At 38.0% G+C, this 288,358-nt stretch overlaps 4 protein-coding genes across 7 annotated transcripts; 1 reads left to right on the plus strand and 3 right to left on the minus strand.

Annotated features, from left to right (window-relative positions):
• Positions 1–83,308: 83,308 nt before the first annotated feature.
• On the minus strand, positions 83,309–163,682 carry IPO11 (importin 11). Its single transcript, XM_066569509.1, has 32 exons — positions 163,638–163,682; positions 163,072–163,139; positions 156,983–157,067; positions 156,554–156,697; positions 153,116–153,216; positions 148,285–148,357; positions 144,717–144,920; positions 142,956–143,088; positions 141,948–142,006; positions 141,110–141,158; positions 139,840–139,910; positions 138,305–138,497; positions 137,375–137,527; positions 137,068–137,111; positions 136,082–136,172; positions 134,803–134,850; positions 134,064–134,169; positions 130,081–130,207; positions 128,028–128,061; positions 127,806–127,846; positions 126,624–126,740; positions 125,133–125,246; positions 123,779–123,894; positions 121,695–121,771; positions 116,680–116,759; positions 116,015–116,095; positions 113,561–113,656; positions 111,950–112,063; positions 110,936–111,057; positions 91,947–92,042; positions 88,499–88,583; positions 83,309–83,620 (listed from the first exon to the last, which is right to left on the minus strand). Exons 4-32 carry the CDS (start codon positions 156,689–156,691, stop codon positions 83,456–83,458), a joined length of 2,928 nt encoding a protein of 975 aa, XP_066425606.1. The 5' UTR covers positions 156,692–156,697; positions 156,983–157,067; positions 163,072–163,139; positions 163,638–163,682; the 3' UTR covers positions 83,309–83,455.
• Positions 98,827–100,725, minus strand: LRRC70 (leucine rich repeat containing 70). The gene has a single exon (XM_066569733.1). The coding sequence runs from the start codon at positions 100,723–100,725 to the stop codon at positions 98,827–98,829; it is 1,899 nt and encodes a 632-aa protein (XP_066425830.1).
• A 1,033-nt stretch (positions 163,683–164,715) lies between the features above and the next one.
• DIMT1 (DIM1 rRNA methyltransferase and ribosome maturation factor) lies at positions 164,716–171,760 on the plus strand. The gene is made up of 12 exons (XM_066569846.1): positions 164,716–164,842; positions 164,988–165,061; positions 165,409–165,495; positions 165,861–165,922; positions 166,034–166,127; positions 166,229–166,278; positions 167,078–167,201; positions 167,318–167,410; positions 168,114–168,178; positions 168,428–168,491; positions 168,975–169,081; positions 169,812–171,760. The coding sequence occupies exons 1-12, from the start codon at positions 164,788–164,790 to the stop codon at positions 169,852–169,854; spliced, it is 918 nt and encodes a 305-aa protein (XP_066425943.1). The 5' UTR covers positions 164,716–164,787; the 3' UTR covers positions 169,855–171,760.
• On the minus strand, positions 171,717–229,524 carry KIF2A (kinesin family member 2A). 4 transcript variants are annotated; one of them, XM_066569842.1, is made up of 21 exons: positions 229,325–229,524; positions 205,917–206,011; positions 204,548–204,667; positions 204,062–204,116; positions 201,949–202,071; positions 201,297–201,397; positions 198,819–198,914; positions 198,018–198,072; positions 194,861–195,023; positions 191,445–191,535; positions 191,236–191,299; positions 190,740–190,831; positions 190,358–190,500; positions 189,438–189,642; positions 186,358–186,468; positions 182,062–182,129; positions 180,287–180,370; positions 178,982–179,132; positions 177,365–177,466; positions 175,221–175,356; positions 171,717–173,440 (listed from the first exon to the last, which is right to left on the minus strand). In XM_066569842.1, the coding sequence occupies exons 1-21, from the start codon at positions 229,386–229,388 to the stop codon at positions 173,355–173,357; spliced, it is 2,205 nt and encodes a 734-aa protein (XP_066425939.1). In that variant the 5' UTR covers positions 229,389–229,524; the 3' UTR covers positions 171,717–173,354. The 4 variants fall into 4 exon arrangements, with proteins under 4 accessions (XP_066425939.1, XP_066425938.1, XP_066425940.1 ...); XM_066569841.1 differs by having other exon boundaries at positions 180,257–180,370; XM_066569843.1 differs by lacking the exon at positions 229,325–229,524 and adding an exon at positions 228,828–228,924 and having other exon boundaries at positions 180,257–180,370.
• Between the last annotated feature and the right edge of the window lie 58,834 nt (positions 229,525–288,358).

The following is a 288,358-nucleotide window of genomic DNA, read 5'->3' on the forward strand; positions in this document are numbered from 1 at the left end:
AAAATAAAAACAACCAACTGAAAAACAACAACAACAACAGCAAAAGGCTAGAAAGAAGTAATTTATTTTTCTAATGTTAAATGTTTGTGAGAGAGACACCAAGATTTGATGGCAGCTTGGAAATAGAGACAACGTGCCCTTCGGATCCTTCTGAGAAGTGGCTTCAGTCCTGGTGGCATTGAAGGGGAGGATTAAAATCATCATTTAGGCAATAGGTTATGGCACTATTTCTCTTTCATCTTCTCTCTCTCTGTTGCTCTTTTAGTCCTCCATGCTAAAATGATGTTGTGGCAGAGTTCACATTCATTTATGAAATCCTCTATTTCTTTACTTTATTAAAAATGATTTGCAATGTAAAGTAGAAATTTGTTCATCTGCCTTCTCAAATAGAGTTCATATGCAAATTTCCTATTCATCTCTTCTTTATTCTGTATTGAATCAGCAGTGTTTTTTCAGCATTAGAGGATTTTCTTTCTCTCTTGTTAAGGCAACTGGCTGTAATCCTTACTTCCTTTGAAATGTATATTATTTTTATAATTCATTCTTTCCTGCTATGGGAAAGAATAATACTGCATAATACTTTATAGACAAAAGACAAATGGCTAACTTCATCCACAGAAATAATAGGAAGTGCAAAACCATTCTGTCCTATCTTGCTAAAGAATTATATCCAGAGAAGACAGAGAAAGTGGATCTTGTTTTATCTCTATTTGCCCTCAAAAGTCCAATAAAAACAGCTTCTTTTTCCCAGAGGGTTATAGGAATTTATTTAGTTGATACTAGAGATACACAGAGACAAACATGTGCCTGTATATCCAGGGCACTTAAAAGGTTCTTACAAAACTTTTTCTAGGTTCTGTTAGAGTTAACAATTTTAAGTACAGGGAATTATCTCAAATCCCACAGAATGTATGTTAAGTGTTGGAACTGTAGTCTGGACTTGGAGTCGTTTAGTTTACATGGTCAAAAACAGGCAGAATACAAGGTGAAATGAAAATACACAAAAAACTGCTTGACTGATTTTGAGGGCAATAGGAGTGGCCAGTGATAGGTCATCTTAAGGGTTAAAATGAGAGCTTGGCCTCTCTACCATTTTGGTTCCTCTGGGTGCCTTCCCCTGCTCTGAGCTGCACAAAGCCTGTCAGCAGAGGCTACTGCAGCAGGGGGAAAGCATTACCTTTCTCTGGTGTCTCCTGGAGGAAATCTGGACATAAGAACCTTCCTAGCAGAAAGTTTGTGGGGCAGCAAGGAGGGACATAGTGCAGAGGAACTGCTCATTTCTAGAAAGGTTCTGGATGCATTTGACTTAGATTCTTGAACATACGTAGTGATTTACACTTACCTTTCTTCCCAGAATTTCTTGATTGTAGAGTCACTGGAAACATGACAGTCCTACCCTTTCTTTACAAGTTTTTGAAACAACAATGAGTGACTCACAAATAAAAGATAATCTACCTTTTATTTCTCTATAAAAACCATGTAGTATATGGCTTCAGGAACCTAGCCATCCTAATAAAACACTGGTGCATTTACAATCTGTGGGTTTTTTATGGTTTGGTTTTGATGTTTTTTTTAAGTTCAGTTGGGTTTTTAAAGTCATTATTATTAATAGATAAGCACCCAGCCTGTACAGAGACTTTTTATAATCAGAAGTTCAGGAATTTCAGAAGAACTTACAGCTCTTTGTATGGGTTAAACAAAGCCACAGCCTAAACAAATTTTGTCCTTTGGGGTTAGCACGGTCAGCAGTTACCCTAACAGTACAGAGGAGACATGCTGAACATTATTATAAATCTTCTTCATATCTTTTCAGTATCATCTACTGAGAAAGTACCCACTTAGTAGACAAAGTTGACATTTCCTATGGAAGAAACTGCAGGCAAGTAGGAGAAACATATTAATTATTTAGAGCAATGGCTCCTACAAGAGCTCTTCTTTCTCAAAAAAAAGCTTTTTCCCACTAACAATTTCTTTCTGGATTGTGGTATCCATTCAAGAGTGTAGAGATTTCTAATTAGACTTTTTATCTGACAATTTCTTTTTCATGTCAATAGGATTTGAATATTTAAATCCCCCAACTCTCTTTAAACAGACTGTCATGGATGTCAGAGTAATAGAAGTTCTGCAAAAATATTCCTTTTTTTTCTGCTACATAAATGACAGTAGCAGTTGCTTTAAATAAATTACCACCCACAAGCTTTTAATTATTTTGTTGTTGATATTTCTGTAATTCAGTGTTGTTCAAATATATCTGTCTACTACAGTGTTGCTTATCCAGGCCAGGCTAATGATTTCAGGCTCCAAGTACATAATTTGCATCAATTGTAGCACTCCTGTGTACCTTTTAGAAGATACAAACCCAGCTTCCTCACTATAATGAGAACAAATGGACAACTCAAGTTCAGAATTGCTTTGTTCTCCCTTTAACTTTTGAATCCCCCCAAAGTAGAAAATAGTCTTTTGTTTAAAAAACCCCAAAGTGGTTTGTCTTAAATAAATAGGAAAAAGCAATGAAAGAAAGAGCTACAGATGAAGTAAATTGCAATTTAGATGCAGGTCTTCCAAAAGGATTACTGATTTTTCACTGTAATAGATCAGACACCTATTTTAAGCTCTAGGTCATTTAAACTTCATTAAAAATACAATGGTCATCCATAATATAAACTGCAACCCAACCTATGCCTGCCTCACACACAAATTATGAAAACTTTTCTCTTTCTCTCATCTTTTCTGATTCTCAGATGCTTGTTAGTACCAGTAACATTTCAATGTGTCTTGAGGATCAAAAATAAATCTAGGAGGATAAATAAAAGCAAGGGTTAGAGCACATCCCAAAGGCACAGCTGCACTTCTGGATGAGAGACTTCCAACTTCTGACTATTTCCACCTTACACAGAAGAGACTTTATGAAACAATTCCTGATGAATTAATGCAAGTTCCTATTTGAAACAGTCCTGATGCTTCCTTCCAAAACATACAGAAACAGAGACCACCACACACAGCACTTACGATGGAAAGAAAAAAAATCAGTGAAATGATGACACTAAGCACTGACATAGAATTGCAAACTGAAGATTGAACTTCTAACCTAAATAATTTGGAGATAAACAGAAATTAATCTCTACTCCCTTTTCCTCTTTCCATTTTTGCAGCTAAGATGCACGTAACTATGTCTGCCCTTTCCTCAGATGGAGCACTTCACATCACTACTACATTATCAAAGGTTTTTTCCTATTCATAGCACTAAGATAAAAGAAATAATTATACTATGGTACTTCTGGCAGAAACAGTAGCTAAACCCTATGCTGCTGAATTTGTGATTCTCTCTCCAATGCTTCCCTAAGCAGTTATAGAAACTGAAGTGCACTGTAAGATCTCCGTGGATTTCTCTATTTGTGGCATTGCCCAAACATTTTGATTTTCTTCCATTAACAACTTATTCACTGAAATCCAGACTTCTGAGAACCACAAATGTTTTAAACTGTTAAACAGCTGAGACCTTTCTTTATTCAATATTTTTTTCATCATAAAATGGCATTTGTTTAGAAAATTGCCAACCTTTAGTTTTAACTAAATTCCAACTTTATTATTATACTTATTATTGGAGAATCATTGAGGTCTGATAGGAACCCAGAATCTTAACACCTCACTGACCAAAATGGGAAATCCTATAGCAGCCATTTGGGCAATTTTCAGTATAGTGTTTATTGCTGTTGTTCCATAAAATGAGTTCTTTTCTGCAGAACCCTGAATAGCCTAAAACCAAATCCCAGAGTTACTGTGCTGAAGCTGCAAGGCAGAGAATCTGTTTCATTGAAACAGAACAATGGAGACATCCAATGGACCCTCATGTTTATTACAGCTGATTATTTCTTCTTACTATTGCATATGCCAATTCCACATCATGTATCACTGCATCTCCTGCTCACAACCACATGCTATGTCTTCAGCCACCATGCACCCTACCTGAGCTGCTCTGCTCAAAAGAAAGGATTGGAGTTCCTGACACGCTGCTGTCACATTTTCTCTTAGTGCACTTTGGAGTTTTCACAATTCATTGTATACTGTAAGGTCCATCCATATAAGGAAAAAAATTAAAAAGTCTTTTTCCAATTTACAACCTAGTATTCCTTTGAATATGATTTAACATTAGGATTTGGTTACATCATGACTTGTTAATTTCTTTCCTCCTCTAAGTGCTATTCACTACTGTCTCTTTCCAAACTGCTACAATTTTGTTATAGACCAACCTTTTTCTTCTATTAATATGCTTTCTGCATAAATATACAGGTCAAAGGTTTTTCCTTGTATACTGTAATCTCACTTTTGATTGTGATTAGGGATTCTCTATGTGAATCCCTAATCGCAATCAAAAGTGAAGGAGAAAGTACAGGGTTGGGATGGCTGCAACCTCACCCTGCAAAAGAGGGCTCTCTGCGCCTTTTTCCATGCCAAACTGTTGTTAGCATCTGTTCCAACTCCAGAAAGGGTTGTGGACAAAGTGGAGTCACAAGATCAGCAATCTGATTATGTTAGGATTTTCTTTCCACCTTATAATTAGAGTTATTTCAGCAAATATTTCCCAGGCAAATAATGGTATTGCATAAATGCAGACCCATAGAGATAAGGAATATTGCTTTTTCATTTGTAAATTCCTTAAGAGAAGCAAAAAAGAGATTGTTGTATATAACTGTAACTAGATCATTTACTCTGAAGGGCTTCTCTAGCTGGTATGGGAACCTCCTTTGTTGAAGCACAGATAAAGATTGCAGAGCTTGATCTCTTGTAAAATCTGTGCTTTGTATTGGTTTTTTTTAAATAATTACCTTTGGATTAATGTACTGATGACTGGAAGTTGTGCAGACGCACTTTAAAGAGACTCAACCACAGAGGAAGGAAAACAGCTGCTATGCAGAGCAGAGGCAGAGCTACAGCCTTACTGCTCAAGGTACTCATGCATTTCAACACACAGGTGATCTCTGCCCTTGTCATGCTGCATTTTGACTTGTTAGGCTGCACTTATACTAATCTCAGAGAAAATATACACTGATTGCAATAAATAAAGACTTTTTTTGTGACCCCCCATTTTTTGTGAATGCAACCGCTCACTTTCTGTTCAATGTAAACTTGGGCAAAATTTCATAGCAACTAAAGGGAAAACATTCACCTTTGTGGACCTGAGTGGAGAACTGATGTCCAGAAGTGGCTTTTAAATCTTGTTTCTTCATCACTCTTTTACACTGAGTAGGTGTCAGAAGACAAATTTTTCTCATAATTTTTCAAAGATACATACACTCATTCAAAAAACTTCTAAATATATACATGCAGAGCATGCAAAAATCAAAAGGGCATAAATATATAAAAAATAGCATCCTACTCCTGATCAATGATTCTGTCAAAGATTGCACAGGCTGCTGGACTGGACTCACAACTAAAATTAAAAAAAATAAAGAAAAAAAAAGAGGAGCAACATCTAATATTCTTCTACAATAGGGTCAGCGGGATTGTTACGCATTATTAGACCTTTTTACAGTGTTGACATAATGACTGTGAAAAAGGAGGTCCATACTACCATATAAAACCCTCTGCCACTAGAATGAGGAAAGCACTATGGCTAAACTGGAGCATATTGCATATGTGTGATGATACAGAGGTGATGCCACTAAGATTGGCTCAGCTGATTAGAGGTGGTGCTAATAACTCCAGGGCTGTGCCTTTGATCCCTGTATGGGCCATTCACTGAAGAGATGGATCCAATGACCCTTACTGGTCCTTTCCAGCTCAGCAAATTCTGTGATTTCACCAAAGTGGTATGCTCAACTTGGAGTGAGAGGACAGCTATTTTCAGGACACGTTTCCCTGCTGAACAGAGAATACCATCCTCTTGCCACACACTCAGGAAGCTCTGCATAGCCAACAGCTTTCCAGTTCAGGAATTCTTCTATCTGGCCCAAAAAAATCTTTCTGAATGTTTCTCCCCTTGTGATACATGGCATGAAGCTGACAAAGAAAAGATTATAGTAACTATTACAGTAACTATATCACATGTCCAGTTGAGTGCATTCAGTAAATTGACATGGACCAACACATACCTGTGTTTTTCCTAGAATTCTATAAGCATTTTTATTATAAATTTTTTGAAATGGGAGCATAATTTCAACATTCCATACACTAAAATCTTTCTAAAAGACAAACAGCTTCCTCAAGCCAACACATTGCTGCTGCACACCACAGTTCTCCAGAAGTGTCTGCTCTTTTAGTGGCACTAACAGGCAAAAATAATGACAAGGGAAGGTTCTCAGTCATGAGCAGCAAAGCAGCTTTGTGGCAATGTACTCACATTTATTCATAAGAGAACTTATTAAAAAACAAAAATAAGCAGTTACATAGCTAGAGTAAGTAGTCTATATTTTAGTACAAAGTGAATTAAAACTAACTTGTGTTTCTCCTTTACAAAAATAGATGTAATGGAAAAGTTTCATCATTCTGGAGGCTGTATTACCACAACACAAGTATGTATTACTTTTGTCATAGTAAAATCACATAATAGCAAAAAATTAAAGTCGACTGGGCTTCATCAACATTTCTCAAAAGAAGAAGCTCATAAAAATGCAGACTTAACCAAATATTAATTTTAGGCCCATCATAAGTATGTGTATGAAAAGCAAAAATCACATAGGTAGCTTATTTGCACCAGTGTGCAAGTACCTTGGTCTCAAGAACACTATTTCTCCCTTATTTCCCCTCCCATTATCTTCTCTTCTTCCTCTTTCCTTGCAGACTTTGTCATTACTTCATCTATATGGTCACAAGATATTATGTAATTTTCACTGCTGCTGATCTTGAGTTAATATCTGCATCTTGAGTTAATATCTTGAGTTTAAAAGGAGGAACAGAGAAACAGCAACTAGAAAGGAAGTCATCTCTTTTATTTTTCTGAGTGTTTAAAACAGAGAATTCCCTTTTAGGTCCCATCCCCTCATTCAGGGTAGCACTCACTGGTGTGACATACCTAGAATTAACATAAGGAACAGTAATCTCCTCCCTCCAGATTGGTGAGGTGGGAGCAATCTGAAAATCCTTCTCTTGGTTACACCCCCACTCAATAAACACTCAACATGCTTATCCTTGCTCTTTGCCCTCTGCCTTGTTCTTTTACAGATATTTCATATTTTTAGCTCCGGCCAACTATTCTAGCTTGAATTTGTCCCTTTTTCTTTAACCCACAAGTGAGTTTTGAGTCAGCTTTATTCTTTATTCTTGTGCCTTCCTCCTGATCTCTGGAAATTATGGGAAGACAAGGCAAGACAGGGCAAGGCAAGGCAAGCAAGGTAAGGCAAGAAGACAGAAGAAAGAAGGGAGAAAAAAGAAAAAAGAAAAAGAAAGAAAAAAAATAGAAAAAGGAAAAAAGAAAAAAAATAACCTGACCATCCAGTAGAAATAAATACAGATTTCTTTAGAAGCCACAGGCACACACAGGTTACTCTAGAAACCAGAGGTATGAACTGAGGCAAAAATTAACATCAAGAGTAAAGGTGAGGGGAATTTGGCTGCAGCACACAATATTCCCCAAAATATGGGTTTTGGCACACATTTAATTTTGTTTGCTCTTTGCTTATTACTGTTTAACATAGTCATCCTTCTATAATCCTAGAACAAACATAAAATATTGTGGAAGGCCTTTTTTTTTTGCCTTAGAGTGGCTACAAAACAAAAAGGTCTTTTTGTATTAAAGATATTTATCACACATCACCAACAGTATTTGAAGTGCATTTGCATAAATATTAAGTCTATTTATCTTAAATGATCCTCTCTGTATGCAAATATTTTTAATTTTGAATAAAAATTGATTTTTTTCCTGTGACATAAACATATCCAGTGTGCAACTTCTGCATTTATTTATTCTAATAATAGGTGACCATTTACCATGCTCACCCTTGCAGCATGAATACTGATAAGAAAAAGTTACACTATTTCTGCCACTTGTTTCATTCCCAGGAAATCAGCCTGAACTCTGTCTTCTCTTAGATTTCTATTGTGTGTTTTAAATAAGCATGAATGAGGTACATGGCAGACAGATAAACTAGTTCTTCACTTCCAAGACTGTGTGCAAGCAGGTCTTGGAAAATGTGGTTTTTTTCTGTTGAAAAAGAACAGAGAGAATGAACCAGACTTATAAAGGTTATTTTTTCCCCTCATTTTAAATTATCTGCTTTTGCAAAATGGGGCATGAGAGGGAAAAGGTTTTTTTCCCCCACTGAAAGATTGTGGTTGTCCAACAGAGGCACAAACACCACCACTCTCAAGAGCTGAAGGAGAGAGGGACAGGGTGGGGTTCCAGGTACTAAAACTTATCCTATCTCCACTGGACTCAGAGGTCTGAACATCTAATTGTCAGTGTTAAACCCTCAAGAGCCTCCACAATGACCTCTCTGTTTGGATAAGTAAACCCTGGAATTAACAATGTATGATATTTAAAACAATGGGTGAACGACTTCATGAACAACAGCATCCATAAATTTATGTTTACATGGGAAGAGGATCTAGAAAATGTGGAACAATTTTAAAGACTATTCCTACCCAGGGAAATATCTTATTATGCAACAATATCATCAGAAGAGTCCTTTCAGATTCTGCTTTTGCAAAGATACACAGGGATGATGTTACACATGGAAACACAAAACTAGAATTCCTCACTTGCACTAGTGTGTTAGGGGTTCCAGGGGCTTTTTGTACATCCTTATTAAAGAATTAATGCTAGGATGCAATCTTCCAGATGAAAGTCATAACTGAGAAAGAAATGGGGGAGAAGAAAGAAAAATTATGTCTGCTGAACCATTGTCATCCAAAGGGAAAATCAACATTAAATTAACACCCTTTCAAAATGGTTAGACTACTTTCCTGTCTAGTTTGTCACACCAAGATAAACTTTCATCAAGTTGAACAGGGTCTTGATCATCCCATGGACTAGTTTATTGGTATATTGCTCCAGGAAATGTTTAGATAGAACAGATAGAAAACAACAGATAGAAAATAAATACAATTGTGAACCTTGATTAATGTGGAATACTTGCGCCGAACCAGTCCCAGTTCAGGATGCTGCTGAAAACGACGCCGAGCCCGTGGGACCCCCAGAGCTGCCCGCGGTCCCGCCGTCCCTGGCGGCAGCTGCCGCAGCGGCTCCTGCACCCAGTGTGACTTCCCCCCCGAGTTTTTCGGGCTGTCCCGGGGCTGCCCCTGCGGGGGGAGCTGGGACAGGGGAAGAGGGCGTCAGCCTGTCCTTCCGTGGAGGAGGCATGGCCCAACAGCTGAGTGCGAGTGCAGCCTGGCTGCCTGCTTGCAAGCTCAGCTTTCTTGGCAGGTTGGGGGTGTGTGGTGGGTTGTTCCTCCCTGGGGGTTCCAGAAATCCCTGCCGCCCCTCGCATGCCCCAGCAGCGAGGGGGAGGTGGGTCCCGAAAATTCTGCCTTTGGTCCCCAGCCCAGAGGGGGTGGGGGTGGTACCAGGAGGCAGATGGGAGGAACACTTTTTGCATTTGCATTGCAGAGGCAGAGGGAACAGCAGAAAACCATCATCGCTTGTTTGCTGTGGGGAACAAACATTCCCAGACCCAAGATGAAGATCCTCGGGGCAGTTTCAATTTCCCCCCCTACCAGCATGCCTCGGTGATTTTGGGGTGAGGAAGCGTTGGGTCACCCGTTCTGCCGTTGTACTGGCAGCAGGGTGCAGGTCTGTGACAATGCAGAGCCTGCCTCCTGGGCTGGGCCTGGGCTGTTGGGCTTGGGTCCCTGGACCACGGCCACCTCCTGGCCTCCTGCTGGGTTTGGGGGCTTTGCTTCCCCCTTCAGGTCCTGGGCCACCATTTTGTGGGCCAGGTCTGGGGTTCCTGATCCTTCCACAAGGGCCAGGGCCCCCCAGGGCCTCTCTCAGGCTCCTCTGCTGCTGCTCTTTCTGACAAAAAAAAAAAAAAGGAAAAAAAAATGTAAATTAAATAAAAAGAGTTGAAATAGCTGGCAGCAGCTCAGAAGAATCTGGCTCTCAGAAGGGCCAAAAATTAGCTTCAGCCCAAGTTGTTCAATAAAGGGCTGTGGCAAGACATTCCAGAAATCTTAAAATTGTTTGAAATTGTTTGATGACTGTCAATGGACTTTTGATAACTATTGATGGATTTTTCTGTAGCAAGCCAGTTTCAGGACCAAAAGGAACTTTCAGAGATGGCAAAGAGGAACATCTTCCGTCCATGAACTTTTCCTGAAACTCAGCTGCTTGGACTTGAACTTTCTTTGCATTGTTTTTGCATTTTCTTATATTGTAAGATTGTTTTGGTGATATGATAGAATTTTATGTTCTACAGGTGAAGGAATTCCCTGTTCATTCCACAGGAGCACTTGACCCAAGTTTTGATTGGCAACAGATAGCCTGTCAAGTGTTTGTTCTTTCCTCTGCATGTGCCCAGCAGATAAAATTACAAACACTTTTCTTTTTAATTTAACTAAATAAAAAAAGGTGACATGTCGCAGACATCTTTTCACTACAAATCCTTTCTTTAGGATTTTTCCTTCTGACAAGCTAAGAGGCCTCAGAGGCAGAATGTAAACAATGGTTATCTGCTGCTGTGGAATGCAACAGGTCCACCTGTGATTGGCGCATCTTGGATGTTTATAATTAATGGTCAATCAAGGACCAAGCTATCTCGGACAGAGTCCGAGAGAGCTGCCTTTGTTATCATTCTTTTCTATTCTTAGCTTAGCTAGCATCTGAGAAAACCTGTCCTTTTTCTTTTTAGTATAGTTATAATGTAATATATATATATATCATAAAATAATAAATCAAGCCTTCTGAACATGGAGTCAACATTCTCGTCTCTTCCCTCATCCAAGAACCCTTGTGAACACAGTCACATACTTACACTTCAATATCTTTTATATAAGCTCAAATATAAACATATGATACACAAAACAATTTAAAGGAAATTATTTACTGTTTGAAAGAAAAGCACTAATCTATAATTTTGTAAAGGTGTTACTCTCATGCTGCTCTCACTGAAGAAAAGCTTGTGTTTAGAATACAAGCTTCATAAAAGTCAACATGATCTCTCCACTGGAGGTCCCTTTTCTGCTGCCTGAAGTAGTAGCTTTTTGTTGGACCATATAGCTATACGTGGACGTTAAAAACCATGCTTAAACCAAACTGTCTTTGCAGCTTCATTACTCTACAGGAAACTAGAATTGAGCATCAGCATGAGCCAGAAGCAAGCTTTGTGACTTTATTCAGAATCTAAACAAATACTGACAAACAAACTGCTCCATAAACTATCCAGGCAATTTTAATCCCAAAAATTTAGAGTGCCCACAGCCTTGGAGTAGAAGAGGAACAATTTCAGAAAGACCCACAGTAATAGACTGTTCTATCTCACCACTGCAATTAAACCCCCTGAAAATTTTCATGTGAGAACAGAATTGGAATTATTGTCAAACACATTAACTGCTGTGACCAATGAGTGCTCATAAAAATTCCTTCTCTGTAATGAAATTGAATACTATTTTTATTCAAGAAGCTAGGAATATCTTGCACAGTTGAATTTTACTATCACAAGGTTGTATCAAGGGGACATGTTGTTTATTAGAAATGCATTTTATTTGCAGTGCATAATACTCTGCGTTCACCAAAAAAGATTGCACTCTAACAATGAAGCCTTGGAGTTCCATATAAAGTTTCCCTTTTCAATATAAAAAAATATCGATACATTATAACTGGAAAATTAAAGCTGTTTCACTACATCACTTATTTACGTAAAAAAAATTCACCTGGGCTTACCATTTGACCTAGAAGGACCTGTTCAGGTATTAAAAAAATGCAAAATGGGTTATTTGTGGTTGCTTTGCACAGGCAAATAAAAATTCAGAGTGAGAGTGTGATAATTCCGCATAATATCTGCATGCCTATGTGATTCACTGAAGAATCCTTCTCAATTCTATTAGCAATAGAACAGGTTTGCATTACCATAATTTTCTATTTATGTATCCAAGGACTCAACTATGGCAGTTTGCACAATGCAATAAAGAGAATTAATTCAACTGAGGGAAATTAGAAGTTTCAACAACTAGAATGTAGGAACTGTATAAATGTGAATGACTCTTACAGAAAAGGGAGCCTTGACCTTGACATGTCTCCTCTGGATTTCTTCAAAGACCATCCCTGGGAGAGATGCTCCTCCACAGGAACGTGCAAATGGTGTTCACTGAAAATGCACAACCAGAACTTGTTGAACTTGGTATGCAATGACATTTCACAGCATAAACTTCAAATGAAAGTCTCTCTGGCAGAGAGATTGTGAAAGGTTCAGAGCATCAGTTAGTACCCAAGTGGGAGTTTAACATTCAGTGTGCTGTCCTGAGACCGCCACACAGGCACACACAGAATTTTCTGTAACAAGAGGTATTTCTCTGGCAAAGCACAGCAGGCTCTAGTGTGACATCTTGGATGCTATATAGAGGAACACACGCAGCAGCAGTACCTCAGCAGAGAGATGGAGGCCTGCTTTGAGAACTTGGTCACTCACCAGCACTGCATACCAGAGGAACACAGCTATCAGATCAAGGAAATTTGAGAGTAACTCCTACACATTTTTTTTCATTTGTATTTCGATTTCCACTGGACTGTCCTGCATGCAAAGAGCTGCATGTCAGGGTCTCCCCTAGAGAGAGGATACCTCTCAGGGTTACTCCTTGAGGTCAAGTGATTCCTTGCAGCAGCACATTCTTAGTAAGTGATTATCTGCATGATAAACTTTGAAGTGTCAGGTAAGCAATGGCAAGGAATGATTGTGCACATACAATCCTTTAGAGGTGAACTGTTGACCAAGTCTAAGACTAAGTCTGGAGCCAGCCTCACCTAAACTCCTGTCTGAGAAGACATTTAAGACACAAGAGGGTCTTGTCTAAATGTCTTGACCCTATGGAAGAATATCCCTGTCCCCTTTGCAGTAAATAGTCAAGCATACCTAACCATCAAATCTTGTTAACCCACTGTCACATTTGCCATTGAACTTTGTAAATTCACTGTTTTATATCAATAAAGTATATTGTTGCTCCTCTGTTGTGAGAAAACTCCATCCATGACACATAGAGAATAACAGCTCAGTATGAGGCACCATCATTTCACACAGGTGGATAAAAGGTGTAAATCATATAGGCACCTCTAGTAATTTTTTGCATGGTTGAATCCTGAATACAGGAAAAAAGCACTTATTAAGGAAAAAGGATCTTATTCAGAGGTACTTATGCTTCCTCAGCAGGAATGTGGCACAAGTGGATATACAATAGATGCACAACATATTTATATTATTTGTAATACTAGTATAATGTGAAAACCAGAAAGCAGCAAACAGTTCAGGATTACAAACTGAGAAAGCAATGTTGAACTTGGTATGCAATGACATTTCACTCAAAGCAGACCAGTTCAGCAGCATTTCTAAGACATCTTTAGCCTCTCTGTTATCTGGCATATGGTCAGGTTTGCCCATCTCCTGAATTCTATACTGAAAATTGTTCCTGCTCCTACTTGTTAGGAAGGGTCCATTCTGGGGTTTTTTGTGCCAGATTATTTAGTCTGGTGCTTCCTCTGAAGGACACGGGGCAGATTATACAAAATACACAGGCAGTATTATGTTGCACATTCTGTGTTCAGCACAGCCAGTGGCAGTAGAAGCAGTAGATGGAGAATCTAAACCACTGTGTCCTCTCTTTCACCTTATCTTTGTGTTGGAGTCTCAAACTCATTCCCCATGAATTATCTTGGGATTGCAACTGCTGTGCAAAATGGGTCACAGCTGTAGGGGGACTTGAACAGGATACTGCTTCTTACACACTGTATTTAATTTCTTGTTCTTCAGATAAATGCACACTTTTAACTGTAAGTCTAAAGCAGTAATGTAGACCATGAGCAGAAATGAACCTTACTGAGTATTATAAAGGGATTATTAGGGAGAGAATGGGATGCAGTCATGCATGGCAATCTAAAGTCTTTCAAAATAAAGATCTTTAATTAGGCATAAAAGCCAGAGACTAAAGCCTATTTGATTTGCTCAAATCTCAGTAAAATAAAATACTAATCTTCAATTTAATAAAAGAATAATCATTACAAAACAAAATAATCACCAATAGGGAAAAAGGCAAGCCACACTACAAAAGGAAGACTGACTATAGGGCAGAGATAAGCTTAGGAAATTTTAAACTGGCAATAAAATTACTCATAAATCACGAGTATTGGCAGAGACATACACTAGAGAAGCACACCTGCTTATTAACCTACTGGTGAGAATATGTTCATTGCTAATATAAAAAAATAAATATTGTGCATTTTTAAGTTACAGCATAACATAACATGATAGGAACACTTCAAGCCTATAAACAGGGCAACAGCAGCTCTTTAGAGCAGGCAAGTGATGTCTGCAACAAATGCTGAAAAAACAGATATGGCTTTCTCTATCTTGCTTCACTTAAAGAAGGTAAAATACACATGTATATCATGTACATTAGATACATATATATAAAATAAATTTAGGTTAAAAATTGGAGAGGTAATACTCTCTTAAGGATTTTTTTCTTCTTCTGTCATTCAGTGAGCCTGGAATTAAGTCCTTTGCAAATGGTATCTAGCCTATAAGTAGCAGTGTTACTGATTCTCCAGTGCAACTGGTTCTCCCTATAGGAGAGGCCTCTGTACCTATAGTCTGCCTGTGGGTTCCCTGTGGGTTCTTGTGCTAGTTACAACCTAAATTACATGAGAAAACTGAAATGGTGAAACTATTTATATGTTACTCCTATAACAGAATAAAAGACAAATGAGTGTGTGAGTTAGAAGTACTCACACAGGTCAGGACCAGCATCTTCAGGCCACTCTTTTACAAAGAAAGGGGTTTAAATCAAACTTGAAATCTCATGTTTCTTTTTCTGCCTCTCACAAGTATTTATCTTATGGCAGCAAACCCCTGCCCTGCAGTCAGAATGGCATGTTGCCAGCACCATACAAACAGTGAATGAAATTACCTCAGTGAAACAGGGGTCAGGAAGCAAATGCAGGCTTCTGGAAGAGTACCAGAAAATTATACACATACCTATGTCCTATGGTGGAAAATCACAGGTTGGTCAGGAAGCAGGCAGCAACATGGTGAAACAGCAGTGCAGCAGCCTGGGCTGGTGTGTCTGAGTGCAGTGTGTCCTCAGGGGCTGGTGGTGCAGGGGCACTGCTACAGCTGCCACAGTAGGAACAGGGGGAGAGCAACCCACAGATGGGAACACCCCACAGTGCCAGCCAGCCCATGCAGAGCTTGGCAATGCTGCTGTGGAATACAGCTCACAGAGCTCAGAGAAACCTGCTCCTCAATAAAAAGAGGGAAACTAAACAAAACACACCACTTAAGGATATCAGATTTAAGTACCTTCTGCGTGAACAGAAATCTTTGAGTATAGGAGACCAGAGAAACTTTTATAATCTGTTTTAAAAAAAAAGACATGTTTCTGATAAGCATATCAGCCAGCTATTGTTCACAATTTTGGAGCCAGGGTTATTTTCCTCACTGTTAGTCTTGACTGCTCACTCCTTGTTTGAAGAAACTCTGGCAAGTTGTAAATGCTCTGCAGTGAATGAACAAGGTGACCATTTCTATTATTTTTTGCAACAGAGTTATGGGACATAAAAGGCAAAATTGGTAGCAAATATTTCTGAAATATTACATATACAGCTTGGGCATCCAACAGCACCCAAGTGATTGCAATCCATGAAAGTTTCTCAATAAGTAGAAAATGAAGATTCATCTCAACTCAGGAAAAGGAAACAAACAGCAGATTTTTACCGTTGGCTTTTCTTGCTTGTTAGCTATTTCAAGCAATTTGTCCTTGGCTGCATGACCTCAGAAGGTGTTCATGCTTCACAGTTTCCAGTTGCAGGAGCATATTTTTCTGTTCAGACTTTCAGATTTTTTATATAGCTTTCATTTTTTTTCATCTCACAGTGTCTTCCAGCCATGGAACATATATCTTTTAGAGTGAAGAACTATGTTTTTATTCTAGGTTGGAGTTCAAATCCTACAGCCACAGTATGATGTGCTGTGCTGACTCCCTGCTGTTTTCAGTGTGGGTCTATCGATGCAGGACAACCCCCAGCCAGGAAATAACATACTCTGATTCCATGATTCAGAAGGTTGAACAGTTGCTTTATTAAGCTATACTACATTATATTATACTACATACTATGCTATACTCTATTCTAAACTGTACTATACTAAAAGAAACCTGTGACCCTTACCAATCACAACACAGCATAGACCTAACTGGTCAATCACTCCAACCAACCATCACCAGAGTCCAATTAACAAATCCCTTTTTGTAAACAATCTCCATAACACATTCCACATGTGCCAAGCAACAGGTGCAGCAAATAGAGATAAGAATTGTTTTCTCTTCTTTCTCTGAGCTTTCTCACTGCCTTCCCCAGGAGAAATCCTGGGAAGGTTGTGCCTGCTGCTCTCTGTGAAGAGACCTGCGGCCACATGGAACTATTCCCATTTAATATGAAAATGAAAATAGTGGTGGGTCAGTGCAAATGGAGATATCATCCCATTCCTTTATATCAAAGTGAAAAAAAATAGCATTCAGATCACAGTGGAGGAAAAATACTTTTCTTAATGCTTTCGGTCTAAAGACTTACAGACCACACAAAAACAGCACAACTTCTTTAGGGATCTATCCATAATAATACTCTGCAGAAATATACACATACTCAGTTCATCATGACTTTGAAGTTACTTGAGAATCCTTCTATTGCCAGCTATGAAGATGGTTAAGAAACTGAAGAGTTTTTCAGCACTTCAGTGTAATACACAAAATAAATGCAGTGCATGGCAGTGACACAGACTCTCACTATCGTTACTCCATACAGCACTCCAACAAGTTGCAGGGCCTGCAGTAACTCTCCCATGCAGCAGGCAAAGGTATTTGTTTAATAAGATAAACCCTAGCAAAATAGCCCAGTAACATTCTTTATGCAAAACATGCAAGAAATGCTTTTATATGAGCACCTAATATATTTTTAATAGACTTGGAAATCACCTCTGCACAAAGAGTGAAGCATGTAAACAAGAACACAGAATGTTGGATTCATGTGGTATTCCCTTCAGCAGCTACCTACATGTTGGACAGTGTTTGCCCAAGCAACCCAATCAGTCTATAGTAAAAAGGGAAGTAAACTTTTTAACTTTTACTACACATTCTTTCCTGTAAATTAGATTTCCCCGTCAGTTACTTCAATACAAAAGACACGATAGGAGGTGCAGTCCCTTCTGTTCCATCAGAAGGTCTCTTTGGATAATGTGTTATTTCATTAATGAGACAAACAGCATAATATCTACAAGGAGCTCGACAGTCATAAGTTTTCAGATCAGAAATGCTGATAGGGAACCTTGTTTCTGACAAGGTATTAGTTGAAAAGTCATCTCTGCATACAAAAGAAAAATTTGTTTAAGGCTGAAAACATATATGCCTCAGGTTGGCAATTCATTACCCCCTCCATTTCGTAACGAGACAGAAAAACGAGAAGAGTACATAAAGGATGCCTTCCTAGAAATATTCTGACTTAGAAAAGTTAAGAGAGTGTTGGCAAATAATTGTTAAATAATCTCAACTCTGAAATGCAACTTAAATACACTAATTATTTTATAGACATTGGATTATTTAATCTTGTTATTTAATTATTTAATGTCTTGAAGTACAGACTTTGGCTTGTATTTGAAGAGCAAAAATACACAGCTAATAAGTCCTGTAATGGTCAGAGTAAAAGCAATAAAAATCTAGTTTTTCTATTAGAAACTAAATAAAATTTTATTCTCCTTGATGAAAACATAACAGAGCCTTTAATGTCCCATCAGGATTGATCTTCAGTGCTGTCGATAAAACTTCTTCTCTGAATATACTGTTGTAAAATTACAAGATTCTCCTCAAGAATGTCAAAGACTTATGCCTTAGAGATGAAATTACATTTTTGTCAATAGAAAATAATTTCTAAGCATTTCATATGACAGGCTTTCCTACATAAGAGGGCACCTAAGACTTCCAATCATACTTTTTTCTGCTGGAGTTACTCATGTCAGGTGCTTTAGTAGGAGGCAGGGCACTTCTACAACCATCTCTAGAGAAGGATGCTGTGTCATAAAAGAGAATAATATCTTGCAGACTCTGTCTGTTGATTAGCTTGGGTCATGAAGCTTTTTTCTCCTGTAGCACTAAAAAGATAGTTTTATCTTTAGGAAGAAAATTACCTTATTCCTAGGTTCTATATCTTCAGTTTCTTTATAGGAAATATTGAAGATTCATATTTCTATTGCAGTAGGGTACCAAGACAGAGAACTTCTCAGCAGCAGTAAAATTCAAACACGTCTTCTTTAGTGCACTGTTTCAACCCGTAAAAATACACACCTCAATATAGGAACAAAGGCAGTTTAGAGCACAGACCAGCATTCATTTTATGTGTTCTTTTCCCCAGCCTCTCCTTTTGCAGAAACACAATACTAATGCAATGTGGTTTTCAAATAATTTCTAACATATATAGCATGATATAATCTATAGAACTACTCATTGGATAACTTCATAGTTTTGACTCAGCACACACAATTAAATTCTAAGAAATAAAAATAAAAAGAATTAAGCAGTATATAAAAGTTCTTGAAATGACCAAAAACACCCTCTACTTAAAGTTGCATTTTCATGCTACTAAGCATCTCCATTTTTTACCAAAATTCCCTATTAGTTCACAATCAGAAGAAGAAATTCAGTTTCTAAGCCAGTAACACTCATTTATCCCTCAGCTTCTGGAGAATGACCATCCCTACTATGCAACCTCACTTGATGAGAGGTCTTTAAAACCATGTGGTGGTTTGACAGGAAATATGTTTTCTGGGATGCTGTGGTCAGGCCAATGGATGTTCAGATTTTAATATTGGCACCTAATGTGGCCATAGGGACATTGGACACGCCTCTGAGAACACGGGGTTAAAAGCAGAGCTCTCCCCTGGGCGGCTCTCTTGGGTTTCCAGCGGGAAAGAGTTCGGGTCTGTCCCCTGGCCCAGCTGTTGGCTGGGCAGGGGGAGGGGAAAAGCCATGAGGCCGGGAGAGGTAGGCCTGAGCCCGGGGGTGGAAGGGTGGAAGAGAGAAAGAGAGAGAGAGAGACCGGGAGCCATCGGGCAGCCCCCCCTGAGAGACACAGAGAGAGAGAGAGAGAGAGAGAGAGAGAGAGAGAGAGAGCCGCTGCCTGAGACTGTAACCTTGAGACTTGATAAACATGGGCCTGCGCCAGCACGGCTGGGATGGAGATGAAGGGGGGGGGGGGGGGGTGCAGCTGGCCGCTTGTAGGAGCTTTTAACCCCTTTTCGGACAATGAAAACTTTACAGAACATTGACCTTTCCCAGAAGAGAGATAGAGTGGAAGATGAAGAAGGAAATGGGCAAGTGTGAGAGAGGTCTGGGCAAGTGGGAGATGGTGGAAGAGTAGAGAAGAATCTTAGTGGGAAGAGATGATGGAGTGGCTTTTGCTGGACTCTTTTTGGTACAGCCATGGACAGAACCATGTTTCCTGTGACACAGAGACTGCATCCTAGGGGGAGGCAATGCCTCAGAACCAAGAGGGTTCAGTGTTGGTGCCCCTCGGCCCCAGGGGGTGAAAAATATGGGGGGGACAGGTGTCCCAAAGGAGAGACTGTGCCCTTTTTGGATCAGGACAGAGCATCCTTAAAAGACAACCCTAGAAGCGGCTCTGGTCCATGTTCAGTGGTGAGAGCACTGGACATGGAAGGAAGAGGTCACGACGGCAGATGTACTCTGGGCGGTGCCACGAGTGACACAGAAACACACGAGGCTTCAGTTGTGTTTCCAGGGGAAGCCCATGGCACAAGAAGGGCTCCTCTCCTCTTGATGAACTGAGGATTGATTGTCTGAAGGGGGTGCTGGACCAAGAGTTGGTGATTTGGGGAATAGATGTATTGTATTGGAAATTTGGTGGGGGGAGGAGGAAATGTATTTGTAAGGTTTTCATTCTTCCTGTGTTCCTTTTTATATATAGTTCTGGTGTAGTTAATAAAGTTTTGTTTTCTTTATTTCTAAGTGAGAGCCTGCTTTGCTTATTCCTGGTCACATCTCACAGCAGAAACCAGGGAGAGGGTATCCTCATGGGGGCACTGGCATTGTGCCAGTGTCAAACCATGACAAACCACTTGCACCCTACACTAATAAATAGCTCAGACTGGTCAGTGACATTGCCAGGAGCAGCATCCAAGTCAATGCCATTGCAAGGGACCAGATGGGTTGGTATGCCTGTGATGATTAATACAGGCAGGAATCCACAGCTTTTCCACCTCCTATTTTAAAAATCCTGGAGAAATCAGAAAAACAAAAGCTTCTCAAAACACTGATCTTCTTTCTGGTTCTCCATTAATGAACACAACCTGGAATATATTATCCACCCACAATTTCTGCTCCATACAGAGATCCATGGGGAGAGATCCATGGGATTGAGATAAATTGGCATATGGGTATTGAAAGAGACTTCTTTGTTTCTTGAGAGTTGCATGTGGCAAGTGACAGGATGTAAGTGTGGCTTACAAAGTGGCAGAAGCGTAAAATATGGCAATAACAGATTCCTCTCCTGCCTCAGCTCTTAAAACACTCAATGCTTGAGTATAAAAAATGTTAATTGCAAGGCAAGTGCCCTGTGCAATGTACAGAGAAAGCAGATGGTGGAGACACTTCAGCCAGAAGTGGACTGGTACTGGACACCACAGCAGCTGGGGTAAAAGGGTGGTTTCTTTAAGCTGATGCTAAAAACTACCACCATGGGCAGGGTCTGTTCACCAGCATCCCTGAAGAGGATTTGAATCCTGTTGTTTGAATAAGTAGCAGGGAGCTGTATCCTTCCCTGCTTTACTTGCTGTCTGACATAATCTATTTTGGGAACAATGCCAGCAGTACTGCTGTACTCAGTTGAGGTTGTTCTAAACCAACACCATCAGAATTCCACATCTCTACAGCTGACATAAAATACCCTAAAATGTTCTCTCAAAAAGTGCAGGGTATGTCTGATATTTATACTGTTCCTCTGGTGCTTGTACTAGAGAAATACCTGTGTGTATACAATGCTAGGGGAAGAAATGTTCTGCACACACTGCGCATTTTCACTTTTGCTCTTCTAAGTAATTCACTCTCATTGTATCTGAGCACTTCTGCAATGCAATACTTATTGTGAGTATTGCTCAACATTCTATTCTATGGCAAAATCATGCTAGTGCTTAATGCTATTGTGGTTTGAAAATAGTCAAACACCAGGCAACCACCAAAATCGCTCACTTACCCTCCTCTGCTACAGGTGGGCAGAGGAGGGGAAAAAAATTTAAAATTAAACTGGGAGAAAACACTCCAAGGGCAAAACAGGCTCAAGTTAGAGGTACAAAGTGAGTTTATTACTAACAAAATCAGAGGAGGATAATGAGAAGTAAAATAAGTTCTTAAAGCCACCTTTTTCCCCCAACCCCTCCTTCCTTCCCACTGACAGCACAGGGAGGCAGGGCATGGGAGTTTTGGTCAGCTCATCACCCAAGGTTTTCTTCCACTGCTCAGGGAGAGGAGTCCTTCTGCTGGTCTGCTGCACTGTGGGGTCCCTCCCATGGGAGACAGTTCTCTATGAACTTCTCCAGCGTGGTTCAAATTTCATGAGTAGCAAGTCCTCCCAAAACTGCTGTGGCAAGGGTCACTCTTCCACAGGGTGCAGTCCTCCAAGGACAGGCTGCTCCAGCCTGGGAGCAGGGCCCCCTCTCTCCATAGAGTCTCCCACTGGACCACAGCCTCCTCCAGGCATCCACCTGCTCTGGTGTGGGCACCTCCTCCATGGGCTGCAGGTGGATCTCTGCATCTCCCATGGATCTCCATCAGCTGCAGGGCCACAGCTGCTTCACCATGGTCTCACCACAGCCTGCAGGGGAATCTTGGCTCCAGCACCTGGAGCACCTCCTGCCCCTCCTTCTCCACTGGCCTTGGTGTCTTCAAGTTGTTTCCCTCAAATGTTCTCACCTCCTCCTCTTTTCTGGATAGAAAAAGCTGTGTCCCAACTTGGTTTTGATTTTCTTCTTAAATCTGTTATCACAGAGGCGTTACCATCATCTCTAATCAGCTCAGCCTCTAGCAGCATGTTCATCTTCAGAGCCACCAGGGACTGGCTCTGCCAGACGTGGTGGAAACTTCCAGCAGCTTCTCACAGAAGCCTCTGTGGCCTCACTGATACTAAAACCAGGCCATGCCAAACCAACACAAATGCCTGCTGAATTAAATATCCTATCCCAAAATTGGTATGATGCATACACAGGCATCCTCTCACTAGTAATTACAATGGATTTTATTCTTGTTTGGTTGATTTCTAAGTTGCTTCCCTTGGTTTTTAAACAAAGCCAAAGGGAACTAAAGGACTCTTGTATAATAAATTTCAAACCATGAGTATTCAGCAGAGGAATAAATACTTTAAAACATTTATATCCTGGATTAACCAGAAAAAATCTGGTTCCTTACTTCTTTAAAGAATAAGAATACTTCTCAAATATTTATCCACTGCTACTGCATAGCTGGTTAGCAGCAAACTTTTACAAAGCTTCTTAATTCCTTACTTTAAAAGATAATGCTACCATTTTTGAGCTTAAAAGAGAAATGTTAAATTATGTTGTTTTAATTACATTGCTTTTGTAACATTTTTATTCTTATTGCAATTTTAGGGAAAAGTGCATCTATGGCATATGCAAGATGAGGAGGTGATCTGAGACAGCCAGCATGGCCTTACTATGAGCAGATCATCCCTGACCAATCTACTGGCATTTTATGATGGAGAGACTGACAACAGTCTAAAAGGGAATACTGACCAATGCCATCTATCTAGATTTCTGTAAGGCCTTTGAGACAGTCTTACATGCCATGCCTATCTCCAAATTGGAGAGACATGGATTTGAAGGATGGACTGTTCGGTGGATAAGGAATTGTCTGGATGGATGCAGCCAGAGAGTTGCAGGCAATGGCTCTATGTCCAGATGGATCCAGTGATGACTGGTGTCCCTCAGGGCTGCCCTGAGACTTTGGCTCTTCAGTATCTTCATCAGTGACAGAGGCAGTGGGACTGAGTGCACCTTCAGTACATCTGCAGTGACAGGAAGCTGAGCAGTGCAGGTGGCACTGCAGAAAGATGGGATGCCATACAGGGGCACTGGCACAAACTTAGTAAGGGCCTGTGGAAATCTCATGAAGGCCAAGGGACTGCACCTGGATCAGGGCAATTCCAGCAGACATGAGTACAGGACTGGAGACAAATTCACTGAGAAGTTCATCTTTTCAGCCAAGTGGCTGAAAAGAAGAACTTGTACCAGCAATGTACCCTTGCAGCCCAGAGAGCCACACGTGTCCTGGGCTGCATCCAGAGCAGTGTGGGCAGCAGGGCCAGGGAGGGGATTCTGCCCCTCTGCTCTGCTCTGCTCTGCTCTGCTCTGCTCTGCTCTGCTGAGACCCCAGCTGCAGGGCTGCATCAGCTCTGGGCTCCCAGCACAGGAAGGACATGGAACTGCTGGAACACATCCAGAGAAGGCCACAAAAATTATCTAAGGACTGAAACACCTCTCCTGTGAGGACAGGCTGAAACAGCTAGGCTTGTTCAGCCTGGAGAAGAGAAGGCTTTGTAGAGAGATGATAGCACCTTTCCATGCCTAATGGGCACTTACAAGAAGGGCTCTCAAGAGCATAGGGGCAAGTGGTAAGACAAGGCAAAATGGCCTGAAGCAGAAGGAGGGTAACTTCAGATTAGCCATAGGGAAGAAACTTTTTCCTATGAGGATGGTGAGGCACTGGAACAGGTTTCCCAGAGAAGCTGTGGATGCTCCATTATTGGGGGTTTTCAAGACCAGTTGTACTGGGCTTTGAGCAACCTGGCCCAGTGGGAGGTGTTCCTGCCCATGGCAGGGGGGTTGGAACCACATGATTTTTGAAGTCTGTTAGTCCCTTCCAACACAAACCATTCTAAGATTCTATGGATTTGACAACCTTCATGTGAAAAAAAAAACCCCTCTATGATCCGGGAGCTTATGAATTCTCTTTCCTATCTGACTGTTTTTCATATCATAAATACAAGTTTTTGTATAAGCCAAACTAAAGATAATATTGAGCTCTTACTGGGCTTCTTAAATAAATATTCTGTACATGCCATCTGCCATAACATTATTATAGAAGGCTATTCGATAAACTTAGCCAATGAATTTACATTTCTTTTTCTCATGTTCCTCTTCCAGACTTTAAACCAAGTAATTCCCTGTTTTAGAAACCACACCTGCCATCTTCTATCCTCTCTTTTTTTAAAACCCTCTTCAAAATGCTCTTGCTTAATCAGACCTGAAAATGCCAGCCTGCCCTTTTAAGATACAGTATGGGAATTTATTTTTGTTAAACCCATAAATCACTCATCTATGCCACAATATGAAGTGGCTCATGGCCAGTTTCTCATGTTCTAGTAGACATCTAAATATTTTTTTAATTCTCTAATTTTTCAGCTGACTTTTATAATGGAATGCAGTTCTGTGAAGTTTAATTATCTGAAAGAGTGTTTGCTAGAACCAAACATAGGTATGCACAAGACCTGAATAAAATATTGCCTTTGTCAGAAAGAGCTAATAGAATAACTCGGATTTTCAAAGACAAATATTTGCAGTGTGATGATGTTTAGTCTTTAGAAAAGCCCAAACATTTTTGTACTTTCCCATCAGAGCCATTTGAAATTTGCTTGTTTCAGAACTGAAGGGGCCCTGCATGGAAAACAGTTAAGCCATTTTTTTCCAACACTATCATCAATCTCCAAAGGATACTCCCTCTCTGAACAGTCTTGCTTTTCTCATACTTTTATCACAACATTGCTGCAAGATTACTAGTTTAAGTACAAAAATGCAAAATTTTAAAAAGAAATTAGAAAGACATAAGTTTAAAATATTACTGCCATAGAAAGTTTAACCATACTGCAGACACATTTTCTGTTCCTTGGTCAAGCTGGCCATTGGATACATCTGCTGTCCACTGCACACTTTTTAACATGCCTATGCAAACACTGCTGCAGCTCATGACCCTTTCAGGACTTTGTGGCATTTTTATAGGTTTCTCTGCATTTACTAACCAAAATCCATGTCTAATTTACTCCTGTACAGGCATGCTGCATTTCTCCAGAAAGTGAAACTCTATAACAGCTATACCAAAGAACTGGGGAGAAGAAACATGCCTATAACCTACTCGTCTCTGAGCAACACCTGAGCAGAGCTACTGCATACCCTAGACCAGAATAAAACACTCACTCGACAACTTACAAATATAGCAGTAAATATGCCCATCTCACACAATCAAGGAGTCACTCCAATCCTGTATGGAGCCATGAGCCTTGTTTGGTGCGAAGACCCTGCAGGGGCATTCCCTGGTCTAGGGAGACACAGAACCTTCCATCAAAAAGCTGTTAGACCCCATTGGCTCCTTCCCCTGTTCGAATGTCTGTTCCTATGTTCCTGAGCCACTCCTTCCCTATCCCCTGATTGGCCCTCACATTTGTACTGCCCCAAGACCAGGGTCAGCACCCAGGCCCCTGTACAGGAAAAGCCAGACCTCCATGTCTGCGCACTAGGGTTTGATTGTCTCGCTGCATGGCTGAATAAAACATCTGTGGATATTATGCAAAGGTCCTTTTTGCTTCCTTATCCTGGACTATGCTAGCAGCAATTCAGACTGCTACAGTTTGGTCTTACCTAACACAGTGGAAATTATGCTTTAGTTGAAGACTGTTTTCTGGGAGACTAAACCAAGCAGGATCCAACATGAATGATATTGAGGTGACTCTGTGCCCAAAAACCAACATCTTTAACATAAACAGTTTTCATAATATTGCATGTATAATAAAACCCCAGACATGATTTCCTGCTTTCCTTGCTATAAAGGACACATTTAGGGAGGATTTACACACACATTCCTTCAGGACATTTTGAAGACATGTAGAGATGGTTTATAGTAGCAAAATAAGACAGAAGAGATGGTTGCAAAGATTTTACCCTTATCTACATTTAAAGATCAAAAGCATTTTCTCATTCATAAATTTTAACTGCCTTCCTTAAAAGTCAATGAAAATGCGAGGACTTAGCCCTTACTCAAGTTTCCATCTGATACCCAGAATTCATGGCTGCATATTGAACTACTGCTGGCTTTGCTTTCCCAAGGAAAATCCCAGGGTTTACTTTTTTTTTTTTGCTTGAAAGAAAGATCACAGAAAGGCAGAAAATCTGCACTATTATAGGGGTAAAAGCTGAAATGCACGCTAACTCTGTGCTTCATAGTATGGAAGTGATAATTATTTCTTATTTTACTGAGTTAGAATCCAGTACATGCCGTGTAACAGAGACAGTTACATCAAGATACAATACAATGTAAGGGAAACTTCGTGGCTCAGTAGCACTTTTCCATTGGCTATTTTTATATTGAGAATCACATGTATGCTGCAAAGTTATAAACTAAAATATACTAATGCATTGCAAAATTTTCTGTTCTAGGCTTGATGCAAAGGTAACACCACACATCTCTCTACCTCACACAACTGTTACTTTGACACAGATATACCAGACCACAAAGGAAATGCACAATTTCACCATCCAGTCCCCAGCATGAGGCCTGGCCACTTTGTTGACTTGTGCATTAGGTTAAGCATAGACGAAGTATTTGGCTTTTACCAAGAAACAGGACAAGTTTCCAGGGATGTTATCCCAAATAACTCCACCTGTTTATCACTGTGCTTGTACAAAACTAACTCCTCTTCAGGGGTCATTAATAAAAAAAGTAATGTATCAATCACCAGACAAAATGCAAAGTTTTTAAGGCGAGCAACTTTATGGTTTCCCTAGCTTTAATCACAAAATTCATACCGAGGCGTAATGAAAATTAATAATGAACTGCCACTAATTATCAGCGATCTTACGTGACTCTCTGTGTAAAAAAAATCTTGAAAGAGGAAGATTAAGAAAAATTATTTGTAAAACAGAGAAGAAACTGCAGGAGCAAAAGCATACATGCAAAACAGTTTAAAACTTCACAGAATTAGCAAAATTATAACATATAAAAAATCTGCAGGCCACAAGAAAGAAAGGATATAATAGTCTCTCCAAGGAACAGATAAAAAATGCAAGCTATACAAAATGAAGAGAAAACCATGCAAAGTAGCTGCATAAAGAAGGGGAGAAGTTTATTGGGAAAATTCACAACATTGACTAAAAGACATCCTAAGCCTTTTAAAAGATGAAAAGAAAATCCTGCCATCCTGAGCCAATACAGATGGAGAGAAAAAGGAGCAGATGTGCCTATTTTGTCTTTAGTACAAAGTTAAATTGTGCAAGATTCTGATGAGCATTTTACATTGCTGTTTCTGCTTCTGTAGTTTTACATGTTGAGCTTTTGAAACTGGACAGCAATTTTCTTCTTCCATTTTATAACAAAAAACGTGTTAACTGCAAAAATGTTTGTGAGCTGCAGTCTCACAAACTGCAGTACGGACTAAGAAAAAACTCCCTATTCCTTCTGTAGCACCAGTACTGCAGATATCTGAAGAACCTGGTTTTACCAAAAGTTGTTATTCTGCCTGAAGTTATACAGCAGTGTCAGGAGTGTGTATACATGAATGACCAGTAATGAGCTTTGCTGCCCTTTTCTTATAGGCAAGTAAGAAAACAGAAGAGATAGTATTGGTTCATGTGTATGCCTGATTTTGTGAAAGGCCAGTGCTGGTTCCTGCTACAGAACAGATTATTCTGCTGTTTTCACTGGACATAAAGAACAGCAGGTTCCATAAAGGGACTATTTGTAAATTAAAATATAATTTACACAGGGCTCAATATTTGTAGCACATATGTAGAAATGTGCTGCATTGCATAATTCCTTAATATAACTAACATTCCTTAATACTAAAATGCTCTTAAGATAGACCAATTGCCCTATTAAATAGCTGGATTTCTTAAATAGAATGTGGTATTAGTTGTTTGCTTGTATTAACCCAAACTAAAAACTTAGAAACACCCCCTGAAAGTGAAAATTCCATTCCCTATATTTCATTGGATGGACTCCTCAGACATCAAACAAATTTCCTACACTAACCCTTAGGCACTATGATCTGTGTTGTTTGACCTGTGACAGTGGCTTGCATCCTAATTTATTTTATTTTTTTATATCAAGCTGAAGTTTGACCCATTCATTTTGTCTGTGCCACCTGGCATATATTCTCCACTTCTGCAGTCAGCCTCAGGGCAAGTGAATCACAGCAATCTCCTCTGAGACCTTTTGTCCTTTTGGGAGAAAGGAAGACAACTTTTGTAGCAAGCTGCAGGCCAGATGTGACACTTCTGGAAACTGCATTTGCTTACCTCAAATTGTGCAAATGTGGCAAATGGGATTGTGTATTTTCTAAAGAGGCTTTTGACCTTGCCCAGACTGGCCTGACCCTCATTTTTAGTCCTTCTGGTACAGGTCACCAACAATTCTGATTACCCCTATGATATACACTAATGAAAGGTGAAACACAGTAAGACCCTGAGGAATCAGGTCATGAGGAGCACATTTCAAAGAATGAATGCATTTCCACAGTGCATGCTAGCCTCAAAGCTACAGTCATGTATGAGAGCTAAATACTTATGATTTATGCAGCAGATTTAAGACGTTTTACAACTGAAGTCTTTTTTAAACTTTATCCTTCCTTCATTAAAGGGATTTAAAATCTGAAATATAAAATTTAAAAGTTCAATATAGAAAGGATTCTGAAAGTTTTTGTACAGCTTTAGCTAAACAATGTTGTATTCCCTCCCATCAGAAGAGGCCTAAAGCAGCCCATAGCAACCAATCCCTCAATTACAAAGAGCTTTGTCAAAGCTGTGCATGTCACAAGGTACCCGTGTACTCAGAGATTATGGGGTAATAGCATCTCAGTCCCATGGTAATGAGAAAATGTGCCTGTTCAGAGGAGGAGGAGATGTTCAGGCATTGTGCCCTCTAGCAACAGCAGCTGAGCCATCCCATTCAAGACAAAGAAAAAGCAGTCCTGATCTTTCTCATCTCATTCCTGTACACTCAGCTCACAGCTCAGCTCCCTGCACACACCTGCTTTGGCAAACTCCCAGGCAGCCCATTTTAAACATCCACCCAACCTCCCTCCATGCTCAATGCAGTGCTTCTCCCAGAGATTAAAAACCTGTCCAAAAGTTCTGTTTTACATTTTTGAAAGCTCTCCTGGAGATGAGCAGCAAGCCCATTTTGAAGCTATGAGGAATGAGCAAAACTAGGGGGGACATCAGGAAGTGAGAACGAAACAGCCTGGAGACACACTGGATATGTACAAAGGTGCCAAGATGTGCCAGAGGGACATAAACTATTAACCAATGCATTAAGAGTAAGTCAAAGCTAGCAAATGTCATGTAGGACCAATAAAGATCCGACAGAAAAGTTGATCCACCCCTCAGCAGAGTTCTGGCACTATGTGCTTGTGTATTTGTCAGGTACTTTTCCAGAGAAAGCTGCTGTGACAAAGCATCATCCACAGTGTTATCTACAGCAGTCTCCTCCTGGTGTCTGCTGAACCCGCACTCTGTATAATGCAAAGAAGAGAAACAGCCCAAATTAAACAAGAAGGCAGTTCTCCCTTACCAGTTTGAATAAATGACAGCACTGCCTAGCAATATCAGAACCTAAATCTATATTAAATTTTTACCAATATCTTTTTGAGCAGCAGTTTCATTTACTGAAAAAGAGGGAGGAAATAAAATAAGAAAATTAATTATAAGGCTGTAAGGTTTGTGTTCACACTGCAAGGAGCAAAGTACCCCAGCCAAACAGCTATCAGGCGATGCAGAAGAAACATGGGATGTTGCAAGATAGCTTGCAGATGAAGAATATGGCAGAGCAGCTCAGAATACAGCAACAACCCAACTCCTGCATAAGAAGAGAGCAGTGCTAGCTGAACAGTATAAGCAATCTGAGGTCAAACGGAAAAGCTTCATCACTTTTTTTTCAGTGCTATCCATTGACTCAGAGACAAACCCAGTATTCCATGAGGACTTGTTTGGGGGATATGGAGGCCAAAAAAATGAAAATTCTTAGATAACCTGAAAAGTGTGTTCTTATTTTGCTCCTAGTACTGAAGGACAAGGCTCACAACTTGAAAAATTTTCATACTAGATGCAAAATGATGATCCCTGCTATTTCACCTGCTTCACCTCGAGCAGATCTACCAGAGCAGAACAGCCAGGCATCCCAGGGTAGGTTTCTACAAATCTTGTAAAATTAAATGTTAGGAAAGTCTAACCCTTTAAACTGTTCATATATCAGTTTTTCACTGACAGTGTTAGCAATTTAAATGTAAAACAACCTCTTTGAATGAAATGCAAAACAAATGTTCAATATCTCTGATGAAATAAAATTGTCTGTATTCATTTGAAAAATATTTTGTTTGAAACTTTTGACATGTTTTTTGAAATTATAGATCTATATTGCCCAGTTTGAATTAAAATTAAAACTAAATTAAAATTTAATTAAAAATTTAAAGAATTTTCATTTTTATCAGTCTTCATCATTTTTTTGCCTACCTTATGATGACATAATGGTTAGAAACTTTTTTTTTGTGAATGTTTGCTATCTTTTTTAATTTTAAGGTTAATTTCTATAAAATTTTGAGACACTACAGCAAAAAAAAGAGTAATGAAGATCCAAATGAAAAAAAGTATATAATTAACAGGTAGGAGCAGCTCTAGGTAACTTTTACAAGACTGACATAAGAGCACATGATGACTACATGTCAGCACAGTGATAGCATGAAAGAAGGCTTTTATAGGCTTAAGATCCTTACAATAATAAAAATTAGCACTTTGCACAAAATAGAAAATGGAGAAAACTTTGGAATTTCTTCTTATATTTCAAAATGTTTTTACTTGGAAGATCTTGTGAATTTCCCAGAAATTCACAAAGCACTATAGTTCAAGTGGTGGAGTTTAAACAAAATAACATACTTCCATGAAATCAACCACCCTGTTACTGCCTTTGCAGTTAACCTAAGATCATCAAAGAATATCCATATTTCTTCAGTTTTTTACTCTCTATTTGTAAAGCATGTAAAAGAAAGACATTAGAGAGAAAAGCTTACATTATCTCTTTCCATAAAATATTAATCCTGAGATGTCCAGGAGAAGGGAGAAGAGAAAAAGTTTGATTCATTGCAAAATTACCAATCAGAAGCATTTCTAGCTAAGAAAATGCATCTACAGTTTTAAACAACATCAGTCCTACCTGGCAAGAAAGGAAGCAGATACATGTGCAAGCAGTTCTCACCTTTAATGAGGTGGAATAGACAACATTGAAAGAGGTCCCATTCCAGATATACTGGCTTATCTATATCACTTAAAGGTATTACTTCATTCTACTTGAATCTATTTCTCTGACTTTAAAAGCTGAAAATAAGCTTTATATTTTCAACCCAATTTCAGCAGGGCTTAAGAGAGTGGAAATTACAGCTATGATCTGTATAAGTAACAGTAGGACTTGTCTTCAAGTGATAGAATGTACCAAAATGATTTATGAGAGGGCACAAGAAACCAGGTATCTTGTACTAATTGGAGCTATCTTTCCATTTCACTTCTTGACTAAGACTGCCAGACTCTGCTTCCTCTGCTATAGTTTCCTTCTATTCAGCCTGATATCACAAATCTACTTTTCCCCTTACTATTCTTTGTAAGGAAAAATAATGCTTAATTAGCAATATCACTTTTATATTAAGTTTAAAATTCTGCTTTTGTTAGTACATGTTGCAACCTCATTGGTGACAAGACTGGATTCTTGTATGTATTTTTTACCAGATTGCTATACTGATGACAGATCATCTAATATTCTCCCATATTTGTATTTTAATAAGATTATTATGGTAAGTGGACTGTTTTTTGTAGTTGGCATGAGAGAAGACATGACCTTCTGAGAAAAACCCTCAGAGAAACTCTATTTTTTCCTACATTTGTCTTTCTACATTAAGATTTAGGTAATAGTAAGATAGTTTTTAGACTGACAGTTCAGCTACACTTACCCATAAACTTCTATTTCAATTTTACACGTGAAAATTTATATTTCCTTATATCAGAAAAATTTTGCTTAAAATAGATGGTTAAACACCTGCCCAGTTCCAGCTTCTCACTTGTGTCTCTAATGACACCTTGACACTACATTTATTCAGTAAATGGATGTGTTTTATATGCAAAGCTGTAAAATAATCCTACCCATTCCAAATGAGGGATAAAAATAGATTTCCCAAAATGTTCTTTTCATAAATCAAACAGAGAAGTTTCCTGTTGATGATTTCATTCTGTTATTTTCATCCTCTAACAGAAGAAAAAAGTCTGAAAAGACTTTCAAATTAAAAAAAAATTATACTGGAATTAAATTGAAATATAGCACACTGCATAAAACCATGATAAGGGAAGGATCCTGTTAAAAAAGAAGCAATTCACTTGTCTGCAGTTTAGTCCCATCTTTCACAGAGGTTCAGGTGGGCCTTCACATTAGCAGCAAGAGAGGACAGCATTGCTAGTTGAAGGGGACCATTTCATCAAACAGAAGTGCAGGAAGGAGAAATGCCCTACCTCAGGACTCATGGGCACTGCACACCCTGCTGCCTTGCAGCACTGGCATTGCTGACTCTCACTGCCAGCCTGCTGTGAGTCTGAATTTGCCCTTCCCCAAATCCTCCCATCCACCACACATGGGCCTGCTTGCTTACATTCTTCTTCCCTCTACATATTTCAAAAGTCTTATCACAGAAACTGTGAGTGTAAGTTTTTGAGAAACACTGTATCTTGGACTCAGATCTTTTGGGGGAAGAAATTAAATGTTTATCCGAGTTTCTGACAGAAAAGCCAGCTAAGCAGGACCTCAGAGAGGTGGCAGCTGAGCTCTCCGAGGCAGGTGCCCAATGAGGCCAGTCTTGCCTGTCACTTGAGATGTCAGACCCCAGGGCTGAAGGAAGGTTCTCTTCCTTCTCCCTGAAAGTTGCAGCTGCTTCCCAGCGGCAACCTGCTGCATTGTGGGTCCTTGGCTCCACATCCTGCAGAGTTCCTTTGGAGAAACAAGGGTTTTGCAAAACAGACCTCTCACCTACAGAGCTCATCCCTCCTAGGCAGCCTTGCTGCAGTGCATGTGGATGGGTAGCTGAAAGGAGAGCTGGATTGCTCTCAGAGGCTCTATGCCCTAAACTTCAGATATGTTTCCTTGGTTACAACAGAAGGGGTTCTTCTGCATTTCCTTGAAATGGCCTAATAGTCACCAACACAGACAATCAGAATGCATATTAATAAACAGCAAGAAAATATTTTTGCCATTATTCTCTCCAAGTTGCTTGCCTGTTTTTCCCCTACTGCAAAAGCACACTGTATGGTTCCCTCCAGAGTGGGAGTTATCAGCCAGCCTTATCAACCACCTCCAAAGTCTTGCCATTTCAATTTCCTCTCCTGTTTCTTGATATACCCTGGCACAGCCACTCAGAGCAACTCTGTGTCTGCAGCCTATGTCAGCAGCTGCTCTGTGCAGTGGAGCTCATAAATCTCAGAGCCAGTACATCAGATTAAAAAGGAACACATGCATCCAGGGAAATTGTTAATTGTGAAGCAGAAGCATTTTCCCTATTCCTCTTAATATCAGAGTGGTGGGTGTTACAGCTTTCTTTAGCAGCTGGCAGTCCACATTGCTATTTCAGACATCACTGGACAGTGACCATAAATGTCCAAAGGCAGCTGACTAGTCAGACACATCACTGCACAGCACAAGCAACATCCTCACATCTGGAAAAACAAGTTATTCTATCCAAAATCCTACTTGGTATATCCTCGTTGCTTCTTTCCAGTTCCTTCAAAAACGTTAGCTGAAGAACAGCATCAGGCTTGATGGGAGATAGGAATAGGAATTACATTAAAACCTTCAGCGTTGAATTTACTTTAGGGAAATAAAATTACATGCTTCTCATGCACACCACCTTTTTGTAGTGGCAATTTAGTAAAATAAAGTTGGGGATTTTTCCCAAGGATTCACTAGTATTCAATCCAGTTGTCTTGTAATAATAAGTTTGTAATTTACTATTCCTTCATTAGATCATTCTGTCAGTTTTCCCTTGGAAATTAGTACTGGGCAATGGGTGCTTACATTATTATTAATGTGTGCAAGGATGCAGCCTATAGTTACCATTTTTAAGTAGTCACGGAATAAATAAACACAACAATGCTTCATTTCAACATCATTTACTTTCTTTGTTTATAGTTTATTGTTTCAATTTTTTTTTGCTGGCCTTTTGCTTTTCATTAAAAAATGAAACTATATTGTTATTCTAATTTAGACATCCTATTTTTTTTTTTAAGAACTGCAATAATTTACTATGAAAACAATTCTATCTAGAATTACACTCTATGACCATGAAAGATGTTTGGCATATTCTGATTTGTTTATGTTCTCAGTGATTTTCTTGAGTGCTATCCCACAGCCCCAGAGATTAAGCTGACTCTGAAAACAAAGAGAAATACACTATAACTCAAGCATAATACCTGAATGATATTGTATTGGCTATAGATTTTTCAGAGTTTGTGAAACTGAAATTTTAGCTGAAACTAAGTGTACAAAATGGTGTTGCCTTTTAGATAGCTATTTGCTTTTATTGAGTTTGATAACTGTTTCCTATCAGCATTAGCTGTATGTTAATTCCAGTAAGCACACAGTACTCATGAACAAGCCAAAGCAGTTAAATATCTTGAAGTTATGTATAGTACAAAATCCCAGAAAGCAGAAACACTTATTTTCTTTACTTCTGGGAATCATGGCTAGCAGGCAGAAGGTTATGTTCCATGCAAACTCTGTTTTTCTTGTGGAGCACAAAGCACATACAGGTCTCTAAGTTACCTGCCACACACCTCTGCAGCAGGACAGCTGAGTGAGGACAGTGCTGCACTTGCACTGGAGCAAGGAGCAGCAAGTGTCTGTGAAACTGCACAAATAAACCTGCTCATTTTCCTTGAAGAGATCTTATTATCCCTGCTGAATAAATTTATTTTTGGTTTGGTTTTAGGGGTGGTTTTTTTTTTGTTGTTGTTGTTGTTTTTGTTTGTTGGTTTGGTTTTTGGTTTTTTTTTGTTTTTGTGGGGTTTTTTGTTGTTGGTTTTTTTGTTTGTTTTGGTTTTGGGTTTTTTTGGGTTTTTTTGTTGTCGTTTTTTGGGGGGGTTGTCTGGTTTTTTTTCTTTGTTTTGTTTTTGGTTGGTTTGTTTTGGGTTTTTTTTTAACTTTTGTTTATCTCATTTTTGGTTAAATAACATCAACAACAGGATGTTGTAAGTTAAAATATCAGAACATCCTCACTTATCAAGCCTGCTTGTGTTATGAATCTCAGGGGCTGTGACATCTGCCAACCAAAGCATTAAATCCTGCCTAGCTGGCACAGGATTTTTTGTTCCTATTCTTTTATCCTGATTACACAGCTGTTACCTGCTGTGCCCATACTCTGTATCCCACATGAATCCATGGCAAATTTAAACCATAACTTTTGGTCTAAACACAGAAACTCTGCCAGGACCTTTTCTCTAAGATTACCTCAGGCTGAATTTAATGTAGAAAAAAGCTGTACTTTACCAATAATCAACAGGGAATACATCACAAAAATCAAAAATACCACTAAAGGGTTTTTGAAAAAGAATAGTCCAATTATATGTTTTCTGCAAAGCTTATTCCATTATTGAGAATAACAGATATTGTCTGGCCCTGTTTTTCATACACAAGTGCAAATTAGCTCTAGTTTAACTGCACTAAATGTAACTGCACATGGAAAACTGAAGCACAGTTTCCCTCATGAGTAAAAATGTGAATATGAAGTATATTAGTAATCAAGTTATAAAAAGTTTAACATAGATTAATCTGATGAAAACCACAGGAGCCTGACTTTTTCCTAAACCTCTTTACTGATATGCCAGAATGTTGAAAATTTAACATTTATTGAATTGAGAATCTCAACAAGAACATCTCCCCCAGACAAAAGAAGACATGAGGAAAACAACATAAAAGCAATAGAAGGATAAACACTAATTTTGGGAAGGTAAACCTGTTAAAAGATATGGGACCTAAAAGGTTAAGTGAGGCTTAAATTTTTCTGGAGCTCTAGGCATTAAGAACTTCCACATCCAGATTCTGCTAAAATAACTTAGATCTTCCTGGGAATTCAGGCAGATTTGGACAAAGTTCAGGCAGTATCTGTTTCTTACAGAGTTAATTTTAAGTCTTTACTAATATCTTAATTATTTCTGATATTGTAACTATTAAACTCTGGAACTCAGGAATTCTATTTTAAAGTTGAATCTCTTCTAATATTATGCATTAATACTGTAAGATGTAACAATTACCCAGCAATTAACTTCAATATAACAAGAATATAATTTCCTGCAATAAAATTTACTGCAATTTGATCAAGCCAATACCTGCCTTATTTCAGGAACATTTCTGTGATGTTAATGGTAAGATCTTTTACTTTAAATTATCAGTCTTCTTTCAAGGCTGATAAAACCCATCAGATTACATATTATCATACTATGTTATCATACTATGAAGAAACCACAGATGGTTTCAATTGCTACTAAACTCCATCTCACTTTTTAGAATTGTACTCTCTCTTCTCCTGTGGGCTTTTACTAAAATCAGCTTCTTCTAAATACCCTATTTCCCATCTCTTATCTTGCTCATGCGTATCATCTCAGAGCTAATGGGTACATTGTGAGTCAATACAATAATTTGCCTTGTGAACAAAGTGCAGAGAAAACTGAAGGCAAATATTTAGTTGCACATCTCAAGTTTTATCATGCAAGGTGCCCTTGAGTTCAAGCACATTTTGCAGTGACCAAATATTAAGGTCTGTCTGAGCTGGACTGAGAACAATGTAAAAGCAGTCCTTTGCACTCGAGACTGCAGCATCCCTATTAATTTATCTTTCTGAAAAAGGTTTGCTAAAGCTAACCTTCTGTTAAATTCCATATTGTGCACCATCTTACTTTATTTCCATCCTTTTTCCTTGGCAATGATTAGTGCACACCTGCTGTTGATCACAAGTTTCTACCCAGGTACTTTGGCCCAGGCTGGGTAAGGAGCAACAGGGGTGACCTGACAAGCTGGACAGACCCTGGACCACGTGCAAGGGAATGAAAGTGTCCTGAAACATATTTTGAAAGGTGGTTTTGAAACCCAAAAGTGCAAGATAACCAAAGTACAGAACAAAATATCAGGGCTAACATGAGAACAACTATCTTGTCTCAACTCTGGACCCAGTTTGAGCTCCTCATGAGTTGCAGCTGGACTGCACATCAGGTGACTCATCCTTTGAGCAAGGATATCTCTCAAGGATAAGATTCCTTACCTGAGACTAAAATACCTTTGCTCAAGATGGAGAGATACTCAGTAAGTGACTGATAGCATGCTGAATTAATACTAAAATATTACTAATTCAACAAACCATTCAAACTCAGGTTTTTTTATGTTTCTTCCATACAGTGACTAAGAAGATGAACCTTGCCATCAAGCTTATTAAATCTTTTCAAACCACTGTTAAAATTTCATAAATTCCATTAAATTTATTGAATTCTATCAAATTATTATTTTACCTTTATAAAACACATTTTTTCTCTCTCTTTTGAGTGAGGTGTATTCCACTCATCTGCAAAACCAGGAAACATGCTGTGCCCTGCTTTGAACAAATTATATTTGAGGCAAAAAATCAGTAATGATTTAAATGTTTGCCCAGCTGAAGTAATTCTGAATTTCACTCCGTTTTTCACATTACTGAAAATTTTAGTGGCTGCACTGGTTTTGGAACTTAGCAAATTGCAGAATTAGTCACAATTTTTTTTTCTCCAGAGACATGTACCTGCACTGTCTTCAACTGTGCTGCTCCTCAGACTCAAGATAATATGCAGATTTCCTTCCATTGGCTACATCTTTATGACATGCATCCTTCAGCATCACACATACCAAGTGCAACCAATGTATCTGACAAACGTGCACTCATTTCACAGAATCATATGTTTAGCTGAAGGCAGACACTTCCCAAGCTGCTTTTGAAGACAGAGGCCTTATCTTCTTTTTTTGGAAATGTATGAAAGATGGAAATAGTTATCAGCAAACTTATATTTTTTCAAATAATAAAATATTCTTATATCATAGGATCATGATTATATCATGTGATCTATATATTCTACAATACCATTGATATATGGTATATACCACAATACCACATATACCATGTGATATTAAGGTCGTGGGACAATTACTTCATAATTTAAATTGGCTGATTGTGCATGCTTAAAATAATTTCCACTGTCTGCAGTAAAATCTATTCTGATCTTTCCTATCTATAAATATTCTTGGTACACAAAGAAGCTCAAAAATACTACAAGGACTACAAGGACAGTGAAAAATTCTAGAATTAATTATGCAAATATGAAAAAAATCATAATTCTAGCTACAATTCGACTCAGTGTGCATTTCTAAAACCCTAAAACCTCAAGATATCATATCAAGTACAAAAAGAGAGTTGTGATTCTGTTTGAACTCCACCTTTCCCATTATAGTGTTGATATTTCTGGTTTGAAATTTCAAATCTTATTTTCAGAAATGCTGTTCCCAAGTACTAATGACATATTTCACCTGAGTAGTGAACTGCAAAATCCTTCCAAACACACACATAAATAAAACAAAACTACAATGAAATCCCAGAAGAGAGGATTTAACTCTTTTTCTAAATCATTAACTAAATTTTGATAGCTATCATATTTTCTTGTGTTCTGTTCATTTTAAGATCCAGGTTTTTTTAACACATTACTTCATGTGCATTACCATGTATGTGTCGTACAACTAAACTGCCATGGAAAGATGCCGTCTTATAAATTTTCTCAGGTTTTAGAAGCCTTACTTAAGGTACTTACAAAAAGAGTACAAGACAATATTAATTCCATTGTCACACCACTGTAACCCCTAGTCTGAGATTCAGCTACTCTGACCACTATGGCATAGCTGTTCATCCTTGGCTTAGTTTTATCTAAAAAACAATTATTGCGCTGTGACAGAATGCAATAAAACTAATGCCAGGCAATATATGAAACATTAAAAAACCAAAAAAGATAGAATGTAAGGCAGTCTCTCATGGAATAAATAGCAAAATGCAACATAAACGGTATAAAAAATAATATGAAAGAAAAAACAAAGCTAATGTGGCAATTAGGCACGGCTGAGGATCACCATGTTTCAGGGTCAATGAAAACTGGCACATCCTCACCTGACTGACAATTGTCTAAAACAGCAAAGACCCACTAGGCGACTGTGGGTAGAAGCATTTGCTGTCTTGGATCCCAGCTGGAACCAGTGCTATCCACTTATTATTTTAAATACTGGCATAAGGTCTCTGACAGCAATGGTGGTTGTGGTCGGTTTTTCTTCCCAGATGATGATTCTCATATCCTTTTCTTTAGTTCAGCTATAACTATAATGCCCTGGGAAAGATGAGGCTTGGTGAGCAGCTGCTGAAGCTGCTGGTTGTGGAAGACCTGGTCAATGTATTGTCCCTTCATTTGCTGATGGCAGGTACCCTACACATCAGCATTGTGCAAAACCCTGAAAACTGCTGGATTTCTCCAAACATTGGGAGCAGTAGTATTAGTGTCCAAATATTTGGGGCTTACTTTGTTTTCATGATTTCTGTGGTTTTGTCCTCTCCCTTTTAGATGGAGTCTGTGCATTTCCATCTCCACCAGGGGGTGCTTTGACCCTCCACACACCTGAGGCTGAACATAAGGATCTTGAAGTCGTAACATCTGGAACTGAGCGCAGCTGCCTGACTTCCCCATGTTCAAACCTCCTGCAGGGCCAGCATGCTTGAGGTCTTGTTGCTCCCCAGGGACATTCTGATGACATTACAAGCTTTTAACCCTCATTTCCACTGATATTAATTGATGAAATCCAAGCACATCAGAAAGTCATTTTTACTCTGTGAAACACTGCAGCATCTGCACTCTGACAGGACAAAAATGATAAAGCCATGAATAAATGTCATTACATTTGAAATAAGCAAAAATACCTTCATTTTAGCTGATGGAGATTACAAAGAACCTACCAAAGGTTGCAGTGAAATCTGTCAACAACAAAATCTTTCATTACCAGTTTTCTGAAGATATCATTCCAGATTAAATAGGAACTTTTCCAAGTATCTATATACTGTCAATATGGGAAATCAAACCACACACACATAAGTACAATCTTTTCTAGATTTCTATTTTATGACAAATGAGCAAGAAAATATTCTCACTAAGGAGATATGGATTATCATTGAAGTTAATTTAAAACTCCATGCATCTTCAGATGATATTGCAAGGAAAGTTTTCCACCAGTCATAACATTCCAGCTCCTGTATTCACCCCTTCATTCAAATAGCATGCTAAGTTCTCCAATGCAAGGAAAAGGGCAAGTGCAATCCAAATCTATTTGAGATTTCTTCACCCCTGTTAATTTTAAACAGAAGATACTCTATAGTTACCTACCTTCTGTAAGATAAAGCCCACTTTAAAATTTTTAATATGTTATGTTCCACATAACTGTGGTCTACCTAGTCCCATTTTGAGGTCAGAAGACTTGTCCATACAACCCAAACGTGCATCCATTCACCACAGAGTAGAAGATGGTCCCAGGATCCACACAACACAGACAATACATAATCCCAAAAATGCCATTTCCCAGCATTTCCCTCCTTGCTGTGCACTGCCAGACCCACTGATATGGGAGTCCTGAAACATTATGCTGTCTCTGCAGAGGGAGACATTGGCTGCTTTGTCCACCTGTTCTGCTGCTCCTGGGATGGACAGCAGTGATTCTTTCCAGAAAGACTCACATGTATACTATGATACACATATGAAAGTTGTATATTATCATGAACAACAGAAGTTGTTCGTGATTATATACAAATAAGAAGTTCAAGATATTTCAATTTTAAGGTTTCTCAACTGGGAAAAAAAATATATAATGTACAGAATTTAAAGAAATTTCCAGAAGATACGACACACTGTAGCACTAGTATTCCTATAATTGTGCTAAAACATGACATGAAAGGATGAACTAGCATATCTGAGAGCTCAGCTTTTTCGTCATGACCCCTTCTGAAACACTCTTGTACAATCTTTGGATGGGGATGATGAGACCAGATTTTCTTGGCATTTGTTTCTTCTATCTTGTTTGTGGGAAGCCAGGTCCAATCTAGTTCTCTGCTGTTGAATATGCAGAATTTCCTTTTCAGTCTTTTCATTTGCTTGAACTAAGCCTAAAATGTTAAATCAGGCAGAACTCTCACAGGTGTCAGTATGAGCTTTGTCACTCAGTGTAAATACTTCAGCACAGACTTGAGAATTCGTTGCACACACTTTCATTAAAACAAAGTCCTAAGGACAGCTTAAGTCTTGAAAACCATCCTACTGTAATAAACAAAAGAGAGTATCCACAGTGCAGGAAAAAAAATGTGGAGGATGGTATGGTATTCTAAAAAACACTTCACCTAAAATTTTATTATAATATTGATGGCATTCATTTTCTCTTTTCCCTTTACCTGCATACTGATCTGGAAAATCATCACTAAATCCAGTAGTATCTACAGCACACTGTTAAAATATTTGCATCTGAACTATGAAATTCCTACAGTGATAAACACAGCTCTATGTAGGCATTGTCACAAATGAAGAAATTCAAGAGGCAGCTTTCCACCTAGACACAACTGCCTATGGTGTGCCTATGGTCTCACTTGAAAAACCTGCACATTTTATTTCCTATCTTTCCCTCCTTCATAACACCACACCATTACTACAAAATTATGTAACTATTTCATTCTGTGGTTCAACAAAGATTAAGAATAAACTTTCCATTTATTTGCATTTTTTTTAATATACATCACTATTTCATAGCAAGTGGTTCCCATATTATTTGAATAACATCAGTCCTGGAAAGATTGTGTGCTGCTCACATGAGGTCACTTTTAACAGTGGGTTAATCAGCTTTCAATTTGCCACATGCCACTCCTCCTCTTTTAGTTTCTGTATTTGTTTAATTGTGAAAAGTTTTATATATGTAAATATTAAAAATATATTAGTAATATTTTCCTTTGCCATTTTTCCCCCAATAAAAAGACAAATTCCAAGGCTTATAAAACAAGAACAAAAGCCCTTAGTTAAACATTTAGAAATATTTATAATATTGTCACTCAATTCAGGAATTGTCTATAGCTATTTCTTCCTTTGGTAATCAAGGATTCTAATTACAAATTTAATATCAAAAGAGTAACTAAAAGAGAGGTTTGGGTGGTTGTGGTGCATTTTTACCATCAGGAAGGCTGTCATAGTTTTTTTGGGCTTCAGGTTTTATTAGCAAAAGGAGTCCCTAGTGCTCTGATTTCATTGATTAGTCATTTTTACAAGATAATACTTTTATTTCAAAATGATTGATCACTTCATTATCTTACTTTCACTGGTGTTTATAAATGAAACACAGAAGTTCACTTAAATTAATGACTGTTGCTTTCATTAGGACTCCTATTTCAACTCATTTCCTCACAATCAGCACAAAGCAAATACTGGCCATATTTTGGAGTGAACAAAATTAATGAGACATTAAGATCTGATCAAGAAAGATTCCATACATACATCTCTTTTCCTAATCTGGAAAGCCAAGCATGTAAAATGTTTTCTATTAATAGAATTGCCCCTTTCCCAGGAGATCACAGCTGCCAGCTTGGGAAGGCAAAGAGCACCAGAGTGCCCAGGGATCACAGTGAGAGAGAAACTGGATTTCAGCTGAAGGCAATGCAAAGAGGAGGAGCAGGAAGAGCCCAGGATTCCTGACCATCAGAACAGTGTCCTTCAGGCTCTCTCCATCATTTCCCATTGCTCTGGGATCTCTACTAAGAAGTAAAGACACAGCAGCAATGAGATTCAAGTGTGCCCAGAGCCTTCCCTTCACTGTGATTGCATTTTCCCAGCCACCTCATTTTACCTGCCTCAGGTCTGCACAGAGGGATACAGCACAAGCATCCAAGCTTTTTTCCCAGCAGGATACTTTTCTGGCAACAGTACAAATAAGCCCAAACACTTCAAATCAATAAAAATTTTGTTATATATATACAGGAAGAGATTTGTGAAAAAAACAAGACAATATATTGAGACGTGCTCTAAGGTGGCAACATTTAAATAATCTACCGCTAACTGAATTTTTTTAAAATGTCTTGTAATTTCCCCCATTAAAAGGAGAAAACAGATGAAATAGTGATATTGATTCCTAGCAGCACCCTAAAGCTTGCTCTGAAATCTTTATTCTCATTTTAAAATCCTAAGTTGTTTTCTCTGGCATACATCAGCTGAGCACTAGCTGGATCAAGTCTAGATATCTCAATTTAGCAGGAATTTATGTAGTAGAATAACTTACAGTACGTGATAATTAATAATAATATTCTTTTTAAATTCCACTTGGAAGACAAGGAGACCAGAATAGTGATGACCTACAGTGTTCTGATAGCTTTTACCCTTCTTTCCATCTAAAAGAGGTAGAACAGACATCACAAGATAGTTTGACTACCAAAAAAAACCTTGAAAACCCCTGAAAAACTACCAGTCTACAACAATCCACAACTTCACCTATCCCTTATCCCCAGCTTTTTTGCAAAAAAAACCAGGCTTTGTGATGTACCCTTAAGAGTTACTATTTTAATGCCCTGAAAATAAATGAGCCATAGGACTGGATGGTGAAGTAGAGATTGCACCTCCTTCTGTGCTGTGCTGTATTTACAAATACATACCATATACCCACTGCTCATGCTGTACTAGATAAAATGAATAATGATCATGTACCAAGACAACAGTTTAGAGGACATCAGAACCTCCAGTATGACTTGTCACAAGACCAGGAGTGTTTTTTAAAGTGGATTTGTTACTATTTGCACACTGTGCCCTTTCAAGGTATTTGCCGTCATTTCAGGTGCTCTTTTTGGTTAGCCAGGACTGTTGCTGACAACTAAGAGATTTAGCATCAACTATTTCAGGATTGTAATGCCTGAGTATGGGGGATTTAATGCAGTCTTTGCATCAATATAAGTCTGGCAACACCCACACTAATAACTAATGCTGCTAATAATTCTCCATTAGCATTTCCATGAATTTAAAGGTCAGCCGTGAGATCTTTAAGTGAAATTCGACACAAAATTTAGAAGAAACACTTTGTACAAACTGTAACCCTGAGAAATTGATTTTACCTAATTTCAGAAGTTACAGTCTATAGGCGTGTATACCTTTAGTAGGTATGGAGAACTACCTGCCCTTATAGGCTGTTTCTGATTGATCAGAACAGAAACCATAGTGCAAATGGAAGCATGTGAGGTGTACATGAAACATTTGCACATGCTGATGCACAGTGATTCTTAATTCTTGAAAACATAGCCAAATTTATTACATATTTGTACTGCTGAAATCATGTGAAAAATGTTCAGCTCTCCATGAAGGTATGTGGGCTTAACTCCTAGTGTGTTAAACACCATGCACATGTACAATGGCACATAGTCTCCAAAACAAAGTTCATAATCTGACAGTCTGGTCCATGGTGAGCTGCAATGAAGTGCTAGAGGAATGAAGAAAATATAAAAAGTTAGAAAAATAAGAGAACAGCTAAGCACTTCTGAATAGACAGTGCAGTGTCTCTACTAAGTGATGGCATCACTGTGAAATGTAATTTGATTGCACCCAAACAGAGATTTTCCTGTCCTTTGCCTGTACACTCACTTTTCGACCATGTTCTTTTGGGGAAAACTTGCATTCTGAGACTCTTACAGAGCTTTCTGCATATTTCTCCACCAAAGACATATTTTCTATTCCTTGAAGAATTCATTGAGTATCATGATGGTAGGAGCAAATTTATACATGAACTTTGATAAAAATTTTGGAATGTAATTGCTTTTCTCCTGAAGATGTTCACTGAAAGGTACAGTAGTAATTTATTTTAAAAGCAAAAACATGAGATCCATGGAAAAGTAGAGGGTTTTTTTTTACAATTCTATGTATTTTCATCACTTAAGATATTGTAATAAGGCTCCTTAACTTCTTCAGAAAAATTAAGAAAGCCCAATTATTTTCTGTAGTGCAAATAATCTTCTGGAGTGCTGACCACTTCAGCTCTCTTCTGATCTCAGCAGCCTTTTAGCTAGCAGTGCCTGGTCTTCACCATGGAAACAACTCCCTTGTTTGCTCAGCACAATGTTCATCCCCTCTCCTTATCCAGATTTCTCAGGTATCTAAGCGCAAAATGGAGTTGAAGAAATTCTATCCCTGAAAAATAGACTCAGAAAATCTCCTTTAGAAGATAAATCCTTTTAAATGAATAATAAGGTTTTTAAAAATCCCCAAAAATCGATGACTGAGTTATGCACACCCCAAGCTAGAGGCCCAGAGGTGAACTCCACTGAGCAGCATCTCATCCTAGCACATGGCTCAGTGTCTGAGGTTTAATATTACAGACTGTGTGTGCAGCTACTGCATGAAATGAAACATGTACCCTCTCAGTCTACCTTTCACAAAGGCTGGACAGACCAGTGACTGCACTGCTCCATCTGCTCTACAAAAGAGACATGATACTTTGGTTTCTTACCATATTCTGTTCTGCAGAAAGTGTCTGATTTAGCAATCAATTTCAAATTATAATAAATTGATTAAATCAAGTAGAAATAAAATTGCAAAACTGGAAAGAAAATTACAAAGCCATTTCTTAAAATTTTCTCTCTTCTCAGCCTGGCTGTAGATGTTGCTAGCCCAATAGTCAGGTAAGATTTAATCTTCTTTACAAGTGAGCCCTGAAGGGATACAATTACACCAAATTTGTAGTAAATTACAGAAAAGAGAGCATTAATTTAATCCTGTGTCATGATTTTTATTCTTTAATAACTACTTTCCAGGTTAATGGTTTTACAGACCTTGGAAAGCAAAGTTGCTCTTTTAGCAACAACAAAAATAGATTTTAAAAACTTTTCTTGCAGGACGAAAACAGGTGGGGGAAGGAAGCTTAAACCTCTTCCTTCAAGCATGGCTCCATCAGAGTCCTGGCAATCCATCAATTGCACAGAACTGCTGGGCTGCAAGTGCAGCCAGAAAGCAAGAAAAGTATTAATTTACCCTAAAAGCTGATAAAAAAAGAATTATTGGCAAGTTGATGAACATGAAAAACCAGCTGCAAGAATATTTCCACTTGTAAACAGGAAATATTTCCTTTCCCCTCAAATGGAGAATTGACAAAAAGTAATTTTTCCTCTATAAATCTGGTCACATGTCACATGTCAGTCATGGTATTCAGAAATGTGGAGAACTAAACTCTGAGTCACTCTGAGCCAATACAAAGCTCTGGAAAAGTACCCAGCTAGGATGTTATTATACCAGGGTGTGGAGTTTTTTGGGGGTTTTTTTGTTTGTTTGTTTGGTGGGTTTTTTTGTTTGTGTTGCATTTTGAAGGTTTTTTTGGTTGGGGGGTGTTGCTTGTCTGTTGGGTTTTTTTAAATGGGGATAATACTATTCCAGTAGCTGATGTCCTTTAGAAAACAGTAAACCTCTATGCTCCTGGCCCTACCGGACCACTACCAAGACAAATTAGGGTTTAGTGACATAGGCATAAATACCCCAAGGCTTCAATTTTTTTACTTTACCCAGTGCAGAGGAACTCTCTTAAGGAAAAGAGAACTGACTAAATTTTCACTAAAAAAGTGAGGTTGCAGAGGATCAGGTCTTTGAGGACTTAATCAAAGATTTCCAGGATGAAGAAATACTGAAGCTTTACTCCTTTTATTTTCCTTTAGTATATTGCAGTGGTGGCAGATCACTTACCTAACAGTGCTTTTTCCACCAAGACGCCATGTTCCAATTCAGGTTTTAAAAAGTTCTTGTTCCTTTTTCATGCCCCATTATTACACTAATCTTCTTTTATGTATTCAGCTACCATATATTTAGGACCTTCATTAAGAGTACTAGTCCATGAAGAGATTTCTATTCAGTGCATAGATCATAAGAAAATGAAACATCAGAGGTAATTTTTCAAGCAAGCCAAGGTCTTTAATAATACAGCCAAACAACGCTCTATATACACTGGAATAATCTTTTCATTATCTTTGTATGAAGGACACTGACATCTTCTCATTTTTCTCAATGACATGAATACTGACACCAAAAAATTCTGAAAACTCTCCTTCATATATTCTTGCTTTGATGAAGCATGTCCTTTGAAGTTCTGTTCTGTGAGTGCTTTTGGCTTGTGCTCAGTTTGGCATAATTTAACAACATATTATATTTATGTATGTAAACAATCCCACTCAAAGTCAATGAGCCAACTGAAATGTCCTTTGCACTTGGGATCAAACCCCTGATTTGGAAGAATGGAGGTCATTTTCCCTTTCTTGAGAGGTGCATTTGTGAATGTGAAGTCAGAAGCAACCCCCAAAACATTTAAAATTATTACACATCATTTTCTGAAGATTCTGTACCACAAATAATAACTGTATATTAATAAATTAATTTTTATTTTCTTGTTTTTACTTCTGGAAAGAACTTGTTAAGTATCTCTTCTTTTCACAACTAAACATTTAGATGTTCAGGTAATCTGAAAGGAATTTTCCATTTGTGCCCACATCTCCTGTCTTGCACTTGCATCTGGCCCCATTGATTTCAAAAAACCTCTCTAAATCTTAGAAGACTTCCCAGAATGTCATTTCCATTAGCTTTTGAGGAAGGTTTTATAAAATAATGAAATGTCTCTCTTTTTATTTTCTTTTAATTGAATCTTTCTTACATCCTGACATTTTTAGCAGGGAAAACAGAATAGTTTAATTTGGCCTTTACCCTAGAAATTGTTCAAGTTTTGTTTCATTATTGTCATAATTTCAAGCATTCCTCAAGAATGCATCTTCCAGCCAGGGAGAATATCAGTCCAAACAGGTAATAGTCCAGAAGCTGTATTTTTAAGAATATTTGTTTTTTCTATAAAAAATTTAAAATATGAAAATTATGTCACATCAATTCTCTTTTTCCTTGTAGGTCATTTTTGAAATAAAGAAGAATAGAGCATGATTCAAGTAAAGCAAGCAAATAAATAAAACTATAAATAAATTTCACTTTATAAGTTTGTTACAATATTGTCTTTAAAAGCAGTAAGAATTCTTCTCAAGTGATCCATTTCCATACCCATCTGCTTCCTCCTAACAGCTTTTGTAGTGCCACAGTAATGAAGCAAAAACCATTGATGCTCATAGATGAATTGGATATGGAGGATTCTTTTTATGCAAAAAGGTATTCAGTAACAAAGAAATACACTCACTGTTAGACAGTTTGGAGATTTACTGCTTGTATTATCTATATTGCATGTACATGTCTATATGTATTTACTGTAATTGTCAGTCACTGCATCTTTCAGATTTATTTTTAATATGCAGTGTTGCGTACTTTTTTTGGTACAGTATTGTATATTCTGTACATTTATTTATCAGACACTCTTACTGCAAAGGCTCATCTTGATTATTTTAATTACCATAGGATCAATTTGGCAACAACTGAACTATTTGGTATTTGACCACAGGTCCCAAGGGGCACCTTAGTTCCTTAGGATCCAAACTTGCTCCCTAGCTTAGAGATGCTTAGTTTGCAAAAAGAGATACACAACATAAGTAGTCGTTCCCAACTGAAAATCACTTGAGGTTTCCTAACCTCTGGTGTACTATTACATTGCCAATTTTGAACTAACTAACCACAAAACTTGAGATTTATGCACTGATGAGAATACTATTTAAAATATTCTCTTATAGTGTGATACACAGATGAAGAGCAGGCCATATGAAGAGGCTGTACAGAAAAAAAGAAGGAAAACATTTTTCCAGGAACATGAAAAAAGCACCAGACACAGAAGATCTATTTTTTCATAAGAGTTGTATAACAGTTCATTTCTTGTTTGTGTGATCAAAGACAGAAACCCAGAGAGACCAGTGCAGAGCTTTTACCCTCTCATGGAAACTGAAGGAAGAACTCAACCATAATGCTTTCTGGGAAAGAAGCCTCTCTGGCCTCAATTTATATGGATTCTACTGGGGAGTAGATTGCATCCTTGTAGGCGTTTCTTCTGAAAATCCCTGGAGGGAGGATATAAGTTAACCACTCCATTCTCTTTCTATAAGATAGGGTAACAAGTTTCTTGGGAACTAATATTTTAAATCTCCTATACAAATTAAAACCAAAGTATATAATTGTATGGGTTTTAAAAAATATTGTTACTGGGCACATCTACAGAGTTGACACAACTTGGTTTCTTTAACGCCTCCATCAAAAACACTCACATGAAAGATATTTGGAATTCCATACCTGCTGTACAAAAGCAAATGTTTTAAAACAGCTTGAAGGGGATTATTTGCTGTATGTATTTTTGTCATTCTTCAAAGCATGATAGAGCCCAAAACTGTGGTCATGATACATTTAATAGAAATCTATCAATAATAAATATGGACAGATTATTGAGTTCATCACAGTATAATTCATACTTAGCTTTTTAAACAAATCCTTCGTGCAAGTTAATTATTTTCATTCCCATTAAACAATAGTGTAAAGATTTTCGTATCCCAGCATGGAGAGCATATGAACAAAAAAAAAAGTGTTCTACTGGATGCATGTTGCCTACATCAATTTAGACCAGGCACATGTTGGGGATTGTGGCAGGAATATTTCACATTTTCTTCAAAAGGAAGTCAGAGGATCATGCAACTGAAAAGCTGCTGAAGAGGAGCTATGGAGAAGAAAATTATTTCAAACTTGTGATATGTTTCTTAGTGGTATTTCTTTTTTTTTCAGTAGCCATTTCTTATACATACAAGAATAATCAGAAAGATATGGGCACTGCCTAGCAAAGTACGTGTCATCATGGCAGTACCACTCCCTATAAAATATTTCAAAGCTTGATGTGGACCTTTGCCTGAGGACACTTTATGCACAAAATACTATGATCTACATTGGAAGGCTTGGTGCTCAAACTAAATATTAACATTTTCTTTGTTTCCCTTCGGGATAAATAGTTTTCATCTCTTAAACACACCAACTCTTTACACAATTTACATAAATGGGAGAAGAGCAGTCTGGATTATAGCCTCTGCAGTAGTTTTGCCACCTGGCTCAGTCCCAGGCAGGCTTAGATATCACTATTCAATGTAATTATGCACTCAGATAAAGTCAAATTTTTTTAGCCTGATACAAAGTCTGGCAGCAAGAAAATTGAGAGTATCATTCCACATAACATTGCTACTAACACATCCATTCTGCAAGACTGAAATGGAATTTAGACAACATACAGGCACTGGCTTGTTCCTCTGGACATGGGTAAATGTCTTATGGTGCTGCTGGAAGAACATCACCACAAACAGCCTCAGTGATGTTTTCAGGGACCAAGAACTCCAGTCAGATGCTGTGGCAAGTTGCAGTGTTAAAAAGCTCTCTCACACAACTCAAGCAATCATACAAACCCCAGTCTTTTGCTAACATTTTTAGTAAAGAACTGCCAAGGTACACAATACTTGAGAATATAGCATTACTTTGTGCTTATATTGACAGGCCTACTTACTCAAAGAAGTCATCTTGCAGTGTTCCTCTGAAAGCATATATACAGCTGATATTTGCCAAATGGTCCAGTCACAGGACAAACACCACAATAAGCTTTGTTACCCATTATCAATCACTGATTCCTTATTAAACCACGCTGTTTGGTAATTTAAGTAAGACACATTCATTGTCAGAGCACTCAGTCGCTGTTATTGGAGAGCCAAACATCTCAGAAGATTTCATTATTTTCTCAATGATAATCCATTGGTTTAGCCATCCAGCTAAACATCAGCAGCCTGTTTCTACAAATGAGGTTCCTTAACTAAAATGGATATGTAAGTTTCTGAAAAAAAACAATATTCCCACAGACAAAAAAAAAAAAACGCTTATTTATTTTTTACCCACTTTTTTTTTTTTAAGTAACCAATGATTTGTTAAACTTTATGTTGTCGTTGTTGTTATAAAGAAATTAATTCAAAAGTGGGACAAAACAGCTATTTTAAATTACTAAAAAATATCTTTGAAAATGGCGTGGCATTACAAACAAGTATTGTACATTTCATAATCTGATGCTGTTGAAGTGAATATGATGGCACAAAACCTTTTATTTTTTTCCAATAAAAAAGGCCAGAACAGGAATCAAAATGATGACCTGACTGACCAGAAAGAATTGGAAGAACAAGAATCAAGATGGGGCCTACTTTGGTGTGAAATTTCATTTGCTAATTTAGACCATTTGCAATTTGGTATTTAAGCAATGATGAAAGCAGTTCAGCTTTGTCTGAGTACCATCAAATTAGCATTAATTTACTAATCCTGAAATCTGGCATTACTTAATGTTCTTTTCTAATTTCAAGTGTTTATTTTAGTTCTTCGGGACTGTAAGATTTCTTACTTTCTCTGTTTTTTTCTTTCAATTCAAAGAGGTCAAGTATCTAGAGAAATATCTCTGTGAAAAGGCATCTCTATTTCTGGCAAAACACAAAACCAGAAGCAATAAAGCTTTTTCTTTGTTCACAATCTCAACAGCCATCAATTTCTGATTACTATTTAAACATCTCTGTAGGTCTATACTTCTTCTGAACAGCCTCTGCTGAGACCAAACTTTTAGGAGCCTTTATAAATAGTGTAGCTGTGTAATTTTATTTCATTTCCAATAAAAATCCAACCGCCTTCAGCTGTCTCCCTGGACATATGGTATAGATATCAGTTATAAAAATAATATGCCCCACTACAATGTCTGGAATGGATAGTATGATGCTGGAATGAATGGCTAAGTGGGAATAAATTATTTAGTAGCCAGTATAAAAAATCAAATGGCCGTGATTCATTCCTGTCATGGGAATGTGAAGAATATTTTCGAACAAAGAGCTCATTGGGGCAACAGCAAATGGAAATTACATGTCACATCTGCATGCTTCTTTCTGATGGTAGCCTTTGAGCCCAGGGACTTTGTCTTTGCATAGCATTAAAGAAAAAAATATATATTTAGCCTTAAAAATAAGCAACCATAATCCCTCTGTATTATCCAGTGTAGTAGACTAAAGTACTGCATCAAACACCCAGTTAACAGCTTATTTCCCCTATAACTTTTCAGGTTCCAACAAGACTATAAATACCTTATATATATAATCACTTGCTTGTCTTACATAAGTTTTACATAAGGAAAATATAATGTTCTATAATACACAAGTCTTTAGGACTGAGGAAACTGGAAATAAGAAAGTAAACTTTCATAACATAGCAACCAAAATAGAATTGGAGCAAGCAGCAGGTGTGATCGTCCAGGGTGCCAGTTATGCTAAAGCAAAGGGCAGTCAGGAAAGGACCCTTGGAAAACAATGCTCTTGTATTTAAAATTATACATATGGGATTTTTTCTAATTAAATAGCAACTTTCCCACTGAAAACACACCTCCTTTGTGCTGTTCAGTTTTTAAAAGCTGCACATTTAAAATCTCCAAAGTCAAAAATATCTCTGTTTAAATTAAGAAAGTAACCCATTGGTCTAAGATGATTTATCCTAGGTCATGGCTCTACCTCTTGTTTCGCTTTTTTGTTTATTTTTTGTAGTTTTGGGGGATTTTTTTTTATTGTTGTTGTTGGTTTGGGTTGTGGTTTTTATTTGTTTTGGGGGCATTGGCTTCGTTGGTTGGTTGGTTTAGCTTGGTTATGTGATGGTGATTTTTCTGGTATTATTAGAGTGGTTGTTGGATTTTTCCTTGATTTGGTTTTCTTTTGTTTCGGATTTTTAAAATAATCTAACTTACTCTGTGAAATTTGTAGCAATAATTTGAATAAGAATTCTCTACTTATCAGTTTTCCCTTGAATCTTTCCCTTGTAAAACACTTCATGTAAGTATTTCAGTGAGGCAAGGCAAATTCGGGGCTCCTTCTGCTGAAAGCTGCCTTTGTTGTGCCTCAGCCAGCTACACTTTGCAGCTGTCCTTTCAGCTGCCTGCCACTCACTCACTGAGTGCTGGAATAACTAGGTGCAAAGGGAGCCCAGAGCACTCACCTCCAGAAACAACCTTCACTAGAACCTAGGAAAAATTGCAAAGCTGTTTGGTGTACAAAAAGAAAATTTTAACATGTTTCTTAAAAGGAATGGTCAGAAGATTTCTGAAAAACCATTAGTAACTTCTGACATCTCAAATGCAAACTTTCTTACAAAAGATAGCATATTCTGAAAATACAAGCCTCTGGGGATTACTCCTGTTTATACCACTGCTGTGCAGCAACTAGAGGTTGTAAGGTCTAAAACTGAATACAGTAACACATGAAGAAGAATTATTTTATGTAAATTTATTATCATAACAACTTCCAGGAAGAAAGATCTTAAACATGGAACAAAACACCAAGATGGAGGTTTCCCTACACAAATATATTTTTCAAAACTAAAAAGTGAGTCTCTTGTATATTGTAAAGAGGTCCAGCTCTTAAAAACAAATACCAAGCTGGAACAGTTTAAAATTACAAACAGCTAATCCACAAGTAGCCAAGCTAAAAAAGACTTGCAAACATTTGCTCTTCCTCAGGAAAGATTGAGGAATCAGTTCAGCAATACATACCTGTGCTACAAGAAAAGTTTCCATTTTAAAGATGACTTCTGATGTACTAATACTTTAAAACACCTGACTTTAAAACAGCATGGGAATCTTCAGAGAAGCTGATGTTCCCTGAGGTAGTCCTCTCCTATATAGGTCTAGAAATTTTACTTTTTGAGAATTTTATAGCACCGGTAGTTTTTAATTCTTGAAGGTTAATTAGAAAATACTAGCACTTTGGTAGCATTTTCCATTCTGATTTTTAATCTTCAACTGGTGCACATAAACACTAGAAAAATACCTTTCTCCATTGAACTGCTTTGAAGAATGTTAAGAGAAAATTCTTCACCCAGAGAGTGATTGAGCACTGGAACAGGCTCCCCAGGGCAGTGGTGATAGCACCAGCCTGGCAGAGCTCAAGGAGCATTTGGACAACACTCCTGGGCACATGGTGTGATTTTTATGGCATCCTGAGCAGATCCAGGAGCTGGACTCAATGAATCAGGGGGGTCCCTTCCAACTCAGAATATTCTGTGAAGTGATCAAGACCATCAAAGTTGCTGCTTCCTGAATTACTTGTAGCACTAATTCTTCTTCAAACTAGGTGTTGTACTTGTAATTACTACACTGAACTTTCCAGAAATGGTTCTACAACATTTTGTTGATACATTCAGTGAACTTAGGTCTGTAACTGGGATTTGCTATGTCATAAATCTACGTGTACGTCCATGCTCTTTAAAACCTACTTTTAAAAGAAAAAATTGCAATAGTTGAAAGATACACCCAAAATAAAACCAAAATGAGTTTGAGAAATCCCTTTTGTTTCTAGAAATCCCTTTTCTTTCTTTCTTTCTAGAGCTCCAGCCTTTGAACCACTATTCAGAAGGGCCAAGTTGGCCAACAGGTAGACAAAGCAAGCACACAGCCAGTGAATGATTTCTAAGGACAGGTTAAACACCGCCCCTTCTTCTCAACTAATCATTGCCTAACTGTAGGCGAACATCACCTCTATCCACAACTGACACCCTATTCAGCATCAAACAAAATTTATAGTACATATTGGCAGAGCTGGATCGGTTCACCAAGCCTGATTTCCTAACAAGGAAAAGCATTTAGCTGAAGATATTCACAAATAGACACACGGTCTTGCAAACTCTGCCAAGTCAATGGGTCTTACTATTAATAAATCAAGTATAGAAGTGATGAAAATTAATTTACCTACTGATAATTTTTATCTCTTTTAAAGGTGAAATCTCAGCCAGTGCCAATAAACCTACTTAAACCAGAGATTTTGTGTTTGATGGGAGGTTCCAAAAAGTGAAGATAAGTGCTGCATTTCGAAAACTCCCTGAGTAATGAAGGCCCAGTGTAATTCAAAAGAACATCAAATTAAATACATGAAGCAGTAGCATTTTTAACCAATGTCCATATGGCATTGTTTTGAAGTGTGGTCTGTATTAGAAGAACTTGCAATGAAAATACCTGTGCAGAGTAGATCAAGAAAAATGGATGTACAAAACTCTCCAGTGTTTATCCTAAGCACAGTCACTACAAGCACAACCCCTTTGACCCCCCTAGGCAGGTTACCCATGGCAAGGACAGACTTCAGCTGCTGTGCCTCACAAAATCTGCTTTGCAGATGGCCACTCATGGCTCTGGCAGCTGCTGGACAGAGCAGAGGAAGACCTGTGCTGGCTGTATGTAGGGAGATGTCAAGCTTAGTCTTGACCAGGCCTTCTCAGCACTGCCTTTATGATCTACAATTGGCAAGGGGTTAATAACAGAGGAACATAATACGTAGGTATTGCACAACGAAAAGGTGTATGAGCAAGTAGGTTTACAGGAGCAACAGTAGATCTGCAGTTCCCTCAATGGCTGTAGAAGAAAACTGGAAGATGAAATCTGACAGTTTGAAAATCAGAAGACTGTCTGGCCAGATTTCCTTTGGGTACTTCAGTATTTTACCACCAGAATCCCTGTCAAACTACCATGGCAGCATGTGATACCATGGTGATAGTATTGTTTTCACTTCTCTTTTCTGCACAAGTAATTTTGTCCTGTTCTGAATTTAATTTTTTTAAAATAAATTTTAAAGGCCAGAGAAATGGTTATGCACCATAGTACTGACTGAGGAGTTGAAAAATTTATGATCTTCCCATCTATTTTAAGTGAGATAATTTTCTGCCCTAGATGTTGAAATACCAATATTTCTAAGCACTACTTCTACATCTTAAAGTTTTAAAACACTATAAATAAGAAGAAAGGCTTTGGTAGGTTTGGTATAAGCTAAAGAGGAAAAGATGGCTGACTTTCTTTAACAATAGTCACAGCAGATGAAAAAATATTTGCAAAAGATGAAAAAATAAGGGTTTCAAAATCTAAAAAGCTAATACTATTTTCCAGTTTATATACCTCCAGAGCTTGTTCTACGTATGTCTAAAGAATGGTGTCAAAAATGGGGTTAATGTCTTGCAGCTGAATGACTCCTGGTTGTGTCTTATTAGATATTTGGTTTTTTCTCTCTTCCACATATAAGCTTGTTCAATTCACAGACATCATAGATAGGTATTCTTTGGATAGAAAATTTCAAAGGAAAATATTTATATTTTGGTAATACCAAGGATATAAGTGTATAATTATGCTATTATTCCTTTGAGATACATTTTAGGGGAAGGTCTAAAAAGCTTACTTTCCTTGGGGGTTTTTAAAAGATGTGTAGATGTGTCACTTAGGGCACATGGTTTAGAAGGCAATATGGTGATGCTGTGTTAGTGATTGGACTTGTTGATCTCAGAAATCTTTTTCAAATGATTCCATTCTATGATTCAAGAATAGCAGGAGCCAGAGCAGAAGTAACACCATCCTCTCTGGCTACAAGCTCTCCTTCTTTCCATCTCTCCCCACCTTTGTAGTCTCGTCCCGCAGCCACGGGAGCTGACGTGTGGCGGCTATCCGCTCCCGGAGCGGCCCAAGGAGACCACGGATTGCACCACTCCCAGGTTCTTCGCAAGAACCCTGGGTAGTGGTGCCATCTGCGGCGTGGGTGGCACAGGTGAGAGCGAGATGACAAAGCACTGAGGCGAAGGAAGGAGAGAGTGGACACTCATATGGCCACCAAGGCACTTTATTGTCCCAGGCGGGACCAGTGATGGTGCCAGAGAAGGACCGCTGGGAAGGCACTGATAAAGGGGATGGGCGTGACAGGAGGAGACACGAGGGAACCAATAAACGAAGCCCGGGGAGGAGCGAGGGACACAACTGAACCAATAAGTATTGCATGGGGGAGGGAAAAGGCTCAGGAGGAAAATCATATCTTGAGTAAGGGATGACTGACATGGAAATTTCTTGAAATAAAGGGGGGGGGTGGTTACAATGATGGACAGGGAAATTGGGCAGCACCAGGAGGGAGGATATAAACTTATAAAGACATAAGGGGAAGGACTAGGGGATGGATCACCTTAACAGACAGGTCACTGGCAGGAAAAAAAGGGACAAACAAATCAGGGACAAACCATCAGGATAGAGAGACATGGGGGGAACCGAGGGTCAAACCATAATCTTAACTTATAAAAAATAACCAACTTTACAACAAAACCTGTATAAAACACACAATGCTACACACCTTCTCTGTCAAGACAGTGGCTTAGTTCCCAATGACACCTTTTCCCGACCAATATCTCCTCCCTTTCTTCATTCCTCTTTTTTAATAGAGCAAAGTCTATGCTGGGTCCTGCCTTAAAAGAGGAAACTAACAAGAGAGGGAGACTCCATGACCTCCCCGGGCAGCCTGTTCTAGTGCTCTGCCACTTTCAACATAGAGATGTTCTTCTCTGTGCTGAGGTGGAACTTCTTGTGTTTTAGTTTATGACCATTTCTCCTCATCCAGTATCTGGGCACCATTGAGAAGTCTGGCACCATGCTCTTGGCACCCACCTTTCAGATATTTATATGCATTGATGAGATCCCCTCTCAGTCTTCTATTCTCTAGACTCAACAGGCCCAGCTCTCTCAGTCTCTCCTCGTTAAGAGAGATGTTCCAGACCCCTCATCATCTTTGTGCCCCTTTGCTGTACCCTCTCCAGGAGCTCCTTGTCTCTCTGGTACTGAGGAGCCCAGAGCTGGACACAGCACTCCAGATGTGGCCTCACCAGGGCCCAGTAGAGGGGGAGGATCAGCTCCTTTGACCTGCTGGCCACGCTCTTCCCAGTGCAGCCCAGGATCCCACTGGGCCTCCTGGCCACAGGGCCACACTGCTGGCTCACTGTCACCCTGTGATCCACCAAGACTCCCAGGTCCTTCTCTGCACAGCTGCTCTTCAGTGGGGCAGCCCCAGCCTGTGCTGGTCCTTGGGGTTATTCCTCCCCAGCTGCAGGACCCTGCACTTGCCCTTGTTGAACCTCATTAGGGTTCTCTCTGTCCAACTCTCCAGCCCACCAAGGCCCAGCCCAAAGGCAGCAGAGCCTTCAGGTGTATCAGCCATCCCCAGTTTGGATCATCAGTATGAAATCAACCTTGGCTAAAAGTGAAAATATTCAGAGAAATCTGAGAAATCTGTATGTGCATACATGGACACAAACAACATTGTAAATATATGTATCTTGCCAGTAAAAAATGGTCAAGTGATAAATTGTTTCCAGTTAGCACTTGCAAGAAGTTAGATATTGATGTGATTAAATCATGTTTAACTAAATATAAAATTCATTTAACCTAGTTCTCACAACTGAAAACTGATCATCACAAAGCAAAATGCATACTCATGGCATATCTGAAAAATGGGTATGCAAATTTAAGATCTGATGCTCATAGCTGGATAAACCAAATATTACTGCAGACATTCCTTTCAATCATACTGTTTTTTTAAGCACAGCCCAGAGTTACTACTAATGGGTAATCTAACAACAGTGCTTGTAGTTCGCAATTTAATACACACTTACTCTTCCTGCTGAGACAGATGAGTGAAGAACATGTTTATGAGCAGAGAAGGCTCAAGAAATGCCAGACCTTCGAACCAAATATCTCATTAAGAGTCTGGTAGCAAAGCAAAAGTCCACAATCACAGAGATTAGAGCCATAATGCCCTATTCACTCATTCCAGCTAATTCCCTGAAAACTCAATGTCCTTGCTAGCACTTTGCACCATTACCTCTCACTACTTTTATTGTTCAGGTTTTCTCTTCACCTTTGAGGTCAGAAGCACACTGAGGAGATATTACTTGGAACAGTGGAAACTATTTGTACTTTATCTGTAAAAAGCTATCTGCTTTCCCTTATAATCATAATCTCAGTTTATCAGAAAAGTGGTAAGGAAAGCACAGGTGATTGACTCAGAACATTTTCATTTTTTAAAATGATTACTATTGTTTATATTTTGAGCTGAACAAAAGAAACATCAAAGTTCTTTTAAGTGAACCCAACTTGTTCCATGCTGATGCTTTCTGACCTTTAAACTAGTAATTAGAAAAAAAAAATAAGGTGTATCTCCAGACACTCCTTTCTGTAAGTTGTTCAGATCTGTGTTTTATCTATTTAATTTTATTTTCATTTATAAATAACTTACCCTGCATATAAATGATAGGAAAAAGAAGATGGTCAGTTACATCAGACAAAATATACCTTCAAAATTAAGGAGCCTAGCAAGCTAAAATACCTAACAAATCTGTTATTCAGACAATGTGGATACATTAAAATTATAGAAAACTAAACTGAATGTACAGGCTGTTATGGCAGGTATCACAATATTAATAATTCCCTGGTGGGAAATTTCTAGCTTTGATCTGAGCCAATCCTCATAGGAACAAAATTCAATTCTCAGACAAAACAGAAGACAAAATTCTAAGCCTAATTTTGCTTTTCAAAGAGTCTTCTGTAAAGTCAACATAATTCTTGAAATGCTTTAAGAATGCAGATGCTTCACTTCTGAGAGAGAGTTAGAACTGGTACCTGGGGGTATAATGAAGAAACACCACTCCATGAACTGAAATAGAGGCTCAATGAGCTCACAAACAGCTGAATACATGTTACTCATTGCATCTGAAACAGATTAGATTTTCACTTTAACAACCACAAGTATTTGTCTCTAACAAGAGTTGCTTGTTACCTCTCTCCAAAAGCAATGATACAAAGGAATGAAAGCTGGTATTCTCTAGGGGCCTCTTTTGTGGAACAGAAGTCAAGTTTTGTTGCACCTAAATTCTTCAGCACAACATGAATTTCAGATGTGTCAATAGTCAGATGTGTGGAAGACGAACCAATCTTTGCAACAGACAACTTTTCTGACTGTATTTGGAAGAAAAAGCAGGGACAGGGAGAGCAAAAAATTATTCCTGGATATAGGAACAGAGACAATTTCAGCCTTAAAAGAAGAATTGTCTTTTAGAAGTGAACAGGAATACTAGCTGCAAGCAGCATTTTTTTCTCTCTATGTACCCAGCATAGTGGCCTCCCCACTAACTCATGGTGATAGCAAGACTGTGCATGGTAATAGTGAGGCAGGAAAGTCCTGTTCAGTCTATTTTTGGACAAGTACTGCCTCACAGATATGGTTTCAGTGCCAGAGGAAGCTCCTGTGCTGATCCCAGCCACGCATCCGAATGCCAAAGTTGCCCTCACTCACTTCTGAGCCAGCTGCTCTGGGAGCTCCCCCTGGCAACAAAGCCATCAGTCTTCATTGCTCCATGGACAGCAACAAGGCACCTGGGAGAAGGGAAGTCAGTCTGGGATATCAGCTATCTCAGCGGGAGCAGGAAACCCTCCACAGCTTGGGAGTGTTCCTTAAGCCATGCTAAAGGACAGAGGAAAATTTAGAAGGGATATTAAAAACACAGGGACAACAAACCCACAGATGAGTTCTGTCCTACCCCAGCCCCTCCTGCTCCCTCCCTTGTACCAGCAGCACTGTAGGAGCAAAGTTGCTTGCAAAAAAAACACCACAAACAAACAAAGAAAAACAACAACAAAAAAAAAAAAAAACAACCAACCAAACAAACAAAAAACAAAAACAAAAAAAACCAAAAAAACCAAAACACCCCCCCCCCAAAAAAAACCAACCAAAAAAAAAAACAACCAATAAAAACAAAACAAAAAAACCAAACCGGCAAAACACAGACCAATTAAATGAGCTTTCAGCTGAACCAGGGTGGCAGTATGGAGACTCAGTTACAGTGTGTTTCCTAGACAACTGCATTATGGCCTTCACACTTTCTACCTCCATGCACAACCCCTTCTTCAACATAAAGAAGCCAAAGTGTTTATAAGGAGGTGTACCATCTGCAGTGCTGGTTTCTGAAACATCTACATTTAGTTTGGCAGTCTCGCACCTACCCATTCCTTGCCAGCTGCAAACTAAGTGGATTTGACAAAATACAACTAGATCTCAGCAGCACAAATGAATGCAGCGGAAAACAGAGGACTCACTACTGGATTGTACAATTCTTGTTCCTAACATTCCTCCTATATCATGTTGTGTCTTCAAATAAACTAGATAGTAGAAGTATTCAATCTCTGTAGTGACTTTTTTATATACCTTTGACTCATAGAACATTGTTTTTAAAATCAAGACAATTTGAGAGAGAGAGAAATGTCTGTATGTTTCTCTATGTATAACTCAACCAACTAAAATGCTTCTTGCACTGGCTCTAGGGGGCATGAAAACAATTTCTTCAGCTTTAACCTTCAAGGCATTGTTTGGTATGTGAAGGCATTTTAAAAAATAAAATTTTATCCAGGCAAAAGCATTACAGTGAAGTAACCATGAATGAAAGTTACTCCACATCATAAGAGGCTGTGAGACTAATTTTTATTTTAGAAAAAAAATGAGAAACCACACTTGTACATACTTTGTGGCTTCCTTGGAAAGTTTTGGTGCTAAACCCTGAGTCCTGCTGACCTAAACTGGTCTGTCACAGAGATAAATGTTCATGACTCAGCTTCCATACTTCAAAACAGCACAAGGTTTTACTCAGTGACTTTTAAGTAGTTTAGGAAATGAACCCAGACACAGAACAAAAAGTTTGGATGATTACTTAAAATTTGACACAATCATACTGTCTGGAAAACAGGACCCAAATCCCAGTGCAGATTGCTATAACAAAAATTCTTTTTTTCCCCGTCTTTACTCAGATGCAACTTAAGAATTTCTACTTTATCCTATTCCACATTACCTAGACCAGTAGGATTTATATAATTTTTATCTCCATTTTAATATCCTCTTTCTCCCTTCAGAAACCCTGTCCTCCAGATAGAATACAGAACTGTATCATAACTTCTTTTACCTGTATTTATCTTTTACTGTTTTATCAGCCCAGCTCAAATTTTGCTCAATGTGAACATAAAGTTCAACAACGACAAAGAAAATTCTGGTTTCTTCAGACATTGTATTACCTTTTGAAATTTAGTGATCCCTGAAATCCTTTAGTCAAAAGGAGGCTATTTTAAAACAGCACCATCAGCAGTAACTAAATTAATCTCAGAACATGATTTAAACTGTGCAGTCATTAATGCCATTTCCTAGACACTGCAGATGATGAATAGGACTTTTCTGAGGTTTGATGACCAAAATAGGACCAAGACCAAATTTATTAAGGCTCTATGCCTCCTGTTCTTACCTGCATAACATAAAAACATTCAGAACAAAGCAAAGGCATGGAAAATGGTTTAGAAACTTTCAGAACTACCTGCAGTAAATAAATGTTATACTATAAAAATAGGAGTATTCATAATAGGTAATTGAAGAACAGCTATGAACCTCCCACTCAACATATGCACAAGCAGACACTGTAATTATTATAGAAAAGCTGCAAGTGGTAAGAAGACCAAAGTGTTAACAATTTTTTTTAAAGGACTGACCCTTGCAAAAAATCATCCTATGAACAGGTACTAGAGCACCACAGGAGCTGATCTTCCAAATCTCAAAAAACTGTCTTTTTCATAATTTTTTAAGATTCATGTTAGTATACTGTCTCAAATAAATAACTGCTGGCAAATTCTACCATCTCAAGTGCAATTTTCCATTGATATCTGATTATTTTGCTTCTAAAAAGCACATTTTATTTCTGCCTTGTCTTTGTTCATAAGCATATTCAAACTCCAGCATTCCCAACAAAACACTGCATCATCTTTGTATCTCCATGAATACTTTGTATTCCGCTTTACTGTCATCGTTACAGTCTTCTGTAATGCTTCTGTAACGCTCATATTTTCACCAAAAGCCTACAAAAAAAACCTCCCAGTTACTACACGTGAAGATCAGCTTTTGTTCGTTGAAGAGGATGAAAACCCCTTTTGAAACCCCTGAAACCCTTCATGCCATTAGATCTGCCATCAGCATACAGATTACTTTTCTCGTTTTTACAGTACAATGCCTTGCAAAGAAGAGCATTCAAGGCAAAGGAAAGAGAAGAGAAAAAGAAAATAATGTGAAGCAGCCAAAGTATAGTAAAGTTGCACCAGAAATCTCTCTATGCTAACAGGTACTGGGGGCAGGGCTGGGGGGGGGCAGGGTTTAAGCCTCATGTTTGGCTCAGTAATCAAATACATTTCATCAGTGTGAGGTGAATGCCTTAAGGTTTTCAGAGGTTTCAGGGATGCTGGCCCCAGGAAATTTCAGTTTCTGCATGAAAAACCTTAGGTCAGCTCAAAACACATTTGTGCTAATGAAGAGAAACTATCACCTCTGCATCAGATTTATTTGAATTATTTCAAACTGTCCCTTTCTGGGGACCTAAAATGATCAATTCTGATATATGCACATCTAGTCTACAGGCTCACAAGGCTCACCTCACTCTTCGTGCCTCTAATAAGAATTTTGTGACTTCACAGGTAATTGCATACATGAAAAGTATTCACACATTTGAAAACGCTGGCCAGAAATCAAGTAAACTAAGACAATTCTTGTTTTAATAATGTTACACTTATGATGGAAAAAACACTATGCAAAGTAGAACTCTTTTCTGACCTGCCATGTTTTGGCACTAAAGCTGTACAAATACACACATGTAGTCCCAGGATTCTGAGTCACGAGTCTCTAAAAATGAAAGTCAACTCACTGTCCTTTGCAACAACTTTTTCTTCTCCCCAGTTGTCATGAACTCCTAACTGCATTGAGTGACAGGGGAATAAAACACCTGACATCTTGGTCAAAAGTGCTTTGCCTAATAAACACCATCTCTTTGATCTGTGACAGCTGTAGACTTAACAGTATCCTGCCTTCATCCAGGGTTTATCAAACAATCTATTTTATTTATCTGCACAAAATAGATTCCTCCTGGGTAGTGCAGAGACCCCTGAATTCTGTGGGATGCTACCTTCTACTTTCAGGTTATTGTTTTTAAGCACATTTTTCAAAAGCACATGCAGGTAGTAAAAAGCTTAGTTCACATTGCCTAATGTTTTCTCTGACACAAATATTTTCCCCAGAGAAACATATCTCCTACTTCCACCCAAGATAGCCCCTTATATGTACCTCAAATATATCATCAGAATTACCAGAAGCTTTGTTCTCAACATTATTGTTGAGATAACATATGAGTTATTGCCTCATTAATGCTTAGAGGACTGACATTTGCAAGCAGCCTGAGCAAAGTGCTGGAATTTTCTTTTGAAAAGCTCAGAGATGCATTCTCATTGTGTGTAGAAACATCTTCTACCAACAGAGAAAAAAGCTCAGTCTCTTTAACACAGTTTTCATGGTTTGTTTTTACACACTGTGTGCAAATAAGCTGTGCAACTCAGTGAGATGAGAAATCCTTTATGACAGGAATTAAAGACTGAAAAAGAGATTTGTAAATATACAAAGGATTTTAAAAGTTACTATCAAGAACAACTGTATGTTCTTTGTATATTCTGTCCAAAATTCTGGAATAAACAATGACCCTGCATTAACTCAGACTCTGGAGGATACCTGGAGCAAGGGCAATGTTAAACTTAGAAATTTAAGTTGCATTTCATAGAATCATAGAATGTTCTGGGTTGGAAAAGGCTTTAAAGATCATCTATTTCCAACCCCCTTTCCATGGGCTGGGACATCTCCCACTAGACCAGGTTGCTCAGAGCCCCATCCAGCCTGGCCTTGAACACTGCCAGGGATGGGGCATCCACAGGTTCTCTGGGCAACCTGTGCTCGTGCCTCACCACCCTCACAGTAAAGAATTTCTTCCTAATATCTAATATAGGCCTACCCTTTTTTAGTTGAAAACCATTGTGCCTAGAGCTGTCACTGCCTGCCCGTATTAAAAGCCTCTTCCCACCTTTTTTTATAGGCCACCTTAGGTACAGAAAGACTGCTAGCCATCTCCCCAGAGCCTTTGTTTTTTCTCTGATTACATGACTCATGCTTCCTCAGGTAATGCAGTGGTGTTGCAAACATATATATGCTACAGCATGTATGTATAGCTATATCTCTGCAATCCTTCTCTCATTTCTCACAGCAGATACTTGTAATGCATATAACTCCAGTCCAAGAATATATGTGGAACTCACACAATTCAGTCTTGGAAGAGAAACAAATTTAAAATTGAGTGTTGTGCTATTTGTTAGAAATTAAAAACCCAAATTATGATACTTCATGTGAAACACAGAACTTGCTTTTTGTCCCAAAATATCAATTCCTAAGGTCATTACATCACTACAGAAAGAAAAGGAACAACAAAAAACCCAGCTGAAACACTTGAACAGTTGAAGTTATATCAGCTAATATATTTGACCTTCTGAAAAAAACCCTAAACCAAGTAAAAATATTATGCAATATAATTTGCCTAATACTTGCCTTTTTCAGATAGCAATTCCAGAAAAAGCAGTTGTTTTGATACTTACAGAACCAAACCAAACCCCTACCTGTGAAATCTTTATGACACAATTATTCATCATGTACTTTTCCCATATATGAAAAATTACTAATTTATGACACAAAATACTAGATAGAAGAAAGTCAGTATAGGTATCTGATATTGATGATTTTCAGGGGCAGGTGGTGTTTTTGTTTAATTAGCAGAACTTCAGCTCTGCCAACAGCTTCTATATTACTGCAGAAGCACCACAGCAGTAGTACAGTGGAACACATGATATGATGGATTAGTGATACTTGAGGTTAATGGAATTGACCATATTCAGCTGCAGAGTTGAATAACGAGGCCTGGTAAAGCCTGCTAAGTAAGCAAATCCATAAGATTTATCCCCTTTCCTCCTTCCTGACCACAAAAGCAATAACCTCTCAGATAAAATTGTTATTTTGTATTTGGAAAGATTCCACCCAAAAAAAGAGCATTTATAAGTTACGTAGACAGAAAACCATATTGTGCTCTTAGTGTGTGCATTCATCTGTTATGATAATTATATTTAATAGAGGACTATACCTTCTCCTCCTGTGTACTACCATTAAAAACTAATATTATCCCATTTATACTGCTTATTTTCTTTTCTTCTTCAGGTCCCTTAGTGGAAAGCTTTGCTCAGATGAGGCTCTCTTGCCAAAAGAGAGGTTGTTCTCTGCTTATGCACAGTGTCACTAGGCAAACATATGCTTTCAGGAAATTGTACAGCATCTAGATAAATCCAGGACAAATGCATTTGTCACCCTTAATTCAAAAATTCTCTCTATAATTTACAGTTTACTCCAAATTACAGCAATTCAACCAAAAGAGGAATTTGCCTTAGTACTTCTGAGTTTTTTGGTAGACATAATTAGTGCCACATCATTTAATAGCTCGAGTTAACGCACTCCAGTTCATTTTTGCTTGCCAGTTTAATGTGATAATAAGCAAATATCTGATAAGAAGCAACTGAGTAATCTGGTGTTGCTTACCTTGTAGAAGAGAAGGCTCAGGAAGGACCTTATTGCCCTCTACAACTGCCTGAAAAGAGTGTGTAGCCAGGCTCTTCTCCCAAGTAACAAGAGGCAAGACAAAAGGAGATAATCTCAAGTTGTACCAGTGGAAGTTTAGATTAGATATTTGGAAAAATATCTTCACAGAAAGGGTAGTCAAGCATTGCCCAGGAAGTGGTGGTGTCACTGTCACTGGAAGTGTTCAAAAAACATGTGGTTGTGGCACATGGGGACATGGTTTGGTGGTGACACAAAGGTGATATGGTTGGACTTGACGATCTTAGAGGCATTTTTCCAACCTTAAGGATTCTATGATTCTATAAAAACAAGAAGCATCATCAAATAACAGTCTAATAGTTTTAGTTAGACTATTTTTCTTGACCAGTAATGACCCTTACTATGAAGTATGACAGACAGAAGAACACAGCATACTATTCCCAGGAACAGTTATGAGGTCCAAGAAAAATCTGAAGCCAAATTTAAAGATGAGGAGAGCAGCATTTCTGTCTGCTGTGCCTTAACCACCACCACAGCAAGGATGAGCCACATGGTGCATTATATCAAGGCCCTGCAGCTGCCTAGCCACAGTCAGCAGAGGCACATGCCTTTCCTGAGAGCAGCAGCAATGATTAAAATACTCAGAAAAAAAAAAATCTCCACACAGCACCAGAATGAGTCAGCATGAAGCAGAGTTCTAATTCTCTGCCCTGTCCATCCAATCCATACTGCTGGTGTTTCTCTGGAAAGGGTGTCCCACCCTAGGAGCTGAGTCATGGTTGCTTTTCACAAACCTCCCACTCAGCTCAACATCTTCAAGCAGCCACAGTACAGAACTGGTCTTCTAAATTTCAGTGTGCTTTCTGGGGAAAAAAAAATAAATCCCAAAGCGAATTGGGCAGACTACAGATGAAAGGACTGCCCTACCCTAGGGCACAGGCAACCCTGTGCCCTACAAGTGCAGGTCAATTGTGGACAAATTAGACCCCTCAAAGTGCTTTTAATGGGCTTTAGTTTTGTTGAGACACCACTGAGACATTCAGGCTGCAGGTTAAGAAGGCAACAAGTATAGACACCCCTAATTGCCATGCTGTTGACTGAACTTGTCTTGACAAAGGTTTATTAGCTCAAATACAGACTAATTTGAGAATAATTTATAAATTACAGGCCAATTTAGGCAGATAAGTGTGGCTGATGCATCAGTGCTATGAGGAGCCAGAACAAAAAGCACCTGTCTCAGCCTGTGCAAGCAGATCCAAACATGGTGTTTCTGGTCACTTTTCTTCACTTGAGAACGTTGCATGCAACAGCACAAGGGCAATTGTGGCAAAGCCAGCTCTGATTCAACAAATGAGTTTTGGCTCAGCTAAAGCTAATTCTTGCAGAGCTTCTTCATATGAGCCAGGCTGTGGGAAAGCAGGAAGCAGTGGAGACTGTGTCCAACATGGACACGGAGATAGCAGAACTCCAGAAATCCAGTCCTAGAAGGACAGCACGCTAAGGAAGTTCTGCAGGAGAAAGAACAGCCAGCTTTGACTTGGAGCCTTAACACCCTGCTAAAGCTCCACTTGGTATAAACAACATCTCTGCACCATTTCTCACTGTGTTCTCTAATAGTAACATCATGCAACCAGTAAACTAAAATTATTCTGCTGTATGGGGCCCCTAAACAACTCAATGGGGAAAAAACCAAATCCTCCCGTCCCTTACACAAGAACACACAGTTTTTTCTATTCCTGACCTCTGCTTTGTAGTTTCACATCATGAAAGACTGGAGAGGAATGGATGCCCCCCATAATTTGCCTCTAATACAGTACTTAAAAATCTCTTATAATAAGAGTGTATGTTAGCTTATCAATATCACAGCCTTTTCACTTTAAATTGCGTCTTTAGTCCCTCTGCTGAAATGTATCATATTTATGGGGACTAAAGCTTATATTAGTTACTTTATCCAAATTAACTGCAAAATGAAGTTGAGTTAGAACTTCAATTTAACCTGAAGCTGCACACAAAGTCCCTTGTACTTGCCTGAACTTAAGATTGCTTAGAATTTTATTGCTGTAAGATTTTATTGACTTTGAAGTGCAAACATAACTGTGGGCAAAGGGAAATAATATAGATTTTAATATAATTTCTACTGAAAGAAGTGTTAAAGTAATAACTCTGAGCAAATTTAGTATTTGGTAGACTGACAACTCCAGAGATAAGATTACACAAAAAGCTCCACTCTCTGGAGGGGAGGCAAATGTACTTCTGGGGTTTGTTTGTTTGTCTTCTCTTAATCATAACATCAAAGTCATATTTTGTACTGGTGATGCCTACAGTAAGGCTTTACATCCATATTTGGGGTGTGCAAAAATGATCAGGAACAAATGTGTTGTTGCCACTTGGTGACTTATCACTGATCTGCTTCTGTTAAGGTCCAAAGCTTCAGTCCTACACACCTTCAGTAGGAGTTCATGCTGTTTTAAGCAAATGTGTTTGTGTTTCTTACTCAAAACAGGAGGACATCTTACACCAACAGCATACCAACTCTGCCATGATTTCTATTGCTACTTTAAAATATGGCTGCAAGTAACAAATAGCTTCCTGCTCCAAAACAGGAGAAGTTCTGGTAAACTTGAACGCCCCAGGTGCAAGTTTCAAGGGCCTATTTCACCAGGCAAGCTCTGAGAAATAAAATAATCCTGGTGACAGAAACACAGGTCAGTGCATACGCACTGAATAGAATGTTATTAGCCAGACAGTGTTACCTGTGTTTTACCTGTTTTCCATCCTTTTGTGTTTATCATTTTCATAATTTAGTCCCTCTGGATGACATCCCATCCTTCAGGCATGTCAATAGCACCACTCGGCTTGGGGTCATCTGCAAATCTGCTGAGGGTGCACTTGACTCCTCTATGCCATTAAAGAAGATATTAAATAACTCGTGTCCCAGTACAAACCTTTGATGGTCGCCATTTTTCACTGATGTCCATTGGGACTGAGCAGCTGACCACGACCCACTGGATCCAACTAATTCCTTATCCACCAAACACCACTCCTATTGAATTCTTCTCTCCAGCTTAGAAGGATGTTGTGAGGGACAGTGTCAAAAGCTTTACAGAAGTCCAGATAAATTACGTCCACAGCCCTCTCCTTTTCCACTGATATGGAAAACTCACTCCATCACAGAAGGGCATTGGGTTGGTCAGGGAGGACTTCCCTTTGGTGAAGCTAAGCTGGATATCCTGAATCACCTCTCTGTCCTCCATGTGCCTTAGCACATCTTCCAGGATAATCTGTTCCATCATCTTCCCAGGCACAGAAGTGAGGCTGACAGGTTGGCAGGTCCCAGAGTCTTCCTTTCTCCCCCTTCATAAGATTGGTACCGTGTTTTCCTTTTTCTAGTCACCTGGGACTTCACCTGACTGCCATCACTATCTTCCTCAAGTGTCAGTTGAAGCAAACTCAGAATATTTCTGAAAGCCTGAGAAAACCTTTTGAATTTCTACCTACTGGTTCAGTCTTCCAAGATTTAGTGCCAGCAGAATTCTCTAATGCCACTGAGTTTTATTTAGTTGCAGCCTACGACTAATTTGCATGTTCTATCTGTCTGTAAAGGTAATGCAGTGTATTAACAATGGTGTAAGAAATACACATTGAAGATAACTCTGTTTAAGGAAAAAAAAAAGCTTTTGAATCTGGTAAATAGAATAGAAAAACGCCTAACATGGTGAGCAATTAGGAGCAGCATCCCAGAATCCTTCACAATAAAAAGAGGTTAAAAATAAAGTATGGAAATAGAACAGCCTCTGATATGGTCTGCTAGGTCTAAGTGTTTTGTACTACTCTAATGTTATTTCAAAATAGTGAAGAAGTGACTCATCACACTAAACCAATAAGATTCTAAAGCTGGTTTCTGTCATTATTTTTCTATTTACAAACTGATTTTGCATAACGTGCAAATAAAAATAATTCCGCTCATTGCCTATGGGCAATAAGACATTAAAGATTTCATTATATCTTTGGTGCTTAACTCCCACTTATATGCTCATATATTAAAACAAGAGCCTTGAATTCCAGAGATCATGTTGTCGTGAAAAACAGCCAACATTCCCATCTCAAATTAAGGTAAATATCTTCCTTACTGTTTTACAAATGGGCCAAGCCAGCATTGCTGGTTTTTGTTGAGATGCAATATGCTCATGGCTGGGCATATGTGATGTCTCCAAACTAATTCAGGGTTCATCTGTCTCCAGTTGTGCAAGTTCATCTTAAAAAATGGGACAAAATGATTCTGTTCTTCAGTTTTCAATCTCAGGGCAGATTTCATGAGCAAGTTCAACCTTAGACATTACAAGATTGGATCACTCCTTCCACAACTAATTTGCCAGCTGTAGGTGTCAAGACAGAAAGTCTTTTCAAATTCTGCCTTTTCCCAAATTAGTCTTACCTTGACAAGAAATCAAAATAAAACATGACCTCATCTCTCCTGAAGAGGTCCTCACCTCCCTCTTGTTTTGCTCCTGACATATCCTCATTGTGAAGGTTCAGTTATTTCTCCTTCCTCATGACAGAATATCTGTAAGACCCTTCCAGTCTGTGGAAATTCATATCCTCTTCTTATTATGGGTCCATCCAGTCTCCAACCCAAACACTGGCCAGTACTCTGTTCCAGACCATGTACAATCCTGTTTCTTCTCCACATCCAGTAACATTGGGATCCACAGAGTTTCACCATTTTATCTTCCTTGAGAGAATTTGTCCCTCAAACACACTCCACAGAAAGAGACTCTCAAATTTTGAGGGATTTTAGCAGTATGTATAAGTACCCAACAAGGGAGATGAAGAAAAGGCAGCTGAATTCCTCTCAGGCATGCTGACTGACAGCACAAGAGGCAGTGGACAAAAACTGAAATATGAAATTTTGTTTGAGCACAAGATGTGAGTGTGGTGAAAGAGGCTGCCCAGCAGGCTGTGGAGCCCTCATCTGTGGATGTACTCAAGAACCAACTGGACATGACTCTAGGCAATCTGCTGCAGCTGATTGTCCTTAGCAGGAGGGCAAACTATGTGACCTCAAAAGAATATTCCAACCTGGACAATTCTGTGAAATTTCATTTCCAGCTGTGTGAACTTGTTCAAATGCTCTCCCTTAATAATGGGACCCTCTAGATTTCCATTTGACAAGTCCCAAGCAAAACATGACACACAAGGGCTGACTGAGCCATCTGTCACAAGGCAGATCAGCATTTTCCAGCTCTAGAGCTTCGTCCATCTTTGTGTTGCTATTTGTGTGCTACTTGTGTTGTACTGGGGAGGCGGGGAGAGGGTGGTGCAGAGAGGCGGCTTCTCTGAGAAACTGCCAGAAGCTTCCACCATGTCCAGCAGAGTCAATCCCAGATGGTTCTGAGGATAGACATGCTGCTGGCCAAGGCTGGGCCAGTTAGAGATGATGGCAACACCTCTATGATAACATATTTAAGAAAAGAAAACAAAAGTAGTGGTTCAGTTTTAATTCCAGTCAGAGAAGAGGAGGAGGTGAGAATATGTGATGGTAACTTGAAGACACCAAGGCCAGTGGAGGAGGAGGGGCAGGAGGTGCTCCAGGTGCTGGAGCCAAGATTCCCCTGCAGGCTGTGGTGAGACCATGGTGAAGCAGCTGTGGCCCTGCAGCTGATGGAGATCCATGGGAGATGCAGAGATCCACCTGCAGCCCATGGAGGAGGTGCCCACACCAGAGCAGGTGGATGCCTGGAGGAGTCTGTGGTCCAGTGGGAGACTCTATGGAGAGAGGGGGCCCTGCTCCCAGGCTGGAGCAGCCTGTCCTTGGAGGACTGCACCCTGTGGAAGAGTGACCCTTGCCACAGCAGTTTTGGGAGGACTGTCTGCCCATAGGAGGGACTTGGGTTGCAGCAGTTTTGACAGGACTGCTGCTCATGAGATTAGAAGGTGCTGCTTGTGAGGTTGGAACCACACTGGAGAAATTCAGAGAGAACTGTGTCCTGTGGGAGGGACCCCACGGTGCAGCAGGGGAAGGACTCCTCTTCCTGAGCAGCGGAAGAAAACTTCAGGTGAGGAACTGACCAAACTCTCATGCCCTGTCTCTCTGCACTGCTGGTGGGAAGGAGGGAGGGTTTGGGGGAAGAAAAAGTGTTTTTAAGCGCTTATTTTATTTCTCATTATCCTCTGATTTTGTTAGTAATAAACTCACTTTGTACCTCTAACTTGAGCCTGTTTTGCCCTTGGAGTGTTTTCTCCAGTCCTTATCTCAACTCATGAAGCCTTTGTTAAATTTTCCTCTCCCTGCGTCCAGCTGTGGCAGTCTGGCCAGTGACAAACGGCAACACTACTCCACCCTGCTCAGTTACATTATTGCCATTTCTATTTCACTGGCAGTTTTTTTTATCAGTGCTCCTAAACCATCCATAAAGTTTGATAAAACTCAGTCCTGATACAGAAACTTTGTGGAATCTCTCTTCAGCCAGGCTGAAAATGGCTTGTTCACTCTCTTCATTACTGCCTGTTACTTGGATGTTAGCATTTCACGTCTGACTGCACCACCACCCAGCCTCCCCAGCAGCCTCTGTGCTGCAGCCTTCCGAAAGACCAACTCCTCTCATTCAGCCGTGTGTTTGACACTGCCGTTGCAGAATCTCAAGAAAGAGGCTGAGATAAATTTGTTGATTTCTTCACAAGTACTTCAGGAGGTGGAGGATGAAAAGGAACTTCTGTGGAGCAGAACAATTCTGCTTGCAGGGCTCTCGGATCGATTCTCAGGAGAGAGACAATAATGCATCAAAATGCTTCAACAAATGAGCACAGCTAGCAGCAAAAACCTAGATAAGGACTCTTGGGATCTAGGGCCTACCCACACATGAGGCATTACAGTATCATTAAATAAAATAATTAAATAGCTTTAAAGCCAGATAGGAGAATATGGGACTTGTGGGATCTCAGCACATCATTCCTGATGTTCAGAGATGCCAGGAGAACCCTTGGGGGTCTCGAAAATCCTGGAATGTTGCCAAGAGTGTCTGGTGGCTTGATTTTGATCCATCCACAGAAATAACAAGAGTTTGAGGACAAGAGAATCACTTTAGAGTATAAGGTGTAAAATAGACACATTTAGAAAGTGAAATATAGATTTTAAGGTTTTTTGGGTACAGGGGGGTTATGGAGACAAGATGGAGGGATCAGGGCGTGTCTTGTCCTTCTTCTTCCTTCTTCTTGTCCTCCATCTCCTGTGGTGATGTTGGCATTTGGGGATTGGTTTATGGTGAAGGTGCACTTGCCAACATGGGTGAAAAGCATTGGGAAATAAAGGTAAATATTATGTATGTAGATATTAGTATAAAAAGACATGACCGCCCCGTGGGTGGTCAGAGAGTGCCTGTGACTGCTTGCAGATCAGACCTCTGTTGGGCAGACAGAAAATTTTGTAGATAAGAAATAATAAACAACCTGAAGACCGAAAAGCTGAAGAGTCCAGACTCGTCCTTTAAAACGCGTGCCACCCAAGAACCACACTACCCGTGTCGGGGCAGAGACAGACAGCCGGACCCGACATTTGGCGTCCCTGGGTGGGCACCCGGTGGGCACCCAGTGGGCAGCCGGTGGGCACCCGGCGGACGACCCAGTGAGCTACTCGGCAGCAACCGGCGATCCAGCAGCATCCGGCAGCACTCGCTGAGCCACGGTGAGCTCTGTTGTGCACCTCTTGCACAGGGGCAGCCTTGAAGCTCCGAGTGGGCAGTTCCCGAACTGGACTCATTCCCAGGAGAGCACTGATAACTCCTTGGGAAAACAGCCAGAAAGCAGCCAGCAGAATCTGCAGAAGCGGCGGCCGCAGAGAACACCGCACTCCACCTCCACCGAAGAAAGTTCGTAGCAGGACAGCCCGGATCGGAATCGGAAAAGGCGCCTCCGAATCCATCTCCTGTGACCTGCAGGCCAGAGACCAGGAGCCTTCGGACTGCTCTGACGACAGGAATTCGGTGAGAAGGTCAAGAATTAAGAACATGGGGGGTACACTTTCCCAGGAACAAATAGAAATTCTGTCCGACCTACAGGGCGTGGCAGACACACACACAAGGGGGATCCCAAAGAAAAAGCTTAGAGAATTATTGCTGTGGGTGCGGTGTAATTACCCGTACTCAGAAACACGGTTGTTATTTGAAGTAGGCTTTTGGCAAGAAGTTAACAGACACCTATATTTTCTAGCCACCAATGATGATAAGACAGCCTTGAAATTGCTGTCTTCAGCAAGAATCATGTTAGAGGCGACCTCGACTCAGTTGAGAGGGTCAGCCAGGCAACAAGTTGTTGCGGGTCCCAAAAGGGCGGAGGGACCAGAGCAAGGCTCCAAGCAGAGATTGGCTCTGATCTCAATTAGCCCGGGGGGAAAGGTGCCCGAGAAAAGGGGACCGGGAAAAATGTCATTGCCTTCAGTCCCACCATCCCGAAAACCCAAGGGAACCCCAAAGCGCCCCGAAACTCCAGAGAGTGCAAGGGTTTCAGACTCTGACTCAGACACAGATGATGCCATTCTACTCCCTGATGAAATAAAGTTTTCTCCTAGCGATATCGAGGAATCAGAGGGAGAGGAGGTGGAAAAAGTGGCGGAGTCGGGGAGGGGGGTTCAAAGGGAACAAGCGGGGAGGGGGGATGCGCTCTCTCGCGGCAGGCGCGGTGGCGCAGAAGCGGCGGTGGCCGGCGGGGGGGGCGTGGAGGCGATGGGAGACACGGGTTCTGGTGCGGCTTTTGCGAGCACAACGCCGAAAGCAGCGGCGGCCCCATTTAGCGCGGTGTCAAAAATGCGCGGGTCGAGCAAGACTCAAAGGACGGCCGGGGAGGACTTTCAAACCAACGCGGCAGCGTCAGACACGGGCAGCAAGGGCGGAGCAGCTGCAGAGCTCCAGCGAGCTGCCACGGAGGGACGCAGGAGACGCGCGGTGGTGACGTCAGACCCGGAAATCTGGACCAGGAGATCGGCTCGAATTGCAGCGCGAAGGGGGGCACCCGCGGGGGGGGGGCTGCGCGCTTCGGCGGGGGGTGTGGATACAGCGTCAGAAGAGAGCAGGAGAGCACAGATCCCAGAGGCAGAGAAACGAGTACGCAGACGGAGGAAGAAACTCAAGTTGTGAACAGCGACTCGGAAGAAAAACGAAAAGAATAAAAACTTTGGGGGGTTTTTTTTTTCCTTTGTGGCTTTGAGTGGGAGCATGACAATGAAATTTTATAAGGGTGAAGTCATGAGCTTCATGATGCTCATGCTTTCATCTGTTGCTTTAAGCAATAGAGCAAATCTACCTGTCAGTCAGCCAAAACAAAATGTTTGGGAAGCGTTAGCCCAGGCAGCAAATTTAGAAAGTATCTGCCTGACACATTCGAAACCAGGGAAACCATTCACAGCATGCATGGTTGGGTTGCCAGTGGGCGAATGGCCAATTCCAGGACATTCTCCAATGGAGATTTCGCAGGTCATTAAAGATCCTGTGAATGAATGGTGTGCTTGGACACATCTTTTACCTGTGGCTTCTACCGAACCGCAGGAACTGGAAATTTTTGGGTCCACAACAATGGAGCTATGCATGAAATTCGAAATTTCGAATGTGTCAAGGGCAAACAAAAGTGTTGATGTCACACCAAATCACGAATATTATAGAAATGCATCAGCCTGGTGCAATCACACAGTGACGACAGCCAAAGGATTAATCCAGGTTCCAGTGCAATTGCCACGTGGGTTGTTTTTAATTTGTGGGGACAGAATTTGGCACGGCATTCCTGCAAATGCCAAGGGAGGTCCATGCAGCATTGGGAGAATTTCAATGTTGTCACCAGATTTGAAAGTGTTAAGAGAGCAAAAACACAAAGAAAAAAGGTCCTTGCAACATTACAGTGTAAACTGTGATGATGAAGTGTACACTTGGGACAAGGCAAGGAGAATTGCGGCAGCAATTTTCTCACCTCAGACAGCGTCGGGGGTGGCCTTGACTCAACTGGACCACATGGGTTGTTGGTTGAGCAAGCATGCTCAATCAATCTCTCTCGCTTTGAGTGATATGTTAAAAGACGTAAGCAGTGTGAGAGAGGCAACTCTGCAAAATAGAGCAGCAATCGATTATCTATTGCTTCCTCATGGACATGGATGTGAAGAGTTTGAAGGAATGTGCTGCATGAATCTCTCAGATCATTCGAGATCAATTCATGAAAGTATTCAAAACATAAAAGACAGTATAAAGAAACTAGGCGAAGTCACTGGATCATGGATTGATGATTTGGCGGGATTTTTTGATCTTTCTCCCTTATGGAGAGGGTTTCTAAAAATGGGATTTTATATTTTAATAATTCTCTTAGTCCTCATGCTCATCGTCCCATGCATCTTTTTGTGTGTGAGACGTGTCATGAGTCAAGTTGCCAAAGAAGTCTTCTTGGTGCAAACAGAAGGGGGAGATGTGGGATCTCAGCACATCATTCCTGATGTTCAGAGATGCCAGGAGAACCCTTGGGGGTCTCGAAAATCCTGGAATGTTGCCAAGAGTGTCTGGTGGCTTGATTTTGATCCATCCACAGAAATAACAAGAGTTTGAGGACAAGAGAATCACTTTAGAGTATAAGGTGTAAAATAGACACATTTAGAAAGTGAAATATAGATTTTAAGGTTTTTTGGGTACAGGGGGGTTATGGAGACAAGATGGAGGGATCAGGGCGTGTCTTGTCCTTCTTCTTCCTTCTTCTTGTCCTCCATCTCCTGTGGTGATGTTGGCATTTGGGGATTGGTTTATGGTGAAGGTGCACTTGCCAACATGGGTGAAAAGCATTGGGAAATAAAGGTAAATATTGTGTACGTAGATATTAGTATAAAAAGACATGACCGCCCCGTGGGTGGTCAGAGAGTGCCTGTGACTGCTTGCAGATCAGACCTCTGTTGGGCAGACAGAAAATTTTGTAGATAAGAAATAATAAACAACCTGAAGACCGAAAAGCTGAAGAGTCCAGACTCGTCCTTTAAAACGCGTGCCACCCAAGAACCACACTACCCGTGTCGGGGCAGAGACAGACAGCCGAACCCGACAGGGACTCACCACTTCCTTCAGCCACAGCCGTTGGACAAACCAATATGCATCTTTTATTCCTCACCAGAGTGCTTCATAGCCAGCATACAAGGATTTCAATTATGTATTTAAGAACTGAAAAACACAAGTGCTTGTGAAACAGCAGGCCCTTGTTGCAGATGTAGTAAACCAAAAAGTTACACCTGGGTAGTGTAAAGTGTGGAAAAATACAGGGCAGAGCATTTCAACAGCTGAATTAGGTGAAAAGCTGTTTGTGCGTGTAGTTTATGTCTGTAAGCTTCCTTGCATACCTGCCCAATGTTTAAAGTTGGGTTGGTGAAACATCAGGGTGAAGGTACAGTTTTAAAGTCTCTATTCCCTTGAAAGCTCAGTTAGTTAGTCAGCAGTCATTCCCACAATCCAGATGTATGAGAATTATGAGTTTTTCTCAGTATCCTATAAAAAATCTGTAAGATATCTTTGTCATTTTAGTTTTAAAAATCAAATTGTAACAATTAATAAATAAATTATTTGCCATTAAAATAAAGACTACTTGGTTTAAAATACTTTTGAAATTACTCATGATATATTTTTGAAACACTGCCATGCAACAAAATAACAAGGTGTATACTTTCGCTGCTCAGAATTTACCTATCAACTTCTAAGAGGCATGTTCTAGTTACATTTATGTTTTGCTGGTGGAATTTCCTGGTTTCCAGCAAATCCTTTTAATCCTTTTCACTTCATTTTAGACCAAAACTGATTGTCCATTCTGTGTAAATTTGAAAATTAACTCCTTCATTATCAGTATTTTCAAGCATGCCATATATACCAGTTGATGCATTAGTACACACAGCCTAACAAACAGCCCAGCCCGGCCACTATGAGGAGCAGAGGATGTACCATTTATAAGCATTACTTATGAATACCCAATTATATTTTTAAGGGGGTTGTCTCCACTCAATTAGATTTCATTTCCCCAAGCATCAGCAAAATATGTTATGAACAAGCTATTGAACCTTATGAAATGTTTTTACAGAAGTAGTCAAATCTGACTACCTAGTGATCAGTCAGATTGTTAATTAGTCAGATGGAAATTAGCAGTAAGATGGAAATTGTGTTAGTAATCATTTATTTTTTGAAATGGCAGCATTGAAGCAAGACAAGTAAATGAGTCTGAAGAGCCTTCAAAATGTGTATCTTAGTTACTAAGGTGCTGCTTCTGCTAAATGAAGATGTGGCATGTTCAGTGTTCTAACACTATGAGCTGCAATTTAGGAGCAATACTAGAGTTTGGAATTGAGTAAAAATTAAGGAAAGTCAAGCATACTAAACAGTATTGAGTATTAACTCTAAACTGGTATCTGTGTTAATATGATGTAAAGAAGTAATTTCATCAGTGCTAAATCATCAGAGAGAAAATCATATCTGTTACAATTTGTAGCTATGAGCTGTGATTCTGCTTAGGACATTGGCCTTCACTCCAGATTCCTCGGTAGAACATGTCTGAACACCTGACTTTCCCTCCTGCAAATCCTCTAAGGCTTAGAATCATCAAATCATAGAATGGTTTGGGTTGGAAGGGACCTTAAAACCATCTAGATCCAATCCCTCTACCATGGGTGGACACCTTCCACTAGACCAGGGTACTCAGAGTCCCATCTGAAACAATCTCAGTTATTTAGGGAAAATGCACTGGAAAAAGCTGATGAGTTATTTGTGTATGCAAAGATCCCGAGGAGAAAGAAGTAGACAGGAATGACCTGCTGTTCTAGGGTGACGTTATGATGCTTGCATCCCCAGTTGTCCATTCTGTTTATGAGGTAGCGAGCAGAAGGAGCACAGTTTTGTTATCTGCTGCACTCTCCCCCACAGTCTGCTGGAACACAGAACTCCGCTGCTGTTGTCTGGGCACGGACAAGGCAGAACACAGTGCTGCTTTTGCTTTTTAGTTAGTTAGTTTGGCTAGCTGAGGCAGTCCAAGCTTTCCCTGGACTGTTTTTCTTTCCCTTTTCTTGGAACCATTTGAACCTGCTCCAGACCGGGACCCGGGGAGCACTGAGAGCTTGCACATTGTGGCCTCCGGGGCCTACTCTGGGCAGGGGCCTTTCCCAGTGCTGGAGGGATTGATAACAGAGCGAGGACCCACAGGAGAGACTTTCTGAATTTGTCATCTCTTCAGAGCAGCAAATGAGTTTTGTCATGCAGTACTGTGCTGGGGAACGTCTTTCCTGTTAAATAAACAGGTTCTTTCCACTTCTCTCTGAGGAAATTTTTCCGAACTGGTTGGAGGGAGGGGCTGAGTGGGTTGGCTTTCTGGGGGGACCATTTTGGAGATTTTCTCCCAGATTTGCCCTAAACCAGGACAGTTGCATGGCATGTTCTTCTCTGGAAAAGTGGAACCCCTTCTCAGTGAAGGCAGAGTGGGCAGAACACCCCCTGCCCATCTGCCAGCTGTGCCACAAGCAGTTGCTTCCCTGGCAAGGAGTGGCGCTCTCTCCGGCAGCCCTGCCCACGAGGGCTACTGGGACAGGCACCCTGCGCTCCCTCTGCACCTCCTGGGACACAACCATGGCTGAGGTCTCAAGCACACAGCCTGATCCCAGCACTTGCTCACAAATGAGGCAAAATCCTCCACCACTTCACTGCAGGGCGAGTGGGAGGCGACAGCCTCACTGCTGGCAAGGCAAAGAGCACTGCGAGAACACAAGACCATGCCCACAGGTTATCCGACCTGAAAACATCCTTGGAAGTTATTCCAGTTGTATTTTTCACGAGACAAACACCTCAACTATTAAATAGAAGTAAGTTACAGCTTGGATAAATTTAGTTTCTAAAGCTGAAAAAGATTTAACAGATTGCAAAGACAAGCACATGAGTTATTAACACTTCAGTTATGCCAGGGGCCTAAAAATGGTCATCATTGATACAGCAAAGCTAATGTTTTGAAGATTGAAGCAGCAAAATTAGTCCTCTCATTTAACTCTTATCAGAAGCAGAAAGTTTTTCTTCACCTTAATCATTGCCTTTTCTGAAAAGTAAACTGATAGCATTTTAAGTATTCAGTGTGCCATAGGAAAAAAAAAAACCACCCCTATTGAAATTACTTTTGTCTTGAAAATCAAAGCCTAGAATACAAGAGAATCCAAGATCCTTCCTCAGGAGAATCACAGGAACTGTACTTTACTGCTTTGGCATCAGGCTAATTGCTATATTTGGTCTCCGTTCTTTCCCTAGAGACTACAGTTAAAAATTTCACCATCAAATTGAAAAAGGACTATAGCTTGCTGCAGTCCTAACCCATATTTTTCCAGTGAAAATTTAATCCTATGTCTAAGGGTTTAATATATAATGATCGTATGTAATAGTTTTTCTGCGGTTTCAAGCTGAAATTTCTCCACTTTGAGTACTAGATTGTTTCTGGCTGCAGATGGGGACTTGTTTGGCATTGTGCTCATTGACAATGGTTGTCATATAAACAGTTATGATAATGATGATTGTTTTCAATTATAGTCCAAGCCTCAGAGAAAAATCTTCCTAGATCACAAGCCAAACACCTAGTAACAAATTTAACTTGTTCCCTAATGGATATGAAAATGAACACATGCACTATACAAAGACATTACTCAGAAAGTTAATCACAACTTCTTCTGCTGTTATTAGCTGAAAGCACGTCCATCATCCTTGACAGGGTCTCAGCCACCATCACGCATTAACATAAACTGCAGTTATCACTCCACCACATAAGGTAATGGGGGTGGAGGTGCTCTGAGAATTCATGCAGGCAGGCCTGCCTCAGCCAGGATGACAGACCTGACTTGTGAGATGCTGCACAGGGAGCTGGGTGGCTTGGCCAAAGAGCAGAGAGCAGCCTTTAGGCCAGGGCTGGACTACAGCAGTGGAACCTGCCTCCCTGTCAAACTCCAGGGAGTGCCATTTGGCACTGCACAAGAGATCCTGCAGAATGGTGGAAGGACAGGACTGCTTGCTGCCAGGATGTGTTTCTGTACAACAGGCCATCATGCCAGGTGGGGTCAAAGCTAGCAAAGGTGACCAGATCTGCACAGATTTTATACTGAGCTAAAAGCTTGGGGTGTCTGCAGATTAACTGTGCAACAAATCCAAACGTAGTCAAAATCTGCCAGGTTCTGGTAATTGTGGTTCACAACTGAATGGGACCATCAGCACACTGAGTCTCCTCCCTTGCAAGTGCCAAATGTAACCAGATAAACCTCTTAATTATGAGATGATGGTGGATGATTGAGGAAATGACATACACATAACATACAAACAAAGAGTAGCAATTCTTCTGGTAAACCTCCTATGGCAAGCTAAAATGCAGGAAACAACCTGAGTTCTCACACAACTTCTCCTGACAGATGCTGGCAGCAGGTCGCACGGGAGGTTTTGCATTTAGAACTGTAAGAGCCCAAACAGTCTCTGATACTAATGCCAAAGGAGGAGAGAAAGATGAGCCTTCCTCTACAGAGAGAAGGTTTCAAGAGAGATCACTCCAAAAAGCTCAGTACAAAAGGCTCATATTTTTAAAAGCATCTGGTAATCTAGTAAGATTGTCAAAAGCTTGTAGGTGTCTTTAAACAGCTAATCTCCTCTGAAAAAAAATCTGATTTAATAGCTGAATCATCCCTTAGTGAGGCAAAGTTAACTTCAACTTTAAAAGTGGAAGATCAGTACTTTAAAGGAAAAATCTGAAAATGGAAATCAGAATTTTCCTCCCACTTCCACCTGCAAGGTACAAAAGACAAAGGGACATAGAAAGGAGGAGCTTTACCCTGCAGGTAACAAATAAATAATTGAAAGTGAGCCCCTTGTTTGTAAATAGTTGTTATAACTGTGACCATTTTGGCTTAAACATTTTAGCAACAATTCTGAAGTATCCTCATGACATGTCTGATGAAAAACAGAAAGAATTGAGATACTGTACATGGTAATCTTAAGTAGTCCAGGTATAGCCCCAACTTAACTAGAATTAATTGCTCATCTACCTCTGGTGAGTTTCTTTGTGTTATGACAGCTAAAACTGAAATAGAAGGAACTCAAGAAATTAATTTCTTGGTAACAGAAAAAAAGAAAACTTGGTGATAAAAATGAAAACTCACATCTTCAGACAGAAATATATACTGATTTCTCTAACAATTCAAATACAATTTAAGTGTTACAATCAAAGTGTTTTTTTTCTCTGAGACAATCAATTCAAATGGGAATTATTTTTCTCTCATGATGGAATATTTCTGTTCATAGTCTTACAGCTTTCTAAATCCTTCTGTTTGTAAGGTTGAACATAGAGTCTAAAAAGAGCAATAGAAAGGGATAAAGTTACAGATCTACAGTGTTAAAGGAAGCAGCTCCTGATACTGAATTATAGTGCTGAATTAACAGATGCTTCTCTTTAATATACATTAGTAAGTTCCTTCAGACTGCTGACTTTATGACATACCTTTGTGAACCTATAGCACAGTAAAGGGTACCAAAAAATGGTACTACCTAGGGCAGCATATACCATGTTAGGAATCATAGAAATCTTAGCTTAATGATAGAAGCCTTAATTAACCTGTAGTCATTAAAAAAAAAAAAAATCAAAAGAGCATAGTTTAGGAGCAACAGCAGAACTTTTTTTATTATTTTGTCTCAAGTTATTTTCACCTTTCATTAGACTCATCCATACAAGACCAAAGGCTAGAGTTCTTTCATATTTTTGAAATATAAATTTTACATAGAAAATCTTTTTTCTGCTTATTTAGAAGCCCTGTAAAAATTCTTGTAGCTGGGCAACTATTTCTGTATCCACAGTTTCCATAAGGGCGTGAAAACCTTGTTCTCCCAGTAATTCCTGCTGTGCCTTTAACTTCTCATAGATGAACTGCTGCAGTGACACAGTGTGTACTGGGTCCTTCAGTGCAAGCTGTGGAAAACATGTAAAATAAAAATATATAACAATGCAAAAAAAAAACTATATGACTTACACATTTTGATTAGAAACTCAGCTCAAGAAAGAAATCTACTTTTTTTCCCTTCATACTTACTTGAGAAACAAGAGGAAACATTAGTGCAAAACAAAGATCAAATTAGTTATTATCAAGGCAGATATCAGTTTTAAACTATTTGGAACAGTGTGAAATCATGAGTCTTACACTTTGCTCTAAGGTTTGATGCTTTTACACGATAAAGTAATTTCAAAGCTACTTTATTAGTTACGGCTGAACGGGGTTCCTGTAACTCCTAAAAATCAGATCAGATCTTACCAAGGACTTTATAGTGATGGCATGCAATATGGTCAGTTTTATTTTATTAGTAAGAAAACTAAACACCAAAAATGTCAAACTTGTTTAGATAATATAACAAACAAAATAACCTGTCCATATGTATAAAGAATAGCCACACTTCAGTACTGATACCTGTAGACCTCAAAAATCTAGCTGGATTATACAATTTTCTTTTGGGCAGGGAAAGACAGGATATTTGTTACTATTTTCCCATATTAGCTGCCTTTTAATAGCAAAAATAGATAAAAGAAGAAGCTACATGGACAGAGGATGTATTGCTAATTTTAGTGTCAGCAGACACATGGGCAGGCTCAGGGTGTTGACAGTTATGCCACATTTGTCCCTCAGTCCACCAGGCTGGGAAGAAGGGGATGGGAGATGGGGACACCTGGTGCTTGCTGTATCATAAAGTAGGATGTTGAAATCAGTGGCAATTAATGCAGACCTGTGATCTGTTCATCTTAGTGTCAAACCCAAACAACACTACTGTTTATGCTGGAAGGTAAACTATATAAACTATTTTGCTGTTTCAAGGTAAGACTTGATAATTTTATTACCTGTAATTACTATAACACTCTTTAGAAAGGGGAGGTAAGTGCAGTAACACTTTGGTACTCTGTAGGAGGATTTTTTTCAGTAAATGTAATTTGAATCTGTAGAATATAATAGACTTTTCTAACAAAATTTCTAAATCACAGCTAATCTAATCAATATTTGCCAAAGTTAGCAGCATTTTTTCCTGCCTTGCCAGGCAAAGAATCTACCAGTTTCTGAATGATTTGCATTTGTTCACCTAAAACTGTAATTTGGAACATATAATGCATTTATAGTTAGTTTTTCTAAGTTCATAGCTCTGAACAATCATGTATCAAATTACTCTAGGAAAGTTTGCACAGAAAAACAGGTATTTAAATACAAGTGTTCTCATCCTTGTAACCCTGACCAAAACCACTTAATCATATTCTCCACAACTGGGACAGGAGAGAAAATATTATGAAAAGCTTATGAGCTGAGGTAAGATCAGGTAAGATCACTCACCAGTTTCTCACATGAGCAAAACAGATTTGACTCCGAGAAGTTATTTTACCGCCAACCAGATCAGAATAGGGTAATGAGAAATGGAACAATCTTAAAACACCTTCCTTCTTCCTGGGCTCAACTTTAACCCTAAATCCTCTACCTCCTTTGGAGCAGCTTGAGGGACAAGGGAATGGGGATTGCAGTCATTTTATCACATGTTTTCTGTGGTGCTCCTTCCTCCTCACACTCTCACCCTGCTCCATCATGGGGTCCTACCCACAGGAGACAGTACTCCATGAACTTCTCCCACAAGTGCATCCATGGGCTGCAGTTCTTCACTAACTCTTCCAGTGCAGATGCCTTTTTTTCCATATGGTGCAGTGCTTCAGGAACAGGTGGTTCCGGTGTGGGCTCCTCTCTCCCTATGGCCACACTCCAGTGTGGGCTTCCCATAAGGTCAGACTCCTTTGGGCGTCCACCTGCTCCAACTTGGGCTGCAGGTGGATCTCTGCATCCCCAGGGACCTCCATGGGCTGCTGGGGCACAGATGCCTCACCATTGTCAGCACCAGGGGCTGCAGGGGAATCTCAGCTCTGGTGCCTGGAGCACCTCCTGCCTTTCCTTTCTCACTGACCTCAGTGTCTGCAGATTTGTTGCTCTCACATATCTCACTGCTCCCTGGCTGCCTCACCGCTCAAAGCAGTAGCACTTGAAGCCAGTAGAGACTTCTGTAGTATGAGTAATGCTTGCTGCTACCATCTGTAAGTCAAATGCAACTTAAGAGTCTTCACACTTAATTAAGGAGTTGATACACTAACTTGTTTTCATTCAGATAGTCACATCAAAAGTATTTCAAGTAAATAAAAGAATTTCCTGCAACAAGAAGTTGATTTTCTTTTGCTCTACTTTTTTGTAACTAGTATTCAGAACTAACAAAACAAATGAAATAGTTTGATATAATGAGTTTGTCAACAATATTAGACAGACAGCTGCAGTCTTCACTGACTAAGCAAACAAAATCATAAGTTTGGAAGAACAGTAAGCATACTTGGCAAAGGACTATATACTAAGTATGTATGCTGAGTTCCTAGGTGTGTGGCCATAGCTGTTTTATTGAAATGTGACTGATAAGACAAAACAAATCTATTTTCCAGTTAAAAAAACTGCTAGTAAATTCCAACAGCTTAGTCAAAACAGCTACCGACAGGAAACAAAAATTTGGCAAGTCATTGGTTATTGTAATGTGCTTTATGATGCTGGGTGAAAACACGGATTTGACTTTTTTAATCTTGTTACTTTAAAAATTGATCTTGACACTGGCTGGACTGAAGAAACTAATCTTCCACCTCACTGGTTGTAAACATGGGCTTGAAGCAGACAAACAGTTCAGAGATTTTGCTGATTCCCTTTAGGTTGTTCTTGGATTTTCTTATCACATTATATATTTATTATCTCTTTTACTTTACCAGTGGTACCAGCTACTATAATTTTCTAAGTTTCATGTGAGTGTGTGCACTGGTACTCCTACAGAGAGGAAGAAATTTCCATCACACAGGGGTAGGAATGGGCCCAGGTAATGTTTTGTTTTTAATCCAGTTTCTAAAATCAAATGCTAGCTTAGCTTTCAAAGCCATGATTAACAATTCTGATTATTATCTGACACTTCTGCTACTAGTGACCTGCACAAAGGACCTGTATGATTTTGAAGTAAATAGCCAAGTGTTGTGTCTCAACTTCTGCACCATCTGCAATGCTATATATCACACTACTTCAGTTGGGATTCAGAATGAAATTTATAGCAAACATTCATAACAACAGCAGTTCACTTGCTTTCACAGCTGCAAGAAATTACATTAAGAAGAGTAAGAATACAGTGTATACTAAAGTTAGCTGAAAAAATGACAGTGTAGAAGGCTTAAGTCAGAAATATATCAGGAAAAATTAACTAAATATAAGAATGAGAAGAGTAAAATAGGCGGCTATTCTTACAAAGAAGGCTTGAAAGGAGAAAAACAAAGAATAATGCTTAGGAATCTAGAAAACAGCAACCATGGAAATAGTTAAATTTAGACTATGAGATTCAAAATGAAAATGAAGCTTTGACATTCATGTATGATAATTTATTCTCTGTAAATTTTACAAGAAAACAAAGGCTGAAAATGTGTTCAAGCTTAACCTTAAAGAGAAGATGAGGAACAAAGCTCAAGAAATTCCTTAGGGAAAAAAGGAAAGTGATATGCAAAGGAAGACATATGTAAGGAAAGATAGATGCAAGGGAAGTAAATCAAGACCTTTGATGTGGTGCTTTTAGTTTGGTGAAGCTCCTCCTTTATCCAAGCACATTTGTCATTATTCAAATGACCATTGATGTCATATTGCATGTCACACCAGAACAGTTCCCTCACTGTAACTGTGTACATCGGCACCATATTGGTATGTTGTGTAATTTAATGATACAGCATAATTCAATGTGCCCTGCTTTTCATTTTGCCTGACATATCACACTGAAGGTAGTCCATGACAAATCTAACAAGTCTAAATTCCTCAACACATATCCAAACTATTGAAGTTAACCTGCAACAGAAAACTTAAGATCTGACACAATGTTATCAAAACTTTAGCCAGACAGCAATGCAGTCTGAGTATACTCAAAATTAATGAAAATTAACTTTTGCTTTTTAAATCTGATTAACAAACAAAACATGTCTTTCTCCTCCCGGTTGATCCATAGATATATCAATCCCTATTCCTAACAATAATGATATACACATATATATCTATATTGAGAGGTTATACAAAACCACAAAGAATAAATATCACTGTGCAACAAACAGCTAGAATTTAAGCCCACAAGCAAGAAGGAAGTTTAACAGAGTCTAGAGATGCTTTTAAGAGTAACAATTATAGAACTGTGTAGTACATTTTTAAGGACCACTGAAAATTAGATTTCTGCATTTTGTTACAATATGAAATTGCAAGACACTAGGAATTTCTCTTAAGGCACTTCTAATAGCAGAAGAATATGGAAAGGTTTACATTTTTTTAAAAAAACCATATATTATATTGCTTTTATATATAAAAGAAAAGTTACACAAGTATACACTGGCTTCTTTGTAAGAGTTCTTCACACTAGAAAAAAATTCTATGCAGGCACATCATTAATTCTTTTAAATATGAGAAATCTGGCCTGCCATGACATTTCAATAAAGTTTAGCTCTCTTCTTTTTTCAGTAAATTCCTTCTATACTGTGTTAGTATTGTAATACCCAGATTTTGTGGACAGATGATGTTTATTTTGATAACATTTATGAAGATGCAAAAGGCAAGCAGAAGCCTAAGTGTTGTTGTTGCAAGGTTTGGCAGTAAATTTCCTTTTTTTTGATTCAAAACATGAATTTTCCAAGAACAACAGATCAACCAAACCTAAAAAGAATTTAGTGTGACAGAAGTGAAGCACAAAATCAGGTCTATGACTGAGTAACAGATCTAAAACTTACCATTTTTTTCCTTTTGTCTTGTTCTGTGGGAGGTTCCTCATCTTCTGTAGCTTTGGGCTCTTCAAAATGAGACATTAACATGCAGCTAAAAATGGGAACAAGAACAGTTTTAACATACATTATCATAAAAAATTATTTCAAAGCACTTTTGAAAACACAGAAGAGATACAGGAGTTTCCTGAAAGTCAGACTATCTGATCACAAGTAGTTTTTTCCTGAGAATAGTGAATCTAAGGAAGCCTGGAATGCATGTTGTCTGTCACCTCCACCCAGGTAACAATCTCAGTTATTCTTCATGTTTTAGTTTAAGTTGTGGGTTTAAATGCATTTGTGCTCATAGAAAACAGACTACATGGCTTTAAAAAAATACAGAAAACCTACTATTCCTTACAAAAAATTTCCACTCCTTTTCAAGAAAATGCCATACAAGTACTCTATACAAAGTCAAAGTGGCTAAACATATACAAAGATGGCAAAGATGTCTCATGGCATTCATGTTTTTCTGAGATCTTTGTCATTATTCAAAAGGACCTGAAAACTACCAAGGACAGTGCTATTCTACAATAAAATCTGCAAGACACTGAACAAAGATTTTAAACTCATTTTTTACGTGCCTCAACTGGCAGGTACCCATATGTAAAAATAAAAGCCATATTTTAACTTTTATTTTTGAAGTATAAAATCAGAAAATATGAAAAAAAAAAATCCAGTTTAAAAATCAGAGATTTTCCTGCCTGCTGAAATTATTTGAATGGACTTAATAAAGACATTGATGAAAGCCATCCTATAGAAAACATGCCTTTCATTAACTTTACATGCTCTATGCTGAAACAATAGACAAATATTCCACCATTTTATCAAATCTTTTCCTGGAATTTCTGCCTTAAAAACCAAAAAGTATTTAAAAAACACTCAGGTGATGACAACTTGCCACCATGTATCAGGTATGATTTAAGACACAAAGGACACATAATTCACATATTACAAAGCACCAAGACAGATGCAGATTATTGTTCATTTTCAGTCCTGCATTACTGTGCATTTTAAATTACTGCATTCCACTAGCATGTGAAATGCTCCATCAACTAAGATTAAGAATCCATTTTAATGTTACTAACATGAAAAAAGGTTGTGATTTTGTGTTTTTATATGACTTTTTATGAAAATGTTCAGACTTGTTCTATTTACATATTTATTTCTATTTACATGTATTTAGAGCTGTATGAAACACTTGCTAAACAGTATGGCAAGCAGGGTCAAATACTAACACAAAAGCCATTCTTAATAAAGGGATTAGTTATTTCAAAATAATACATCAAATTGCATATCTCCTCTGCTCACAAATGGCTGCTTGCATCTCAGTTTATTAAAGGAAAAGGAGACAATTCAGTCTTGTATGTTGACATTGACAGTTTTAACTTTTTCAGATCTTCATAAATTTTAGGTACCACAGAATTCCAAACACAAGGAGAGGAGAGAATAAAAGAAGAGATGGTGATAAAATTAGGAAAAATCTGAGTATTGGTAAAACAAGTCTAGAGCAAGGGAATGCTCCCCATTCCAGAAAATCTGAGGTTTGTAAATTTCTCTCATAATTATCCCAACAATGTGAAATATGAACTCTAGGAAACCCAGCTAAGTGCAATCTCTTTGTATTATAAAACAGTGTAAACATTTCCATAACATGATTAAAATCCGATATAAATCTAAAAACTAAATGCTTTTACTGCTTCCAAAATCTCTCTGCTCTAACTACAGCAGTCTCTTTAAAATTTCACTTTAAATGTATTAATTTAAAGTGGTTAAGTCACTTAAGCCTTTGCCATCGTTTAACCTTTACAATCTTCCCTGTACGTGTTTACCCCATTCTTCACCCTTCAGTGGCTAAAGTTCTATAGTGTTTCAGCCTTGATCTTCCCTTGTTAAACATGCACATAATTTTACTTCCTGCAGTACAATAATTAGCTATATGATAATCAGTGGACATCACATTATCTTTTTTCTGAACCAGATTGGGCTTAAGCCATTCTTCTTTAGTCTGGAGAGCCACAACAGTGCACATGATTTCAGATGACTGTTCTCACTTTACTTCTAAATGATGTCAAAATATATTATGCAAAAGTCAAAATCTTTCAAACAGCTCTTTCAGAAACTGCCAACATAAATATGTCCTTGGTTCAGTGTGTCTATATTTTATGAAGTAAAAACAATGTCAAGACTTTGGAAAAGTAGTGACAAGTTCTACAAGCCTTCAGGCTTAAAATATGAAATGAACTAGGATAAAGTTGAGAACTATTTTCAACAAGTACCAGCAAAGCAACATGTTTAGAAATAGAAGGGCTCTGAAATGTTTTCTCTAATAGTAAACAAAACACAGTGCCAGACATTATGCATATTCCCAGACTTTCTACTTACATCTTCTTTACTAAGAGTTTGGTGGAAGTACTTTGGCAAGAAATTCTTAGGCATAGTTCAGGCTCAGTGTGAGTGTGGACTGCTCTGAACACACAGTTGTGTGCATACCATCTGTTTAAGTGGAGAAGAACTTAATAGATTATGCTCTGGCTGTTCTGCGCCACCTAGTTTCCGTGGCAGTAAATATCCCCTTAAGCAGTAAATTAATTAGTTCAGATAGAGTCTGTTCAATCACCATGTAATGGTCTGAAAGAAAATGCTTGATTCTTTGAATCAGAGCATCAGTAAATTCTGTTATTACAGAACTCTCCATTCTAAAAGTAAGTAATCTTTACAGAGATAAAAATGACATTATGATATCTGCCCAAAAAATATCTTACTATTCATTACGTTGGCTTTTTTCCCCCCCAGCTTTGATGGGCTCCAACCAGTAACCAGAGAACCATCAGAAGATGAATGAGTGTGGTGCTGGGCGGCAGGACACCTCCAATATCCACATTCCTGCCACAAGCAAGCTCCAACTCCTAGCTCAGGAAACTTTTGAGATATATTCTGTAGCAGTTACATGGAACAACTGAAGAACTCTTCTTGTGGGATATGCTTTTAAGTTCTCCAGGCTGTGAAATATTGTACACTAGGTAAACTCACAGGAGGCTCATGTCACATTCAAATAAACTCTGAACTACCTCTAAGCAAGGGTGGTCCCTATCAATACACAAGATTGTTATATTGAAATTTTAGATCCAAAAGTCAAGTAAGCAAAAAGCAAATCTAAGCATATGAGTGTTTTAAGACATCATTTACTAGATAGCTTAATGAACAATATAAAATCATACTGTCATTTTAAGACCTCTTTCCCCATTGCAAATATTTTAAGACCAAAAGCTCTGTGTCTTCCTAAAACACTCACTCTTGAGAAAATAGATCTCTAACAAGCATGTCTTAACTGCCGACAGAATTTTCAAATGAAAATACTTCATATAAAACAATATTGCTACTGTTAAACCCTGTTTAAATTAGATTTTCCGCTTACTCTTTGTATGTTCCTGTTTCAGAATCTTCAGTCATAACATCATTCAGTCCTTCCACTGAAATGTTGATGATACCACAAAATTTATCTTGGATAACACTGTAACAGAACAAAATTTATTTTGGATAACATTGGAAAAGAACAGGAAAGTGACTTAGCTAAAGGAACTGCACAGGAAATTTGCTCAATTGTAGAGTACATTTACTGACAGGTATTTTCCTTGCTTACTGCTTAGCTGAGCATGCTATCAAGCAGCTAATTCAGTATGTTTTTTTTATTACAAAAAGGCTTCAAAATATACAAGAAACATTATTTTTAAATATAACAGAACTTAGTGTGCCACTCAAAACCTAAAAGTAATTGCAAATGAACAGAATAAATTACACATTAGCAATATCCTTGACATTGGAAATCAAGAAACTGACTGGGAAGGGCATGCTCCTGCCAGCAGGGAAGAGAGTAGTAGCTTCTATTCCCAAAACATTTACAACTTTTCTAACATCACTATTCAATACATAAACCTACACAACCTCTTGAGCGATGGCTGCTTGTAAAGAAGGTACACTCCCCTACTTACCTGTATTTCTTCACCCTCCTAGGTAGCCAGCTCCCCAGGGTGGGTGGAAAAATCCTGCAACCAGTTCTGCAAGAAAGTGACTTTCCTGACTGTACAGAGAAAGGGCAACAGGATTTATCTGTTTAAACACAGACAGCTTCTGCCATTTGACAAATAAAGCTATTTAAGACTAATGCAAAAGGCTGGTAGATATCACTTGGGAGTTAAAAGACACGAGTACCTTTACTCCGCATGACCTGATGGCTTGACTAAATAGGCCCACAATGCCCAAAATGACACTGAACATTTACACTTACATTTGCCCCTACCTTGAGAAAGAATGTGCTGGTAGGGTAAGGGTGTAGGAACATGATTTCCCCTTGATAGACATACTAGGGGACACCAGCTCCTAGTTAATGGAGAGCAGCCAGCTGCTGCTTCTGCTCCATTTCCTGCTACTGTGGATCTAATGCCAGAGACATGCTATTGTAGAACATGGGTTTCTCAGACTCCTACTCCATGAACTGCATAAGCATGACGACAAACTGCAAGTGAAAAGATGTTCATCTCAGGAATACCTCCAGCTATATGCAGCAAAGAAAGAGAAAGGACCGAACTGCTGATCATAAACTACGATCCTTTTCCTGGGACTGCCACTGACTGATGCACCTTATCGCTCCCTGTTTGGAATTTCAGGCTTAATTCTCCCAAAAAGATGCTGCTGATGCTGCTCCCTAAGAGGCAGAGGCAGAAGCAGACACATTCCATTTATTTCATTTATTTACAGGCACGGAACATGAACATATATTGTACTTCGATTGTAGTTGCTCATTGTTTTAACACAGACAAATCTATTTCCTAATATTCTTTCATTTCCTTTTCTTACTTGGGGTGAAAACTGAAGACATGGATGAACTGTAGCCCCTTACACAACAGCAATTGCTTTTGAAAAATTTCTTATCGGAAAGACAACAAAATTTTATACATATGACAAAGAGTTAAATAACAAGAGATACCTTGGAAAAAACCGCTTACCACATTAGAATACTAAGCACTGAAAGTATTTTTTGTTTGTTTTGATAAAACTGTAATCTCATTCATGATCCTTTCTTTCAAAGGGATTAGTTTTTGTTCCCTTTTTAAAATTCAGCTACTCTTGTATGCCAGAATCTGAAGTGTATTTTGCATCATCAGTCTTGAAACTCTTGAATTCCACAAAATGAAAACTGACATGATTTCTAATGCCTGATTGCCAGTTATGTATTTTAAAAGACATTTAGTCCTTTGCCAAAAGGCTTCCCCATCACATTCAGAACAGCAAAATGTTACATGTTTTGAGACTGAATATCTGTTAGGTTCTGCAGACAGCAAGCAAACAACCTACTGACCTCACAGCACAGCTGAGAAAGTCAACAGTGCCTCAGTCACCTCTGCACAATGAGCCCTCTGAGACAGAGCAGGTTTCTTCACAAAGTCAAAGGTCCTGCCTAGCACACCTCCATTAAGACTCTTTGGCCTCATCCTTGTTTTTGAAACACATCTCTAAGAAAATGCCTAAAACAGTTAATATTTTCCAACATGAGTAAGGTTAGTATTTGCCAACAAGCTGCCCTCAGATTCATGGCAATAGTAGATAAGGAGCATTCAATGGAGAAAAATGTGAACACTTTGAGCCCTGGAGAAGTAAACTCTGCCCTGTTCATATACACTATTTTATTAATAATACAGGATGCTGTCCAATATCTGTATTATTTCTTCCTTCCAAGTTGCATGAATCCCAGAATGGATTGGGTTGAAAGTGAGGTCACCTAGGTCTGACTCTGCTGCCATAGGCAGGTCACCTTCCAATGGACTAGGCTGCTCAAAGCCCCATCCAACCTGGTCTTAAACACTTTCAGGGAGGGAGCATCCACAGCTTCTCTGGGCAACTCAGTGCTTCATCACCCTCACAGTAAGGAATTTCTCCCTAAAATCTCATCAAAACCTACTCTCACTTTTAAGCCATTCCCCCTTGTCCTATCACTACAGTTTCTGATAAACAGTCCCTCTGTGGCTTCCCTGTAGGCCCTGTCAGAGACTGGAAGGTTGAAGTCAGGTCTCCACACAACATTCTCTTCTCCAGGCTGAACCGCCACAACTTTCTCAGCCTGTCTTCACAGGAGAAATGTTCCACTCCTCTCATCAACCTTGCGGTCCCTGGACTTGCTCCTGGAGTATCAGGTCCTTCCTACATTAAGGGCCCAGAGCAGGATGCAGCACTCCAGCTGGGTTCATATCAGCGCAGAGCAGCAAAAATATTGCTCTTGATAGTTACCAAAAAAGCTCATAAAGTTTCTTTCTACCAAAGACCCATTGGAAAATTTACCAAGTATGGAGCCATTAAAAACTGTGACTATTTCTAGAACACAAGACACATGCTGGTGAAAAATAAAGATACCACAGACTCATGCTTTAAAAAAAGAAACCTCAAAGTTCAGTGGAAATTTAAAATGCATCAGGCCTTATTTTCATAGATAAGAAAGCATGCCACGTCACTCAAAGTAATACCTTTTCAAAGATACGAAAATTAGTCTACTTATTTTAAAAAATAATCAGAAAATTCATGAGCGGATACAAAGAAGACAAATGCTGCATTTAGATGAATTTTCAGAACAGAACAGTTAATATGTTTCATACTAAAATCTTAAACCTGGAGGAAGGCACCATTTAAGCAGTTCCCCCATTGAGTTGCATACAATCCAGATTAGCAATGAAACAAACAAAACCATCAGGCTATAACTGGTTTTCTATCTACCCAGTCTTCCTAAATTATTGGCACAAAAAGTGTTTTGGTATGCAGCAAAAGTAAAAGGCCCACAATTGGGACCTAAAACACTTCATAATCCAGTTTCAAAGATATAAGCACTACTTTTTTTTTTATAACAGAACAGATATTTTATGCTGCCTGTTAATAAAATTCACCTTACCAACAGAAAACAAAATTTAGCATTCAGGGCAGCTTCCATAAGAATAATCTCAAAACTTCTATTTCGAAGTTTGCACAAGTTTTTAAATAAAAGAATAAGAGCTTTGCAAATAACAGAACAGACCCCATCTATTCTGAAAATAAAAAACACTTTGTTTGGTTTTCTTCATTCTGTTTTAATTTCTAATGCACACAGCTCTCTATACAACTTATTATCCTGAGGTTTTATGTGAAAATTCCTAATTTTTACTTCACTTACATAGACAACTACTGGAGACAAAAGTCCATCATCATGTTAAAACATGTCCTGACATATTTTTAGCGGTGCTTAAATAAAATGGATCCCATATCTCCTTTGCATATCCCTCAGAGAATGAGAAAAAAATCTGTATGAGAAAAAATACTTTTTCAGAGATAAAAGAAGATAAAACATTTTCTGCTTTTCTACATTCACCAGGATGATGCAAACACCAAGAAGAGTTTGGTTTCATACCTTTACTAGTCTACATATTGAGCAAGCTTAATTCTTTTTTATTATCTCATTAGCCAAGGAAAGAGATGGAGTGGGACATGCAGAGTTTACTCTGCACATACTGTAAGTGATGTAAATGATTATCACACACGCACACCCTTAGGAGCTGCACAGGTCTAGGGAGCTCCTAAAGCAGTGAAGTAGCAGCTAAGACAGTATTGCCAGGTGAGTCCTATGACTGACCATAAACCTGATCTTCATGACGCACCACTTTGCTTCACGAGGGCAGATTTCACTAAGGCTTCTAATTATTCCCTAGTGATTTTAATTGACATATGAACCACATGTGTACATTAAAGAGTTGGCTTCCTCAAGTGAACATTTAAATACAAAAGATACTGGCTGCTAAAGAAAGGCATTTCCCTCACAACTGCATAATAAATCTCTCAGTGCCTTGTTAGTCTAATCCCTGTGTCGGCAAGCTGGTAGTTCGAGGATGTGTCCACTCCAAAGGATGGCTTTCAATGGCTCTAACTCTCTGCTGCGCAAACAGCTGCGACACCAGTTTCCTTTCATGTTCCCCCACTACAGATGGTGAGAGGCATACCTGGCCAACAACTCCCACAGCAGCTTGTCAGTGAAAAAGATGCACCTACAGAGACAAGCTCTCATGCCTTTCTGTAAAGAGCAGCTGTGGAAATCAAGTAAGAGAGCTGCTCCCTGCCAGATTTGAGAATTGAGAATTAGGTTTATTCAGTTTTTAACCTTTGTGCATTATCAAAACTACTCTGTAAAAAAGGCATAGCAGCATTTCAAGCAAGAGAAACTTAACTAGTTTCTACTGCATTTGAAGTCCACTATTACTGAAGGTATTCACATAAAATTAAAAATTTAAAAATATAGCACATAAAATTGCAGAACCTACTATGTGCAATCATTGGTTGTGCAGTTGTTACTAAGTGAAAACAAAATTAATATTTATCACAACGAATTCTGTAGGAGAGACAGAAGGTAACAAAAATGAGTTGAAGAGAAAGAGACTGCAGTGGATTAGTCTCTGGAGAAAGGTGCATAAATTACAGCCCATGTTTTCCCTTCCTAAAAGCATTTACCCATTATATTTAACATCTGATCTTAAGTTAGAAAATGATTTTAAAAAATAGTTTCTACTCAAGCAATACTAAACAGTTTAAGCTTTTGTCCAAGAAGCTGAATTGTGTGTTCCCTAGAAGTATTTGATCTATGATACAATAAATTACAGACAAATACGGTATTATTTCATTACACTAATAACAAACAATAATGAAGTCATACTTGCACTTTCACACCCACTCAGTGCAGTCAAGATTTATATATGTCCTGGTAGCAGAAAACAGATTTTTTTTTACCTGATGGAAAAGAACTGCAGATGGACAAACAGGATGAGTGGGACCTGCACAGCCCAGAGTTACACCAGCAAGAACGAGAGGAGAGAGAACAAGAATGCTGAGGGCAGCTCTGGCTCAGCTGGAGAATGCAACAGGCTCCGGGCTGGAGCCTGGAACAGCAATATGCTTCCACACAATTTAAATCAACACCATGGAGGAAAGTCTATCAAAGCATTGTTCTCCACTTTTCCTTGAGGAAAATGGTCTAGCTGTAAACTGTGTAACTTATAAATGTGGCTGAAATCTCTAGGGCACAGCCTGTACAAGAAAAACAGCATCTACAAAAATAAGTAGATTTTACAACATTGGACTATTTGGCACATAGTTTTATGACATTTAATTCCAGAAAAAAGTTTGAATTATTGAATTAACAGAAAAACAAAAATCGCAGAAATTCAGGTTGAAAATAAAGCTATAGCATACTAGACACGCCCTGACAACAACAGAACACCAACATTTGAAATAGAAATAAAAAGTTATATGCAAACTATAAAAGAAAATATCCCTATTTTGAAGATGAAGCTTTAACTAAGAACACATATCTTGAGCTGACACCTTCAAATAAAAACCATTATGTAAATGTTTTCAGCCATTAATTTAGCATTATGTACTTACAGTGTAGTGTATTTCTTCAATTTGTACCTCTTATCTAGCTAGAAAGTCCCTAATAAATATTACTACATAGATGACATAGATGATGATCTGTTATTGACGATAATTAACCAGCTCTATTACTTTAGACATAATAAATTTGGTCATTACACTTTGGTAAATTTCAACAGCATTTTGGTTTTCTTAACTCCAATTTGGGGTATTTCATAAAACCATACAGATACACACTAATAAAAAATCACTTTAATATTTACATTATACAGACTGAACACACAACTTTGTATATTACAATATGCTATAGGTATAAATAGAATTTGTATAGTTTAAAATTTTTCTCTTAATCAAGAATTTGAACATGCTAACTGTAAATGTGGGGGTTTTTCCCCTGTGCTTTATTTAGTAGAGGAAGAGTATAAGCTCTATTACAATAAACATATGAAACACTCTTTTCTGATTCCCCAAGATTTCTTGGCATTGTGATCCGACTAAGAACTGATGTTTTGCTTGCTGCACAATAGCTATGGAATTTCTATAGGAACTTACATGATTAAGTACGGCAAAATAAATTAAAGTGTACTTTATACTACATGTATACTTGAGCATAGGTGAAAAATTACTACAAACGGGGACCTAGGTTAATAAACTTATCCATGTTAGATTGAAATGACAAATAATGAAATAATAAATTTCAAACATTCAGTAAGCAAATGTTGATGCAGAACCCAAATTGTGCTATTTTCCACAGTTCTATTAAGCAGTTGATTTTAATTGGTAGAGGTATTTTTACAGAATCGAGTTCTTGATTTCTTGACCTTTCATATCATAGTTAACACCAAATCAAATGAGATAAATTACAATGATGAATGTTCGAACAAGATGACCTGTGCCTGACTTTCTGATACTGTTCGCTTGAGCAGCCTTATTTGGTCCAGTTCTGAATGTTCCACCGATTTCCGAGTTAGAGACTGCACTGAGTCAGCCAGGTTGTATCTGCCAGGCTGATAAAAGCCATAATATTCTATACTCTTTTCCCCTGAGTTTTCCAGCACCTTTAGTTTCTGCCTAAACTGAATAATTTTACAGGTTAAGAACAGGATAACAGCACAAGCCAGAATGAAAAAGGCTAGTAAAATATCAAAAGCTTGATTCAGCTTTTCAACCTGTTGTGTACAAATCAGGGCTGTTTTTAATGATACAGGAGCAGGATCTGTTGTAAACAACCATTCTTCTTCTACATTTCCATTAGTAGGTATAATTTTTGCTGGAATTTGCGCTGGTAATGTTGATAACACTGTAGCTGCCTGTGATGGCACTTCAACAGCATATTCCTGATAAGGCAATGGGGTAGAAGATATAGCTGCAGTTCCCTCCCAGAAACCAACATACTTAGTTTCTGTAGTGACAAACTGCTCCAATGTGTTGTGCCTGTTCCCTTTATGCCAGGCCATCAGCAGAGTGGTAGCACTGTGACGCACCACGACAGATCCCAGACTTGCGGCAGAGCCCGGGCTGGCAGTGGGGCCAATGCAGTTTGAAAACCAAGCCCATTTCATATAATGCAAAGGTCTACCACGCATACTCTGAGGATGCTGACAGTGGATTTTGGCAGAAACAGAAGATGATGCTAGCCAATTAAGTAAGGCAAGCATTTTGCAGCTGCAGTTCCAAGGATTAGAATGTACCTGCAGATGAGTTAAAGATACTAAGGGCTTGAGCACTTCAGCTTGTAACTCTGTGATATTATTAAATGCTAAATTGAGTACTTTAAGTGACCGCCCCATTTTTTCAAAGGTACCATTGCCAATACTACCTATTCTATTTCTGTCTAGCTGTAGATACATTAAATTGGTCAATAAAGTAAAAGTGCTGGAATTTATAGTTTCTAAATCATTATAACTTAAGATTAGCTGGCTAAGGTTGTTTAATCCAAAAAATCCATTTACAGCAACACATTTTAGCTTGACATTTTTCAAAGACAGATATTTAAGCTTATTAAGTCCCTTAAATGCAAAAGGCTGAATTGATCCAATGGGATTGTGAGACAAAGAAAGTCTTTCAAGATTTTTGAGCCTTCCAATGGCATTTGATGGTACAAGTGGTAAGTTGTTACCTTCAAGAAACAAATATGTAAGATTTTCAAGATGATGAAATGCTGCATCTGATATCCGTGAAATCTTATTATTTGCTAGGTTTAGTGTTTGGAGACTTATCATTCCCCAGAAAGTTCCACTTCCAAGGACACTGAGACGATTTCTTTGAAGTGTTAAATATCTAACAGAAAGAAGATCACTAAATAATCCTCTGGGAAGAAAAGCTATTTGATTATTCTGAAGGTATAAACAATGAAGATTGGAAAGGCCTTCAAAGATTCCTGGATCCAGGCGTTTAATATGATTGCTATTTAGATGCAAGTAGCACAGTTTGGGGAGTTCCACAAAAGCTTTTGGGTGCACATACAAAATACTGGAATTATCCATGTAGAGTGCAGCAAGCTTCAGAAAGCCTCTTAGATCATTTGGAGTGACATGTGATATATTATTCCCACTGAGGTAAACAAGAATTGTTGTTTTAGGAAGGTTCCAAGGGATGCTCGAAAGCCCTGCATTACGACAGCTAACTTGTCTCCCTGTGCAGAGCTGACAAGCAGATGGACAGCCAAAAGCCTCCTTCTGGAGCAGCAACCAAAGAAAACAATTAAATAAATACAGGAATGCTCCTGGGCAGGGTGAAGAACTTTGCAGAACACACATATCCCTGTCTTTGGCCTTCTTAGTCCTCTCTGACTTCACTAGTAGAGATAAAAAGAAGTATATAAATATTATTAATTCAAATATATTTATTATATATATTAATCATTAATATTTATTTGAATCTATGTGTACAGTCTTAAAAATATTAGCATTACTCTCAAAATTGGTATTTTACATAATATTCTTTCATGCCAAAGAAGGAGTTTAGAACTCCAACTTACTAACCGGACTTCACTGCAAAAGATTTTTCAAAGTAAATGCACAATTACATAAATATACTGCTAACATAGCCAGAAAATATTCAAATGGCTGTAGCATAAAGGTATCTAAGCTGCCAAAATAACACCTTCTATTAATTTAAAAATACTATATATTCTCTACTTCTTATAGTTAACCATCACTAAGAAATGTTTCAAAAGCATGCAAGTAGAAATGCCAACTGTAAACAAGTTACATTTTACTGGCAGATCACTTACAATTTGAATTTTACTTTTATAAAGCTGAGTTACATTTAAAAGAAATAAAAGCATTTCCTTACCCCAAATCTGAAGTTCATTATTTCCTGTTATTTTGCTGTTTGCAATCCACTAGATTATGTTATAAACTGACCAACTACACTCATTTGGGAAACCTTGGTAAAGGCAGTATTGCTGTGTACTACAGCACTGACATTTTTGCCCCAGGGTTTGCAACAGTTTGCTCAGGAAACTAAGAAAGAAGTGCCTGAAGTCAGGTTGCCATGGATACAGGAAACCCTGGGACAGGAAGCCATTTTATCTGTGCTTCAGAAGTATTGTTAGAAAGGAAATCTCAATGATTTGTTTCTAGAAAACCAAGAACTATCTTAGTCTGTAACTGCTGGGTTTGGTTGTTTGGGGATTTTTTTTCTTCTTTTTCTGTTTTGCCTTTTTTTTTTTTTAATCCACTGACTTAACTAGGAGAGCTTAAAAGAGTATTATCTTAAATCTAACTTTCAGAATAAGGCACAACTATTTGTAACAGCACTATTGCATTACCTGTAACTCCCTTATCTTTCAGCCAGAACCTGAAAAGCTTTATTAAATTCATAGCAACACTTAACACTGTTCCCTGTCTACAGAGCCAAACTGCTGCCACATGCACACACATTCCAGTGGCCTGGACAAGAGGGAAAAGAAACACTCTGGATGTAAGAGCCCAGTGTCTCCTGCCCTCTGACAAGGCACAATCTGCCAGCAATCCCAGAGAAACCTATCAAATCCTAGGATATGAGACTCACATGATGTGGCACTAAGCTGCTATGTACTTGTATTTCTGACCTGATCCAAGCACTTAACTGTTAAGTCTCACTTTAGGCCACCCTTTTAAAACCAAATTTATCCACAGAGGACTATGAGAGATGGTTTCCGGTTCTGAGAGCCACACCTTTCATGCACAGCTTTCATTTCCTGCAGTGTCCCCAGTGCAGAAAAAGACTACATGGGCTATAAATATCCCTCTGCTTAAGGACCGGAGATTACACCCTCAGTTTATCCATCACAGGCAAAAAATACTTGCAAAGCTCCATCACATCATCAAAGGGGGAAAGGGGAGATTAAGCCTACAAATAGCAACATAACTAAAACTCCATGATTTTACTGCAACGAGACCTTCTGCTCAGCAGAAGAAAGATGACAAAGCCCATCAGTAGCCACAGCCAAAAAAGAGGCACAACAGCAGGAGAATCAAGTCCCTTCAGCTACAGTGATCTCACACAGGAAGCGTGAGTTCACATAAAGGGTGAAATGTAACTCAAATGTCTTTGTCTATATAATCCAATCTGAAATGCAGGACACACATGAGAAAAGGAAGTAGAATAGATAAGGATATGCTTTTGAAGAAGCTTTCTTCCAAATATATAGTCTAAAATAAGAAATAAAATAAGTAAGTAAAATTGGTCCATGGGCCATTTTAGACAAAGCCTATATCAGTTACAACCCAGAATTAGAACTGCATTTGTTTCTTTTTTTTTCTTAAACCAATAGATCAATAGGAAAACTAATTCTTCTTTAGATTTGAATATTTATTTTCACACTTATATTTTTTCACAGTATTTAACATAATTGTTGACATTATGAGAAAAGTAAAATAAAATGTCATGTCATTTACTTAAAGGGAAAACATCATATAGTCCACAGGAATTATGGTGAAGCATCCTGGATGTGGGGGACAGAACAGTAAGCGTAAAGGAAAAAGATTATCAGTAGAGTCAGATGAGGGGAAAATCAGAGACAGGCAAAAAATGGAAAGTGACGTCAAACAGGAAATTAAGTTCTACCTAGACTTCACTGCCTATAGTCCCTTTATATTGAAACCTATATGTGTAAAAAAACCCAGACAAAAAAAATTATTCTTCCAAGGTGTGCTATATGAAACAATACTTTATAGCTACAAAAAGTAAGTAAAATTTAAAAAAAAGTTTTTAAAGGCAAATGTTCATAGAGCTCTCTTTTTGAAAATGTCAGAAGCAACACAGTTTGAAAAACTAAAGCAATTAATGTAGCTCTACGGTATATCAGATAGCATGAAAATTTAGAGGAACCAGTAGAGCAGTGACCAGATAAAAGAAAGTTGATGACCAGTAACTAATTGGCTAAATGTCTCTGTGGTCTTGCACTGAATGTACCTTATGAATATTCACAAAATTTTTGCTTGAACCCTAGCTCCACTGTGGTTCTGACCACACTAAGGACTCTTCTGACAGTTGAATCCCATGCCCAAAACAGGGAAAAAAATCTTAGTCCAGGTCATGGCTCCTTCCATTCTGCACTAGGAAATCTAGAGAAGTACTGCTTTACACTTTGTTAATACTGCACCCGAAGGCCTGCAGATCTGATTGCAATGTATTTTAGAGTTATTATTTCATTAATACTACATATTGTTAAAGTATCTGAAAGCAGTATCTGTTAAGAACAAGATGCAAAATTATGTGCCACATAACTAATACCATTTTGGGGAAAACCATAAAAAAGGCTAGGTGAGATACATATGTAACTTGGATCAGCATTAGTCAAAGAGGCTCATACTTAGAAATAAAATCCATTACTTTTTGAAAACTGTACAGAAAAACCCAGGAAACACTAACAAGCTTCGGCTGCTCACATATTTCATTCACTGCAAATTTTATTCTGCAGAGAGAGCACTACTAGGTTTGTACCTGAATACAGCTTCACATGGTAACAGAGAAAATTATTTTTGAACCCACAAGTGAATTCCATCTTAATATACTAATATTGATGAAGTTACTAATGCTATTGGCATTTTAACATTAAAATCTCGTTCAACTATGACTCCTTGTGAATACAAGCATGAAGCCTGAGTAACAGCAATTTGTCAAACTGGGCATAAAATGACAGGTCAAAATAACTGAAAGAACATACAAGCACTTCACCCATGTTACATTAAAGCCAATATAATGAATATTAGGTGGCACAAAGTAGTCATCCAAATCCCACTTACATACAGTAGAAAACATGCAAGAAGTTCAAAACCAGGGTCTAAAGTCAATTTTTGAGAAGGGATTTCATTCTCATAATTACTACAAAATTCTGTTAAAGCCCACAAATGAGGACAAATAATTTTAGCTCTGAAATTATTCTTTTAAGCTTATTAGAGTGAAACTATTTACTGCTGTCCCATTATGTATTTAGCAACCATCTGCTCTTGCAGGCCTTCCTTCCTTATACTTTTATTCTCCACAAGTAGGCTATTGTACAACTTTACTTTTTCAAATCCCTACTTCCTTTTGCCCACATCATCTCTAGATATGACCCCAAATCAAGGCAGTTCCGAAACTAAACTACTGCTTAAGTAGCAAAGACATCAACGTTTAATTAACATCCAGTAGGCAGGTGAACTGTTGACACCTTATTAACTTATCAGATCCCGAAACACTTTTCTGTTTTTTTCATTATCTAGTTTACCAAAACATTTCTGATTGTTTCAAATACTGCAGATTCCTTCTAGGATATGATGTTTATGTTTCAGTAAGAATCCTGACTTGCTGCTACATTTACTGAAAATTTCTCTCTTCCACAGCGTAAAAACAACAAAATTATTTTTCTCAGTGAGGATATAAAAATAAGTTTCCATTCCATAAACCTAATTTGACCTTAGACTCCAGTAAAATAATATGACAGAAAGCTCTCATGAAACAAAAAGCTCACTTTGAGAAATTAGTTTATTCTCTTTATTCAGAAATCTTTATTCAGAAGTCTTCTATGGAGCAACCACTAAGTTTGTGAACAAAACAGTAATATAAAAAAGGTTGGCCATGAACGTAACACACAGATGTGATATACTGGTAACAACACTACAGCTTTAGCCTTTACTTTTCACTGCAATATTTAGCAATTCTGTTCGAACTATAAAAGCATGTACTCAATATGCAAAATGCAATTTAAACCAAAAGGTCCAAAGAGCTCAAATTAATTTCCCAAATTTCAACTTCTAGAAATTTAATCAAAACTAAATTCAATTCCAAAACCACACTCTGCCTGCCAGTTTAGGAGACAGGTTGGGCATACACTTGGCATTAACAACTGATAGCTCCAAATATTCAACAGAGAAAACTTCAACAGTTTCTAACAACTACTACAGAGAATACTCACACACAAAATACAAAAACTATTTCTGAAAAACACAAGCTTTCTTTATACTTGGGCATTTTTTTAATATCAAAACCTGATGTTTTGTTTTAAACACTCACTTTCTCATTAAGTTGTTTGAATATGAAACATTATTTTTCAAGACAGTACTTATTTGCAGAAGGTCTTGTAGTGACATGGGTTGTGGTGTTTATCACTTCTGGTATCTTATCATAATAGTCTGGCACTGTTAAAGAAAGTCACTGAAAAATCTCAGCTACTCTCTGGCAGTCTCAAATTTCACAGAGTAAAGCAAAGAGATAAGCAGATATACCAAAACAGCTCAAACACACACAGGTGCAAAAACAGCTGTAAATCTATGTTTTGGGTTTGGAATTTTTTTTTTTTTTTACTTTTGTTACAATCTTGTGATATTTACATATTTTTAGTAATATGCTATACTTCAGTCACTACTTATTCAGTATCTAATTTGAAAACATGTAAACCATACATTGCAAAGAGTTTGAAGGAAGCTAGTTAGTCTGCTATCTTTTGCTTTTATATAATTAAAATCTTAAATTTTAGGGTAAATCATAATTAGAAAAGTTTTAGGAAAGACTTCTGAAATATTTTATATAGGCCGTAAACAAAACCAAGATATCAGCAGCAACCAAACCCTTATGACTGCAGGTTATTTTTTTGCAGCAGTTTAGATGCAATTAATGACATAATTTCTTGCTATCACTTGGTACATTTTTCCTTGAAATCAAAGCTTAAGGGTCTTAGGGGAAAAGATAATATGCTCCTGACCAGTCCATACTAGCTATCAAGTGTAGGACAAAAATTGATGGAGACTGTTAACAACGAAAGTTTAATGAGTGCATCCTTTTGCCAATGCCATAATGTGACATGCAATTAAAGAAGTTGGCAGTGCTCTGTGTAACCTTCTGAATTATGCAGACTCTGATAGTCAGACTAAGACCAAAGCCACATTTTTCACTCTTATCATTAAAATTGCACTGTTACCTGTCAGGCTAGCTAAATAAATCCAAGGCCAAACACTGATGACAACTGCAAAATCGTATTTTAAAGAGCTCCTTTAAATGCTAATAGTCTATTAGAGGCGTGGGTGAGCATTCCTTTAACTAGAGGGATTAAAAAATGGAGGGGAAGATAAAATAGCTTCAGAGTATCATCCCTATAAAGAAAGGAGGATGTACAAGTAATTATGTAAGAAATTCTGACTTTATAAATGAGGACATAACTATCATGAGGAGAGCATGACATTTTATTAGGCACTTTCTTGTCATTTAACTAACATTACATATAGACAACTTTTTCAGAGAAAAATTAAAATTTCTAAGTAATTTTAACAAATGACAGAGGCAAAACTGTATAATAATCTAATGAAGATTTATAATTGCATACTGTAAGTGCTTACACTCACAAAATGCCAATTACCTAGCTGGCAGAACTCATACTGGCTGACATATCAGACTTTATACACAATGAGAAAAAGTAGACATTCATTTACATAATAACTAGAAACCTGGGGAACCTCTTAACCCCTTCCCCACAACATATAAACATACTTAACTCAAAGGGGTAAAATGAAAACTATTCATGTACCAGAAACCAAAATGAAGAAAGATAAATTAAAATACTTCATATTTTAAGCTCAGTAAAGTCTCCTCTACTTCAGAATGGTACCACTCTACACAGGTAGTTCCAACAAAAATGAGCCTATCCTCAAGGACCACAATTTGTGGCCTGTTTTGGAAAGCACTGAGTAAAAGTAAACATGGCAATCTCCCATTCAAGAGTGACAGACATGGAAATAACAGTCACCTGCAGAAGGGGAGTGCTTAGCCTTCAACATGGTGTCAAATGCTACCCGTGGGTACAGTTAGGCACCACCCCAAACAAGGCTGATCATTGACACTATAATCCTCCCAAAATCTGTTTCCATTTTCTTATTAGAGAAGAAATGTTCCTATCAGTCTTTAGCATCTTTCAGTGTTGTGTTCCACTAAAATACACACAACTGTAGAAATAAAAAAGATAACTACTTTGCTAAATAAATCATTAAAAGCTTTCAATATCTCCAAAGAAGGACATTCTAAAACACTGTAATACTGACATTATACTGCAGTAAGCAAACTAATTATTTCCAGATAGATAGATATGGGTAGGAGAAGAGGCCATAGTACTATTTTAGCCACTTTGGCATCAGGAACTACAAGGATGACAAAGGATGCTGAAGAGCTCAAAATGCAGAACCCTAGATAGTGGTGGATAGATAGCCCACACATTTTCCACAACAAATAAGAGGTAGAATGCTGCTACTGACCATATTCACTAGTCACTACTTTAGGGACTAAGGGCACATCTAACAAAACTCAACTCAGCCTTGAAGAGTACTCTTGCAGCTCTAGGTTCATGAACAAGCCATTAAGGTTGTAGACAAGCACAAATGACTGAATATAATAACAGTAGGAAAATCACGACATTTGTGAAATTACTCATCCAGGTTGCTGTCACACTCTAGCTTAAATACAAATTTCCTCCAAAAAACTTCAAGTCCTTGCATATTTTTCAAAAAGAGCTACTGTGTGTCTATCCACACTTTTCTCATGTACTTAACATGGAGACACTCACTCCACAAGTGCATCCTTACTGCCTGAATGTTACTGGTCTTCATTGTTATATACAGCAGTTTAAAGACAGAAGTCTTCAACCTATTTCATGAAATAGTAAGGTTCTTTAATAAATTAATGAAAATGCACATGGATGGATGAGTCATAAACAGGCAGTAAGAATACAAAATACAGAAAATATTGCCAATGCACGTACCTGTCAAACATGAAAAAACATGCTAACATTAACTGGATAGCAAAAGCAGACAATTATATAGCATTTAATTTGGGCAAACCAATAAGTAACACCAGGAAATTACTGTTCCATGAAAAGGTGCTGCAACACACTAATCAGGAAAGTAGCAGTTATTGTTCTTTTTTTAATGTGAATTTCTAACCACTAACACAATGTGCAGCTGTGGGAAGATAAACAGGATGCTAGACTGAAGGACATGAATACATGATTAAAACACAGCACTACTGTTGATACCAAAAGCATGCCATTACATCTATCTCTGTATGGTACTGCCTAGATGAGAAAATTAGTGTGGCTAACAATTTGTCACTTCATAATCTGCTTAGTCAAACTAGTCAGCCCAAGAGCCACTGTGAACAATGCTCTGCATTGAATCCTGTCTTATCTGCTCTAAAATCCTTCACTCATGACACTGTCAAAGGTGTTGTACTTGAAACAGAAAATCATTTGTGTCAAACTATTTTAAATTAATAATGCTAGAACCTACCTTTTACTTTCCCCTAAAATGCAGAAAGTCCAGAGTTCCACATATTTATAATTATAAACCTGATCACTAACTAGAGAAACAATTAAAATCCATGCAGTAATACTACAGAGTTTACACGGAGAATAAAAATGGTCACTGTTTAAAACTTTCCCCAACATTTTATCCATAAAACAACTCTGAGGGAACAATGAGAATACATGTTATCTTTATTCTCCCCCCACTGTTATTGTCTACTACCTCCCTCTCTTCTCTAAAATAAACCAGTGCTTCAGCTATAGGCTAGAGAAAACAACTGGCAAAAGGAAAAAAATTCTCAAAAAGTGTTAGACACAGCACAGATGTCTGTTTTCCTTTCAGCAGAACCTTGAAAATCTGAGCTTGCTACCAATTGCTACCAATCCTGACCACCACAGAGCAGCAAGATGAGGGAAGAATCTCACTCTCACCTTGTCCTTCTCAAGACAGCCCATCAGCCATCCACATAAGATAGAATTCTGCTCTGCCTCTGCAGTTGAGAAATCCTGAACTTACCTTGGATACCTACAGTAAAATCTAGTCAGGAAACTGGCTAGTGAGGCATCCCAACAGGAAAAATTACTATAGCTTTTCTTGAAAACACATTAATCCGAACATTTTGTTTAAATACTGTATTCCATTTAATATTCCATTTAAAATGTTTTTCTTTTTGTTTCAACTGTGCAAATGGAGTTGTGCAAGAAGCCTGCAGATACAGGATACAGCAAGTATCTGTAGTATAATCCCTGAGATACAGCAAAACCAGAGTGACATTGTTCTAGTAAAAGAAACAATCAATTGACAGAATCCATTTCCCACACTCAGTCTGAAGCTAAGTTTGGCAGTCTATCAATTGTATAATTGTGAGAGTGAAATTTTCATAGCCTTGACATAAATACGTCTACTAAAGAGAAACTTTTTATTTGAGAAGCAGCTTTCTTAAATGATATGGGTAACTGAAAAATAAAGCTGTCATTTGCAGAAGGTTTTATTAAGTTAAGGACTGCCAGAAATAATTGGCTTTTGCAGCAGGAAATCTGGAGCAGCTGAACATAGTTCAAAATAACATGGTTATCTAAAGGAATTTAATTTTTTCCTTCCTCTAACAGAAACTTCACAGGAAGACAGATGTAGCTCAGCACGTTAAATTTAAGCTAACACCTCCTTAAAAATATTTCAAATATACTTATAAACAACATAATACTGTTACATTTACTGGGAAAAAAACCTCTCAAAGCAGCTGCTTGGTTCACCTTTAGCTAGATGGTTATCCTGACTATCCATCTGACCAAAAAAAAAGGAAAATTTCTATGCATATAAAAAACAATGTTCCCTGATTTTTTTTAGACAGTGATTGCATAGACTACATATTCGACAGATATTACATATTCGACAGATACTAACGTAGCTTTTAGCATTTGGGAGCAACATCTAAGTTCTCAACAGACAATACAACAGACAAGAATGTTCAGGAAACCCAACAGACTAAATGTAAACTCATGCAGCCTTCTCTTCCTGAATGTCAAACAGATAAAAATAATCTGAAGGTAACTATGGACTGAACTCTCACCTAAACGTGTTATACATGACTTCTAGTATTGACAACTTAGAAGTTAGTGTATTCAGCATTTTCATTTAAAACTTTCATTTTCTGTGTATGTCCAGCAATGACAATGGCTACTGAAAGGATAATAGTAAAATTTCCTTGCTATAAAACCTATAGTGTTTCACAGAAACAACACAGTCTTCCATAGCAACTCTTTCTTACACTTAATGTCATAAAGGAGAAAACCAGAATCAAAGTTCAGATCACCTTTAACAGCAAAGAAAACTGAACACTGTTCCCTGGAAGGGACACCAAAATAGTAACATGTCAACTAAAGCAACTACTTAATCAGAGATGAGAGAAGCAGATAGCTCGAAGTTAATATGAGAACCAACAATAAAATCTGCAGCGCTGGTTGCTCACTTTAACTAAATGACATTTCCTATGAAATGGAAGAAAGGTTACTGTAATGCTTATGAAGCCAAATAAGAAGTTTATATAACTTCTATGGAATTTCTATCTTTGCAAAATTTCTCTTCGGGGAGAAAAGCAAGCAAATAAAACTATTTGTATTGGAATATTTAGCTGCAGAATTGTGAAATACTTTAAAAACAATTCCAAGGGTCTTTGAAGTATTCTTATTCAATATATTGTACATTTGCTTACCTATTCAATGATGGCAGAAGAGAAAGCAATGCCAAAGCAGAAAGTTTTCTTCTTTCTGGCTGAGTGATGTTATCCATCCGATCAACCCACATTTCAATCATGTTACCAAGAATTTGGTCCAACTGCATTGGGAAACACAATGTTCTTTTTCAGTTTTAAGTAAATCAGTCTGTTTAGAAAATAACTTATTTTAATTTTTCTAGCAAATGAATACATTATTTAGTCTTGGAAAGACACTACATAGTTGTATACCTGACAGAAGTAACAAGCAACATATACTTTTTAAATTTTCTATGACAATGCTTCTAGGCCCTGAACCCTTAGCTGTAACCGAGAAGCTTGAAATGTATTTCATTTATGGAGAGAGAACTAATTCTGGACAGCAAATTATTCTGGTTTTCCCTAACGGACTCATAGAAACAAAGCACACGGACTTATTTTGTTTTATCTACACAGTGACAAGTTAAAAAAAAAAGACTTGTCACTATCTGTTTGAAAACTGTATTATACCCCCAAAAAGCAAATTTCAGTGAAAGACATAACAGAACACCTGTAGCAAAAGGCCCTCAGTAACTTCACCAGTGAAACTGAAGCACACTGAATTTGATACTCTAGAAATGCAAAGGAGAATCATTAGACCATCCTCCAGGCTGCAAGCTCCATCAAGATGGCACAGGGAAAGAAATTCTCACCCTACAATTGCATGTGAATTAAGGGGGTTTACATGGCTAATTGTGGGATGCAGCAGGAAGAAAATTTAGGGACTCTATAGAAATTTTAATGCGATGTTTTAAGTAATTATGGGAACATGTAAAAGTTGTTACATGGTGTTCAGGGAAAGGAGAGAAGGAGGGAGAAGAGCCCCTTTTCAAGATTAACTGGTCAGGAACAAGCATGGATAATAGAGGGAAAAGTTTATTCAGGTCAAAAGAAGGCAAGAATACTCTATGTAATACAGCTGAAATATCAAGACACAAAAAACCCAAAAGGACAAAAAAGGACAATAAACCTTACCTCCTGACCCAATTCACATGCCATCTGGCTCAAAAGCAATGAAAAAAACCTTGCATTTTGTAGTAGAACTCTACCCATGATCCCCAGATAAGTAGACATCACCACTGGGTACCTCTGAAATGAAAATAAACCAAAACAAAAAAGTGCTTAGTGTAAGTAAAAGAAAAATATTTTACACACACAGCAGCAGTACCTGGAAAATACTTGCATGCATCTTTTATGTCTTTCACTAAATTTTAAATTATAAATTGCTATTTAAGAGCCTCTAGAACAGAAGACTGAGTGAGCAATCTTTACCAGAGTTTTTAGTTCTTACAATATGAAACCTACAGTAATTTCAAAGTCTATTTCATCCAAACAGCCAAGACAACTTGCAAGGTGATTTTACTTAAATTTTAAAACCTGTATCCTAAGGAACTAACAGTTTATTGTACTGTAGAAATATTTCTTTTGAAGTTGATGCTGGTTCCAAGTTACTGCTTACAATTTCAGTAAAATTAAGAACTTAGTATCTCTGAAGTTTTTACTTTTTTCAGATAGAAGCCATAATACATTTGCCAAAAACTAATCTGCAGGTGTCTCAAAATTAACTGGATAGAGTAATAAGTTCACTAATTTATTATCTTGGTTATTTTAAAAGAAGCTATGGATTTTTTCATATTAAATTCAGCACATAACAATATAACTGTATTTTGTAAAATAACCTACTTGAAAAACAAAATGCCAACATTTACCTGAAAATTCTAACCCAGAGTAATACATTCTGAATAGGGTATAATCAATTTATTAGTCATAAATCAGAAGAATTTTAAAAATCCACTCTCTATCTTTGTGCTTTGGACAGCAAAAAGTACTTTGCTATATAGTATTACTTGGCTTAAATTTGGAAATCTTATTCAACTCAGAAACTGGAGCTACTTATTGATATTTGAAGGTGCTCAACTGAGAAAAAAGTAAAGATTTTGATCAAAGAAGTAAAAAAGCTTGAAGAATTCCACCCACTGATTCCTGCTAGAAACTGAAAGGTTCAACACAGTTAAAGCATATTTGATTTTACTCATTTGTTGAATACAAAGAGAGAACAGGGAGAAGTTATGACATGTAAGCCAGCAAAATCTTAAAGACTATTTCACACAAATCATTCTCACACCCTTCAGCTCTTCATATTAGATATGCCAGTTAGGAAAAGAAGGTCAAGTTGATCTTCTCCTGGTTCAGTTTGTTTTTCTCTCATCCAGGTACAATTAAAAAGGAATGGTATGTGTCTTAGAAAAAAAAAACAACAAAAAAACTACATCACCGACTAAGGGTTACACTAGGCCTAATGTTATAGCTCTTAAAAATGTTAATTGTGAAGGAACAGTGGAACAGCAGAATTAAATTTGTGCTATTTTATTAAAACAAACACTACATGACAAAACAAATGCTGGACAGGTTGTTTTTTCTTGTGCTACTGTGTTACCTTTAAAGATTTTTAAACTAGATATGAAAAATCTATCAGATGCTCGTAAAACAAGAGAAAATACAACATCACTATGAAAAAACTGGAGATAATGGAAGGTACTTTCATTTTCCAAAGGAAAATTAGAGAGTAGGTAAAGAAACTCTTACCTCCCCTTCTATAATCCCCCTGAATACTGATGGCAGAAGAGGTTGAAACATTTGAGGACCCAACACAGGGTTGACTTTTAGGACATTTTCTACAACCTTAACAACAAAAGCAAATTAGACCATTAGCAAAGTACATTCATAAATCTTAACCAAAGCTTTAAACCCATGTGAACTGGTGTACACGTATAAAGTGCTCAGAGGATGCTTACCATTAAATACCAGCAAATCCTAGATTGCTGAAACTATATTCTAGTAAAATATTCTGCAAACCTGATTTGCATAAATGCACCGTGTTAAAGCTGACAGGCCAATGAAACCCACCTAGCCAAGCACTTCACAAGCCTCCCCATGTCCCAGGCAAAATTGATGAGGTGGTTTGGAAAAAGGGACCTTGTTATGGTTCCAGGAAAAGAAAAGGCTGAGGCGGTTGGTAGGGTGAGGCACCAGCAGTTCAGAGTGTATTTCCATAGCTGTCATGTCATTTTTTGAGAACCCGCTGATTAGGACCTACCAGCTCCTTGCAGGTGTGCTCTCAGAGGTGCTATTCTGGGCACCTTGCTCTGGTTCCCAATGTTTAAACTCTTTACCCTTTGTTTTTCAGCTCCTTTTCCCCCCATGTGCTGTTCCCTGAAGTAATCTGTTTTCCTGCCTTCTTCTATTTTTCTTTTGCCCAGATGTTTGTGCTCCACCCTTGTACCAAGAGAGATGGGAAGAGGCTGTGAGAATAATGGGCTGAGGGCTCCTCACTCCTACTTCCAGGTATAGAAAGTGATGCCACATGCATGAACACACTGATGTGTTTTTAAAGCACATAAAGGTATCATAAATGTACCACACCTAAACACTCTTAGTCTCCATTTACTTCTACCTCAGAGGAATTTCAACAAGGACCAATTCTTCTGTGCTCTTGACCAAATTCTCCTAAATATTTTTTTCTCCATTTTGAACCTTGTTCCCAATAGCTTCATTTAATACTCTATTTTTTGCACTGAGAAAAGTGTTAAGCAGTTGACCTTTCTCAATGCCTCTCAATTTTGTAGACCTTTAATATGCAGAGGTATAAAAGAGGCTTATTATATACAGAGGTAAACATAACTTCTCCCCTACTCATCTTTCTGGGTACTGGAAGTTTTGGCCATCTCCTTTGTTCCTTGCACAGTCTTTTTAAACCTTTTATTGTCTGTGTCAAGATAATTAGAAAATCAAGTCACATCAAGTCTCAGCAATCTTGCAACAAATTGTCTTATCAGTCCAAATTAGTATTTTTCAACCTTATTAATTTAATTACTGTTCTAATGTCCATTTACAATCCACCAAAGCTGTTTGTAAGAAACTATTTCAGAGAACACCCCCAGGTGTTTCTGTTCCCAATGCTTATCTAGATTTTGGGGGTTTTTTTTTGTTTCACAAGTCAGCACAGTGAAGCCTGACAAAACTTTTGCTTTTTCTAAAAATATTTACAAGGATGATAGCTCAGTTATCCCTCTGGAATCAAGAGGGCATTACTAGGAAAGTGTTCCAAGTATACTAGACAAATCTTGCAGCAAGGCCACACGGGGACCCAAGTGAGTAAATTATTCTCTACTAGCAGTATAATTCCATTTTAGAAATCTGATTAAAAGCTGCTGCATAAAACATTTGCTCAACTACAGACTTTAAATAATATCACTGAATAGACTGAAATTGACATTTTAAATTTCAGACCAAGAGGCCTTATGCTCTTCAGAGAAGTAACTACAAAGAGGGGAGACTCTGAACTTCACCAGTTGTTTTCTGTCCTGGATTCTGGAACCAGCTGTGAATTCACCAAAGGGACAGCTGGGATCCAACTTGTATCCCCCATCACATTTACAATTAAATTAATTCAAGTCCAAATTTTCATAAACAACACAGAGCCCCCTGTTAGTGCAACCACTGGAAATGTTACTAATAGTACACTACAGCTACTAGTCAGTTAACTTGCAATGTATATTCCAACTTTATTTCCCAAAATTCTTTAAAAGACACATTCAAATTATTGTTATTAATATTTCAAAAGCTTATGAGTTCCAGAACATCATTTTAAGGCTGTGTGAAAATATAAATTTCTGGTTCTTTGAAAAACCTTTAGCAACTTTATTTAAGCAGTTACGGCCATTACAACAGCAACTTATGCCAAAGGTAAGCAAAGACTCTTTGAATTCTGTGTCTGGTACAAATGGAAGTATGCTACACAAAGGAATTTCATGGAGACCACATACATACAACATTCAATAAAGATAGGAGAAGTTTGCTCTATACTCACTAGGTTTGCTCTATTCTCACTTCAAGTAAGCAGTTAAACCACCACTGATGGTTTAACTCCAATGTCAAATTCTGCTAAATACATTGGTTTCTTCTATATGTTCTAAATTCTACTTGAAAACATTACATGTACAAGCTGAGCCTCTGAATATTATTTTCATTATACTCCACCTTTAAAACTTGAACTTGACCTTCAATAGTTATGTCCTTCAAAAGCTCACAAAATGACCGACATAAGTCATCAGCGTACATCTGAAATAAAATTAAAAAGAAGGTATTATGTAATGCATTTTATATATTGGTATATATTTCAAAACTCAATTCCTTAGGGGTTTACATATGCCTAAAGACCCAGTTTCTCTTCAAAGATCGTATCTGCTGAAATGTTCATCATTCTAAACTAATTAAAATCTAATCTAAGCATTTTGTTGCATTTTTAACATTGCAGGACATTGAAACAATCTCAAAGAATTTTCTAATGAAGAAGGTGTGACAACAAGGCATAATATCTTGTTCAACTTCTGCTAGCATGTATATTCATAATTTTAATCTGGTAGGATAATAACAGTAACTATTATTACCCAACATAGGACCATTCAGATATCAAACTATTAAATCAATCCACAAAGCATTAATTCTAAATAATATTATTTCTCAAATCTGAATGTTCACTGTGCACCATAAAGAGCTAACATTAAAACAGTATGATTGTTTACACATATATGAAAAAGAGTACAAATGTGTGTGTGTATGGCATTCTCCAAGATGAGAGAAAGAACAGTTTGCCAGTAAAGAACTGAGGTGGTAGTATGGATCTTTATATAATGGCAACATACCTGCAAAAATTCAGATGAAGATAAGAAAATATAAGCATTGATGATCTTAAAGCAATTTTTGAGATTTTCTGAACTCAGCTCTGGAAGAAACAGAAATCACAATTCAGAACCTGATCATCAAACTGAAGTACAACCAAGATGATTTCCTTCTAAAAGTCTTTTCCTCTTGCAGCTTGTAGAGCCAGATGCCAACAAATAGAAAAAAGATCTTAGATCCAGTGCCAATCAGGCTCTCTCTCTCTATCTCTACCAAAGACAATTACAGATGTGGGATGACAGCTCTCGTGCTCAAATGGAAGCACAAGAAATCCTACAACCTCAAAAGCCAATGCCAACTAAAAACGAAAAACAAACAAAGTCAGGTTTTAGATGCAATACTGGGTTAAGAAGATATTAAACAGAATAAATGAACCATGTAGTTTAGAGACTTGCAATTACAGATAAATGGTCTCTCTCACACTGAGTCAGTAAATGCTGAGCAAAAAGAATGAAATAAAGATTGCAGTTCTGCTCTTCTGACCCAGATGCCATATCAAATGGTATTGAGCTGACTCACACTGAGCTGTAGGGCATAGCTTGAGTATTTCAGTAAAGAGAGCATACCCGCCTAAGAGATAGACACACACGGAGGAAGATATACAGCAGCAGCTTGAAGAGAGAAAAAATGATATATCCTCAGGCATTACCTGTAAGACTGTTAAAGGAAAAAAATCACTCTGGAACATGTATAAGCAGAACTCACAGCAAAATGAAAAGTTTCAAAGTTTCACATGGATGTTGATAATAGTGCAGAAAATCCACATTGTGTAAAAACAAGGCAAAAGACCAAAAAACCTCAAAGGGATAAATTTCCTTTAAAGTAGTTTGGGAGACAAACTATTATTGGATAAAAGAGTTGGACCTCAGTTCCATCAGCTTTCAAATATCTAATAAAATAGATATTTTTAGATATATATTTAGATATCTAATAGATGGTTTATCTATTAATAGATAAACCATCATGGAGAAGCAACAGGAAAATATTTTTACATCAATTTTAAATAAAATTCCTTCACCAGATGGAACAAGCATCTGGCTAAGACTTCATGTGTCCCCCATGGCTTAGATGAAACAGTCATATGAAAGTGTGGCTTATACCTAGGAATATTTATATATAAAAAGTCCTACCAAAAACAGTTATCACCATGACTGTGGCTGCTTTTCCATTATAACTTCTGTATAGTTCTGGGGAGGTTCAGCAGACTTTCTTTTTTACCCCACCCATTAGGTAGAATAATAATGTTCTTCCATTGGATACGGCCATAAGACAGCTTTGCATTCCTGCGTATGTTCATATGTCAGTACTCAGACAGGTCATATCTTGTAAACATTTATTATGAGTATTTTTGTCTCTTGACTTGAAAAGAGATCACCTATCAATCCAACATGCTCATCAAAAGATTCCAAGATAACTATGAGTTTAGTTTAAGTAGCATATTACTAGAGTTACACATGGAGTCCTCCTTAGAGGTCTGCATTTGTGTTTTTCTCTTTACTGGATAGAATAATATTTAAAGTTTCAGACACTGAAGAAAGTAGATAAATTCTAAATAAATGGTCATATAAACATGAATTACTACTAAGTCTTCCATAACTTCCCATTCTGTGATAACCAATAAAAGGTAATAAAATGTGTGTAGCAAAAATTGTACTTCAGGTCAAAATGAAAACAGGTAGGACAGATGCAACAGAAATGACAGAACCTCAGTTACTCAAACACAGCTCAATGTTTAGCAAAATTTTCTGGAAAGATCTCATGTCGAACTAACTACATTTAGAAGCTACTTATACATCAATTCTCTTGCCAGGATTTCCTGAATCAAATATATTTTTCTGAATTCATTAATGTGCTCCTTTGAGTTTTGTTTGGATCAGAGGAGTTAGACCAGTTTCAGTAACCTGGTTTTTGCCAGTACCTTTATAAATACAGCACATGCACATTAAACTTGGTGCTTCTTGGAATAGGTATGTCTAGATTATGACCATATTCCCAACCTGAAATTGTATCAAATTCAACTGTCATTTTAAGCAGCCTCAGTGCAGAAACACTTCCATCCTCAGACAATTAATGTATTTCTCCATTCCACATTATTCAATACATTGCAAGAGATGTATTAAAGAGACTGTGCAATCCCTCTACAGGGCAATTACATTTCAACACAGTTTAAACAGTAGCACCCAGTGCTGAACTGAAAACCAAGTATGACTATTATGCTGTGAATAATTATTGTACATCAGTGGCAGCACCATAATCTTTTAAGGTCAGTCACTTATGCAAGTGAAGTCAAGCCTTCATATTAAATGCAACATTCTGCTTCTGAAGGCAAATCTAATTGACTTGTAAAACTCCTCTGACATCCACTTCCAACAACAGTAGTATCCTGAAATGGGTACAAAAAGATATTTTCATAACAACAATTATATCTGGAAGTGAACAACTACATATTATTTTCAGATTAGTTAAAAAAGGAAAATCAAAAACATATTTATAAATATCTTTCCCCTTCAAGTTCAAAAATCTCACATATGAATTTTTCTTCTCCTGCTCTCCACTCTTCTACTTTGTCCATGTTCACCTCTGACATATTTTCTGAATGACTTACACGCTTATATAGAAGCTAAACACACCAGCAAAATCCTTATATTATCTGTATATTATAGTAATTCCATTCAGTAAAAATAAATTCAGAAAACAAAGGTCAGGAGGTTAATATTCCTTACATTGTATAAAGAACTAATTTTCTGGAGCATCTTGTTGCCAGTTCTCCACCCTATCCCACAAGACATAAGCATGGTAGTTACCTGTTTAGAACTTCCCTTCATCTCATCTGTCCTTTGACTTTTACTTTGATGACTTCAGACTGAATTGAAAACCAGACTTGGAGAGATTATGTTTTTTTTGCCTTATCTCAGACACTTAAGGCACACAAGACTTTGCAATTTTGACTTCTCACCTTGTTCTGACAGCTACATCACCATGCTAAGAAGGACAGAAGAGTCTGACTTAAAGTGCTGGAAGTTTCAGCTGAATGCTGCTGCTACTGATGTACTAGAAAAATTCTGCTACAGGTTTAAGACTGAACCGTTATTTAATTAGCTAGCACTATTGATCATCAGTGATCAATATGTTTTCTTTTGCAAGATGCTGCACCTTAAACTGTACTGTTGCACTTGAATAAGTGAACAATCTCTTTTTCAAATGTCCTGAATGAAGTAGCTCCCTAATGGGTAGCAGATGGCAGTATTGTACTGGTTTTCTAACTACCATGTTTTAAAATAAGGTTAGCACTAATCCAAAATTCCAGCTCTATTTAAGCACCACAATACCATAGCTGTGTCATGTGGAGGCTGTCTTGTCAGATTCTCCTGATGTAAACAGATTTTGTAGGCAAAGAGCATATCAGAATAGTTTCCAGTGGAAACTATTCCACCTGGAAAAATGTGAATCATTCATAGCAATCAAAATTTTTGACAAACATGACACTCAAAAACAGTTTTTCAGAAATATGCTCAGGAAGGGAAGTAGTACAGAAGCCTATAGGGTGATTACACATCAGCTGCTGTGTTTCAGTCCCAACCCTGATAAAAAAAAGTTTGACATAAGCATGTTTGAAGGCTCATCCTAAGGATATCCTACCCAGCTTACTGTACTACTTACTCTACACCAGCATCATGCAGCTTTCAATTATCAGAATAAATAATTTCTCTTGAGAATGTATTTTTTTTCCAAAGGAGAGCATCACTATTCTCCAGGATCCATTCATAAAACAAGAAAAACATTATAAGTGTAGAATATTCCAGAGTACCTCTTTTCTAAGAGTATGCCAGGGTTTCCATTTCTACTCATCTCTACTCTCTGAAAAGTATCACACGAGGACTAGGAGGCAAATATCAGTAGCAAACAAATACCAAGTACTTCTGAATTTAAGTCAAGAGGATTAGCAGTGTGACAAACCATGAAAATCACAGCCATTCATGCAGTGCAGGCTTCCTGCAGCAGACACCACCTCTGAGTGACACAGAACAAGAAGGCAGAAGGAGAGGTTGTAGTTATGGATGATCACAACAGTCATCAGGACTCAGCAGCCACTGAATTTTAGCAGTAGCTGTGGAGTACTTAACCATAAAGCCACTACTACTAAACAGAGCAGTTTTGTCATTACAGATCTCGTATACAAGGGGAAATGACAGAAGACATCATCATCATCCACCTACCTGTCATGACATAACTTTCTACTGACCAGTAGAAATAAAATAAAATATTAAGTCCTGAAAACAATTATCAATTAAAAAGCTAACTTCTGTAATTCTGTGAACACATTTCTCTAAAAAAATGAACCCATTTTCTGTAGTAGTGTTGAAACCTCAAAAGCTAAAGATCTAAACAAAAAAATATTAACATAAAATTAAACCACCGAATTTTTATACTCCTTTTAATTATGAAGCAAAAGTACTTAAAATAACAGTATTTCCTAAGCATTGAATCCTATTTCTCATTACTAAGTTTATATTTTGCCAACAAACTGCTGTTTTTCATTTCAAGTGTTTATAGACATATCTAGGTAGTTTGAAAACATCCTACATTGTTATTAACTGGATAAGGGAAAAGCTAATAACTTTACACTGGTTGCAAGCAGAACATGCAAGTATTCCAGATAATCAATATCAATAACACTTGGCACATTTGGTGCTCAATTTCAGAAACTTCTTAAAATAACCTGAAATTATAAACTTTCTCTGAAATCTGTCTTATCTCTCACATAGAGCAGCTCCAATTTATTAAAAAAAAGAAGGGTATGTAGATCATAAGTATTAAAAAATATGAGATCATAAGTCAGACAATAAAAACCTATTCCTCAATTTTTGTTATAATTCTGCAAGCTCCCTTAGTACTTGCAACCACACAAGCATTGCTTAGTGCATGAATAACAAGTAGCAGGGAAAAAACCCTGAAATTTTACTAGTGAAAGACTTACCAAGAAGGGCAGACATATTCTGAAATATTCTCAGGAGTTCTGGTGTAAGACATGGACTATTCTCCAATGTCACTAACCTAAGAACATATCAAGCAAAATATTTAAGATGATGTATGAGTAACATTAAGCAATCATTTTGACAGATGTAAATATTTTAACTTTGAGTAACCATCTATGTTAACAACAATGTGTAACAATTATCCTAGAGCATACTTCAAGCAGAGCAATAGTCCTCGCAACACTCATCAGTATAGGCACAGGTCTTGCCAAGGTAGGAATACAAAGAAAAACATCATACTGTGTTTTTATAAAGACAACATAAGCGCTGAAATACAACAGTGAGAATGTCTAAGTAGCCAGCCAGGGAACTTGGAGAAGGTGGATAGAGAGGGATATTTACAGTGCAAGGACAAGACGTGTTCTAAACCTCACAGGAGAAGCTGTGACAGACCAGCTCACACATTTATGTTTTTTTAAAGTCTGAAATGAGGAATTATCTTACATTGTTTATAACAATTTAAAATTCCTGAGATTTGAAAACAGTAGTTATAAATTAAGCTTGCATTCAAAGCCGCAGCAACATAATTCCATTTTCTCCTAGATTTTAGGCATGGGATTACCAAATTTAAGTAACATGTCTGGTTATGTGAAATATCTTAGTTGTTTTCCCGCTCTTGGTTCAAGAAGCCCTCAAAGTCCTAACTGTCTCTGCCAGCTTCCCAGATTTCTCTGATGCTCTGAGACATCTTAGAATATCATTATTCTGCACAGACATCAGAAGAGCAACCTCAAGATCAGTATCATTAAGAAGATACAAAAGTTCTGAACTGATACATGTAAAAGGCCCCAATTCTATATTTTGAGACACTCTTGCACTTTTACTTGCTGCCACCAGCATTATAAATCTCAGTTTTGCTGTGTATATAGAACAGAGCATTTGTAGGTTAAGTATTTGTAATTTAACGCTCATTTATAATTTAGATCAAAGGAATTGCTCACAATTTCAAGACAAACCCTATGTATTCCTGTTCTTCAGAATTTGGTCCCCTCTGACAGCATCAGCTGCACCAGAAACAAATAAATCAGGCTCATGGCAAACTGAGCACAGTGTCATTTCAGTAACCAGACAGTCTGAGATACAGAAAGTAACTTCTACATTTTATCCTTGTAATTATGACATCTCTTCTTGCAGCCAGCTCTGATCCACTGGCTCACTGCTCTCCTTAAGTCAAGCACACCGAATTGTTAAATTAGCACACAGTGTGAGTCTAGAGTGTGAGTCTCACACACAGTGAGTCTAGACTTTTTGTCCTGCTACAGAATGGTATCTTCAGTATCAACTGCCTGAAAATGAATAAAAGACAAAACACAACTAAAAATAGCTGAGTATATAAATTTCCTAACCGCCTCTTCTCTGAGAAAAGGTGTGATATAGGTCATGTCATGTAGCAAACCCTATGGAGCTCAGTAAAGCTCCATGGAGAATTGAACAGTAGGAACTGCTGAGTCATGATGAGACAGCAAAATAAGTTCCCATCTCTCTGACCCCTGCCCCAAAGCTTATCTCTGTAACCATATAAGCCATCTTACCTAACCCTTACTATTGGTCAAGTCTGGATCCCCCTAAACCCTATATAAAAGGGGCCTGTTTTAGCCCATTCGACAGAAAAAGAGCTGTCGCTGGAACCTTCACGGCCTCCCCCGCAATAAACCATTGCTGTGGAACACCAAGGTGCTCGTTCTCCTCTCTCGACCATCTGCTGCATCCTCAGCCAAACGCTACCTACCTAGCAAGCTAAGAGCTGATCTTCAAAGAGAGGTGATAGCACTATAGAGCTGGCAATCACCGAGCTTGCTAAGGGGGTAGCCTGAGGCGAGGGCAACGAGCTAGCTGAGCTTTTGGGCACACTGTCTCCCTGAGGACTGAGCTCCTGGCCCATCTTGCACTGCTCGATAATAAGGCCAGAATAGACGCTTTATTAATGTCAAGGTAAGGTAACAAAAACATATCAAATTTAATATTCAAAGCTTTTTACAACCTTTTTTTTCTTCTGGGAATACAAAAATAAAGAAAACATTCTTACCACAGCTCTAAACCATCTTCCAGAAGATAGACATGTGGAGGCTGAGAAACATCTGTACTTAGTTGGATAACTGGAAGTAGAAAAGGGTAGAGATTTTTGCTGTCTGCTCCCAGTCCCTAAAAAAATAAGTAAGAAATGTAAAATATGTCAAAAGCCTTAAATCAAGCATTTCAAAAATAGCATGGAAAAGATCTACACTGCTGTTACATCCACATGTAAACATGCATTCAAGAAATCAAAGGTTGAACTTGGTTCCATTTCATATAACAATAAAATAGCCCAATATTCCTAAGCTTTTTCTCAACATGTCTTGAGAACTTTTTTTTTAAACAATCCAGTTACCAATAGTCTGCAAGAAGAAAATATAAAGAACATACATTCCTAAAAACATTCACTGGTCATTCTCTTTCTTGGAGAGGTCACAAGTTTAACAAATACCAGATGACTAAAAGCTGAACGTTTTATAGGTCAAGAAAAAATCTTTGGTTCTTATAATTTACAAAATCATGTGACATATTCTAATATTCAGGAGAAGGGTTTATTTTTATAGCTACCCAAAGATTCACAGGCCGATGACAGTGATTCAGTTTTTAAATGATCCATGAGACTTTTGAACAATAAAGAGTAAACTGGGAACAGCTGCCAATTACTGAAGAGCATTACAGAGTACTGTAATATTACTACTCAAGAGAGCTGCGGCTAGTGGAATGCTGAGCTTACATAATTCCTGTATTTTGATAATGGAAAAGTTCAAAATATTTGGTACTTTTAAGTTGCAGCTTCTTTGTGTATTTATCTACTTACTTAAACAAACATGCCTTAAAATAACAAGATTTTTCTACAAATCTGTCTCATCTTTTTGTGACTACCTATACCAAGAGATACACCTTTTGTAAAAAAACCCTCAGATTTTAGTCTCCACAGGGGACTAAAGAAGTATTTCCACAGTTTGTTTATGGTAAAAATCTATTTCCTCTTCCTTTAAAGTTACACCACTTTGGAAAGAACCTTTATTTCTCCTTTCATAATATTTGTTATTTCCCTTTTACTTTCTCTCCACTGTTAACCTCTGCAATACCATCCTTTAAAGTCATGCATTTCCACAAGTTCAAGACTGCATATTAAGTCTGTTCCTTTACAGACACTGCCATAGGAGCACTTCTCTTGGTCTCTGCTAGTCCTACTACATTTTCTTTGAGACACAGCAGGGGTTGGAGAAGGTAGTGTGGCATATAGTCTGTATTAAAGAAGTAGCCAATAGCACATATTCTGCAGGCAATATAACCACGTGCTGTTTTATCATCAAAAACCTGTAGGAAGTACTGACAATGTTTATGTGACTCAGATTCCTTACCTGGATGAGATGGATTAGGGTGGTTAGAATGGCACATCGTAGCATATTGTGCTCCTCACTCTGCTTCCATAGCAGTGGTAAATATTGAACCAAACATCCCACATATGGTCGTATCTGAAGTTCAGAACACAAATTGGTTTCTTAATACGTGAAACAAGACTAATAACTTATCCCAAGCATAGCTTCTGAAAAATATAGGAGCTGATTTTGTCTCAGAAAAAACACAGAGATCGCTTAAATCTTTTTATAACACTGTATTCTTTACTCTGTGGCTAAAGTAACTTCTGACTGCAGAGTAGTTTCAAACAAACATATTACGTATGGTGATATTTGTGCACAGCAAGCAAGCTTATGTAGTAAATACAACATAAAAAGTACATAAAGCCTGATACATAGAGGTATTTTCATATTAGTATAATGTTAACTTAGACAGGATTCCTAAACAGCATCCTTTAAAACCAGTAACAGTCCCAGTAAAAAAAAAAAAAAACCAAACCCAAAAAACACAAACAAACAACTGAATAACCTCTGGAGTCACTGAGCAGAAGTTTGACTGTGTAACTTTGAGGCATTTGTCCTAGCTTGTATTATTTTCTATTATGGTCTTCAATTCTAAAAAGGTTAATCTATTTGTCTTTAAAGTATTTAATTAGGAATTAACCTAAACATATTCAAGGGGTTCTTTCTCAACTTGTTTTTTATGCTCATTCTCAAAACTGCAGGGAAATCTGCTGTCATGTTGACTTTTTCTTCAAGGGACAATTATGAAAGCTTCATCCGGCTCCCAGACAGGATTACTTATAGAAAGACAAGATAAACTCAAAGACATGCATTATCTCTGTTCTTAATACAGTAACGCTGAAAAAAAAAAAATCCCAAACCAAACCCACCACAACAAAACCTGAGACAAAAGGAGCCAACTATTCACTGCTTAATTCTGCAAAACCATCTTCTAATTCTTCATGTAAAAGCTGAAGCACATAATTTAACACTAAAGTACTGAGAATTCATAATGTGAATTTGAAACCTGTTATGCAGTTAAGGAGATTGCTGTAGAGAAAACACTGACCCATATCAGTATCAACAAGAAATTAAAAATTTAACTGCACACTCCCTACGAGTGCAAAGCATTTTTCCCCAAAAATGCCTTTTTAAATATGTAAGATAGTTTAAAATATTTGCTTAGATATGAGACAATTAGAATAAATCACAAATAAAAGAATAAAATTGCAAGAAATGCCACAAAACTTAAAACTCCTTCAGTACTCTTAAAGCTGATTCAACACAAAAAATACATTACTTGGGGAAATTAAATTAACATTTTACACAAAAGATAAAAGAGAATTGAGAAGACGACCAAGTAATGCCAACAGTGCAGGCATCTCTGACAACAACAACCAGTCTATTAATTGATGACATTTTCCTTCCACAACAAGTCCTCCTCCATATTCTTAGGACAAAGCTAAAACTGAAACATATATTAAAAAATACCTGCATATTGACTCTTTCAATCACACAGGACAGAACATGAAGAACATGCATTTTGGTGTCACATTGTGTTACTTCCTGAAGTAGCTGAAAGAGCAGTGTAAACATGGACTCCAGGTACTAAAAGAAAAATAAAGAAAAATAAAGAACCACCAATAAAGAAAGATTAGACCATTAAAAATATAACTGGTCACATGAACTGGTAATTTTCCCATATGCTTAAAACTCTAAGACGTAAACTTTGAAAACACTTACAAAGTGTGCAAAATATTATTCTTTCACTTTCAAAAAAGCACACTACCCAATCCCTGACTAAGCAAGGTAATAAAATTCAGATCTACCCCTACATACTAGTTCAAACATGAACAGTTTGAATGTATACCATTTTCACATTTTGATAAGTGTAAATGTGATTTCACGGCTAAAACAGGCTGTCTCTCCAGAAGGAGCACGTTGTTAGAGTCAAACCAAAAGTAGTCTTCCAGCCTTTGGGCCAGTAAATAAAAGTTAAATATTGAACCAAAAAAGACATCTTAGAAAATTCCAGTGTTTACAGTCTAGAGGCACTCTCCATTTTGGTTTTGTTCTCAAGAGAGTTGAGATTAACATGGAAGTCAAAATAAAATGAGGAAACATATCTGCTAAATTTGAGTGACCAAAATAAAACTTTGGCATACTTCTCTCTTTCCACTTTTTACTAACTGACAACAGTAATGACTATGGTAAAGAACACAAACACAGGAGAACTAGAAAGTGGTGCCTTTTAAAGGCACTACTGTAACCACACACTTGTATTTAATATTTTTAAGAAGCAGCAGGTTGGAAAGTATTGTGTGAAACAAGCATGTAGAAGAGCCACAGAGTTGTGCAGATGTATTTCTTAGATACAATTTTAATATATTCTTATCATAAAGAAACTTACTATATGGCAACACTTGGTATATAAAGCACTAAACTTACTGCTATAAAGTTGTAATGGCATAATACTGAAATGTATCTACACATTAGCAACTTTAACAGCAACAGTATGAGTATATATTTGGGTCTGTGAAGACTGAACATACAATACAAACATGCACACACATCAATTATTAAACAACACTGTTCAAAATGAAATTGGAAAAAATATTTTCCTGCTTTTCTCTATGCATTTATCTACTCTTCAGAATATGTAAATGCTCTTACCGGTAAGAACTGGTCAGTTCTGAACTCAAAGTCATCTACAGGTAAACAAACATTAAGGAAAAATAATACAGACTGAAGACAGATACCAAGACTCAAATGAGCAAATATTTCATGGATACTCAAAAAATATAATGTGAAGAATTTCGTAGTAAGTTTAAAATTGATTGTTTTCCAGTAATTCAGAATTAAGAACTAATCAAACAGCTTTGCAAATAAGGATATTTAACTTCAGCGTCGTAGCTGTCTCAATACGGACCTGAAAGACAAAAGTCAAGAAGCATCATGCATACGTCCATTAAACATTTTGATTATCCAGAGTACCTGAGTACTCTGGATACAGAGTACATCTTGATTAAAACAGAGTACCTGACAATATCAAATCACTTTATGTTTTGGAAATTGAATCACTCTCTGTGTTCTATCATCCTCTAAGAAATGTAGTCAGTTCATTTTCATTCACTTTCATTTGAGTATCCTTTACATTTTATTTGTCATAGCGCAAGTGGTAGAAATTGAAAAAACTACTCAGGCAAAACCTTCAAGGACAAGAAGTAATTAAACAAGAAGATATCTACTTCGACTGTGATAAAAATTCTTGCAATAGAGGAGATATTTTACTTGGAATTATCTCTCAAGCTTCTTGGCTTCACCAAGAAGCACAGAATCTAATAAACTCAAGTTAGACTGTTCTTCCTGTAGATGCTTAGAAATGCCTTAGAAAGCATTAAATAAAAACAGCTGACACAAACACACTTTGCTCTGCTAAAGCTGTCTTTAGGAATCACAGAAATTATTATTATGACTGGCAATTGCTACTTTATATGTATTTACCAAACTAGCAAAGTTTATTTATTGGTTGTTGGGTTTTTTTGTGGGCTGGTAGCCCAGTTTGTTTAAAAACAAAAACAAAATAAACAGTAGCAAAACCAGCATCTCAACTTCATCTCACCTGCTGGTAAACCAAAGTTGTAGCTTAAAACTACAGATTTGTACTTAACAGTTTAGCAACCAAGGCCATTTATCATATCCTATTAGCAGGTATCTTTAAAGCTTAAATAACCATAGAATCACAGAATCATTATGGATGTAAAAAACCTTTAAGATCATCTAGCCCAACCACCAAACCAGCATCACCATCACTAAACCATGTCCCCAGCTACCATATCCACACATTGTTGAGCATTTCCATTTCCACTGACTCCGCCTGTTCCAATGCTTGACAACTCTTTCAGTGAAGAAATTTTTCCTTATGTCCAACCTGAACCTCACTTGGTGCAGCTCAAGGCAAATTCTTCTTGCCCTGTCACCAGTTGCCTGGGAGGAAGAGACCGACACACCTGGCCACAAGCTCCTTCTCAGGGAGTGATAAGGTCATCCCTGAGCCCCCTTGTCTCCAGGATAAACACCCCTAGCTCTCTCAAGCACTCTTTACAGCACTTGTGCTCCAGACCCTGCCCCAGCTCCATTGCCCTTCTCTGGACTCTCTCCAGCCCCTCAGTGCCTTTCCTGCAGTGAGGGCCCAGAGCTGGACCCAGCACTGGAGGTGTGGCCTCAGCAGGGCCCAGCACAGGGGGACAATCCCTGCCCTGGCCCTGCTGGCCACAGCATTGCTGATCCAGGCCAGGATGCCATTGGCCTTCTTGGCCACCTGGGCACAGCCTGGCTCATGTTCAGCTGCTCTCACCAGCACCCCCAGGTCCTTTCCAGCCACTCTGCCCCAGCCTGTGGAGCTGCCTGGGGTTGTTGTGACCAAGGGCAGGACCTGGCACTTGGCCTTGTTGAACCTCACACCATTGGCCTCAGCCATGATCCAGCCTGCCCAGAGGGCTCTGCAGAGCCTTCCTGCCCTCCAGCAGATCAGCACTCCCACCCAGCTTAGTGTGATCTGCAAACTCACTTCATCAATGCTGTATACTAAAGAGACTAGTCAAAGAATAACTCAGTTCTACCTACATTAGTTTATAAATCACTGTAAGACATTTCATAATTTTATTCCTATAAAACCAGATTGTTGCTCTTGGAATTAATTTTCCCACCAAAGTCATCACTTATTGAACATTCAGGTCTCATTTAATGTATTTGACATTACTGTTCAGTATCTCCACAATGAAACATCACCACATCTTCCCAATGGTTTACCCCTTGCAAGACACAACAGACTTTAAAGGCATGACGTCATGAAATTCTCTATCAAGTGTACACAAAGTGAGATATTTCTGTTTCATCTGTGATTACAACAAACGTGTAGTCCAAAAGATTAGCTATTTATGCTTACCACTAAGTCACGGTCTTGAAGCAAGTTACGAATTGCTTCATATAAAACAGGTCTCAAGTCTGATTTGAATTTTACAGAAATCCACTGTCCAATCAGCCATATTACTCGTCGGCGTATTGGTTTATACCTTTAAAAGTAGGAGGAAAAAATTGCACTTGTTAACTCATTGCACTAATTGTTATAGAGTACTTTGATGAAAAAGAAATCCAAGAATCATGATGAAAATGTTATTGTCCAAAACAATTAAAAGACTTAGTTGTTCAATATCAACTTCAGTGCAAAAACTGAACTTTCCGTTAAAATTCTTCAAAAAAAGGCTCAGGAAAAACCAGCTTACTCTGAAAAAGATAATTTTCATCCTAAATGACTGAATCTTGAATGTCTCCCTAGGGATGCAGTTCATTCTACATGCAGCACAACAATTAAAAAAATAAAAATAAATGTTACATTTATTACTGCAGTCATGGTATCTACTGCTTTCACTACAGTTCCCAGCAATTCCCTTGATATTCTGTTTATGCTCAAAAATTTTAAGTCAGATACAATTTAAAAATGCAAACTTAAGGACTGCACTACAGCAACTGTCAGAGTAGTTCACTGCATCAGTCTAAAACTATTGTAAGAACAGACATTACCTAATCTTGCACTATTTCCACAACAAGGGCACAAATCAAACAGCTTTAGAGTTGATGGGAAGAACAAACCAGAACAATGATTGAGAGAAGCATTTCACAGAGCTAATATTTTTCTCCACTGATCAAATAACTTATAATTATATATTTAACTTACAGATGTATAAAGTTAAGAAAGACGAACCATATTTAGAGAATTTTAAATAATATATGGTTATCATAAATGTGTTTTTCACTTGAAGAATTACTCTCTTGTAAGCCATCAAGAAGACATTTAAACTGAAGTTATTGAGGTTTCTCTACCTTTAGTAAGTGTGTTTCATTAAACATTCCCATAACTATAACACTATAAACAAAAAACATCTTCAGAGAACATGAAAGTTGTGGAAATGGCATATATAAAGTAATTCATTAGACTGGAACACATATCTAATGTGGAATAACAGTCCAGTGTTGCTTTATGTTTACTGAGTGGCAGTGAAGCAAAAATAACACATACTGAAGCATGACTTACACAAAACATTGCCTTATTAATGCACCCTTCGTTTTGTTCAAGAAGCTATGATGATTTTTTACTCTTTATGAACTTTTTTTACTCTTAGAAGGCCCATATCTGACACAATTTTGTAAACATCAGAGTATTTAAAAAACTAAGTGATTTTATTGAGATTTTTATATATATGTATTTTTTTATATATAGACCACTATCACATAAAGAAAAGTTTTAAATTACATGATCTAAGTACATAACAGTGTGCTGACAGCAAAGATTTTCAGGTCTGGTCGTATGTACTATATGTTCAATACATATATCCTACCTCTGCATCTCTATATTATTTCTCTCTCTCTACATGGTAGACAAAATACAGCATGTTTTTGAGATTTTTTTGGGGTAGGTGCGTGTTTGGGTTTTGTCTGGGTTGAGTTTTGTTTGGGTTTTTTTGGAGGTTTTTTGTGGGTTTGTTTTTTAATACTGAAGTTTCTCATAGGTGCTCATTTTTTCTACATTCACTATTTCTGGGAAAAGCTTAGCTTTTTTTCAGAAGATTAGCTTTTACAAAAAGAGCACACAGTGACCGAGTGTAGGTCCACCACTAAGCCTGGTGGACCTAAAGCTCACATAGGAAAACTGATCATATTCCAAAATAAGGCCATCTCTCCTGCATTAGTCATAGGACAGTACCTTTAAGCAGTCTGGACTGCATCAGGTTGTCCAAGTCAAAAGTACTTTACTTTCTCTCTCAGGAGGAAATGTTGCTTTACAAGTGAGTAATTGCAACAAAAAAATGTATTCAGTAACATACTTTCATGTAATGGAAAAGTTTCTCATTAATCAGAACAAAGCATCATTGCAAGTGCTAAGTCTGGCAGTGCACTATTTCTAAAAATCTTTTAGAACTTTTTTTTTTAATTCCATATTTCTTCTATTACTGTGGTCATGGTTGATGGGCTTACTATCAAGAGGTAATGAAACATTCAGAGAAAACAAAACATTGCAAACTCCACGCTCACTGACACATAGGTTTGTGTTTCCAAACATCAACCAGTTCTGAACAAGCACACAAGTAACCATGGGACATTCTGTGGGACAGCAGAGGATGCCTTCAAACCCACTCTATCTGAACTGCATATGTATTCCCCAAGCTGCTGTTGAAGCAGTACTCCATTGAAACCACAAATATTGCCTTCCCTTATTGCCATGGTGGTCTCCTATGATGAAGGCAGTAAAAGCAGTTAAAGTAAACAGGGTTTCAAAATTCCAGACAACTTCTACTGCAAGCTTTTGTCCCTACAGGAACTTACTTCATCCAGGGATATCACCAATGCCAACCAAATTGTTAAATCAGGTGTCTTCCTGACTGTAATACAACTGCATCAACAACACAAAACTTGTCAGTTTTACTTATGCTAGATGGGTGAATAGCATAAAAATGCCATAGCCAGCACGGGCTTCTAAGATCATGGCAGCTTTTTTTGGGGACTGCTGCTGGAGGAGAACAACAGCAAATGAACAATCTTACACAAGATCTCCCATTTTTTCCTGCTCTTCTGACATTTAGCCTAATAATTACAGTACTTGGCAACTTGAAAATAGTAAGTAAATCTTAGTAAAAAAAACAGTCTAATGAGAAGAAGAATAAAAGCATCAGGAGACAGCAAGTAAACAACTGTGGCAATCATTCTTTGACACTAACATAAAGTTATACGTCCAAAAATAAGTAAATAATTTTTTCAAAGTTTACTGTAGCAGAAAAAAGCAGTTTAAGTTCCACTCTATAAGAAACTGAACTCTCTTTGTAAATAGAGCATTTAGAAACAAAAGAGCTGACTAGCAACCCATTAGGGAAAATCATTTACAATTTATAACAGCTCCTAAGGGTATAAGAAAACAAATTAGTTTATGTTTCACATAAAAATTGCCACTGGTAAGATGATTTGCAAATGTAGAAGAAAAACATAGTAACAGTCTTCAAAGGACATTCGGGTCACTGCTGATGATTGTGTTGAGAAAAATAGGACATATTTATTTAGAGTCAATGGCTGATTTGAACTTGTCTGATAAGGATTAGCATGCACAATAGCGGTCACTGTCCTTCCCCTGGGGAGTGAGCTTCAGGGGAAGGGAGGAACAGTGTCTTCCAGATAGTTACAAAGAGCGACAGCTCAGTCTGTACTGAGATGCCAAAAACGATCTTTCAAAATACCCCATGATATCCACTGAACAACAGGAGGTACTCCTGTGAAGGCCATTCAAGTGAGGGTGACCTTGGTGAGAAGGAAACGCCAGATGGATTGTATAAAACTCTTCATGCAGAAGAAGGTGCAATCATCCACACTTTACAACACAACCCAAACCATTATTTCCCCTCTTTATTGCAGCAAAATTAACTGATCAGAATTACAGAGGGCTTGTATTTAAACTTAAAGAGAAGAACAAAATCACTATCTTGGCTAAACTACCATGTTACAGGGATGATTTCCACAGACTTCAGCTGAATTCTGCTGCCTAGAGGTCTCCGGAGGCCTAAATATCATTTTTTAAACAAGCAAAGGTGGTTATCCTGAGAAGGTTTAGTCAACTCTAATGTATGCAAGAAGACAGACAATGAACTTCTACAGAACCCTGAAATATTCACCACACAGTAATTTGAATAAGAACTGTCAAGAACACTGTCACTTCTGTGACTGCTATCAGTTATCTGTAAGCATTTCATACCTCTCCTCATTTAGTGGAGAGTATTTCAAGTTGAGTATTTTGCAGCTTGGCAATTTTTAGGCATTATATCTTATCAGACTTGTATCAATCATTTATATTTAAATGATGAAGGCATAACAAATCAAAGTGTTTACCTGTCATGAGAAACCTGTAGTTCTGCTAATAGTTGATTTTTAAACCATTGATCAAAATCCACACTATCAAATAGTTCATAAGCAGCCAGTCCAACAGCATTATACACTGGGGAAAAACGATAGTTATGCTTATTGTTTACTTCAATGTTAACTTTTTAATATTGAATAATCAGATTAATATTCAAACCACATTTTCATAACCTGAATATAATAAAAAAAACAAAACTAAAGCATATTTTTCCAAAGAAAGTTTTATCAGATCATGATGAAAGGAAATCTGATGCAAATTATTAGTAAAAGAAAGACACTACAGAAGAAAGGTTAGATTCTCAAAAAAAAATAGAAGTCAAAAGAACAATAAGGATCTTATTCTATCATCCAGGACAGTTCCATAAGAAACAATTATTTTCATTTGCCATAAAATGTCCTCACTTGTAAAATGGACAGAGTATCTCCATTTTCTTCAGAAAATACTGAAGGTCGTTTACTTGGCACAGCAGAAAGAACAGGACAGTAAAGGAGATTGCTTGTTTCAGAAAAAAGCCAAAAAGCAGTGTATTTTACATAAACATTTTCAAAAGTGAAGACCAACATCAATGAAAGGAGAGTTAGGATTTAGGTCCCACTTTCCAAATGATTTAAAAAAAAATCTTGCAAATTCTTCTTCAATTTTTAAGAAGAAAAACACATACACAAAACTGGCTTTGTTACTTCAAAGATAAAGTAAAACTTAATTTACCAGCATCTTTAATCAGTATAGCATTGGTATTTTCCACGTTGGTAGATCCTACAAGCCAAAGTTAAAATAAATTAAAAAGTGTCACTAAAACAAGGAAAGTAAGCAACTTTGCACTTAAATTATTTAAGAAAGGAAGACATGCATTAGAACTGCTTTCGCTGCTTTTATTCAAATTACAAGTTCAGTCATTTCAGTTTTGGTACTTTGTTCAGTGACTATATCAAAATCAAATTTCTGCTTTCACACCCTATTTTTGACCTACTTCTTTGGAGACAAACATTTTTAATAACAACATACACATAAGTCAGAGGCAAGTATTTTAAATTAAAAGACTCAAAATCTGCAAATTGCAGACAACTGTCAACCACGTAGTACTACATCCAAAAGGGTCCTACACCTGATTTTTTATATATGTGTGCCTAAAAACAAATATTTTCTGAAGCCAGGCCAAAACCTACACACAAAGTACTTTATGAACAGATTTCGTGAAGTCAGAAACCACTCTCAGAAAATGATTATTTATTTTATTTTAACAAAATGTAAAGATCATTTCTGATAAGCTCAAATACAAAATACTGTAACTCAACTAAGACAGCTGGGGCAAACAAACTGAGCTGAACTGACAGGGGAAAAAAAAGCCACTCCCACTTATAATCTTTCCAGGTCATTTTAAAACTTTGTTTGGGGGCAAAGAATCATAAGGTAAAACAAAGAAAATATTAATCACTCCTCAACATATGAATAACTCAAGTCTTCATACAAAAAAATCCCTAAATTTTTAAAGCAGATTCCTCAGATTTGGAAAGTTATCTAGACTCTACAAAATGACAGCATAACTTAAACTTTTTCTTTTAAAATTTTTTCTCCCTCCAAGATTTTGGCAGAGACACAGCATGAACTGCCTTGCAACATTTGAATGGGAAGTTCCCAACTATAAACAACCCAAAGAATTCATTAAGCTTGTGAGTAGATCACTCCTAAGAAAGCCTGAAACCTCATAAAATTAGAAATGCCATAACATTTGTCAAATATCTAGAATAGTTACAATTAAAACCAAAGTCCCTTTAGGACTTCCTCCTCCTAGATACACAATGCATTTTGTTATGGTAGGTTTAGAAATAACTTTGGAATATTAACATGTACTTTCAAAAATACAGAGAGAATGCACTATATAAAATTAGATGTTACAAGGTAAAATTGTTTAATAGTTGACAAGAGTATGTTATGAATGTAAACAATTCTACATTTTATACTTCCCTTATTTTTTTCAATAACTTACCTTGTAGACTGTGAACCATTTCCAAAAGAACTGGAGTAAGAGTCTGATTATATTCATGAAAAATATCAATAAAAAGGACTTCCATGCATGGCTGAAAAATTAAAAGATCTGGTTAGACTCCATCAAAATAAAGGCAAGTGAAATACATTTTATGCTAAAATTTTAAGTGCTGAATACCTTGCACTGAAAGTCACAATTTAGAATACAACAGCAGCAAAATTAATATTGTAAGAAATATCAATTTCTTTCTCCTATACTTTGTGCTTAACTCCAGCAAGAGTTTGATGGCTGTATCTGTATCAACCAGCTCTGTGGCAGAAGAACAGTCAATCTGTGGAGTGAAACAGCTGGTGCTGTGCCGCCAGTGACCACACTGCAGGTATGTCAAAGGCTGTTGGTGTATTGGCTTAGTGGCTCTAGGCCAGGGACTTGGTCTGAACACCATTTTACAACCAGAACATACTATGTGCACCACGCTAGGTTTTTTAGTTTTAAGATAAAAGTAATCCAGCAAATAAGTTTTGAGATCTCTCTGCAAAGCAAACCACAGCAGTTACAACTGGGAGACACACTACAACAGCATATTTCTGATCGGAACACTAAATTAACTAATAATTAATTATAGAATATAATTAGCTAATAAAGATGCACCTGGAACTTCCTTCAGTCATCATGTCTACTAACAAAGTCATAAGTGATTACATTAATTGTCAGTTTAAAAAAGAGACAACTTCTGCTGGCTTTAACCAGATGCTACATAATTCAAATGGTGAAGCAAATTCCTTTTCCCTCCCTCCTAAAATATGAAGTGCATAGATTCCCATGTATTTCATCAAGTTTGAATACTGAAAAAAGAACAAAGTTAAATTTTACTAAATCTGAAGAAGCAAAAGGATTTTTTCCAAATATTATCTGTCTTGGTTACAAAACTATCGAGAATTGCATTCAGGAATGTTTAATGGGTTTCTTTCAAACTGAACACTTACTCTGAGACTGTACTTCCAAGAATCTCCTCCAGTCTCTTCTACAGCTATTATTCCACAAAGACAAGAAAAAAAGCATTATTTCAACTATGGTTCAAATAAAGTCTAGTGTTAAGTTAAGAGGGTATCACAGACTATCAAGAAATCTTTTATTACAAAAAGAATTTCTAGAACGAATATTTGTCCAAGAAAACAGCAGGAAATAATATGGCCAATATTGCAGTAGGCAATTTGTAGAGACAATGTGGATATGAAGCACTTAGGCAAATATCTAATTACACTACTACCAACTATACAGCATGTTTCTTACTGAAGCTTTCTGGATCCTCTTCCCACATAGTCAATTCTTCCTTTGTCAGCAGGAAATAGTGAGTGACTAATCTCCTACATATTTCCATTAGTGTTGGGTATGTGAAAAAAGCAGTCTTTATCTTATGTGCTTCAAGAGTTTCAGGGCTGCTGTCTGAAATAAAACATGAAGATTTCAGATTACAATTAAGTGGCTTAATGATCAAAGACTAGTCCAGTAAAATTAGAAAAATCAATCAAAAAATTCTTGTCCTCTGAGAAAAACAGAAAAACTGAAAAACCTTACTTTCATGGCAGACTTTAACTAACTTTCAGCTGGTAAGAGAGGTTTTTAAGCAAGTAATTGATTCTGACATATACCAGTATGTATATACAAACTTTTCTCAAATTCATAGAGAATGCTAATTGTTATCTAGTCACTGCCATAATGTGAAAAGTTGAGGTTTTTTTTTTTTATTTCACACATACAGCAATGTATGAAGTTTCAAAATGAAACAGTCCTACAAAGCAAAACATATTAACTCCTTTATATACAATTGTATCTCCAATCCACTGTATTTCATTGTACTGGTATTAGTTAATTACAGAAAATACACCATTTTATCAAACGTATCTCATGGTAAAGATGCAACAAACAAGATGATGATAATAAACAAAACTCTATACCTCCGCCCTTTTTAAAATTTGTTCAATGGAAACTAGAACAATCAAAAAAGAAAAGGTATTTGTGCTCCTTCTGCATTTAAAATTCCTTTGGAATGTCATTATCTAAGTACACTAATACTTTAAAAGTTAAAGTAACAATTCTCAATATAGAGGTAGAACCATATATATTTAAATAATTATTAAAACATTAATAAAGAAGTAACTGTTGAGAATAGCTAGCAAAATAATTCTCAAGACATAAAAAATTATTTTAGTAGTGAAGTACCTTCAATATTTTTGGATGGTTTGTATGCATAATTTTTTACAATCATCTTAATGAGATTCATGCATTGCACAATAAACTGCTCAAATACAACTCCTTCACCAGCTTCCGTGAAAACGTAGCTTACAGAGAACTCCAGTGATCTCTGAATCAAAGCAGTGAATGAGCAAGGATGTTGATCCAGGAAGTCCAAAAGCTTAAAAAAAGGAATTAGAAACAGAAAAATCAAAACACTTTTAGTTAAGTCTTATTAAATGCTTTAGTAACCTAGTATCAAAAACAGGTGCCAATTTATATAAAACTATAGAAAACTGAACATGGACAGGATTTTAGGAAGAGATCAGTATCAACTGTTAATGAAGCATTATTTAATGGCAAAATTCTTGATTTTGGTTCGAAATGACTTTTTTTTTAAGTATAAGGAAGAATAACAATTTTCAAATGGACCAGCTTACTAGTAGTAAATAAAATGTATCAGCCATACTTAAAACAGTGAGTATTTCAGCAGATAATTCATCCCTATTGGAATCAGTGTAAGCAAAAGCAGTATGAGGGCTATATAGCTCCTCCCCTAAGAGAACCAATGCAGTACAAGCACTCGCTTCCACAACTTAGCTTTTCCAATTAGTGATCTAAAATACACTGGTGGATTCCTTTAGTCTCCTTTAGTACTGCAAAAATGCTTAAACCTCTATTCTTGCATGTGAATTTCCACAGGTGGTAGATTAATCAAATTTACTTTCTTTTCAGGTCTGTGAAAAAAGATTCCCATTTGCTATCTAAGTACTATGACAAGGACCAAAAATAATGTGTCAGAGCATTTTCAGCTCAATTTTGGTGAAGCTGATAGGTGCTTTTTACTTCTGATAACTAGGCTGAATATTTAAAATACACCCATGGCCTCTAGATAGAATCTGAAAACAACGGGAACTCTGTAGGTTTTGTAACTTTAAAAAAAATAACAAAACCAAAAAAACAAGACCAAGTATCTATGTTAACATTACCTTCAATATAATATGCATTTAACATTTGCACAGAATCAGCTGACAAGTCCAAGTGTATTAGACAATACAAGCCTCAGAGGGCAAGAGTATGTTGGTCATATTCTTTTGATTAGTATGGCCAGTAATTCCACAGAAATAACAAAGCCATAGAAACAGTGATCTAACTACCTATAAAAGGCATGATGAAAAGCCTATCTCTTCTTTATTCCTTAATACCAGGACCATTGTTTAACCAATGCTTCCCAAACTCTTCCTTAAACAAATCCTAGCTAAACAATTTATTTATGAAATGCACTTAATTTTGTTTGAGCTAAGAAAATGTACTCTTCACTGCTGCAGCTTATAACAGCATGAGTAAATAGACACCCCTTTCTTCAAAAATACATCTCCTAACAAAGAAGTCTCAAGTTACAGTACCTTCCACTTATTTGAATGGTCTGAAACAGATTCACTTTAAGGCACCTAAGTGTCTGGATGGGGACTGCTCCTCCAGAAATATAAGCAATACAATAACTGAAAGGAGATTTTACTTACCACTTTAGTGAACAGAATTATGGTCTTTTCTAGACGATCTCTGCATATGCTTTCTGCTCTTATACTTCTACCTGGTAAATCAGACATTTGACCACTATCATTTTTTAGACTTTAATTTTCTTTCCGGATAGCTAGGTTTTAAATAATTAACACTGGAGAAGAACTTATTTTTACTGTAGTTAAGACATTAAGTTAAGCCTGAAAAAAGTTCTAGGGCAAAATAAATTCCAAATCAAATTCAAGGTAATGACTAGGAATAGAAAATATTAAACTGTTTCTCTCAACTGTACTGAAATTCACTGCAGTTGATCAGGCTATAAAAATTAAGACATCATTACAGAAAATTCAATTATAAAAGGCAGTTAAAATAATGCAAGCAAATGCTAGTACAGACAAAAAATAATTATGCATTGAAAATATAAAGATGTCCTTTTAATAAAACCGCATACTGTTGTGCTTTTCTAGAAACTCCACCTTGAAGAATAATTTATTATGGGCATTAGAAAACATTCTGAATTAGGAAAAAAAAACAGACAACTTTTATTAAAAGAAAGAAAAACCAGAAAGGGTCATATTGAAAGCATACAGGCAGAAACACAATATAACAAAAGCAAACACTAATCCTATAAGGTAGTTGTACCTGCTTTTGCAAAACAATCTACTGATTAGAAATGTAGAAATGGGAAGGTTCAGCTCAGTTTTTGTCTTAGGACACAGAAACCCTTAAGTCCTCATATTCTAGGGGACTACAATAAACACCAAACCTCAGTATGGGATGGCCTTCAATCCCTTCTATTCAAACTCTGCACCTCGTCAAAAATGAAATAAGAGCCAGAAGGAGCCTGACTGTAGTATAGCCAAAGTGACAATTGGAGGCAGTTTCCATCTCTTCTAAAAATGAGGCTCAAAGCCCCAGTCAGACCTCTTACCGAAGTACAGGCTCCTGAACCCAGGAACTTCACCAAAAATATCAAAATGACATATAACTTACTTCAAAAAAAAATTCCTCTTCAGTTTAGACATCTATTCTTTTAAAAAGTGTTGTTGAAATATTACACCAAATAGAATTTTGATGCGATTTTAGCCCATTGATACAAAAAGACACTTTGACTGAATTCTTAATAGTTTCAGCAGCATTTAAAAAAATAGTGTCAACTTCTACAAAAATACCTTGCACCTAAATGATTATTGATGATGCACTAGCCTGTATATTTTCACCCAGCTTCTAACATTTAACAATGAACACAAAGAAAAATGGTCAGATACTTACTACACTCCAGAAACTGTTTCAACCGTTCAAATACGGCATGTAGAAAACCCTGAAAAACAAACGTGTCTTTAAAGGTGAACCTTATTCTGCACCATATTATGAGAACAAAATTATGTCAGACTAAAGTTAGTTCATTTGTGTTACCAGCTCAGACATGACCACATAACTTTGAACTGAACTCTTTGATTACTTTAAACAATTTCTTCAAGAAATTAACAATTAGCTAGCAAGCAGACAGCACAGATGATCCAAACTGACCTTATCAGTACCACTTAAAGGCATTGCAACTCTAGTAGAAGGAAGGATAGGTAACTAGAGACATGTCCTTTAAAATATGCTTATCAAGTTGTACCCTGTTCTCAACTTCCTAGTGTAGGCCGTAGGTTGCAGGTACTCAATTCCTCCACAGGCAGCACTGGTGGTTAAGGAAGGTGCTTGGGTCTCTTTATCTCACCCTACCCTCTCCACTGGCTGCAGACTACAGGCTTTTATCTCTCTCAAATGTGATAGGACAAGCATGGCATCAAAGTCATCACTTAACGAAATGGTTTTAACTGGGGGGAGGAGAGCGCATGTAAGAGATCTTTCAGTAAGCAACAGGTGTGACCACCATGTGGTGTGTAACTTGGAAAGGATGTCTTTTCTTTTTTTAAACATGATGCCATTAGAATCCATCTAGGATTTGAGAGCCCTTGGCTGATGGGAGGACAACTTTGAGAGAATGTTGCTTGATCTTCCTTTGCATAATGCGTGCCTTTCAATGATTTCCAGACATAGCTCCAATAACACCTGAAATCATCACGAAAGTTTTCTAATCTAGAACTAGAAACACACTTACCATCACCTCTGCATTCCAATGAGGTTCTACAAAGCCATGGACCGTTAGTTTCCGAAGCACTAGGAAAAAAAATTACTTGTGTAGCTATTTATTAGCTCTTGCTTCAACAGATTTCAGAACACAATAAAAATTCCACTTGCTGTGCCTTTCTTTCAACTCAATGCTTTAAAAAATACACATAATTTTTGGTTGTGGATGCCTCACCCATATCTAACATCCACCTTGTTGAAATTACTTTAAAATATACCTTGTGTGAAATAAGGAAGAGAACTTTTAACAATTACTCCCTCAGGAAGAATTGTGCCAAAACACTTAAGTATTAAACTCCTGAAAGATCCTGCAGTAGTAGGAAAAGGACCAAGTGCAGTCAGGTAGGGCACATAAGCCACTGGTAAATTCTCTCAGGTTTATCACTGCCTGTAACCCAGCAAAAGCTGGACGCTGCCTTCGGAAACAATTCAGGACATGTATTATTTACATTGCAAGAATTGTATAGAATAAAATCCCAATTGTTAAAAGCAGCAAAGTAGTCAGGATATGCATTTATTCCACTCATAAGCCCTTGAGCACAAGGGCTAAGACAAACTAACTGCTAAGGCTAGCTTTTTAGTGGACACAGGGTGAACTTAATGGAATGAAACTTGTAGCTCAGCTTCCTCAATTAAGTGCTAAAGACATGCAAGCCTAAATTACAACACACGTAAGAAAACATCCTCTTATGCCACCCACCTTCCAACCTCCTACACTTCTTAAAACATGCACAGTGGAGTGCACAGTTTCTCACATACTGAGAAACAAAACCACTCTCTCTCCCCCTTCTGCATGAGCAGTAGTCCTCCTGCCTTGTTAACAGTACAGGTAAAACAAACCAAAAATACAGTTATTCCTAATGGGAATGGCTTTGTTAGAGAATGGGAACTATTTACCAAAGAACTTCTATACATTCCCTGTGAAGAAAGTTATTTGATTCCTTACACTTAATGACTTAACATCATTCTATATTATTACCTTTCAATGACAACAAGGTCCTTTCTAGGGAATTTGCAGCTGCAGCTTCATCTCCTGTACAAATCTGTTGTAGGAATGTATCTGTATGGTGATTCCACAAGGAACACGCAAAGCTATAAATACTTGATGTAAGCTGCAAAAGGAATATGAAGAATGTATTTTGTTTCCTGAATTTTGCTATGCCATAATAAATCTCCAAATTTTAAAGGCTGGTTTAGACTATTAAAATATTTAATCCAGCTTCTTGTATGTATCGTGGAACACAATGTTTAATTTGTAATGAGTCATACTAACCTTAAGACATTTTCCAGAAAAATACCTTGTCTTGATTTGAAGATATTACGATAGACTCATCGGTGTCCCTGACTACTTGGGTCTATGACTCTCACCTTAAAGAAAACTATTTAGGGCTCTTTTCTTACCTGATTTTCAGTAAATACAGCTGCTGGTGCATAATATGGTATGATGCTTCAAAAAATTATCAGCTTTCCTCATCACCTCTTCTCCCACAAAGACAAGGACAAGCTGTCCATCTTACAGTTAAATGAATGTCTGAATCATCTTACTCTGGGACACACTTAGCAGTTACAGGTGCAATATAGTATTGAACAATGCCTACTCCAAAACTAAATTGACTTTATCAATAGCTGCAAATACTCATTTTTTTTAAAACACAGAATGACAAATAGATTCTAATCAGGTAGAACTGAACAAATCTCTAACTTAATTCACATTACAGTTCACACACAGTGCTTAACTGATAAAGATTTCTGAATTACAAACAGAAGATGAAGATTTTTTCACTCAGTTATGGTAGCAATGGATGGCTTCATAATTACATAAACCTGCATTTAGTCTGTTACACCTTATATCAATGGAGTCAAATGCACCTGTTTATTTAGTTGCTTTGAATGAGTAAAGGTTATTAAAGGTCCTATTTACAAGTCAGTCTTGAATGCCTCAGACTTCTGATGTTTAAAATTTCATCTTATTGGTGACATAGACAAATTTCTACATAGATAAGTAGGTAAACCTCCATAAACAGTCTTCATTTTCAGTACTCACTTTTTCCTTTAAAATGAAGGAATAAACTAAAATTTAAAAAATTCCAGAGTAACATGTTTGGAAAAAATGTTTAAGTCACTAAATTCAGTTAGCTGGTACTACATTGTTGTCCAACTCCAAATGGGTTTGGAGATGCATGGCCTACAGCCAAAATTACATCTGTGTTCTAATCAGTGCATTTTTACAGTGGAGAATGTAAGCTGAATGACTTGATATTTGGCATTTGCATTCACATCTTGCCTTTTAATTAACCTGAAGAGATGGCCTGGAAAAATCTCAAACACATTCCTGCTGGTAGTAAAAACTAAAATATGGTAGTATAGAAGTCTAAATCGCGGTATTTTTTAAAGAGTATACTGACTTAAAAATTCAGAACACACTTCCAAAAAATCTCAGTAAATTCCTAGAAAAGGTCTATCAATGTTCTATAGATGAAGCTCAGCATCTTTACATAAATTAAGATAATGCTCAAGCTGTATGCAAAATTAATAAAGATCACAAATATCTCACCCAGAAAATGGCCTCCAGTTATTCCACAGTACACAGATACCCACAGCGTAAGAGCACTTCTGTTCCAAGGACAGATATCTAAGTCCACAGACATGCCATTAATGCCCTACCAGCTAAACTCAGGAAGAAGCAAGCATGTACAATACACAGTTTGCATGCTGTATAGTACTGCATCACATTACTTACATCATAGAAAAGCTTCCTATCTGCAGCAAGCCGTTTGGATGCCAGGGTCTTTGTAACATGGTAAAACGTAAGTAGCGCCCTGTGTTGCTGAAGATCATCCTGCACCTTCACAGATTCTACAAGAGTGGGTATAAGTTCTGGCCATTGTCTTGGGCAGTCCACTCTGGCAACTTTAGCAATCAGTACAGAGATCTGAGTTGCTATCTGCAAAAAATACCACAGACACCACTAAGCCAAAGGGCATTGAGGAAATGAATAATGACAAGATCCACAGTAAAATAAAACCTGAACAAAAAAAACCCTAGAATGATACATTTTTTGTGCTTTTTCTCAAGCTGTTTTCAAGTTTGCTGAATGCAAATAAATGTGGAAAAAAAGTTTATGTTTGTAGCAAGCATTACATAAAATACTAAACTTAATACGTTGCTTAAATTTTACATGAAGACCAGTAACTGTATTTATTCTAGAAATCACATAAAGAACCAAATATCTGGGAACCACTTCTTACTTAGTGATCTTTTCTCTAATTTTCTATGAACATACACTGCTGAGTACGTATTACCCACAGTTCGGCTCTACCCGACTTTTAGATAGAGCCATTCCTAGCCCCAGGAACACAGATGTGTAAGCCTAAGCCCCATCCCAGTAACTGGAACTGAGACTCTCTCTTGCTCCAGATCTTCAGAACCTCAGGCCAGGAGCACCTGCACTACTCATACCATCTGACTTTGGTTGCTAGGCCCAAGTTCCACTGGCATCAGTCTTGCCAGCAGCTGGAACCTAGTCCTTGGAGCACACATGCATGATGAATAGAGTGAGATTACACAGTAAGACAGGTAAGTGATGCAATCAGAACACAGGACAGGCAGTGATCATCAGGCACAGGGTTTGTTCAGACACAGGTACAGACCACCCATGTTTACACATGACTGGCCCTTTCTAAGCTCTCTTTCTGTCTATTCTACACTTGGCTGCTGTACAACTCCCTTCCCCTAAACATTCCTTAGCATATTTTGCATGATCACCCAAAACCCTACTTCAAATATCCAAAAATTTCACATTCTTGTTTTTCCTGTTCTTCCCATTCTAATTGAAAAGGTCCTTGACTGGATTAGTGAAGTAGACACTCTCTCCCCTCAGCACACTAGAAAAACCACACTTCCAGCCTGGGGAAGAAGTCACCTTCTTAGGCTACCAGAAGGGATCCAAATCCAAGGAATTACAGGCCTAAGAAGGACAGAGCAATGCCCTTCTTTACTGGTGCCTGAGCTGTTTCATCTGGAGTCTGACAACCCCACCAAGCTTTCCACCACATTTACTCCTACCATGCTACTTAGTGAGAAGAATTGCTTCAGGAAAATGATGTCAATGCTCACAATAAAGAGCTGGGAGTCCTACTTATTACTATATCAAATTACGTCAATTGACATAACAGGAGGAGCAAATAAATTCTTCTCCCTATGTGACACAAGAAGCAACCTCCCAGGAAAACCAAAAGTACTTTTAACTTGAGCACTGGCTTTTTAAATGGGGAGAAAGAAGAAAAAGAACTAGCTGAATTACATTTGAAGAAGTTCTCTGTTCCACTGTTCCCTCCATATGCTAAATATCTTCAGAGGGCATGGCAATTATGCTTTCAGCAGATGCTATGTTCTCTTTTTCTCCTACACCTCCCCTGGAAGTCAAGTTGTATCATCACATCTCCATACTATGCCTGCTTCTCACTTTTTTGTGTTGTTTTTCTTTCTATACAAGAGTCAATTTCTTCTGCTTTCAGTGATGCAAAAAGCATAGGCAGATAGCAACTGTGTTATGAACTGTCTGTGACTGGAAAAGTGCAGTTATCAGGAACACAGGATATCAAAACTCAGACATATCAAGCAGGCTGGGAACTAAACTAAAGATTCCTTGGAAAGGACACCTCAGGATACCTACAAGAGAGATTGGGGAACAAAGGGAAAGAAAGGGATATGGACTCTGTAAACATATTTCCATATCACACGTAATTGTTTGGGCAATTATTTAGATTGCTGCGATAAAAACAAATAAAAATCTCCACATCTTAAAAAATGACATCCCAAAAAATGTCATAAGGATGTACAAACCAAAACATGAAGCCACTACTCTTTAAAATGTAAGTTAAAAACGTTCCAATCTCAACTGCAACTACAGTTGGAGAACTCCAGAACTGTTAATTGCATTTTACTGAATTTGAAACAGCAGTGGCATTCTTAACTAAGAAAAATGCTATGCTACCATCTTAGCAGGCAAACAGATGAAATACTAATGAATGTATAATTGTAGGAAAAAAAATTGATAAAAAGTTTTGGTTTGCAAAAAATATACTTAATATTAGAGTTTCATAGTTAATTTACCTATTAGTATATGCAAAAAACCATATAAACTTCAAAATTAAATTTGATAAATTATATTCCACCTAGTAGAAGCATAAATGACACACACTATGGTTCAGCTTGACATACTTCATAGTTGTTTTTAGTTAACATACAGAAACAAGTAATATTTGTCATATTGTTTACATTGAAACAATATCTGCAGAACAAATTTTAAAACACTTTATATGCTTTTTTAAAAATTGCATTTCCAATGAAAATTCTTAGCTCTCGTCAAAACTGTCATTTCACAATGGGCTTCTACAAAGACTAAATTACCCTAATTTTGATAAAATGCTCTAAATCCTAGAAATTACATTATCCTGTCAAGAAATTCCAAGAAGTTAAAATTGAACTGTCTGCAGAACAGAAGTTTATTCCCAATGCCTTTTCTTTTCAATCTTAACCTGAAGCCTATCATTTCTGTATTTCCTTGACAACGTTTTTTAAGATCCAGCTCAAAATATTTCCAAATACTTCCTTGCAGAATCTTATACTTACATGATGAAGAAGTTACCAAAAGTAAGATTGATTCATCTAATATGGGCATATTCTATGCCCCTAACATTAGTTCTGGACTCAATATAATAATAAATTCTTATTCTAATCAAAATCATGGCTTACAATTAGTCACTTTATGTAAGAAAAGACACTATCACACTGAAGCTTTATTAAGCTTATTTAAATTCACTAAAATGCTGTAACTAGACATGTGACAGCAATACTGCTCAGGTGGATTTATACAGCAGCAACCTCAACAGCTCACTCCTGCTCTGCCTCTGCCACATTTCCTTGCATGTCCGCACTGGGAGTCAGGTAAGAGAACAGACACAGATGAAAAAAACAAAAAACACTCAGGGAAAGGTTATTTTTCAGCTACATCCATTCCCTGAACCATTTCACCAAATGGTTGCACAAACAGCAAGGGACAACAAACTGCCACTGCAACACCAAAAGAAACAAACCACAGAGACAAAACGTTGTTTCCAGCCGAAGTGGTTCTATAATTCAATGAGTTATGACCTATGGTAAAAGATCTCACTTCAAGGTCTGTCTGCAAAGCACTATGTAAACTGCAACTTCATTATTATAATAAAATACTTTGTAAAGAAAGAAAACAAGATATCTATCAATACAAGCATTTCTTGGAAGAGTAATAAACAATCACCACTAACCTGATTCACTGGCTCATTAAAGTTGGTGATAAGTCCAGCACGCAATGTAGATTTTTCTTCTTCAGAAAGAGCACTGCCAGGATATATTTATTAAAATATTATTTATTTTCAATTAAAAAATTACTATAAATTAATTTGTAACTATCAAAAAAACTATCAAAACTAACAAAAGAACATCCTTTGTTCTTCCACTATCTCAAATATCCTTAGAAAGAGAGGGAACCATGAAGAAAATACTTATAAGGCATTTTAGTCTCACATTCTGAGACTTGGTGTGACCTTTTCCAAGATAAATGGCAAAAGAGTTGACAGAGTGAAATACACAGATATACAATGAAAAAACACAAAACTGCACAAAATACAAATTGATTGCTCATAGACAACTGTCATATAGTTATTACTGACAGAACAGAGGATTTGAACATGAATTTGCCCATGTACTAATGGACAGTGGCCAAAAATATCCAGAAAAGGCAATCACCATATCAGATGACAGCTTTTTTGGAAAAGCAGTTAAGTCTTTTCTATTATAAATCCTTTTCTATAAGAAAGCAATATATTTACACTTAAAAGTAAAGATCCATTGAAAATTATAGCTTTGTGTGAAAAGTACATTGATATATTCTCCATAAAGTGCAGGGGAAAATAGTGAGCAGGGAAAAAATTCCAAGCCATAAAGGTTAATTTTCATTCAAGTGCAGCATTGCGGTATCTTAAAACTTAATTTTAAGTGACCTTTATCAGTTTAAGACTACAAGTTACAGTATGATATCACTCCTGTATTACTTCAGATTTTATATCATTCATGCAATTTTCTTATAATTTCCAGGCAGGAAACACAACACACTGCTCCAAAAAAGGTTTTGTTGATATTTATAGATTACACTACTGGGGGAAAAGAAAACCCAAATCAAACTAAACAAAAAACCCCAACAAATTTTAATCTACTGATAGCACCTGGAAAGCTGTTTCTCCTTCATAAAAAGCCTGGAAGTTATCATGCAAGGTTGTTCAGATTAAAGTTTCACCTAACATTGCAATGACTTAGAAGCATGCAAACATCACATCTCAGTGAAGGCTAGAGGCTGGAAATTAAGAAGATTAAACACACCAACACAACCACTTCCTCTTGTCTGACCTCAGGCACAGATATTAACTGACTAGTTTTATATACTGAGGTTTAAAATTATATCTAAAGCTCCCTAAAGCATAGGTTTTACTCTAATCTAGACAAATACTAAATATTAATCTCAAAATAATAAGAAAATAGAGGTAGGAATTGCCATAAGAACAAACATTTACAAAAATATTCTAGTTTTCACTTTGTCTTCACCTCTGCAAAAACACAAGTACTCACTATTTCCTAGATCAAAGACTTATCATTTGAAGTATAGTACAAAAGGGGGGCACTTCATTGTTTCACTAGTGACTCAGAACTGTACACTAAGTCTTATTTTCCAAGGTAATTCTAGCATTCAGGAGCCACAATTTTATTTTTTATATTTTAAATCAAGACATAGGCTTTAAGATTTTTTCTGCAAAAAATTAAATTATCCCTAAAAATATTTTGGTTAAAATTTACAGATATTTCTGCAACAATAAAAGCTTTTCTGCATGTAACTATTTTACTTATTAATCTAGAGCCATGAGATGATGTTCCATGACAATAATTTTTTGAGGGTTTTTCTTTTATAATATGAAAATGCAGTGTGTAATTTCCTCACATGCAGGCATCCTCTAAGTGGTTTCTAAAACTTAAAAGCTCTTAATAATATTTAAAAATCTATAATCAATTAAATATAGATTGTATAATAACTCACTTTCAGAGACAATAGAAAGCATGTAAAATCTGGTTTTTAAAGAAAAAAATAGCCCATTTTACTATATTACTGAATTTATTTTGTTTCTGGGCTCACAAGACCCCTGGCTTTAAACTGTTTTTCATAATTATATTAAACTTATGATATGCACAGTCTAAGAGCAGCAAGAATTCAGTTCATTACTTACTGTAAATAAAAACACTGTAATTAAGCTTTTGCCATTGCAGACAAAACAAAGGAAAGAAACAGATTCATGAGGACCAGCGCTTTAAAAACACCAGCTTGTGACAAGCAAAACTGGAAAACAGTAATGAAAAAAATCTAAGAAATCAATGTCGATGCAAGTGTCACCCAGCAGCACTGTGTGACAGAGTTCCTGAGGGTCTGCCAGACCGTGGGTGGAGGAACTCAGCGTTCAAACAACACGAGAGTGACATCTGCCGGAGAAGAGGGACACCCTCAGCCCCTCAAGGAGACACAGACCCGCACCACTGCCCTCAGCCTCCCCTAATGCCTTGCAAGAAAGCCAATTCCACAATTCCGCCTGTAAAAGTTACAGGCAGGCGAGAAGTCAGGAAGAACATGCCTCCTTCAGCCAGTTATTTCCCTTCAGCATTGAATTATATGTGCCCAAAAATTAAAACAACTTCATCTACACATGAACTTCTAAGTACCATCTACTATGTAGGCTGTAGTCTTTCACAATTTGCAAATTCAACATTACTTTGATCTTTCTCTGTGTCTGTGGTATGGAGAAATATACATCCAAATACTTTAAAAATTATTTTGGAGCTTTTTTTAAAAAAGCCTGATATTTCACATTTGGATTTATGGCTTATGAGAGGTCATCACACAACTGAAAACATATATTTGAAAAGTATTGTTAAAGTATTGTACCGTGTTGCTAACACAGTACTCAAATAAGAGAACAAAGTCCACAAGAGACAGGATACAATTGTCTGTAAAATCAAAAACACATTCAACTCTTGAAATCAAGACAAACCATTTCTGAGGAAAATAAAAACACATACAAAATCATCCTGTGAGACCAGCTTTTGAGGAGGCTGACAAAAAATTTCAAAAGAAAAAGCCAAATTGTGCCTGAAAAGAGGCTATGACAATTCTAGGCACTTCGCCACAGCTATATGAAAAGCTACCTGAAAAAGAAGGAGGGAGGAAGTTCACAGGCTCATCTTCTAAATCACTCTCACTGGAAAATGCAGTTCTAAGCCTGATCTATACATCAAAACATGCTTTGATGTACTACTATGGATGGAGAGCAGACAGCTGCTGAAGTGAGATGCAAGACAAAAGGCAAGAATTTTGCAAAGACAACAAAAATGCAGCATCTACAATGAAGTCTTCAAAAAATCATGGTATTCAAAGTATGATTGGTTCACAAAATTATCAACTGAAAATTTAGTTTAAATCAGGATTTTTCAAAATTACCTCAACTTATTCTAGGAGAAATGTGATCTGGTTGAGTGCTGACAAAATGTCACATCTAACATATTTAGAAAGAAAAACAGTTGGACACAGAAGAAAAATTTACTATGCATTACCCCATTGAATTCTTAACAGCAGCCAACAAATTTTAAAATTTATTTTATCATTTAATTGCACTAAATTAGTGGCAGGAAAGTTAGAAATGGGGAATAATAGGGTTGTATGGAAAATTTAATATAGATTTAACTCATGGAATCTTTAACAGCCAAGAAAAATTTATTTTTTAAATGGCATTTAATTTAAAACTACAGGGAAACTAACTACATTAAAATATTTCTATTTAATTTTTACCTCAAACAGTAAAATTCCAGTTTTTAGTTCTGCAAGAAATAAACTACACTTTTTTACCAGAAATACTACTAGTGGCTAAAAATACTGACAAATTGAAACAATGTTTAACTTCTTCCAACAGTTCTGGTGAAGTACCAGTGTTGTAAGCAGAATCCTGTTAACCAGAAATGTCAAAGATATATGCCATCTTTCATGAAAAAGATGCTATTTTCCTTTTACATAGAAAAGAATCCAAATGCTTGCAGATGTTTTGCAATTATATACTAATTCACACATACAAATACTCTAGTGCTCTATGCCATAATGAAGGAGTACTACACCACTTAAAATGTGCTGTGGATACGGAATTTTATAATTTTTCATTCCTTTGGTAGATCTTTGGAAAGGCTTACAATGCAAGGCAAAATACATTGAACTATCTCAAACAATGAACAATGAAAATCATATTTTGCATCATAACACGAACTTAGATTTGTGATCCAGAAAAACCGTACCTAGAATTCCACCTAATACCCTACATCTGACAGTGACACTCCCACCTATTACAAGCATTTGAGACTGAATGCTTGCAAGCCTTTGAGTTCTGGAATTGAAGCTCTTTGTGAAATCACACCTGTTTTTAAAGGAAAGATAAGCACTTCACACAAAAGACTGGGAAGTATATAATTCTACAGGTTACATATTAAAATGGCACTTTTTACAAATTTTAAATAAATTACACGGTGCTCATGAAAAGTGCCTATACTTCTCATCTTCTTTGGAGAACTCTTTGTCATGCCTTATAGAACAATGAAAAAAGAAGACCAGAACTTTTTAGTATGGTAACTGCTGCCTCCTTCCTGTGTACACATTCAATACATATCAGCTTGAACAAAATTAAATGTCCTTCTCACTGTCCAAGAGATTACCTTTCACTTCTGTCACTCTCAGTAAACCCAGATGTTAATGTTGCAACACATACTGCATCACTTCAAAACCTATTACCTATGAAACAGCCTTCTCACTCAGCTCTCAAAAGTAAATCATGAACAGTCATAGGAAGCAATATAAAGACAAAATGTTTTATCAGCAAGTCCTGAAGTTTGAAGCATGTTGTCAGTTCCACCACAAATTCTATAGTAAATTCTACCAACTAAAGATCTCCTGTTTTTCCAGCCTGGCAATCATAACAAAGCCAACTTTAGGATGGTTAAGTGGAAGATCTCAAAACTTACTGTGGTGCGACCCGTCTCCAGTAGCGATCAATTCCATTTTTAAAGTACAGCACAGCTAACCATCTTACATTCACATCCAGGCTATGATTTGTAAAGATATTCTGTTAAAAAAAAGAAAAAGTTAAAAATTTCTCAAGATACCACAAGAAAGACAGAAATTGTATCAATGCATGTCCTGGTATATGTAGAAATACACACACCACAGTGATATGGGTGTACATAAACAAAAAGCCTTAATCATCATTTGACAGGGAAGTGAAAACACTGGTCTAAACATAAATTTTTAGAGATTAAAAAAATGTTTATCACTAGCCCAAATTTTGACTTATTTAAAAAAACAACATATAAGGCAAATGTATTGCTAATCTTGTCTGGCAGAGAAGGAAATATAAGGGCATATAAATCAGACAATTTTTACAATCTTTAATGACATAGCTCTCAGAAGTTTGTGCCACTGCAGAATACAGGCTAATTCCTTATTCTAGTCAGAATCCAGTCTTCAGATTATTTATTCATTATGTTATTTATTCATTATGTTATTTATTCATTATGTTATTTATTCATTATGTTATTTATTCATAACGTTATTTATTCATATGGCAAGAACCATCCTATCTAGCAATACTGTTTTAAAATAGTGACCTGGTAGGTCTGCAATTCTCAAATTTGACTATGCTTAGGAAATCAGGAAATTAGTTTCTACCAATAAAAAGCTATGTATCTGTAGATACACACATATATATACGCTTTTATATATCTGTATGTACATACAGACAAACACAGAGGAGTTATTTTGTATGGTAATGGTGTAAAATTAATCAACCAAGAGAAACTAAAATAAAGGTAGGTTATTGAATCTCAACACAGGTACTACTCTGAACAGCAGCTCTCCTCCTGTTTTCTACTGCATCGGATGGATCCTTCTCAAGGGGTGAGACATCATTACTCCCACCTTTAGAGAGCAAGCATGCGTGAAGCATGTTCTTACTATACAGTACACTGCAGAAAGAGTGCACCACTTGTATTCCTTGCTTTTTGAAGTCCAGTAAGAAGGGACCTGAAAAATGCAGGGATTCTGGTCAAAAGTATCTGCTACTTTTGGGCACCATGCCTGCAAACACAGGCATAAACAAACCTTTCAAATAACTCAGCACAGCAGAAACCTGGGACCTCATTTTCACTATGAATTGAAAACATAATTTTCTCTCAAAATCTACTTTTATTAATAGTAACATCTATCTAGAGGTAATGGCCAACCCAAAAAAACCCAACACACTCCAATCACTAGAAAGTAAACAGATTTACATGCCAACAATGATATAAACTTCAAAACTAGCAATTGTAGAAAAATATCAGAAAGGTGGTAACCCACCAAAAATACCACACAACACAAAAATGATTTCTATGTAATATGTTCTCCTTCCCCAAAGCTCATTTAGGAAGACAGACTGAATCTCTAAAAGACTTGACCTTTCCCAAATGCAATTTAAGCATATTAAAATACTAACAGCTAACTTCAAACACCATTTCCATATTACAAAAATAACATTTCAAAATAAATGAAACATGGAAAACCCAAAATACTCATACTGAATATTCCTCTCCTTGCTAAAATATTTAGCAAAAGCAAAGCTTCCACAGATAAACACCCTGAAACTAGACCAGACCTAGATAAAAAAAGACCAAAGAATCTACACAAAAACAAGTAGAACTTCTCACTACACTCTTTATCTTCATATGAACTTACTAAAACATGAAGTACTTAATATAACACAGTAATGCTGTCACAGACAGAACAGGAATGAAGCCAATATACAAACTGATATAACTTGCACAGAGGTTCTTTTCAAAACCATCCAATTCTGAATCAAAAGAGAGATACATAATACCTTCAAAAGAGAAACACAGAAAGTAATGATAGCAACTCCACTAGGTACTAAAAATGGTAGGATCAAGGATGCATGTCTCATGATCTTCTTTACGATTTTCTCTACTCTGTCCCAGAAGCAAGTGTATCTCACAGTAAGTAATTATATTACTTGCTACAAGCCACAGATATCAGCTGTCTTACCCTCTCTCCATTTACATTAACTTGTTTCCCTGAATCCTTTTTTGCTCCACCAAGAAGATGTCAACTATTTTCTCTCCCAGACAGCACACCTGTCATGATCAAGTTAAAGAAGCAGACTCCTCACTTGCTTAGTTTGGAAGACTATATTGATATTTCACTCTTAAAGAAAGGCTGATGTGGCCCCAACAAATCCACCTAACCACATAAAAAGAAATTATCAGCATTTGAATATTATGTACCAGCATATACATCTTTAATAAGCATCTAAACATCTGAATTTTTAGTCCTTATATTTAAAATTAACTCATATCTGTTCCAGTTACCTGTGAGTACTCAATTTGTCTACACCCCAAGGTGTAAGATCTCAAAGCAAACATCACTAAAGGAAAAAAACATCACTAGTGGCAATTTCTGCTGGTTTCTATCAAGATCATTTACCACTGCCGCTGCACTATTGCAAAGCCAGTACATAAAAGGGCATTTGACAGCTCAAAGTATCTTCTTCTACTCGTTTCTCTAAATCCTCGGGCTCACCTTCAACTTTCCAAACAAATTAGAGGGTTTATAGAGACCAGAACACATCACCCAACAAATCTGAGGCATTCGATCTATGCACTGAGGACAGATGTTTGTAGAAAAAACATTTTACCTCTGTTTTTAAGACTATTATAAACATATGCAGAGATATTGGAGAATAACAACAGTGTTAATTTCACGTATCTTTGCTGAAACAGCTTCATTTCCTTTTTGACTGTGTTGTCATCATTTTGACCATATTAATGCATCCATTTCACCAATGGTCATAGTACTCGAAGTATTCATCTTCCCCATTCCAGACCTTACTACCATAGACAGGTCAGTTAATCTCCCTGGGAGTTTCCCTCCACTAACAAAAAGGAAAGTAATCCCAGAGAGGTATCACACAATTCAATGGAAAGCATGAGGGAACTTCTATGAAAATGCTCATAAAGCATCATCTTCCCAGAAAAGGAAAAGTCCTTATTGCCTTGATATATAAAAGGTCCCCTGCCTCTTGAGGCAGTAAAGGCAATTCCTTTGAGTAGGGCCCTCTTGGCCTTTTACCATCCACAATTCACAACAGGCAAAGAAAAGATTTAGCACTACTGCCCACTCATACTGCTAGAGACTGGATTTCCACCTTCTGAATACCTGGGAAAAGAGCTTACTTTGAGATACAGCGATGACAATGCCTAGCACTGTTGTATCCTACTTACCACATCCTTCAGCATAAGGATTCTACTGCCTGGACCATGACAACTCAGGGGTTATGGCTTAACCGTGTTCTAGAGACCAGTACTCAAAATTATTAAGAGTTTACTTAGTAGCACTTTTTCACTGTATCTTACCAACAAGACTGAATAAAAACCTGGCTGTGTCTCCCATTGCTTCAGCTGCTCCTCAGCTGGCTTCAACACTGCAGTATCTTGGCTAGTAGCTTGCGTCAAGACTTGCAAAACAACAGTGCTAGCACTGTTGAGATCCATGAAGATCTGAAAACATTTACAGAGGAGAAAAAACACCTAATGAGAAAAAGATAGCAAATATAGACAGGTATTTTCCATTCTTATTATCCAAACACCCCACGCTTATTTTTCATTAGACTACACAGTGTAAAGATAGCACGACACCCACACACAGGCAGTTGAGGTACAGGGATAGAACTATTTGCTTCCAGAAATCTCTCAGCAGAAAGAGCAGGCATTAAATCAATCATTACAAGCACATTTGCTAGATCGGAGGAACTGCAGGAAATATTTTGATTGTAAAACAGTTACCTCTCTCGTGAAGCACAGCAGCTAAGAGCAAAACTGCAACTAGAGATAATTACTCAGATGTAAGCAGAGCAAACCATGGGGTTGTCTGAAAGAGGCAAAAATGCAGATTATTAACATTTTTGCATTTTACTTTTTCTTCAAGACAGAAAACGGCACATTCATATAGTCACATTCTATAACTCAAATTCATCCAAACGATTCATATTAATTAAAAAAGAAAGCATTAAGTCTCACAATTAGTCTTACATGATACAGAATTTTCCTCAATGTATTTGGTTTCCTTCTTATTTAGCATACAAATGCTAACCAGCTGAACTACAAATGCATATTGCCAAATTTCCAGTTTATATACGTGGTTTGCACTCTTGTACTCTATGAAGGCAAAACAAAACCCTGCTCTCCAGATGATAGAAATTACACTTATAATGACCACAGAAACAATGTTACAAGAAGAAAAAGACACATATATGAAAGAAACTATGAACTCTGTTTTCTGCTTAAAAAAATACAGTTTAAAGCCTAATTAACTTTTAATAACACATACACAGTTGAATATTCATATACTTAGGTTTTCTAAATGAACAACAAAGAACAGTTTCTCTTCAAAGAAGAGAGAGAAGGAGGTTGAAGTGGGGCATCAGGAGGAATTTCTTCATGGAAAGGATTAATAAGCATCAGAATGGGCTGCCCAGAGAAGCTGTGGAGTTGTCATCCCTGGAGGTGGTCAGGAAAAGACTGGATGTGGCACTTAGTGCAGTGGTGTAGCTGACAAAGTAGTGATCTGTCAAAGGCTGGACTCAGACTTGGAAGTCTTTTCTAAGATCTTGATTGGAAATCACTTCTGTGATTTGCTTTTGTTTAATGGGGAAAAAAGGTTTATTTTTCCACCTTCAGGAAAAAGATCAAGATTAAAATTGTTACAGTAATAGTAACGAAGTGGAAGACATGAAATTTATTCTGACACAGGTTTAAAAATTTTGATTTTTTTTTTAGAAAAATCGCCTTAACAACAAAACTAGCCACAATACTGGAGAGCTTTTATACCAGTAATAGCATTGCACAATTGAAAAAAAAAGTTCTTCATCTCCAAATCTCCAACCATCCTCTAAAAAAGCTGACTAAAATTTGAAGGTCCTAAGGTTAAAAAAAGTCTACATTTAAACCCATGAAACACAAAATCACATCTCTCCTCACAGCAATAATTAAATTGTTGACTCCATCTCTGCTTTATACTTTCCATGTGAAGAACCTTCCAATCTTTCTGCTTTAACCAGTTGTGCACAAGGTAGCAGAAGGGGGGTTACTACAGGGGTGTCTTCTGTGACCAGCTGCCAGAAGCTTCCCACACGTCTGACAGAAGCAGCGCCAGATGGCCCCAAGACACACCTGCCACTGGCCACAGCTGAACCCACCAGCAACAGCGGTAGCACCTCTAGAAAAACATGTCTAAGAAGAGGGAGGAAAAACCTGAAGGCTTTGGCTTCCACTGGAAATTTATACACTCCACTAGAACACTTCTCATTAGAAGACATACTTGAGTTAATAAAATGCAAGCACAAAAAACAAGTGACTTTTTTCCAGTTTCTTATTTCAAAACAATTAGCTGGCAGTTCTAAAGATAACAACAAAGGACAACAACAAAAATCAAAGAGAAATATTTGCTTCTTTTTTAATAATGTTTCTCATTCCTGAAAAGGTTTGTACTTCCATGTAAAAACTATGGAGCAGCTATGGTTTGAGCTACTGCTCAAAAAAAAAAACCTCAAGAAAAATCAAACAGCTTAGTGGGTCAGAACAAAAACTTATTTAATCCAATGCTCTTGCTCTGTCAAAACCACAGCAGATACTCAGGTCAGAACATTTTACATAATGCTGGCTTGCCATCCAGAAAACTCTGGTTCAAGGATTTTCTATTAAGAGGCAGGGAATTTAACAGCCCTCAAGATTTAGTCTCCAATGAATTTGCACAGTTGCTTTTTGATCCCATATAAAGATCATTAGATGAGGCCATCACAAGCCAAATAGCAAAACTGAATTAGAAAATAATCTCCCCAGAGATAGGTCAACTACAAATAATGTTTATAAATACTGTAAAATATTTAGTGAAGTGGTATATTCTGTATGATTTGGATAGCAAAAAATTAACTGGAAAAACATCTAATAAACGTGTAGCAAATGCATATGGCAGACATGCAAAAAAGCTGTCTATTGCCACTGCTTTTTAAAAATTCCTCTGAACAGTTTCTGTTTTCTTCTAGTAAATCACTATTTTACTTGTATTAATTTCTAATTAAAAAAAAAAGAAAGAAAATAAAGAGAAATTTAAAAATTTCAACAAAATATTTTGAATCAATTCTTACTGTACAAAACTTGAATTTGCAGTTTAAGCTAGCTACAAATTAATTAAGCTAAAACAAAGAGATACGGTGACCAAAATAAATAGTATAACCCTCTGCTTCTCCCTGAACCCCTTAAATACCCAAAGAGGGAAGGAGCAGGAAAAATGCAGGTTTTTCCTTTGGATCAAGTTTTCCAATAATTTTCACACCACATTGTTGACAGGTAAATGTGCTAGGCATAAAAAAGCAGACAGAGCAGCAAGCAGCTTTTATTTCACACTCTTGACAAAATGTGATGTAAACTTAGAACAAGCTTACAAACTGTGACTGAGCCATAACTGCCCACCAAAAGGCAGGGGTGGGATCCCGGGGGCACACACAGCAAAAAAAACCCAAACAAGCCAAAAAAGTCAAGCCATCTAAGCACACTGTTCCACAAACACTAGAGGACATTACAGGAGCAAGGAGGACTACATGACTTCAAACAATGTCAAGCCATTCAGGTTCAAGTCCTAGCATGTAATTTCAACTCTGACGAAGTCGTTACCTTCCCTTCTCACTGACAGGATTTCTACAGGGAGCTTATTCTCTGCATGCTCCCTGTAAAGACAATTGACTCAGGGAGGGCACCAGCTCCTATATTAGTGGGATCTGCTCAAAATGCAGTTTTAATTACTGCCATGTACAGATGCACTTGTGAAAGTTATTCCTGCAGACAGACACAGCTGCACCTTGGGAGTTTAAACCCAGATCTCTCCAATCTTAGATTGTTGTGATACTCTCACACTGCCCTCTTTTCTTTTCTTTTTTAATTGATGAGATAGAGACAATCCTCACTATTCAAATATCCGACTTCAGCTGTTGCATGGGAAAGGCAAAAGGGACATAGGTTACTCCAGAGACTGGTTAAATCACTGGGACAAGGACTTTCTCCATAGTTCATGGGACTTCTACAGCTTCACTCAGTACTGAACTATATCTACAAGACTGTCCTAGAGATGCAACTCAGAAGGTGAGTATTAAATAGCTATTGTCTTTTGGGTACTTTCAGAGACATGAGGCACCTATAGAAATTTTGGCAGTCTGTCAACCTTATAAGCAACACATTTTTAGAAGGAATGGTCTAAAGGTCTGCATCTCTGTCACAACAGCCAGAATTTCCAGGTTTGATTGATTACTGAGTAAGGGTGTCATTTCCCTTTTTTGTTTACTAACATCAGTCTGTGTCTTCACAATAAACACTGAGCAGTATCAGGAATGTTCACTGCCTTTTCTGTGGTCCACACCTATTGCTATAACAACCAAATTGCACACAAACATATTGGAGGAAGGAAAAGAAATCCCTTTCACTAGAAAGTATTCAATGTCTTAAATGTTCTAGTTTTATACTAGCCATGCCAGTTTAATGTTTTTCCTTAACAGTCAATGTTTCTGATACTAACAAATAAGTATCTAGGTACTTTTCCCTTCACACTAAAAAGCATCCTAATTTTAAAATCACATGAGCTATGAAAAGAAATTGGCAACTACTAAACATCTGAAGGGGTACAAAACAAAGGATTTCATCGCTAAACACCTCCCTACTTCACTTTTTCTGAGAGAATGCAGTGTAACAACTCACTCATATCCAGATAATTAATTCTGTGTATTTTTTTCTCTTTTGTTAAGAATTCAATTAATTCTTTCCAGCTGTAAGAAGGTGCAAGAATAAATTAAGATTTTATGAAATCAGAAGAAAACAAAGTCATAAACACATTACACAAAATACAGTGTGCTCTCTCTGATCATAATGCAAATACATTCTGGGCTACTTCAAGAGCACCAGTGGCTCTGAGGATATGGTGATCCTGCTTTACTCAGTGTCTGAGATGGTTCCTAGGACTCCATTTCTAGCTTGATTCTCACAGTTCTCCCTCTCTTCAGTTCAAGAAGGAGCAAACTGGAGAGAGATCAGAGCTACTAGGATAGTCTGTGGTCTAAAGCAAATTATCTGTGAGGAGGTAAAGTTTAATGTTGTTTAAGACAGTGGAACCTAAGGAAGACTTTGCAGACACCTAAAACTAATTCCCCGAAGAGTGCTTACAAAGAGGACTTGCTGCTTCCTACCAACAGATTATACAACTAACAAACAACTTTAAAGCTACACCCTGCAGCTCAGAAGTAGAAAATTGGGACTGTCATTTACAGCACATTTGTTTCAAGGAAAACAGGAAAAAAAAAGTTTCCATGCTGAAAAGCCACAAGAACTCCTGAAACAAGTAACACAAACACTGGCATTCAGTCATAGAGATAAGATACATTACCAAGGATACTCTCACCTTCAGGAAAAGTTTTTCTCCAGCCTTCCACAAACTCCTCCACAAATCTCTTTTCTAGCATGGCAGTTATCTGCATCAATCATGCCATATGCTCATAGTCCTACTGAGGAATGCACCCAAAAGAACTAGAACTATCCTGGTTATTGAAGGTACTACTTAAACTCACTAATAATTACAGCAATCACCAAAACCAACACAATGACTAATATTAAGCATTACTAAAATTTTTCAGAGCCTACATATTAATTTTTCTTTATGTAATTGAACCAAGCTATCTAAAGTTTGCCCAATTTTTAAGCCACAGTAAAGAAGACAAAATGTCTGAGTAGCAAAGAGTTAGAGGTGTTTTTTTCCCATACTGGTAGTGACAGAAACACAGAAGTAGAATTTCCAAAATTTCATTTTTAGAAAAATTTAACATTGAAACTAAAACTTAGGTCTGAAAAAAGCATGCAGAAGTCATGAATGGTACAAGAACTAAGAACAGCGAGGACCACAGTAACAAAGGACAGCAACAAGCAAGGCTGACAACAATGTTAAGGAAAGTCAATCAGATTATATTAAAAACTCTGAGGAGAAGAATGAACTTTGATATTAAATAGTAGCCACCAAAGTGACCAAAAATTCCCAACAGAAAGACCAGGGAGCAAAGAAATGAGTGAGACAATTCCAAGGATTAACTCAAAAATTACTGTGTCATAGTGTTCAGGACTGATGACACAGGAAAAGACAAATGGATACACAGACAATGTAAGAATATTTTTAACATTTAATAGTAACTTTCTAGGATGACCAATACTACAAGGTCAATCTCATTCCTTTAACTTCTTCCTAATTTATCTAATTTAATGGATTTTTAAAAAGACCTGACAGACCACTTAAAACAAACTAGTGCCACACAGCTGAGATGGAAACGCATGTTTCATTCAGTCCTCATGTTCTGAAACAGGTTTAAACCCTTTCATTTTAACTACAGTTAACTCCCACTTTTGATGATACAGTTTCAAAATATTATATGTAAAGCATGGGTGACAAACACCTTTATCATTTATACACATGATAATAAGTGTCCCTGATGAGAACAGTACAGTGAAAGAATGAGAGAAGAAAAACAGATAGCAGTGACAAATTTGGTGTTGCCATGAAGTTTGAAGAAACCAAACTCCATAAGGGACATGCTTTTTGCAAAAACTCGGATATATCTTACATACATATAAATTTGAATTCAGCAGCATTTTGCTGATGTGCTGTGTGAGCTGATTTAAAAGCCAGACCAAATATGTTGCAGATATGACTTCACGTATGAGACATGGGAAACAAGGCACATGGAAGTGTAAGTGGGAAGCAGCAACACCATTGCATTTAGGGCCTTGTCCTTGTATTTTACACATAGTGCTGTCTTCCACGGTAACAAATTGGAGAAATAACTCACCACTGCTGCACTGAGCCTGCCTCTGTTTAAGGGAAGACTGCTCGGCAGAAAAATTGTTGTTCTTCAGCCTGCAAGAAGAAAACAACCACCTGGAATAAAGGCAAGTACGCGCCCCTTCCCGCACAAAACAAGTTCTCTCGGGTTATCGCCTCATCTTCCTCCCAAGCCTTCCATTAATTCCAGCCTGACTAAAAACTGTTTCAAGGAGAAAGCGGGAAACTGTTCCCTGGAATTAGGTAACAGTTATTTACTTCCTGCTTCGAGCAGGCCCTTTGCCACGGCCACCAGTAATAGGTACGGGAGGCCTGGCTGCCCTAACCTCGGGGACGGTGCCCCGGAGCCAGTATCGTGGCGGGCACTCCACGCCGAAGCCGCGCCGGGTCGGGCAGCGCAAACGGGGCCACAGCCGGCAGAGCAGCAGCCGAAGCGAGTACGAAGGAGCAGCGCCGCCGGCAGCGGCGCAGCCCCGGGCTCCGTGCCCCGAGCGCTGCCCCGCTGGCAGCCGCCGGCGCCGTTCCCCCCGTCCCGTCCCGTCCCGTCCCGTCCCCTCCCGGCCTCACACGAACCGGGACCAGGGAGCGCCGCTCCGGCACCACCGCCTCCCCGGCGCGCGACCCTGACGTCACGTTCCCGCGACGCCAGAGCGCTCCCGCGCCGCTCCGCCGGCAAAAGAGGGGCGGGGGAGGGGCTGGGGCGTCGGGGGCGGGGCCAGGGCGTCCGGGGCGGGGCTCCCGGAGCGCGCTGCCCGCTGACGTCAGGCGGTGGCTACACGCGCGCAGGGTGGTTTGGCGCGCGCGGCATCCGGCGGCGCTTCCCTGAAACGTTCCCGAGGGGAGGGGGGACATGAGGGGTGACATGCGTGGTGTTCATGTCAGAACATAACGCTAAAAATGTATGTATGAGAAAGTAAAGCAAAAAATACAGAAAGGATTAAAAAAACGAGTGTACTTTATTGGTGTGGCAGCGGCTGGGAATGACTGCACCGGCACTGTGACTCCGGGCCACGAGCGGGCGGGCGCTTTGAGCGGAGTCTGGGCGTTAAAGCGCCGCGTTATCTTATCGGCAGAAATTGATGAGGGTCGCCCTGCAAATCCATCCATCCTTCCTTCCTTTCCTTCCTTTCCTTCCTTCCTTCCTTTCCTTCCTTCCTTCCTTCCTTTCCTGCCTTCTTCTCCTCTTTCCTCTTTTCCATTTTTTTCTTCTTCTTTTTTCCTCTCTCTCCCCCTCTTTCATTCATCTCGCCTTTTCTCGTTTTCTTTCCGCCCTGCCCCTTTATCCAAAACCCACTGCCGTCTGCTTACGGACTAGGTAGGGCTACTAAACACACATATTTTTAGGCCGTGTGTCATTTACTAATAAACCTTGGAAAGCTTCTGTGGACCCGCTGACATCCGTCGCCCCTGTAGCCCACGGTCACTTAGGCCTCACGGCTGCTCCCATCGCCCGAAGGGTGGGACGGACCCGCCGTTCCCGGGAGGATCGAGCGCGCGCGCGGTCCGCCATCCCGCCAGGGGGCGCTGCCCCGCCCGCCGGCCGCACGTGGGGCCGCTCGCCAGCTGCGGTGCCGCGCGGCACGTGGGGCGCGGGGCCGGAGCGAGCCGAGCGGGGCCGGAGCGAGCCGAGCGGGGCCGGAGCGAGCCGAGCGGGGCCGAGGTCAGACGAGCCGGACCGGACCGGACCGAGCGGGTCTGAAGGGAGCCGAGCGGAGCTGCCGCCATGCCCAAGGCGAGGGCCGGGAAGCGGCTGGAGCGCCGGGAGGGCCGCACCGGCGGTGAGTGCGGAGCATAGCGGAGCGGGCGGGTGGCCGGGCAGGATCCCGGGAGCCGAGGCCGGGCCGGCCCTCGCACCCGAGGCGGCGCTGGCGGGGTGCCGGCGGATCGCGGCTGCCCACGGTAACACAGCAGTCTCTTCCCCAGGCATCCTGTTCAACACTGGGGCCGGGCAGCACATCCTGAAGAACCCGCTCGTGGTGAACAGCATCATCGACAAGGTGGGGGCGGCGGCGGGCCCGGGAGCCGGGGCTGGCGGGACGGGCCGGGACAGCGCGCCGAGCCGGGTGCCGCCCGTCGGAGTGCGTGGTGGTCTTGGCCTTCGTCTGTCTCTTAACGTGGGTGCCCGCTGGTTGCTCACGCGTGGCCAGCAATGCGGCATGAACCAGCGCCAGGACATTCCTGCTCTCCCCGTTTCCCACTCGTTCCTTTCTAAACGACTCTCGCGCTCCCTTGAATACCCAGTTCCAACTTTTTACTGTGTCAAAAGCGCTTACTTTCATTCTAAAGTCAAATGATTGCACGAGATTGGTGCTGTGGAAGCACTCAAAATGCCGTTTGTCCATAGGCTGCCCTGCGCCGCACAGATGTCATTCTGGAAGTGGGCCCAGGAACTGGAAACCTGACAGTAAAGATGCTGGAGAAAGTCAAAAAAGTAAGTGCAAATTCTCTCACTTCCCAAGCTCTGACTGTGCCGTGGCTTAGACTACAACAAACAGAAGAGTCTTCAGAGGTGTGATGAACATAAGTAGAATTACTCCATTGATATTTTTCTTAACGTATGAATAACCCCAGTGGGTTTTTAGCTGATCACATAAATTTTGTGTGGTTTTATCCATTGCTGTTATCCATTTATATGGTAAAGCTTGCTTGTATTTGGAGAGGGTAGAAGGTGCAAAGCCTAATAGGGACTTTGAAAGGATTCTTTAAACCCACAGCAACAGATACAGGGTTGGGGTTTTTATGATTAAATTCCAGTTAGGAGATGCATGGAGTTGCAAATATATACTTTTTTTTCAGGTTATTGCATGTGAAATTGACCCTAGACTTGTTGGTGAGCTTCAGAAGAGAGTCCAGGGCACGTAAGTATCAATTATGGAAACAGGGAGCACTTAAACCAGCAGAGCTACTTTGGTACAAATTTTGGCAACAGTGCTTTTCTGAGGATAACCACAAGGTATCTTTTCCCCCAGGTGTCTAGCAAACAAACTTGAAATCAAGGTTGGAGATGTCTTGAAAACAGATTTACCATTCTTTGATGCATGTGTGGCTAACTTGCCTTACCAGGTATGGGACAAACAACATAGCATACAACAACATTAAAAAAATTATTTTTAAATGCTGATTTCCCAGGAATTATACTAACATTATTAATTCTTTTTTCTCAGATTTCTTCACCTTTTGTTTTCAAGTTATTGCTTCATAGACCTTTTTTCAGGTATGTGGAAGAATAGAGCTCTATATTACTTGGGAGGAAGAAAAATAGTTTAAAAAATATTTTAAAATCCGCTATTTTTTTAGTTCCTAAGATACAAGTTTGATGGACTAGAGCTGCACTAAAGTTTTTCTGTAATACATAGTCTGACAGTGCCTGGAAATTAAGTTAATGTTGATGTATTGAGCATGAGAAGAAAATTTAAACTTGGCAACGGTGCGTGCCCAGCAGATATAAACAGGAGTTACATCTCTTTAGTATTATAACTATTCCAGGGATAAGCAGGGCATCATAGCATTTCAAATACCTTCCTAAGTTAGGCTGGAAAGGGTAGAATCAATGCCAAGTCACTTTCTTGTTGTCTGATCTAAAAATGTAACTGCTCTGTCTGTGTGTCAGACATCAGTATGCCAGCAGCTTTTGATTTCTCTCAAAGGAACATTGGTAACATTATCGGTCAATTTTGGAAAGCTTGGATTTGAAGGACTCAGGAGAGAGTTACTCTAAATGATTTATTACAGTCAGGCAACTCTAACACTAGACTGTCTCTTCGATTCTGATCCATTTAGCAGTATAAATAATCAAATTATGTGATAGATTTAAGGAGACTTGGATGGCTTCACCAAGTTCTCTGATGGGTTTTGGGTTTTTTTTAACACACAAATCAAGGCAGAGTTGTTTATTATGAACGTTTACTCTTCTAAGTGCTGAGGCAAACTGGGTGTTTTCCAAGTGTGTTAGTTGGCTTCTGACATAAAAATTGAATACATAGAATTGATTTTTTCATTTCTGTTATTCTCAGGTGTGCAATCCTTATGTTTCAAAGGGAGTTTGCACTTCGTTTGGTTGCCAAACCAGGAAGCAAATTGTACTGCAGACTCTCTATTAACACTCAGCTATTGGCTCGAGTGGACCATCTGATGAAGGTATGTCACTCTGCCTTTAGGTAACTCAGCTATCAAACACAAAAGAAGAGTGTTGCAAGGGATGGGAGGAGTTTGTTGCTTATTCACACAGCTGCTTGACTCCTCTTATCTAACAGGTTGGAAAGAACAACTTCAAGCCTCCTCCCAAAGTCGAATCCAGCGTTGTCAGAATAGAGCCAAAGAACCCACCACCACCTATCAACTTCCAGGTGAGCAATGTATATTCAGCGTAACATGTTAGAGATAATTTCATACTTCTTCCCACTTACTACTCAATTCCATGTGCTGATTCTAGTACAAACTACCAGCTATTCATTGGAGTTTCCAAAATGCTTATTTCTCTGTTGATCAGGCTTGTGTTACAACATTAACAGAACATGTCACCATCATGGGGGCAGCTTTGTGTACAGTATCTCTCATAAGACCAAGGTCAGTTGGAGAACTGTTGGTAATAATGTCCCTTTCATCATGGTTTCCGTCTCCCAGAGATGTTTCTGGCTGATAAATTTGCAGATTTTGATCAAAGGAATATATGAGATTTATCTTCAGACAAGTGTGTGTAATCTCAGAAGACAAATGTTACAGAAGAGTATTCTTAATTTATAAAACATTTCAAGACCATTTCAGCCTTGCCCAAGGTTAGCCAGATTTTCTTCAAGTATCTGCCTTCTCTGCTTGTAATAGCACCTAAGCATGAAAAAGTACAATTCAAAGAGTTTTGGGGGTGAAGTATTTTCTCCTTCATTTGTATTGCTTTGTCCAAGATACAGCTGGTTTTCTGTTGTTTAGAAGGACATTTCCATGAAGGATATTCCTTTGTGTTCAATATTGTTCTCAAATTGTCAGTAGTGACTCTTCTTGTTTGTGGTAGCTGTATGTTACTTTCTAAAATTCTGAAATTTTCAATTTCAGGAGTGGGATGGTCTGGTAAGGATAGCCTTTGTTAGGAAAAACAAGACACTCTCTGCAGCATTTAAGTAAGTAACTTCTCTCTGTTAACCATTTCTTTTGTGCAAATGCATAGCAGTCTTACATAGTCAGTGATAAACCATGGTGGAAGAGTTATACTGATGTCACAAGCTTTTTCTTTTAGAGGAAAACTAGGCAGCTTTTTATAAAGAACATTTCTGCGTAATCGTTACAGTTTTTTATAGGAGATATTAACAACCAATTGAGTGAACAAGAATCACAGTTCAGTTTTCATGCTAAACATTTATTTCTTTCAGATCAAGTGCTGTAGAGCAGTTGCTGGATCATAATTACCGAGTTCATTGTTCCTTACATAATACAGTAAGTTCCTTCCTAATCTCTTCTACTTCTGTGTTCTGTGGCCTACATACTGACTTTTATAAGAGTAAAAAATTAACATTGAAAAGCTTAATGTATCAAAGTTTTTCCAAAAGAGTTTGAAGGTTGGAGGAACTTGCCTCTTTTCGTAGAGAAAAATCTAAAAGGGTAATTAAATCATAGTAAAAAAGCTTAAAATTAAGTATATTGTCCATATCTGTATGTCTCAAGGTCTTTTACTAATTTAATAAAACATTTCTTGTCTGCTTTTCAATACTGTTGTGATTCATATATAATGAATGAACTGAGATACAAAAATTCAGATTCAACAGAATAATACAATAATCCATAGTAGAAAAAGTATAACTTACATTTTTTCACTTGAAACAAGACCTGTTCTAAGAACAGGAAATAATTAATTATTTAAATGAACCTTTTCCTGTGTTTTGAGTAGAAAATAATTTCTATCCCATTTTTCATTGACAGGAAATTCCTGAAAATTTCAAAATTGCAGAGAAAATACAGACAGTCCTAAAAGATACAGGTTACTCTGAAAAACGAGCCCGTTCAATGGATATAGATGATTTCATTAGGTATTCTTTTTTTTTCTCTTTATGCCTTCCTTTTAAGCTTCTTGAAATTCTACCTGCATCTGTAGCTGCATAGCACAGATTAGTATTGGGTTGCACAGGAATACTAGGGTTTCCCTCTTAGTACCTGACACTTCTTGCTTCCAGTCCTGAAGATGAGCAAACATTTAAGGCCTACTTATATATTTCAAATGCTGTTTATAATATTGAGAGCAACTAGATAAGAATTCCTGTTTCAGGTGTTTCTGTACTAGACCCTTCTGTGTCTCCTTTAAAAATGGCCATAGTGTAAACTGGTTATTAAAATTTTTCTAGAGCTTTACATGGCTTTTCTCTGCCTTGAGGATTAGGCCGTAGTCTATAGCATAATTTTAAATATGAATGATTAACTGCTATATTCCACTCTTACCTCGGGTGGCATCATGAATCCTGTTGTAATTCAGGACAAAAGTTCCTAGCTGTTTCTCATTTGGAGAGCTAAGACAGGTAATGCTCTCTGAAAAAACATAGTGAACCTGGTAGGATGCAACATAAGTAACTTCCTTGAGAATAAACCTGCATCTCTAAAATGGCAAATTTGCTAATAACTTCTAGTTTTAGATTTGTTAAAATTCTTTTTTTGCAGTTGATCATTGATGGTTGCTTTCATGCTATTTTCTATGCACATCTTAAAAATGCCTCAAGCTGAAGTTTAAATTGCTAGAATTGTCATACACATATTTCAATCTTTCAGATTGCTGCATGGCTTCAATTCAGAAGGCATCCATTTTTCCTAGATACTGCTAGAAGAATGAAAGATGCTGTATTTTTTCACCAAAGTTTTACCCAAGCCAGAGTGAGTGCAATGGGACAAGCTCTTCGTAAAAGCAATGAACAGAATACAGTGGGTATGCTTGGACTCAAAATGTTAGATGTGATTTTATCGCAGACAGTAGGCAAGGAGCTGCTGCCCAGTCTTTTAAAAGCAGCAAATTCTTTCAGAGCTGAAGCGAGGTGCTGGACTGCCTCATGACTGTGTTTTCCGATATATATCCAAAACATGGATTGATGATAATTGCAATCTGTGTTCTCCAGTGATGGACTTCACCTCAGTATATTCATGTACAGTACTCAACAGTACACCCCATAATGGGTCTAGACAACAAAAAAAAAAGTTGTAGCAATTCCTTTTTTGGTATCAATCATTTGTTTGTTTGTTTTAAAGTGTATTTAAACACTTCCTTTTGATTTGAGATGCCTGTCTTTCTCATCCTTCTGGTAACTGCCAAGCCTGTTAAAAATCTGCTTCTCTTAGAGAACCCCAGTGAGTGTTTCTCAGAAAAAAAAAGAATTTACCTTGTGGGCTTGATATCATTTACATTATTGCCTTTACCCTGTCCTCCACTGTAGGAGCTGGAAAAAAAACTACCAGTGGGCCAGGGCTTATAAATACAGACAGCAGGGTGAGTTTTTTGTTAACTAAATTCAAGTAACTATTTTTTAAGGTAACTCCTTCACTGTTAATGCAGGAAAAAATTCTAGCACAGATCATAGCTTTCAGTGAGATTTAGAGCAATGCATGCAAATTAGCAAAACCTCCTCTAAGAAAAGCTTTTATTTATACACATCATTAAGGTTGGAAAAGATGTCCTGAGTCCAGCTAGTAGCCCCATTAACATCCTAATGGTTTTTAAAAGTAATCAATTCAGAAGCATGTATAGAAACAGGCATCCTGAAGCATTGAGTTAAAAAACTGAATTGCACATTTATTTCACTATTTAATTATTCAGTAATTCTAGTGCTGCTTCACTTCATGCAGTGAAGTGAATCAAATGATGAGTTAGTTAGATAGCCACAAAGAATATGGTTGGACTGATACAGAAGGAACAAGTGCAGAAGATATGTGCACTTGTTGTGTGCACTTCCTTAGTGCTTTTGTTTTACTGCAGAGGAATAGAATATAAGCTTGTTTGAATCCTGTTCAGTAATTTCAGTCTGTTATGGCAATGTGCTGCAGAAATTCAAGTACCACAACCAGCCCTATTAATTCTTTATTCTAACTGCTTCAGTATCAGGTGTAGATCTGACTTATAGCAGGCTCTGGCACAAAGACTGGCAGTAGACAGTTGCAGCTAGCATGTGCTACTTGACAGGACACTTGTAATTTACAGGGCTTTGTAAAAAGCTGAAAGCTGACTGTCCTTTCTGTCCTTGTGGGACCCACAGTAAGCCATAGCCTGGCTGCGGTTCTAGGCTTGCATGAACAGATAAATGGAAGCTACTGTTACTCCTGTGGGATGCCTCAGTCTTCAGAAATTTCTTAGAAAGTAAAAATTGTCTAGAGCAGCTTGAGAGAAGACCTCTGATACTATATGATAGCCTGTACTATCACCTGCTAACAGAACCTATTGCCTTGTATTCCATTGGTTTTTTTCTTTTAGCTGTGATGGGTGATGATCTTAAAAAAATGTTCAGAAAGAGGTGTGATTTTTTTTTTAAGATCTGCTGCAAAATTAAAGTCAGGAGAATGGTCTGGGGAACTTCCTTCCATATAACAAACTTGTATAGAAGAGTTGGCTTTATTTTGAAATCAGAGGCCTTTTCAGAAATGTAACTGATCTAACCCTTCCCAAAGCATAACAGAAATTCTCAGATGTAATTCATTTAATAGCTTAATTTATTAAACACATTATGTAAAATCTACATTGTTTCAGTTTTCATGTTTACACACAAGAGGATTTTTTATTTTTAACCATGATGCGACAAGAGCTTCCCATAGCCTACCTTTCTATGGGAGATACAAACATTAAACACTACAAGAAGTTCTGGCTCATTTAACTCTCTTTTCATTGCCTTCCCTTTATTCCCCCCCTCCAGGCCTGGCACAAACAAACAGGCTTGTATTCCAAAAGTAGTTTTTAAACATCCCCAAGGGAAAGTCTGCTGATACAAACTCCTGGAAAGAGGGAGAACTCCTAGAGAGATCTACAGTTCTTACATGAAAGGTCAATCTTTTTTGCATACTGACTTGCAAAAATAACTTGAGTGCCACCACCTAAAAAGTGCTGATACACATGGCGCCATTTGTGAGAATTCAGGTATTTGTGGGATTTCTATTAGCACTAGGTAGAGGTATTGTGCAAAATCGTCAAATGATGCAATTTCACCCCACTTTTCAGCTGCTGGCACTGTACAAAGGGAAAAATAGGTATTAGCTACTTCTTAAAGCAACAGAACTACTCAAGCTACCTGCAAACTACGGTTAATGTACATGTAACTTTGTCATGCATCAAAATCCAAGTTTTTAAAACAGTATGTGAAAGGCCAGTATGGACGTATTTATCCCCAAAGTTTGATAGTTAACTTATCCATACATAGCATTATCACACCATACCACATATCATATTATCTGCATTATCCTAAGATACAACTCTCCTCAGTACTTAAAACATTACCCTTTAATATACATCAACTAATTTATATTTTTGTGGGTTTTTGTTGATTTGTTTGTTTTTTTGGTTTTTTTTTTAATTGTTACAGATAAAATGTTAAAATTATATAACCATTCTTAATGGTATTCAAAGAAAACAAGATTCCAGGTTTTCACACTAAAAATGGAATGTCCAGCTGTTTGTCTACTCTTAACAGCCTGCAGTTCCTCTTAAAATGATATGGCACATCCTGTGAAATGAAACTATCCACCAAAAAATAAGTCTTCTTGAAACACACACACTAAAGTAATTTGTATTGACAAATAAGGAATGTATTTTTTAAGGCTGTGCTTCAGAAAGAGGATATTTAGGGTTAAGTAGCCTTCATCAAGGCACAGAATGGGAAGAATTAAGCACAGCTGTTTGTGGAAGAGAAGTTACGTTAAACCACTAGTGAGGTGTGCATGCACGCCACAATTTTAAACTGCACAGCTGGTCTTTGTCATAAAACTGAACATGGTCAGAAGGAAGTGCTGTGACTTTTTAATGGCCACAGTTTTACTTTATTAAAAATATGGCAAGTATTTCCAAACATTTCACTATTTGAATAAATGAAATATCTAAACAAAGTGCTTCACAGATCTGAACCCTGCAGGTTGTGCTGTCTGGTCTAGAAGCATTTTGTAGACATCAGGAGCATTTCACATAAAACTGAAAATGTCATTCAGGTGAATAAGAAACAGGAGATTTCCACAAACATTGCTAACATTTTTACGCTTTCAAGTAGTTGAGTTCTCTCGGTCACTACGTTTTGTAACAAATGTGTGCTACAGCAGTACAGGTTCCTTTAGCAGCAGAGGCCCTTTTCAAAGGGCACGTGGTCTTTTCGGGTTGATCTGTTTACTGGCCTGTTCCTCCTCTTGTAGAGCTGCCCGGAAAGATTTCACTTTGTCTTTAAGGAAAAAAACAGAAGGATGAGAACTGATGTGCCTGTGCTCAACAGATCTTGAAACTAAGCCCTGATCCTCACCATCCCAGCTCTAACAAACAACAAAGAACATTCCTCCACAAAAATAGCTGACACTACAAACTACTAGGGGATTGAGCTAAGCTTGCATTCAAAACCATATAAACAAGTGTCTTCTTGGATACTACCCCTGTCTCTAGGCAGAATAGGTTTGTAAATGGCAGTATTGCATTCCCAGCATGTGATCTGTTCATTCTCCTTCTATCTTAGAGAGTCTAGGGAGATATATACTACCTCTATCCTATTCCTTCCCAACACCTTCCAAACCACTTTTAGGGACATACAAAATCATATTTAGAGTACAGTCTGCTATTTCTAGTACATTCCAAAACCCAGAAAAGTAAATTCTAGTCCCCTCTGTTTTCTTATGAATGTGAAAAACATTTGTGAATAAGTTTTGGAACTTACTCACTGTAAATAGTTAAATGTTAAACTGTTCACTAGTTTAATTGTAATTCAGTAAAAGTGGGAGAAACTTAAGGAAGGAAGTGTAGCATCCTTGTTTTTCTATTCCTATCCCTTCTATTCCCCAGTAATATGCCCAAGAATGGAAAGAAGGAAACCAAAATGATGGCAGTAATATGTCATCATATTGCACAGTGACAGAAGTAAAGGCTGAACAATTGCAGAGTGACCATTACATGCCATGAGCACAACATAGATGATACCAAGACAGCATATACACATTTTCTCTTGTAAAACTGCAGTTATATTAAGCTGGTTGTAAAGATGCAAGATCTCTTAGCATTTTACCTCCAGTAGGCTTTTCAAAAACAGTGTCTGCTAAGTTTTTGAAGAACAGGTAGCCATCTAAACTGTATTTTTTTCACTGCTGGTGTCTCAAAAGCCATCATCCATAAAAAAACAAAAGGAAACTCTTAACTCCTAGCAAAAGTGTAACTAGCATTCTCAGGAGGCAAGCAGGCCTCATCTGATCTGCTTGTATTCCAAGCAGATACTCAGACTGAGTAAAAAGTGAGATTTTAACTTACAGTTTTTTAACATAGATCAAGATAACTGTTCCATCAGCCCCCCAACCCACCCTTGAGCTTTTGCCAGTAGAGCAGTATGTCTCCTGGAGTCCAAACAGTTAACAAAAAAATGAAAAGGAAAATTAATCTCCAGGATATAACCAACTGACAAGCTCATTTTAGAAGACAAGTGGAAGAGTTAATTTTGGGCACTAAGAATTAGATGCAGTTTGTTTTTCAACAAACATAGGCTGACAAAATTCAAACAAAGGCTGTAAAAAAAAAACGAAACTAACAACTAAAATACTGAGAGCTTGACAGCACTCTTAAGCAGTTTTAAAAATGACAGCAGGCTTCCTGCTACACTACAGAACAGCAGGGACGGGGAGTTCCTACTGCTTTTTCCTCATTGCATGGCCTTCTATTCTTTTTCATACAGTTGGTTTGGATTTTCTTACCTTCCTTTAGTGTTTTTGAAAAACAGAAAAGTTGCAAGACTGAGTTGCACTTCCTGGAGGTAAAGCATAGACTCCTTCTTTACATTAGGATGAACTGATCCTAGATGTGAACTTTCTCTTAGACTGCAGAATAAATGCTCCTTCCATTGAAGGCCAGCATAAGCAGGGAAAAAAGACCCTAGAATATAACCACTTTTTATTTCCTCCTTGTTTTTACTGCCAAGTCTCCATGGCATATGCTAATAATGTACAGAGAAATGATTAAAAGCAACTTACCTCTAAGTTCAGTCAGAATATCAATTTTTTGCTCTAGAATTGCTTCAAGTTGGGTAGCGTAAGAATCCACATCATAGTCTACTTCTTCTGTCATCTCAAGAAGTAGTTTTTCAACTTCCAACCATCTAATGGATTCCTAGATAAAAGTTAAAAAATACAACAAAATACATCAGCAACATGTCAAGACAAAGAGCTAATTAAGACTTTTTCACAAATTAGCAGACACTGTACAGCCTAGTCACCTCAATAAACCAGATTTCAATCCAAAAAGGAAACCTTATTCCTAATGGAACAAAACTGCATTTTTTCTACATTATTTTTTAATTTCAGTGTCAAATCATCACAGGCAAACCCCAGCTACCCAGTTCTCTTCAAATTCAGAACGTTAGATGGTTGTAAAGATGAGAAATTTAGGGAACCGAACTTTGTCATGTTTGTCTCCCCTTAGACAAGAGTCAAACTTTGAAGTCAGGCTCTAAGTTTGGGCTGCTTACCACTATATAGTCACAGAGTCATTGCATTCAAGGAGCCAAGATAATTCTGGCCTGTTTTGAAAGAAGCTCTATAAAAAGGATACGTATTTTAAACTCACTATTATATGATCTAAATCCACATGCAGGAATACAATAAAGGTTGGTTAAAGAAGCTTATCTTTGCACTCTGAGCATTACAAAAAATAAGAGGGGGGAAAAAAAAGCTTGCAGCAAAGAAGAGTGCAGCCAGGAGTTTAAATTTTACAGAACCATGCAAAATTGTGATCAGAAGAACTGAGCCCATCGGAAATGCTTTGGTTTAAAAAAAAAAAAAAGAAAGCAGCTGACAGTTCTAGGCATACTAGAAAGCTTGGTTTGACATATTAAGATGAAGTCCTTCCCTCTGTGCTTCATAGCCCAAGCAAAACTGAAAATGTAGTCCAAAACCCTTGTTTGTTTTTTGGCTTTCAGAAGAGATGGAGCTGACACTGGGGTAAGATTCATCTCACCTAACATAACCTTGTACATTGAAGAAAAAGACTCCTGAACACACAGAGCACTCTGAGTTGCATTGGTCTATTTTAGCCATTTTTGTTAGGAAAGGATGTGGTGTATCAGGAGAACATTGACAGAAGATGCCTAGTACAGCTGTGGATTTTGTATCAGTGCAGTCCAACTATACACACAGCATGAACAAGCCATGCTGTAAACGAAGGGACCTTAGGCTTGGACACATTTCCTCCCAGAGACTGCCAGAAGGAGCAATAATCTCCAGCAGAAGGCCAGATGGACACACAGAGGCAATTACATCTTAAACTAATTCAGCTTGTCCCTCCAGAAGCCGCATTAGGACATAGGCTCAGCATATGGCACATGACTCTCACACTTCCATATGTTTTACTTCAGGGCTAATGTTCCATAGTAACTAGACCTCTACATCCGCTGTAGGATGTTTTATTTAGCATCTTGCTTTATTGTGAATGTTCCACTAAGCTAGATACCTAGGCTGAGGAGATAATTTGTATTCCCTACAGGTTTGATGGTCTGCTGTTCTCTAGGAACAGATGTGCCAAACAGACAGCTTGCCTACAGGCTTTAAGGTTATGAACAGAAGAAATCCACATTTCCTTCTGAAAACAAGTAACTTATTGCCATGATTTTGTGAGTGTAAAAGGTTCCATGGCACTGACCAGTACTACATGGGAAGTATTGCTTCCAAAGGCTCTGACTAACAGCGAGTGAAATCTTTATGTACCTGTAACATGGAATCAAATAGGCAGTTTGAAATACATGTCTCTCTTCTGGATCTCAGAGGGAGACAAAAGAATACTCAGATGCAGACACAATACTTCAGACACAATACTCGGAGGGAGACGACCAAACAGAAATGGCACCAACAGAGACATAACTATTAATTACCAGCCCAGCAAAGGAAAATTTTACTAAATTTCTGGAATGACACAGAAATCACAGGAACAAAGACTGGGTGTTACGGAATCTGTTCCTGTTTGTTTGATACAATCAGTTTAACATAATAAATCAATTTAGGAATCTTTGACAGACAGAATGACTACGGATCAGATGCTCCTCCATCTTCAAGAGTATGCACTTTCATTGGGAAAACCTGGATTCCTGAATTACGATAAAACAAAGTGGAGGTCCATCTTTTACCTGGAACACAGTCCTGTGGTCTTCTACTACTTGCTCTTCCATTTCTACCATTTGTGACACAGCTTCATGGAAACTAAACAACTGTGGAGAAACTTCTTCTTCCTAAAAACAGCAGTTAACCTTGTTAGCCTGGAAAGAACTGTGACTACAGAAAAATGTTGAATGTGACCCATTTAATCACAGAACATGGAAAAAAATATGCAGAAGGCAAAACCTGTCACACAGAGAATTTACTGGAATAGAATACTCCTAAGAAGTATTAAGAAAACCTCCAGGAATGAACAGAAGGGGCAATAAATTCAAAATATTTACAGAGTTAAATTTAATTAATATTCACCAAAAATTTCCAGTCACTAATACTAGCAAATACCAGTAATCAGAATATTCCACATAAAAATAACAAGTTAAAATAATGGGAATAGGAAGTCTCAAGGGAAGAATTATAATTTCTAACAGATTTTAATGCCCACAGAAAACTTTGGGTTTCTGTCAGGGCTTTTTGTTGTGCATGCTGCAACAGACAGGAAAAAACTTTCAAAAAAAGAGAACAGCAATTACATTCAACACATTCCAGGAAATCAAAATTAAATTAAACCTTTGGGAAAAAAATAAATGTGAAGTAAGAAATCTAAATTGTACCTAGTGACTGCTAAATTAGAAGAAGGGACACATGGATTTACAAACTGAAGCCTTCTAAAGAAGGCTTCTTTAGAAATGAATAGCCAGCAATACAAAAGTACTGTAGGCTGTAATTAATGTTTAGCAAGACAGTGTAGTTCCTTACACAATGCCTTTGAAATAGTTTTTAAAACATTAAGTAAGGCTTAAATTCATTCAACAGGAGCTATGAACAAGTTATATGATAGGATACATCCGATAGGAACCTCTAAGAATCACTACTATGTTCTTATGAAACAGAGTCCTGGAAAAAAAGTAATTTACTAAAGTGAGATATACCACAGATATCACAAAGAGATGACTGACAAAACTGAGAGTCTTGTGAGAAATGTTAGGATAGTAAGGATTTTTCCTATTTTTCATGGGCATTTTCACAAATAGAGTTTTAATTCCTTTTGAAATTTAAGGACCAGGACTAAAGCTGATAATCAGCAATGAGGGAGAATGTCCTTCAGAAGACATCTCTCAGCTCCCTACTCTTCCAGCCCAGGGAGACATACTGGGAACATCATGTGGCTGTCCATCCCAGTTTACTGGGGTTTCACCCTAGGAAAACCAGGATGGGTAGCCAGATTTCCACATGCAGGGAAAGGCAAACTCAATTGAAATGAGGTTTGCATGCAGGGAAAATAATGCTCAAAACCAGAAAGGGTTAAATAAAACAGATGAGTTTTAGGATACTTCCAACTGCCTAAAAAATGTGATGCTATCGTGGAAAAAATACATGACAGACATTAAAAGCCCTCGGCAGCAGGGATGACAAAGAAACCATTCAAGAAACATTTTCTTTTTTAAGGAAATGAGTTTAATACCATAAACAGAAAAGGTGAAGAGGTATGCTGTATGTATTTAAGATCTTACTAATAGGCTATTGATCTGGACTTGTTCTGCCCACTGTATGTCATCATCTCTTTCCATATAATTCTGTAAACCACTCACATTTTGTTCACAAAGCAGTTTGAGATCATCTCTCTGAGGAGAGCTTCCCACACCCCACTGTGTCTCCAAGTCATCCATCTGACTGGGAGTATGGTGTATAATGGAACGGATATCTCCTGCAGCACTAGGATCAACTGTCAGCTCCTTCACCCTATGGGCAGAAAATGTTTCATTTGAAAATTAGTAACCTCCTGTGCAAAAGAATCACAACCAAAAATAAAGCTCTACAGGTTTATGCACAATCAATTCATTTAATAAGGAAGATGGTGATATCAGCTTCACAAATTTAATGTACTTTCAGTGACAAAAAGATGTTAGTCCCGTTCCTAAAAGGCATGGACCCTTGCATGTTTACTACTTGCATGTGGATTAAAGTAAATCTAGCAAGAAGTATTTTCTGATTGAAATCTTACTACTTGTTAACAGTTAGGAGGGCAAAAATTTCAAACTCCTCAACATTAACTCAGTGGGTGATATTTCAAAGAGAAGGACATTCAGCACCCTAGACCTGACAATATTTCTTTTTCTGCATATACAGCTGCACTTTAAAAAAGTTAGTCAATTAGCTCTGCACTAGCTGTTATAAGCAAATGAACCAAGAAATTCTGAAGAAAATAATAACTTGCAACCAAACATTTCAGAGAATAAATAGATCTTTTCACTAATTTCAAAAGTGAAAATATTTTAATAAAATGGTAGGCTCTCACAGCATGTAAGTAGTTTAAAGACTGACCATGATTCTGTCAAAAAAAGCCTTTTTAAAAGCAAATTTATAAAAGATGCATGAAAGTCTGAGAGCAAGTTTTAGAACATATTCTCAATTTCTTTTACGGGAAAAATGTTCTTTCAACTAGCATTTATTTACTACAATAGAAAATATTTTTCATTTATCTTCAGAGTGCTGAAAAGCTTTAAGAACATACGTATATATATATTTAAGAGAATTTTCCCTTTCAGAGATATTCAAATTACCCTAAACACAGAATTGTTAGATTTGGTCCATTAAATGTACAAAGGTGACATCACCATTTCTATTTTTTTTAAATGTATGAAGGGAACTAGCAAGCCTGGATACAGAATGTGGATGTTTAAGGAGGGTAAACAAAATACTGGGAAGATGATTGCATATCATGCAGAACCATCACCTGCCAAACCAAAATTAAAACAAAGTATGTGTGACTTAAGGCAAGGGGACTAATGAAAGGTTGGTCTGTAAAATTACATAGCCAAAAAGAAAACTTAAAAATAAAGTTCCATGTATAGAATGAAGTCGACCTGGTGTTTGAAGGAGAAAAGTCGTCATACTCATAGGAAGGAGAGAGATCAGAGCGACTGCCACTACCCTGTGAGAAGGGAATGTCCGAAGGACTAATTCCAAATTCCTTTACTCTGCAGCAGCAAAATACAGTGGCAAATTAAAAGAAAATGTTCTCATAAACACAGTTAAAATGACAACTCTTTGTTTAGCATACTTCTTTAATTGTTTAACTACAAAATCATATTTATAACACAAGTGTTACAACATCTTTAAACTCTCTGCAAACAGTTCAGATCACTAGCAAAACCAGTGCTGCTAATTTGCAGGAGACTATAACAGCAGTGTTTTGAGAAGAGTAATTCCAGATTTCATTTTGTATGGTTAATATGATTTGGTCTACATTCAATATTCCACTAAATTACTCCTTTTAAAATATCAAGATACAAAAGCATAAATTCTATTTCACCTCCTGTTGTCACTGTCCACACACTAGTGTCCAGCACCTAAAACTAACTACAATGAAAATTATGTATTTTTAGAAAAAAAAAAAAATCTATACAAAACACATGAAGCAACATTACAGTTACAGGTAAATACTCCATAACAACATACAATTTTAACACTTAGAGGAGGAAACAGTTTCAGTACAACTATTTGGTACACTAGAAAGAGGTGCTTGTTTTGTTTTGTAGTGACCTTTTACAGAGTCACTTCAGTAACGTAAGTTGTATAAGGGATTATAAGGGATAAAAGTTCAACAAGTCTTGAATGTGCAAGGTCCTGCATCATGTTACTGTAAGCAGAGTAGATGCCTCATTCTCTTCAGGGAGGATATGAGACAGACTGGTCCAAGCCAGGCAGGTTTACTACCAGCTCCATTAACCCAGACACAAGGACATTCGGAGACTGAGGGAAGCAGGCAGTAAGCCTCCCTAGCATGCCTTTGTGCCTTGAGAAGCAGAAGCAGTTGTGGTTCTGCCTGACCTCACACTGGGCAAACAGACCCCCAGATGGGGGTGGCCCCCTCTTCTGGCAAAGCCAGGGCTTCTGATGGCCCAGAGGCTGTCTGCCACCTTTGTCCTTTGCAGCAAAGCGTGGAGCATCTCTGAGTCACAGGTCTGGCTGCAGGGACACACAGGACCTGACTGCCCCAGCTCCACAGACTTTAAACACAGGAGAACTGCAGCAGGTGAGGGCTCCTTTCAAACACTCACTGGAGAGAGTTGAACACTTTCTTACAGCAGTACAGGTCTCCAGTGATGCATCTGCCTCTGGAGACGCTAATTTCTCTACAGCAATCATAAAGCCTGTTGGATTTTCCGCCTTTTTAAGCCTTCACTTAGTGTTCTCAGATATTTGCTTGAATTCGGGAAGCATGAAATTTTATATGTATATATAATACAGACTGGCAACTGCACACAATTCCAGAAAAGGAGTGGGAAAAAAAAAATCACATCACAGAAAGGTATTTAGCTAACACTCCAGGGAATCTTCATGAACACCAACTATCCCTAATGCAAAAGATGGTCCTTTCAAAGGGCAAAACTAATAGCAGCATGTCCTACATACCTTGCAATCCACATTATCCATCTCTGGCTAATGGCACAGATGCAGTTTTAGTAGATTCTTTTGTAATGGTTGTACAAAGTGACAATTTAAATTGAATATGAGCCTGGATCAGTAATTTGGTTTTAATTTTAGTAAGAAACACAACTACCACTGAATTATTCAAGTAGCTAAAATAATCATACATCATAGAACAACACTATTCCAAATTTCAGTCATCAGCAGCCAGTACAGCTTTAAGAAATGTTTTTCATACCTATTTGCGTATCTCAATGTATTTAGAGTGTTTTCACATGATGCCATTCCTGGAGAAATCGTAGCAATCTGGAGAAAACAAGCCACACATTAGTAAATCACTTTATACAGATGAAAGGGTAGATAAATTTAAATGTATATATTTTTTAATCTCCAGTTTCATTTCTGATCTTCTACAAAAAATGTCTGCTATGTACATCTGTCCTTATATGACAACATCTCAGGGACACACTAGACGTCTAGTCAAAGCTTCAATTTAATTTTTTTAACCCTACAAGGAACATCAAGAATTCATAGAAATTCAATTTCCCTAACCATCTTGGTAACATACTGTGCAAATGTGAAATTGTAACTTAAAAAATACACTCCTCAAAAAAGGAAATATGCAACTGGGTCTAAATATAGCCTACAAACAATTACCACATTATTTTTTTATGTATTCTTTGAGCCTCTCCTCTGTTCAAGGAGATTCTATGCTGATTTTGGCCACATCAGAAAATGAACTTGATAGTAGTAAAGATAAGCTTAACTATTTTCCTAAGTAGAGATATATTTTTTCTCAATTAGAAACAATCTGTAAACAGTACTTGAAGGTAAATCTTTCATGAGACCTATCTGGAATCTAAAGGTCTTTTTTTTACCAGTTAAATTAACTACTCTGAAGATAGCACCATCTTTCCTGAAATCAGCAAAAATTAAAACTGTGATTAGGAAAAGTGGGATCATTATTTCTCCTAGTTTCTCTCAGTAGTCCAATTTTTCCACCCATTCTCTTCCCTAAGCAGTCATAAAGGCTCTACCCAGAACAAACACCTCTATGATCCTACACACTAACATTTTTGTGCCATCATAGACTCAGGAGACTGAAACTGATGGTGATTAAATAATCCCCGCCTTCTCTTTCATTCTGCTGCTGACATTCCTGTATAAAAGCAGAGGTAGTCATCCCAAGAGGAATTTCTCCTTCTGGGGAGAAAGGAAAACCATGTGGTGGAAGTGATCATACAGATCTAAGTGTAAACCTCTAATACTGGTATACATCAATTATGAAGGAAAACCACAAGCTTATATTTGAGATCACACAACTGCATGTTTCTTGTTCTTTGTACTAATTAACAAAAATCTAAAATTTCCTAAAACCCTTCCAAACTCAAATAATGTGAAAAATGCACACATCTCTTCCACCAGTTTAATGTTCAGAGCATGCCACAGACAGTGATGTTTAGAGATTGATGCTATTTGGCTTCCCAAGTCATCATTACATGTGATACAGCCTAGGGACAGCTGAACTATCCTGACAATTGGAAGTGCTGAATGATTTCCATGTTTTCCTTTGCTTTGTCTTTGTGGCTTTGGCTTTACCTATTTACTACCACTGCTGTAACACTAGGAGACTACTCCAACACTTTAAACAGCATAAGGTATAGCTGCTCTAGGGAAGTGCCATTGTAGATGCCTTGGTCTGTGTGAATATTCTTTTCAGGACACATGAACTTGCACACAAGTCTTGTGTATGACCTCTCCTCAGGCTCCAACAAACCCAGTCCAGGCAGGACAGGAGGACTCAGACCTCTCTGTTGCTCACTTTCTTGTTCCTAATTTCAAACGAGGATGGAAGAAGCTACACTACTTATGGACAGGAGCATCTTTAAGATCTGCAATAATCATTCTTCCTATTTTGAACCAATAGGCTCACACTGCTTGTAAGCCATCACAATGTGATCAATGGCCCTGCTGGGACATGGAAGTCTGCAGATTCCTACTCCCACGCTGGAGGGCTGAGGGGTCTGACCACTTCAGCTGTGACTGCAGCACACGAAGGATGCAATATGCCCAGGAGCAGCAGTGGTTAAAAAATGAGACTATTTTATGTAGTCACACGGCAGCTTTCAAATGACAATCCATTATCCTACAATGCAACTCTTCAAAAACTTTAAATGGTTTCTCAAACCATTTTGACAAGAACAGTAAAACTGCAATGACTGAAAAAATTAAAAAAAAATACTTATGCTGATTGTAAGTCTCTGGATTTCTTTTGAAGGAAGCAAATCCTAGTTGTAACAGTCCACACTATGAAGTTTCAAGACTTTATGAGCTTTCAAAATATTTTTCTGACCAAATTTGAAAAAACAAAGAGTTTCCAAACCATAGTTTAATGTTATATACAGAGAGAATACTCCATCCCTAAAGATGTAACTTTTACAACTGCAACATATCCATTAATAATAAAAGGAAAAATCACATAAAAATGAAGTGTAGAAACTAGCCAATGAGTTTTATTCATATATCCTCCTTACAGATTCATATATCAGAAAGCAAAATGGAAAACATACAGTGGATATTTTATTATTTCAGGGATCCTTTAGTAAGTTAAAAATCACAAGATTTTACTCCATCATTTTATATATATATATATGCTTTCCATATTGAAAAGCACCACATAGTTTTGTGGTGAAAAGCACTACAATATCTTATTCAAACAGCACATTTGAACAGTGCACAAAATCTCTCTTGTTGAGAAAGTCCTTAGTAATAACCCCCATTGCTGGCTGGGGTTAAACCATGACAGTATCTTAAGATGAAATTCTGCTGATTACATTCTTAATTAAAAAATTCATGTAGACAAACACTAAAACCAGTATGTCACAAGGGGTCCTACTGTTAAGAAAAATAGCAGAAGAATGAATTTGAAGGCAGTACCTTATCCTCAAAGAAGTTTTTTAAGCTTAATTGTGAAATGTAGTTATGTGAATGAGAAAATAAAAAAAATAGTTCAAGCATATTTCCACTTTCAGAGGGGATTATTTTTATTATTTAAGAACTTCCATGAAATATTTACAAAGGTTAATTATTTGATGTGCAGAGAGTAACTTCCAACAGGCTAATTCTTCAAACCTCCTTCAGCAGTGTGGAAACACCTGCTAGAATTGCACCATCAAGCTATCTAATCCTGCATGAATGGGATTCATGAAGTTACAGAGTCATACAATGATTTGAGCTGGAAGAGACCTCTAAAGGTCATTTAGTTCAATCGCTATGTAGTGAGCAGGGACATCTTCAGCTTGGTCAGGTATGTCTCAGTGGGAAAGCAAACTATCCTGTTGTTTCATTAGAGAACTGAAGGAAAAAAGGTTAATAAAAAAGTTATTTTACCACCGTTTTTGTATTTGAACCATACCTAACAGCTAAAGGGAAGACTAAGCTGTCCTAAGACCATGGTTTACACATTGTGGCCTGCAGACTTCTCTGGCCTCGAGACTAATTAATTCAAAGGAGCCTGTGAAAAGTAACCAACACAAATAAGCCTGTAATCAGTATGTACTGCAGAGAATTCACATTCTCATAAAGAGAAATGTTACAGACACACAAATAAAACAACTGGGCATCAGGACTTTTATCTGTCCTTTCACTCATCTGTCAGAAGAATTCTGTTTTTCAGACTGGCACAAATGCACATTTACAGCTATTCAACAATTATTTACATAAGTATATATACTTTCATATTTATAATAGTTAATAATTTATAATCTTTACAATAATTTTTATTAATGTTCTATTTTATATATTTATATATTCTTATATATATTTTATGTATTTACAACAGCTATTCATCCCATCTATCCCAACACCTTCCCTTTCAACAGCATGAAGCATATTCTGATGAGCTTGATACCAACTTCTAGTTTAATCTTTGTTGTTTAAAAAATAAAACTCATCACTATTTCCAGTCTACATCCTCTTTTCCAGAATTCTGCAAAAAAAAACCAAGACTCTTTTATAATTAAGACACTGCTAAAACAAACAAACTTCTCAAGGGAAAACTGTTTCTAGCGGCCAGCCTAGCTAGAAAACCAGAACCAGCAGTAAGAAAGGTCAATGAAAAAGTGAGAAGAGAACAAGTTATCTAAAATCACAGAATCATAGAATCATATGGCCTGGAAAAGACTTCTAAAATAATTTAGTCCCACCATTAAACCAATGAAGCCCATGAGCATGTCCCTAACTACCACATCTATGCACCTTTTAAAGATCTCTGAGGATTGAGACTAGACCACTTTCCCTAAGCAGCTGGTTGCAATGCTTGACAGCTCCTTCGGTGAAGAAATTTCTCCTAATATTCAATTTAAACCATTGAGAAATGTCTCTTTTGAAACCTCCCTTCACATATAATGTCAGTTAGTAAATAAATGTAAGTCCAACACTACCAGTAGCATGCAACCAATTTTAAACATAAAAGCCTAAATTTGCAGTGTCTTTTCTCTTTGTATTGTTAGAACAGTTAACCAAATCAACTTACCATACAGGTACGTGAGTTTTCTCCAATGAATGAATCTCTTAGCACCTGAGTAAGTTTACTTGCTCTGAAGGGTGTATGAGGTTTATTTCGGCCTAAGGCTCTAATGCACTCCTGAAAGAACAAAGAGATTCTTTATCATGGGTTTAATAAAGGTAATAAAAATGCAATTCAGAATCAGAAAATACATGCCTTATATCTGATGCACTGCCCCCAAAAAAAACATTAAAATGTACTGCTAAAAGCTTGAATTCAATAAGCATTAGAATTCCACTTGTGATTAAGCTCAGTCCAGAGGAAAGAATTTTTCAAGGATTAGAAGCCTAAAAACTGTCTCAATGTCATCCAAATTGTTTATACCTATTGTACCCAACAACAAAACTAAACAGGGTTGATGTGAAATGTTCAGACTAACAATTATTCCTGATTTTCAGCTACAAAAGCCTGAATGAACTACAACCTCTGCCAGCAGCAGCAGTGTGGGCAGGGATATGGGTTAACTGCATCAGTTAAAAGCAGTGGCCTTAACTCTGATTTTACCACTGTCTTTCTTTCCAGCTTAGAAGAAAACAAACTTTCTGAAAGTTCCACAGGTCACAAACCAAGTAGGCATAGGTCTCTACTGGAAGCAAGCTCTCTACTTAGCATTGAAGAAACCTGGAAACATTAGGTCACTCCCTGTTTTAAAACAGTCTTTATGTGAAGAAACGGGGATAAGATCTTCTCTTCCATGCCCAGAGGCAAGGGGCTACACTAATATTAGCAACTGATTGGGTTCCAGTTAGCAATACTGCATAGATGGAATTACTATAGAAGATACAGCAGCAACTAAGTGCAACAGTGACACCAAGATACCATTACTCTAACCATCACTTCTGTCCACTCAGCACTCTAATACTGTCTAATAAGTTATTCCTATGCAAAGAACTTTTAATTTTAAATTTTTGTATTGTCGCAATCATAATATTTTGACTGTTAATTCCAGACTCTGCATTTTCCTTAAGAGACATCTCTTCAGATGCAAGGCTTCCTTGGTGCACTTTTAAAGTATCTACACACAGAACTTCTACAGCCAACCAAACTTGAAATGTATTTCAAATCAGAGCTTTTTTGCTTTTAGCTGCATAATAGATGGAATAGGCCTTTGTGTTACACGAATAATTCTACAGAAGTTCAACTAATCCTCCAGCTGCAGATATATCCTATATTGAATTACTGATATGGCAATCACCAAGTTTTGAATTTTCATTTACTGTAATGATTTCTAGTTTCCTTTCTCCTGAAAAATTAGAAGTGGATTATCTCCTAACTAGTAAAAGATTGTAGAAGAACACCACCAGTGTCTAAATTTGTAACAGAGTTTTAATATACATTTAGTTTTCATTACATCTCTGAAAACCAGGTAACAAAATGACAACACTACTCCCATGTAGAGACATTACAGAAATAAATTCTGGTGCCAAAATCCTGAACAGGTTAAGACAGGACTGATATCCAGATGGAAAGAGCAAATCTTGGATTATCAACAAAGACCACTTTGTCAGAATGTAATAGTTTAACTGGAACGTGAAAATAACTTCATGGCTTCTAAACACAAATGTTAAAGGTTGTGTAATGTTTTTGGGATAGATGAAAAATGGCAAAAATGTAATTGAGAAACGTTTATGGTTTTGTATCACCTTTTAGACTCCTGCAAGATGTACATTCATTTTTATTTCCCCCTTCCCCAAACAATTTTGATGAAAATCACTAGTACAGCAGCAGCAGAACTTTTTGCTATAATTAAAAAGACAAGTTATATAAAAATTAACCAAATATGTTGTATGAGCACTATCCAGTACTAAATAAATAAACTGGAAAAAAAAAACCCTCAAACCAAACCCCCCAAACAAAATAGCTTTATTCAGTTGCATTTGGAAATGAGTAGTAGCATCAACCCAGTAGTGCCAGCAATGCTTACTTTGACGTTAAAGCAGAATAGGCCGTTAAAAGCAAAAGTTTTGGAACTGCTGCTTCCAGTTTTTCAACATGCCATAGAATTTTGTAATGATACATTATACATCACAATTTTATGGTGTGTTGTGAGATCTATTTAGTCAGATACCAGTCTCCTTCCAAGTTTGTACTGGGAATAAAAAGGTAACCACACAGATCTTGGGGTTCAAATTTTTTATATAAAACCAGTGTTGGTGTTGAGAGTAGTAAACCTAAGCAAAACTAACCAAAACCAGAAACAAATTCTAAGGCATTCAAAAGCTACCATTTCTCCAGTTTGAAATAAAAAAATTACTTCCCCTATTTAGACTGAGCCTCTTTTAATCACTATAAAACATTAAAAAAAGGCAGATGAATATTTAAGTAGTATTTCTTTATATTCAGTATTTCTTCTGTTTATATGTATTGGATGTATGAAAATATGAAATATGCAAAGTGACTGTATCAGACAATTTGCTATGAAGAAGGGTTGGCAAAAATGGATTTCACCTTTCAAGGTTTATTTTAATTATTTGCTAGTTTTTTCTGGACATGCTGCTGTTGTTTTGCTTTAGTCGATATATTAATAGCAGCAAATATGTTGTCAGTGTAGCATTATTTTTTATTTAAAAAAAGAAATAGTGAGATCAGTAAGAGTACTTCCTGTTAGTATTTCATATTCTGAGTACCAAATCATTTGCCTTCCCATTTTAGGTATGTATCAGAAATGTCTACAAATTCAACCACTGGGGACTTTTAGTGAACTTGGTTTTTTGGGGTGTTTTCTTTGTTTAGGGGTTTGGTTTTGTTTTTCAGTTGGTTGCTTGGCTGGTTTTGCTGGGGTGTTTTGATTTCATTTTACAAAAACTACATTTAAGTTGATAGCACCACGTTTCTGCATTGTTTCTACTTGGGACTTAGTAAGTGTTTCCTCATGCATGTAGAGGAAAAATTAATAAATTGGTTTATACCTGTCATATCAATAGACTATGTAGACAAGCAAAGCCTGCTTGTCTAATTTTACTAAATTTACTTTACTAATTTTACTTGTCATAGGTATTATATGTAGGGTTCCACCTACTCCAAGGCAATAGAAACGTATCAGTTACCTTGAGTGCCAAAAGGCTCTTGTTAATTTCTGCACCTTCCAGTCGTGTCTGCCTATCTGCACTCGAAGTATCTGCTCCTCTTTCATTGCCAGCCAAATCAATCAGAGAAAATTTACCATGCAATTTCCCTTTCCTTCTGAGAATAATCTGAAACACTGCGTGGCTTCGAGATGAGTGTGCATTTGCAGATGTCTGGCCAGATGTCCTTTAAACAAGAGACAAGCACAGAAAGACGTTAACCAGTAGAGGATCATACATGTTAAACACTAACTTCATGATGATAGGTTTTCAGTGCACATTCCTTTATTTTCTTACAAGCTGACAGAATGTCTAGCACTCTTGTGGACACTAGACATAGAACACTAATATTTGGATAGACATAGTACAATTATGCCTCTTCTTCCATCTCTTTGAATGGAAATGGAAGATTAGTAACATTTTGCCTCCCTTTTAAAATCAGATCTTCACATATTTCAGATTATCAGAGCTTATATAAAAAATGTTGATGGCATTTTCATCTGATCATGCAGCAGTCCATGCTCAAGGCTAATTTTAAAAACAACGAAGCTGAAGTCTTAAAAAAAAAAAATTGTGCTTAACCTCCGCCAGTATGCATCAAGGCCTTTTACAGATGAAGAACCTGGCAGCATTCCAGTTTTTAAATTATGTGAATTTAAGTCAGTAAGCTGCTTACATAATGCATGCAATTCACATCCTCTTGAACAATCAGTTATTTCTCTCTAGGAGACAAAGAAACTCTAAACATCTCTATTTAAAACATAGGTAGATTCTTTACTTGCAGACAACATCATCAAAAAATCACTTGAATATGGAAAGGCATCACTAGAAATACACCCCAAAAAATCGTGTTCTGATTTTTTAATGTACTATGAAAAACTGGTGCAAGCTATAGAAGATACCTGCAGCTGTTGCCTACTTCAATAAGCTTAAGAACATCTTCAACACATTTGACTTCCCGCTCCTGTAATCCCACCACCTGGACTTGCTGTTTACCATCTTCTAACACTCTTAATTTTGTCTTCCTGTTCAACAAGTCAAAAACCTTAGGAAAGGAGGAAAACAGAACAGTTAAAAGAGGAGCTTTAAAAAAATCCTGTTTCGTATTCCATTTCAAATAATGCAAAACATTCCATGGAAATACATGATTGGAAGAGAAATGTAAAAATCCCTTGAAATACAGCTTTTAATACAAAGAGGGGAAAATTCTTTTATGTGACAAGCTCAAAATTTTCTCAGAAGTTTGAGAAACTCTTCTTTCTCAGAAAAAGATCAGGTAATTACCTTACCACTGTAGATCTCAAAAAACGTTGCGTACACTTGAAGTTCTAACTTCTTATAGTTTGGCTTCTTTAGCATTAAAAAGACATCTCGAGCTGTGAATACATTTCCAGAATAAAAAGAAATCTCATCATGTGTTTTCATTTAGTGAAGATTCAGTTATGTGTAACAGTCTATTTTACAGCACCTCATATTTTGCACAAATGACAAATAGAGTCAGTCAACCAAGCCTAAAACAACACAATCTAAACTGCCACATTACACTGGAAGATGCAGAAGACCCCAAAATGATAAACTGAAATAATCTGTTAGTGCATCTTTGTTAAGTAGTCTGTATTTACATTTGTGTAAAGAAAACACATCTAGGGACAACTTTTGATGTTACCAAAGTTCCACTGCAATGCAAAGAAAGTAAACTGTTATATTTGTATGACAAAGAGTAGAAAATTTATTGATCTCAACTGGTCTGCCCAAAGCCAACTGATCAATGAAGTCTCACCTGCTAGTGCATATATGCCTTTAGAACAATCTTGGTTCTTTCCTGAAAAGTCGCCACCCATAGTCTAAATTAAAAAAAAAAAAAGCAAGGAAAAAAAAACACCATAAAAGTCACATAATTGTAGTTTACATATTTTCTTATTTATTAGAACTCATCTAAGTGTGTAATGTAAAAAAAGAGTATTGCTGATTTGTAGAAGAACTACTTACATGGGTTTTCCCACTGCCTGTTTGTCCATATGCGAAACAAGTGGCCATTCCCCTTTCAAATATGGTCTCCACTAATGGTCGAGCTGTAAACCTTAAATGCAAAAAAAACCTGTACTTAAAAAACTGGAGTACTTCAAGATGCCACTACCCCAAGGAAAATTAAAATGCTAAGGCCAGTAGTGACAAAATTGATCCTATACTTCAACAGGTCAAAGGACATTTATACATTAATTTCTGAAGTAATACCAGCTCTAAAGTATTCAAATTTTCCAAACCATCACATGCTACAAGGTCTCTCTCATTTGAGGTCTCTCTCCTTTGTTTCACAACAACATTATCCTTCTTTAAACCCTGAAACAATGTCCTTGGTTTAATGATCCAATTCCCCACAGTTTACTAAACAGTCTGGAGCTCCCTCAACATGACAGAATATGAAGATATTGAAGTGAAACAGTGTAGCAGATAAAGAGTTTTGTCAAATGTAAATGTCTGCTGTCATTTTTTTCCTCCCTAAAGCAACTTCCAACATTAAATTTGGAAGAGAAGAGGCCAAAACATGACTGCACATCTCAATTTTTGAGAACATGCATACATTAAGAAAGGGGTAAAGCTAATGGACACCCAAGCTCTTAAGAATGAAAAAATCGACTTATCTGTGAGGTACTATTTGCTGTATCAAAAGTATTATCTGAAGTATCGTATTTTTTTTTTAGATAATTAATTTTATTTTAAGAAACACAGAGCTATTCTTCCTACTTCAGCTGCTTATCATTATTATTTCATTGTAAACTCCAAAAGCAAAGGGTAAACTAATGGAGAATTACATATGGAGATGATTCTCTCTGCAAAACTCTTTCTAAACTTTTTCCAGTTTAGAATAAGTTGTTTTCCAGTTGTTTACATATAAATAACCTGATAGTGACCAATAAAGGAAAAAAATTAATTACAGAAACACTGAGATGCTACAACCTTCCTTCATTCTGCTTTCAAACACAAGATCACTTACAAAAACAATATGGGCAAGACTGAGGCATTCAGCAGCAACCCAGGATTATATAAAGAATCTACATCTAGCTGAATCATGAATTTTCATCAAGAATACACCAAAGATTCCTGAACAGCCTTAGCCTTTCTTTCTTTGCTTTTTCTAAGTATATATCTTCTGTCTTCTCAAGAGGATATTCCCGTACTTTGATGTTTGTTCTATCTATATATAAAAATTGAAAAATTCACAAAGTCTAGCCACCTTCGAAGCACACTCCATTACTTCTGTTTGATTGAATTTGAAACTCTTTATTTTGCTGATTTATTAAAAAGGGACTTAAATGTATCTATTTTAAATAAGAAAAAATAGAAATATATCTTAAAATGTTTTCATAAAGGATAACACAACTCCAAATGAGACTATGTTAAAAGAGTCCAAATTTACTTTTACTAGAACTTTTATTTGCAACCTTAGTCTTTCAGAAACCTGAACTGGTTCTCCTTTAAAACTCATATGGCATATCCATTCCAACTAGTGAGTGTTAATATTAACAAAGATTTGCAACTCTGTGTTGTGGTTCATGGATTAAAAATACTTAAAATACAGGTTAAGCAAAATAATAACAGTAGTAATAATGGTAATAATAATGGTAGTAGAAGTAATAATAATAGAGTGTGTACTTTTCTACCTTGGACTGAACATTTTTTCAGCATAGATATACCATAAATTTAGCATATTGGAGAAAAATGGAGCATCTTGACACAGTATTTTTTTCTCAGTATGACCCTGAGGCTCTGATGAGAGCACATTATGACACCTATCCCATTCTTATTTGTTATTATGGAAGACCTTAAAGCAGATTGCCCTTCAAATAATGATCATTATTGTGCCATATGAGGGAGATGGAGAAAGACTAGAGATCTACTGTTTCAGTTTGAATACAATAATCTTAAAATATATTCCTATATTGCCATTAATGTATTAAATAACAAATAAAAACTCTGAAAAAACTCAGTACAAAATACAACAACATTGTATACCAAAATATACCACCCCTCACACTAAACACCATGTTCACACAGATAAATAAAGGAAAGAGGGAGATTAGAAGAATGGATTGTCAAGCAAGATAATTACTTCATGCATCATCAACCAGCTGGCTCTCCCACAGCTCTTCAGCATCAAGGAAAGATGCTTCCAGCAGACAACCAGCAAAGACAGAAATCTCCAAGGATACAGCTTTGCTGTTTACAATTCTTTTGTTAGTATTAGTTTCATAAGATTTTCCTTTTGCCCCCTTCTTAATTATAACAAGCATAAGACAGAAGTTTTTATTTTCACAACCTTTTAAGAATTCTTTTGCTATCCACTATCAATCTGGGCATAATCCTAACTTTGACTTCCTAGCTGTGGATTAAAAACAAGTACGGTATTTCTCTGTCAATACTTTTTAAGACTATGGGAAGCATTTCCCAAACATAAGAAAAATTATATCTTCACCAAATTCCTTTTTAATATCAACATTTCCTGCAAAAAGTTTCAAAGTTATTTAAATGCATACTAAGATTCTGACCAATATTATGTCAGTATCTAACCTTGCCCACTACTGTATGTGCCTCATTTAGTGACTTGTTCAAGGGAAATAGCTACTTCTAAACATGCTTTTAAAAGTGCTGTGTGAATTATTCCGTACCAACAGTGGAAATGAAACAGAAGAGCAAAGAACAAAATGGAGATCCAAATATCTTTGGCCTATAGAGAGGATATGTGTCTTTGCTGCTGTTTGTTTTTAAATTAGAAGGATTTGGCATTTACAGCATGATAACTTAGCTCTATGTATTTCCACATTACATCAGCCAGATTGCTTCCAGAAGATATGTTAGCTCAGGCATCTTGGCAATACTGCAATATACACTCTCTCACTTTATTTGTACTCTTTTCTCACCCTCTAGTGAATTGTTTCCATCTCTTAATTATCCTATATTCAGACTGCAAGCTCTTTGGTGCTAGGGCTCTCCTTTTCTTCCAGGTTCCCTGATGACCAAAAGCCATGACTCAGGTTTCTCAGGTGCTGCACACACACTAATAATAAGACTGGAAGCAAATGGAGAACTGATTACGTGGCTCAAGTAATCAGCAGCTGAGGAGGCAGGCAATACTTGCTAGAGCCTGGAATGCAGCAGGGCTTGGAGGAGGACTGGGAATAGGACTGAGGTCAACAGAGGTGGAAATGACATTGCAGGTGAAAAATTAGGGATAAAGAGTTAAAACAAAAGTAAACAGGTAAAAGAATGGAGGTAGCAATATACCAACTGGTAACACAGAGAATAGAGAATAGGAATAAAGTCTAAGACCAATGTAAATGTAACAGTTATTAGTATGGAAAAAACATAAGAAAAAAGATTCACCAAAAAAAAGCATATACACATACCTGTAAACCATTTCATTAGGAGCCGTGTCATCAAAGGCATAATCAAAACGAAAAGTTTGGTTTTCTAGGTACCTTGTTAAATCCACCTTTTGTTTTGGTTCATGTACCATCACAACATCTTTACTAGGAATTGTTATTACATCAAGGTCTTTCATTAAAGTTTCTATAAAATAAGTGAAATATAAATTTAACTAACAACACATCATTATTTTTTACATTTTCCCATTGTTTACACTCTCATAAAATCTCAGATAACACAGCTCCTCCAAGTAACAACACTGCAATGGATTTGGGCTTCTGACGCCTAGATAGTAATCTGCTAAGCAAAAGATTTCATTTTGGAAGTCTAATCATCCTATCCTACCAATTGCTAGAAATTAAAGAGAGGTACAAAGCTGTTTAGACTAAAGACTATGACCATTAATTACAGCACTATCATTGTAACTTATTATGCCTTCTATAATACCTTTCTTGGACTTGAGATCTTATTCCTCAGTGATTATATAGTCTTCTACATCTTACTACCATATCCTTCAAGTTTTTATAAATATCTTCTCTAGTGGAGAAATTAGATGGTAGTACTATACTGCTTCAAACTTTAAAACACAAAGAAATTAACCTCCTCATGATAATACATTTTATTTTAAAATTTTATCTTGGTATTTTCTTTAAATTTTGCTTTCATTCCTCAGAGACATTTTCATTTGTGCATTCCTCCTGGAACCCATATTACATTTCTTTAAAATATAATTCTTCTAAAGTAAAATCCTTTCAAAATATTATCTTGTAAACAGAATAAGCTGAAAATTATAATGATTCTTCCTATCACTGTGACTTCAACAGTGAGATCCTAGATTATAATTACTATACAGCGCTTCAATTTACTGCTAATTGTTGTATGGTATATGAGTCAGCAAAACAGAGAACCCAGTGATCCACAGTATGCACAAAAATAAAGACCCTTTGTGTATACAGTCAGGATTCACTAATGTGTCCTACTTGCACTTCTTTGTAAAATTTCTTAAGGCATGCAGTCAAGAATTTGACATGACTTTATACAACCAGATAGAAACCTTTTCATGAATTAACATCCGGATCAAACAGTACGATGGTTACCATTGCATTACATTACACACCAATGGAAGTGCACATTCCAGTCAATGTATAATGAATTTTTCAACTGCACTGCAATAAAATGAAATGCAATTATTCTGCAGCAATCACAGATAATAAGTAAGGAACAGTGACAAAAAGAAATGTATGATGGACAATTCTTTGCAGTAAAAACCTTTTAGTTTAACTAGTCAGAAGAGGATTTTTCTTAAAAATTGTTTGGAGTAAGACATATACTTCTTCCCATCTATTTGATATGAGAAGCTGCATTCTCTGCTGATGAAAATTAGGAATAATGTCTCTGAAACCCATCATACATGTCACAACTATAAATACATGTCACTGAACTAAAATCTCAAAGTGTCACTCTGAACACCTACTTCCTGTGAAGTCAATCCAGAGAACAATTGATGCTGAGAATACCTAATGTTTTTGGTGATAATTCTGCATTTTTGAGACGAAAAAACAAATTAATTTAAGTTTTTCTAATCATAGGATTACAGTCTAGCATCTTTAATTCTTTTATGCTTTCCTATGATTTTATGAGAAATATTGTTTCTTGTGAACTGAGTGTTTTCAGGAGATTGTATCATGTGGGTACTAGATTATCATCCCCTTCAGAGATTATTTATCACAACTTTTTTACTACTGTTTATTCTTAAAAATGCAAAACAGCTGTAAGCATCAATCTCATTTTTACTTAGACATTCATATTTCTACAAACACCTCTGATCTACTTTTTTAATAGCTCCCAACCACTAATACCACAAAATCAAATCCTACTTCTGAATCCCAACTCATGTACCTTAAAAACCTGTTTTCATTTACTGTGATTTCACTTTGTTCACCTCCACCACAGGTAGAAAGTCACATTTTTCCCAACAGTAAAATTAAAAATTAAAAGAAAAAATAGAAGCAGCAATGTGAAAGGGAAAAATAAGTCAAAACCTAACTATATACTGGTATCAACATATGTATGGGAAAGGGAACACCTTTCTCCCATTTTCCTCTGGGTATGCTTCAGATAATCCTAAATGTGTACTTCTGACAGTACAAAAACAATAAACAGCATCCCATGTTGCATCAGCATCAGAGTGGTGCTCTTTTGAGTCCTTCATCTGAACAGAAGAGAAAGAGAAGGAAAAAAACATCTTGCAGCACTGGATTCAGACAGGCTACAACCCAGTAGGCATTTGTGTTCTAAATTCCCACTGAAAGTAAAAAAGCTCCCTAGGAAGTCAAAATTTCAATTAAACTAGAATTGAAAGCTGAACAGTTTTTTGTTGTTTGGTTCTGTTTTTTTGTTTTTTTTTTTTTTTTTTTAATACAGACTCTAGTCTGATGAGCAGGCAGTAAGAAAAGTAGCTCAAACACTCATCATATAAAATAAAAAGTCATTAAGGAGTTCTTTTAGTACCTAACCATTTTTTAGTGGCATTTGATGTGCTCTAGAGTAACTCTGCCAGCCCTGAGCAACAACTCCAGGGGACACAAGTCTTCTGTTTGCCTGCAGTCCACTAGCCTTGTGAGGATGTCTTGGACAAGTTCAGGCACCAACCATGTCATAAGATACCTCCTTGATGTCTGATTCAAGATCACTTGGAAGTGAAAATATATATATACAAAAGTGAAAAATATATATACAAAAACACGTATGAAAGTTTTCACTGTGTAACTCTCTGCTCAGGAGGTCACTTGAAGGATACTTCAAAAAAACAATGATCCTAATACAACGTAAGAATAGTGAAGAGATTACAGCAGAATTAATTTCCAGATCAACTAAATACATGCTAGATGATCGTGGCAAAAAAAATCACACTCTTCCTCTGCCTCACCTCCTACTACATGAAATTGTGGCAGGTAAACTTCTTATCTCCCCAGGTTATGACAAGTCTATGAATTTTCTAGGTTTATCACACATATTGTCTAATATAAGAGCTTCACCTCTTCACCTACTATTTCTAGAGTTGTTTAACACAAATAATGTTACTATCAGAAGCAGCTTTTCAGATAAACAAATGAACAAAATCTTCAACAATCATACCTTTTTTATTGAGTGGTCGTTTTCGTACACAAACACAAATCCTGTGCTCATCAATCTGCAAAGGAAAGTCTTTCAGTGAACTATATCTCAATTTCAGTTACAAAATATTTAACTTTATTTGACTTAAACAAAGTGAAATTTCCAAGACAGTGAGTCATCTGAACATGTAAAAACCCCTGTGCCTGCACAGTAGCCAAGAACCCAAAAGGGAGAACCATATGTTAACAAAACTCCCCACAGACAGTGATCTAATCCAACAGATTAATAGGTACTATTGGACTAGGCAAGCAAATCTAGTTTTAACAGGGTAAATATGCTATTGACAGAAATTGTCATATTCTCTGATTTCCACAGAATTTGAGTTTTGATCATTTAAGGATTCCACTCTCTGACTTGGCTGCAAACCAAAATCACATTACCTTCAAAGATCAAATAATAATCATTATGTTGAAGACAGCTCTTCAAATAAGTTTCATGGCTTTGTGTGCACATCCCTTAGCATCCCAGGAAAATTTACCATACAAAGGCCGAGTGACTACTTAGTACATATTGGCATTATTTAATAGTAAAAATATATTTAAATAATTTAATAACAGTTTAGTAAAGTACAACTTCCAAAACCTATTCATTTCAGTATCAACAAATAACTAGAAAAATAAACCCATGTTATATTAAATACTAATATATATTAAAATACCTATTTTTTGCATGAACAGACAGAAATATGCATGGGAAAAAAAAAGAAAACACACAGCAAAAACAGAGAAGAGTAACACACTTCCATGCTGCTGGCATACTTACAGGATCTGCAGTTGTCAGTGGTCTATAATCCAAACTTCCCCTGAAATCTCTTATCATGCACATAATTTCATAGTTTGGGTTTGTAGCATCAACATCCTAGGAAAAAGTAAGCAACAGAATTCCTACTATAATTTTTCTTTCCAGAAAAGGCCTTAATTGATTAACTATGATCTTTTTTTTCCTGCAAAACACCAGAAATGTCTCTTGCAAGTTAAATACAAGTTTAATGCCTTTTTCCACTCTGATGTAGCTAATTTACTGACCATAAAGGAAACAATTATATGCTTCCCATGTCATTTTGCTTGCCATATAATAGAAAATACTTATTAATTGAGGAGTCATTAATAGTCTACTCAAGAAAGAGAAATTACTCCTGCCTTTGCCAGCACCTTCACACTGAAGAAACATATAGTCCACACTTCCTTGTCTCAGGTATGGCACTCTGACAAATGCACAGATATTCCACTATACAGGAACAACACACACACCACAGAGGACAGTGCAGGAACCCCAGTTGCTCTAAACACAACCCTGCTGGATACAAGCCAGTTAAAGCAGCTTGGTCCTAACTATTGGTCCTGTGTTAATTTACACACATATTTGGATGCATTGCAAATTCTTCCCACACCCCCAGCAAAGCAGAAGCAATCCCAAGGATACTCAATAGGCGACATCCAGGCTGTGATGGGTTTGGCTGAGATAGAGTTAATTTTCTCCATAGAAGAATGTGATATGCAGCTCTGTTTTGGACTTGTGCAGGAAACAAGGTTGATAATACATGGATGTTTTAGCTACTCCTGAGCAGCACTTACACAGCAAAGTCACTTTTTGGTCCTCACCCCACCCCGCAAGCAAGGCAGTCAACACAGCCAGGACAGCTGACCCCATGACAGGCACAGAAGATAACCCATCCTTAAATTTGGAGCAATCAATACCAGAGTGAATGGACATGTAAGAGGCCATGCATGGAGCACCAATACGCTGAGCCTGAGCCTACCCTGTTTTCCGCAGAATTGATGAAACAACTTCCTGTCACTTCTCCCTGCAAATACCTGTTTTACAACACTTCAGGACATGCTGCTGATGCCAAATATAGCCAGTTCTGGTGCTCAGACCCTTCTAAGTTTTGCATGGCTACCCCCACATGATATAAAATTTCTGAATCACAGCTGGCTGTGGACACAGTGTAGGCACTCTCAGAAAGCACCGGATTTAGGTTACTAAACTGAAAGGGAGCTGGCTCATTCTTTGCACTTGTGACACAGCCAATCCTCAACTCAGAAAAAACTGTGTCCTGGTGATCAGAAGCTTATTGTACCTTGATGTCATTCACTTTTAGTTCACTACACTGAACTAAAAACTGCTGACAGTAAGTCTTCACAAAATGCTTCTTTATAACATTCAGAAAAGAGTATTGTTTATCATGGAGAAAGGATTTGCCTAATATTCTTCAAGCCCTGTTTAAATGTCTTACACACTAGCACTGCTTGGTGAATTATTGCTGTGTTTCACAACAACCTACTCAAACAAAAGTTTAAGACTCAGATGCAAGAGGAGTGTTCACAGAAGCAATAAAAAGAAAATTTTACAAGTAACACCACTTCAAACTATTTTGATATATAAAGCCAGAAATGGTCATTCCTCACACATAAGGACATTTTAATATTTTGTGTAAATGGATGTAAATTATAAAACACAAATTTAACATAGGTGATTTTAGGTCAATTTTAGGAAGCATTTAACCATGAGAAGTAAATTGTATGAATGATTTACTTGATGGTGATAATTCTCATGTCAGCAGCAGACTAGTACTATCTCTTTAGAGACTAACACATACACACACTTCTGCCAACAAGATTACACTGCTAGCTTTGCTAAAGCTTTTACACCATTGTGACAGAAAATCATTTAATATTAAGAGATTTTTCTCAAAGGATTAGCAACTTCATTTCACACAAGTTTTTAACAACTGGCTACCAAGCTGCTAGCATGATGAAATTACAAATGTATAGACTAGTTTAAAGAAAGAAACATTAGAAGTCACTGTTAAAACATGGGCCTCAAATAGACTTATAAAGCATCAAAGATTATAATGAACAATTTATCAAAATGTTGTATTACCTCCTGTAGAATAACAGACCTCTCTAAAAGTCAAAAGGTTGGTTATTGTCAAAAATACATTTTCCCTAAGAAATAGCTATGATCAGTAGTTGTACTCTAAAGAACATGCAGCAAGACAGCAATTGAAAGCAATGATTTCTTTAGGAAAAAAAAGAGGGGGAAAGCCATCTAAAGTAGTAGTAGCAGATTATGAGAACAATCATATGAAACAACAAAATATTTGTCAAATCTTGACAAATTTGACACTTACTTTCAAGATTATCACAGTTCATAAAAATTATTAAAGACAGAAAAAAGCATAATTTTGCAGATTTCTCTTGCAGACGTATGATTTTCAGTTGAGCTAAAAATACTAACCTGAGCTCTCTTTTCTCTAAGTTCCTGCTGCTGTAACCTTCTTTTTTCACGCTTCTCTTGCAATTTTTCAACCTCTTTTACACAGTTAGATTTTCTACGTGCTTAAAGAAAAAGACGCAATTTAAAAATACTTTCCATATTTACACTGTAAACTTTAATTAAATTAATGTATCAATAATTAGAATGCATCAAATATTTACTATATTTTCAAGCAAATCTGTTTAGTGAAGAATCATTACGGCATTTAAATTTCTAAAATGCATTAAATTTATTAGAAAAATGCCATAGGAATGGGAAAATAATCACACAAACAAAAATATATGACCTTGAAAAAATACTTGGACAGATACATGTGATCTCTTGGTTTGAATTAAAAGTAAGCCCAGACAAATTTAAAAAAAATTGGAAAAAAAGAGCACTAAAAATACCACCATGGTTAAAAGAAAACAAAGGAAAAGCAAATTCCAAATACTAGTACAATTATGATGAAAATGAACATCTGTTTAGCCGCAGCTTTCTGAGAAGCTCCTCAAGGAAGCTCACAGACAACTGAACATGTAGACCATTTGTCATTTATGCATAACAACATAATCCAAGAGAATGTACATGTAATGCCCAGAATGAACGAGTCCTAGATACACGGTTTACATACAAGGGGGTCCAAATTCCTTTTTTGCAGCTTGAACTGGAGATATATCTGAAACACTACCATTCTGTTGAGAGGAGGAAGACTGCTCGGGAAGCTGAGTAGGTCGTGCACGTGCAGAACCAACCACTGCAAAGGAAAGGCAAAAAGCTCATCTGGACATGGAGGAGTAACCTTTCTACCCATTTCTGAAATGCTTTGTTAAGATGAGATAAAATGAGGCCCCTTTCTAAACACAACAATTTACTGTGGATGAGGAGGAGCCATACTCATGGGAAGTCTATTAATAAAAACATCTGGTATGCAGACTTTTTTACCCTAGTGCAGTACAACATGATTATTAAGTACCAATGCTGCATGTGCATATTTTTAAATCCTGCAGAATTAGTACAACTTACTATACACACAGAATGAATCATTTACTTGGAGATATGCAGTCCTGAAGCATAAAGTGCTTCAATTTTATTAATATTGTAATTATACCCAAAAAACTAGTAAGAAAAGAAGCCCTGCTGTTTCACATTCTCTAGATTGCACAAAATGCCCCAACCCCATTAAGCCTATGATCATTGGAGGAGCAAAGCAAAAGAAATTAAGGCCAATGAAGTGCAGCACAATCCGTAAGTGGAAGAAACAAGCCTTTTTGCCTCTATACCAGAAAGGATACAGATACAATCAATATGTCTAAACTTATGCATTGATTCTATATGTGCTAAGAATGCCAGCTTCTGAAAATGCTGTGATGTCTTTTTCCAGTGAATGCAGTGGGAGTGGTGAGCATGTAAGCATGTGTGATAGAGCTGAATGGTTTAAATTGTATTTCAAATAGTTGCTTCGACCAGCTCTGCTTCAGCTGGCCCATTGCCTGCACACACTTAAAACAGAGCGTGTCAGAAGAGTACTGAAGTGAAGGTATCAGCTTTGATCAGTAGCCAGAGATGAGACTCCAAGCAAAGGCCAGCACACTGTACAACACAGAAACAACTACAGAAACAAGTTTTGAACAGGACAGACAAGATGAACGCCATCATTCCACATATCATAGGAGATCTAGCTTATAGTATAAATTGACTAGATAAAATAAGACAGTGTGCTGAGAAAAGGTAAATTATACGGCCAAAAAGAAAAATATTTAGTGAATGGTAAGAGGCAGGGTACACATTAAAATACAAGTTACAGGGATATTTCATACTAAACAGATAATTTACTACAAATGAAAAAATGTATGGATGTGAGGATACTCCATCAGTGAGACATCTCATATTTAAACCAGACTATATAGGAAAAAAAACCCAAAATACTCTTGTATTTTCAATCTGCTTAATACCCCCAGAGCCAAATGGCAGAAGGGCAAAAGTGGTCCACATCAGAAGAGTCTGATTACTTGTAAGCCTACTTGTTTTCCAAGTTTAAACAGATGGACTGGAATCTAGTCTGAAGAAATGCTAGTAGATTATTGTTTGGAAGAAGAATCATCATCATCATCACCATCATCAGTACAAGTCAGTTAAGTTCAATGTAGGGGAGAAAATAAAAACAATAAGCAGTAACTATTCTTACAATTATAGATGCATTTTATCTGTATTCATCCAATACATACTTTTCACCTATTCTCTTGTGGCAGTTCAGCAATTTTTTTCACCTTTTTTCACTATACTGTAGTGTGATAAAAAAATCTATAGGACTTAAGTATTCTTATATTCATATGACTGTTCACACACAGACCATTACAAAACAACAGGCTGTTAAGAAAAATAGTTTAAAATTTGAACATTTTAAAAATTCAAAGCACGCTACTTAGTGTATACTGAAACATTCAAATAAGCTGAGGACACCTATGTATAAAAAGTCCAGGCATGATTTACCATTGCATCAGTTAATTCAGCTTAACTTTTATAATTATATATTGCTTAAACTTGCATATAAATATTATTTGTATAGGGTGAATTCCTAAGTATACACAGGAATAATTTTAGGAATTATATACTGTATCTTTTACATGTCAGAAGCCTACATACCAAATAAGAAATGCAAAACTATTAAGGAATACAAGATAAACCTGAGGTTAAAATGTTACCATATTTTTAACTTCATTGAAATGGAAAGAGATAACTTTTACCTCTATTATCTCTGGCAGGAGGGTCATTCTTATTAGGTAACACAGTTCGTCGACTCTATAAAGAAAGAAGTCTCTCTTATTTGATCACCATATTATTGAAAGCATAAACTGCAGCCCCACCTCTGCTTCTTTCCAGTGAATTAAAATAACACAGCACCAACAAAAGAGATTTGATTGCAAATCCCAGCAGGAAAAGTGAAAGGATGAAGGTTGATTGAACTGTCTGTAATGTTTCAGAAAACTCCAAAACCTTTTCTTTATCCCTCATTAAGACATTTAGTTATACAAATATTAGTTCCCAACTCCCTCTTCCTCAAACCTGTTCTTAAAAAAATTTAAAAATCCCTATTCAACACAGGAAAAAGAAAAGAACACTGTTATGAAATAGCACCACAGACACAAAAATTAAGTTAAAAATTCTAGCATAACATCATGTATAGAGCTACTGTAAAGTTACCAAGAACATATTGCATAGATATTACCAACCTTCACAATTTTGTTTACTTTGGCTGAAGAAGCAGGTGGTGGTAGTGTCTCTGGGCTAGGCTCAATATCTTCATCAGGTGCAAGATCTGGGTTAAGTGAAAATATGCTCTCTAAATCAATCTGTGAAAAAGAGCATAAAACACATTAATGACACTTGACATACATTCTCTCTTTATCTCCTGTTATGTTTGACAGTAAACAGTAATTATATTAAGTGGTTTTACTCCACAATTTGTTCATGCTAAGATCTGAATTATTTTCTGTTCACTAAAAATAGATGAATCTTTGGTCTTTGTATTATTTGAAAACACTTCATTCAGTAAAGGGATGAATTAAAATGACCAATAGATAGCATAATTTTGTAAGGTGATCAAACTAAAAGAGAAATAGCTAGTATTACTGTGCTAATTTGACAATTACTGCAAAATATGTAAGACATTCTGTAACATAAAAAGAAGGAGATCTCAGTTATCTTAAATTTCCCAGACAGTGCACAAGAAATAAATTGCAAAGGCCCCCAAAAAAATCAAACCATAGCTGAAATCATATTAAATTTATCATGGGTTTGTTTTTTTTTTTTTAAGTATTACTGACTGTCATTCAAACTGCTGTAAAATGTAAGGGAAGAGGGGCAGGATCATAAAAATATGATTTTGTAAAAATGTTGATGAGTTTTGGTCCCTATAGATTTCTATTTTTCTTTGCTGAAGCTTTCAAAGACCTCAGTGCTGTATAGATTCTGTGTGTCTTCAGCTGATGAAATCTCCAGGACTTTCTCATGGCTTTTCTTTTCCCCTGTGTTTTCACAAAACCAGTGAAGTGTAAAGTACAATTATTTCTGATATGCTTCTCCAAACTTAAACTGGCTAACATGGTCCAAAATTTAAAGGAAGATGCGGTTGGAAAGTGTTACACAAAAAGACATAGTTTCATAAAAAGGCAAGGCTGGAAAATTGCTGCCAAGAATAAGTGAATAAGCAAACAAACTGGCAGTTAAATTCCTCAAGAATATAAAGACAAGAAAATTTCTAGTTTAGCTCTCCTACTAGTTTCCTGTCTGAATTGTGTGTCATTCTCCCTCTTAAAATTTTTATTTTTCTACTTGTAAAAACTGGGTAACAAAGTCAGCCTTTGAACTCTCAAAATCAATAGATGACAACATCTGTCTAAAAGCTATGACACAGAGCTCAGGAATTCAAATTTACAGCAGAAAACAATGTGCTCAACACTTTCTGTACAAAACAGTCTGTAAGCAAAGAATCATGAAGTAAATTAAGATTTATGTCTCATTTTTGTTTCCAGTGCAAATTCCAAGTAATATTCACATAGATTACACATTTGTTTTAAAGTTCTAAATAAATGAGCTTACCTCTTTCCCTTTAGTATCCCCATTTTCAATCCATTCAACAGTTACACTTTCATTATCTTCATTTAGAGATGTTACCATAGCTTGGTGAATTCGGCCTAGAAAGCAAACACAAAGTGATCATTTATTGATGGAAATGATCTGGTGGAAAAAATTTCCAGAATACATTTTCATTCCTGCACTTAGTCATATAGAGAGATGTAGGAAGAAGATGATTGAAAAAAACAAGGTGATAAATAGAAGGTGGTTGTAGGCCACACAGTGTGAAGTGGCTCAGACCTGATCCACTAGTAGAGGCTGTAATGGGACAGTCAACATCCAAGTGAAAAGCACAATCAACAGAAAATCCAGTGGTAAGTGAACAAAACCTCTCAAGAAAGCCACACCACTTAGACTCTCTGTCCTCAAGAACAGAAAACTCCAATACCAGAAGATTCCGACAGGTGCTAAAGGTCCCTTAGGTGCCCTTCACAAAGGCTCATTTGTCCCCCCTTCTAGACTGATAGAACAACAGACATCTCAACACTGAAATTAATATTGTGCTCTGATTCTCATTTTTTATAGGCAACAATTAGGTGGTAGTCCAACTAAAATTAAACTGCCTGGAACAACATAAACCATTATTTTATAAAGAGCTACTTACACAGATTGCTGAGCTTAAGATGTGCAAGATCCAAAGGAAGCAAGTCCCCACAAAGTAAGACAAAACCAGTAAACCTTCAGTAGGAATAAGGACTTTTCTTCTAAAATATATAGTACACTGCATTTTTTTTATGGCCTCTTTCCTATGCACAGTACAGAACAGCAACTGGAAGAGCAGGACAGTCATGCACAGACACAAAAGGATCAAGACCCAAGTGTCACATTGATTTCACATCCATGCTTTGCCCTCAAGTACCAAGAACTGAGGTTTCTAAAGAACACGAATCCAAAGCAACTGCTCCTCGCACACCCTCCTGTAATGATGTCCATACTATGCAGAAGTAATCCTTTGCTCCACCTGCCATGTGCCACCCCCTAGGACTCCGTGCAGCTCCCAAAGCATGAGTGATCGTCCTGGAGCAGTTGTGCATATGCTGCTGCTGCTGCTGCTAGGCACCTGCTCAGGGTAAAACGCAGTACAATCAGCACAGACGCTTCAGTCTGGGACTTCTCTGCCTTGCACTTTTTCTTCTTTTCTAAAGCTATTCGCCCCACAAACCCCCTTTAGTTTTCTGCTCCATTGATTGTTTCAGCTTTTTGTTTTAGACACTTCAGTCACAATTTGACAGTTTTCCAAAACAAAAAAATAAAGGGTTTTTACAGTCTAAGCCTTCTAGGGCCTGCAGAGGGACAGAATGAAAGAAAAACCTTGAATGATATCCCAAATTATCTCAGCCAACAGTGAAAGTAACAAATGTATACCTTTAATACTTCTTCTATTACAAAGGCTGCCTAAATATTCACATCTAGTTAAGATTTAGTAAGAAGGGAGAAGTCAGGCAAGTATCACAGAAGGTAAAAGTAAATCCCTGTACTGTCTCACAGTGTGTGGAGGAAGAGACTAGTTGCAGCTCAGGCGAGGTGTAGCGCTCAGGAACTTGCAGAGCAGTCAGCAGCCCTGGGCAGCATCACCTTCACCTCTGCAGCACTCGCCTCACTGGCAGCACAGATTACACATGCATTTACAGCCTCCACTCTTCTCTTGGCCCAAAGCACAAAAATCGCTCCCACACTAAAGCACGTTAAGTATGTTTTTTACATTCTAAATAAACCCCCCCCCCTTTTTTGCTTCACTTAGTTTCTGTCCTCTGGCATTCTCTTGTTTTTATTTCCCTGACCCATGCTTTTTCTGAACAAACCCTTCCATTTGGGCTTCCTGAGCACCATTTTCACCATCCTGAATACACCTCTCCATTAATATTTCAGCATTTAATAAGGGAATAAATTTTGTGCAAAACCACTGTTGTAGAACTGTTTCAATGAGCTGTCTGGTCCTTCAGCAAAGTAGCAACAGAAGCTGCTATCTTCCTGTACTAATGCGACTCCAGCCTCTTCTGCAAAGAGTGTGCTGAGACCAGGCTGCAAGGACACAAAAACTCTGGGAAGTGGGAATTAAAGCTTACGTTGGTTTAATCTTCTGCTGCTTTTTTAAGGCCTGGCCCAGCTGTCAATTCAGAATCAAGAGAAAAACTGTTGTAATAAGTCAGCCGAGACTCCATTTTCTTCATGCAGGAAAAGCCCCATCTTTATTGTATAGGTCATATTTCACAGGATTATCAGAAAACACTGTTTCAGCTCTTACAGGCTGACAATACACCCACACTTAGTTCATTGGTCAGTACATGGCATTTTAAATATCTATCAATCTTCTGTATTTGTAATTAGTTTACATACTTTTTCTACTGATTCTCATGAGACAGATCCCTTATTATTACAGGTGCCCTTGTTTTTCACCAACAAATGGTTTGTGGTGTTAATGAACTCTCATTCCCAAGATTGCTTTGCCTGGGAACTTGCAAGCTATTGTTAGCTGAAGCAGCAGGGCCTAATCCATATTTTAAAAGACCTTTCTTTTATAACATCATTTACCTGTCTGGAACAAAATACAATGTATGAAAAATACCTGTTTAGTAGAACATATTTGATACAATATTCCAATAATACTTAGTACATTACCAGATTTTTAAAATTTTGAAGAAAACCACTATTCACAGCTGAAACCTGTGACACTGTCACCAACTTTTCAGCCTGCAAATAATCACAGAGCCACCAAGTAAGTCCTACTATGTGTTTCTGTGCTCTGTTACTTTTGACAGAGAGCAAGTAATATTTTAAAAAGGTTTCATGTTTGCCATAACGAGTGAGAAGAGATCAAAGCAGGCTGATGAATGAACAGAAAATACCCCACACTCTAACAAACAGAGTAAGCCAGCATGCCATAACAAAAGAATCACAATAAATCTTCCATCTCTGTGCCAGATTTCATCCCTTCTCTGGCCAAAAAAAGTCAGGGCTGAAAAATACCCATAAAAACCCACATACTAACAAAAATAAAAGTTATGTCCATCTTCTAAATATTCTGAGCTTAAACAGATAATGTTCACTACAGTGAACATTAAACTGGCAATGTACTCATACAATTTGTTCCTAAAAATTCTTTGTGTTACTAAAAGTTTACATGTTATTGAAGTGCCAGATAAAGCATTTACATTTTTACAATTGCCTCTTGCTCTCTGGAAACAGTATTCCATTATATTTTTCTAGTACACAGCTGAATACAGCAGCTGGGAAATTCAGGAATGCCAGCAACCAATTAGGCTGGCATAAACCTCGTCTAGCATATAAAGCAAGACCAAGCTACAAATGCTAAAATGTAGGAGCCAACTGGCAGAGTGTTTCAATGCAACAACCCTAATTTCTGGTGCACTTTTAAGAGCTGGTATCAAAATTTGACATATAAGCATGTCCATGTAAACATGAACCAGCATTATAAGCTGAAGAAGTAACAAGTAGTTCAAGAAGATGTGCCTTAAAACCAAGAGAAGTAGAGCTGATACAAAAACTCCTCACTAGGCATTTCCTTAATTTCTAGTGCCTCTCCTCACATGATTAGAATTCAGACCACAAGCAACTTTCTTTTTCTGAGAAGTTGTTCCATTTCTGTAGGGCTCCCTGTCACAGTAACAAGCCTGTCTGAGTTTGTGTTTGAACAACATTCTCAGGCACACGCTATGACTCTTGTTGTATGTCCCCTGTCAGGGCCAGGAGTTGGGACTAGATAATCCTGACAGGTCCCTTATAACTCAGCATATGCTATGATTCTATGAGTCTCAAAACTAATGGAGAAGTTATTTGAAAAAACAATTATTTAGGTAAGTATGTTCTGTCATACAGCATGTGACATCTGGCTAATCTCTAGCGACCAGAAAATACCGCTGCCAGTACAGCAGTAGAACAGAAAAACGTGTGATGCCAACACTTTACAATTAACTTAAATACACAGACATTACAATATTCTCACTCCAATCAAGTGAAAAACATCAATTCCCCATTCCCTTTCTTCCTAGCCATCTGATAAACATTTGACAAACAGAAGGAAGCAAGCATACTGATCTGATCTGCAGACTTACAATATAAATCTTCTCTATTGGGAAAGTTCTTATGGCAGTTAATGGTGAACAATAAGGCTCATGAAGAGCAGTGAAAGCAAATAACCAGAGCTAAATCAAAGATTTTAATTAACCCTTAGCCTAGGTAGCAGTGCCAACTCATTGCAAATACTAAGTGCACTTAAGATTCTTACCTCTAAGGAAAGAAAACATTTTCTATCTACCAAGCTTCTCCAAACCAGCACAATTTTGAAGCAGAGATCAATCAGAGTAATAAACCCATGGCCCTTTCATCTTCCTACTATTTTTCAGAGACATAAGTTATCAGTCTGAAATATCGGTTGCTGCCTAAATTACAGTTTGGACTACAGCAGTGGCTGACATGTGACAAACTCCTCTGTATTTTCCCAAGAAATAGAGCTGGACTACAGCTCTATTTCCTCACCCGCCCACATAACTGAAGTGTCTGCCCCGAAAAACGCTGTACTCACACATCTCATGCACAAGCTTTATGAAATCTTAGAAACAGCTTTGAGCTGCAAAAATTAAAAATTACAGGCTCTGTATTGAGCTACAGAGAAGAGAGGTTCATAATTTCAACTATGATCCTCTCATTCCACCCCAAAAAACAGTAGAAGGACCGTGCCCTGCAGTGTTACATTATGACCATCATATAGTTTAAGTCTTGGCAGCCCAAACACAGGAAACTATTTTTAGCAGGACCCAGCTGTAGCAATGTTAACAGACCCCAGCTTGACTCGGGGCTTGCTCACCTTACATTGCTTGTACTTGCCACATCTTCAGAAGCACTAATGTGTTATATTAGGTCTGGCAGTGGGCCATCACCCAAACACGTAGCTTTTTTAAGGGCATCAACAAATTAGGTCAATGCAAAAATATACTACAATTTCACATCTACTACAGTCTTGCTGAGGATGACCACTGCAACAGAAGCTACTCATGCCTTAAGAGATTATGATACACATTTGTGAAATTACTGTGATTTTCCTATTCATGTTCCTGAGTGACTAATGGGAATGTTACCTCATCTAGAGACACCTGGACATGACTGACCTTCACCCTCTGTCAACTGATAATCAAAAATTAAAATTGTAAAAGCAAAATTTTCTTTATTTTCTTTTAAGTAATATAAACTCCAAGTTAAATATATATTTAAAAAAAAAAAGTTTCAGAGAAGCATGAGGCTACAAATACAAAAGCAGCACATACCAGACAGAATTACTGTAGTCCAGAAAATTATCTTCTGTGCTACAAGTTCCAGTTCCTGGCAACGCTGGTGGAAGAGCTTTCCTGCTCTCACAGAACTCAAGGAGGAAAAAAAACCTTACCAAATAATGCCTGTAGCAAACTTTAAGGAAAGAATCCCAAGGAAAAAGAGAACTCCTGGCTTGGTGTCTCCATCAGTGTCAACTATGGGGACATCCCTATTCACCCAAATCATTGTTTGTCATAGCCCTCCCTGCACTACACAGACAGTCCTGCTGCTCATCCTCGAGGAAAAACCAGTACTTACTGCTGACTGATGCTACTTGTTCCACAACACCAAATGTATTTGATTTTATTTTGTTTCAAAGTTTCATTTATCCACAAATCAGTGGATATCGTATTTTATTTTCATTATATCTACTACTTTTACACCACTTTTGTTTTCTTAAATCATACAAATTTATTTCAGCTCTGCTGGCCTTCCCTATTGTCTTGTCTGTTACCTTAGTCACAGTGTTATCACAGCATTGAATGGACATTAAACATGCACAGCCCCTACAATATTTCTATAGTTTTATATATATATATATATATATATATATATATATATATATATGTGTGTGTGTATATATATATATATAATTTTAGTATTTAAGAACTTAAATACTAAAATTAAGATATAATTTCATTAAATACATATCTTAATATTTATTTTTGTGAATCATCCCTAGCTGCTACCAATTCATTTTGTTGTATTATCTAAATTATCACAGCAATACTCAAGTTCTTCATACATATGTTACAACCACACCTTATCATCTCTGTAAACATCTACACTCTAAGAGACAGGGATTTTGAGAACAGAAAGTTGTATTACCCAAACCAAGTTTCCCACTTCTGCCTATATGTTCCAGCTTTGAATTAAAATCTAACTTAATCTTTGTCCCTACATAAAAACTCAGAAATATCCCAAGCTAGGCATGTAGGCAATTTCTGTGCAAGTACCAATCAAATATAGTGCTTTACAAAAACAGAGTTCACAGATATTACTGCCAGTCCACAAAGAAATGAGGAGGGGAGAAATAAACAACACACAGACATGTGACTGAGCTGTGTATAACATTTAGCTTCAAAATACAAATAGTATATTTAACGTTCCTCATACAGCAAACAGGACATAAGTGACTTTTTGGTTTTCCATCCATCCAACCCTAACAAGCCACTCCACTCCGAACCACTAAATCACAACTGAGTGTGTTCAGCCTAGCAGAGCTTGTTAGCTATCCATACTGAAGCACCTCCTCTAAAAAAGTTACCAAGAGCTGCATCCCCACATTGCTGTTATGGTTTTTGCTTCTCTAATAATTTTCTACCTCCAGTCTTGTCATGTTGTGATTTGGTGGGTCTTTCTGCTGACATTTCATTTTGCAGGCTGATCTCTAAGTTTCCCTTTATGTTGAAAACAAGTTTTCTGTGGTTTCTCCAGTTGCAGGAACACTTTGTTTTTTATTTCCCTTCAAGGCAGGTCCAGTTTCTTTTGGGAGTAGGGTGTTAATATCCTTTTAAGCAGATTTCAAAGGGCATTATTTTACATTAAAAATCTCTGCTTAAAACATCTTGTCTTTATTTGCTTTAGAAGCTTTAACTGCCAGTGAAATCCATGGCAGTGAAATCATTGGCTTCACAAAAGGTTTTCAATAGCATCTGACCATGGTAGCACTGGGAAGTTTTTACTACATACTGCCTCTGGAGGTGCTAGTCAGAGAGAAACGTTAATAAACAAGATACATGTTACTAAGGCAGCTGAATTCATAACAAGGTGTCCTATTATTATGCCAACAGATGCACTGATACCTTGATACTTACCATCAAGGTATCTCAGCTGTATCATGCCAGTAATCCTATCATTTTTAAGAGTAGGTGAGCTATCAGCTTACTAACTTACCCACCGAAAAAATTATTTGGAAGGAAATGCCTTCAAGTCATATCTAATACATGCTGTTATAAGTCCCCCAGAAAATTTTCAATAAACTGAAAAAATTTCAATTTGAAATGTTTGAAAACTAGCACTTTGATGTCAATATATACAAACTTTTTTAAAGATTTCATGTGTTCACAGTCATTTAGTACTTTATGCTCTCTTTTATGGCTTATACAAACACACTTGTACAAGCGTTATCTCTACCTCTTTCTGTCTTTTAAGAGTATCTGCTTTTCCAACACCATCAACCAAGAAATGAAATACTCCTGATGCTCCAGATCACTTTCTACAGGAGCACTCATTCCCAAATAAAGGTAATTCTGAAATGGCACTTACTTTTCCTCTTAGCACTTCACCCTGTCCACACTTTGTGGTTAGTGAGAATATGAAGGTTTTGCACCTATCATTTACATTTTATGGTCTCTTAATCTGTAGCAATAGGATGTTCAGATTGTGCCACTTTTACCCCAGTTGTTTTGCTCTACACCTCTGTCATAGATGAGTAATGCAATGGTTGACTCTCACAGTTAAAGGGCAAATATTAAGTATATGTTAAGAGAAGTTTTGTAGATGCACAGTTATGTCTCCCCCCCTTACATTGTTATCACAGGATGGCCTGGGTAGTCGGGGCATTTGGGAGGGTTGGCTTGTTACTATGGCAAAACCTGGCCTCAAGATGTAAGAAAGTGACCTCCGCCCCTGGAAGCGAAGAAGGAGTCAATTGACAAGACTTTGGGAGGGGCTAAAGGGCAGAACATCCATTGTGCGGATGAGCACATGGTGATAGAATCCTACAGTGCTCCCTGCACTGTATTATCTTCTCTATTCACTCATCTGTTGTATTTTTGATAAGGTCAAACACCTCTTTATGTTCTGAAACAACATACATCTCCAGATACATGATAATCACACTCTAGTGAAGTAATGAAGTTTCCCAAAAGCAGTGTTACTTTCTGTGTTATGACCAGGAATTAATAATTTTAATGTATGGGAAAAACTAGCCATCCAGTCCCAAAACTGATCCCAGGAGTTATGTTGTTAGTTAAAAATTACTAAGTAAACTATCATCACCTGTTTTAAGCACCTTACCTTTCTTGCGTTAAACTTCATCTGAATAATTTTTCATAGTCTACTAAACAGTTTATTAAATTCAGAGAAACTTATGGCTTACCTTCACAAAATGGTCAATACTGGCAGTGCTGCATAAAGCCTCTCCTATCCTGATGCTCTGGCAGGGACAAACTCAGGTCACCACACGCTCAGCTCCAGGATTCAACATCATGCTAACCCGCTTCACTTCTATCACACTGGTTTGGGACACAGAGACTAGAAGCACTTCAGAATCTGTCCTCCACTGTTTGCTACTAATTTTAGTCAAGGTACTGTACATTCCTGTATGAATGATTCTATTTGATTTGTAATTTTTCCATTTACTTTAGTGCAAGATCAAGCAGAATGAGCTGTAATCTCCTCTGAAATTAATAGTAATGCAGAACTAGGATGCAAGAGAAAATGTCCTGAAAATCACTTCAGTGCCTTTCTTTCAGACCACACTGTGGAGAGAAAACCTAAGACAACTAGTATGGTGTTGGTTCATGTTCACAGCTGCCTGAACCAGTATCTTACATGGCATAGTGCTTGGATGTACAGCACTTCAGTGCTCAGCTCAGGTCCCTCAGCTGTGCCTGTAGCACACTACTGCACCAGGCACAGAGAGGTCTGCAGAGCAAAGCTGGTGGTGCTTGGGATCAGCCGTTCATACTGTGTGTTTTGCACAGGACTGGTCTAGCACCCACAGTCTGAATACCCTTTGCCAGCGTGCATCACGCACTTCCCTTGCACATACCCTCCAGTTACATTTCATCCAAAAGGAATTTTGTGTCAACTAAAGCACAGCAAAAGGAAGTAAATAGGATCAAAGATATGTGTCCAAAGCCCATTTACTATATGAACTGAATCCTTGCTACAGATGCACCTGCAGTCCCGAAAGGTATCTATATGGATACACACAGAGTATCAAGACCTCATAATTTACCTTCACTTACATAAAAGTAAGAAAACTGCATTGCAACCTCCAACAATGATGCCTTCAAGAGCATGGCTAGGTGCATGTGCTGCATGTCCACGCACGTGCACAACAATATGAAAGCGTGATGCTTACTAAAATAAAAGACTGCCCAAGCAGTGACAGACAAAATGATGCAATTCAGGCCTCTCCTCAAGAATCAGACACAGGAGTTCCAGTTTTCTCTAGGAGGCATGTCATTCCAGATGGGAGGCTGGAAGTGAACTAGTACATGTGCATTGAGAATTATCATGGTACCAGGACACTAGACTAAAATGAGGTGCCAGATAAACTCATAGCCAGAACAGTGCAAATTGTGAAATATTTTAATCCTCTGTACAAGGCGATTGCGTGCAAACAAGGAATGAAGTAGGGCATCCCGAAAGAAAAGCATGTTTTCTTTTATTATATAGGCCTTTCACAACACTAGTTACAAACTTACAGAACATCTTGAGCCTGGTGTTTAGTAACACTACATTATACTGAATTTGCCATCTGATCCTTTGACAACTTTTTGTTAGATGGCTCTAAAAGAGTCATCCCAAATATACGGGAGTACAGAAAAAAGTGGCAGATGAGCTTCAACACTGTTGGGGTTTAGGGTTTCTTCCTTTTGTATTCTTTCTCTAAAGGAATTTTCTCTCATTTTTGTTGCTAACAATAATGATCAGTATTTAAGAGAGACAAAAGAAGTAACTACTTTCTCTCCGAGGAGCAGAGGTACAGCAAGAATTGCTCTGCGGGAAAAGGGACTAGGCACAGCTCCTAGGTAGGTGCCTTGCTCTCTTGGCCTCAGAAGGGGACGGTCGAGCTGCTGCTTGGCACGGGAACTCACTGCTGCTGCCGGAGCCTAGCCCTGCCCTGCTTCTTGTGCTGTGGGTGAGCCTTTGCACATGAGAGCAGCCACTGAACTGGGACATTATTGGCACCCTGCCTCACTGGAAAAAAAGGATCCTTCACCATCTGCTGGGGTGCCTCAGGGGAAATCCCAGGATCTCCAAGCCCCTCTCCCTGTCCTGTTCCAGAGTCAGGCTGCCTCTATCCAGTTCTCCTGCCACTGCTCCTAGTTTTTCACTACACTGTAGCCACACACCCCTTGCCTGCTGGGATGCCCTGTGGTTTCAGCTGCAACTGCAGAGTTTCTGCTGGGTGAGCCCAGGGTGAGCCCGCCCTGCGTTCCAGTCACCACTCCAAGGTTCCTGCTGCAGCTCCTTTCACTATCCGGATGGGCACTGGGATAGGCTGCCCCTGAGGGTTTGTAAAGGAAGCCCCTTCCCATCCCTTCCACCACCTGTGTCCACCATTACGGCGAGAAGGAGCCAGCTGGAGCTGCGGCACAGCACCCCCTGCAGCCGCGGAGGAGTCATCACACACCCCGCCCTGCCGGGAGCCAGCAGCGCCCCTGCCGGCTGGGATAGGAACTGCACCAAAGGGGAAGTGCTTAAAGGGTGCAGACACTTTGTTGGGTTTCCTGTTCTTGTTCGTTGTTGCTGTTGTTGTTTCTTTGCCTTGTTATACATACAAACACTAGTAAAGAACTGTTATTCCTTTTCTCATCTCTTTGCCTGAAAGCTCCTTCCTTTCAAAGTTATAATAATTTGGAGGGAGTCATATTTTCCATTCCAAGGGAGGCTCCTGCTTTCCTTAGCAGACACTTGTCTTTCAATCAAAGACAAATGTTAAAGGAAAGATAACACATCCAGAGAAATCTTAATTACAGCTTTATAATGCTGAATCTAGAGTTATAGCTGAACTTCTAGTTCAGCTTTATAATGCTGAACTAGAAGTTATAGCTCTAGAGATCCTTTAGTTGACACAGCTCTCTCAAAACATCATTGCCTAAACATGCACCTGCAATGACAAAAAAAAGCTGTTGAAACTTAAAAGCAAGTATCCTTTTCAAAATATAAATAAGACTTTGGTATACCCACATCTCAAGTACAATGGCACACCACAAAAATATTGTGGAATTAGAGGAGGTTAAGGGAAGGACAACTAAGAAAACAAAGAGAAAGAGGATATTAAGCAGGCAAAGACTGCTCACTTCTAAGGAGAACGTGGAGGGTGGACTTGGTTGCGCTTTACAATCATAAAGGACAAAATGCATGAAAAGTATTATTGACCAAATGCTTCAACACTAAAGCTGGGAGTGGTCTCTTAAGGCACAGGTTACAGACAGATGAAAGTGGTAGTGTATTTCTGTATGCAGAAAACAGGGAACTTCTTGATCTTGTGTCTGCAAGAGTCAGGCAGTAAAAGTCTGGTCAAAAGGTATTCAATAAATCCACAGACAACTGGTCTATAAATTGCTAGAACTAGGGAAAGTTGTACTTCTAACATCCTAGATAGAATTCTGCATAGTAGGGGAAGACAAAGACTTTGGAAAGAGACAAAGCTGATATGCTTCCCTAAATAGCCCCTGGTTGCTGGGCTAGATGAACCATCCATCTGATTCACTAGTGTACTTCATATAAAAGTGGTGAGCTTACTGCAAGTACCATAAGTAGTAAGGAGACTGAAGAACTTCCCCAAAAAGCAAAAATACTTCAGAAGAGTTAAAAAAACCCCAGCTTTCTCCAATTTCAGTAAGTCTTATAAGAAGAAAAGGGAAAAGTTTTCATTCACCGTTCATAAAGAAAAATTTGGTTACATATTCACACAGCAATATCCCTTTTAAAGTGTAAAATATTCCCAAAATGAAACAATTATAACTACCAATTTCCAAAACTCCTGCAAAGTTTTCCAGCACCTTCTACTCCCTCCCATGGCCCATACCAACCCCTTCCAGTTCTCATATTTAAGAAAGATTAAACAGCAATGCAAACTTTATTCAAATGAGAACAAGACATCAATGTATAACAGGATTATATTTGCTGTCCTCTAGGAAATTTTTCTTTTACTGATGCTGCGTAAGTGAAAGTTTCCATTCAATTCCTGATAACAACATTTCTACCTGTCCATAACAAGTTCATAACTTGTAAACACTTTGCAGGAATAGTTCAGTATCTTATATGTTTGTGGGTTTATTAATAGTTTTGTAAAACTGAATATAGTTTGACATATTTTTGTGCATTTAGTCTTCTTTGGAGACCACTGAACAATTTTGCAGGCAGCTTCTATAAACTTCTAAAACTGCTTCTCAAAGTTACTCTCAGAATACTTCTTCATAAATTTCTGCAGATCCCGACCCTCTGTGTTCCGTATCAATTTCCTTACATTTCTGACGTGTAAGCAAACTTAGATTCAGTTCAGGTACGTCCTGGTATGGCACTGACTCGGACAGTTACCTTTCTTCCTAGCAGCCAGTGTACTGCTGTGTTTTTGACATAGTAAGAGAATAATGTTGATAACGCACTCATGCTTTCGTTGTTACTCATTAGTGCTTACCCCAAATGAAGGACATATTAGTGTCCCATGCCAGTGAGTAGGTGACAAGAGCCAGGGGGAAGCATAACCAGGAATGTTAACCTGAACTAGCTAAAGGCATACTCTTTATTTATACAATAGCATGTAGGGATAGGACTAGGGTAATAGTCTTTGACTCATAGGGAGAAGGTTTAGACTGGATATTCAGAAAAATTCTTTGTTGTGAGGGTGATGAGGCACTGGAAATGGTTGTTGAGAGAAGCTGTGAATGCCCCATCCCTGGAAGCTTTCAAGGCCAGACTGGACAGAGCTCTGAGCAACCAGGTCTAGTGAAAGACCCATGGCAGGAGTAATGAGATGGTGGTAGTGGATAATTTTTTGGGTCCTTTTCAACCCACATCATTCTATGATCCTGTCACTCCATACCTAGACCAGTATATAAACCGGTGTGAGCTGGCTGGGAGGGTCCAATTAGCTGCACAGGGACAGGCTGCATACTGGTCGGCAGGTGGTGAGACCTTGTTCTGTGCATCACTTGTCTTTTTTGGCATTTTGTTTCTCTCTCCTATTGTTCTCCCTTTTCATTACAATTATCTTACTAATTTTACCATTACTATTATTATTATTATTATTATTCAATCATTAAACTACTCTTTTTTCAACCTACAGGTTTTAATTTTTTTTTTTGTTCTCTAATTCTCCTCCCCATCCCACCAGGGGTAGAGGTGTGTGGACTGGGCAAACAGCTCAGTCAAACAGTGGTACTTAATTGCTGGCTGGTATTAAAACCTAGACAGTCTTTCAAACAGCATTTGGGTTTAGTGGTTGTTGAAATTTGTTTAGGAACAGGATTTAAGATTGTGGTGGATTAAAATAGTTTGGTGAATATCATCTGCAAAAGATTCACATGACTTGGCAAGTCTTCTCCCTCTCTTTCCTCCTTTTTCATTTTATTTATTGTTTGAATAAATGGCCAAGACCTCCTTTTGAAGGTTTTCTCTACTTTCTCTAAAGCTAACCATACCTGCCTAAAAGCAACAGCTTCCTGCATCATACAGAACATTTTTAACAGCATCTTCTACAGTTATTTTCAAAATGGTACCCTTTGCTTTTCATGACCCATTCTGAAGGGGGATACCGTATGGGTAAATGAAGGTGGTATAGAATGTAATCTTATCCCCTAAAGAGTTCAGCTGAACCAATGACTAAAGATTAGGAGCAGGCCTGATGTTAACAGGACACACCTGTAGCCAATAAGAAGAGTGTTATAAAAGAGTGGATTTGTGAGCACTGTAGTCCGTTGGCTACTGTGAGGATAAGGAAGAGTCAGTGCTTAGAGGTGTTGCCTACGAAAAACATCAAGGAGGTATGAAACTCTAGCAATATGGAACCTTTACAGTGTAATGATAATAGAACTCTTGCACTATAATGACAACACCATCCCATCGCAGTCTGTTGTTTGTTGGAGTTTTTTTTTCCTTTACTTCACAAAATTATATTTAGTAAGAATATATACTGTTACTTAATTCATTACAGAGCTGCCAACTGTTGCTCCAGTTCAAAAGTGAGAAGAGTTCATTCTCATGCAAGTTTAAAGCTTGTATTTTAGCTTTACAAGGTTCTAAAAGTTCAAGCCAACAAGAAAACATTAAGAAGTATTTTAATTCTTCTGTGTTTGATGAAAGCTTATCATAACTTACAAATCCTCAGGTCATTATTAAAATACTGACATTATTCATCACCACCTGAATTCCTATTGTACTAAAATGCCAAAATTTACATAAAAGTTCAAATAATAAAAATACAGAAGTACAAGAAAACATAATCCAAAGTGGAATTAGAAATTTTGAGTATTCAAAAACCTAGGTGTTTATGTGCTTTTCAAGCTGAATTTATTTCCACTGCCCTCTTCCTACAGCCAGAGATCCTCATTAGCACATCACTGTGCATTCCTGCATCTCTATAAATGAAACACTTCTACAGGACAGTTGTGCAAACACTTCTACAGATCAGCTGGAAATACTCCTCAAACTCCATATGTAGTTTAGCCACAGAATAGAAGTAACACATTTTAATGACTGCAAAATGTGCAGCCCTGTGAACAAGTATGCGCCACACCACGCTTCTAAAGAGAAAGTTTTAGACAAAGCCCACTGTGCATCTCCCTCCACCCACACATCCAGTGTGCTCATCCACTGAAGGCAATTCCTAAATACACAATTCTATAATTAAAAGAAAAAAATTACACTTCTGATACCTGGGATTACACAAATCTAGAAGTGCTTAATGAGAGCCAAGAGAACACCAAACTTAAAAAACTTGGCACAGCTTTAATGAGATTTCTGATAACTTGAAGTAAATAACATTCCACTAGGTGAACAGAATTACCACATACTCCGAAAAATGAAAACAAATAAAAGACTTTTTGTTATCTACAAGTCACTTTGTTACTGATTGGGATTGTCCAATTAGTTTTATGTGGTGCTGGCGTTACATCAGTAGCAGAAAATGCAGCAGACTGTCCCCTTTAGAGAAGCCTGGGAAACATAAAAGCAGCTTATGCCTGATGGAACAAGAACTGCCACTAAATAAAAACTAAGCTACTCTGAAGGAATGTTTATTTGAATAAAATAAAAAAATCTACTATCACATTCAAGTCTTAAAAGCAACAAAATCCCTCATCCATCTTCCAAGAGTCAAAATATAGTATCAGATACAGTGTTGCTAAACAAGATCCAATTAAAAAAAGGCAAAAGGAAAAAACTGATCAAGCTAAGCTTACTTAAATTTAATTGATAACTCCCATTTTTGAAAACCATCATTAAAAGTTTTGGTTAGACACAGTTTTACAGAGTTGTCTTTAAGAGCCATTACCCACTCCTTTTAAGCAATTCTAAAATTGAGTTCCTAGCAACAAGAAACAACTGAATTTAGACAGTAATAGTAGAGCTATCAGAAGTGTTCTAAGCATGTGGTGTTCATGTGAATGGTTCAGTGCACTACACACATTAAAAAAAGCACACAAGTATAGTCTGATAAATTCATAGTCTTATCAAGGAAAGGTAAATCTAGTGCATTTTCACACACAGCATTATTGCCTTTTGTCTAACAAAAGCAGACCCTAGTTTTATATATTTAGCAATGACCAAATTCAAATGCAGCAAAATTAGCTTTGCCCAACACTTTTTTAATGCGGAAATGGTAATGCCATCTTTGGAACACCCGTCTGAGAACTACTACCCGTGGCATGGAGAAGGGTGGCACAAGAGACCAACATCAAGCCCCCTGTTCTACCTCCACGTCAGGAAAGCATTTAACAATGGTAGATGAATTCACTGACTTGCAGCAAACCAATGGTATGTGAATGTTTTAAGGTCAAAATTGACCTTATCATTATTCCTTTTGGGGATATGAACAAAGCATGTTTCCAGGTTATCAGACACAGGCAACACTGTCTCATGGCTAAACACTTAATACAGAATTCAAAGGATCTGTTTACATAAGTCAAAGGTGTAGGAAAATCATGACAATCACTCATCTATACATGTACTTGGAACACAACAGAAAATACAAACTGTTTCATTCTTTAAATGAAAATTTTGAAATATTGTACCCACAAGCAATATAAACACTATAAACGTTTTTAGGAAAGGAACTCCAGCAGGAAAAGAAAACAGCAGATGTGTCCATACATACACAGTATGAATGGGTTTGAGGATATAGCAGTATTAGACAACCTCTATCTAAATGACATATCTAAATCACAGTTTTAGTTCCCTGCCCCCCCATCTTCATTTCCCTACAAGACATCCAACTAAAAGCTAACCCCAGCACAGCAGGCAGCGAAAAGCAGTCTCAGGTTAAACATCCTAGTAATCAAAACTAACTGTAGCCAACTTAATTATGAAAAAATGTCTAACAGTCTTACATAAGTAGGGAAACATCTGCCCAAACACAAGAAAAATTGCTCCAAACACTATAGCTAGGAATATCTGGTTATATTTCTATATTCAGTCCATTACAGAAAGAAATTTAAATAAAACCCCAAATACCAAGTCACAGTAAAACCTAAAGGTTTGGAATGTACAACTACAAGCAAATGTTTTAAAAGGTTGTTAGAAGGATCTTCAGAAACATAAAAAAACTTCTGAAAAGACATGAGTTATAAATCTGGAAAACACAAACAAGATTTCAAGAATGAAAAAGAACTGTTCATATATCTGAAAGCTTTTTTGTGTTTTTGAAATAGACAAAGAGATATAACAGAGAATGTATTGCAGCTACACAAAAATCTTCTATCCTACATCTGGGAATACACACTGAAAGCATATACACCTTTAAACAGTTTTATCTATGCTACAGAAACATAATGAGAAATTGACTATTAAAATCCAATATCTTCTTAAAAACTTCTCAATTTTAAACCACAAACACCACCATGCCTGACCATGTATTATATTTTGTATATATTCTCGCTACTGGACAAGGTAAAGACTGCTTAGTAGTTCTTACTATGAACTTCTACATCTTACTTCTTGTATCACATTAGAAATTTAACTTAATTCTAACATAAACCTTAAAGCTAACATAAACCTTTAATGCATCAAAAGTAACTGAATTCTTTTCCTCTATGGAATACACACACAGTGAATAATTATAGGGAACACACTTTAGTGGTCACCATGGGTTGACCACTGCATTCTCCTCCTGATCCCAAATCCTGTCATACAGTATTGTGAGGAAGACAAGATAACCCAACAAAATATAAGACAGGAAGAAAAGCTGGGAAAAAAAAAACCCACTTTATGATATAAGCAGTAAATGTTTATAAACAAAGAACCTAAATAGTAACAGAGCAATGAAGTTAATTTACTCCATTCTGTTACTTGTTCCTCAAACACAAAAAAAAAAAAAACAAACCAAAAAAAAACCCAAAAAAACCAATAGAAGCACACTTCACAGGTCAACACAATAAATATGCTACAGATTTTGTCTCCGAGAAAAAAACTCACCTGGTAAATACTTCACTCTTTTCTCTACCTTGTTCCACAGTAAGTGGATGTATGAAAAAAACCTCAAAAGGCTAGTTTGTTTCCTAGAGTAAACAGAAAGAGATACTTTTGCATGACTTCTTCCCCATGACTTATTGTCTTGTCCCACCTTAACAAGAGGAAAAGTGATACTTGGTGCCATGGCAGCACAGAGAAGTCTTCCACCCATAAAGCCGTAAGAGGGAAAGGTGAGCAACACTAGGCTCAGGCAACAGGCCATCAGAGAGCGTGGGAGCTCCGAACAATAACTTTACCTATTAAATTAAGAACAGATTCCCCCATAACATGATTACTGGGGGAAAAACATGCGATACAAGCTGTGTGATCCTAGCTCCCACATACAGCTCTAAAGACATTAGTGCCAGAAGAAATGCTGTATTAAACACACTTACAGAACAAAGATGAGAAGTTTCTCTGAAGACTAGGACTCAGCTCTTGTTATTCATCTTGCAAAAAAGCTATTTCCACAAAATACAGAAGGCCTACATAAATACCTGAGAATCTGTGAGTTACAATAAAAATTCATGGCTTAATGAAAGCTGAAGACATAAAGTTACTCCAAAAAGAAGACAGAAAATTTAACATATCCTCCTGGTCAATTTTTCTGAGGGAAAAATCTCAAGAAACTTTGGATCTAACAATGAGAACCTACACCAGATAAGCCTAAATGTTGGACCCAATAGCTAGACCAGCAACAGCAGACATGAAACCATGGGTGTATTCCGGCTATTATGGAACTACAAAGACACATTGTATCTGTACAATTACATAGGGATTAGGTAATTCAGTCAAATGATTTAAATGTGGTAACAAATACCTTAATCATAGGGAACAAATAGATGTATGTCACCAAAGGAAAGAGTAAAAACACATTACCATTTAAATCTATCCTCAAGAGCTTGTAAAATAGGGTGACTACCCAAACCTGAACAGAAATTTTATAGCATCATTAAACCCTCTCTCCTGCTATAAAATCATTCTTGCTGCTGGAGTTGTACACGAAGATACAAGATTACCCAGAACACAGAGGATGCTACCGAACTCCCAACTCTGAGAAACAAGAATTTCACAGAAGCTGCGTTTTAAAGAAACAAAGTATAGCCCCAACTGTTGCTAAAATGTAGCTCCATTTGTGTCTGAAGGTGAAAACAGTTACCAAGATGTTTTAGAAGACTAAGCTGCGAGAAGCTCCCACTAAGTTTTTAGACTGAATGGACCATCCTTTACCATGACCATTCCAACTGTTCCAGACACAAATGAAGAAAATTCTTAAGTAGGCAATTAAAAACATCATAGCCATGGGCAAGATTTCTTCCTACCTCACATCAGTAAGAGGTTATTTAAACTACAAACTCAGGAAAAAGAAAAAGTATTTACAGTTCCTGGTGTAGTTTTTTTTAGTTTTTATTATAAACTAGATATTCCTACCATCCTTCTTAAAATTCTGCTATGCTTCTAGATTCAATCTCCTCTGGTAACAATCTTCATGTGATAACTGTACCTAGTCCTTTCCTCTTTCAACAATTTCAAGTTTTCCTCTTCAAACACTGACAGCTCTCCTATTCTTGTATTGTGAAAAACATGGGCATAAATTCATGATCTTTCTTTTTTACACCATTTGATGGTTAATCCTTAAAAAGTCAGCATTTTTCCTTTCCTGAAAGTTCAGTCAAATCTTAAGTCAGTCTCCTAATTACAAGTGTCCCTTCTCTTCATGCCTGTATGTTTTTTCTGACAGTGAAGTCAGAATTGCATTTGCCTCTCCCTCTCTCCCATCTCACTTTCAAAATGAGCAAATATATAATTAATTTCTCTGCCTTTCTACGTAGTATTTCAGATACGCAAAGACAAAACAGGAACAGTCTGAGGAGGAAATGGTCAGAAAAAGAAAAAAATTAATCAACCTACTAAAGGGATACAGAGCAGAAGTGATTTACCTTGTTTCAGCAAAAGACTGCATTTATGGAGAAAAAAATGTGAAAGACTATTTCTACAAATACTTATACAGGTCTCTGTCACCATTAATGGCATAATGCACAGGAAGTGCAGATACAGGTGTAAGTTTACACATAAAGCAGCAAGCTATTATTATTTGTGTAAAGGGAATTCATCAACAGAAAAATGCCCATCTTTAGACCTCAACAAGGTACATCTTCTGGACAGGATCAATACCGTGAGTCTGGCAGGTACCTTCTGGTTTCCTACTAACTGCCCTAAGTTTCCATGTCAAAAGGCACATCTTTCAAATGTGGAAATACAGTCAATTCTTAGCAATTTGCAAACTAACACAAAGTAGTTCTTACCCATTTCCAAGACAGACTAGTCATATTTCAAGCAATGTGCATAAATTAAACCAAGCAGTAAATTTCAGTATCAGAAGTTATTATAAAAACCTGAACTAGGTGACCACTTAGTACCTCTTTATGATACATGAACATAACTAGTTATTCCATGTAACTTTATGATACATGAACATAACTAGTTATTCCATGTATCTTTATGATACATGAACATAACTAGTTATTCCACTGGAACAACGAGTATTTACTAGATAGTAACTGGAAATACTATCTACAGCTGTAGGTAACAGTTATAAGGATGTTTACCCACTGAGAAAAAAACAGCAAGCAGCTCTGCAACATCAGCTCTTGAAAATGCAGGGGTTTATCCAAACTGCTTTGCATGTGCTTTTGGCCATGACTTCTAACAATGCCCTTCTTTTGTACAACATTCATTTTCTGTTCAGTTCTACAATAAATCTCTCACTTCAGGCTAATTAGAACTTGTCAAAATGACAGAATATGTGACTTATTTTTTCCAGAATGTTCTGGTCTCACTTGTAACAAGCACGTTTCACCAAAAAAAATGCATTTCTTTTAGCTTTCCTTCTTACTTAAAGAAAAATAGTCCTCTGGAATCAATAAAACTCTGTATTCAGCAAAGAATGTTTAAGATTACTGGCAGATAGATGAAAAAACCCACACACTTTTTCACTGACGCCATTAACTAAGTAAAACTATTTTTCTCTGGATTCAGTAAAAAAAGAGGTAAGAAAAACTTAAAGAATTACTATCTCTACCTCTCAAAACAATTTTTAGTTATAAGAACAGACTCACAACAGACAAGAAAATATGTAAAAAGAAAAGCCCGTATGAACACATTCCTCTCTCCAAAAGTTTCCTAAATAGTTTTAACGGTTTTCAGCCAATAGCAGCTGATATGACAAACAGCCCTGATCCTTCCTAGAATACAGCTCTGGGGAGAGCAGATCCAGAAGATCACATGTAAAGACTTCCATGTCATCTTGACTATGACTATGTATATTTGCTACATACTGATACTGCTGGGGTCACAGATCCCTCCATAAGCTACTGGAACACACTAATTGTGCAGAAAAGTAGCACATCCAAAAGTTTTCTACTGGGTTCAGTTAATCAAATCATCAATTAACGTATTAAATAATCAGAAGAAAATATCAATAGACACACTGGAGGGGAAAGAGTCTGTAGGAACAATTCAGCTGACAGAGGGACAAGCAGCAAGACCCTCACCTTGTCATCAGCAACAAGACCGATTTCCACTGCTGTGGAGCCGCAGCTGAGGTTATAAACTGCCTTCTATGGGGCAACGCAATCTAGTGCTGGCTGTCCTTCCATATATTCCTCAAAATGCTCTCTCTTTTCCACATACCTAGGACAGTTTCTCCTACAGTTTAATGGGAAGAGAATGACACTTAGCTGCAGCAGCCTGAGTCAGAACAGGACATCTCTTCCAGTCCCAAAGAAAAAAAAAGGACACATCACAATAACTAGGACCTGCCACTAATTATGACACTGCAGTCTTGCTCACACATGGACCAATTTAACACGAATTCTCAAAATCCTACAGTTTGAGCAACTGCTGTGAAGACATCCCCCTAGTCCATATTACTGATGAGTAATATACTTAATGTGCTGCATCACCTTTTTCAGTGATACAGCAAAATACATAAACCATTAATAGTAATGAAAATAAGTATTATTTTATTTGAGAGTTACCAAAATCACTTCTGATATTAAAAAGCATGTACAACCCTACAGACCAGAAAACAAGAGCAGCAAAGCATTTTCATGCCTAATTTCCAAAGGCATAATTTCCAAAACCAAATGGTAATGTTTCTTAGGAGTTCACAAAGACATCAGGAAAAGTTTTACAAGATGCTACTGTGAGGCCTTCTGAAATCCCAGACAGAGATGCACAGGAGTTACAAAAATAATTGCCAGACTGATCAGATTCATCACGTGGCAAACAGGGCATTTGGCAAAAACTGAGGGGCTGGGTGTAATCCAGTGTCCAGCCAACACCAACCATTATTTTATTGTAGGGCTGAATTGCAGCATGGAACACAAGAAAGACAAACTGCATAAGGCTTGTTGGCTGATTTTTTCCTGCCTCATGACAGAACCATGCTAGCTTCAGAGCCTTGGATCTCCACATCTCTTTTCCCTTAGAAACATCTGCTTACTCTTTAGCAAGCTTCTAGATCCCAGAGAAAAAAAACCAAATCAAAAATCAAAAACACACAGCAACAACAGCAACAACAAAAGCTTTCCAGAAAATCCCAGCAGAACCCCACCCCAGTTTAGCAGGTTTCACAGATTTCAGATTACAAATTCCCAACTCAAATCCAAGAGCTGAAGTCATGAGTGACCTGCCATTGATTCAGTCAATTTCCCATGTCAGTTGTCTCCTAACAGACAGAACCACTGAATTGTTGATATTGGAAGGGACTTCTGCAGATCATCTAATCGACCGCTTCTGCCAAAGCAGGGTCATCTAGAGCAGGTTACACAAGAACACGTCCTGGTGGGCTTTGAATATCTCCCGAGACAAATTTGAAGAGTTAGCACCCCAAACCTGTCACACACGCCTTCTTGATTCACATGTATTTTCAGATAGCATCACACATCCTCCCACCAGGAGAAGCTGGGCAAGACGAGAAACACTGGATCCCCAACGGAGAAATTACAACTTACGGGCATAAATAGCAAGTACTTTTCCTACATTTTAATCACAAAGAGCATCTGAAATAATAACATCATGCTTTCTGCCAAGTGATGGAAATGTCCAAAGGCATTCCTGTCAGGGCATTACCGTTGTGTCATTTTTCAGAGCACCGGAGCAGACAAGAAGTTACCTCTTCCAAACGAAAGGCAGGCCTGCCTGCCGGCCTTCCCTCCCTCCCTGTCTCCATCACCTCATCCCCTCCCCGAAGGCCCTCCTTCCTCCCTGCCAAAAGCTCCTCGGCTCCCCTCCCACCGACCCACGTCCGAAACCCCACCCCGCCCCCCCACCCCAGGCCACCCCGCTCGGCTCGGTGCCCGCCCCACCCTCGGGTCCCCCTCGGGTCCCCCCCGGGTCCCCGCCGGGCCCCCCCGGCCCCGCCCGTGCTCTCCTGACAACCGCAGCGCGCGCCGGGCGTGGCCCCGCCCCGGCCCCGCGCACACAATGGGCCCCGGCGCGCGCGGCCCCGCCCGCCCCCCGCGCCCCGCGCGCGCGGCACCGCCCGGCCGAGATGCGGGGAACTAGAGGGGGTGGGGGGGGAGAGGGGGGAGGGTGTCCGCGGCCGCCGCCCCCCGCGGCCCGCTCACCATCGCTGCGCTTGATCTCCACGTAGATCCCTATCTGGATCTTGCCGAAGTTGGCCGCTGCCATCGCTTCATGGGGCGCACGGGGGAGATCGGAGGCGTCGCCGGCCGGCCACACCGCGGAGAGGGAGGGGAGGCCGTGCACGGCAGAGGCAGCGGCGGCTCTGGGCGGGGGCGACGGGCGGCCGGGAAGGAGGAGGCGGGGAGCGGAGAAAAGGCGCCGGCCGGATACAACAGGCGCTGTGGGCGCTGCTGCGCCTGCGCGGCCTCCGCGGCGTCACGGTGGCACCGGCTCGCGGGAGGGGGCGGGGGCGCCGCGCGGCCGCAGCCCGCGTGCCCCACCCCCTGGCCCCGCCCTCGCCGCGGGCGCGCGCATGGGGCGCGGGCTCCCCGCGAGGCGCCGGGCGGGGCTGGGCCCGCAATGCCGGCTGCGCCTTGAGGCGCTGCGCTGGCCTGCCTCACACAGCACACACACGGGCAGCACACAGCACACAAACAGACACCACAAACACACCACACACACACTCCCCTGCAGCACCAGATGGTGGCCGAGCTGCTCTGGAGCCTTAATGTAATAGCTTTATCTACCTGCTCCCTGCTCATGCGGCTCCCATGTGCACAGCAGAGCAGCTTAGGAGCAGTCGTCCTGCTCCACAGCCTGTCAGCGGCTCTTGTGTCCCAGGAAGGCACATGGTGTGGTTCCTGGGGATGTGCAGAGCTAACAGTTGGACTAGATAATCCTTGTGGATCTCTTCGAACTCGGAATATTTCATTAATCTTTGAAGGTCACAGCGTCAACGGCATCCGTCCATCTTGGGAGCCTACAAAGAAGCCGGAGAGGGGCTCTTTGTCATGAACTGTAGTAATAGGACAAGCAATAATGGGTACAAACTTAAAGAGGGGAAATTTAGGTTAGATGTTAGAAATTCTGTGGGTGGTGAGACACTGCTATGGTTACCCAGGGAGTCTGTAGATGATGCCCCCACCCCGGCAGTGATCAAGGCCACATTGACTAAGGCCTTGAGCAGCCTGGTATTGTGAGATGTGTCTCTGACCCTTACAAGAGGGTTTGGAACCAGATGTTCTTTAAGGTCCGTTCCAACCCTTTAAACATTCTATGATTCTATGACCTTTACTTCATGTCCTGTGTCTTTATACTGCTTAAATAAAAATAAAACACAATTCATGTTCCACATTTCCCTGTTGTGACTTCATCCCAGGCAGGCCACTGTGTTACACATTGCCCTCGGGTTTCTCCTCCAAGGGTGGTTCCTGACGTGATGAATCCGCCACTGGTTTAAAATCATCCTTCCTGCACAGCACAGCTTCTGGTGACCTTGAGCAGCATCACAATAAACTCCCTAATTACTTGCCAAGCAAAAGCTAGTCTAGTAAAAATAATCCCCCAGTCCACACATCACTGGTTATATGGAATGACAGCTCACACCCTGCCACACCACTGAGGGCTGTGCCCTCCCAGCCAGCCTGTCACTCTTGCCTCACCTCCCTGCCTTCACTGTCAGTTTTGTACTGAAATCAGTGTGATACCTGGAAAGTCAGAGTCAAGGAAGCGGGGCTCCCAATTCCTACAACCTTTGTACATGTAGAGTAGCAGCTGGGGTGGTACAGCTTTCCCCCACCACGCTACAGTCTCAGAAATACTCATTAGGCCTTGATCACCTGAGCTAAGCTGCTCTTGAGCTTATCAGAAACACTGTCTGCTCTCAGGAACTTACCTTGTCTAATGAGCTCCTGTGTTTCAATCAATAAGCTTGGAAACTCATTTTTATTGCCTGAAAAACAACCCAAGCCAAACATTTTTGTCATTGAGCCTTCAAGGAAAGTTACAGGCCTGAATTTTGGCCAGGATGGAGAATTGCTATCTCTAAAGTCCATTCTCCTGTGACCCAGTTCACAGCGGTTGTGAGACCCTTGTTGCTCACCTGCAAGACTTTATTTATGATTTGCTTGTTTTAACCCTACCTGATGTTTTTATATAATGTGAAAATAAAAACATTCAGGTTCTCAGGTCAGATGCAGAGTAATATAAAAGTGACTCATTTGAAATAGTTAAATAAGAAACAAGATATTATTTTTCATATTGCATGCTCTGTGTACTCCATAAATGTTAGCATATGAGCAGTAAACTATATATGCTTTTCTGGAAAGTTATTTGACTCCTGCTGTGGCAGAAAGAGATGACTACTTTTACAAACAAATCATGCCATTGAGAAAACAAAAGTGTATCCTAGAAAAATATAAAAAAGCTTAAGTGTTTACAAAATCAGCTTTTAGTCTATATTAAAATAGGTCTTTTTTGTTTTAGTCATGAAATACACATAGGAGCATTTGTAGAGCAAGTCAGCAAAGCCCAGAAAACTTCTTGTTTATACCTGGAAAATGAACAGTGCTAATAGTAAATAAATTCAAGGTAATTAAAATATATGACCAAGCATGATAAGTTTTCTTAAGAAATTAAAGATTCCTAACTTTTTGTGAGAATGTATTCTTTTCATTTTTTTAGAGAAAAGCTTGCAAAACTTACTCTTGAATACTGGGTCGTACCGAGTATTCTAAATATATATCTCTTCAAAATTTTCATTAATATATATTCAATGCAATTTTAAAGAGAAAAATAAAGTTTTGAGTTCCAAAATCTAGTCATGCATTTTTAATTGAGGTACAGGAAAATTTTATTATATAGAATATATCATTTTATTGGCTCTCAACATAAAATTACTCAGATCATTTTTTAGAAAGCATATTCATGGCTTCTAAAGTAATGTTTACAGAATTCCTGGAGCTATATGTGTCTACTTTTTATGCATTAAGAGCATCAGGACATATTGCTCTTGCCAATACAGAAAAATAACACAATTACTGAAGCTTTGGCACTCAGTTCAAAACTTTGACTGCTGTTGGATTAGACATCCAAAATACTGGAAAATGGTCATGCACCAGTTATGTTTCAATGGTTAGCAAGAATTCTTCAGTCTTTAACAAACACTAACATCTGCTTGCATTTCATACAGACACAATCATATCAATTAAAAAATTTCAGTTTATTGTATTTCAATATAAAACTTGAGTTATTGATATGAGTCTACATGCTTCATAACTTATTTATGTAGTAGTATGTAGAAGTAATTTATTATTAAATATTTTAACTATTTCACAGCATTAGTGAAAAAATAGGATTAATCACCATACACATTTATAATCATACTGATATGAAATTACTTCTTTTTAAAGCTCAAATCTGAAAATACATTTCTGTTTCCATTAATGCATCTGGTATCAAATGTGTAAACAGGGCAGTTTAAACAGTCAGGTTTAAGTAACGTGTGGACACTTGCAAGATTAAAAAAGTAAACCAGCATATCTATTATAAAGAAACAAATTTTTAAAGGAGACATTATACAACTATATCTTCTCAGGTCATCATGAGAACCTATTACCAAAAAAAGAAAATGCAAATTTAATAATAGTAGATGATTTTTTTTCACTTAAGGGTAAGAAAATATGCTAGAAGTGTCTGAACTAGTTTGACATCCCCATTTCCCGCTGAGACTGATAGACTCGTCCACTTCAGTACCTTGGTGAAAACAGTTCAGCTGAGCTGTCTCTCAGATCCCTCCCTGTTCTTTTTTTCTTTCAAGCATCTCTTCATCTGTATTTTCTCACTGTTTAAAGCTACCCCCTGATGGACACAGCACTTCCTGAGTAATTGCACTATATAAGAGCGTCAATAATAAAAAGAGAACTGCCTTACTTGAAGATAAAATACTAGAATGCATTTCCAACTGCATTACTCTATATAAAAATCTGATTTTGATGTAACTACCTCTGAATAATGAGCTATTGTAACATTAATAATTTTTCATAGCTGCCTTATCTGAGAGTCAAAATGTTTTCAACTGGACACTCAAAGTTTAATAACTAACCTTTTATCTCCCAGACATGCATTGTAGATTCCATTGATTCAAATGTCTACAAATCTGCTTGTAATCAACAAGTTAGCAGACAACGCATTTGAATAGCAATTCTTTGGGGATTATAATTAACTACTTGTATATTAGAAACAACATGGATGATTAGATTTTCAGATTTAAACAAATATGTCTAAGCATAAGAGCAGTCTTGCTCTGTATAGGGAATGTAGGTGCTGAAACCCTTGCTGTGAAGCTCAAATATGCTTGTCATGTGTCTAATTTAATAGAGCTGTCAGTGAGCTACCCAGGATCACTGATCTCTGCTCTTGCAGGCACCACACTCCACATGTGTAAAGGCCAACGCTCCTCAAGTTTTAATACATTCCTCTGGTTTCAATGGTCAGTCAAAAGTGTGGAGAAAAGTAATAACTGAGCAAAGCTGTCCCCAAACCAAATGCAACTATAGAAATAAAACTGTTATTTCTCTTACTGCATTATTATTCCAGATTGAGCTGCACTCTACAGAGCTTCTGCATGCATAAAATCATAGCATTGCTGGGTAGATAAAGGAGTCAAGAAGTGAAAAGAGTGTGAATGTATTTCAATCCTTTCAAACCAGGAGACATGAGAGAAGCAAAGTGCTTTTGAGAAAAGCACTCCTCCCTCTCTCACCATGCCCTTCACTCCAACTCTGCATTTGTAGTAATGGTGGCAACATCTTTTACTCTTCCCTGTATTTATAGCTACTTCTGCACTTGGTGGGATTAGTTATAATATGTCCTTAAGGTGAAAATGGCAGTCCAAGAAAAACTACACTAGTTCAAAAGTCTCAGAATAACAGGGGAAGCGCTGAAGAATAAGAAAGCTGTGTGTGCCTATTGCAGTAGACAATAATGAGGTCATTATAGCTCTGGCATATACATTACTTATTTTCTTACTCATTCGATATGCTGCTGCTGAGTGTCTGACCCAGGGCAGCTATCTATTTGGGGTCATGTTTCATTATGCTTCCCTATTGATTGTACTAAAGACAGGCAGTATTCCTAATAAATAGCAAACTGCTTTGGAAGAAAACTGAGGAGAAGATGAATCTCTGTCCAAGCTTCTTGCTGCCTACAGATTAGCCCAGAACTGTGGTTATTTATATTTAACCTTCATTCTCCTCTTCCTCCATTTCTCTCTTTGCACTTCTCTCAAAGTCTTCATGGAAGATTTCGGAGGGATTATGGTAAAATGGTGTTCCAGTCAGGCAATTTGACTGAGTGATAAGCACACATTTCTTACACCCTTCTACTACCCAGTTTCACTTTTCTGTGAGAAGGAAATATCCAGTGACATATTACCTGTGAAAATAACTTTAGCACGTATGCATCTATTTTAGACCTTAATCTAATATTTTCACCCCATCTTTGCACCATCACCAGTAAGGCTTCTGCAACAAATCATGTAGAACTATTACACCTTGTGTAAACTGGGGGGTTTCTTTACTTGTCCTTAAAGGTTATTTGGTAGCTGCCCGTAGGTTTCTGCACTAGTAGGACACAGTGTTAGTAAAACCAGATATTCATACATAAGGTATTTTTGTCTTAATACACAGCTCTTTAGCACATTGTTATGTTGAAATTTGAATTAATGTAGATTGTCAATGTGCTTGTTTTGTGGTTTCACCCATTTTTGATGTCCTTTCATATGTCCAGTGTAACATTTGTGCAACTAGCTAGAACTGCATGACATCATACTGTGTCAACATCCAAAGAGACACTAGGCTTGGTAATATGCCCGGAGGACACAGAGCTCTGTCCTGAAAATGCCTGTTCCTCAACATACAAGTGAAAAAAATGCAAAAAAAGCTATTTGTAGTTCCTCAATCATACAGTAGCCAGGGCCGAAATTCAAACTAAAAGGATATTTATTCTAATGGAAGACAGGCGATGGATTTGGTTACACAAATCCTGGAAGACAGAAACATTGAAATGAGTATGATGGCACAGCAATCCCAAGGTTTTTTCCAAGCACTAGCATAGACCTCTGATAGTAGAAATCCTTCTACTAGTACCTGGATTGTGCAACTGGAGCCCACTTGTAACTATAATGACAAATAATTTTATGAAGTAAAAATCATGAGAAAACTTTTTTAAAAATCAAAGTAATTAAAACAGCGCTTTTCATCCATACCCTCCTACAAAACAATCAGGTGCATTTTTGTTCCCTGTGTTTTTTTCAAAAAACAAACTTTCATCAAGTCTTCTAAAAAAGAAAAAATAGTAGAAATTGTTTTATAAAAAAACGCTACATAAAATTATTTTCTTAAAATGTATTTTTGTCTAATAATTTCCAGATTCATTGGAAAATTTTATAAATTTGCTTGCAAATTGATTCATACATGTTTTTGTCTTCATTAATGTCAGAGAAAAAATAAATTTGAAAATATTTATCAACTTCTTTACCATTGCAAGTCTCACTGCATTTCCTATTTATTCATCTTGGAAATTAGGGAGAATTGATACATGCAGACTATTCTGATCAATTCTGCATTAGAAAAATTATGTCTGTATCAAAATGAAGCATTTTAGGAGTACTGTAACAAATGTTTTTTGTTTTTAGGGTGCTGTTATAATTTATAAGCACAGCTAGCAGAATGTTTTTGTCTTTAAAGTTAAAAAATAATCTTAGACATTGTAACTACTTACTGTAAAAACCACAATAGCTGAAAGCTATTAATACCCTACCTTTTATTGTAAAACAACCCATATGTTATTTTTCTATATTAAAAGATTATGGTCAAATTGTGTTCCTTTTTCCTGGTTTTCAGAAATGGTGAAACTTTTAAAATTTAAAAGCCCTACTGTCTTCGAGTCCCAAAGCAAATGTCTTACCAGTTCTTACTTTCCCAAAGCAGTGAGAATGAAATGTTATTAATTGAAGGATGCATTGCAGTAACTTCCCAGTCAAAGCAGATGTTTACCTCAGTACAGTTGCAGCTGACCTGCTACTTTGAGATCATTTGAAATCAAGGATTCCTTTAGATTCATTGTGCAGGAGGGCAACTCACAGGCGTTTTATGGCAGTGAAATCCTACCAATTTTTAAGAAATAAACTGTACCAGAATGGATTCTGTGGCACAGACATCTCTCAGGATCAAAATATAAATGGGGAAAAGCTACACTTTTCTGTGGAAGGACTCCAGCAGGCATCAATGTTTGGGCAAGTCCTTTTCTTCTGGAGGAGGTGGCGGGAGGTCTCCATCTCTTTAAAGCTGGAGGCATAAAATCTGTCATATTGACAGAGGCACCTTTGAAGAAGATCCAGTGGCTAGCTGAAAGGCCTGGCATGGCTACAGTCACAGACAGCTGCAGGTGGCACAGGAGAGCAGTTATTTGAAAATATCAGCATGCCTCAATACGCTATGAATATAGTATAAAGTTTTTCACCTGAATATTCATAATTGAGTTCCAAAGTTTCCAAGCTCACTACATAAAATGCATGAAGGAGGAAACACTTAAAATATTTTTGGGTCCACCCAGTTAAATATATTTAAATATATTTAAGCTTTTTATGTCAGTACTAAGTAGTACACAGACAGTGAAAATATACTGGGGAGAAAACTGCTTTTTATCTTTAGCTCTGAAGGTGGGTAGGAAATATTTTGAAGTTGTGCTCTTCTGTCAGGTTAAAGAAATATATTTGTATTAGGTTCTGGTTACTAAACTTCTGAGACATACTTGTAAGTGGTATAAAGTACCAGCTGAGTCTCAGAGCTTACCCTAAGAAAGATCCTTTCTTATTTTCCTTATTTCCTCTGGCAAAGGTATATGTGATTTTCTCCTTTTTAGTGCAACATTGCCATCCAGGCAAATGGCAGAAAAGCTTCTGAAAGATAAGCAAGTTTCATTTTATTTCCTTTAGACTTTCTAAGAATGAGATGCCCTCAAAAGCTCATAGACAGGACTTTTTTTTTTGAAGTTTCATTTTAAAAGAGACTTTTTTTCCTTCTTCTTAACATGCTTTTAAAAATATATACTGGGCATATAGAAGAAAGTTACAATTCCCAAAAATTTATATATCATCAAGATTAAATGTCATAATTGAAATATTAAAATACAAATGAGAAGTAAAATATTGAAATGTGTAGTAGTAGTAGTGTCTTGAAAATTACCATATTATATATAATGATGACACTTAATACAACTTGGTGTCAAGCTGCTCTTGCAGAAACAGAGGTCAGTTCAGGCTGTATGTATTCTTGAAGAGTAGCATGGGGTATGTTGTAGATAAAAAAATCCTTTCTGTTAAGTGTAGTTAAACCCTGGATCAGATTATATGAAGTGTTTGTCATAATTCTCCAGTGAAGGTGATTCAAGAAGAGATTAAGTATCTCTTAGAGATGGTATATACCTCTGAGCAGGAGGATGGGCTAGATGACCTCTTTCAGATCCTTGCAACCTTACATTTCTGTTGTAATCGTGACAAATCCTTTTTCTCCTACTTAAACCTTCTCCCCCACCTGGATTAACAGATTTCATGTGAACTTCATAGCTGTTATAATTTTAGCAACAAGTTTAATGCTGTGTATTCAACCACCGCCAAAATTATTTACCTGGTGGCCTGAGCATGTAGCTAAAGAATTTGAAGAAAGAATCCCTGCCTTTCAATATGCTGACAGAAGAGGTGGAGGAGGGTTTTTTCTATATAATTATATACAAAACCATCTAAGTGCCCTTCAGCGGCAGTAAAATGAACCTACTTAGTAATTACTGAGGTTGTTAGAGTTACTAGCATTTTTCATTTCTAATTCTGAGGTTATAACCTCCTCTAAGGAAATCAGAAACAGACAAAACCAGGCTAACCCAGACAATTTCAGAATATGCAATACATGTACACCTCTGTCAGAAACTTCCCAGACAAGTTGTTTTTTGTTGCTCAGATGTCAACAGCCATCAATACAAAGCAAATAGAAAAATAACAAGACCTAGTTATGATGACAATAAAATCCCTGTCCTGTAACTTTCCTGTCTTCATAATTTACAAATTTTTGTATTAATCTCCCTCTGAAACAAAAAAAAGTTTAGATAAACAGGTGGTTTTTACACAAATTGTTCATCCTTGGAGTAAAATATATTAGTAAAATATCCCAACATATTGAGAAACACTGAAATGGGGGACGTATGGGTTTTTTATTCTACGGGTTATAATCTACTCACAAAGTTGCCACAGATTTTAGAGAATGGTGTTTAATTCATGGTGGCTAATTTATAGAAAGTGTAACTTTTCCCCCTCAGCTCTGATTTCTTATTTTAATTAAAAATCTTTGAAGAATTTGATTTTATTTGTCTTATGGAGACAAGTGTGGGTACTAAACACTTTACAAATTATGTATTGTAGTTAGAGGCTCAATTTATGTGCCCCAGAGATAAAAGATCATCTCATAACTTCATTCTGTGACTATCTTATAGATTGTTATATATTTATTAAACCAGATTTCCATGATTTTCCAGTGTTCACCAAAAAAGAGGCAAATAGAATGACTCTGGGTAATGATGGTGCTTGACAGACTCATGGTGAACAATATAACGATTTTTTTGCATGAAGTTGTACTGTGTTCACAGAAATCTCTTTAATTTGTCATAATCCTTAGCAGTGACCTGTCATTACACACAGAAGTCTAAAGTATTCATATCAGAATAATTGGTAAAGAAATCTTGCATCACTGCAAAACACCTGCTACTCTGGAAGACTGATAATAATTGTGTAAGACTTGGGAAACGCTTGCTTTGACTAAGCAACAAAATGGCATATTGAAAGAAGTCATGTCAAGAGGATGGCTCAGTAATACCTTATCCAGGCAGCTGCCAGGTAGATAAGTCTAAATATTCTTGCTGTGTAGAAAAAGAGTTCACCCTAGGCCTGGCAAAATTATGTTAGTAATACATTATTGGGATTAAGACATCCTCTATACATTAATTTTTACTTAGACTCATGGCATTTAGACACCCTAGCTGGTGTTAGAATGTGCAATGTGCAGAGCTATGGCCCCCCCAAACCATCAATATTCAAAGGCCATCAATATTTAGGAAACCTCCATGAAGGCAAACACAAAACCACTAACCCTACTGTCATCTCTGCTGTCCTCTTTCTGCTACAAAAGCTTGTCTTTCCAACCTAAACTTGTATGTAGGAAAGCAAAGCTAACTATTGAATTTTTTTCTGTGGTCCATATTTGATTCTTAGTATCCCAGGAAACTGGAGGCATGAGGAGTCCTCCAATCCAAATACACTGAGTAAGAAAAAATTACAAGGACATGCAGAAGGCCAGCATTTCCCATATTCCCAATTCTATGAGTGTTTCCATGAGGGTTTGTTCTGAGGGCTGAACAACCACAGCAATTAATCTAACCATTGATATGTCTTTTGGTGTGAAATTGGTGCTACATATAAAGCTGTTAAAGACCAGCCAGCCTAGTGACAAAATAACCTACTATTGCTGGACAATCAATAATAAATATGGTACAGTGGAGTATTGTTTGCTGAGATAAATATTTACAGATCATAGTCTAATGCTTTACTAAGTAATCTCACTAGTCCAAGTGGACAAATATAGTACCTGTATTGGCTCAAGGATGTGGGCTATTACCTGAGAGCTTTTCCACATTTTTATCTCTTCTTTTGCCAATTACAAAGCTCAGCAGTTTGCATTCAGTACTACTATATCAGGTAAGATAAGATTCTTCCTTTTATTGAAAGTCTGTGAACATTTCAAGGATTTCTCTGGAAAATAATTTTGTGTCAGATTGTAATTTCTGCCATTCTTTCTTAACCCTTTTGTGGATATAAATCTTCAGTTTGATTTTCATCTGAGCTTTTACTTTGTGGCTTTCATTTTTCTCTCTGCTTCTAGAGTCTGTCAACAGGAATGCATTTCCAAATGATAGCACTTTTCTGCAGAACACAGAACATTTTAACCAGATAGAAAAATTATGTGATTTTTCCCTTGTAAGAAACTCTCTGGTCTTGCCCAAGATATATATGATTCTATGACATGTTGCTCCCCAGCTTTTAGATCTGTACTTAGTATTTTTATGAGATCATATCTATCCAAAGTGCAAACATTTATCAACCCTTACAAAGCCATTGGTATTGGACAGGAGAATAAATGTTCTATGGAATACCAATAATAAAGTTATTATTAAAGATTATTGATATGCTTCTAACGGATGAAAACATATGATCGAAATTCAGCACATATGAATACTCGTATGTACTTATTATTTCTTGTCCGTCACCTTACAAGGCCCTTGCGGAGTGAAGGGCAGCAGGCTCACACCCTCATCCTGAAGTGTTCTGAGGTGCCCTGTCCAGAAGTCAACCCAATCCTTTTCTGTGATGCCCACCAGGAGCAACTCTGCATATTTATTGTACACTCCTTTTAGTCTGTAATTCTTCCATGTGCATTTAGAGCCTTCTCTCTCCCTGAAAATCCGTAACTGAGATGTGGCAACCTGTTCTTGTGATAACTATATAACCTTATCACCTCTCCAGGCAATTTTGCCTTAAATAACGAAATACAGCCACTTACCAAACATGCCTTGTCGAGGAACCCCATGGGGTGACTAGTGTGCATAGTGTGCAGGCTGTTGTGGGCCAGCTCAGAGTTTTCCACCTCAGCCACACAGCTCCCATTTCCAGCACTTACTGGGTGCTTTGAATCCCTCTTTGCACAATGGGCCTCTGCAAAGTGAAGCTTGGTTTGGGAAAGCTGCAGCACAGTGTATCTCCTCTCTTTGTAGAATCATACAATATTTGAGTTGTGAGGGATCTTTAAAGGTCAGCTAGTCCCTTCAATGAGCAGGGAGATCTTCAATTAGATCAGGTTGCTCAGAGCCTGGTCCAGCCTGAATAAGCCCCAAGGATGGGGTATCTTCCACCTGTCTGAGAAACTGTTTCACAACACTCACGGTAAAAAATTCTTTCCTTATGTCTAGTGTAAGACTGTCTCTCGGACAAGCTGTTTGGGTCCAATCCAGCTAGCTATGGACCTTAGCCCACATGATTTTACACAGATGAAAGCAAAAGATTGGAAGCGCTTTTCTCCATGTGGGGACGAATGTCCTCTGTTTATTGACTTGTGAGGAGACACCTCAGACTCTGGTGACTCCCCAGGTGAGAAAGAGGGCATTGCATGATGGTAGGAGACTTTTATACCTGGGGGAATGGAGGGCAGAATAGGAGGACTACAGCCCATGGGATACAAGTAGGGAGGGGCAGGGGGAAGGACTGACCAGGGAAGAGACCACCAGGGATAACACTTGGCAGGGGATAGAGGGGAAGACCATGAGGTCGTAAGATACTAATCATGCAAACAGTGCAAATTACCAAAACACCCAGTGTAAACAACTAAATAACTATTTAGTGCAATACAACAATCTGGTCTGAATCTGCCTGTTTTAAGTACTAGGACAGGAAAGTCTCCCCAGAACCTTCTGTTCTCTAGGCTGAACAGCCCCAGGTCTCTCAGCTTTTCTTCACAGGAGATGTGCCTCATCCTTCTTGTCATCCTCATAGCCCTCCTCTGTAACTACTGCAACAGGTCCATATCCTTCCTGTGCTGGGAGCCCGGAGCTGGATGCAGTGTTCCAGGTGGGAACAGAGCAGAGTAGAGGAGCAGAATCCCCTCCCTCCCCTGCTGCCCACACTGCTCTGGATGGACACATTTGGCTCCCTGGGCTGGAAGTGCCCATGGCTGGGTCATGTCCAGCCTCTCAGCCACAAGCACCCCCAAGTCCTCCTGGGCAGAGCTGTTCTTGATCTCCAGTCTGTGTTGATAAAGGGGCTTTCCCCAATCCAGATGCAGCACTTTGTGCTTGGTCTGACTGGGTCTCATGATCCAGTTCACGTGGCTCTACTTCTCAAGCTCTTCCAGGTCACTCTGAATGGCATCCCATTGCATTTTCTGTGATGCAGCTCCAGCTATTGCCCAGACAAGCTCCTTTGAAAATCCTGGTGGTAGTGCTTGTCAAAATGTTGAAGTAAATGTAATAAATACTTTCCTAAAACTCCAATGTCATAATGTTCTTCAGTAATTTCATTTTTAAGCCAGAGCAATAATTTATATTTCCTGTCATTTCAGAATCTTTCCATCTAAAACCTCGCTACTCAAAGTGAAAATTGTTCTTACTAGCTTCAGCTAGGCCACCATCAAAGATGTTTTTTTGAAATGGGAGTCTTCCTGGTTAATCACTAGTATAATGATGAAAGTGATACATCAGCCATGTATCACATTCAAAATGGAGATGTTGAGTCTCCAGAATCAATAAAAATTTTAAAGTCTGATTTCCTGTATGACTTCATGTTTCTGAAATACCCTAAACTGGTCCCTAAAAGATGCATGTGAAGAAACATATTTCTAGTATTTCTCATAGATTCTCTTGAATTAGATTGGAAATTGCTCATGGTATAAGTAACCATACATAGAAAACAATGCCAGGTTTGCAGCTGTATGTGGAATTTTCCTGATAATATTTCTGAAACTGGGTCACTTTTATGCAAAGTGCTAAATATTTAAATTCAAACTTAATCCTTGAAGTGTGCTTATTCTGTCTTTTTAAGAATTTGACAGCATTTACAAGGCAAACTCTAAGGACTAGTAAAACTAAAAGAACACCAGAATTAAGGGGAAAAAAAAGAAGATAGATCCCTAATATAAAAATAAATGAAATTATACCAAACTGAATAGCATATTTTTTACTCCAGTATAGAGTTACATTCAGTGCATACCAATAGTTTCGTATTTGAAATCAACAGTGAATTCCATGCAATAGAAGAGATGAAGGATGAACTGTTGCTGTTCTTCATTTGCCCAGGTTAAAATACTAACATATTCATAAATAAGCATTCCTTAAGCATCATATTTTTTATGCTGGAAGGAATTGTTTAGATTAGTTAGATTAGATTTGACTTCAGAATACTATAAAATCTGAAGTCGTAGTAATTGAGGACAATTTATCTCTTATTTCACATACCATTTTTCTGTCACTAAAAGGCAAGTATCATGAAAGGAAGGTAACAGGAGCTGGAAGAGGAAGAAAAATAATTTTTTTAAAGAGGGAGTACAGCAGAATTGGGGTCCTTGTTCATAAAATCTATTATAGTAATTTTGTTTAGAAGAGAGGTGATAGAGTGATGACTTTACTATTAAAGGCATAAATAGATGAAAGATGTAGAAGAGTTTACAGAATGTATTTCTACACAGTTTAAAAAATAAATAAAAATTCCGCTTCTTCAATATATCTATATATCTTTAATATTTTAAATTGCAGTTTACTGGATTGACCAAAGTGATAACATTTACTGTGGCAATGATAAATTTTGACTAAATGCCACTCCTGACTGTGAATGCCAGTTCTCCTTTCACTCGGCAAAAATATTTGGCAGCAGTGTAACTTAGGAAGACATAGCATCTCCCAAGAGATGACTCACAGAACCTTAAGACAATCCACTTACTAGTTAATATTTTAGAAAAGGATTTGAGGGGTTTATTCTTTTTATAAGAAAAAGCTGTTGAATTTTAAAGCTGAAAAGTAGGGTATGATCTTGGATACATGAAAAGAAATCCTCTTTTATAGATGGAGAAGAAACTGTCATTGCCTTGTAGCTTAAAGTTATTCTGAACATTCTTGTGCCCTAGTTTTTTCCTCAACACTCAGTATATATTTTAAGATTAAAGTTGTTCTTTCTGATAATCAGAAATAATGAATATATCTGCAGTAACTTCATACAATGCAATTCTGTGAGTTTCAAAAATAGTTTGGCACTCTAAACCTAAAACTATTAAAAGACATAGGAAAAAATACCGTGAAAGCTACAGGCAATAATTTCTCTCTTCCCTTTGCATTTTGCCTGATATCTGGCTACATAGGCTTAGTTTTGTTTACTTCTCTACAGGAATGGTATGTGTATACAAAGCATAATTATTGGAAATTACTCATTGCTACAAGAGTCTCCATGGGACTTGTTCCAGCAGTGACACCTAGAATCCTGTGCTATTTCATCAATTTTATGAAATTGTCATAAGGTTTTCAGCTCAGAGTGCCATGGTGGGTGGGGAGCTTTCTGGGCTGGGTGGTTTTGCAGCAGTGTTTCCAGCAGGCACACTGAAGAGCATCCTGGTGAGCACCTGGGAGAGCAAACCCCGGCCCCTCGGGGCTTAGCAGTGAACCTGGCTCACAGATATCCTCTCTGAGACAGAGGGACTGTGTTTAGACATCTCCCTCACTGCAGGGCAAGACTGGCCTCAAGGCAAGTGGTTTCATGAAGACACTTACTCAGAGAGTCCCTCAGGACATCCAGATTTTTGTGATGCTATGGGGATCATGTTATGTAAAATGATCACTGTACCAGAAAAGGTGTACTGACTTTTAATCCATGCAAACCAGCACTAACTAGCTACTTCATGTATAAATGCTGTCTATTTTACAGGTATTTATGCTCATTAGTACGTAAAATCTATACCTTTTATTTATGGATCTTATTTTTTAAATGTTTTTAAAAACACAAACAAGCTTGGCCAATGCATTATACACGTAAAATGAAGTCTTATTTGTATACCGCTGTCACAACTCACCAGATACAAGCCAAATCCCAGTCACTACTTTTTCAACAAATTTGCATAAAAATATAATATATTAAGCAAGTGTTTCATTTGTTTAACACAGGAAGTGATTCTTTAAGCAAGTGACAATTATATCACAATAATAAATGGATTACACAGAAGTGTTCATTAAAAGAAAAAGTTAATCTCTTCCTAAATTCATTTTTTCCTGACCTTTGATAGATTTGGAGCAAGTCTTTGGAGTACATATACTGTTAACATTTTAGGGAAGCTTTTGATGCTCTGTGATGCTGAGAGCTTTCTTATTGTTTTGGGAACAGCCTAATGATACTAAGATATGTGGTGTTCTAACAGCCCTGTACATAGGTCATGGGGTCTTTGTGTCTTCTTGATAACTGCAGAGAGGGCATGTCACATCCTTGACAATTTTTGTTGCAGATACACTTTTCAACAGAGATACACTTCTACTGTGGCTAAAGTGGATTTCTGATTGTCTTCTCTGAGGAATGAATTGATGTCAACAGTGGGGACTGTCAATATTGCCTAAATCAAGCACAGCATTAAGGTTATTCTTTGCTAAAGAGACATTCAAGGAAGCTGTGATGCTTTCAGAAATTCTAAGAATGCAGGTTTGTGTTCAGTTTTCATCAGTACAAATCCCACTCTGTTGTGTTGGTAGGTTAACACTGTGATCATTACCCATGTAAGCAGGTACAGAATCTGACACAAAATCCATAGAACCATTGTATTGTTACGGTCTGTTGAAGGTCTGGTCTACAGTATGTGAAAGGAGAGTTGGACAGATGCTTATGTGTGTAATATTAAGTGTTTCAAGTTTGGCACTCAAGCCACTATACAGGTTTTGAGATAAATTGGTCTGTGTAAAAGATTAAATGGTGCAACTTTGGTATGAGAAACAAGAGGATTAACCAAAGGCTGTTGCAACAGGGAAGCAGAAGCTGCAGAAATGATTTGGATTTCTTCTAGCACTTCTGCAGACAGGATTTCTGCAGTTTGTTGCCTCCAGAAAACTATAATCCAAAAGAGCCCTTGTTGAAGTCTGACACTTTTTTTATGGTAAACCACAAAAAGCATCTTTGATGTTTATAGTGGGAATCAAGATCAGAGTTGATCACACAGCTGCTGACAAGTTCTCCTGAAAACATAGCACAAAGAGGTTGCTATAGTCGAGGGTATTTTTGCTTCTGTTAGAATGAACTGATTTTGTTTTGCACAAATAAGGGGAAAAAATCTATAAAGTGGAGCCTGGAAAGTTCCATTTCCTGTTTTCTGGCCTTGTTTAGATATCCCATAATAATAAATGACAATATTTGTGAATAAATAACCATCTCCCCAGTATACCATTAATGTACTTTTCATGAATTATGTCTTGTTGAAGTCTAATAAAGAATTTTCTGAGAAGCTTGCTTCTATCACATTCTTTGCTTAGAGTAAATGAGGAAAATTAAACAAGGAACCTATAAAAGCAGTGGGAGAACACTTTGAAAGTTTCCCCATCTCTTAATTTCTAAAGCTCTGTAGATAATTGCTCAGTGGACATGACAATTTCACAGCAAATGAACAAAATACCCAAAACTAGTGTAATAAAACCATCACTGTGACTGACTTGGATTTTCCTGTGTTACAATAGGACTAACATTCATCAAAACCCAATCTTTTTGTAAGATATGAAGAAAAAACCTAACATTTACCCTTGTCAGAGCTAATCAGGAGTTACACCATGACAGTCCATAGATTTTGAAATATCCAAGGATAATTGTCTGGAAAAAGATGGACTTGCTGCAAAATTCTGGAGGGCAAGAGTGCTCTCTTTAGACCACGGCAGGAACCCATGCAGTGAATGGTAGAGGCCACTGAGTTAGTCCAATGCCAATTCCTTGTTTTTATACAAGGAACAGTTTAGTGAAAGAAATTACAGTGACAGATTAATGTCAGGAATGTATCACTTCTTTTAATGCATTCATTTTTTTAAAAATGCTACTTTATCTCTTTCAGCTTTGGAAAACATCATTTGTTAGTCACAAATACCAGTTATTAAACCTTCAAATGTTATGCACAAAAGAATTAGGACCACACTGTAGCTGCTGAAATACTATTGGGGAAGGAAGGAAGGTGATTTAACTTTTGGGTGCATGAAGTATACAATGGTCATAGTTATGCAGATGGATTTTTGCAATGACTTTTCTGTTTTGTGTGGACTCAGTTAGAATACTTAAACCTGACAGACATTTTTTAGGGCAAGAATAACAAAAATATGCCTGTGTGCTCATATCTCAGAGGATCTTTGTTGACTAAGAATCTTTTAATTAAAAGGTCTTTTTGCTGTGATTGTGACTTTTTTTAGGTGTTCCACTTCTTTCACTCAGAAGTCTGTAGTATTCTTGAAGCTTTGTTGGAATGAAGCTTGACAGTGTCTGTTTAAATATAGCCATATAAACACGTAAGTCAGCCTGTTGAAATTATGCTATTTCTTTCAAATTCTTGATAAAAACATTGTCACAGAATAGAGCTATAGAAAGTGTTTTGGCAGCTGCAGCAGTAACATTTGAAGCATCTTCATAATTAGTGTTATATACAGCTTATTTACTATTTAGATGCACTGGAATTTGCTGCCAAATTAACAGCTTTTGCTCTCTTGGGACTTTTAAAATAACATGGTCCAGCATACAATTTTATTTCCAGCTTGCCTCAATTCTCTTTTTATTTTTGTATGCATTTAATGAAGCTGATTATTTGCTTATGTCTTTCAGGCTTTTTTTCCTGATATTCTTTTTTTTTTTTTTAAATGAGAAATGTGGACAGATTTAGGATTAAATGGAATGTAATGGAAATGTAATGGAAAATAGAATGGAATGGAATGGAATGGAATGGAATGGAATGGAATGGAATGGAAAAAATCCCCAGTCATGAATAAGTATAAGGGAATGAAGAAGAAATCTACAATGCTTAATCTATATGAGTACTGTGTTACTGTAGCCTCTCTTGCTCTCTTGGACTGAGCTTTTACCTAGAGCTGAGGCAATATGCTAGAAGGAGACATTAATGATGCAGGAAACATAATTTATTACCACAGGCACAGAAATAATATTTTTCTGGAAATGAGGATTTAATTTTTGAAGAAGGGGTGGAGCATACCTTTTTGGTAAATGCCAAGAAATACAACTGCTGTTTCATAACAAAAGTAAAAGGACTCCAAAACTGACAGACTGGATTTACAGTAGAGAGAGGCTTAAGATATGAATTTAACAACTTACTTTTTAGTCCTATGTGGTTAAAAATATTAAAGTTGTTCTTTCCCAATTCATTGCTGCATTTTCCCTCTGTCAGCAGTAACAGTGTGTGCTGCATGGTTCTGTCTGTACTTTGGTTGGGAGAGAAGAAGTTATTAGAAAGGTTGGTGTTCAGCTTCCCTTTCCCAGTTTCAGCCCTAGCCAGAAGAGATGCAGTCCTAGTGCCTGAGAACAGAGCGCCTGTCTGTGATTCAGCACTCACTGTCATTAGCAGAAGTGTTCTCCCTTAACTGAAGTTGGACCTTTGGGTTGGGGTGTCCGGGGAGGAAGGCTTGACCAGCTGGATTATGCCTCCCTGTGGGGGTCCAAACCAGCCACAGGAAATGGCAGGACAGCACTGTCTATTAGTGTACTTCTCTTCCTCCTAATGAAGAGAGATTTGAGAGCAGGGCCATACCTTGATTCTGGCTGGTTAGCACTGGAGTTTGGCAGCTGTAGGATGGATCACATCCATCTTCATTGAACTGCCATGAGGAGTTGAGTGAGAAGGATGTTCCCCTACATTACACTGCACAGAGCTGATTCCATGTGAGAAGCCATAGTGAGATCTGCTGTTGTTTTGCAAATTGCAAAATGCCACACTACAAAATATAACTCTTGTGGAGCCAGTGACTGGAATCAGTCTCCTTTTAATCCTTTGTACTGATGTCAAACATTGGCTTCACTGGTGTGTTGTGGAATACCACTTCAGAGGTAGTCCATAAAAATAAAATGTGCATTGCAGGCCCTGGTAGGTTTTCAGATTTTTTAGTGCACTAAGTGGAACATTTTTAAAGTTTTCTGACATTTTCTCATGGAGGTTTCTCATGGATTTTACTTCTGTCTGAGCTTTGATAATGTAAGTCTGTGGAGTGCTTGGAGTTTTCTTCTTGCAATTTGATAGATTTTTTTTTTTTTTGGTAGAAACAAAGGAATGCTAAATATCTTCCCCCCTGCCATTTTTTATGGCATTCACAGATTGCCATGTCAGAGTGCTAGAGCCATTTAAAACAAGGTTAAAAACCTGTGAATCTGTGAAGGTTCTTCTGTGAATCCTCTTCTGTGAAGATTCTTCTGTGAATCCTCTTCTTTCAGTGTGCTGTGCTTGATGTCACCAAGCTGCACATGGGTCTTGGCACACCTCAGCTGATAGAAAGCTGGCGTGGAGATGCTGGACACAGACCAATGACGGACAGCTGCATTTCAGAAGGGTTTTGTTTCTTGTGCCCTACAGGGCACAGTAGGGGTTAGCAGCTTCCCAGGGCCAGGACCATGGGAATTTCCCAGGGCAGCAAGACAGGACTTCACAGCCAGGGTTCTCTCATTGCTATTGCATTAGGGGTACAGGAATTCAGCAGAAAATAAACGTCCTTATGTTCCAGCTGGTCTACAGATACCGGAAGAGCTGGGTGTGGCTGGGCTAAATTTCTCATTATAGCCAGTTTAGCACTCTAAGTCTGGTTGAGCTCAAAAGAAAAAATTGCATAAGCACAAATGCAGAAATAATCCAATTTACCAATTTAGTACTACAGATGTGATCACATTCAATATGGATTTGCACATCCAGATTGACAAAGAATGCAGTTTACTGAAGCAACAAGAAACCAAGTTCAGGACTGCAGGTGATACATGGTGATACACTAATTAGAGAGTGTTAACAGGTGGCACAGATGTAACAGAAAGTATAGCAAGGGAGATTTGTTGACACTGTATACATATGCACAAATGGACCTACAGGAACACAGTTAGAAGCAAAAAGCTCACCTAAAAGAGCCTGTTCAGGAGTGGAGGAGAGACACAGCCCACTGACGGACCCAAGCAGGCAGAGATGTTTTCCTCCTCCAGATGTGTTTTCTCCCCCCAACACATTCTGCTCTCTCCTTTTACACCACACATTCTGGCCTGTCCCACAGGAATGGAACAACCACATGTTATAGGTGGGATTTGGAGACACATGATGTGCTTGCTTTACATGGCCCATGTTCTCCCTCACTTGCATCCTGAGGGGTATGTAAATTAAAATCTAAATGGGAATTAATGAGCATCTCAGTTACTTCCAGAAAGGATTTACAGTTGACAAAAAAAGTAGAACAAACATTTTGATCCTATTCCACATACTGAAGTGGCAATAAAAGGTTTCTCATCAGAGGGTCATTGCACCTATCATTTTCTTATTAATGAACTAGATTTCAAATAAGGCTTGTTTTTCATGGTGAGGGGAGTGTGGCCATTGACTGGTACAGAGGGGCAGGTGAAACAACCTTGGGCTGTGAGACCTCATCTGCAGTCCAGACATCATTCAGCTGATAGTCCTTGCTCAGGCCAGGTGAAAGATCAACAAGGCATCCAGCTCATGTTTTCTCAATCAGTCTCATAAATTCTTCTCTGTCTTAGAGCGACACCATACAATTCTGACCCTTTCCTACAATTTCACAGCCAAAGAGCAAGGCAGGATGAGGGGACAGCAAGGCATCCCTCTCCCTGGGCCTTAGGCATATTCCTGGGGATGGGTTGGTATTCACAGAGGGTTGCTGTGGCTTTATGCATAGAAAGCACATGCTTCACATGCCTTATTTGAAAGTAAAATGATGCAGTTGAATTTTAGGTGTGCTATTTGCCCACTTTTGCTGGACATTACCACTGCTGTCACAGGGAGAGAGGGCCCTTGCTCCCAGGCTGGAGCAGCCTGTCCTTGGAGGACTGCACCCTGTGGAAGAGTGACCCTTGCCACAGCAGTTTTGGGAGGACTGTCTGCCCATAGGAGGGACTTGGGTTGCAGCAGTTTTGACAGGACTGCTGCTCATGAGATTAGAAGGTGCTGCTTGTGAGGTTGGAACCACTCTGGAGAAATTCACAGAGAACTGTGTCCTGTGGGAGGGACCCCACGGTGCAGCAGGGGAAGGACTCCTCTTCCAGAGCAAGAAGAAAAGGAAGAAAACTTCAGGTGAGGAACTGACTAAACTCTCATGCCCTGTCTCTCTGGTGGTGGGAAGGAGGGAGGGTTTGGGGGAAGAAAAGGTGTTTTTAAAGGCTTATTTTACCTCTCATTATCCTCCTCTCATTTTGTTAGTAATAAATTCACTTTGCACAACTAAGGTGAGCCTGTTTTGCCCTTGGAGTGTTTTCTCCTGGTCCTTATCTCAACTCATGAAGCCCTCATTAAATTTTCCTCTCCTCTGCCCAGCTGTGGCAGGGAAGGGTAAGTGAGCAACTTTTGTGGGTGCCTGGCATTTGGCCAGTGTCAAACCATGACAAGCAGCAATGGCCTGATAGGGAACAAGCATCCAGGAGTGCACATATACCCGAACCTATTGGAAGCAGTAACAAAACCTCACTGGCTTGTAACAAACTGAGGTTTTAGTACCCATATTTAGCAATTCAGCTGCAGAGTTAGTGGCAGAAAACAAGGTATTTGTATGCAACGCTGACTACCCAAGAGATGGGACAACAGCCCCGCAGTGAGCAGGGAACAAAGAAGCGTTGAGCTGGATCCACAGGCGCTGCACAATACACTGGCTGCGTTTGTACAATTAGCCCATCTGACGTGAGTCACGGCTTATAAAGGGCTGTCTGTAATCCCCCGAAGCAGCAGCAGCAAGGCATAGGAGGAGCTGGAGCTCTGCAGGCAGGATTCCTTAAAGAAGAATAATCGGGTCACTTGACATGTGTTTGGTATCTGTATGGCCAAGAAAAACTCAGCCAAACACCTGGACACGTCATGGGATTGGTAAAAACAGATGTGTGACTAACAGGAAAATCCTGCAAGCCTAGTTTCCTTTTCATTGCTTTTAAAAGTGCCCATCATTTTCCCTGGTACACTCACTGGTGCAGATAGACCCATATAAACTATTTTTTTAAAAATTAAACTAATTTTTTAAAAATAAATGTTGTGCTACTCTGACTGAAGGCCAGATGTGTCTGGATTAGTGTGAGCAAGAAGTTTGTCAGAAAATATTATCTCAGCTTATCAGGGCTTCAGTCTCTGCCAGCATGTATTATCCTTTCATGCATTTATGAGAGTGCTTTTTTGTTTTGCTGCATGCTTTGTTCTTTTGTGAATCCGTACAGAGACAGATGTCATTTTGGCTAGCTTGAGAGAAAACCAACAGTTCCCTCCTCTCTACCACTCCTATGACAGCTCAGTGGGTTGCTGCAGGGTGACAGAGAGGAGGCCATTGAAAACAGAACAACAGAATTTCAGTTTCAAGACCAGGAGACCGCTGTCAATATCTTGAAGCTCCCTGAAAGGTCTTGAGTATTGGTAGTTTTCCATAACTTGAAAGAGATTGGGAATCACTGATCTGAAAGATTTAAATCCAGCAAAATCTAGAACCTAAGACTTTGTTCTCTTTCTAAGTCCATATAATGGTAGCCTGGTTTGTTTAAGCTCATATTCCCTTCTGTAAAGCTACCTTGTGAAGGAGACCATCATTCCTTCAGCACACTGTGTTTTCAGTGACAGCTGAAATATTTCAGGCTAATGTTTTTTGAACAATCCTACTTCCAGGAAAGAACTGATATATGACTAGGTTTGTACTAATTCTCACAAGGAAACAATAATTTCACTGAACTGTTAATTCAGCCGTCATCCCTGTTGTCATTTGCCATTGTTTTTTAAGTTGTTTTTATCTGTAGTGGTGACTGCTGATATCTAAAAATCCTGCTGATATCTACACCTGTAATGGTGACTGCTGATATCTAAAAATCCTGAATTCACTTGTCTTTTGGTTCATGCAAAGAAAATGAACAAGGAAAGATCTTTCCATCAGAAAAACATGAGCCAAAACAAACCCACATTGAAGTGTATTAGGCTTATCACTCACTTTGCACTTGTCAGCTATACTGGTTTTATAGGAATTTTCTTAAATAAAGGACACATGAGGAAGTTAATTCCTCAAAATGCCCTGTGCTCAGCATCAAGAAAATATCTGTAAGTCTGGACAGGTCAAGCTAGAATTTTTACTGCTCTGTCTTATCAGACAGGGATTAGAAAAGGATTTGGAAAGAAACATTGTTTACATTTAAGCAGGTAGTACATAAGCTTCCCAGATTGTTGCTGTGCTAGGCACACTCTACTCCCATCCCATGCTGAGCAGAGACCATAGCAGCCCTGAGACAAAACGCCCTGACCCTGGGATGTTAGCATTTTGTTGGAATTGCAGACATTTCCAAAATATGTGCATTCTGTACGAGACAAAAAACAAATTGCCCTCTATAATAAGATTTCTTCAAGTCATTCACTTCAAAATAAAATGTACTATTCTGTTTTGATTTAAACTTTTTAATAATATGTATCACATCCTTCAAATTTATTCTTTTGCATTGAAGAGAAGCATTGGTGCTTTAAATCTTAATGCTGCTGGGGAAAAATCATTTGTGAATTAGAGTGAAAAATACAATTGCGTGAGAAAGGCGGTAGGTCACTAATGGATACTTAAAAGCAACTCCACCATTTATAAATTGCTAAGAGAATGCATCATGTGACATGCCTCTTCTCACTATGACAAAAAATCACTCCTTTCTTTTCCTGCACATCTATGGTTTATGAGTAAAATGGCAATACCCCATTTGGGTATGGACCCACTGTTGTGTCTTCCAGCCTTACCCATTCTGTAATTCTATGATTTACCATAGTAGATCTCTTCAAAAGAAATAAATTAATTATTTTCCTTCTGAACAAGAAAATAAAAGCTGTATCCTTTTCTATCCATGAGTCAGGGGTCCATGGCTGGGCACTCAGAGCCCATGACAAGATTTCTTCAATGCTCAACTGTGTAACCACCCTTTTGGGTCTGGGAGATGCTCTTGGTGCTATGTCTGGCATGCAGAGCTACTTTTAGAGGTGGTTACAGTTTTAGTCAGATTCTTCAATTCCTATATCTTTACTTCCATCAAACTCCAGCTTTAGGCCACTATAACTGATTTTTTTACATGTCTGCAATTTTAGTTCATCCAGTGTGAGCCAGCTGACTCCCTCACTGTAGAAACTTGGCTTTTTAGACTTTTTCCCTTTGCCAAATGCCCCGATACTGACCATGCTTTAGGGCTCAAAACCTTATTGTTATACAGAATAGTGTTTTCATAAGAGGGAAATTCTGGCATCCTTTGTGGTGGAGGGGGAGTTCCTTCAGCCGTGTCTGTTTAGCTCTTGAAGGGTCAGCTGCCTGGCTGGCCAGGACACTGGGAAAGCATGATGGTATACACTGTGAGATAAAAAGTTGAATCATCACTCCCTGGCTACAGGCCTTTTTCTGTTGTGTTATGGACATCTCTGATATCCAGGGCAGAGGGAACTGGCTGATGGAACACCACCAAGGAAAATGGGACTTGCCCTACATCACACACTGTGCCTTGCTCCAAAATCTGAAAAGTGAAATTTTGTGCCAGATGCAGCTATTGTCATTTCAAGGAGAATCTTGGACTCCTCTATTTGATTTTTCTGGACTTGAACAAGAGATGAGAACTATCAAGAGGAAGGTCTCAGGGTAATTTTTGTATGTCTTTGGCAGGTAAGTGCTATTATCAGGTATCTTACGTTGGCATACTGAACTATGAGAAACTTGCAAACTGCAAGGGAGGAATCAACAAACTGCAAAAGGCTGGAAACCTGTCCTGATTAAGTCCTTTGGGTTTAAACAAGAGACAAGAGCCCTCTATTTGATTTTGTTTGATTTTGGGTAAAATTAAGAGCCTCTATTGGATCTTACCTGACCTATTAAAGGCAAGTTCACGCTATTCATGTAAGTTCATGTTAATTGACTTTTTCTGCTGTAGTAGATAATATGTGGCCTCTCCAATCCTGAAAACATACCATCTGCAGTTTGGGCTCCTCGTGGAAAGGGATAGAGCTTATTGACCTAGAAAATATTTGTTTCCTAGCTTCCTAAGGGGATGTTATTGTCATCTTCTGGCCTTATCTTGTTGCTAATACTTTGCCATGATGACTTTTAATGTGCATGTTACCTCAAATTTCTTTATTATTTATCTCTTGGTGTAGACCAAAAACGGTCAGTTCTGTAATGTTCCTGAAGGAATGAATAAATTTGTGACCTCTTGGCCCTTTTGGCCCTTAAGACATTACTGGGACCTTTTCCCCTCGCTGTCAGTCTTTCCTCCTGAAGGACTCCAGAGACAGGACATACAGTAGGAAAGCACACAGGTAACATGAATTATAGGAAAGAAGAGAAACTGCTGGTAGATTTGTGAAAATGTACTTTTGAAGACAGTCTGTTGCAGGAGGTGTCATGCACTTCACTTGTAAGAAAAAGTTATCAAATGTTTTGTTGATGTAACAAATTTCAGCCATAGATGTGACTGTGTTTTAACAAGATTCGATGGCAAGGTACACTCAACTATTTACAGCAGAGAGGGCAGAGTCAGACAAAGCTGTCAGGGAGGCCCATTCATTCAGCCATGAGTTCCTGACAGGGCCCCCTTGCTTTCTAAACTTCTCAGAGAGGAGTTTAGGTAGGGCTGGATCCAATCCTAGCAGCACAGACTTGTTTTATGGACACTGGTTTATGTTAGGAGGGTTATATGTACACAATCAATCCTTTGTGTCACTCAGCTGAGATGTCCAAGTTTAACATGCAGTTAAATTTAAAAGCCATATCATATTAATCATCATATTAATCTCTTACTGAGAATGTGCTGCTGCAAGGAATCACTCACCCCTGAGGTGTAACCTGGACAGACATTCCTGTGCAGGAGGTGATCCTGGTGCAGCCCAGCTCCCTGCAGGACAGCCCCAGAACTCTGGGCTGCTCACTGTTCATGGCTTACAGTCACAGTAGCTCAGCAGCAAGGTGTGTGGATCACTGTTCCAAACAGCCCTTGGCTGCCAGGTTTCATCCATGCCCCAGGGTCCAGAGTAAGCTGGGTGCAGCCATCACAGCCCCCACTGGTGATTATGGCTTCAGCTGGGGCTGCTGCTGGGGGGAGCACACCATCACATAGGCCAGGGAAAAGGATGGATTTTGGAAAAGGATGCACATGGGGGCTTGAGCAGACCCATTCAGAGGAACAATGTTAATGCCATGTAGGCTCAGAAATCATGCACTGTGCTGCTGTGCACTGGAAATACAGCTAGCTCCAGGCATGGTCTTCCCTGATCCTCCTAGAAGCTCTGATGTCTGTAGTGATTGTTTCAAGCTGGATTCATGAGATCCTGAGTATTCTGTCCTGGTGACAATGTTTCTCACCAGCATCAGATAAATCATGCAGCATGTGACAGGCTGTGCTGATGCACACAGTGCTTGGGGGATGCTGACAGCAGGCAGACCACCCCTGGCTGTGGTGCGTGCTTGGAGACATGCTCCATACCCACCCCGCAGTGGCTGGGTGGGTTCTGGATCTGAGGGCTGGTGGCAGGTGGGCAGGAGCATGAGGAAGGACTGGCACTGGGCTTATAGTGTCACCCACCATCTAGACTCGTCTTTGTGAGGAGGAAGCCATCTGGCCGAGGCTAAAAGTAAACACACCATGTCAGAATTCACCTGTGTGTCTTGTTTTTAACCTTGTGGGTGCATTTTTTTCTGGAATTTTAGTCTTTATTAGTGTAATTACTATTTGTTCTTACAAGGAAAATATACTCAGATAAACCTTTTTAATTTCCATAATCCCATATTACTTGCCAATTCAACTTCAAGCTTGACAAATTAAGTATTTTTGTGTTTTTTTTAAAATAAATTCTGCAGGAACTAGTTGCATAAACCATTGGTAATTTTCCCCCTCAGTGAGTGTATTCTAAGCCAAAGAATTATAGGGCAAAAGTGCTGTTGAATGATACCAATGAAACTGTAGATGTGACAACTTTTTCAAAAGTAGAGTAAAAGGTTCAAAGGTTTGAAGGTTGAACCTTTTGAACTTTTCAAAAGTAGAGTAAATGGTTCAAAGGTTCTCCAAGTTGTTTCCTCTTACAGGCAGGTACTTGCAATCAAAACTGAATTTAGGGGATAAGATCTATTTTTGGTTATGTTGGTGCACAGCCATGGCAAAACAGTAAAAACTGTGAATGGAAATGGGTGTGTTTCAGATTGCTTTGTAGGGACCTCATGTCAAAGCAGATGTCAGACCTCTTTTGCTTTGGCTTTATATTTGGAAAGAGGTGGCTGTTTTTAAGCGTGTGCTTGCTTGTGATATTCTACACAGAAGCTGAGAGAACATGGATTTCAGCTCTCAAAACCTCTTCCATATTTCATTTAGGATGAGCCATTTTTCACAGCTGAATTCAACATTTGGAAGGATAGATTTATAGACAGTTCAAAGCATTTCTTTATTTATATCTCAAAAAAATATTACCGTGAGAATTTAAATATTTCTGGATCATACAATTTGCTGAGTTTTAGAGCCCAGTTAAGTAATTTGGGTTTCTTTGATATATGACATAATCATAAATGCCCTTGTTAAACTAAATTTGTTGAAGCCAGAAAATTTATTTATTTGAATATATTTATGCAAAATTAATCTCATCTTCAGAGGTTCATTTCCCAAATTTAGTAATTTTTCCTAAAATAAATTTAAAATATATTTTAAATGTTACTAATCTAAATATCATGAGCAGTACTATAATAAATCAACCCTCTAACAGATGCTTACTTTAGTGAAGGATTAGATTTAAACTTTGATTCTCCAACTGACCATGTGGAAAAAAAATTCAATGCTGATTTGGGTTTGTTTTCATGGCATTTGCAGTATCTAAGCACTGCTTTATACCACATGAAACTTCACAAGATATCTTTTTTCTGCACCAACCAAAGCTTTACCACCAACCTTAGGCAGAACCTAATATCATAGGAAGGCTGTGTTACTCCATGGGGAGCAAGACAGTACAGGAAAACTGTTGCATGCACATAAAGGGAAATACTGACTGAAAAAGAGACAGACAAGCGATCCTGCCTGTGTGTGGTGCTCGGCTGCTCAGCAGTGACTGTGTACTGTGCCCACGTAAATCTGTGCCTGGAAGTGCACAGTGCAGACAGTTCAAATCAAAGGACTCTGAGCAATGATTAAACAAAGGTGGAACTCTAACTGTGTGGGTGTCTGCTTGTGTGGTGACTCAGAGCAGCTGGAAGCAGCCAAGGGCAGGGAGAGTGTGAGGAGGTCTGGGCACATGGAACAACCTGTGAGGGTGGAGAGGGGTCCAGCCAGGCTGGGTGGCTTCCTCTGCACAGGGGACACTGAATGTCTTGTCCATGCTCAGCAATAAGCCAAGGCAGATGGCTGGGGCTGTAAAAACAGCATGGCAGACATTGATGTGATGGGAAATGAAACATCTTTACAAAACAGTTAGAATAGGAATTCAGGGGAAAAAATGCTGAAAAAGTAAAATGTTATTTTGTATGATATAAATGTATGAACTTCTTTGAGGTAAAAGTCTTTTCTTCCCTCTATCCAGCTTAAAAGATCCAGTTTAAAACAGACATTCACTGCACTGATAAGAATAATATGATCGTTAAGAAATATCCTATGATTCCTGAGATGGGAACTTCTGTTGCTACATTAGAGAGATCTCAGATCTGGATGAGATATAAATACTCATTCTCCAAACCACACATCAGCTGCAGAGTGCCAAAGTGATGAAGAAGATTCTATAAAAAGTGACTCCATAACTGGCCAGTACAGATTTTGCAGTAATCCAGATCCCCTCTTTGGAAATGGGTGAGATTATGTGCATCCTATCATTCTTCTTTCCGAGCTGCAAGAGCACTGCCATCACCAGCCTGCTACCCAGCAGGGCTAATTACAGCTGGCACTGCAAAACAGCCATTGCATAGCCTCAGGAGATTGAAATCTAAGAAATTAATAATAGCAATAAGACAGAAAAAATACCCTAAACCAAACCAAAAGTCAACAGATGCAAGCTAAGCATCTTTTAAAATATTAAAATTAATTTTGCATAAGGCTGGATAGGCTTTTACTTCATTCTAGAGGAAATATGTATCAGTACTCCTAATAAAAATATTCATACTTCTTTTTCTTTTCCCTCAAATTAAGACTAGTTCTTTCTCTGTGTCCTTTCTGAGGAACATTATCATATCATACTTGACAAGAATTCAATAACTAAAAGTATATTGGTCACAGCACCTTCAACAATTTTTACCCACAACATTTTTTCATTAGAACTCCTTTTATTTCTAGATTATTCTTCATTCTATATTGTAAATTCAGAGATTTTGAATATGTATCAGTAGTAGTTCCAAGAACATCCAAGTGTATTTTATAGGCACTCCATTTATTAAAACAATGAGAGTTTATTTTGGTATGTTGTCTCTCTATAGACCTTTTGGTGTTAAATTTAGCAAATTGAGCCATTTTCTTTCATACTGTGAGCCTGTAAATGTGATACTGTGAAGTCTAACAGCTTATGTACTGTCCTGTTAAAAAAAGCTAGATACTTCACCAGAGACTCAAGTATGAAATAAATTCACATAAGTATAGTAGGTGCATTTAAAATGACCAGGCTTCCTCTGCTGCTGAATGTGGTGTAACTATTGCAGGTGATTGATGTACCATTTGTACCCACTGGGAAAGACCATTTTCCATCATCACCATTTTCCATCATTCAGTGATACCACATTCAGTTGAAACACCACATTCAGCGACATCCTTATGAATTTGGACAATAGCGATATCATTACTTTGGGCTTGTCTATATTTAAGATTTATTTTATATATAGGAGAACAGGGTGTTTTCAGCCTTACAGATTAATGTTCCTGTCAAGTATTGCTAAATTGCTGAAATATGAAAGGAGGAAAATATTCCACTTCATAGCTAGTTCCCTACCCAAGAGTTCAGATCCATCATTTCCATATCATACTGTGCTGGTTTTGTCTGTGCTGGAGTTATTTTTCTTTACAATGGGTAGTATATGGCCATGTTTTGGAATTGTTCTTGTGGTGGTTTGACCCTGGCTGTAAGCCAGGTGTCCACCAAAGCCACTCTATCACTTCCTTCCTCAAGTGGACACGGTAGAAAAACTATAAGGAAAGTCTCATGAGTGGAGAAAAGGACAGGGAGAGGTTACTCACTGCTCACTCTCATGTGGAAAACAGACCTAGCTTGATTAATTTAATTGAATTTATTACCAATTAAATCAGAGTAGGATAATGTGAAGAGAAATGAATCTTAAAAATACCTTCCCCCACGCTGCAGACAGGTAGAGATATTACAAAAATAAAGTCTTATAAAATAAGGCCCTGCTACTTTAGCTCAGCTAGCTGTAGCTTGTAAGTTCCCATAAGACAGAATCAGAAGAATGAAAAGTCCATAAACACAGCAACCTATTCTTGGAGTGAAAAATAAGTTTGCATCTGCATAAACAATCAATCTGTCCCATGAGAATCAGTAAAGAAAATATGTAAACAATCCAAAAATACAGAGATCTGGTGGAAAGGTAAAATGCCCATTACTAACCAATTAATTGAATGGCAAGAAAACTACTAGCCAATTGGAATTCAACACGAAGTCTGTGAAAAATGTGTAACAAAGACTTATGTGAATAATGAAGGGGCTTTCCTGCATGAAGAAACTGTCTTATCTGCCTATTATTGCAACAGCCCCATCCTTTCCTGGGAGTGCATGGGAAGCTGGGAGGTGACACAGCAGGGACAGCTGAACACAAGGAGATCCCATACCGTATGGTATCATTCTCAGCATATAGAGCTGCGGGAGGAAGAAGGAAGAAGCAGACATTCAGACGGATGTTGTTGGTCTTCCCTAGTCTTCCATACATGTGATGGGGCCCTGCCTTCCCAGCGAAGGCTGGACACCTGACTGCCCAAGCAAAATGCTGAATTAATTCCCTGTTTTATTTTACTTGTGTGCATGGCTTTTGCTTTACCTAAAGAGTCTTTATCCCAATACACAAGTTTTCTAGCTTCTACTCTTGTGATTCTTTTCCCCTTCCCACCGGGAGAATGTAGTGTTTAGTTGCTGGCTGGGGTTAAATCACAACACATCCCTTAACAAATATGCACTATTTTATCAACTTTGCTCTCCACATGAGCTGCACAAGTAGGACAGACATACTGTAATCCTCATTCTACAGGTAAATAAAATTCCAGCAAATAAATAAATTACCCCTCCAATGAAGCTGAGGAGTGAAAAAAATCACAATTAAGAGCCTGTTCTCAGTGGCCTACCCACTTTGGGCTGTTGTCTTGTGAGAGAGAGCCGGAAGGCAGGCTGGCTTGCCTGGTTCTGGGCCATGCCAGCCAAGACACTTCTTACACTCTGGGTTGGAAGAGATGTGGGACATCCATGCCCAGACCAGGTGCAGATGGGAAGGACCAATTGAGATACTCAGGAGGGTGGCAGTAGGATGGCTGAACCTGCTCCAGGAGCCCTTTAGAGGGTCTAGGCTGGCCCATGACAGAAACACTGCAGGAGCTCTTTTAGCAGCCAATAACTGCTGTGAGGAACATGTTTTGTGGTACTTCTGAATCCAGAACCATACCATGTAACTCATCCTTCAGAATCATCTCATACACAGGCATTTGGACACCATAATGGTACGTGACTGACACTCAAGATTATTTAAAAAACTAAAACCATAGAGGTTTATTTTGTTTATAAAGGGTTAAAAAACCCCACCAAACTGATCCTTGACAATTTGGCTTATCAGAAGACGGAAAGCTCATGCATTTTGGTGGCACAATCTCCCAAAGGCATCCTTGGCACGAGTGGGTGGCTGCATTGCTATTAGTCTGCCTGGGCAGGGGTAACTGCTGGGTGCTTGGGGTTTAGACTCAATAGATTACGGTTATATACAAAATAAGAGCATGTAGATTTAAGGAGCTTAAAACTATGTTAGCAGGTTAAAGACTGTGCATATTTCATACAATAGACCAATAAATGAAAGATATTTGTTGTGGTTTTCCATTACATAAAAAAGCAATAGGCTTCCTTTAGTAGATTAGTAAGAGCAACTAACCTTGCATGGCATCGATGTGCTAGGGTGGAAATGTTTGCAAACTATGAAATGGGACTGTTTAAACATCAAGTGTACTTACAAGATACTAATGAAGTTATCTTATGCGTTAAACTAATCAGTGTTGTCAGACAGTCATCCCCCTGTCTGGTGATCTTATAATAGGAGCATTGCGAGCAAAGCGATAAACAGGAGGATTAGCTGCAGGAAGTGCAGAGTAGTTATGACTAATACATGTGCATGTAAATCCCACCACTGGGAATAAAGGCAACATCCATGCACACTTGGTTAGAGAACTGTTTTGCTCCCAAGATGTACCTAAAAGCTCCCATTCACTTAATTTCTGTTGTACAACATAGAGAAATTGCTTCTGCTAGGCTCATATGATCCTTTTATGTTGTTAGAAGCAGGATGAGGTACAACCACCAGGCATTTGGCTATCTGCAAGCTGGGTTACCTACTGTGTGAAGGCTGTGCCTAGGGTCAGTGAGGACAGATGGGCTTTTCCAGAGGGTCATTTGCTGCATGAGGGTTAGGAAATTGTTGCAGGGGAAAGCATTCCAGCAGTGTCTCTCTGTCCCCAGTGATTAGGGAGGATCTTTCCCGATGAGCTTAGACTAGATGCATACTTCCCAGTGGCCTAGGTTAGACAGAACAATATTTAGTTTTGATTTTGTGTTGCTTATTGCACATGCACTGTTTCCTATAATAACTTCAATGGCTTATATATGACAGCTTAGGAGGAGGAAGCTAATGATAAACAGATATTTGACTGTTCTATCTTTAGCTCAGTTTAGACAAAGTTAATGATCAACAGATATTTAACTGTCTAATCTTTATCTCTAGCTAAACTGTACTGTACTTTATATCCAAATTGAACAAGAAGAGCAATTATAAATAATAATAACATGCTGAACAGATGCAAGTCTTTCATACATAATGTGAGCTCTAGCTGAAATTTATTCAGTTCCCTAAATGCATACCATAACTTCTAGCTGGGTTTTCTTTCACATTAACAAAAGCAAGTAAAAGAATCTCAAATACATTCTATAAAATCTGGCCAATGGTACGAGGTAATACGACTGTGGACATACATTCTACATGGTACTTTTGGACTTCAGAATACATAATTATTGTCATGTGGCCCAGAGCTGAAGGTTGTAGGAAAAGGACAGTCCTTATAATTTTAAATAGATTTTTGCCAAGACTCATATGTAAATTTGTGGATTTGGTCCCAGCAACTGTCAGAAACTTGAGCTACAGACAAAATTGCTGCAGCTCTCCAGGTGGTGGCACCACAACCCTGCTTTTCTCTAAGGCAAAATAGTGCTCTGAGAAAGCTAGGGAAAACAAACATTTTGTTTCATAATATTTGTTCTGTATTTAAATAAACAGTTAAACTTAATTAGAAGAGTCACACTTAAATCACTAGTAAAAGACAAAAAAACCCCTTCTAATAATTGTTAACTATGGTGCTTCATTTCTTTTCCTCAAGCTTTTTAAAATATTATGTCATTCTGTGCATAAAGACTGTTTAATATTTCATGCACTATTTGCTCATGTTAAAAAATGAAGTGACAAAGAATAGAGGCAAAGGTCTCCTACTTGCAAGCCACAGTGGATAAATATATTTGTTTGTAGTATGGGACTGCTGTTCCACTAGAAGGAACACTTGACATTTTGATGAGTGTCTCCAGGGAAAATAGGTACTAACTTCAGAACATAATTTTAATCATACTAAGGAGATTAAATTATTCAAAAGAATCCCACTGGTAAGGTGCAGCATTTCCTGAAACAGTTTAGTGGAAAATGCCATATTAATCAGTTCAGTATTTCACAGAATAATGGCTTAATAATGGGAAGAAATGCAAATCACTATAGCATGGCAAAAAAAAAAAAAAGAGAAGAGGCAGAATGTTCACATAAAGGGAGTAGGATTGTGTTTCAACTTCCTCTTCTAAAATTTTCACAGAGGGGAATAACAGTGGGAAGAAGGCTGTACTGATTTTATTCTTGTTGGTGTGCTTCTACCCACAGTGGCTCTGGTACTGTGCTCAGTTGGGCAAAACCAAGATGTACCTGAGAGGCTCAGAACCCCACAAGCTGTGCCCCTGGTTTTGACTGAGTAGAAGCAGCATAAATAGAGTCCACTGTTCACATGTTGGCATTTATGCTGGTGGGATTAGAGCTCTGTTTAATGGAGAAGACAGATCCACTTCCAAGCATCTCCAGACCCACTTTGGTTTATCTGCCCTTACTGTTAAGACCACATGGATTCAGCTGGAGTACTTTTCCTCTCTTCAGAAAGATAAAAGCCAGACATTTGGGTACAACACTTTTAAAATTAACAAAGAAATGAACATAAATATGGCTGTGTTCACTGCACTTCTGCAATTCACACACAGATCTGGCCATTTTTGTCTTCTATCTGCCCTCCATAGGCATTTTTGATATCTCTGTTAATGACACATATTACCCATGTGTTTTCCACACATTCCTGTGCCTTAACATTTTATTATCTTGTCCTTTTTCCTCATGCTCCTTTTTTTCCCATCTTTCTTCCCAGACCACCAGAAAAGCGTTTGCACAGCTGGTTCAATGCTGACAACATGAAATGAAATAAAGTTGTCAGTCAAGCTGTTAAGCTTATAAAATATCGGAGTGTAGCTGCAATTTTTCTGAAGCAGCAGCACACAAAGGTCTCTCCACACAGAATGTCCTTAGTAGCAATGTCCTTACTGGTACAAGTGACCCATGTGTGGGTGAGAATATTCAGCTAAGAGAGGTGAGGAGTCGCACTAAAACTTTTGGCCACATTGCTTTGTCTGCTCTTCTTCAAAGAGAGGGGAGGGAGTGCAGTCATGGGACTTTTTGAGTGATGATATTGATAGAGATGACAAATACAGAAAAACAGAAGGGCACTGGAGGTCCTCTCTTGACCTACTGCCACTGAGATACAACCAAATTGTGCTATCAGCAGTTTGCTAATGTACACATTCTGGGACAATGCCAAGAAGTTCATAAAGTGGTAAGTAACTGGCAACAAGAGTAGATCATGTCAGACCAGTATAAGTTCCTTCAATGACAGTGTAAACAGCTTTGTGGCAAAGGGATAAAGTAGAGATGTAATATCTCTGCTTTAGCATGTTTATTTGCACTGTCCCTGCGGCATGCTAATAGACTAGTGCAGTGCTGTGCAAGGGAAACTACCAAAACTCGTGACACACAGAGAAAACCAACCACAGCAATCACTGGTTCACCTCCAGCTTGGTCACACATATTGAGGGGCATTAGTGTATATATTCAGTGTTGTGTTGCCTACCATTGAATGAAGACTTGGTTGAAAAATGAGAGAGGATGGCTGATGTATTTTCATATAAGTCTAAGCTGGGAATGATTGAAAATATTTTAGATAACAGGGGTGGCATTCAAAAGGATCTCAATGAAAATGAGATCTAGATAAGTTCAAATGGACTGAAATAAATAGGCTGTGATTCAATGAGGATAAATGAAAATCTCCACACATTGACTGAAAAAATGATCTGCAGTGTTGTGAGGGGGTGGGGGAATGAAACAGGCAGCAGTAGCCCAGACAAGAATCATCAGCTTTTAACAGGCCAAAAAACAAATGCAGATTAAGCATGTCAGGATGCTGTAGAGCACTTAAAACAATCCTTCCTTTCTGCCAAAGCCTCAGTTGGACTTCCACTTCTACATGATTCATATAAAGATATAGATTGAGAGAAGTATTTCTCAGTCTGCAAAACCAAATGCAGAAGCAGAACAGAGATTTTACATTACTAGGAATTCTACAGTCAGAAATGTGTTGAAGAATATTACTGCATGCTCTCAAATATTTGAAATCATTAAGGCTGACTTGAGAAGAAATGGAAGCAAATGTGTTGGAGATTTTCAGGCAAGAATAGTGGAGGTAAATGTGTATGGCTTGTTTAGGTAAGGATAACAAACAAAAACCTGTGAAAAATACGATCTCTGGGGAATGTTAGACAAATGCAAATAGGGGAGTGGTGGTGACAATCAGAACTGGAAGCTGAGCTAATAGTAGAAAGACCCTTGCACTTGGAACATGCAGTATTATTCAGCAGTGTCCAGGAGGATGTACTAGAAGCCCAGTGTACACAAGTCTGTTATTGCCACCCTTCAGTGTCTCAGTAGGGAACAATCCATTTTCATGGTTAGTGAGAAAGATAATACTCATATTCAACTTTCTCTAGCTTTTAAGATGCTATGAAAAAAAAACAAACAAAAAACCCCCCAAAGAAACAAAAAACCCCAACCAACCAAAAACCAGGCCCAACCCAAACCTGTTTGTTTCTTTCATAATCCTATAATTTACAAATTCTGTAATACCCAGTAAGTTTTTCACTTGTTAGTCTGAATTGATGCATGGATCTTTAAACAGATATAAACAACCTAATTTCTCTGGTTTAGTCCCCCCTCCTTTCTCATAATTTCTGGCATTTCTAGTTCATTGTTGAAAAAGAGTGTAGGGCTCCTTTTTGAAGGGAGGAGACCATGCACACAACCGCAAACAAACACCACCAGTCAGAAGGCAAACTGTGCCCATAGGATGTAGAAGTTGATGAGACATGTTACTGCTATCAGACAATTGCTCTCATTCCAGAGTTAGTGCTGTGGTTGCTGAGTCACCAGCTTGTCATCCAAAACATGATTCCAGATGCCTCTTTGGAGGTGAAGACGTGGTCACTTCTATCAAAAGCAGAATAGCCTTGGTGTCTCTGAACCCTAGTAGGGATTGAGTCAAACAACTGAGGTGGGCCAGGATGGTCTTGCACTGCATGCTCAGAGGTACACAGCCACTGATACCTTTCCATCTGTTTTCTTCCTGTTTCTTCCTAATTTTGCTCTTGATTCTGCGGCTGGGAGTGTTGGAAGATTTTCATTCCTTTGCCACTTGCTAGCACCCAGGGCACACAACATACTTGGTTGTGATTTGCTGTTGAGATTTAGCCCTTTTATACATGTGGCATATCTTATTTTCTAGAGTTTAATTTGTGAGGATAATACCTAGTTTGGTCTGGTTTCTGCTCTCTTTATAACTTCAATTACTGTTGGCTTTAGTGCTGTAGCTCCTTCTTCAGTGGTGGAGAAATATAAGAAAGATGTTGTGAAAGGACATTCCAGAATCGGAGAAGTCAGCGTTTTGCCTTTTTCTTCTTTTTCTCTTCCTTAATACTGCCCTTCAAACCATTTCTTCAAACATTCTCTCAGTGTCTAGAAAAGAAGCCCTCACTTTTATCCTTAAAAAATTATAAAAAGAACAAAAATCAATTTCCTGCCAGTTGTGAGCTGTTGCAGATTTCTCTGGCATTGAGTGTTGCCTGAGTTGAGCAGTGCTGGCACTGGGCGTCCCCTGGGTGGTTCCTTTGTGAAACTATGGCTCCAACGACAACCAGAGTTGCTACTTCTTTGTGCAGCTTTACAGCCTGGAGACTCAGTGTACCTCAAGGATTATATATCTTATCCTTCAGCTTATTTTCTGGGCACTTGGAAACACAAGGTTTCATTTCTTTCTTATTTCAGCCACTTCTAATGTGTTCAAATGTGCATTGAGATTATGAACCCTTCAGAGCACTAAAAATCTATTTCATGGTAACAGAATTTTTTCTTAAGCTTTTCAACTAAAACTCTGTACATGTCTCCCTAGTCTTGACATTTAGCATTCCAGTTTACTCTAATTATTCCTATGAGACCCAATAGGCAGCTACACAATTGCCACCAATGATGCTTGGCTGCCACTGATTTTTCCTGGTTATAAAATTCAAAAATTCACATGAAGAAAAGTAGTCAATCTTTCTTTTGAAAGTGTTGACAGTCAGAGGTTTAGCCACTGCAGCTACTTTGGAATGAATATGTCTACCTCCTGTCACTTCAAATAATGACCTAAACTCTCTTGTGAGTTTTCTTTGGAAAACTCCCCAGATTTTTCCAAGCTGACATCTCCTTAGGAGAGAGCAGGCTTTCCTCTGCGTTCTTTTTCATGAATCCCAGCTGAATAAAATCTATGAGGGTACTGAAGACAGAATATTGACAGAACTGATGGGAAATGAAAGCAAAATAAGATCTGAGAGAGGATGTTTTACACAACTCAGTCTCTCACTTTGGTATAATCTTGTAACACAGCACTTGGTGTAAAACTGCTACAGGATCACACCATGAAACCTGAGGATTTCACCTGGCCTCTGCAGGCAGACATCACTAGAACAAGAGATAAATGTGAAGGTATTTTTTTTAATGCTGGATCTGATTTATAATTATAGCTTTTGTGGATTCAGCTGCCATTAAGGATTGCAGGGAAGACAGCAAACAAGATGAAGTGGGAGGGGAGAAAGAAAGAGTGACAGAGAAAGATAGGAAGTAGAAAAAATATAATGACTCTGTAGATTCCAACAATATCCTGTTGGTCTTTTTCCAGTCTTCTCAGTGATTGCTGTCTTGTTGAGATGGTGGTAGTAGACAGTATCCATCAAGTGGTGAGGGAAAAAGTCTTCAAAACACCATGTCCATGGGGTTGATTATGACCCCTGTACCTCCCCTGAATGAGGTAACGCTAGATCACTGGACACTTCCCGCATCCTTTATATCTTCCTTTTATATCTTCCCTTTTATATCTTCCTAGATGGTGCTGCTGTCTCTGAAGTTAGTGTAGTTGAATCAAACATGGCACATCGGCCAAGGCGAATCCTTCATCCTAGCAGTGAATGTCCCAGTACCTGGAAGGGGGGTTTTCACAGCTGTGTCATCACGTGAGAGAGGATATTAGCATGATAGGAAGCATTTATTTCACCTGGAAGGATTTGCCTCTTATCAGCCTTTTCCCTTATCTGGAAACCTAGTTGGTAGCCTCAAGCCCTTCTGCACCTAGGAAACCATTAGCTCCAACAATCCTGTCTCTCACAACACCAGGGTGGTTACTGCGAGTGATTGAATGTTTGAGTCATTGATCACCAGCAGTCCAGTCTCTCACAGTATCTGAGGTCTCTCCCAGGCTATCCAACACTGGGCAAACAGTATATCCAGTCTCTCTGGATATACTGGCCGTGGGATTTCAGATCACCTAGCCTGAGCTTGCCAGTGAACTGGATAAAATGCAAAACCACACAAACTCCCATGACTGAACAAACCCAACACTCTCACCTGCCAGTAATGTGCCTTTTCTGCAGTGCTACAGGACAGAATATACTGTCTTCAGGTCAGAAACTTGCCTATGGTTTGTTCATTGTGCAGTTACTGAGGTCAGGAGGTGACATTGGAAGGCAAGTAGTAATAAAAATCTCTCTCATGTCAAGCAGAAAACCTTCAAGGACAAGGGCCTCTGCCAGGTGGTGCCACGGAAGAGAACACTGAAGTTCATAAGCAGTTATTGCAGAGAAGTTTTTATTTTAAAAGAGATTCAAGAGAAACAGCACAAGAAAGCTAATCCAGGCAGAGCAGCCTGTGTGATTTTTTTTCTTTTTTAATACTCCATTTTAATGTTTATGAAGTTAAGGCTTAAACAAGCACTACTGGTGTTGTCAGTAATACTGTAACATTTGCTTTAAATTCCTTTGTTGCTCAGGGAACATGTCAGATTTTCAGTACATTTAGCCTCACCATTTCCTTTGCAAATCAATGCTGCAGAATGGTGCAACCACACCAATTTTACTAGGAATGAAATGCTGAGAAAATTAAATTCCTCCAGTGCTGTTTCCAGGTATTTTACAGTGCATTATTTTCATTAATTTGGTTCAGCAAAAATCCAAGTTATAAAAACATGGTATTCCTGTAGGATTAAATAACAAAGATCAGCAGTGAGATTATAAAATACAGTATTTGTACTTTTGTGGATTCTAGTGCAACTATTCTGTTGTGTCAACAGAATATTTTTCAGGCTATAACAATTATCAAGAATATCAGAATATAACAATATTATCAGGGAGGATACCAGGAGATAAATGTAAGAGACAAAAAAAACACTTCAGCCTTCAGTAACTTCACAAGTTGGTGTTTGAATTAAAATTAAATGCCCTGTGCTATATGAAATGCCTTTGGTTAAGGTATTTCTTAAGGTTATAAATATTTTATGTTGGATAGTTATGACCAGCTTTATTTTTAAGGCATCTTCAGCGACCTCTGAGGCAGGCAGTGGAAGGAAGCTGATTGCACTGATTGAAATGCTGTTGCTGAATTCCAGATGAAGGACACAGACAAATCATGCAGCTGTCTCTGGCTAATCCAGCAACTAGAAATAATGCTATGTGAATGTACCATATTTTACCCAATGAGAATTTAATTCCATATGTTTATTTTTCAAATGTTAAAGAGCTCAAGGGAGAAGAAAATGAGAGAGGAAGCTTATTTCCTTCCTCATGGGTGAGAACTGGAAGTCATTCTAATGAACTTTACCAGGGGCCTCGCAGCAGAGTAATAGTTATGGACAAAAGTATTCCTAAGTCACAGTGGTTCTGCAATGAGACTGAGTCATTTGGAGACAGACACTTGACTTTCTTCTTGTCTTATTGAAACAGAGGTTCCTTTAGGTATTGCACTGCTGTTCAAAATTTGATTTGGAAGGCACTTGGAAGCAAAGGTGGTGAGTGACAATGTAAATCCTTCAGGTAGCTAAATGTGTGTAGCGAAAGAAATAGCAGAGCTAAGCTACTGTGGTTTGCAAATCCATTTGAATTTTTCCAATGTTGTCTATGGAATAAGAATTTTGCCCTTCCACACAGCATGATTAAGCATCTTGGTAGTATGTGCTTATTTGTGAGTATGATTTTGTGTGATTTTGATGCTGCATAAAAGCTTGCACAATGTTAGGCTTATTTTAAAATGCTCATGTTTTGAAATGAAGTGTAAGTTACTGTATGAGAGAATCACTGTAATAACTTGCCATAGTCTCTACTCTGTAAAACTCAAAGCTTGAATTCAGATAAACATACACAATGAAATCTGGCCAGCATGCAACTAATTAAGCCAATTAGATACTGTCTCCCTGATCATTATTCTGTTAATAATGACACTATAATGACTATAGTAATGACTTTTATGTAACAGAGGAGCAATTTTGAAGTAATAAATTTGTTATAAGTCAGCTGAATGCTCAGGTGTAGGCTCAATCCATATAGGTCCTTTCAATGCTATGGATTGTGAGTTTCCATAGAAACTCTATAAACATTCAAGAATTAAATTTGGAAAACTATGTTAGTAAATTACTTTCTTGCTTTACAAAATGTTTATGTTATAATATTTGTTATTATAAAGAACAATGATGTCTGTTGGCAAAGTATATGTTATAAATATTTGTATTTTCTTTTTTCCTGTTTTTCCAATCTTATTCCACTATGACGCACTTTCTACTACCCTGTAATTCTTCTTCAGCTGAATTTTTATCTGAAGTACATTATTATCATTTTGCAATTTCTTTGTTGACTGAACAGAAGGAGAAAATACAGGAAAGTAGTAATTAAGAGTAAACCAAACTCCGCTATGTCCTTCTTTTTTTCCTGCCAAATTCTTTCTTGGTCACCACCTCTTTTCATAAAACAACAGACAAGTGCTCCTGTCCATAGAACAGAAGATTAGTGGAAAACAGTTTCCAAGACATATATTTTCTCCCTTATGCCACTGACGATGTCAGCAATAAATTTGCCTGGAAATGCAGCTTCTTTTCTCTGTAAATGAACAGGTGTTTTGCTTTGAATTCAGCAAGATCCATTGCCTAGCTCTGCTTTTTCCATGTCTCTGATTCCAAATTATTACTCTGAGCAATGGACTACTAAGAAAGCAGAACCATGTGTTCCACATCACTGGGGAACCTCCTGCTTTAATAAGGCTCTTTCTGGAATGTCAAAGATCAAGCCTCCCAGTGTCTGAGCATTTCAGAAACACCTCTTGGTCTGAAATTTGTCTTAGTCCCTTTCATGGCAAGGCTGGATCTCTTCATCATCAGCTTTAACTCTTCAGACACTGATTCTGTGACCACATAAACACATCATCTTGCATATTAGGCGTTCTTTGCATCAGTGATCTCTTCACAAGTTGTTGAATAACAAGTGACACATCTGACTCACTTGACAGTTCCTTTTACAGCTGTACAAATTTTGGAGAATGTAAAGAAGAGCACTAGCTGATGACAAAGGAGTAAGGAGGAAAAGGGCACTGTAAGGCAATAGAAAAATCTTAAGCAAATGAACCATTAATTTATAACTCAGCAGCTCAGTAGAAGACCTTCCAAATGGTCAATGTGTTGACATCTTCAGGTTGAATATCCATAAAAACACTCTTAATATATAAATATGGTATTCAAAATTGTTGAATATCCATCCAAAAATTTTGACTATCCATGATGGTGAAAATATATTACAGAAGCTGAAAGAATGAGGACACTTTCTGCCAAAGAGTGAATTCAAATTATGTAGACCACAATATTCCTTATTGAAGTTGTCAAATTATGTACAGTTAATTAAATTATGCCAATGAGTGAGGCTCACAGAAAGTTTCAAAATATGACTGGTGAAACACATCAGTCTTCAAATGACTCAAACAGAAAGCAGTGGCAAAAATGGTAGACACTGCCACATGGCCATGTTCGACCATGGAGGATCCCTCAGGACATGAGGGCTCTGGCCCTGGCAGATCCAGTCTACAATTCCTCCAGCAGAAGCAAGAACATGAAGAGTGCAGGCAGTGGTACAACAAATGCATTTATAAAGGCCTTTTGAAAGTATGAGTGCAGCACCTGCATGCAGCATTATGTGCTTAAAAATGGACAAGCATGAAGCGTACAATGTCAGCAGAAAGCAGCTTGTTCAGTGTTTCACAGTCTCCCTGCCTTGCTGACACCTTTCTGAAAGAGTGCACTCTGCCTAGCATTGTGAAGATTCCAGCCTTATATTCAGCTCTAGCCCTCATTCTGTCCTTCCTGCCTCTAAGATCTGTATTAACCACCTCATAGAGAAACACGTCATCCCCTGCCTTTATCTCTCTACTCTTTCTGATGTTGCTGAGTACGCTCCACACCTGAAGCTCTTGCTGACCTTCCTTGCTGCGCTGCTGTCTTTCCTTGGGTCTATTCATCCTTCCTAAAACCAGTTCAAAGTTTCTTTTAGGCAATTCCCCCCTTTTCTCCTTTGAAGAACAGTTCTTGGTCCCTGTCTACTTTCCTTTGATGATATCCTCTGCCTAATATGCTTGAACTACTACATTTACCCTTCAAAAACCAAGCAACTATTTTAAACTACTCTGTCAACCATAAGTAAACTCCTTTGATCAAGTAAAATATTTCTCCCATAAGTAAACTCCTTTGATCAAATAAAATATTTCTCTCTTCTTTTCTTCAGATCTCTGATGATTAGCTTAAAATTAACTTGGTCAAAACTGAGTTCCTTTCAATCCTTTGCCAACTTCCATGCTTTTCTTAAGCACCAGTCACACCAGTATTACTGTTTTCTGTTATAGTTCATAGCTGAACGACAATTTTAACACTTCTTTATCACTTTCTTTGCATACCTACCTTCAGCTATGTTTATCCTCCCAGCATTTTCTAGACTGTAGTTCTACCTATCTGCTCTTCTTATTCAACAGTTTCAGTCAGATCATTACCTGCATGGATCTTGGATATATTACTCTTCTTCTGGTCTTTCCCAAACTTGTGGCATAATACTTCAGCACTCAAAGAACAGATGAACTCATTTCTCTCAGCTGTAGTGAATCTTTTTGTTATCCACCATCATATGAAAGTTCTTTTTTAGAGCTCCTTTTTTTACATCTGCCTTATATTCATCGTCTTAGTGATGATGTCTCTGAAAATCCAGTTTCCAAATAATACACAAATACTGTTACTTTCTTGTCCCCTACTGCTCCTTGCACTCAAACTGGTGCCATAAATTAAAGAGGAAAGCATAGCAGATACATGGATTAAGATCTAGTTCAGTCAAATAAAATCCAGAAAAAAGAACAAAATAACAAAGCCACCTGCAATGGCTGCATGGGTTTATAAGGTATATTTATTTTATTTACCTAGGAATATAAGGTTTATTTATTTTAGAGATTTCAAATTATTCAGAGTGATGAGTTTGCAGCCTAGGTTTTATCACTTCCTTTTAAAGGTTGTGTATTCTACTACTCTCTGATGTGCCCTCACATGTTTAACTTGCAAACATTTCACAACACACCCAACTGTGTGACCATCTATTGATAAAGTTAATTTTATTGAAAGTGGTTTTGTGTTAAAACAGGGTGACACAATTTGTGTCTGACTGTTAAAACTGTGATAATAATAAAGTGATAGGGGCTGAGGATAAAATGCTGCTGCTTTAGTTAGGTTTTGGGTTGTATCCCTCCTGTTCCTGTACAGTTAAAAGTATGTCAAGAATATTTAGGAGTGTTTTCTGAATAAACACATTCACATAAATAAGGATTCTCATTGTCAGGAATACAGTCTCTTCTACTTTCTAATAGGCTGAAGCAACAAGCATAAAAAAAGGGAAAGAGAACACCTTCTTTGAAGGGCTTATACCCCTAAGGTAAGAAAAGATATGGCAGTTCAGAAAACAAAAAGAGGCTCAGGAGATACAGGATAGCCAGAGCTCTTCAGTAGTCACACAGCCAGTTTTTGAAAAGGCTGATGATTATACCAAATAAAGGGCTTTTATTGTGCTGTTAGCAGAAAAAGAAAGGAACATGCTAAACATAGCTATTTTAGTTTATCACATACACTTATCAGAATAAGGAAGCTGTGTTTAAAGGTCATCATGCTATGTGAATCATCGGGGAAGATTTGAAGGAATATCACTATGGATTTGGGTCAAACTGCTCTTTGAAATGTTATCTCAGACCTTTCTCCTCACATGCTTTTTATCACACTCACATATCCTCCTTCCTCTGAGATTGTCATATTTACCAATTTCTCACAAGCAGAGGCTGTATCCCTCTTCATGTCTGCACAGCCCTTAATACAAAAGAGGCCTAAGTAAGGTGCATGGTTACTAGGAAAACTATCATCACACTTGTTCTGCATTTCTGTGCCCTTTGCTTTGCTTGCAAAGTTTAAGAAGAAATAAAACCACCAAAAGTCAGAGCACTGAGATCTTTAAACCCCTGGCTATATATCACTCATGCATGATTAATGGGGCAGAAGCTGACAGAAAGGTTGTGTCTGGATATATATGATGAACAGGACCAAGGTTCTTTAGTAACTCAAACAGGTTTAACACTTGCATCTTGACCATGCATCTAAACCTTCATATTGGCACCATTGCACCCTGATGTGTTTTAGGAATGGTGCTACCCAGTTTAGTGCTCCCACTGAGATTCTCCAAATTATGTGCCATTTACTTGCCCTCTTCTCCTCTGCCTCTCTCTCTGTGGAGAGGTGGAGATGAGAATTGGAGGCACAAAAAAGCAAAGATCATGGGTTGGGATAAAATCAGCTTAGTGGAAAGGGCATTGGACACTGTACACCACTCACTGTGAACCAGACAGTGCACACCTGTACTGCACACACCATGTGCTGTTCCCAGCACACCTGTGCCATGCTCTGACTGCTTGCCCTCCCTGCAGCACCTGTCTCAAAGGATAACACTGCATGACTACCTTCAGTCAGGCATTTCACGATGTTAAACCTCTTGACTTCACCAATCTAAATCATATTCCCTTTGTCTATGATTTCCTTTTTATCTAAGAGGCTGGTAACAAATTCTGTGAAGTACACCAGGGCCATTGATACCTTCACTGTCTTGGACCATAAGCTTTCAGCAGAGAGCTCCTGGCACTCTACAGACCAAACAGATTTTGTTTCGAGCTGATGACTGCTACCTTAAGGGGATGACTGGCTGAAGGGAACATGTGCTTGGTCCATGAGCTGATCCATGGTAGCCCAGTCTCATTTCCTTCTATTTTACTGTGCTTCTGCTTCCATTTAATCTCAGAAGGCTGTCAAGGTTTTCCTGAGCCAAATGAGCCAGAAGAGGAAAATTGTGACTTCTCACAGTATGTAAACAGATTTTCTGGGGTGAAGTAGATGGTCTTTGTAACCTAGGGTTTTCTCCCCAATCAATAATATGATGCTTGTAATGGTGTAAGTGGCTCAGAAACAGAAAATTATTTAAGTTAATGAATAAATGAATTTAATTATACAGTCAGGGAGCCAGAACATAAGAGTTAATCTAGACAATCACAGTAGATACACAGTAGATCAAACAACTCATGGTTTGGCATCAATTAACATCATCCCAGTCAAGAATGCAAGAACCCTGGGACATCGGACAGCCAGCTCTGTTCCTCCATCAGTTCCTAGATGGTGCGCTGGCACTATATTGAGGATAAAAATCTGAACAGAACAGGATCCTTCACTAGATATTTGCAAGTAATTTAAGAGGAAGCAACTAGTATATCTTTCCCAATATGAAACATACGCTACTTCATCAAGTCAGCATATGGCAGGGGAGTATGGCTACATACCTCAACAAACAATTATTTAATACAGAAAATGTGAAAATATTTTAAAGAGTAAGAAAATGATGATGTGGTTGGGTGCTGCTAGTGAACAACTATTACATCACTATGAGAGTATATATTGTTTTCTTTTACATTGCAACTGTGGAGGAAAGAACATGTAGTCTGTAGAGAGAAAAGGAGAAACTGTATTTCAAAAGATAAGAGATTCTAAATGTTTGAAGGGAGTAATCCCATTACAGACCTGTATTCTGTAGGTGAATGCTACTATTAAGTAAAGGAGGAAAACAAAGAGCTAGCTATACTCACAAAGAAGTTATGCAGCAAAGGCTGGGATGAAGATAAATCAGATAGGCTTATCAGATGGACTGAGTGGCTTACTGAAAGGGTCACTCTTCTCCTTCAACTGCCTCACTGTTTGTGAATTTTCTTTTTATGTATTTTGCTGCTTTTGTACTTACAGAAATGCACTCTTTGTTGTAGCTTGCCCTTATCAAATGTGCGTGTTTTGTGGAAGTCTCTTTAATGGAGGACAGACACAGTTTCAATCCTCTAAGGTCATGCTGCTCTTCTCAAAGGCTATGGACATATGCTCAAGTTAGGCCAGTTTTTTTTCACCTAGTTACATTATTGCCTTTCAAGAAAGACTTGTAATGGGCAACATGCTCCTACAGAATTGATATATATTATTAAAAATAATAGTCTGCAGGGAATTTAGTTTTATAGATAATTTATGAAGTATAATCTATGTCTGCTTAGAGATAAGTTGGTCTTTCTCATATTATAACAAGTGGCCTGTAGTAAACACATTAATACTAATGAGTCACCAATTAGCAGCTTCACAGAATATACCTGGCTTTTCTGGAAGGTACAAAAACAGAGACTGGTGGGCAAACTGAGATTAAAGCCCTCAGCAAGAACAAAAACAAGTCTACTGCTGTCTAAAGCAAAATTTGAGTGTCTGGAGCCACTCAATACTGCTGGCTCCTGAGTACTGCTCAGGAGCAGCAGTACCAGCATGGGTCACGTTATTGGGGAAGTGGCCTCCTAAGTCATGGCCTTTGCCAAGAATATGAAGGATTAGGAGCATTTCCTGTTTGTTGTAGTTTTGTTGGTTTGTCTGATTTTACTTTACTTTGGTTGGCTAGTTTTTTGGTTTTTGGTTTGTTATTCTAATTATATCTTTCTTCCATTTCCCTATTCATTTCCATATGTCCTTATGCCCTCCCCCAAGTGCTCAAGTGGGAAACAGAAATTCCAGGTCCAATATTAAGTAACATAAGTAATCTAATAACAAAGATATAAGTAATTGCTAGAATTTAATAATGACTTATGAAGGCTTTTATATCTCACACTTAAGAAAGTCCTAATGAATTCATATCTAGAATCTCTTGTAATGTGTCACAATCTGCTGTGATAGGATGTGGTTAGGGAAGTGGTCTTTCAGGATTTCAGATTTTAATTGATCTGCAAGGCTAGATATAACTCCTCTTAGCAATTCCAGTAAATATGTAAACTAAAATATATAGATAGAGAAGATTTCTCTGGATTTAGACTCTAGATCACACCAAAGGGAATTTCTTCATTTTGTCCTAGTTTATATTTCTAAGCAATATTCTCCTGAAGCCCAAAAATGAGTACACTGAATCTATCCAGAGTGGTGGTCAAAAATACAGACGATTTCTAAGTTCTTTTGATATAAATATATATAGATATAGATATAGATATAGATATAGATATAGATATAGATATAGATATAGATATAGAATAGATATAGATATAGATATAGATATAGATATAGATATAGATAGATATAGATAAATAAAATGACATAGTATATACATATACTAGTTTAACACCAGCTTTGAAAAACAATTTTCATAAGGACATGGGTATTTCAGAAACAAGCAGGCTTTTACAAGTCTCTGGATTTTCACATCATGGAATTTTCTGGGGTAATTATGCAGGAATCAGGATTATGTCTGATTTATTGAATGTTTTTCTTGGTCAGCTGTAGGTAAGTCTAGCATTACAACTATCTAAAATCTGTGGAAGGCAAAATAAGAAGTCATTAAACTGTGTCCAGGACAGACACAAAAAGGCATCTCTCACCCTTAGCTGTCTATGCAAGCATAGAAGTATCAGAAAGGAGCAAGAGGATTAACCAAACTGGCAGTGTGGCATTGCTGGGGCTGGTTGCATTCCTCTGAGAAGAGCATCAGCCATCTGGATACTTCTGTATCCTATCCAGGTCCAGCAAATGCACAGAAGAAATGCTGTAAAGAACAAACTTCAGGAGATTGAGGTATTTACCTTACTAAAATCAATAATGAAAATCATTTGGTATATAGGTTCCTACAGGGGAGAAAATACAAAACATTATAGGTTTCTTATGTTTTCCAGTTAAAAGATACAGTTACCTTGAAACCAACTGAATTCAAATTACTTTCAGGTTTTAATAGTTAACAACAGAGTGGCATGGCTGCAAAGAGACCTGTGAGGATCACCAAAGTTCAACTGCTGACCCTGCAAAGGACGGCCCCATAAATCACACCATTTGACTGGGAGTGTTGTCTGGATGCTTCTTGAACTGTGCCAGGCTTGGTGCTGTGACCACCTCACTGGGGATCCTGTTCCAGCCTTCCCAGGCACCCTCTGGGTGAAAGACCTTTCCTTGATATCCAAACTAAACCTCCCCTGGCACAGCTTGAGGCCATTTCCTCAGTCCTGTCACTGCTTGCCAGAGACAAGAGATCAGTGCCTGCCCCTCCTCTTCTCCTCACAAGGAAGCTGTAACAGCAATGGGGTCTCCTCTTCTCCAGGCTGAACAAACCAAGAGGTTCAGAGGAGGGATTTGACCAAGTGTTGCCCACATACCTCTGGAGTTTGGGCAAAGGTGATCCAGAGGCCTTGGGAAGGGTGAATGGACCAGGGCTAGGTGCTGAGGAGAGAGCCAAGAGCCCGCTGAATCTGAGTCCCTCCAGCCCTGAAAAAGGTCCACCCATCACTAGACTATGATCTGAAATTTGAAAGCTGCACAAGGTACAGAAAAGTTTATTATTTGAACAACTCTGTATGAAGATGTTTTCTATTCAGCAAAATAATTCAATATTCTGGGAGGAATTTTCTCAAACTGGGCTCATCTTGCTGCATAGTGTGTCACAAATCTTACTCCAATAAAAATTGGTATGTGTTTTTACTCAAATTGATACCTTGAGAAGGCTGACCTGGAACAGATGCTAGACAGAATTAAAGAATAAAGCAGGTATTTATTAAAAGGCCTCAATGGATCCACCTTGGGCAGTACAAGAGCCCAGCCAAGGCTACACCCAAGATGAATCCAGAATGGTCACAAAAGGCAGGACCAGTCACAAAGTCACTCACTTTTATAAGTTCTGGTCTATTTGCATATTGGACTTAATTTTCCAATTATACCTCTAGATATGAAGTCCCATCCTTCTTGTTTTTCTCTCTTCAGTCCACTGCTGTTTATGCTCTTGGGCCTGTAACTTGTATTTATTGTCCTTGGTCCCAAGCTGGAAAAGGAATTGTTAGTTACTAGCTACTTCACTAGCTACTCTGTGAAGAGAGCTTACCAACACTTAATATGAAGCTCAGAACTACACTACACTACACTAAAGCAGTGCTGCTACTACACTAAAGCAGCACAGAATCTGAAAAATACAAAAGCTAAAACTTAAGGCATCAAAGGAAAATTGAAGCTGAATATTGTAGACAGTGTTATCTATTATTTTTTATCATAATTACTATTGGTATTGTTATAGTTGTTATTCTATGATTTTTTTAATCCTTTGTTAAATGCTCACATGTTCTACACTGTAGAAGATGCAGTAGTCAACACCTGCCCCTGTGTGCATATAATTTCAGCTTCTGATCTGGCAATTTAAAATGCACGGCTGGAATCCACATTAAAGTTAATAGTGCTCCACTTGAACACAGTAGTCTCCCTGAGCATTATAAACTGCAGGGCTGGGGCTGTGAGGATTTTCATGTGGATATAAGATTCCCCTTAGTCTCTTAATCAAAGCTTATGGCTGATACAGACAGTGGTTTTCATACCTTGGAAGAATACTAGAGCTGTCCTGAAACCAGGTGTGCAGCTTTATGGATTTGTACTTGTTTTATGTATTTTGGAAGGAAATCTTTCTCTGACCCGAATTTCACGTGAAGCAGAGGGTCCTTCAACCCAGCAGCCTGCTATTGGAATGACTGTCACTGTCAGCTTTGCCATGTACAGGGACTCTGGAAATCACCTGTGGCTCTGGGGCAAAGCTTTAGTTGCTGCCAGGAGGGCCTGGACACATCTAGCAGCCATCGGTGGGGATGGCCAGGCCAGCAACACCTGCTGCAGGGCTGGAGCCTGGCTCCTCTGTGGGGACACCTACGCTGCTCCAGGTTTCCTCATGGGAGCTGTTAGGGACACCAAATCTCTTGCTGGGGCCAGCAGAAGGATCAAGATGGGATGTTTGGAGGGAAGCTATCTGGTTCAGTTAAGCATTTTTGGTGGAAATTGTGTTCATCAGTACACATCTGATTCATCCTTGGATTTTCAGTCATTTTAATTACAAGTCTGTCTGAGTCTGAATTTACTTGTGTGCTTAAAATTGAAAAATACTTGAACGAAAAAGAAGAGCTTATCCAGTGGAAATTAATTTCCTGTTGCAATTTTATTTCACTATTAAAGAAGAAGCTGATGCAGCTGACCATGAGGAAGACTGCGGGAGTGATTTGCACACAAGGCATTTAGGAAGGTCACTCTTCCCACACAGCAACGTGAATCTAAACTGTGTGCAGCATGTACCTCCAAACAAGTACTGCCATATTTAGAGGAGTCTAGAAAATACTATTGAGTATAGGATGTTGAACAGAAACAGTAATTTTCATCAGTGTATTATCTGCCCCCTCTTTACACTGATTCTTCAGGAGAAAACAGGCAGCTAAACTCTAGCTGAGATTAGTAAAAATAGCAGCAACCCAACTGGAAGTAACTTGCCATTGCCATGTATACAGCAGATTTCATTCCAGATTCAGAAAAGAGCAATAGTGTCATGGCTATGCTGTCTTTGACGTCTGCCAGCTGCAGCTAGTCAGCATAATACAGAAATAATTTTTTTTCCTCTCTGAAATAGTGAGTGGCTATTTTAACTTTCAGATTACATATGAATTTTCAGAAACTTAGTGGAACTGAGATAATTAATAGAGTAATCTTACCTCCAATGCCTCCCTTCTCTTTCCTTCAATTTCCATCTTGGACCACAAAATATCCTTCAAAGTTGTTGTGCTACTTCAGTTAGACTTAGAGATCATGAAAGTTACAGCTGGAGAAGAGTACGCTGATCTCTTAAATGTCAGGTTAGTACAGCACAGGGTCAGGTGCTGCCCTCAATTACACCAGTACAGGTCTGGAGAAATTTTGTTTTCTTCAATGACGTTAATCCTGTTAACTGAAAGTCAAGAACACCACCTTCCCATTTCCATTTGTACTACTTCCTCAACTCCAGTTCTGAAATTATTTCTATCAAAAAGGATTTGGGGATATTCTGTATAGCAGAAGGTTTATGAATGTCAGTGGTATAATTGCCTGCATGATGTGAGATGCTTGTCAGGTAGCCTGTTTAGAAAGAGCTTGTTTATCCACTGTGGGCACCACAAGCATGATCAGTCTGAGACACCTTGAATTTATGGGGTGTAGAGATTTCAGGGAAACAGAGCACCAGGTATTAATTTTTTCCTGAAAATCTCAACTGTCCTGATTCAACATAGTTCTTGATGTCCCGTGCTAAGCTCATGCTCTGTTCAAGGAAATATTTTCATCAGAATTTTGATGAAGAATATGCTTTAGCTCTTGCTTATCTTCACCTCGTCCCTCTTGATGTCCTCCCTGTTCTGTGTTTTTCCCTTCTGGTCTCAGCCCTTCTCCCTGTATCATTCTTCTCCCTGTTCTCCTAATTTACTCAGACCCTTTCTTCATTTCATTCTCTCTCATTTCTCTGCACACAAAAGAAAACACGTCTTATACATGTTTTCAGGTTTTGGAGAGGAGAAATTTACTTTAGATTATTGTGTAATTACTTCACCTCTTCTGAAATAATAGCTTGAAAAAATTACTTTAATTTGTGTAATTATTTTCTGGACTCATGCTAGCACAAAATTTGAGTAATTGGATTATGCTTGTCAACCAAAAAGCTATAACACTGGATGTTTCTTTAATTGTTTCTGTTTATATTTGGATAATTACCATTATCTTCACACTTTCTTCTGCTGTAGGGTGTTTTTTGAGTAAAATTTCTGTGGAAACTTTGTTTGAGTGTGCAGAGCTGCAGGACTCTGTCTGAATGCTTGATACCTGTGCAAGACCACTAGTGGTATTCCTCATGGCAGCTGCCTCCCTTGCAGTCACAACCTGTAATAAAAATTCAGCTGTGTGTCAGTGCCATAAAAAACAATGAAGGTACAGCTAGAATTAATGTCTGTAGTCTTCAGCAGAGCTGGTCCTCAATGAGAAGAGTAGGAAGTTATCTCCATCCCTAATAAACCAGCATTAAACACAAAGTTGCTGGAGTAACACTCTGTGGTTTTGGTGATAGTTTGTGACCCACAAAAATAATGATATGTGTTTCTGAGACTTTTCTTTTTCTCAAAAGAAAAGCTCGACCCTCAATCTATGAATACTTTTTGTCCATATATTGTCTTTCCTCATGTTATATTTTATGCATTTGCAATTTCTCCTTGGGGAAATAACAAAAATCTGTTCATTTGAGCAGGAGACAAGAGTCAATATTTCTTAGAGGCGCAAAGTCTATGCTTTTCTAGCTCAAAACAAGTCACCTCAGACAAAGCACTAAAATATCCAGATAAAGCCCAGAACGTCTTGGTCTCTATATTTTATGCTGGTTCAGCTATGTTTTTCCTAAGGTTAACACTGATATGTTTTAATACCCCACCTTACCTCCAGTTTTACTAATCTAAACCAGGGACATTCAGTTTTATGTCAAAAACTCTCCTGAAGCCTGGTCCATGGCAAGCTGAACATGAGCCAGCAGTGCCCTGGCAGCCAGGAGGGCCAAGCGTGTCCTGGGGGCATCAGGGACAGCATCACCAGCCAGGCAAGGGAGGGGATTGTCCTGCTCTGCTCTGCACTGGGGCAGCCTCACCTCCACTGCTGGGGGCACTTTTGGTCACAGCCATGTAGGAAAGACAAAAATCTGTTAAAAAAATGTCTGAAGGAGTTCATGAGGATGGTGAAGGGCCCTGAGGTGAAGCCTTACAAGGAACCTCCAGCCTGTTCAACCAGGGGAAGAGGAGATTGAGGGGAGATCTCTTGGCAGTGGACATCTTCCCTGCGAGTGAAAGAGAAGGGGCTCTCTCCTCTGCCACGACCAGTGACAAAACCCAGGGAAACAGCATGAAGCTGTGTCAGGGAAGGTGTGTGATGGCTGTTAGGAAAATGTTTTTCTCCCAGAGGATGGCTGGGCACTGGAACAGGCTCCCCAGGGAAGTGGTCACAGCACCAGCCAGACGGAGTTCATGGAATGTTTGAGCAATGTTCTTAGGAAAATGGTGTGATTTCTGGGATGATGCTGTGTAGTGCCAGGAGCTGGACCTAATGGTACTTGCATATCTTTTCAACTCAGGATATTCTATAAAGCTCCCTTTCAGTTTCTTTTTGCTTTTTGATGGAGTTACTGAAGTGGGGGTGCCTGTGCAGGAGAGCCTCACTGGAGGAATAGCTGGACATTATTTGGTTCCTCTGACCTTTTTGAAATGGCTGAAAACAACTCACACAAGGAGCAACAGTTATCACAGTATAAAAACTGTAGAATAACAGTCAGAAAAAGGACCCACCCTAAAATTTAAGGAGCACAGTAGTGTGTTTTTCTCCAAATAAATAGATTTGTATTCTGGCAAGGAGTTTGCATAAATGAATACAACTGACAGTTGGTTAGTATTTTCCTTCTGCATCAGGATTCCAGGCACATCCGTGAGAGTGACAGGGCTTTTCACAGTGTCTGGGTGGTAGACACAGCTGAAATCTGCATAACACGTCAGGACAAACAACAAATTTGGTTTAAAGATCATGTTGTTTTTTAAAAACAAAGATATCCTAGAAGTATTTTAAGACTAGTGCTTCCATTAGCATTCCCAGTTAATTCAGTAAGAAAATCCTAAAAATTATGGACACTAATTGGTTTGTACAGTATTTTATTAATTAAAGGGAATATCTCTATCCACTTGAAAAGTACTCTGAACCTACTGAGAAATTTAGTACCTCAGAACAACAGTCCTCTAGGAACTTCTCTCATGTCTCTTGCATAAAAGGCAACTGTTTTGTTGACTCTGTACATATTTACGTATAGTGTGTTGCATTTTAAATATGAAACAGTGTGATAGGGCTTTTTTTTTTTAGTTCTTGTTTGCTTTGAGCTAACTGAACACACACTAGCTTGCTATTAAAAATCAGATGTTCATTTAGAGAAAGTAGTCCTTTAAGTAAGAAAAAGACTTTAAAATAAGTGAGGAACAAAGTCTTCTACAGCTTTGGTCTCATCCACTATTTAGTTTAAGTGTTCAATAATTCTGTGAAGCTATTTGTGCACCAGCTTATTTTTCAGTTTACATGTCTGAAAGATATGATCTGATTTACCAATAGATGCCTTTTTGTTTTTCTTCCCTGTAAATTAAGGAGCCCTTGAGTGTCATTCCTGGACACACACAAAAAAAAAAAAAAACAAAACCAAAAGAACCACACTCCCAAACAAACAAAAACAAACAAACAAAAAACCCAAAACCAAAACAAAACAAATTGTCTTCATGCTCAGGCAATTACCACCACTATGCTATGAAACAACTCAGGTAGAATATTTTAGACTAATCAGCCTTGGGAGAAATATTAAGATAACACTGTTTTACATAAAAAACCAAATTGTTTTAAAATAAACATTGTGATATCTCCACTGATCTGCTTCTGCTTAGAAGACAGTCAAAATCCAACAAAACACCAGAATAAAACCATTGCAATACAGTGGCATGGTATGCATCCAGAAGATGGTGGTCTGGACAATGCAAGGTAAAAGGATTAACAAAGGGGACGCTTATTGAATACTCTGCTGTCTGGAGTTTTATCAGATGAGTTCTGCCTTAATATTTCTCAAAGGTTTTTTCATCTCTTGTCAGCTACTTTTCACTCCCATCTCTGAAATCAATACCAGCGCTCCTGATTCCTCTACCAATCACCCCAGGGCCCTGAAATCTCTTCTGATTGCCCTCAGACTTCTCTTTGTTATTTTGTTGCTGCCAGTTTAAACAACCAGTAAGAGGTAGTAATCAGAAGGCCTTCCTAGACTGGAAGGGTTTTCAGTAATGTCCCTTACCCCAGCTCGTGGGGGACAGTAAACTTTCTTGTGAGTTGAGTCTGGCCTCCATTCCCCTTCTAAGAGAAATTCTTATTACAACTACCCTTCTTTTCTCTTTGACAAAGGGGCCTTGATGCAGGGTACAGGTAGTGTTGTTTCTTGGTGTGCAGGGTACAGCTGGTGCTGTTTTGGGACACCTCAGGGCTGTCTCAGGGCTGCAGCAGAATTCTCTGTAGATGCAGGGAGGGAAGTGAGACTGGGTGCTGCTCACATGGGTAATTTGGAGTAAGGGGAGCTCCTGTATTTCTTATGCTTCTTCCTACATTTTAGAAGGACCTTGCTTTAGCAAATGGAGTTACCACAACCTTAACTCCTTCTGTTCCTGCATAGCAGGAGGCCAGCAGGAGTCATGACGGTGGGATGATGCAGTGACACCCGTGGGAGCATTCAGAGGAGACACAGCCTGAACCACAGGGTAGAGCCCTCCCAACAGTCCATTGTAATGGGCTGTCACAGCACCGAATTGCCTTTAACCTGCATCTGCTCCTCAAAACAACAACTCTGGACTTATTCCTATGGTATATAAATATGGAGTAACTCCATGCCTCTCAGTGGAGTTATTTCTCACTCACATTTCTTCCATAAAACAAGTTTGACTTAGATTAATGGGTGCAAAAGCCACAAGATTGTCAATAGATTGTCAAACTCCATCATTCCATATGGGAAGTGGCCTTCTTCTTAACTATGAAATGTTATGGTTGATTAGCTCTAATTTGATTCAATTCTTAAGTCTCTTCTGTGAGAAAAAGAATTTGGGTGGGAAAAAGTGAGAGTGAAGGAGATTTTGTTCTGTGTGGAAGTTCTGTCTGTCATGGATTCTGTGCTTTATTTTTAATTTCATAAGAACAAGCTCACCTGGGAAGTGACATTTGTAGAGTTAGCCCACCCCATGACATTAAATTTTTTTAAATGCAGAATAAAAGCTATAAAACATGGAGAAGGAAGATATAATGGACCCCAAAGAGGTTTTCTCATTTAATTTATGTGAAATATTTCATCTTCTCCCTAGGCAATCTACATTTTCCATTGTTTTCAAACAAGCAGGAAATCATGTCTCTAGTTTTGCTGTATTATTATCATAATCAGGCTGAAACAATCCTCACAATCCTCTATATGCCAGTGAAAAATATATTATTCTCACTTGCATCACACTGTTTTTATGGCAGATGACTGATGTCAGAATTGAGACACATTGCTTTTTGAGTGATATAATTCAGATTTTGTGTATTTCTTACAAAGAGTTTAATAAGCCCCATACAGTCTAGGGTGTGGGAGTACAGTGACCTTTTCAGAAGACTATGAAAAACACATCTGAGAACTGGTTCACAGCTAGGAATTGAGTACTCAGGAAATGTTGAAACAGCCAGCCTGCTGCTGGATGTGAAGGAACCCAGTCATGAGCAAGGCCCTTCCTATTCCTTGAAGCCTTGATTTCCCTTCCCTTGATATCATCAGAATCACCCAAACCCTTCAAGATGAGGGAGAGCATCCCAAGCTGTTTGAATTACGGAAAATTCCTGTTGAATTTTCTTGTGCACACTCTCATGCAGCCACAGATCATTTTCTCACTATCTACCATTCCAGCCCATGAGTAGGAGGAGCTGTAAACCAGACCAAGCCTGCTTGCTTGGGTTAACATTTGCAGAGATTCTTACACAAATGCCCTTTCATTCCTAAGCATGTGGGCAGCCTCAATGGCATAAATGGAATGAAGCACATAATGTCTGGGAGTCCTGTGTGTGTAAAGGACAGCAGCAAGAGAGAGAGAGGAATTTTTTTCCACCAATAATGTTCCAAATTTTAAAAATATCCAAAATACAACTTAGCTTATCTCAGTCCATTGGGATTTGTAGTGCAAATATATTTGCACAGAGCTCAAATTACAGTAAAATTTGGAGCCAATTAATTGCTGACTTCCTAACAGGCATTTATTTTCTTTCCATGAAAATTTTGAACTTCAGATCTACATTGCCCACTAAGACAAAGTACATTGGAAAATTAATGAAAAGCTCACAGACACATTGTTAACTTGGCAGCATTATCTCTTCTGGATAAAAGCCAGTAAAGCATAACTCTATGTCTCAGTTTAGAAACACAAGCACAAGCTACAAAGACTGGCTTTTTATGGATAAAAACTTTCTACAATGATGGCACATAGACTTGTAAATATGGGAAGCTATTTGGGCCTAAGATGTGGGACAGTAATTATACTTAGTGATTCTTCCCAGGAGAAGGAAGGAGAAGATCTGACACAATTTTGAATTTTATTTTAGTATGAAGCTTTCCTAGGGTTTTCCTAACATCTTCGAGGACAGTATAGCCCTTTCCAGCAAAAAAATTTGCATTTTTTATATTTGTTGCACTCTG

The sequence above is a fragment of the Molothrus aeneus genome, chromosome Z, assembly GCF_037042795.1.
Source record: "Molothrus aeneus isolate 106 chromosome Z, BPBGC_Maene_1.0, whole genome shotgun sequence".
In the NCBI taxonomy this organism is placed as follows: domain Eukaryota; kingdom Metazoa; phylum Chordata; class Aves; order Passeriformes; family Icteridae; genus Molothrus; species Molothrus aeneus.

Bases quoted from the DNA above. Each gene is read 5' to 3' on its own strand.
- LRRC70 (XM_066569733.1), bottom strand. From the start codon at position 100,725: ATGTGTGTTCTGCAAAGTTCTTCACCCTGCCCAGGAGCATTCCTGTAT.
- DIMT1 (XM_066569846.1), top strand. From the start codon at position 164,788: ATGCCCAAGGCGAGGGCCGGGAAGCGGCTGGAGCGCCGGGAGGGCCGC. The intron at 167,411-168,113 runs GTGAGCAATGTA...TTTCAATTTCAG, and splicing joins CACCACCTATCAACTTCCAG to GAGTGGGATGGTCTGGTAAG. The intron at 168,492-168,974 runs GTAAGTTCCTTC...TTTCATTGACAG, and splicing joins ATTGTTCCTTACATAATACA to GAAATTCCTGAAAATTTCAA.
- IPO11 (XM_066569509.1), bottom strand. From the start codon at position 156,691: ATGGATCTCAACAGTGCTAGCACTGTTGTTTTGCAAGTCTTGACGCAA. The intron at 139,911-141,109 runs GTAAGTATCTGA...CTGATTTACCAG, and splicing joins GAAACAGTTTCTGGAGTGTA to GTAGAAGTATAAGAGCAGAA. The intron at 113,657-116,014 runs GTGGAGTATAAT...TTTGTTGTTAAG, and splicing joins GTCAAGTTCAAGTTTTAAAG to GTTGTAGAAAATGTCCTAAA.
- KIF2A (XM_066569841.1), bottom strand. From the start codon at position 229,388: ATGGCAGCGGCCAACTTCGGCAAGATCCAGATAGGGATCTACGTGGAG. The intron at 190,832-191,235 runs GTGAGACTTCAT...ATGTATTCACAG, and splicing joins AGGCATATATGCACTAGCAG to CTCGAGATGTCTTTTTAATG. The intron at 177,467-178,981 runs GTGAGTGGTTTA...TGCTGTTTTTAG, and splicing joins AACTGCTTTGTGAACAAAAT to GAAGAAGAAGTTTCTCCACA.